Genomic DNA, 273,959 nt, shown 5'->3' with positions numbered 1-273,959 from the left:
CACATTATTGCAGATGACAGTGTTGCTAAGTTCTTGCCACTACATAACAAAGACCCTCTTTCTCCAGTTTCCAGTAACATTTTCCTCATTTCCCCTTGAGCCTTTATCTACAGCTTTTTCAAAACCCACCAGGGGGACTTCCCTGGTGGTCCAGTGGTTAAGACTCTGTGCTTTCATTGTAGGGAGGTTGGGATTGATCCCTGGTGGAAGAACTAAGATCTTGCATGCCTGTGGTGCAGCCAAAAAAAAAAAAGCAGGATTCTCATAACAGTTTCTTCAGGTTTCTTCAGGCTTTTACGATACTCTCCTCCAAGTACTTCTGTTACAAAATCCTAGCTCGCTCTGCTCACAAGATAGCCAGTGAATCCAATACAAGGTTTTGGGACTACCAAGCCACTTTATTTGGGAGCTGGCTGGCAGAGAAGATGGCAGGGTAACACCTCAAAATAACCATCTTGTTGGGGCCTGGTTGCCAGGTTCTTTTATGGATTAGAGATGGGGGGAGGTGAGTAAACAAAGTAAACAGACTATTCAGTCTTTGCAAACCTTCCCTAGCAGGCCGAGCTTCAGGCAGGGGAATGTGTTTTACTTCCTTAGAGTCCTTCACAGGTAGGTGGCTCAGGTTATCTCCCTGGGGCAAGCCATTGTGTATGCCTACGGTCACAAAAGCAGCAAGATGGGGGTTAAAGTCACAGAAGCAGAACCAGCATAAATTCAAAACTAACCATTCTTGGTTATAATTCCAGCTTTTTCCCTCTATCTAATTCCAAACGAAGTCCAACATTTTAGGTTATGGTTTTGTTATGGAGTGAGCATGTGAGTCGCTCAGTTGTTTCCAACTCTTTTCGACTCCACAGACTGTAGCCCACCAGGCTCTTCTGTCCATGGAATTCTCCAGACTGAAATACTGGAGTGGGAAGCCATTCCCTTCTCCAGGGGATCTTCCTAACCCAGGGATCAAACCCCAGTCTCCTGCATTGCAGGCAGATTCTTTACTGTCAAAGCCACCAGGGAAGTCCAAGTATACTGGAGTGGGTAGCCTATCCCTTCTCCAGCCAATCTTGCTGACCCAGGAATCAAACTGGGGTCTCCTGCATGGCAGGTGGATTCTTTATTATTACTTAAGTAATAATAAAATATATATTAGTTGTCTATTGGCTCAGACAGTAAAGAATCTGCTGGCAATGAAGGAGACCCCGGTTCAATCCCCGGGTTGGGAAGATCCCCTGGAGAAAGAAATGGTAACCCATTCCAGTATTCTTGCCTAGAGAATCCCATGGACAGAGGAACCTGGTGGGCTACAGTCCATGGGATCGCAAAGAGCTGGACAAAACTGAGCAACTAACACTTTCACTTTCTCTACATAATAAACTATTCCAAAGCTTTGGATCGTCCTGGGGGTACCACACTTAGCACTGGCATTGTCTTCTAGTTTCAGTTAGCAACACCGATACGATACCTCCAAGATCCTCAGCAGGCAGTACATGTGGAGAGTGGAGAAAAGAACAGAAGAGTTTGCATTTGAGACTGTTCATGTGGGACTTTTAGAAATATATGGTGTGTTCCTAAAGTACATAAGAATCTCCTAATTATGTAGGTGATAGCTCTTAACTTATTAGACACTTGAACCTATACACATAAGGAAGCCTAGGTTCAGAGAGGTGAAGAAGCTTGTTACATGTTACCCAGCCATAAGGTAGCTAAATTGGGATTCAAACTCAGATCTACCTGACTCCATCTTACCACATTCACTGGTGGTATGAACAGGTGATACCTCCACCCCCCAATTGCCTAACCGCTTCCTAGTAAACTTACCTGTCTTTACCTTTCAACTCTGAAATCAATTTCTCTCTCTTTCATGTCTTCCCAAGAGACAATCTCGGTTTAGTAAGATTCATAGCATAGTACATTTAATTTCAGAAAAGCCTCTAGAAGTTGAAAAGAGAACAGGGTGGAATTTCTAAGTCCACTGCTTTAGGGAAGGTATATGCACCCCTCAGCCTATCCCATTCTCATGTAATTACATTGTTACTTTAGTGACTGATTTCATCCCCCTTCCCCAAGCTCCTGAGAGCACCTAAATCTCATCTCATGCTGTTATCATATTCAGTTCAGTTCAGTCGCTCAGTCGTGTCTGACTCTTTGCTTGTACTGCAGCAAGCCAGGCCTCCCTGTCCATCACCAGCTCCTGGAGTCCACCCAAACCCATGTCCATTGAGTCAGTGATGCAATCCAACCATCTCATCTTCTGTCGTCCCCTTCTCCTCCTGCCCTCAATCTTTCCCAGCATCAGAGTCTTTTCAAGTGAGTCAGTTCTTCACATCAGGTGGCCAAAGTATTGGAGTTTCGGCTTCTACATCAGTCCTTCCAATGAACACCCACGACTGATCTCCTTTCGGATGGACTGGTTGGATCTCCTTGCAGTCCAAGGGACTCTCAAGAGTCTTCTCCAACACCACAGTTCAAAAGCATCAATTCTTCGGCACTCAGCCTTCTTCACAGTCCAACTCTCACATCCATACACGACCACTGGAAAAACCATAGCCTTGACTAGACGGACCTTTGTTGACAAAGTAATGTCTCTGCTTTTGAATATGCTGTCTAGGCTGGTCATAACTTTCCTTCCAAGGAGTAAGCGTCTTTTAATTTCATGGCTGCAGTCACCATCTGCAATGATTTTGGAGCCCCCCAAAATAAAGTCTGACACTCTTTCCACTGTTTCCCTATCTATTTGCCATGAAGTGATGGGACCAGATGCCATGATCTTCATTTTCTGAATGTTGAGCTTTAAGCCAACTTATTCACTCTCCTCTTTCACTTTCATCAAGAGGCTTTTAGTTCCTCTTCACTTTCTGCTATAAGGGTGGTATCATCTGCATATCTGAGGTTATTGATATTTCTCCTGGCTATCTTGATTTCAGCTTGTGCTTCCTCTAGCCCAGAGTTTCTCAGGATGTACTCTGCATATAAATTAAATAAGCAGGGTGACAATATACAGCCTTGACACACTCCTTTTTCTATTTAGCCAACATCTTATCTTACTAAAGTGAGTGCAGTGAAATATGATATCCCAATCCTCCCAAAAGAGTAAGAATGAAGTCTGTACCACTGGGCCTGACTCTCATAGGCCCCAGAAGCCTATGGAGATGGATACCAGAATGATTCCTTGGCCCAACACCTTCCTGAACAAGTTCATTTTACCCAGTTCTCACATATATACCCAAGTGGTTCCCTGCTTGTTAGTATTGTAATTCTCCAAATACCTCTATCCCTTCAAAAGTAAGTATTTGCAAAGATAGCCCCAGGTAAGCTCTGATCAAGATATTTTAATTACACTCCTTTAGTATGTTACTTGCTAAATAGTGTTAAGTAATTCCTATAACCACCACAGATAATAGAAATATCTCATTTTCATAACCATTATTTCATTCACCCCAAGAACGCAAAAAAAAAGAAAATCCCACTGATGCTTCTTTCAGTTTTCTTCAGATACCTTCAACAAAGCCCTTGCTAGTGGAGTCCTTGCCTTGGTTTGAACGGTATGGAAACTAATGCCAAAAGAGTTATTAAAAAAAAATCCAGTCAATTGTGTGTTAATCTCTGACTTCCTTTGTAATCTCCAGGCCATCTTCCAGATCCCTGAGTAATACTAATTCTTTTTGGCAAAATTGTGTTTTTCAAACTTTTGGAAATGCTTTCTTAGGGGTGGTCTTGGTGTTAATCTGAGTGGGCTGTAGGGAAAGAGGGCAGACACTTAATCAACTATAAAATCAGTACTCTTTGGGAGTGAGAAAAATCCCTAAGTTTGCCTTCCATTATCCAGTTGGAAAAGCAGTCACCTGTGGACAGGAACTAATTAAATACTGTGTATATTAGCAGGTAGAGCACTGCCCTTGTAAATCAGGAATTATGAGAGAGAATCGCCCTTGGGTTCTCTGGAGGCTTGCTCTCTCCACTTACTTGTTTATTTTGGAGTGTAGATAGGCTAGTTAATCATACTACTGAGATCGTAACCTGTCTTTAGTTCATGTAATACATCTTTGTTATTTTATTACATTTGATCTAATTTTATTTTTCCTTCATCTCCATACCCCACTCCCATTACTGAAACTTTTTTCCACAGAATCTCTAACATATTTAATAAAAGTTCATGAATACACATTTTTTAAAGTATTTTATTGTTTTGTTCATTTGTATGTTAAACTTTACATGTATGATGCTCAAGAAAGTTTTCTGTTTCTTTCATTTTCTCACTGAATGTTGTGATTGGTAAAATCTTGCATATCTACTCCTTGATATTTGGTTATTCTCTGAACTTCTGATTTTTGTCAGTCTTATGGATATAAAGTGATAACTCATTACAGCATTATATTTACATTCCTTGGGTTACTAATAAAGATAATATAGCTCTTTATAAGCTTGTTATGTAATGTCAAAATAAAACAATTCAGTAACAAGTTTGATATCCTTTATTCAAGGGAAAACAGTCCATAACCAGTGGACCACTCTTCTGAGGGATTTTGAGCAAGAATGAGTTTTACAGAGTGTTAGAAGTGGCAATGTGGAAATGGCATGACTGACTGGTGTTGCATATCTGATCTCATATTTCAAAAGATCAAGGAACAAGGAAATAACTCTACAGTCCAGAGTTGGCTTGGCGTTTGGAGTTGGCTGACTGGATACACTCTGTTTCTGATCAAGTGGAACATTTTCAGGAACAGGAAATTTAGGTTTGCTGATGAGTGAGGGTTAGTCACTCAGTCGTGTCCAACTCTTTGCAATCCTATGGACTGTAGCCCACCAGGTTCCTCTGTCCATGGGATTTTCCAGGCGAGATTATTGGAATGGGTTACCATTCCCTTCTCCAGGGGATCTTTCTGACCCAGGGATCAAACCCTGGTCTCCTGCATTGCAGACAGATTCTTAACTATCTGAGCCACCAGGGAATATGACAACCCGAACAGGAGCAGCTCCATCTTGAGCCTAGAAATGTATTTCAATAGTGAATACCCCATTTTTACCATTTGCGTTTTTTTTAGTTCTCTGCCATTTTCCTACCATTTTAAAATCTTTTCTTGTACTTTCTAGTTATTAACCCTAGTCAGTTTTAAAGTAAATATCTTCTCCCAGTCTGTTACATGTTCAAGAACATTGCATATAGTAATGCTGTTTTGAATGGAGATCTTATGTTTTGATGTAGTCAAATGCATCCTTCTTAAGTCTAGCTCCACTTCAAGATGATAATATCTTAACTCCAATATCATCTTCTTTTATCTTTATGATTTTACTTTTCACAATAAGCTCCAACTGACGATCACTTTTGCGTGCAGTTTGAGGTATAGATCCAACTTTATTTTTTCCTATAGCATAAGACAGTTTTCTCAATATCCTAAGTCAATTATAATCCTACTCATGAATGAAGAAATTCATATTATGGAAGATACCATGATGAAATGACTGGTGAGGTGACTTCCTTTCCCTAAGTAAGCTTCCTAAAATGGTACCTTTTCAAAGAAAAGTTTTAAGGTAGCACATTGCCATAGTCCTTATTCAGACTGTGATGATGAGACATTAGAGGAGTAGAATTGATTGGAAGAAGAGGTTTTAGTTTAGGGGGAAAAAAAAACAGATAAACCACAGGGCAACTGATATAGTCAAAAGTGGGAGGGCTATCCTGAAAAGTCTTTGGAAGCTTCTTCTGATAAGGGTGAAAGGAGGGGTGAAACCAGGCAATTTCAGACTGGGCCATTCACTCATTCAATAAGTTTTGATTGCTTTCCATGGGTCAGGCCCCCTTCTAGACTCTGTAGATGCAACCACAAAGCAAGACTGATGGGATTGCTGCTGCCAGTGCACTTGTGTTTCTAGAATGGGTTGACATTCCTACATTTCTGTTTTCCCCTCTACACTGCCACCGAATAATTCTTCCAACTGTTAAAGATATAAATAAATTGAACAAGATAGAAAGCAGATTAAATAAGATATGCTGGTCTCATGAACATCCATCAGTAGATTTCTACTGGCCACTGCAGTCCTGGCATGTGATACCCTAGGTCTTCCCTGATTAGACCATATACCTACATTTACAGCTTCATCCCTTAGCTACTTCCCTACCTCTACTGGCTGATCCCCAATAAAACAAATCATTAAGTGTGCTAAACCTCAGGTAATCCAAGACATTACAGCAATCCCACTGTTTTCTCCTGAGAGGACCACTCAAAAAAGCTCTGATGGCCAACTTGAATGCACAAATGTTTGGGGATACAGATGAAAAAAATTTTAATGTCTACTTACTATGTTCATGGGGTTCTCAAGGCAGGAATACTGAAGTGGCTTGCCATTCCCTTCTCCAGTGGACCACATTCTGTGTGGATCACAATAAACTGTGGAGAATTCTTCAAGAGATGGGAATACCAGACCACCTGACCTGCCTCTTTAGAAACCTATATGCATGGAACAACAAACTGGTTCCAAATAGGAAAAGGAGTACGTCAAGGCTGTATATTGTCACCCTGCTTATTTCACTTATATGCAGAGTACATCATGAGAAATGCTGGACTGGAAGAAGCACCAGCTGGAATCAAGATTGCTGGGGGAAATAGCAATAACCTCAGATATGCAGATGACACCACCCTTATGGCAGAAAGTGAAGAGGAGCTCAAAAGCCTCTTGATGAAAGTGAAAGAGGAGAGTGAAAAAGTTGGCTTAAAGCTCAACATTCAGAAAATGAAGATCATGGCATCTGGTCCCATCACTTCATGGCAAATAGATGGGGAAACAGTGTAAACAGTGTCAGACTTTATTTTGGGGGGCTCCAAAATCATTGCAGGTGGTGACTGCAGCCATGAAATCAAAAGACGCTTACTCCTTGGAAGAAAAGTTATGACCAACCTAGATAGCATATTGAAAAGCAGAGACATTACTTTGCCAACAAAGGTCCATCTAGTCAAGGGTATGGTTTTTCCTGTGGTCATGTATGGATGTGAGAGTTGGACTGTGAAGAAAGCGGAGTGCCGAAGAATTGATGCTTTTGAGCTGTGGTGTTGGAAAAGACTCTTGAGAGTCCCTTGGACTGCAAGGAGATCCAACCAGTCCATTCTGAAGGAGATCAGCCCCGAGATTTCTTTGGAAGGAATGATGCTAAAGCTGAAACTCCAGTACTTTGGCCACCTCATGTGAAGAGTTGACTCATTGGAAAAGACTCTGATGCTGGGAGGGATTGAGGGCAGGAGGAAAAGGGGATGACAGAGGATGAGATGGCTGGATGGCATCACCGACTCGATGGACATGAGTTTGAGTGAACTCCGGGAGATGGTGGTGGACAGGGAGGCCTGGCGTGCTGCAATTCATGGGGTGGCAAAGAGTTGGATGTGACTGAACAGCTGAACTGACTGACTGACTGACTTACTATGTTTAACATTAATGTAAATGTGTCAAATTAAATATTACTGAAATGGTAATAAAATGGAAATATTGATTCCTTTGTCTCAAATTTCATGAAATATTTAATTCTAACTCTACATTGACAACTCTGACAACAATGTCTGTTTCCACCATCACTACAGCCATTTTTGAGTCACAGAATGCAGATTTTCAGAATATATCATCTTTTTAATTCTGTGTGTTGTTTGTACACTGAACTTTTTGAATCCGAGTGATGTGCCACTGGAATCTTTATCACAAGCCACACATATTCATACCCCTTTATATAGAAATAAACATTTCAAAAAGTCTCCAATGGGTGTATATATGTATTCTCCATTATACAGCTATGTGCTATTTTTAAAATGGTCTTTAAAAGGCCAATTCATGATGACATACCCAAACAATTTTGAAGACATATTCAAACTGTGGTGTTGGAGAAGACTGATGAAACCAGTCAATCCTACAAGAAATTAACTCTGAATATTCATTGGAAGGACTAGTGCCGAAGCTGAAGCTCCAATACTTTGGCCACCTGATGCTAAGAGCCAACCCATTGGAAAAGACCCTGATGCTGGGAAAGATTGAAGGCAGGAGGAGAAGGGGACAACAAGGATGAGATGGTTGGATGGCATTGTTGACTCAATGGACATGAGTTTGAGCAAGCTCCAGGAGATGGTGACAGACAAGGAAGGCTGGTGTGCTATCGTCCGCGGGTCGCAAAGAGTGAAATGTGACTGAGCGACAGAACAACATCCCAGGCAAAAAAATAGTACTAAATATACTTTAAATCTCTCCCTCCTTCTCTCTCTCCCCTAATGTCATCTTCCCCAAATGGTAATTTATTTTATTTAAAATAAAGTAGCCATCAGGGATGTAATGTACAGCATAAGGAATATAGTCAATAATATAGTAAGACCTTTGTATGATGACAGATGGCAACTAGACTTATCATGGTGATCATTTCATACTGTGTAAAAATATTGAATCACTATGTTGTATGCCTGAAACTAATGTAATACTACCAGTCAACTATACTTCAATAAAATAAAATGGTAAAATAAACAAGGGATCACTTCATAAAACAATAGACTTTGGAATAAATAAAATATGACACTTTTCTGAAAAATAAATTTGAGGGAGATTTTTGTCTTACACTTGCCCATAGGAAGGATTGGTTACTATGGTTCCCAAACCATGCCATGTTTCCATACTCCCATGCCTTTGCACTTGCTTTCCCTCTGTCCATAATGCACTGCCCCGTCTCTCACTTCAGCTTCTGCCTGCCCCTGCACCCAACAGTGCCTCTGTGATTGTGTTTCATCCATCATAAAGCTGTTACCTATTTCTGCTACCATGCAGTGGACTCTTTGAGGTCAGGGGCTGTGTCTGAGAACCCTGGGGTCCTTAGCACACTTTGTACCATCTAGTGCCTTGTTCTTTTCCGTGAAACAGACCTGAAGTGGTTGACTGTGAGTGAATGGTTGAGGAGGTCATCATATGATTTATCATCCCAACCGGAAAACTTTGTTTGGATGTGAAATGAAGCACTATTGACAACCATGCCAAGACACTAGACGTGGGCCAGAACTGTTCTTGGTAAACCGAGATAGTCAACCTAATAAGATGACCAGGGAGGTGACTTTTGGTTTCTAGTTTGAAAATAGTAGATCAGTATTTGACCCTTCATTTGTCCAACTTCCTTTCTGTTTATGCCTTCTTTCCCATTCCTCTCCCTTATTTTCTTTCTTCTGCTCAGCAAGACGCATACAAACTTGCTGAACCAACATGCTACACTCTCATCCTTCACTTCACAAGGTTATTTAAGGATAAGAGCCCATGAATCCTGAGAGGCAGTATGTTGGGGTTGGGTGGGAAGTGCCTTAAATATAGTTCTTGTTAAGTTAACCCTCAAGATTTTTTTCCTTCTTTCCTTAAGTCCTAGTGACTCCGAGTATGCGCTCAACAAGGTTAAGGTCTTAAATGAGCCAAACTTGTCTTCTCTGCCTTCGTCCTGAAATCCCCAGTGAACTGAAGGCACCTTTAAAATATGAAAGGCAGAGTTGGGCTGAATGGAATCACTGCATCCTGCAAGATAGAAAAACTTGATTTGTTGCGAAAATGCCCTTGTGAATCAGTGGAAGCTGTGTACCATGATGATTAAAAGAGCAAGAATTTTAGAATCAGACATATCTAGATTTGAATTCTGACTCCATCACTTACTTAGCTTGGTGACTATGAGCACATTACTCAACCTCTTTAACCTCATTTATCTTATTTGTAAAATAAGGGGTTGCACCAGACCTACTTCAGAGGCTCACTGTGAGAATTAGATGAGATAATGCATTTAGCACTGTGCCACACACATAATAAATACTCAGTGCAAGCTATTACATTGTATATACATCAAGTAAAGTTGCAAAAGCACTCATTATGTCTGTATATAAACAGTTACGTCAGGTTTGATGATCAGAACAGTAGGTTGAGAATGCAAAAATCTGAGTTCTTACCATACCTCTGTGCCTGTTGAGCTATGTGGCTCTGAGTAGATCATTTAATGTTAGTTTCTCAGACTCCTCTGTGAAATGAGTGAACTGAAGATGATTTCTGTTTCAATTACCTATTACTCTGTCAAGTGTGTGCGTGCATGCAAAGCGCAGGCACAACTTCAGTCATGTTCTTTGCCACACTATGGACTCTAGTCCTCCAGGCTTCTCTGTCCATGGGATTCTCCACCAAGAATACTGAAGTGGGTTGTCATGCCCTTGTGCAGGGGATCTTCCCAACCCAGGGATAGAACCCGTATCTCTTACATCTCCTGCATTGGAAGGCAGGTTCTTTACCACTAGCGTCACTTGGGAAGTCCTTGCTCTGTCGCACACCATCCCAAAACAATGGCTTAAACCGATAATGATTCACGGCTTTCCTGGTGGCATAGATGGTAAAGAATCTGCCTGCAATATGGGAGACCTGGGTTCGATCCTTGGATTGGGAAGATCCCCAGAGGAGGGCTTGACAACCCACTCCACTGTTCTTGCCTGGAGAATCCCATGGACCAAGGAGCCTGGTGGACTATAGTCCGTAGAGTCACAAAGAGTCAGACATGACTGAGCAACTAAGCACACACATTGTTCAGCATCTTGGGAATTCTCTGGGCTCAGCTGAGTGGTTCTTCTGCTCTGTGTGATGTTAGCTGGGGTTGCCCATCCATTTGCTTTCAGCTGGGTGCTTAGCTGGGGCCAGAATATTCCAGAATATTCTCATGTGGTTGGCAGCTGTATTTGTCAGCTTCAGTTTTCAAGTCAACTCATCCTCTGGTGCTGTTCTCTCTCTACAGGGCCCTTCCAGCAGGATCCCTATGTCCTATTTCTGGGCAACTAGCTTTTAAGAGGAAAAAAAATGAAAGCGTCAAACTTTCTTAGGTCAGAGGTCAGTGTTAGTTCCATTATAGAATGTTTGTCAGAGAAACAGGCCAGCCAAAATTAAGGGTAGGTGAAGAGACTTTACCTCCTGAAGATTTTCAAGTGAACGTCATTCAGTCATGTCCAACTCTTTGCAACCCCAAGAACTATACAGTTCATGGAATTCTCCAGGCCAGAATACTGGAGTGGGTAGCCATTCCCTTTTCTAGAGGATCTTCCCAACCCAGGGATTGAAGCCAGGTCTCCCACATTGCAGGCAGATTCTTTACTGTCTGAGCCACCAGAGAAGCCCAAGAATGCTGGAATGAGTAGCCTATCCCTTCTCCAGAAGATCTTCCCAACCCAGGAATCGAACTGGGGTCTCCTGCATTGCAGGCAGGTTCTTTACCAACTGAGTTACCAGGGAAGATTTTCAAAGTCACATTATTAAAAAAGGAGCAGGATGAAAGCGATTGTTGTCACTATTTTTCAAAGCAATCACTTCAATCCCCGTGCTCCATGCTAGTTTTGACTGTCCACATTGAAACCGAAAGCTCAGAGGCAATCCAATTTCTTGATTTGGTTTATGGACTCTCTGAATTTCCCAGGGAGCTCCTAGTATGCTCCAGAATTTAAAACCTACCCTGCTCTCCATTTAGCCCCAATACAAATCCAGTGTTTTTGCTATCCAATATCTCTCAGCCTCCTCCTGATAATCAAATGCCCCAATTTCCCTCCAGGAAACTGGTGCAGACCCAGTTGGTTACAACCCAGTGGCCACTCTCCATTCTTCCTTACCAGTAGAACCCTTTTCCTAGTTATTTAGATGTTAGTGTCCTCAGTCTAAGAGCATGAGCTTTCTTAGAGATAAACATGTGACTCAGTGCTGGCTGATGACACATCAAGGCAAGTCTCCTGAGGGGCCTTCTGGAAAAGATTTTCTTTCTTGAGCAAAAGAAAGAGACTCATAAAAAGCCCTGTCCATTCCTTCCTACTTTAGGATATTATGTGGAACCAGCTGTGGAAGCCACCTTGTGATCATGAAGGGTAAATGCCAAGGACCACAGAGAAGCACTCAGACCCTTGACATTATTAAACTTCAGATTTATCCAAGCTGGAACTCCCTACCCAGTATTTCTTATAAAGACCCTGTAGATAAGAGTCTGTTAGCTACAGTCAACATTATCCCTCCCCCACTCTTGTGAACCTATATGGTCTAGTGATGCGGACACCACCCCTGAGTCCAGAAAGGAACACATGACCCGTAACTAAGCAATCAGAATGTGCATTCATCTGACCACAGCAGTTACTTCAAAGATGGGCCAGGGACTCTGGCATAACTCATGCAGTTTTCCCTGGCACTTTAGGAAAGAGGAATTCACTCTTTTCTTGTCGGACTTAAATGCTGACAGGAAATAGCAGCTAGAGTTGCCGTAGCTGTTTTGTTACCATCTCACTGACTTGAAGCGTCAACTCAGGGAGGCAGATTCAAGAGAAAAAAGGGAAAACTGATTCTTGGTAAGATCATTCGAGTCCAGGATCCAGGCATACCTGAAGCCCCGATCCTGCATTTTTCAGGTTATTTGACTCACTCTTTTTGGAATAAGCTGTCTGATGAGACTTTTGTCATTTGTAAGACGACTCCCACCTGAGGACGTACAGCTAATCATTATGAAACTATCCGTCAAGCTACCACTGTGACTGGAGGGCACTAGAACTTGAGTCTTCAACTTCTGTTTTTTACCCAAGCTTATCCACTGCTATAGATATATTTTCAGTACCTGTACTTATATTATCTAGCCATTAAGAGTAAGACCTTAGGACTATGCTTGGTCTTGGATTTAAACCCAGCACTGCTATGGATTAGATCTTGACTTTGGGCAAGTCTTTCGAACTTCTGTATTCTTTAGCTTTGGCATGTTTAAAATTAGAACTATAATGGTTCCTGCCTCCTAGGGTTATCGTGAGGACCAAAGCAGAAAATATATGCAAAATGCTTAGTCAGCATAATGCCTGGCCCATGCTGCTGCAGCTGCTACGTCGCTTCAGTGCAATTTTTTTTTTTAATGAAAAACCTAACCTAGTAGGGTAGGGCAGAGTAATGACTCCGTGAAAATAACCATCTCCCAAACCTTCAGTTCATTTCAGTCGCTCAGTCATGTCCGACTGCGATCCCATGAATTGCAGCATGCCAGGCCTCCCTGTCCATCACCAACTCCCGGAGTTCACCCAAACCCATGTCCTCCGAGTTGGTGATGCCATCCAGCCATCTCATTCTCTGTCATCCCCTTCTTCTCCTGCCCCCAATCCCTCCCAGCATCAGAGTCTTTTCCAATGAGTCAACTCTTTGCATGAGGTGGCCAAAGTATTGGAGTTTCAGCTTTATCATCAGTCCTTCCAAAGAACACCCAGGACTGATCTCCTTTAGAATGGACTGGTTGGATCTCCTTGCAGTCCAAGGGACTCTCAAGAGTCTTCTCCAACACCACAGTTCAAAAGCATCAATTCTTCGGCGCTCAGCCTTCTTCACAGTCCAGCTCTCACATCCATACATGACTACTGGAAAAACCATAGCCTTGACTAGACGGACCTTTGTTGGCAAAGTAATGTCTCTGCTTTTGAATATGCTATCTAGGTTGGTCATAACTTTCCTTCCAAGGAACAAGAGTCTTTTAATTTCATGGCTGCAATCACCATCTGCAGTGATTTTGGAGCCCCAAAAAATAAAGTCTGACACTCTTTCCATTGTTTTCCCATCTATTTCCCATGAAGTGATGGGACCAGATGCCATGATCTTTGTTTTCTGAATGTTGAGCTTTAAGCCAACTTTTTCAGTCTCCTCTTTCACTTTCATCAAGAGCCTTTTGAGTTCTTCTTCACTTTCTGTCATAAGGGTGGTGTCATCTGCATATCTGAGGTTACTGATATTTCTCTTGGCAATCTTGATTCCAGCTTGTGCTTCTTCCAGCCCAGCATTTTTCATGACGTACTCTGCATAGAAGTTAAATAAGCAAACCTTAGAACCTGTGAATATACTATGTTTCATGGCAAAGGGGAATTAAGATTATATAAGGAACTGAGGTTGCTAATCAGCTGTCTTTACAATAGAAAGATTAACCTAGATTATCCAGGTGGGTCCAATGTCCAAGTGTTCTTTTTTTTTTTCACTTTTAAATTTTCTTTTAATTATGAAAATTTAACATATTCATAAGAGATTTGGAAAATACAGAACAAAGTTACACGAAGTTCCACTATATATTGCAATTATCTTTTAAGTAGATAAGATTTTAGACAGGAGTTTCATTATCAAACTCTCAAAAATTAATAGAATGAATACACAGAAATATAGAATGATATAGTAGACCTGAAAAGCACCACAAACCAAGTCAACAAATTAAGATTTATACAATTTTCATACAACATTAGGATATAAATTCTATTCAAGTTCCCATAGACTGTAAACTTGAAGACATTAGAAAATATCCAAGGACATAAAACAAGGTGCAAACATTTCATGGTCTAAATGCATTGAAATCATATAGAATCTGTTCTCTTCTCTCTTATTGAATTCTGTTAGAAATCAATATCAAAAGATATTTGAAAATAATCCATATATTTTCAGGTGCAATGTGACATTTACCCAGAGAGTTCTCTGACTTAGCCATTGAAAACCTCAATAAGGTTAGAAGACTGGAAAAACACAGAGGGCAATTACAGAGAAGATAGTATTTAAGTGAGAAATTAATGTCAAAATGAGAAATTAAGATCAAAGATACTTTAGAAACCCCAGATATTTAGAAATCAAATGACCACTTTTAAATGATGGGTATGTCTAAGAAGTCATAACAGGGAAAACTAGAAAATATTTGTAAAAATGAAGAGAGAATTTACCTGAATTTGTTGCATACAGATGAAGCTGCTCAATGCAACTAAATGCAATGTGGAACCTTGAATAAGGTATGAAAACAAATAATGGACACTCACATAAAATTTTGTGAAATTTGAACAAAATCTGTACCACAAAGCTTCTTAAAAATAGAAGAAGGAGGCAGAGGAATTAGTCAAAGTGATGTGATGTGAGAAGGACTCAATCTGCCATTTCTGGCTTTGAAGATGGAGAAAAAAGGCTATGAGCCAAGGGATGTGGGCAGGCTCTAAAAGCTGGAAAAGGCAAGGAAGCAAGTCTTCCCCTGGAATCTTCAGAAAGAAATGCAGCTCCGTTGACTCCTTGACTTTAGCCGGGAGACCTTCTACAAACCTTTTCCTCTATATCATCTTGTAATCACTACCAGGGACTCAGCCATTAATGAGAAAGTCATGGCTCTACCCTTATGGAGCTTATGGGGGGGTGCATATTCTGTGGGGTAAATGGAAGTGTTTGTTGCTCAGTTCTGTCCAGCTCTTTGCCAACCCATGGACTGTATGCCAACCCACAGACTTCTATGTCCATGGGATTCTTCAGGCAAGAATACTGGAATGGATAGCCATTCCCTTCTCCACGGATCCTCCTCACCAAGGGATTGAACCTGAGTCTCTTGCATTGCAGACAGACTCTTTACCATCTGAGCCACCAGGGATGCCCATATTCTGTGGTATCCAGGGTTTTATTGAGATCCTATTTGGTAACAAGCATGGGATTTACCATTAAGAATTAGGAGATGTGAGTCAAGGCAATTACCTGGAACAGAGACTTCTAGAAAGGGAAAGTACCAGTGGAGCAGGGATTGTTAATTGGAATAAGGACTGAAACAGTAGATGTTTGGAAGTCCATCTAGGATGCAAGTCTTAAGGTGAGACTGGTCTGGCTCCTCTGTGTGGGTGCTCAGGGAAGAGAGAAACATCCGTTTTGGTAGGAGGGAGCTATGAGAAGAGACAGGAGACAGAAACCCATGCTCTCTATGCACCAAGCACCGATGACATCAAACCTCACCTCAACCTTCTAAGAGGTGTTATTAGATCCCTTTCATAGAGGAGAAAATCAAGGCTCATAGAAATTAAGTATTAATTAAGAAATTTAATTACAGTAAGTTAAAGTAATTAGTTTAAGAAATTTCACCAATAAGTAAACGGTGAAAAGGAATTTTTAAAAATTAATTAGCTTTATTTTTTTGCCAATAAAGAACCACACATCCTCTCTGTTTCTGCACAGTGTTCGCTTAGCTGTCTCAGTGTTCTCTGTACACTGTGTACCTCACATTGTAAATTACTTGGTAGCCAGAACTGTCTGGGCTTATTTACTCAGAACAGAGCACCAGAAAGCTTAATGCTTAGGACTATTTTTTATCAAATCGTAGATACCATCTATTGGAACATGCATCATCATTTCATAAAGCGTGAAGAAAGAAAACACGCTGGGAGTTGTTCAGATTCCCTGATGGAGAGATGTCAAAATATGGGAAAATGTGTATCTTGGGAGTCCGTGTAGAGTGAAAAAAAATTTTTTTATGATGATGTTGATGAAGTGTCAAATTCCAGTTTGCTAATCCACCTCCAGTCTTACCCATGATTTAGGTTTCTTATGTTTTAGCTCAGCTTGTTTTAAAATGTCTTTAGTAAATTCCCTTTGGATAATTCTTTTGGAAGACTTTCATTGTTCAAAATGTGGTACTATTAAGTAGTAGCTCCATAAACATAAATAATGAACTTGGGCTGCCCAGGTGGCTCAGTGGGTAAAGAATCTGCCTGCGATTCAGGAGATGTAGTTCTATCCCTGGGTTGGGAAGAGCCCCTCGAGAAGGAAATGGCAACCTACTCTAGTTCTCTTGCCTGAAGAATTCCATGGATGGAGCAGCCTGGTAGGCTACAGTCCATGGAGTCGCAAAGGCTAAGACACGAGTGAAGCGACTTAGCACAGCACACAATTTACGCGCTAGACATTGTGCGAAGTGTATCACACACACTATCCTTTTTAATTTCGCGTAATCTTCTTACGAACAATTAGGTTTTTATTATTGCCATTTTCAGACAAGACAGTCGAGGCTCATGGAAGTCTAGTACCTTGTCCAAGGACACCCAGCTAGCAAATGCCAGAGATGAGACTCGAGTCTCTGACTTCAGTGCTTGCTTTTTTAATGGCTGTTTTTCATGTAAGCAAAAAGGTTGGAGGGAGCCTCTCTTTTCCTTTATAAAAAATTCTTGAACCATAACCTGTTGCATCATATAATTAATGTCTGCTTTTCCTCAGTCTTTCTGAGCTTACCCAGTTAGACCTCCAAAAAGTGCTTTTAGCTCCCAGTACTCATTTGTTCTTGTTCTCTCAGAAATCAGTCTCCAGAATTTTAATCATTCTTGGCTCACTTTTCTGACAACCTTACCAAAGACATGTGCTGGAACGGGCAGTCAGAAAAATGCCCTGAAAACTTAAACACACACACACACACACACACACACACACAAACTACAGTGTATCTGATCTACACAGGAAATTAGAAAACACCACTTACTTAACTGGAAAAATACTTGAAATGAAATGAAAAGTGAGGTTTACTGTTATTTAGATTTTGATTAAAAAATGTTTATCCTTTATCTAAGGCTCGGGGACACTGGAAATGAAGAAGCTGGAAGCTTGCTTCGTAGAACTTTAATGATCTTCTCTTATTATGTTTTATTACTGTTTCCTAAGCCTGTGGTCAAATACAATAGCTTTATTAAAGCTGTGATTCAGTTAGAAAGGGGAATGAATTTTTCTGCCACAGGAGCACTGGTGAAAGATGAGGGAAGAGGATAGGGCCACTGGGGGAAAGAACTTCACAAGGAAACTGCTTAGCCCACAAGTCTATTCTTCCCTCTGGGAAACAGCCTTCCTGAATCCACAGCTTAGCAGCCAGGGGGTACTTAGCTTCTAGTCCATTGGAGGAAGGAAAACAAAAAACAAAGAGGAGGCTAGAGTTACTGTTTGGACAAGAGATAAGGCTGCTTGTGTTCTGTGTAAAGTTCTGACCAATGCTTCATGGACTGTGATCAACACTCTCATTTATTTAACATTCACTGTGGTCCAGGCACTCCACTATGTTATATCATCTAATCCCTTCAAACCTAGACAATATATTTAAATCAGAGCTATCACTTTACTGACAAAGGTCTGTGTAGTTAAAGCTATGGTTTTTCCGGTAGTCATGTATGGATGTGAGAGTTGGACCATAATGAAGGCTGAGTGCTGAAAAATTGATGCTTTCGAATTGGGATGATGGAGAAGACTCTTGAGAGTCCCTTGGAAAGCAAGGAGATCAAACAAGTCAATCCTAAAGGAAATCAGTCCAGAATACTCATTGGAAGGACTGATGCTGATGCTGAAACTCCAATACTTTGGCCACGTGATGCGAAGAGTCGACCCTTTGGAAAAGACCCTGATACTGAGAAAGACTGAGGGCAGGAGAAGAGGGTGACAGAGGATGAGGTGGTTGGATGGCATCACGGACTCAATGGACATGAGTTTGAGCAAACTCTGGGAGATAGTGAAGGACAGTGAAACCTGGAATGTTGCAGTCCACGGGGTCACAAAGAGCTGGACACGACTTAGGGACTAAACGACAACTAATCTCCTCAACAGCCTCATAAGGTGGATACTATTATCATTTGCATTTTATAACAGAGAAAAGAGGCCAAGAGAGTAACTTACCTAAGTTCACTTGATAAGGGGTGTAGCCAGGACCTGATCAGATATTTTAACTCGAGTCCAGACATGTACTAGGCTGTGATATGACAGGACAGTGTTAAATACCCATCTGCTTTTGCCAGGAGCCATGCACCCTGGAGGCTAGTTAGGCATAGGGGTGGGAGAGCCTCTCAGAACCAATAACCTCAACACAGGCTGAGAAAAGAGGGATTTGGAAGGAAATTGTGACGGGGCCTCCTAACCGATGCACCCCTAGCTCCCTTTGAAGGGAGAGAAATAAAGCAATTTCAAAGAGTTGGCAGAGGTTAGAGGTCAAGACTAAGCCACCGTAGCTAAGCAATGGAGAAATGCAAGCCTGTTATTGCCGAAGTGACAAAATAGAATATCAGGGCACATTCAAAACAACCTCCTGTAATTATTATGGAAATCAACTGTTGCTATTTCTGGGACATTTTTGCCAGCCATGTGAGGGACATATGACACCATGAACAATTACTGATAAAAGAGAGGATGAGGAATTGAGACTTGGGGGCAACTGTATGACCTTGGCCAGGCTACTTAACCTCTCTGAGCTCCAGTCCACTCGTCTGTAAAAGGGAGATATTAATAGCCTCTACCTCTTAGCATTCTTGCAAGAATTAAGAGATGATAATGTAGGCAAATCGCTTGGCACCACGCACAGCGCACAGAAAGTGCCGAAAACATGTGAATTCTCTCTTGTGCTCTCCTGTCAATTCCACCTGCTATAAAACTGAGGCCCATCTGTCTTGAGGGAGATGCATCATTTACCCATGAAGAGGGGGATTTGAATACCAAGAAATACGTGTTGAGTGTCCTCCTGGTCCCAGAGTGTGTGCTGGGTGCTAGAGATACCATAGTGCTCCCTTTGGGCCTGGTTTTTGCAAACAATCAGGAAGCATTTTCTTTCTTTTTTCTTTTTTTTTTTTGGTTGTGCTGCACACCATGTGGGATCTTAGTTCCCTAACCAGGGATTGAACTCATTCCCCCAGCAGTGGAAGCACAGAGTCTTAGCCACTGTATGGTGAGGGAAGTCCCAGATAAGTATTTGATTCCCAGAATACATTAGGCTCCTACCACATACTCCCAGAACATCCTCTATTGCCTCCATTTTTGCTTATTTTATTTACAATCTTACTTCCCACCATTCTGTTAAGCCTCCCCGAGAAAGGGACAATTCATACCTTAAGGAGGAATGTTAGTTGGTTAAGGGGAGGGAATTAGAGGTTCCCAGGCAAGCAGAAGAGCTGGGGTGAAGTCTCAGAGCCAGTGTAGAAGGAGGGTTTCCAAGAGCGGACAGCCAACAGGATCCAGTTTGGTTGGAACTCAGAGAGCATGGAATGGTAGATACTGGGTGAGGTTAGAGCCAGAGGTGGGATTACAGAGTTTTTATAGTCCTGTTGTGGAAGCCAGCTCCTCAGGTGAGGCCCCGAGATAAGCAGCAGTCTTCCCTGATAGCTCAGTTGGTAAAGAATCTGCCTTCAATGCAGGATATCCCGGTTTGATTCCTGGGTCGGGAAGATCCTCTGGAGAAGGGATAGGCTACCCACTCCAGTATTCTTGGGCTTCCCTTGAGGCTCAGCTGGTAAAGAATCTACCCACAATGTGGGAGACCTGGATTCTATCCCTGGGTTGGGAAGATCCCTTGGATATGGGAAAGGCTACCCACTCCAGTATCCTGGCCTGGAGAATTCCCCAGTCTATGGGGTCGCAAAGAGTTGGACACGACTGAGCGACTTTCACTTTCATCGCACTGTTAAAAGTCAAGACAATAGACCCCAGTGGTAGAATTCTCCATGTGTGCATATGTGTGTGCGTGTTTGTATAATTCTACCCTGTCAGGGTTCAGTCAGGGAAAACAAAGGTTGCTCAATATATTCCAAGATTCAAGAGTTATAATACAAGGAATCAGAGTTTCACAAAACTGAGGTGAAAGGAGAAGGGATAGGGGACCGAAAGTCAGAGAAACAACTGATGAGATTCCGGACACGGCAGCTTGGCGTATTGAAAATCTAAACTGAAGGAATTTGGGAAAACAGCAAAGCAGGAGAGGCATCTGACTTCCCCCACTCTTCTTCCTTGAAACAGATCCTAAAACTCCAGGTGGAAGCTACCTTCCCTGTACCAGGAGGCTTTATCTGCAAGGATGGGGAGTTGGGGGGCCAAGAAATCCTTACAAGTAAACCCTGATAAACTCACCTTATCTTCCTAGTTACTTCGTCACCATTTACCACCCCTATCCCAAACCCCTCTGCCTTATCAATTCTTCACCAATGTATTATTTCTTTGTCTGAAAGATAAAAACTTTCTGGTCTTGTCACTCCTTCAAGGTTCATTCTCTTGTGAAGGCTCCACGTGCATGTAAAAATTCAATACGCTTTGTGTGCTTTTCTCCTGAGAATCTGTCTTTGTCAGTTAAATTTTCAGACCCAGCCAGGGACCCTAAGAGGGTTTAGGAAAACCTTTTCCTCCTCTACACAGTCTCTGACCATTTGCCCCAGAGCAGGGGATGTTCAAAGGTCTGCCAGACTATCCACGATCTCAGGGGGAAAAAATGACTTCTTGTCTGCCTTCCTAATACCTCCTTAAAGGCTTTCCCCTGGCCAACCTGAACCTGAAACCAAGCAGGAAAGGGGGTCTGGCTTCTCCTCTCTGAGGTGCAGAGAGCATCAGCAAAACATATCATTGTAAGAGAGATATACTGAGCTTGAGCAAATCTAAGATTTACGCACCATTGAAAAAGGAAAATAGCTGCCAATTACAAGGACCCAGTGCTTTCTTGTCATCAACAGTTTGGCACAGCCCGTTTCAAAGAGGTAAAAATGTGCTTGTGTGTTTGGGGCTGGGAAGTATCTTTTACAATTGATTTTTTAATTTTTTTTATTTTTATTTTTATTTTTTTTCAATTGATTTTTTTAAATGATTTTAGGAAAAGGTAATAACCACTGACTATTGTGGACTCCTAATTTTCTACTGTGTGCCTTAGGGACACTGAGGCAGCGCTACAGACCTCTCACCAGCAGGACTGAAGATGCTCTCTGGGTGGCAGCAGAAAGGCTTGCTTGGCTCCTGCCATGCGCTGACCACCTGGATCTGCCTCTCAGTCTCCCTCAGAGTGACTGTGAGGAAACCACAGTTGCCAACGGACCCAGAGAGCTAACCACCCTTGCTTGCTTCAAGGCCAAACTGAAGAGTTTTTTTAAAAAACTTTTTACTTTTTGTGAAATACAAACAAAAGTAGGCAAAACCAATACCCAGGTATAAAATGGACAGCTGCTAGCATCCCCAGAATCCCTTTGCATTCCATGCCAATCCAGACTTTCCCTTTTCCCTAAGTTGTTAGTCACTCAGTTGTGTCCCATTCTTTCCAGACCCATCGACTGCAGCCCACAAGGCTCCTCTGTCCATGTAATTCTCCAGGCAAGAATACTGGAGTGGGTTGCCATGCCCTTCTCCAGAGGATCTTCCCAATCAAGGGACTGAACCCCCGTCTCCTGCATTGCAGGCAGATTGTTTACCATCTGAGCCACCAGGGAAGCCTTTCCTTCCTAAAAGAAAGTTGAAAGTGAAAGTTGCTCAGTCCTGTCCGATTCTTTGTGACCCAATGGACTAAACAGTCCATGGACTTCTCTAGGCCAGAATACTAGGGTGGGTAGCTATTCCCTTCTTCAGGGGATCTTCCCAACCCAGGGATCAAACCCAGATCTCCTGCCTTGCAGACAGATTCTTTACCAGCTGAGCTACCAGGGAAGCCCAAGAATACTGGAGCTGGATAGCCTATCCCTTCTCCAGTGGATCTTCCAACCCAAGGAATCAAACCAGGGTCTCCTGCATTGCTGGCAGATTCTTTACCAGCTGAGCTGGCAAGGAAGTCCTTTTATGCCTAAAGACAGCCACTATTCTGACTAGTGGCCATTATTCATCTATCTATATTCATCTATTATGAGGTTGTATACAAATAGACTCACACACAGTACATCCTCTTTTGGGTCTCGCTCCACACCCCCAACATCACTTGTGAGATTCATCTGTGTTGTGTGTAGCTATGGTCCAGTCGTCCTCATTGCTTTTTAGTGTTCCATTTTCTCGTATTTGGGCATTAGAATACAACGTTGAACACTGGGCAATTTCCATTTGGGGGCTATTGTGAATCGTGCTGCTGTCCTATTTCCAACAGGCAGGACATGGAAACAACCTAAATGTTCATCAGCAGAGGAATGGGGAAAGAAGATGCGGTGCATGCATACAATGGAATGCTACTCGGCCAGAAAAAGGGAAAAAACTGGGTCATTTGCAGAGATGTGGATGGACCTAGAGACTGCCACCTAAAGTAAACTAAGGCAGAGAGAGAAAAACAGATATCATACATTAACGCATGTATGTGGAATCTGAAAAAAATGGTTTAGATGACCCTGTTTACAAAACAGAAGTAGAAACACAGATGTAGAGAACGAATGTATGGACACCATGCAGGAAAGGGGGTGGTGAGGCGAACTGGAAGATTGGGATTGACGTATATACACTACTGATACTATGCATAAAATAGACAATTAATGAGAACTTACCAGGAACACACAGGGAACTCTACTCAGTGCTCTGTGGTGAACTCAGTGGGGAGGAAACCCACAAAAGAGGGGATGTATGGATATGTACAGTTGACTCACTTTGCTGTACAGTAGAAACTTTCACGAAATTGTGAAACAACCTTGCATGCATGCTAAGTCGCTTCAGTTGTGTCCAACTCTGTTTGACCCTATAAACTGTAGCCTGCTGGGCTCCTCTGTCCATGGGATTCTCCAGACAAGAATACTGGCATGGGTTACTGTGCCCTCCTCCAGGAATCTTCCCAACCCAGGGATCGAACATGTGCCTCCTGCAACTCCTGCATTGCAGGCAGATTCTTTACCGCTGTGTCACTGGGGAAGCAACTGTACTCCAACTGTAAGAATATAGCCCTACCGTCAACATGCTGGTGAGAGCCTTTTGTGAAGCTGTGTGTGCACTTCTCTTGGGTATGTACCTAGGTGTGGAATTGAAGGAGAATCCGGCTTTAGTAGAGTGGGCCCAATTTTAAGTGTTGCGTGCAACTGACGCTTCCTTGTTTTCATCCCTCAAAGCTAACAACAGCCCTGTTCTAGAACTTTTTCAGAGAAGCTTCCAGCCAAGGACTTGAACCTTGGAAGCATTCTATGGAGAAGAAAGTGACTTTCTTGACAGCAGATGAGAAAAGGATGGAACAGGCACATTCTCTGCAGGCAAAAGAAAGAGTTTGGTGCTGGGGAATATACGAGTGCGCGGCTGCACCTGGAGAACTTTCTACAGGAAGCGTGTTTGGGGAGGATCAGTTCTTTCTTCACCTTAATTCAGCACTTTGTTACCTGGGCAGATCCACGTTACCAGCTTCAGGAACCTCTATATGCCTTGTTGGATTTTGCATCCATGGCAACGCATGCTTTACATACCATTTTATTTCAGACAACGGGAAATTAAACACTTGATGTGAAGCAATGTCAGGTGGCAGGTTGGAGTGTGGGGGAGGGGGTAAGACTGTGTCTCCAAGTGGCAACTTGTCACACAGAATGCCTAATGCAACGCGCTTAAAGAAAGGTGTGGATAGAAAGACTCCTTGCTTTGTGTCATGCATACGAAATGCCTCTCACTGCCCAGTTCCCTCAGCCTTCCCTGCCCTTGCATGCTGATTGCATTACAGAATGTAAACTGTGTACACACACACACACACACACACACACTGTCAAACATCAATTCTTGGATGAAACAGAAAAATTAGAAAAAGAAAAGTCACTGATCTTCAGAATGTAGGACGTTTTGGTGGCTTACTGGCAGGGCAGTACAATGGGTACTCACTAACTATTTGGCTAATAAATAAATGAATGAATGCAGCCAGGAGCTCTTCAAAAGAAGGGTGACATTGGTGGTCCCGTTTCACTTTGTGCACTAGTTTCTCTATTATGATTCTTCATGACTTAAGTCTGTGATCATCTTTATGCCCTAATAAAAGCGCTTTTGAACAATTAGGGGTTGTTGCTCTGAAGTTGTATTTTAAATTAATTAGGCAGCGTATTTAACAGCTTCTGCTGTCTGTTAATGACAGCACAGGAGAGTGGCAGGTGGGGAGGCACAGTCCTGTTTACAGTGAGGAGACGACTTATTTCTTTGGCTTTGTTTTCTTTCTTTCTTTTGACTTTTTGTCCCCCCACCCCCAACAACATCAAAAGAGAAGGGTGGAACTGGCTGGACAAGAAATCACTTTTGACGGTGAACATCATGTTGAAAGAGAGCTTCAGGTACGTAAGCTTTACTGGCTCAGCAGACAGGAAGCCTTTCTCCTCCCTCTGCACCATGTGAATCAGGAGTAGGAGGTCTCAACGCCTTGCCACTTGCAAGGCAATGTTGCATATGGGGGCAGGTTTTTGTTTTTCTAAACATACACACACCCACAAGTGTGTGAATGCCTAATATTTAGAAAGTCAAGCCTGGCAGGTGGAAATGAGCCTTTTTGACAAATCTCTATTTATTGTGTTATTTCACCGTCAGAGGCGCAAATGCTAACTAGCTTTGTGAATAATTTGTGGATGGGAATGTGATCATTTTTCTAAGTCAGCCGGTGGGTTCAGTTCATTGCACACCCCACCTAAAAATAAATTCTCTGGCTGACTGTGAACATACTGATAGTTGCTGCAAGTGAAGCAAACTTATGGGGACCATTAAAGTGCCAGGGCATTGGAAAATAACAGCGAAGTGAATGCTGATTTGCATTTATGTCATAAAATAACTTGTCACCTTCAATTTATCACAGTAATTGGTACCAGAGGAGACTCTATGATGCTTATACTTGGTTCAAAGCCACCTTTCCTCACCTCCCAGTCCCTGCCTCTCCCTCTCCTGAAATAGTCACGGGGCACTTCTGAAGACAAATGGTCTTATTCCTTTTCCTATATCATTGGAATTTGGGAAAGGAGAGGCATCAGTGTATTCAAAGAAATTAAATCTCAAAATAATCGAATGCAGTATGTGCTGTTATTATCCCCATATCGCAGATGAAGAAACTGAGGCACAGAGAAGCAAAATAATTTTCCCAAGGTCAAGGTCATATAACCAGTAAGTGGGAAAGCCAGGATTTGTGCACTGACAGCGGGACCCCAGAGCCTATTGGCTTAATCACTGTGCTATGCTGTCTGGTTTAGACTATATATTTCTAATATAAATATTTTGGGGGCATAAAGACCTGGAAAAAGTATTTTCAAAACTATAAGAGAATAATATACTGAGAATGGTACATCATAACCATTTCAAACCAAGAGAGAGAACTGGCCAGGCATAAGCAAGTTATTCCAACTGGGCTTAGAAAAATAACCAGCGGTTTGTAGTTATTACCAACGCAGTTCAGGCATGACTCTCTTGATTACAGGGGAATGCTCTGAATCCTGTGAAACTATTTCCTCAAGCCAACCAAAGCCACACGTGACAGATGGTTGCATCTTTATTAGGGACATTCTTCAGGTTCCTCTCTACCTAGCTATTATCAGAGTACCCGTATATTTCGGTTCAATGAAAGATAAGTTAGACTTGTCCTATTGATGATTTCTAAAATATTTCTTAGTTTGAGTTGCCCAGGTTTCAGAGAGCAGGTGAGTTCAGCTTCATCTGACTGGCACATGAGCACCCTGAAAGAGCAAGGGGTTTTTCAGGCATTTTGGAGTATGTAAATTGTGCTGCATTTAATGACAGGGAGATCAAGGTTTAAACCCTCCATCACTATAGTGGAACCGGGGCAACTGAGTTTACCCCTCTGAATTTCAGTTTCTTTCTCTGTCAAAAGAAGTTGGTGATGCTTCCTTGAGGAAGACAGTAAGGCAAGTGTGCTCATTTAGCTGACATTTGCACGACACTTTATGGATTATGGAAATGAATTCCAAGCTCTGTGCGTGCTTTAATTATGAGTGTGTTTCTTTAAAAATATGTGGTAAAATAGACACAACATAAAATTTACCATGTTAACCATATTAAATGTATACTACAGAGGCATTAAGTATATTTACATTGTTTTGCAATAAGTACATAAATGTTTTCATCTTTTTTATCTTTCCCAACTGAAACTCCTTTACCCATGAAACAAAAACTCCCCGTTTCTCTATTCCTCCAGCCCTCGGCAACCACCATTCGACTTTCTGCCTCCATGAATTTGATTATTTTAGGTACCTCATAGAAGAAGAATCACAAATAATTGCATTTTGGTGTCTGGCTTCTCTCACAGACTTAGCATAATGTCTTCAAGCTTCATCCATGTTGTAGCATGTGTCAGAACTTCCTGCCTTTTTAAGGCTAAAAAATATTCTGTTGCATGTATATGTCACATTTAGTTTATCCAGTCATCTGTCAATATGTGCCCAAATATCTGAGACCCTGCTTCTAATTTTGGGGGTTAAGCTTCCCCCGTGGTGCTAGTGGTAAAACACTTGCCTGCCTATCAGGAGACCTAAGAGACGCAGGTTTGATCCTTGGGTCGGGGAGATCCCCAGGAGGAAGGCTTGGCCACCCACTCCAGTATTCTTGCCTGGAGAATTCCATGAACAGAGGAGCCTGTCTATAGCGTCTCACAGAGTCGGACACGACTGAAGGGACTTAGCACACGTACCCAGAAGTGCGATTGCTGGGTCACATGGTAATTTCATGTTTAATTTTTTGAGGTTGGGTGTCCTTTGTATTTATTATTTGGAGCAGAAGAGGTGTTGAGAGGTACCCTGGGGGGAGTTCTCAGGTGCTTCAGCATGACTGTCCCAGAATCAGTTCCTAAATTAGTTCAAAGACCCACAAGGGAACTCCATAAAACCAAGGGCAGGCTGCTGGGTCGTTTAGGCTCTCTGCTGCCTGCCTGCCCCCACCATTGCCTCTCTTCCCCGGGCCCCCACTTACAGGTGACAGGTTACCAGAGCAGGAGAGAGTAACCCGAAAGACATTAGTATGCAAACCAGGACGGGGGACGATGTGGTTTAAAACTGTTTCCCTGCTGTTTTGCTCTGGGTACATGTGACACAGATCCCACCCCCACACCGCCCCCTCCTCCCTCTGCTGGAAGAGCTCAGGCAAGCACACTGGGGTGTGTTAACCCTTCCCGTGCCAGCATCAACGACTTCCTCAAAGCAGCGCACAGTTCAGCAGCCCTCCCTCGGAGCCATGAGCTAGCTGTGGAGATGACTAGTCACTCGATGACTTCAATTGTTCCGATGACTGCAATTGTTCCATAACTGACAGACACGGAGAAGTCTCATCACCCATAACGGGAGCACCTCATCCATACCCCACCTGTCACGGCAGTCAGGTTGGGCCTTCCACGTGCCCTGAAAAGCCAGCTCTGACATCACACAAGAGGAGAATCCTGCCCTCGAGCCATGCTCTGCCCCCTCCAGTCCAGTCCTCAAAGGCAAGTTCCAAGAGATCAGAAGTCGCCAGAAACCAAACTCATTATTCTTTTGATGTGGCTTTTTTAACCTTTTGCTGATCTTAGCAGAGAGATGAGCTTTTCAGAGGGAAAAACTTAGTGCAAATGGCAGGAGGCTGGGGGGCAGCCCTGGCAGAGCTGCCTTCCTAAGTCACCCAGACAGGGCTTTCTAGGAAAAATCACTTGTTGCTGCGTTGTCGGGGAGCTGCTCAATGGAAGAAGTCACTGGAATGGTGTGACAATCATGGGCTTTGGCAGTAGTGGACTGGGGGTTGCATTTGGATGAATCATGTCACATGGAAAAAGTTACCTCACCTCCCTGTGCCTGTTTCCTCATCAATGAAATGAAGAGGATTTTCTTAAAAATCCTGTTTGCTTTGGCCCCTTATTAGTGATGTGGGCTTTGGTAGATCAGCTTTAATTGAGCTTTAAGTTTCCTTATATGCAACGTACTGGAGAAGGAAATGGCAATCCACTCCACTGTTCTTGCCTGGAGAATCCCAGGGATGGGGGAGCCTGGTGGGCTGCCATCTATGGGGTCGCACAGAGTCGGACACAACTGAAGTGACTTAGTAGTAGTAGTAGTAGTAGTAGTATATGCAAAGTGGGTAGAATAACTCCTGTCTCCAAGAGAGTATTGTGAAGATAAAATAGAATATAGCATAAGTAAATGGTCCGTGGTAGGTCCTCATAACTGTTAGCTATAACTGTTAATGGGCTTTCCCGTTACCGCAGCAGGTAAAGAATCCACTCACAATGCAGGAGGTACCGATTTGATTCCTGGGTCAGAAAGATCCCCTGGAGAAGGGCTAGGCTATTCAGTCTAGTATTCCTGGGCTCCCTGGTGGCTCAGTCTGTAAAGAATCTGCTTGCAATGCAGGAGACCTGGGTTTGATCCCTGGGCTGGGAAACCTGGGTTGGATCCCTACCTTGGAAAGGTGCCCTGGAGGAGGGCATGGCAACCCACTCCAGTATTCTTGCCTGGAGAATCCCCTGAGGAACCTGGTGGCCTCAGTCCATGGGGTCGCAAAGTGTCAGACACAACTGAATGACTAAGCACAGAACAGCATAACTATTAATATTTCACGATGCCTTCCATCTTTTTGATGGGTTGTTTTTGTTCAGTTGCTAAGTCATGTCTGTCTCTTTGCAACACCACAGACTGTAACACTCCAGGCTCCCCTTTTCTTTACCATCTCCTGGAGCTTACTCAATCTCATGTCCACCGAGTCAGTGATGCCATCCAACCATCTCATTCTCTGTTGCCTGCTTCTCCTCCTGCCTTCAGTCTTTCTAAGCATGAGGATCTTTTCCAATAAGTCAGCTCTTCACATTAGATGGCCAAAGTATTGGAGCTTCAGCTTCAGCATCAGTCCTCTCAAGGAATATTTAGGGTTGATTTCCTTTAAGATTGACTGATTTGATCTCTTTGCTGTCCAAGGATTCTCAAGAGTCTTCTGCAGCACCACAGTTCAAAAATTTTAATTCTTTGGTGCTCAGCCTTCATGGGCCAACTGTCACATTCATGCCATACTACTGGAAAAACTATAGCTTTGACTAGATGGACTTTTGTTGGCAAAGTGATGTCTCTGCTTTTTAATATGCTGTCTAGGGAGATGGCGATAAATAATCAGAATGTATATACAGAAAATAAAATCTGGATTCAAGGAGAAAAAACCTCTGTGTTGAGTTTGTCACTGCTATCTCTGTTGGGATATTGAGTCTGATGCAACCTCCCATACCCTAGAAGACAGAAGCTTTTCATAATCTGACTCCCTCTGTCAGCAGACAGCCCAGCTTAAGTGTCTGAAGGGACACCTCTGGCTAAATTATCAAGGATGAAGCCATAGCCCACCAACTTCTAAGCCTTATGATTTTGAATAATTTCTTATTCTCTTTGTATTTCCATTCCCGATCTGTATAGTGGGCATAGACTTGCCTACCTTAGAGGTCATGATTAGATTAAATGAGATAATACCTGTGAAATGCCTAGAGTGGTACCCTCCACAAGGCAAGTGTTTAGTAAACATTAGCCATTATTATTACCCAGAAGCCTTCCTATGCAGCTGCCATAGTTAGAAGGCACGTGGAGGTGGAGCTGGCCCACACTGGCTTATGAGAATTCACGGTACACATACATCTATTCCCAACTCCGTTTTCAATGACAGTACACTGGTAGCTTGAAATTGGCAGCAGTGGGAATATTTACAGCATGGAAATTAACAAACATTACAAATCAACCTCTCTCCCCTTGCTCTACACAAACTCAAAGGTTAAACGTTTACCAACGTGCTGTTGGTTACAAGGGAACCCAAGATGCCACTAAGTGCCTTCCCACAGCTCCAGGGCCAGGTGAGAACAAGGAGACCAAGCAGGTCAAAGGTTACTACCCATCAAGCTGGTGGGAAGAAGCAGATATTTTTCCTCCCTGACCCTGCAGTCTTCACACCCATCTGTCTCTGTGACAATGCTTTAGGTGCAACATCTATTGTCAGAGAATCTTTCCAGAAATCATTTCTTCTCCTCCTACTTTTTGAATATTCTTGGGATCTTTAATAGTAAACAACAGAAACAAGCTCTGCTAAACCTATGATAAAGAGGGCTTTCATAGTAGGAAATGGTGCACTGATACAGTTGAAAGGAAGAATGAAGAAGTCATTGGTTTGGAACAGTTATGACTTAGGCAGCTGCAGAAAATTCTGGTAGCAGGAATCCCTCAACTATCCTACCAACTTGAATAAATAGGCTTTAAGCTTTTTATTTTTTTCTTGCTTAAGGAGCAAAGTTTTAAGAGGGAGAATTCAGTGAACTGAGCTTAGATCACATATCCACTTGTTGGCTGAATTGGGACATCTAACTTTAGGACTCAGCAAAATTATCCACAACTGGGTAATTTCCCAGAATAAACCAGATGTTCTTGAAGAAATGTATGCTGTATGGCCACAGCCTTGACAATGTTCACTCTATCTTTTTAGTCCTCATGGTGGGATATGTTTTGTAGTCCCTTTTTGCAAAGAGGGAGGGTCAGGCCCACTGAACTTCATGTGCAAGGTCTTTCACAGGATGTGGGGGCAGCAGAGATGAGTGAAAAAACTCAAGGCCAACTAGACTGCAGAAAATAATAACTTCAAGGGAAACACTCCCTGCCTTTAGCTTGGGTAATCCCTAAGTTCATTGAGTTCATAGGAGTGCAATTCACAGGGTGATCTCCATGTGGCATTCTCTGGGGAAAGCCTTTAATGGGTCCTTTTCACCTCCAATTTCTCCTGTTCCTGCCCAGGGTGACGAATGTGATGATGGCTTTGATGACAGCCCCACAGAATCCCCAGGGATCTGTAATCTTGTGATGGCATCCTAGGATGATTTGTTTTCTCCCAGGCCCCTGTGCATTTCTACAGGCACCAACTAAGCACCCAGGAAAGCTTTCTGTAAATCTGTCAGAAGTACTGCTGGGCCTTGCTGGGCCTTTTCTAGTTTGAATTTCTCATGGTGATTGATTTTGGGTGGTTTTTATCCTCTTTGGTTCTTTCTTTAAAAACAGCAACCACAACTCTAGATTATGACCTCATTTCTTTGACTCTGTTTGGATGATCGTCTATCACTAAGTTTCTGTGGCTTTTCTTTTGAGGAGTATGCTGAGGGATTGGTTCAGGAAATAATGGAAATGAATCCCTGAAGACGTATGGAACCTGCTTTTGATAGACTGGGTCATGGGAATGGGGTCAACATGCAAGCTTCTTGTAATGATTGATGTGATAATAACAGATAACACTGGATGTCTTTAAAGGGGATTATTAAACACAGAATAGTTAACCATGTAACAACCTTTGAGTTGCATAGAAATGGATAGAAAAGGAGCCCCTTAATCTGTCTGTGCTTTACTTTTTTCTTGTGCCTTAGTAGTTAGTCCTAATATTTCCTGTTTCCTTACTATGTGCTAGGTGTTTTTATAAGTGCTTTACATGTGTTAGCTCATGGAAGTGTAACTAAGCAGGACCTTATGGGGCCTTCCGGCAACAGAGCCCATCATGTCCTTCATCTGCCTCCTATCAGTGGAAAAATTTTAGCCTCCTAGGCTTTCCTTGTATTCCAAAGAGTACATTTAACCAGAGGTGTGAGAAAATGCAAAAAGAAAGGAAAACATTCAAACAAGATAAAATAATAATAGTGTAGCCATTAAATGAAATCAAGGATATTTATTTCCTCCTCAAAGGCTACAGATAATATTCTGTTGCAGGAACGCGGACCCCTTCCAGGGCCCAAAACTGGGCTCTTGTCTAACACTCGGAAATGAATTGTCCGAGGAGACACATGTGCTGACAAAGCAAGAGATTTTATTGGGAAAGGACACCCGGGTGGAGAGCAGAAGGGTAAGGGAACCCAGGAGAACTGCTCTGGCGCGTGGCTCGCAGTCTCGGGTTTTATGGTGATGGGATTAGTTTCCGGATAGTCTTTGGCCAATCGTCCTAATTCAGAGTCTTTCCTGGTGGTGCACGCACCGTTCAGCCAAAATGGATGCTAGCGAGAGGGATTCCGGGAACTGGACAGACACGCGGGGTCTCCTTTAGACCTTTCCTGAACTCTTCCGGTTGGTGGTGGCTTATTAGTTCTGTATTTCTTATCAGGATTTCCTGTCATAAAACAACTCATGCAAATGGTTACTATGGTGCCTGGCCAGGGTGGGTGGTTTCAATCAGTGTGCTTCCCCTAACAGTTAGCCCTAATATTTCCTGTTTCCTTACTATGTGCTGTTTTTATAAGTGCTTTACATGTGTTAGCTCATGGAAGTGTAACTAAGCAGGAGCTTATGGGGCCTTCTGGCAACAGAGCCCATCATGTCCTTCATCTGCCTCCTATCGGTGGAAAAACTTTAGCCTCCTAGGCTTTCCTTGAATTCCAAAGAGTACATTTAACCCGAGGTGTGAGAAAATGCAAAAAGAAAGGAAAACATTCAAACAAGACAGAACAATAATAGTGTAGCCATTAAATGAAATCAAGGATATTTATTTCCTCCTCAAAGGCTACAGATAATATTCTAAGCCATATCCTTTGAGCTGTTTTGCAGATACTGAAACCCCCACCAGGTAGAAGAAATTAACTATATGATGCCCATGGGCATGTAGACCCCATACTGGTGGGAACCAGAAGGTTGATGATGTTGACTCCCGATTGCCTCACTACCAACCAATCAGAAAAATGTCCACGAGCTGACCACATACCTCCCTACCCTCCTCTCTCACCTTGTCTTTAAAAACCTTTCTCTGAAAGCCTTCAGGGAGTGCCTTTTAAGCACTAGCTACCGGGACTCCTTGCTTGGTGCCCTGCAATAAATGCTGTGCTGTCCTTCACCGTGACTGTCTGTCAATAGACTGGCTTTACTGCATGCGGGCAAGTGGACCCAAGTTTGAGTCCACTATTATTTTGTCCATTATTATTTTGTCAGCAACAAAAGTTAGGCCTTATTATCCCAATTTTCAAATGAGGAAACTGAAGATAAGAGAGTATCAGTAACTCTGCCCAAGGTGATAGAGCAAAAAAGGGGAGGGGGGCTGGATTGAAACGAGAGCATCTCCCTCTGGAATCCAGTCTTTTACCACCATACTAGAATATACGGCTAAGGAACAAGGGTCATGTTATGCGTCTCCTGCCCTTAGTATCTGGCACTTAGCAGATACTTCTGCAGCCTCAAATCCTGCAGTTCTCTTTCTGGGGCCACTCTCTTCAATCATGATCTTCTTATATTTCAAGCTCCTTTTCTCAGGGCCTCAAACATGCACTTCCTCCTGATTGAAATGCTCTCCACTCCTTCTTTTCCTCTCTAACACTGGCTGACTTCCACTCATTGCTCAATGAGTGCGGCATCCCTCAACCTCCAATGTGAAGTTGTCTCCAATTAACACTCTCATAGGGTCATGTACTTTCCTGTCAGCCCATTTATTACAGTAATGATTTCCTAAATGTCTGTCTCCTCTACCAGTCTCTACACTCCGAAAGATTAAAAACCGTGTCTCTCTAGTTACTGACCTGTCCCCACCATCTAATACTGCCTGACCCGAAGTAAGCAGCCAGGAAATATTTGTGGACAAAGCAGATGCCCATTGTCTGTTTGCCAAATAGATGAAAGCTTTGAAGAAAGCATGGGAACCAAGGATAAGGCTTAGGATGACAACGCCACTGTTTCAGGAGTTTATACTGTTATACCTTATATGCAGGGATGATATTCATATCACACAAGGAGTGATCAGAATTTACTGTTGGTCTTAGTGCTCGAACACTGGTCCAGGAGACCTCCTGCTGGTCTGGGTGTTAACCTATTAGTGACTGGTTCATAGTGTAGTGTGGGGATTACTCAGAGAAGGCCTGGGGTGCTTGGGAAAGTGGGAGAGGCACTCTGGGAACTCCTGGCAGTAATAAGCATTTATCAACCTTGCTAGAAGTATTTCAGTAGTCTAACAACCAACAAAACTGTACTGATATAACTACGCATATCTGGGCCATGAGTAATCACTTGAAAATAACCTAACAGGGATTTCATATGAAGCACCAACTTCTGAGTTGCTATATCTAGAGGCATGACAATAATCTGTATGGTATGAGTCACGCACCCAGGATCACAGCATTGGAAAAGAGACACATTTAATGTGGAGTTGGGTCATGACTGTTGTTTTATAAGGAAACTCTGGGTGGGGCTCAACTGTAAAGAGATGGAGGAGAAACGAGCTGCACAGCAACTTTTTTTGAACATCTTATCTTACTAGCTTGATGCCTTAAGAAGTCAAAGATGCTTAACTTCTTCCTTCATCAGCATTTTTTTGACTGTGCCCTGTGGCCTGCAGTAGGTTCCCCGACCAGAACCCATGCCCCTGGCACTGGGCGCATGGAGTCTTAACCACTGGACTACCAGGGAGTCCCTTCATTAGCATGTGTGGTGTTGGTAATCGACCACTAGAAATGGGCTTACTAAATGGTGAAGCCAAATGCGGTGAGCCTGGAAATGCAAGGTTGAGAGTCACATGTGATGGCAAAGGCTTTGTTTTCTTCACAAGGCTGGTAGAGTCTAATCTTCAGTGTCAAGGGGTCTGAGACCAAGTGGCATGGCTGAATTTTGCATATGTAAGAGCTGTGGTGGAGGCAGGAAGCTGACTGCAGATGGAAAGTAATTTTCTCTGAAAGATCCTTGACCTTCTTTAAACCTAAGTGTAACCTGCGGAGGTACGAGCTCTTTTGTCTTCTTTGTGGCATCACTTTCGCTGGCTCTGAGGCAGATGGAAGGTTAGTCTCAGGGCTAGATGTTCCAGAGGCAAGGGCTGCCCCTTTGACCCTCTACCACATGCGACTCTTTTAAACAACCCCTGCTCACCTTTTCTTTTACTCCCCATCTTTTCCTTTCTTCTCCCCTTCTAATCATTTTCCTGCCTTACATCTCAAACTTGCTAGTGGCAAACAGAACAGAATTTGCTACTGACTCCTGGGTCACTTGTTTCATGGATTATTTCAGGTCAAATCCTATTAAAGTAAATGTCTCCACTGTGGGGAAATCTCTCTGAATAGCCAAATAGGGCGTCTAATCCTCAAGTAAGGGCCAGCTAGCAAGCAGGATTTGATAGCAGGGTTTAGAAAGAGCTCAGGTGGACTTTGTCTCCAGCAATAAGGCAAACTACATGACCTAAAAACCTTCCCTTAGTAAAACACCTATAAATGTTTAATAAAATATAACAAACATCTTTTTAAATGCATAGCTAAACTCATAAAAATGTAAGGAAAATTCCCAGCGGGTTCCAAAACAAAGAATCAAAATCAGAGTGATAGGTGTGAACTGAAATTGGGGCTGCTCGGATGTGTAGGAGTGTGTGTGTGTGTGTGTGTGATCTTTGTAATCAGATGATCTGCGTTTAATGTGCCCTGTCTTGCGGATGATGAGGGTGGATTTGGATCTTTCCAAGGCCTTAACAAAGCTAAGTCCCTTAATGGGTAAGTATATCCTTCCAACGAAGGGAAATGTGAGACTGGACTGCTTGTTCTAGCCTGAACTCTGGTTGGGGAAAATAAAACTCTCTGGGAAGACTCTTCTGTCCTCACATATGTTTAGTACTTAAATTTACACTGTCTTTTAGGACTTCGACTTCCAGGCAGAATAATTAATATAAAAGTGAGCCTTTAACCCTGGAGTGCCTGACACAAGGGAATAAAAACGTCTTGGGGAGGACACATCTTCAACCTGAACAAAATGGGAGTGTCACAGATAAAAGCCTGGATGAACACAACCTTCGTGGCTTCCCAGGTGGCGCTAGTGGTAAAGAACCTGCCTGCCAATGCAAGAGACATACGAGATGAGGGTTTGATCCCCAGGTTTGGGAAGATCCCCTAGAGGAGGGCATGGAAACCCACTCCAGTACTCTTGTCTGGAGAATCCCATGAACCGAGGAATATAGCCTGGTGGGCTGTATTCCCTACTGTCGCAGAGTCAGACATGACTGAAGCATCTTAGCATGCACACACAAACACAAGCTTCAAATCCAGAATTACAAAATACAAAGCTTCTGTGACTCAGATTGCAGATTTAGGAAAACAAAAGAAAATAAGAAATCTAAGTAACTTTGAATTTGAGAAAAAGAAAAATTTTATTTATTTGTTTATGTCTGTGCTGGGTCTTAACTGTTGTGCATGGGCTTTCCCTAGTTGTGGGGAGAGGGGACTATTCTTTGTTGTGGTGCCCGGGCTTCTCATTGCAGTGGATTCTCTTGTTGCAGAGCATGGACTCCAGGCAGGCAGGCATCAGTAGTTGTGGCTCATGGGCATAGTTGCCCTGTGGCAGGTGGGGCCTTCCAGGACCAGGGGTTGAACCCATGTCCCCTGCATTGGCAGGCAGATTTCCTGCCAATTCTTTACCATCAGACTACAATGGGAGCCCCACAAATAATTTTAATATAAGCATACCTCAAATATTGCATGCAACATACTAAAACTACAATATTAATCTTTATTTATCTAAAACTTAAAGTTAACTGGATGTCAAAATGAAAAAACTACATACTATATGATTCCAACTGTATGATATTCTGGAATGGGCAAAACTATAGAGACAATAAAGTGGTCAGTAGTTGCCAGGGATTAGGAGGAAGAAGGAATGAATAGGAAAAATACAGAGAAGTTTTAGGATACTGCCCTTAATGATACTAATGATGATACTGGTACTACTCTGTATACTATAATAGTGGATATATTTCATTATGCTGCTGCTGCTGCTGCTAAGTCACTTCATTCGTGTCTGACTCTGTGCGACCCCATAGATGGCAGCCCACCCGGCTCTCCCGTCCCTGGGATTTTCCAGGCAAGAATACTGGAGTGGGTTGCCATTTCCCTCTCCAATGCATGAAAGTGGAAGGGAAGTCATGTCCAACTCCTAGTGATCCTGTGGAGCGCAGCCTGCCAGGCTCCTCCATCCATGGGACCTTCCAGGCAAGAGTACTGGAGTGGGTTGCCATTGTCTTCTCTGATATTTCATTATACATTTGTCCAAATCTATAGAATGTATAACACCAAGAGTGAACCTTAATGCAGATATGGATTTTGTGTGATGATGATGTGTTAATGTAAGTTCATCAGGTATAACAAATGAATCACTCTGGTTGGAAACTCTCACTTGGAAATGCAGATGATGAAGGAGGCTATGTATATGTATGGCAGGGAGTATATGGGAAATCTCTGTACCATCTACTCAATTTTGCTACAAAGTTAAAATTCCTCTAAAAAAGAAAGTTTAGGGTTTTTTTTTTTCTTAAAGAACCAAATAGAAGTTTTAGAAATAAAAATAAACTCAAGACAAATACAACAAAACTCCAGGGATGAATAAAATAGCTGCTTAGACACTACTGGAGAGAGAACTAGTAAACTGGAAGAGAGATCTGAGGGAATTACTTAGGGGGCAGCCTGGAAAGATTAAGAGATAAAACATAAGTAAGAGAACTTGGGCCATAGAAAATGGTCCTACACATGCCAAGTAATATTTCTAGAAGGAAGGAACAGAAAAAATAAAAAAGATAAAATATTTCAGAATAAATACTGAGAGATAATGACTGAAAAAATTTTAAGATTGATAAAAAGGGTTCATTAGACTTAAAAAAACACAGCATGCTCCTATCAGGAATAAAAGATCTACATCCAAATACATCATAATCAAATCACAGGATATCAAGGACAAAGAGAAGATCTTAAAAGAAACCAGTTAGAAAAGACTAATATTTTAAAAACAGGTTGGGGGGTGGGGGAAAGAAAGGAAGACAAAAGGAAAAAGTTTAGCCTGCTCTTTGGAACTTGACAGATCTAACTTCAAGCCACAGTTCCACCCCTTCAAGTCATGTGGGAAATTTACTTTTTAAGTCTTCGCTTCCACACCTGTAAATATTTAATCCATGGTTGTCATTGCTAATTCCGTAACAACCTGGCAAAATGCATAACAGAAAGTCTTGCCTGTTAGCACTTGTTCAGCAAAAAGGAGTTATTACTACTACTGACACAAATATTAATAATTTCTCTATGATATGAATTTTTACAATATATAATATAAATTTCTACCTTCCTGGGGATCCAATCTCAGGATGACTAATATTTAAGCATATGTCATACTGCAGAAAAAAGATGGCATCTCTGCCGTAACAAAAGCTTAAATCACCATCATGGGACTCCCTCAACCCTCCAAGACAAACCATAAAGATCAAGCCTCCCTGAAGTCTGGTCAGCAAGACATCTTCAGAAATACAATGAAAATCCCTCTTTTTGTAGCTTCCTTTTTTTCAAGACTTCCTTAAAATCAAAGACAAACACAAGGGCAACTTGTAATACTTCTTTGGCTCCCCTACCCCAGACTAGTTTACCTGGTCCCACAGCACTTTTCTCCGGAAGATTGAAGGCTGGAGGAAAAGGGGACAACAGAGGATGAGATGGTTGGATGGCATCACTGACTCAATGGACATGAGTCTGAGCAAGCTCCGGGAGATGGTGAAGGACAGGGAAGCCTGGTGTGCTGCAGTCCATGCGGTCGCAAAAGAGCTGGATGCGACTGAGCAAAACCATTGATCACATTGTTTCTGCTGGATTGTTTCCCATCCTCCCCAGTAAACTCTATCCTCCTTAGAGACAGAGACCTTACTTATCTTGCTCATCATTGATGCCACAGAACTTAGCATATGACCTGAGACTTTTAAGGAGTCTTCAGGTAGAGAGAAGAAACTGGAAGCTAGGGGTCAAATTCATTAGTACATAAAAACACAGCATTTTCTAGAATTGAAAGGGATACTAGAGAACATCTAGCCTTCCCGTTGTTTTTCAAGATGAGGAAAATGAGTTCATCAATTGGTGTGAAAAGTATGGAAATCAGACCCCAGTGCAGTTTTGCCAGTTCCCAGATGAAACTGCTTACATTCTGTCATGTTGCCTTCAGGATCATGGCTGGGTAAGAGAAAGAGGCCAGACAAAAAGAACAAATATGTAGGATTCCAGTTACCTGAAATAACAAGAATAAGCAAGTTTGCAGAGATAGAAAGTAGATTAGAAGTTACCAGAGGCTGGCAGAAAGGAGGAATGGGGATATATGGCTTAATGATGACAGAACTTTTGTTCGGGCCAATAAAAAAAGTTTTGGAAATAGATAGCGGTATGGTTGTACCATGTTGATAGTATATCACTGACTGTACACACTTAAAAATGGCAAATTTTATGATGTGTGTATTTATCAAAACTAAAAAGAAAAAGATAAAGGGTGGCTACAGTCATGGCTACAGTCAGCCCCCACTCTCCCTGCTTCTCTAGGCCAGTTATAGGATGGAGACAAAGACTTTAACAAGCATTGAAGAAAATTATTAAGGGGAAAGTGTAAACAGGCAGAGATAAACGCATGATGTAGGGCCATCAAATTAAAAGTGACACTTCTCTATTATTAACCCACAATTTCTCAGCAAAGTAAAATCTGTGAGCTGATACTGGAAAAAGGCCAGTTTCATAAGCTATTTAATTTTTTCTGGATAGAGTGTAAAATAACTGTTAAAGCCATAAAGGATACCATATGGCATCAAGGAAGGGAGAAAAAAAAAACTTTTTTGTTGTCACTGTTATTCAAAGAACAATTAGCTCTCTATTCTCCCCCCAAATTAAGGTGCCATTAAGAGAAAAAAAAAATCAAAAATATCAAGAAGACATAGCCAGAATGGAAAGAAAGTTGAAAAGATAAATAAAATGAGCATTCCTTTAGCTATATTTGGAGGAATCCTGCAGAGAAAAAAATTCCAGCTAGGCAGCATTGAGACATAGTTTATTAATGCAGTTTCCCCCACAGCAGGACACAGAAAGAGAAATTGGTAAAACAGTCACATTAAAAAATTATGACTCTTACATCTGATCTTTATGAATACACAGAAAAGAAACCGTCCTCTTGAGTCGTCCTTGGGCCATGTTGAGGCAGAGATGCAAAGAATTTTTTCCCTTCCAAAGCCTCACAACATTTGCGCACATGGTGGGAACAAACTGAAAGCTATATTCCATCCACATTTAGGGGATTTTAAAGGTGTTTATGAAAAGACCCCAGGTGAGATTTTGAGCAGTTCTTCCAGTTATGTTTTGCAATATACTTCAGTCTTTTGTTTTTAGAGAATATACAAAATTGAAATCTGCCTGAATTCCCTTTGGGGAAAAATTATAGTAGGTGCTGAACTGGTTATAAATGGAACTTCCCTAGAACCTTGGAGCTTGAAAAGTGAAAAGTGTTAGTTGCTCAGTTGTGTCCGACTCTTTGTGACCCAACAGACTGTAGCTGGATAGGCTCCTCTGTCCAAGGGATTCTCCAGGCAAGAATACTGGAGTGGGTTGCCATTCCCTTCTCCAGGGGATCTTCCTGACCCAGGGATTGAACCCAGGTCTCCTGCATTGTAGGAAGACTCTCTACTGTCTGAGCCACCAGGGAAGCTGGGAAGGAGCTTACCTAAGCCAGTGTTTTGCCTAGGGTAGACTATGCTCCACTGATGAGTTATTAACTCAGTTTAGAGGGTCAGGACTAACCTTGGGAGTAGAGGAAGAGGAGGAATAGAATAAAATTGAATTGCATCTAAAAGTGTGTTATATAGACTGTTTTGTGAAAGTTTTGTTTCACTTGTGTGTTTGTGTGCGTGTGCATGCATCCTGGGTTGCAACATAAAGTGTGTCTTACTTGGCATGGTCCATGGTAATTGGGTAGCTCAGAAGGTGCACAGTTCCACAGCTCACTGCTCCCTGGGGCTGATGAGCCACTGAGAAATAGAATCACAGCCTCCCCTGTGTAAAAGATGGGGTTTCATGCGACAACACATACAAGGGCATGTTATGTTGTTAGTCGCTCAGTTGTGTCCGACTCTTTGTGACCCCTAGACTGTAGCCCGCCATGCTCCTCTGTCCATGGGATTTTCCAGGCAAGAATACTGGAGTGGGTTGCCATTTGGTTCTGGTGAAAAACATTGTGAAGTTGCCAATCTAATCTAACACCCCTTGTTCCAGGTAAGATACCTGGAGTCAGAGAGGGGAAATGACTTTCCCAAGTCCATGACTCATAAACAGCCTTCCTCTCTGGGCTTACAATATCCTTTCCATTTGACTTTAATGATCAAAGCATGCTTGGAGGTGGGTGTCAATTCTTGCCCTGTGGTTTCCATGCCACTTTGGCAGCTGACATTCGATTCCTTCCTGGAGCAATTCCTGTGCTTTTGGATCAGCTGGACTCCCCTCTCCTTTCATACTCCTGCCAACCTTGCACCACCCAGGATCAGTGGTTCCCTAGGATGGGGCAGGTGTGTGGAGGGATAAATAATCTGTGCCCAGGCTTAGATGATCCATGCCAATTGGGTAGATCAGAAGGTGCACAGTTCCACAGCTTACTGTTCCCTGGGGCTGATGAGCCATTTGAGAAATAGAAGCACAGCCTCCCTGTGAAAAAGAGAGGGTTGCTTGCAACAACTCATACAAGGGCATTCTCAGAAAGAAGGCAACCAGCTGACAACTGTGGGCTTTAGGTAACTCCTGCCAGACTCTTGCACTCTGGCTGGTCTTCCTGAGCCAAAATAGAAGCATGTAGAAAGGGTTCTGTGACTGCAGAGATACAGCAGGATTATGAAAGAGGATCCTGTCTGGGATTCAAAATGCCTATGGTTTTGACTTAGAGAAGAAAACGATCTACCCCATGAATGAGCAAACATTTATATTACATTTACTCTGTGCCAGGCACTGTTCTGAGGATATTACAAATATTTACTCATTTAATCCAAATAATCAACATCTAGGCCTTAAGAGGACTCTCCTAGCTGCAGTCCTAGGCAGAAGATGGAGAAGTGTTGAGAGGTGTTAAAATAATTTGTTTTTCTTCAGGATCCGAAGACAGGAGGGCAAGCACTCTTAATAGAGTTTAGAACTATGTCATTGACAAAGTGCATTAATCAACAGTCAAATCCAGAGAGTAAAGGTCAATTGCCTACTTTCTCTTGGCAGAAGGAATTGGGAGGAGGATTGTTCTTGCAAAGATTCATCACTTTTTGATGCTTTCCAGAAGTGGTGATGGATTTTCAATGAGCCATCTACTCTTGAAAAAAAATCATCCTCATATATTTGCAGTGCAGCTGCCTTTGGTGCAGAGGGTCTGCTTGGGTCCTGAAACCACCCACTCAAGCTCATATAGAAATCAAACCTGTGCCCCTGGCCATAGGATCCAGTGCTTTGTTCAGGATCGTATTCTAGAAGAGGGTTCTCAATCATTTAAAAATTAGTTTATTATTCATTTCAAAAAACTGGACCTGTACTCGGAAACTTCTAAATTTGACTTTGATAATGAAAATTAGTAGAAATTTACTGAACTGTAAGAAAGGCAAGAGTTTTTGTTTTTTTTAAAGAGCAATAGGAAGTGAGGGTTTTTTTTAAGTACCTCTATGTATCCTTATGTTTTCTATGTTAACATTTAAATCCCACAATACTCTGATTGAATCTCCATTTCATAGATGAGAGAACTAAATTAAATGACTTGCTGAAAGTAAATAGGTGAGGGACAGAATTCAGAATATAGTCTGCCTGCAGAACTCATTACTCTTTTACATCATGCTACAGCCTGAAAGTCTTTTTTTTCTTCATCTGAAAAATGATTTGGTCCTAGCAGCATTCACTGACCATGCCAAAATGTTAATTGATCTTTTCATGTCACAGCCTACCGATTATCCACAAGGAACAGCAACAGTTAAAACCTCTTCTCTGTAATTTTTTGGTTCCCTTAACAACTCTACCATGTAATTAAACTTATTTCTCAAACAGGCAGAAATGGTTCACTGAAGAATCTGAGAAGAACTGTTTAAATTACCCTTAGTTTCTTGCTCTGAGTTAACCATGGTCAAGTCTGGGCTTGGAACTGAAGTTCAGGAGGAATGTGGAGAATGCTGCTGGCCCAGAGTGTACCAGTGCTGAAGTTAAATGGGAGTCAGGGTGTATTTCCTGTTCATCTGTGAAACTTCTAACTTCGCTCTGCCCATGGTTTTTCTCCACGAACATGTCGGGTAAACATGTAGATGCTGAATATTTATCCTTTTCTTAGAGCAGCCTCTATTGATTTGGGCAGCAAATCTCACATGGTTATTAATCATCAGAAATGGAAAATGTTTTTTTGAAAGATGTAACTATCAGAGGTTTCACATTAACGTCTTGAAAAAGATTTCCCATTATCACTACCATCTGCGGCTGTATTATGAAAATATTTGGCTTACACCACAAAGTTTATGGATTCTTTTTTTGAGTTGTCTTAGCAGAGGGACTGAAACATAAGGATGGCATTAAATGGTTAAATTACACACTGTGTTGTAATGCACAGTGAGATGGGAAACCCAGAGATTTAATACCATCATGAGTCTATAAAACCCCAGGTTTACAAATGCAAGTCAAATAAAAATCTATTAAAGTAGCCAAAAGTTGCTTTGAGTTAGAGGTCGTTAAATAAAAAGAAGATAACAGGTAAGATTATTTGGACCCACATGTCAAATAAAATGCCAAGATAAAACACCAGTGGGCCATTACAAAAATACATTCATAAACTGCCTCCCTCTCCTCTCTCCTATGGGTCAAAACGAAGCTTAAGAAAATACAAAGATGTTTTCTAAGTTTGAAATCTCCAAGAAGTTAAGGGTCCATACGCCATATACAAAGTACTACACACTTTCCTGGTCTGACAATGGCTGCTCTGAGGGGACCATGCAGTTAGTACCTGGAGGGGGCAGGACGGGGAGGAGGGCTGGTGGGGGGTATTAACCAGTACAATCTCTTCAGAGAGCTGGATGAATCCAGATATTGGAGAGTATGATATCCTGGATGCAATGGAATTTATGTTGGGAGATTAAAGAGAAGAATTGATTTATGACTTTCTCTACCTGTTTGCAACATGTGCTCAACTTATTATCGGTATACATTGAGATGCACGGTAATTGCAATGTTGAAAATCAGGTGCAACACACGACCACAGTAGTTAAGCTTAAGGGGGGGCGGGCATTTGTCATATTTCAGTCTGCACATCTGGTTCTATCATATTTGCCAAATGATTAATATAGGACTTTATTACAGTGAAATCCTTTTATATCAAAGTTTTATTTGCCAGGAAATAGAATATTTTCCTTCCATGTCCTTCTCCACCATCCCCCACGTTCTCTGCTGAACTCTGAAATATCCAGCACTAGGATTCATTTGAGTGAGCAGGACAGGGAATCTGCTCTTGCCTTTGTTCAGCTCTTAAGTTCTGTGGTCACAACTGGGATATACATGCGTCCTTTGTTGTAAAAGCACATCCACAAGGGAGAAACCCTTAAGCTTATTCACAAACCAGGTAGGATGTCAGATGCCTCCAATAGTTAAAATCACAGGAATTAAATTATAAATTTTAAACTCCCTTTTATTGAAATATAAGTTTGTTTAGTATATTTACACCACACTTTATGCACATATATACATAGAAGGCAAATTCTGTCAAATAAAAAAAAAGTTTTTCTTAATAAAAAATAAAAATAAAAACAAAGTAAAGTGCATAAAACGGATTTTTTTTCTCCTTCTGGTGAACATCCTCATTGTCAAAATTTTGGCCGGTTGGGAAGGGGGAGGGATTAGAAATTCATTCTTTGACTCCGTGCACACAGGCAGCCCTGCATTTGTAGCCTTCAGGCCAAGGCGACAAGCTGTTAAGGAACAAGTCAGACAAACTGCCAGGGTCTGCAGGGCTCCCCCCATTCTGTAGGTCCTGCTCCCTTTGTCCTATCGGAGCGGTTCCCCAGCTCTTAACAGTGACCTCACCATCACGGAGCCGGAACAAAGGGAGAACACGGGAACGGGGCTCCACCAGCCAGTGTCAGAGCCCTGCTCCCGGGCCACCAGCGCGGCGATCGGTAGGAAATTGCAGAATTAGCTCAATGGCTCCAATAGAAGTTTTCCTTTTTCGGGAAAGGAAGGGGCGGGTGGAGGGGTTGCCAAGGAAGGGGCTGTATCTCCTACCGAGACTGCCACTCGGGGGCCAAACTCCGGCAGCAGCCAGTTTCTTTGGATGCAAACTCCGTGCTGGCACAGCGAGGAATCCTTTTATAGGCTGGGTGAGCTCATCCTCCCAGAACTTTGAGAGGAAACTGCTTGGGACTGCGAGAAAGGGGCAGGTGGGTGAAGCGGAAGTTTTTGGTCGCCTTCGCGCTCGGGTCTCCGGCTGGGCGTTGGCCGGCTGGTCCGCAGGAGGCGGCAGAGGCGACGGCCCTTCCCCCCATCATCCATCCCCCAGCCAGGGGTCTCACACTCTCTCTTCCTCCGGGTAATGCTAAGTCCCGGGTCGGCGGCCGTACTTAGCCTTACAGTGCAAAATGTGCTTGGCAAGGAAGTCGAGGCGGCGCTGCAGCAGCTGAGCGTGGGGGTCGGCGAGCGCGGCCAGCTCCGGGAAGCGAGGCTCGTGGTGCTGGTAGAGGCGCAGCAGCCGGGCGGCCGCGTCCTGGCCTCGGTGTAGCTCCAGGACGCGCCGCGCCGTCCGCTCTCGGAACACGCACACAGACTGCAGCAGCGGCTCGTTATATTTGTCCCACATGCCTGCCACCCGGTAACCGTGCACCAAGCCCGCCTCGTTGTCCAGAAAGACCAGCGCCCCGCCGGGGCCGCGGTGCAGGTTGCTGGTGGCTCGGTGCATGACCCGAGGGTCCCACTGCAGGCTGAAGAGGTTGCTGACTAGCCGGTCGAAGTTGGCCGTCAGGTAATCGAAGAGGATCAAGTCGGTCCATTGCACCAGGTCCACCAGCTCCGCCCGGCTCCGGTTGGCCAGCTCACCGCCGCCGGCGCGCAGGGGCCGCAGACGGCCGTCCTCGGAGCGCCAGGGCGCGGGCACCACTACGTCGGTGAGGTTAGGCAGCCAGCGAGTCAGGCTTACCACGCTGCCCTCGGTCCAGTGCGCGGCACGAAGCTCCTCCTGCACCTGAGCCCACTGCGCGCCCCGAGCCTCCACCCGAGCCAGTGCCAGCGGCGGCACGTGGCGCTGGAGGCCCAGCAAGCGCGCCAGGTAGTAGGACAGGGCCTCGCCCTGGATCTGCTCCGGGTTGATGCCGTAGCGCACGCAGGCGCGGGTGCCATCGGCGAAGCGGGCCAGCCGGTTGGAACTGCGCCCGCAGCCCCCGCGCTCCAGGGCCACCACCCGGGCGCGGCGCGCCGCCTCCAGCCACGCCGCCGCCTGGGCCTCCGAGAAGCCCCGGGGCACCTGCTCCTCCAGGCCGCGGCTCCAGAAGACGCCCCCGTGCACCGCGGCGCGTTCCTCCGGCCGGGGCCGCCCGGTTGGCACGTGCCGCCTGCGCTCACCCGGGGGCTGCCCGGGCGGGCCGTCCGCGCCTGCTGCCAAGGTGAGCAGCGCCCGGAAAGTTTTCAGGGAGCCGCCGCGGGCGTCCCGCGCCAGGGGTGGGGGCAGAGGAAAGCGAGGCGCGGGCTCCCGGCCGCCGCTCCGGGCCAGGTGCCGCGGGAGTCCGTCTTCGGGCGTCCGGGAGGTGGGTAGCTCGGTCCTCGGCGGCAGGAGTCCGCCCCACAGCGCCAACAGCGAGCCCAGCGCCAGCAGCCAGAGCCCGGCGGTGGCGGCGGCGCCCCGCATCCTCCTGCCCATGCTCCGCGGCCACGCCGGTGCCGCCGCCGCTTCAAGCCGAGCCCCGGCGCCCGGGTCCCGGTGGCGAGGCGGGCCCGGCAGCTCGTCGGCTCCGGGGCTCCGGGCGCCTCAGCTCCATCGCGGCTGCGGGGACCTGCCTAGCGCTCCGCCCGGCACTGAGAACTCGCCTGGCTGCCGCTTCCCAGCTGCTTTTGTATTTCGCTGTGAGACCCTCCGGCGGGCGCGATTCACAGGCGCCCGGACCACGTGGGAGCGAGGGCGGGGGGAATCCCCCTCCCCCTCCTCCGCCGCCGCTCCCCGCCCCCCACTCCTCCGCCCCCTTCCCCTCCTCTTCCCCTTAAAGCGGCGATGGCTCCTTCCAAGCGGGAGCAGCGGCCCCACACTCAGTCCGGGACTTAGGGGCCGGGAGCTGGAAACCCGGCTGCAGGCGCCCGCGCGGGGGCGTGGGAGCAGGCGGCACGGAGCTGGAGTCGCGTGGGGTGGTAACGACGCGCCGCTGGCTCTCATGGGGGTTGCAGTGGGCGCGGAGTCTCTCCTGCAAGTTCAGAGTAACCCCCAATCGAGCTCCGGGCGCCGCCCGGAGTGAATGGAGGCGGGTCTTCTTGCCTTGTCCGTTTCCAACGATGTGATTCACTCTGCCTTATATAAATCCCAGGGGAGCTCTCCGAGCCACAGAGGATGTGACTCCAGCCGGGTTAGAAGAACCATCTGTAGCAAACAACTTTGAACCGACACCGCCTTTCCCGAGCGCGCTCACTGCCCTGGTCCTGTGTGCTTTGAGACTGGTCGCTCGCCCTTTCCCGAGGGACTCTCTGGGATTTCGACCTCACAGTGCAAGAACACCTAGGCAGGTTTCATTCAACAAAGCGTCTGTCCTCGCTTCTGAACACGGAGCAGTAAAATCCACAGAAGCGGTCCCCTGCTCACGGAGCTCACTCACAGTCTAGGGAGATGTTTAGGTTGCCACGACAGCCTTACAACTCAAGATCCGACCTAGTCCAGGGGACGGGGCCTTAGAGACGGGTCTCTAGAGAATGACACGATTCGGCTCCCGGGGGACGCAGAAGGGATCGAGCTTGCTCAAGACCACACAGGCAGTAAGTGAAGAAACTAAAATTCAAACGGGGGTCTCCAAGTAGCATGCCGCTTGATTTTCCCTCTATCAGGAAAGTTCACTATTTTTAGTCAAGTGGCCAGCATTCTTATTTTTTGAAGGCTCACTGTCATTTAGTCACTTTATGCCCCACATGTGATTTTCAATTCAACAAATGAAAAAACAACAACCACCATACTGCATTTGACTTACTGGTTTAATGGTTTTAAGGGAAGAAGTGTTTAGGGAAGAGGGTGGAGGAGCAGAAAATAATAATAATAAAATGAAAAACAAAACCAGCAAACCACATTGTCTTCCAGACACTTTTGGGTTCAGTCCACCAGGAAAGTTATTGGATAAGAACTGGCTCTCCCTCTTAGCTTTGTGCATGAGACTCTGTCCCAGATCCAAACCAAGATTCTCAGGTAAGACACGAGATGAGGGGTGGGGCTGGATCCCACCTCTGAAAGCAAGGGTTTGAAATCTGTTTCCTTTCACCTGTTTCTCTTGCCTTTATCCCCTCATCAGATGCACATGGGGGTTTTCAGCTGCATCAGTGCGTCACCTGGTACTGATTATACTTATTTGCCAAAAAATGAATGTTCTGGAGTTATAGGGCAAGCACCCTAAGGTTTGTGACTAAGTGGAGGCATCTGAAGACCACATCTAGAGACTTCCAGAGCTGCCTCAGTATACCTTCAAGTGTTTTCATATTGACTGAAATGCGGTGTTTTGGTTGAATCTCTTCTGCACCCCATGGTAGCTATATCATGCCTTTATATAGATCTTATCTGATGATGAGATTACTATTGCTGTGCTATCTTACTTCATTCGAAGTTACCATCTTCCTGTTCTGTGCAAGCTCCTTACCCTCATCTTTCCCTAGAAAGCAGAGGACTATATCTTAACAACTTTCTATTTGTCTTACCAGGTAGCATAGTATATTGCACTAAAAAGGTGCTCAGTAGCGTTTAATTTTTTGTCTTTTGGTTTAACTTCTGAGAATTTTTTTTTTTTTTTGGAATGCCTTGCTTTCAGCTTGGTTATAAACTATAAGCAAGATCTCCACCTTGTGGGCATAAGTAGAATATCTTCTAATTAGAAAAGCATACATTTTCAACAGGCTGGTTAATGGCTTAAATCTGAGAATATTACTTGACTACCGTGGCCCTTGCCGTGTCCTGGGGGCTATGGGGACATCCAAAGTAGTTAGTGTCACTGTCTTTTTGCCTGTTAACAGAAACTATAACTATAAGGGATAGTTCACTGTAAACTCTATGAGGAATCTGCCTTATCTTTTATGGCTGTCTGGCACAATACTTGGCACTTAGTCGGTGTTCAGTAACAACTCGCTGAATAAATCATTGGAATGTTACTGAGATAAAACTCTGCAAGTAGCATGTAACAAGTCATTTAAAAAACTGCTTACCATTAAAAGATACAAAATAAGAGCTTTCATTCATAAAAGGGGAAAAAAATTGGTGAAGGATCCAGTTGATGGAAAAGAAGAGGAAGCACATGATTTTCAGGCTAGGAGGGCTGACTTCAACCCAGTCTCAGAATCTTCCAATTACGTTACTGGTATTGATAAAGAAACTGAAGACTTGAAGCAGTCAGCTAAGACCTTGCGCCTCAGAACATGGACTGACCCTATCACAGCCAGTTGCTCATAGACATCCGACTGAATGTACTGGGTTCCCAAACAGGAAGCACTAATAGAAACTTGAACAAATGCATTGAAATGCAGAATTACAGAAAGCTGTAGGAATAAAAGAGAAACAAAAAACAAACCCAAAGTACAAGGAAGTTTAAGTCCATTATGTAAGTGATTGTTTTAGGCAGTGTTTAAAAACACTTCTCTGTTTGCTTGTAAGAGGAAGGCACTCCCATTCTCCTTTACTTCCTGGCATGAGGACAACCCCCACTGCCATCCCCCTGGGGATCCTTGGGACAGCACAAGGCGCTGTCCACCACAATGTGGGACCGCAGGCTGGCCCTTCTGGCAGTTTCTTAGGAATGAGGGGAGATGCTGTTCATCTGTTCATACACAGGAACCTATTTTCACTGGAGAACTTTCCTACCAATCTTCAGAGCTTCTCCCTGAGCCTCAGCTTCCAACTGCTTCACACTTGTCCACAGTCCTGTTAGAAGAATGATTTGTCTCATAAAAGAGTGCCTGCTGGAGAAGAGAGAAGAGGTGGAGTTGAGGGGTGGGTGCAGGGCAACACGCTGGGGGTTGGGAGGTTTTCTAAATCAAGCATTTCCTCTTCAGTTCAGTTCAGTTGCTCAGTCGTGTCCGACTCTTTGCGACCCCATGAATCGCAGCACGCCAGGCCTGCCTGTCCATCACCATCTCCCAGAGTTCACTCAGACTCAGGTCCATCGAGTCAGTGATGCCATCCAGCCATCTCATCCTTTGTCATCCCCTTCTCCTCCTGCCCCCAATCCCTCCCAGCATCAGAGTCTTTTCCAATGAGTCAACTCTTCACATGAGGTGGCCAAAGTCCTGGAGCTTCAGCTTTAGCATCATTCTTTCCAAGGAAATCCCAGGGCTGATCTCCTTCAGAATGGATTGGTTGGATCTCCTTGTAGTCCAAGGGACTCTCAAGAGTCTTCTCCAACATCACAGTTCAAAAGCATCAATTCTTCGGCGCTCAGCCTTCTTCACAGTCCAACTCTCACATCCATACGTGACCACAGCAAAAACCACAGCCTTGACTAGACGGACCTTTGTTGGCAAAGTAATGTCTCTGCTTTTGAATATGCTATCTAGGTTGGTCATAACTTTTCTTCCAAGGAGTGTCGTTTAATTTCATGGCTGCAATCACCATCTACAGTGATTTTGGAGCCCCCAAAGATAAAGTCTGATACTATTTCCACTGTTTCGCCATCTATTTGCCATGAAGTGATGGGACCGGATGCCATGATCTTCGTTTTCTGAATGTTGAGCTTGAAGCCAACTCTTTCACTCTCCTCTTTCACTTTCATCAAGAGGCTTTTTAGCTCCTCTTCACTTTCTGCCATAAGGGTGGTGTCATCTGCATATCTGAGGTTATTGGTATTTCTCCTGGCAATCTTGATTCCATCTTGTGCTTCCTCCAGCCCAGCGTTTCTCATGATGTACTCTGCATAGAAGTGAAATAAGCAGGGTGACAATATACAGCCTTGACGTACTCCTTTTCCTATTTGGAACCAGTCTGTTGTTCCATGTCCAGTTCTAGCTGTTGCTTCCTGACCTGCATACAGATTTCTCAAGAGGCAGATCTATGAGTACCAGTTTCCACATCTGAGAAATGAGGGTGATAAACCCTACCTACCTCATATGATTGTTGTGAAGTTCATGTGAGATGTTGCTAATAACCATAACAACATTAACAGCAAATGCTTATTGAGCACTTATTATGGGCTAGGCACAGGTCTGAGCTCTGCACATGTGTTCTCTTTTCACCATCCCGACGAGAAACCAAAGCTTAACCAGTAACTGGCCTGAAGTTACATGGCAAGTAAAGTTGAAGTTAAGTTGCTCAGTCGTATCCAACTCTTTGCAACCCCATGGACTGTAGCCTCTGTCCTTGGGGTTTTCCAGTCAAAAGTACTGGAATGGGTTCCCATTTCCTTCTCGAGGGGATCCTCCCAACCCAGGAATCGAACCTGAGTTTCCCGCATTGTAGGCAGATGCTTTATCGTCTGAGCCACCAGGGAAGTCCACATAGCAAGTAATGATGAGGCCAAACTCTTGGGAAATTATAAACTACTAAGAAAATGACAGATATAAAAAAATTTTAAATTAAAGTAAACTCAACTGTATGCAGGTCAAGAAGCAACAGTTAGAACTGGACATGGAACAACAGACTGGTTCCAAATCGAGAAAGGAGTATATCAAGGCTGTGTATTGTCACCCTGCTTATTTAACTTACATGCAGAGTACGTCATGAGAAATGCTGGACTGGATGAAGCACAAGCTGGAATCAAGATTGCCAGGAGAAATATCAATAACCTCAGGTATGCAGATGATACCACCCTTATGGCAGAAAGTGAAGAAGAACTAAAGAGCCTCTTGATGAAAGTGAAAGAAGAGAATGAAGAAGTTGGCTTCAAGCTCAACATTCAGAAAACTAAGATCATGGCATCTGATCCCATCACTTCATGGCAAATAGATGGGGAAACAGTGATAGACTTCATTTTGGGGGCTCTAAAATCACTGCAGATCGTGACTGCAGCCATGAAATTAAGCTATGTTTGCTCCTTGGAAGAAAAGTTATGACCAACCTAAACAGCATATTAAAAAGCAGAGACATTACTTTGCCAACAAAGGTCCATCCAGTCCAAGCTACGGTTTTTCCAGTAGTAATGTATGGATGTGAGAGTTGGACTAAAAAGAAAGCTGAGCACCAAAGAATTGATGCTTTTGAACTGTGGTGTTGGAGAAGACTCTTGAAAGTCCCTTGGACTGCAAGGAGATCCAACCAGTCCATCCTAAAGGAAATCAGTCTGGAATATTCATAGGAAGGACTGATGCTGAAGCTGAAACTCCAATACTTGGCCACCTAATGTGAAGAACTGACTCACTGGAAAAGACCCTGATGATGGGAAAGATTGAAGGTGGAAGGAGAAGGGGACTACAGAGGATGAGAGGGTTGGATGGCATCACCGACTCAATGGACATGAGTCTGAGTAAACTCCGGGAGTTGATGATGGACAGGGAGGCCTGGCGTGCTGCAGTCCATGCGGTCGAAAAGAGTCAGACATGATGAATGACTGAACTGAACTGAAACTCAACTCAGATTTTGCTCTGAAGTGTTCTCAGGGGTGGCTCTTAAGTAAAATGCTGAAAAGCATGAATCCTCAAACCAAACTGTTCAGATTTAAAATTTATCAATGGTGTGATTTTGAGTAAGTTACTTGACCTCTCTGTGCCTCTGTGTCCTATCTTTAAAACACAGTAATACCAGTGCTATTGATATTACTAGTTACAACACCAGTATACTATCTGATGTGTAATATGTGTGTGTATATTAGTGTCTGACTGTGTGACCCCATGGACTGCAGCCTACCAGGCTCCTCTGTCCATGGAATTCTCCAGGTAAGAATTCTGGAGTGGGTTGCCATTACCTTCTACACAGATGAGTAATAGGAATTGGTTAATAGTGATAACCTTACAGTTTATCCTGATTAAATTAGCATCTGTATGTAAAGCTCTTAGAAGACAAAGTCCAATATACATGTGTATACACATATGTATGTATGCACACACATATATATAGTTTTTCCTTGATGGCTTAGCAGGTTAAGAATCTGCCTGCAATGCAGGAGACAGAGGAGATGCAGTTTCCATCCCTGGGTTGGGATGATCCCCTGGAGGAGGGCTTGGCAATCCACTCCAGTATTTTTGCCTGGAGAATCCCATGGACAGAGGAGCCTGGCGGGCTTCCTGGTGTCCATAGGGTTGCAAAGAGTGGGACACGACTGAAGTGACTGAGCGCACACACACACGTAGTTAATTTGCAGTGTGTTAGTTTCAAGTGTACAACAAAGTGATTCAGTTATACACATATATATGTATATATTTATTCTTTCTCAGATTTCTTTCCATTATAGGTTATTACAAGATATTTGATATAGTTCCCTGTGCTATACAGTAGGTCCTTGTTTTATATATAATAGTGTGTATCTTTTAATCCCAAACCCTAGTTTTTTTATTCCCTTTTCTTTCTGGTTCTCTATTTTTCTCCTTCTTTTCCTGTTGCTGTCCTGCACCAAGCCTCACTTGAGTCTTGAGAAACATAATGCAGGTGGCGACCCTGCCCAATGTACCCTCTTAAGCCCCAGATGAGCATCATCCCTGAAATATTTTACTCTCTTCCTTCCCTATAGACTCAGTCCATTTGGTCCAGAGTTCCCAGTGTAACTCTTGTTGAAATCCCAGAGCCTCCAACCAGCCTTGAACAGCTGGCTTTCTCTCACTACTCTGCCTCATTCAATCCTGACCTTTTCTGGGTCTTCTGAGTATCAAGCCTTTCTGGGGGAAAGATGCCAACATGCACCCTCCTGAATGCTTCTGCAAAACAGAAAAGAGGGAAAGACCATGTCAGAGATAAGTACAGTATTCCTTGAAACTGGGTATGACTCCTGTTTTAGCTGTTACTAGCTGTGTGACTTCAGGTAGCTTTCAAGTCTCGCTGGGCCACAGTTTCATTATTTGCGTTTCCTGCTCTACTCTGTCTCCCCCTAGGGTACCTTATTTTTCTGCTTGGGGATCATTTTCCTTTTCTTAGTGTCTATTTGACCATGATCTGGATCTCCCAAGAAATGCTTAACTGATTTCATCTTTATATATTTGGCTGTTAGGGACAGGTATTATACACACCTGACTCTAGGTAAATCCTGTTGGATAGCTAGAAAGAGGTCTGGAAACATAGTCTTTACAATCAACCTGTCTACATGAGTGAGTTCTAGTTGTTGTTGTTTTGGCCATATCATGGAGCATGTGGGATCTTAGTTCTCTGACCAGAGATCAAACCCATGATCTCTGTGATGGAAGTGCTGAGTCTTAACTGCTGGACCACCAGGCAAGTCTGAGTCTCAGATTTAAGAACACACTGTGTTTCTGGAAAGAAAGTCAAGGTTGACACGAACCCTTAATTTATGTTGAGACTAATAGTTACAGGATTCTCTTTGTTTCATGTAGCTCTCTTTTTGACCTGCTTTTGGAAAAGGTTCCTATAGCCACTGGTGTTAAAGACTAGAATCTAGAGTTGGAGCCTTGGTGAATTAATTTAGTAAATTTCAAAGCAGTTGCTGATGCATATCTCAGTCATATATCATCATACCCTAGTAAGATGGTAAAATGATGGTAAAAATTCTGGACTGGGCATTTGGGGACATGAATTTCTTTCTCTACTATAACTTAGTTCAACTGACGTTTATTGCTCATGTGGTAAAGGCCAAGAATGAGCAAAAAGCGATGGCATCGGATTTTCTCTTGTCTTTAACACCTGCATCAGGAAACACTGGTTGTCTTTTCTTCACCCTTCTCCCTTCCCTTCCTGCTTCTTGGCAGGTCTCCATCCTCCTCCCTGTGCCTGGTGCTGGGAGGCTGAATCCTGATTGGGCTAAATCAATCAAGTCCCTTCCATCACCTTGCCAGTGTCGGATTTAGGGACAGACAAATGGCAGCCATTCTAGCCAGTGACCCCAGAAGAGAAGTCCACAGTGAGATTTCTGGAAAAGATGTCTGTGCCATGACAAAAAGACGCAGAAAAGATACGGCATTTTCCTCCATGGCTCAGGTCTAGATTTGAGGCCTGGAACTGTGGCCATCATCGTGTAACTGCAAGGGGAACTAAGTGGACACACTGAGGGGAGCAGAGCAGAAAGAGGGAAGGAAATCCCTGGTGATGTCTTCACATCCTTGGTGATGTCACCAAGCTCCTGGATTAATCCACTCTGGAGCCATCCTGCCTCTGGAGTTCCCTGGAGGTGTAACCCACTCTGTGTTGGGGGTTTTGTTCTTCGCAGCCAAAAGATTCCTAAATGATATACCTCTCACATGGGAATTTGCAAACCAGAAAGAGGGCAGACATATAAATGGAACTCTTCCACCACATCTGTGCTGCTGGGAAAGCAGTGTGCTGTGGTCTTGTGGCGTATGTTCTTGCAGCCAGGCTGAGTCTTGCGCTTATTGGCTGTGTTGTCTTGGGAAAGTCACTTAACCTATTAACTCATCTGATAAAGGGAGGTGAAAACCTCACCTGCCTTGTTATGATGTTGTGTGGATGAAATGCACACTAAGACTTACTAAGTACTCAATAACTGTGATCAATGGCTCCAGCTATTATGGAAATATTGATGGAAACCACACAAGAGCCCAGAGGAGGGAGCAAGTAATTCTACTAGAGAAGAATTAGGAGGAAGGCTTCACCAAGGAGACAGATGTGAATCTAGGTCTTGAAGGGTAACTGGGGATTTGCAGGTCAGGGTTTGGGGAGGAAGAACGTTGGGGGTGAGCAGAAGGAGGCGTGTTGAGTTCATTCCTGCATTTCAGGAGCTCAGTGTCCTCATCCTTAAAAGCACTTGAATGTGTTGGATTATCTTAATCCTCTTTTCATGAAAGAAACAAATCTCAGATCCGTTCCCTAAACTGAGAAGCTCCAGATGGGAGATTCTTCGTGGCCCCTTTATCACTCACCTATCATTTTTCAACCCATCCTGGGGAAATTCACTCAACAAACATTTGCCACTGAAGAAGGTGACTCTCGCTGGCTTTGTTGGTTTCTTTGTTCATAGCAGCCCAGAGCCTTATCTGCTGTGCAATTAGCAATGCTGTGCTTCTTCAGCTTCCCCAGGTCCCATGCATCTCATCAGTCAGATAGATGCTGACGCTTAATTAAGCTTGTAAAGCTTTCTGATTTCCTTAGATGAAAGGTGGCCCGTAAGTACCAGGTTTTATTTTGGTGGCTCCTGCCAAGGGTTATTATAAATAGGACTGAGTGCCACGTGGCTGAGCTCTTAGGGTGATAATGTGTCAAGACCAATTGAGGCTGCCGAGAGCAGAGATATTATCATAATGGTTCCATCATAGGTGGTGGGTGTTAATGGAAGTGACTGTGAAAAAAATATATACTGGAGGCAGCGAAGCTGGACCAGAGGTGGCTGCGAGTGAAATATCGGCAGTTCCTGGGATCTCCATCATAATCATTAGCTATATTAGCCTCAGAGCCATTCTTCTGCCATCTCTTCTAGACCAGGCTCAAATTCAAGTAAAAAATGATGCTTTAACTCCAAATGAAAATATATTCCCTTGCTGCTTTTTAAAATCCATTTACATTAAAATGATGGCCAGTAGGTAAGTAATTTATAACTGGGGGGCTCACTGCAGAGTGGCGGGTGCCGTTGGAATAGCGAGCAGCCTAAGTTGGAGACCGAGGGATTTCCAGGCCTGGCCAGAGTCATCGCTGTTGGCCTGAAGAGGGGCTGCAGGAATATGCAAAAACAAGGGGTAACTTAGGGACACTCCCTGGTAGGGCATGGTGAATGGAGAGGTGGCATTGTATTTCAACAGGAAGGTGGGTGAGCAAACAGAATTTCTGCAGTCATTCAGCCCTTGTTAAGAATGTGCGAGCTTCCTGGCCTCTGGGGTTTCATTTTCTGAAACCCGGCCTTCCCCTTCGATGGAAGACAGTCAACAATATCTGATGATGGTGATGTTGATGATGACGACAATGGTTTAACCCCATTGCTAGTTGAACTTTCCCCATTCTTTTGAGGTCCAGTTAATCTTGACCCAAATTCCTTTTCCATGGCCTGGGAGAGTCCAGAAACATTCCCTCCCTTTCTGAGAGTGTCTGGGCCTCTGTCCCTCAAGCTTGTCTCTCTGTGTCCGCCTCCTGCTTCTCTGCTTGTTGCTTTGACTCCAACACACAGTAGCGTGGATGTGAGGTTCACTGCCTTATCCGCAGACCCCACCCCCAAATCCGCTTGGGCCAAGAGATGAGTTTAATAGGTTTGCTGAAGATCTACAGGGGCTTCTGGGGTGGGGCTGGGGTCACCTCTTTATGTAAAGCCTTCTTTCATCCAGCTCTCCTTTCCCTTTCCTTCTCCCCTTTGTGGAGAAACAGGCAAAATTTCCCTCTTCTCTCATGGCCTGCTCCCATCCAGGCCTCAGCAGGATCTCAGCTTCTTCCACCTCAGGTCTAGGTTTACCTTGGGATCAGGTTGGGAACAGAACTCTGGGGGGCACCACTGAAAGATTCTGGGGGTTCTTTCTGCAGGTGGTGTGATGTGTGAGAGCTTTTCATGAACTCAGTCTTTACGACCTTCCCCCTCTCCACCCCTTGGAGGTATTAGTCCTCCATTTCACTGATGGGAAAACCAGAGTACCATGAGAAGTAAGACTTTTAATTGGCCTGGAACACTTTTGCGAAGTAACAGAAAAATTTCAAATCTAGTCAGCTCAGAGACAGAGGTTAGCTTAACTGCAGTGCCATGTGACCTCCTGGAGCTGGGAAACACCCTGGCCAGTTAAGCAAGGGGCCTCCTACAAGGGGCTCATCTCTTCCTGGCATGTTGTCTTACACCAGGCCTGTTGGAAACGTGTATTTACATCTCTCTTTCTCTCTGCTAGGTGATTGAGCCCAGCTCATCTCCTGAGAGGCCTGTCGTAGCACAGAAAGCTCCCCGTGATTAATATCATATGGGGGTGGATAAGGGGGATTGGAAAAGAAGTGGGCTGGACTGGCTGCCTGACCCAGTGGTCCTGAGGACAGCACTCTCTCTATCTCAGGACAAGATTAGCCTGAGTTAAGGTCAGCACTGCAGGGATGACCATCCCCTGCTATAATTTCTCCTCTGATTTCACGCCTCCTGAGAACCGACTCCGAGACTGCCACGCAGAAGCAGCGAATTGCCTCCATGGGGCTGGGCATGTTTGTTATGCACCGAGCACTGAGACTCCCGGCTCCTGAATATCTCTGGTTCCTTTTCATTTCCCCAGAAGAAAACAGGAAGAAAAAAAAAAAAAAACAAAGCAGAGGCCGTTTCTTGCCTGCTTGAGTTTAAAGAACAAGAGCCTTTTAGGGACAATGTGGGCCTGAGGAATAGCAGGAGGAGAGCTGAGGAATAATGATGGTGATATATTTCTAGAGCTCCTTGCAGTTTTGCTGAGTTCTTTCCTGTGACAGTCTTGTTGAATTTTTACAATAATCTGCTAGGGAGGGGGTTGGGACTTCCCTTGTAGCTCAGCTGGTAAAGAATCCGCCTACAATGTGGGAGACCTGGGTTTGGTCCCTGGGTTGGGAAGATCCCCTGGAGGAGGGCATGGCAACCCACTCCAGTATTCTTGCCTGGAGAATCCGTAGACGGAGGAGCCAGGTGGGTTACTGTCCATGCGGTCACAAAGAGTCGGACAGGACTGAGGACTAAGCACAGAGATGGGTAGTAGGGCAAGTGTTAGTGACTGTTGCTATTTTATGAAGGAGAAACTGAGCCTCCTTGTGTGATGGAGGGTTGTGTGATGAGTCCAAGGATGTACAGCTAGGTCCTGGCAGGCCTGGAACTTGCACACGCTTTATCTGGCTTCCACGTCAGAGCTTTTCCATGGCGTTTCATCCCCATGGCATTCGTGCTTTGTTCAGTTTAGTCCACATCTGCAGACTTCGTCACAACCTCTGGTTTTCCAGGTTGCAAATCCCTGTTGAATGTATGTTACAGTGACCACTAAAACTCCACTAAGGAGGGCAGGAAAAGGAGCCCAGGAACAGTTCCCCAAAACCTGTAATAGTTAAAAGCCCCTCTTGCCTTAAATGGTGCTTTCTGTTTCTCTCATTAGCAAGTGTGACAAAAAGGAGGAGGGAAAGAAAAACCAGAGGGTTGTGGAAAAAAGAAAGAGATTATCTTGAAATCATTTTTTTTGCCAGCCTGATTCTGTTAAGAAATAGAAGATTTAATCAATGAGAGTCAGAGGCAGAAAGAGGGGGTAATTACTGATCATTGGATTATGGGAGGGGGATAGTTATCATAAAACACCTCTGAGATGGCAGAGAAGAAATGGTGAAAAACAAGAGGTTTCCTCTTACTTCTCTGCTCCTATACTTGATACCCTTGCTCGCACAGGGCAAAACCAAGCCAAGAGACCAAGGTAGGGCGCTTGACCTTGTTGCCTTTCTCCATTGAGAGGGTCACTTAGTTGGGGATGATAACAGATCCGTATGGCTGTTTAGGCTCAGAGAGGATGCCTAGACTACATAGAAGTCTTCCCGCCTTGATTTTCTTTCTTTTAAGATGGGATGTTAATGCTTGCCTTACAGGAGTATTATGAGAATTGAATAAGGGTATGGGATTTAATAAATAAAGCAGGTGAGATATTCCAATACAGTTTCTGGCATATAGTCGGTATTCAATAAGTATTAAAAACCAAACACTCAGCTGCATGGAAACATGCCTGAGAGGACATACTGAGTGCTTAATAGCATTACTCTCTAAGAAAAAAATCTGTGTGTGGGCGACACTTTTGCTTTTTATCATATATATTTTTTTCTTTATCCTTCCTGATGCATTTGAGAAAGCATTCTGTATGTATTAATGGGTGTGTGTGGAGGCTCAAGTTAAAAGTTAAAATCAGATTTAGAGTAATGAAGAACGTGATAATTTGATACCCCCATCTTTGTGTGATTGTAAAATTTGTACTCACTACTCTTGAGTCACTTGTGGTGCCTTTGATGCCAAGTGACAGAAATGGGCTGGCTAAGTCAAGAAGCAGGAATGGGATTTGGTAGAAGGATGCTGAAGTAGTTCCCAGCATCAGGAAAGGACCTGAAAATTGGGTATTGGAAAGCACCAGAACTCCACGGCGCCAGGTAGACAAGCAGGAGGGCCTTCCCTCAAAAGTGCAGGTATACCATGTCTCAGCTCCAGTCACCTCCCATTCAAGTGTTTATGTTCCAGGGAGAGGAAATCTAACTGGTCCATTTGAGGACAGCTGTTTCCACCATATTGGTTCACCTGGCCTTTGCACTGTGACAGGGAAGGTAGTATATGAGAAAGCATAAAAGGAAGCAGTTTGGACTTCCCTGATGGTGCAATGGATAAGAATGTGCCTGCCAGTGTAGGGGACACGGGTTCGATCCTCGGTCGGTTGCTGCAGAGCAACTAAGCCTATACACACAACTCCCGAAACGTGCATTCTCCAGGGCCAGCAAGCTGCAACTACTGACGCCTGCGCCTTAGAGCCCGTGCTCAGCAACAAGAGCAACCACTGCAATGAGAAGCCCACGCGCCGTAACTAGAGAGCAGGCCCCGCTTGCCACAACTAGAGAAAGTCCACACTCAGCAACAAAGACCCAGCACAGCCAAAAATAAATAAATAAATAAAATTAAAAAAAAAATAAAGGGTCAGTTCTGAGCTGGACCATGATGTTGTAGGTACCTACCCCACTAGTCTGTACTGTTTGAGTTTTGAAAAATTATAATCTTGTGTTATTTTAAAAGTAACATTGAGGAAACTCTTAACCATGCACGAAATAAGTAGAGCTGTACTGTAAGATCTTAGCAGAATGTATTTTGTGCATCTGTTATAGGGAGCCAATACAAATCACAACCAAGCAGCATTATATGCCTGGTGATACATCATAGGGCAACACATCAGCTCTGGGTCTGCATAAATGCTGATTTTGATGGCAAACACACCCACACCACAAAAACAATGCCTGTCTTTTTGACTCCAACTGTTAGCAGATCCAAAATTTCCATAACTTTGTCTAGCACTGCCTCTTGAATTAGGAAGGGAGTTTGAGACCTTTATTAGGGTAAAGGAAAGTAATAGGGGATTTCTGATTTCTCTATCACTAGCTGTTATTTTATGGTGTTTAGGAGGCCTGCAGAGTGGATACAAAGGTATGCAGGGTGTGTGTGTCTGTGTGTGTGTGAGAAAGAGAGAAAGAGGGAGGCAGCATTTCCTTGCTTTCGGGCACAATGATTTAGCCAGTTCTGTCTTGTATGAACCAAGCTCCAATCCAGATTGCATTTTCAATGCTGACCTTCTGTGTTTCCCAGGAAAGAGGAGCCCAGTCATGGGTCCCAAGGGGCTGAGGAAAAAGTGAGAAGCAGGGAGTGAGGCCAGTTCGGGAGGATCTGGGGGAATGCTTTGTGTCCTTGTAGTGCCTCCTGGCAACATCAACACCACAGTGGCTGGCTTGGCTCTCTCCCCTCCTGGCAGCCCCATAAGCATCCTTCCTAGTGTCAGTAAATCTTGTCTTTGGCCATCCACCCCTTCCTTGTGAGTTTTTTCTTTTCTGAAGGTGTTGCTGGGGGAGATCAGCAGAAACTACTTAATTGAAGGCAGAAACCTCATCTCTAACAAACAGGGATGGATTGATAACAGATACCATTTACCAAGTCTTGCTAACAAGCCAGGCAGCTCACATATCCTCACTAACCCTTTCGGGTGGGTTTTTATAGACTTTTCTACAGATGACGAAACTGCAGTTCAGAGGGTTTGAGTATGTTACTCAGCTTGGCACAGCTCTTAAAAGAATTAATGCTTTCATATTGTGGTGCTGGAGAAGACTCTTAAGAGTCCCTTGAATAACAGGGTCAAACCAGTCAATCCTAAAGGAAACCAAACTTGAATATTCATTGGAAGGATAGTTGCTGAAGCTGAAGCTCTAATACTTTGGCCACCTGATACAAAGAGCCCACTCACTGGAAAAGAACCTGATGCTGGGAAAGATTGAAGGCAAAAGGAGAAGTGGGCAGCAGAGGATGAGATGGTTGGATAGCATCACCAACTCAATGGATATGAGTTTGAGCAAACTCCAGGAGATGGTGAAGGACAAGGAAGCCTAGTGTGCTGCATTTCATGGGATCACAAAGAGTCAGACACTGCTTAGCAACTGAACAACAACGACAACTTAAATGGTAGAAAGTCAAGTTGCTCAGCCGTGTCCAACTCTTTGCGACCCCATGGACTGTAGCCTACCAGGCTTCTCAGTCCATGGGATTTTCCAGGCAAGAGTACCGGAGTGGGGTGCCATTGCCTTCTCCAGGGGATCTTCCCGACCCAGGGATCAAACCCGGGTCTCCCACATTGTAGGCAAACGCTTTACCCTCTGAGCCACCGGGGAAGCCCAACTAAATGGTAGCACTAGATGCAAATCTGGCCAGTGTGTCTTCAAGGTCACCTGGTCCTGATGCCTGCTCTGTATGGGAAAGCCAGCTCAGGAGCTCCAAGACCCGATAGCTTTGTCACCCATCACTGATGACTCTGGGACCAATCACAGAACTGTTGAGCAGTCACAGCTTTTTAAAAAAATTTTTTTATTAGTTTATTCCTTTGTATTTCACTTGTTTATTTATTGATTTATTTTTAATTTTTTTGGCTGCACTGCATGGCATGTGGGATGTTAGTTTCCTGATCAGGGATCAAATCCACACCCCCTACACTGGCAGTGAGGACTCTTAACTATTGGACCACCAGGGAAATTTAGCAGTCTTAGTCTTAACTACAACGAATTTGGGAATTATGAGATAATATAACTCCCAAAGCCAGCAATGTAATGACATAATTTGAAGCCGAGGCTCTGAGTCTGCTCTTTGGGGCCTGGTCATGACTTACCAGGACTGTATAGCCAGCTGGAGAGCCCTCCGAGGACTGCTCTTTCTGAGATGCTCAGGGAAAGCTTTTCTTCTCTCTTCTGCTTCAGACACTGGGTATCCTAACATCTAAAGTTCCTGGGAACAGAACCATTAGACTCCATAGTTTTATTGGAATTAAAAATATTGTGAATTTTGGGCTAACTGCAGCCGGCCATAATGAAAATAAAAATGGTATTGCTTTAGACAATACCGTGTACTAATTAAACCAGTGGAGAATGAAACCACAGAAATACAACAGCAACAAAAATGGGAGTTGTGGGCTTCAGAATACTCCCCTCGCAGGATGCTGGATTTAAATTTCCATTGTTTTGAGTGAATGTGGCCCTGAGGAATCTTGTAGGGATTGTTTTTCATGTGATTTCAGGGCATTCCATCTCTTGTAGTGTAGTAACTTTGATAAAACAGTAGCATGTTTTGTTGGGGAAAAAAAGTATAAAATATATCTATAACTAGGAAAGCATCCAAGAGGACATAGCTAACTATTAGCAATATGTTACCTTGGGGAAAGGAAATTTGAAAAGAAAGGACTTTCTTCTTTTTCCTTAAAAAAAAGTCTATATATTTCTGGTGTGTTTAAATTCATTATGAAAGTGAAAGTGAGAAGTATTAGTCGCTCAGTTGTGTCCAAGTCTTTGTGACTCCATGGACTGTAGCCCACCAGGCTCCTCTGTCCATAGGATTCCCGGGGAAGAATACTGAAGAAAGTTGCCATTTCCTTCTCCAAGGGATCTTTCCAACCCAGGGATTGAACCTGGGTCTCCTGTATTGCAGGCAGAGTTTTTACCATCCGATATGCAGCACAAATATTTTGAACAGACTAGAATGATCAAAGAATTGCTTTACAGTGAATGATTCATGCTTCATGGCACCAGGTTATCACAAGGCAGACAGGTGACTGTTAAGAAATTGGTCCAAATGGGCCAGGAGTTAATACGGGAATGGACTGGGATTGGATGGTAGCCATAGAGATGGAAAGGAAGGGAGAAGGACTTAAGAAGCCAGAAGGCAGGGTGTGATGGTTGATTTTATGTGTTGATGAGACTGGGCTAAAGCATGCCCCAGATGGCTGTCTCTGGAAGGGATTAGCATTGAATCCGTAGGCTGAGTCAACAAGATCACCCTCACCAAGGCGGGTTGGGGAGCTTACTTGCTTGAGCTCGTGCATCCTTCTTCTCCTGCCCTGGGACATTGGTGCTCTTGGTTCTAGGGCCTTTGGACTCAGATGAGGACTTACCTCATTACCCTCCCTGATTCTCAGGCCTTTGGAGTCAGATTGAGTTACACCACTGGCTTTCCTGCTTCTCCAGTCAGCAAAGGACAGATCACGAGGCCTCTTGACCTGCATAACTATGTGAACGAATTCCTGTATTAATTATATGTTCCTACAATAATTATATATATACTTTTATATACACATATAAATTTTGTATTTGTATAAAATTTAGAAATTTATATAAAAATTTACAAATTTAATATGTGTCAGTTATATCTATCTATGTGTTTCTCTGGAGAACCCTAATACACAAGGGTGCTACCTAAATTGGCTAAAAGCTTGCAAAGTGGTGCTTTTTGGATAAGGGTGGAGCCTAGATATTGGTGCTGAGCTATGGAGGGACCTAAGGGTGTTAGAATTCTGAGTGCGTGGGTGGATGGGTAGGTGGCTGGACAAATGAATGAATTCCCTCATAGGAACTCCTTGCTTTCAGGTTTAGGCCAAACTTCTTTAAAAGCCTGCTTAGATCCTGAGGTTAGGTAGTAATTTCTCATACTCTTCCCCTGACCTCAGTTATCCTTCCCCAAACCAGGGAGGCTGAAGGCTTTTCTGAGATCTGGACCATTTCTGGATGCCGCATGGAATCATTTAGGTCTATTTATGTTCTAATTCCCTGGAGTAGGAAATGGCAACCCACTCCAGTATTCTTGCCTGGAGAATCCCATGGCCAGATGAGCCAGGCAGATTACGGCTCATGGGATTGCAAAGAGTTGGACACGACTGAGTGACTAAGCAAGCATGTTCTAATTATGAGAACTTCCATGTTGAACTCTCTCACCCCAGGGCTGGGAAGGGAACGGAGTGTGGTGGCTGGGATTCCTTCCAATCTTCTCTACAGGAGCACAAGCAGGATCTGATATGTCTGAGAAATAAAGACTTATGACATTACTTGTGTAGCATGAGCTGAAGCTGTTCATACAGACAGAACTGTAAAATCACACGCACATGTACTTCATGTACATGATCACACTGAAGCTTCACAACATCCTGCAAGGCAGTCGTTCTTATCACTGTCTGAGAGGGGAGGAAAGCCCAGCTTGGAGGTGGCTTTCAATACTTTGGCCACCTGATGTGACGAGCCAACTCACTGGAAAAGACCATGATGCTGGGAAAGGTTGAAGACAGGAGGAGAAGGGGATGACAGAGGATGAAATAGTTGGATGGCACCATTGACTCTGTGGACATGAGTTTGAGCAAACTCTGGGAGATGGTGAAGGACAGGGAAGCCTGGCTTGCAGCAGTCCAGGGGTTGCAAAGAGTCGGACATGACTGAGCGACTGAACAACAGCAACACTTCTCACTTCTAGAGGAGAGCTACAGGAATAGCATCCCTTTTCTGCCTCCAGATATTAGTACATCTGGATGAGACATTTGGAAGTGCTGCATAGCCACGTGCTACCAGTCTGAGAACTAGGCCAGTATTGAAGATGGCAGAGTCAAGATGGAGAGAATCTGGGATCCTGATGGTGGGGTAAGTCACTAAACAGCCCATCACAGAAACCTCCAGATACTTCTAGTTGACTTCCTGGTATCCGTTCTGGTCTGCTTCCTTAGTCACGTAAAAATCTGTATTGATGGATGTAGCAATGTACCTGACACAAAACACATTTTCCAGACTCCCGTGTCAATGCAAGTAGCTGATAAGATGTTAAGTGGCCCTTTGCCCTGCCCCTTTTTATCTTCCTGTTTCCTGGGATGGGAGCATGATGGGCAGAGTATAGTACCATTATGTGATCATGCAGCTAACTTGAGGATGGAAGCCATGTGCTAAAGATGGCAGCACCCAAAGTGTGGGTCCCTGCTGACTGTGGAGCTGCCATGCCAGCTTTTGACTGTTTATATCCAGGCTTCTTGTATGTGTACATAAAACTTCTGTTTTATAGAAGCCGCTGTTTTTAGTGTTTTCTGTTATATGCAACTGGATCTAATCTCAGCTGCTCAGACTGTCTTTCTAAATTTCCTGCTGGGTGAGAATTAATTTCCTTAAAGTCTAAACTGTTTGGAGTGGGGGTTGCAATCAATAGCTTCGTAATTGTTTCCTCTTCAAAACCCATATTGTTAACATCTCTACCGTATAGTCATATAGTCACCTATAACATAGGGCTGTATTCTTCAATTCTCCATTATTCTTGAGGTAAGAGGTCTTAATGTTAGGATATCCTCCACTTTCTACATATCTTTCCTGTCTCTGAGTCCCATCATTGGGCAGTAAATAACTTCCAGAAAGCCCAAACAAAAAGCAGATTTTCCAGTTAGCTGCTACAGGGGTGGTACAGCATTGGTGGGGAATTCCCGTGGTTTCTTTGGCGCTGACCTCAGACTGTCAGAGTAATACCTCCCACCTGAGCAGGGTCTGGCTTTCAATAGCCTCCTGTCTAATCCTTGACCTTCTCCACTGCTTGTTCCTCCTCGGTTCCTCCACCCGGACCATGTGGTCTGCCTCCCACACAAATCCTCAGAGAGAGGAGCTTTTAATAACTGGCGAGGCAACTATTGACTCAGGTTTTGTTTGTCTGCCATTAAGTTCGCATTTAATAAATGCAGGATTCTTGGTTTAATAGGCTGGTCATTGTGTATTATCAAAATGGTAAATTAATTATTCAGAACTGTGCTTGAGATAGACCAGAGATGGAACCTCGGTGGCCTCCCTCCTTCCTAATTCACAGTGAGCATTGCATTTCTGGCCAGTCAGTATTTATTTAAAATATAATAGCTATCTTGTTAAACTCAAGTCTGTTAAATCTAAATGAAAGTCAGGGATTTGTACCGGAGGGTGGGGAGCGGTTCAGTCAGTCTGTGTTGAGAGCATCCCAAACCACCCGCTTCGTTACTTGCATCTCACTGTGAGGTTGCCAAAGCCAGCTTGTAAAGCACGGCTGGAATAATAATCCTTCCTTATCCAGGGACAGAACCACCTACCACCCTTAGCCCAAGAAGTTTTCCCTGGGATGTAAACCCATAATGTAATGATAATGATGGCTACCACTTAGCAGGGCCTATCGTATGCCAAGTGCTTTCGATCCATCTTCTCCAGTCCGCACAGCAATCCCAATTTACGCATGAGGATATTGATGCCTGGAGGGGTTAAATAATCTGCCCAAGGTCACACGGTTGTTAACTGGAAGAGCTAATTAGCAGAGTTACTTTTGTTAATTAGCTTCAGAGTTTGGGGATTCAGACTCGGATATTTTGGGTTCTAATGCCCATCCTCTCTTGCTGCAGAGACTCTGAGGGGCTTGAACATGGGTTTTTGTGTCAGCAGAGGGTTTAGTCCCTGCCTCTTGGCTCAGACCCTGATTGCTGGAGCAGTCAGTTGTGCATCCCACCTACTCTCTTTCACCATTTAAGTCCCCCAGACTTACACACCTTCCCCGTGCTTGCCGTGCTTCCCTGAGGCTGATGTGAGTGGAGGCCGTCTTGACCTGCCTTTGGTTCCATCCCTCCGGTTTCCATCTCTGTGCAGGACTGTGGGGTTTGTCATCACATTCTAAGGAGAAGGAACAGAATTCTCTAGGAGAAAAGAACTGTTTTTTTAAAGTGCATCTGAGCCACTTTTCTAGATTCTCTACTAGAGTTTGCCCCTGCCCTACATCGTGAGCCTCCCTAGTGGAGGGAACGTAAGACATGAACAGCCAACTTCTTGGGGACTTCAGTGCAGCTCACAGCTTAGGATCTGAGGTGCCCCATGGCATGATGTTGCTGAGCAGCCAGGCCACATGGTTCAAGCCAAGGACCTAATACAAGGACACTCTATTCAGCTTCAGTTGAAGGGAGCCATGCCACATTACTCATGCATTCATTCCACATGTATGTGTTGTGTGTCTCCCTTGCATCAGGCACTGATGTAAAGCATGGGGTCTTTGACTTCACATAAGATAGTCCTGGAATCCCAAGCATAGGACAGAGGAAGGAGCACTGACTGGACAGAGAATTGGTAGCTCTGGGTTTGAGTTAGGATGACCAACTCTCCTGGTTTGCCTGGAACTTTCCTAGTTTTAGCACTGAAAGTCCTGCATCCTACAGACCCCTCAGCATCTGCGGATGGTTGTTTGCCCTAGTTAGAGTGCCAGTTCTGCCATCTCCTAGTCAGTCAGTTAGGGTATATTTCTTGATGGCCCATTACGTGACCGACAGCGTTCCATTGCTATGAGAACAACTGTGAGCAAAGTCAAGTTTGTGCTCAAGGTACCCCCTTTCAGTGCCAGTAAATAATACAAGAAAGAGCAAATAAGATAATATAAGGCATGTCTATGGGCTTCCCTGGTGGCTCAGCAGTAAAGATTCTGCCTGCAATGCAGGAGCCACAGGGGATACAGGTGCAATCCCTGGGCTGAGAAGATCCCCTGGAGGAGGGCATGGCCACCCACTCCAGTGTTCTTGCCTGGAGAATACCCATGAGGAGCCTGGCAGGCTACAGTCCATAGCATCCCACAGAGTTGGATACAACTGATGCAACTTTGCACACACACAGACATGCAAGGCATGTCTAAAGAGATAAACCAGGTCCTGTTACCTAGGTTGACTATATGGTGGGGAAGGGGGCTGTTCTAGGTGGGAAGGTCAGAGATGGCCTCAGTGACAATGAACAGACACAGGCCACCATGCACAGCTCTTGAGGGGAAGATTTCCAAATAGGATCGTGAAGGGCAAAGGCCCTAAGATGGGAAAAGATACTGCCAGGTTTGAGATCAGAAGGAATGTCAGAGTGGATGGGTATAGAGGAGGTGGGCAAGGGAAGGAGGAGGGTGGAAGCAGGCCGGGGCCAGGTGACAAAGGACCACGGGCTATGCATTAGGTTTGCGCCCTGGGGGAATCACTTTCAGAGAAGGAGTCAAAATTTCAGCGAAGTCGGTGGAGCTAGAAAACACAGTCCAGAGGGCTGAGTTTAGGCATCCTGGCTTCCCCCACAAACCTGCTGCCTATGTGGTGTTTTCCATCTTGGTAAGAATGTCACCATTCACAGACTTGTCTGGGCTCAGAACTTCAATGTCATCTGGTTCCTGCTTTCCCATCCACCTCTATCATTCAGTTAGTCTGAATGACATAAATCACTGCATTCCATGACCTTGCCTAAGATGATAGTACTCAGCATATTTACTCAAGCTGCAAACTTTCCCAGAAGCAGACTCTGAGGTGAAGATTTGTATACAGGAAGTTTTTTGAAGAGTTTTTTTGGTGTGTTTTGATATCGTAAATTAAATTAATCTTCTAGTGTTGAACTAACCTTGCATTCCTGAGGTAATACCCACTTGCTCATGATGTGTTAAATTATATTTGTATTTTTATTACTATATATTCTATTTATAATTATGCTGCTGCTGCTAAATCACTTCAGTCATGTCCAACTCTGTGTGACCCCATAGACGGCAGCCCACCAGGCTCTTCCATCCCTGGGATTCTCCAGGCAAGAATACTGGAGTGGGTTGCCATTTCCTTCTCCAATTTATAATTTTGAGAGATTGACTTAGGAATGGAAGTGATAAAACAAGGGACTACTATTTTTCATTATAAAACTTTTAGCACTATCTGATTTTTAATTATTTTCCCCTAGTGTATGAAAGGGCTTCCCTGTTAGCTCAGCTGAAAAGAATCCACTTGCAATGCCAGAGACCCTGGTTCGATTCCTGGGTTAGGAAGATTCCCCTGGAGAAGGGGAATCTTCTCTACCCACTCCAGTGTTCATGGGCTTCCCTGGTGGGTCAGACAGTAAAAAATCTGCCTCCAATGTGGGAGACTTGGGTACGATCCCTGGGTTGGGAAGTTCCCCTGGAGGGGGGCATGGCAACCCACTCCAGTATTCTTGCCTGGAGAATCCCTGTGGATGGAAGAGCCTGGCGGGGTACAGTCCATGGGGTCACAAAGAGTCGGACATGACCCAGTGACTAAGCACAGGACAGAAGCACATTATGTGAAAATCAATTTTTTAAATACTAAAAAAAACCCAAACTAAAATTCAAACCAGTAACTTTCCATGAGTTGATGCTGGTGTGGGGTTTATGTTTGTTATTTTTTGTTTTTGTTTTGGAGTGAGTGGCCTTTGAGAAAAGGTCTTAGATAACTGCAGCTGGGCTGGGTAACAGTTGAAAGGAAATAGTAGGTAGGTCTAGACTTGAGCCAAGGTGATTGTCACCACATAGAAAGCCAGTTTCTGTGTCAGGAACTGTGTTGGCACATGTCATTACTTAATTAAATCCTGACAAGAGCTTTTCTCAGTTAACTATTGTTAACACAACAAACCACCCCAAAACTTAGTGGTTTAGAACAATACTGTTTATTTTGCAATAAATAGTAATGCTACAGGCTCCCTTGCCAGAAGCCAGAGAAAGAGATGGAAGGATTAAAGAACACAAAACTTTTCTGCCTGCTTGGCCCTTTCCTTCCTATGCTAAGTCACTTCAGTCATGTCCGACTCTGTGCGACCCCATAGACAGCAGCCCATCCGGCTCCCCTGTCCCTGGGATTCTCCAGGCAAGAATGCTGGATTGGGTTGCCATTTCCTTCTCCATTCCTTCCTATAGCTGAATGCTAAAAGGATGATTTAAGAGAGGACAGTTTGCACCAACTAGATGCATAGACTCACCTATTGGTGGTACAAGATACACAGGGTCGTCTCTACAAATGTGATTGGCATTCTACATTTTGAGCTGGGCACTTATTCTTTGGTTTTGCTTGGGGTCATCTGTGTGACTGCCATCATCTGCCTGTGTGGCTCAACCAGGGTAGTGAAGTGAAAGTGGCTCAGTCGTGTCCGACTCTTTGTGACCCCATGGACTGTACAGTCCATGGAATTCTCCAGGCCAGAATACTGGAGTGGGTAGCCTCTCCCTTCTCCAGGGGATCTTCCCAACCCAGGGATCGAACCCAAGTCTCCCTCACTGCAGGCTCATTCTTTACCAGCTGAGCCACAAGGGAAGCCCTCAACCAGGATAGAATGGTCTGAGAGACTGATTGCCTTGTGGTGACAACATGTATGAGTGATTAGCTGGGGCTGCTGGCTAGGGGTGTCTCCAGTCTCCTCCATGTGACCTTCCAGCAAGATATCTTAGGTTTCTTCGATGGTTGTAGCAGAACTGCAAAAGGGCGAGCCTCAATGTGCAAATACTGAGGTTCTATTGGTGACCCATTTGATGACGTCCAGTTGGTCAAAGCAAATTATATGGCAAAGTGGTTCAGATGGTAAAGAATCCACCTGCAATGTGGGAGACCTGGGTTCGATCCCTGGGTTGGGAAGTTCCCCTGGAGGGGAGCATGGCAACCCACTCCAGTATTCTTGCCTGGAGAATCCCCATGGACAGAGGAGCCTGGTGGGCTCAAAAAGTTGAACACGACTGAGTGACCAGGCACAGTGTCAGTATGGAAGGAATATATGCAGGGGCATGGATTCTGGGAGAAGAGATTCGCTCGGGACATTCAATGTAACAATCTGCCTCAGAGTGCTTTGAAGCTTACATTTATTATTATCCTTATTTTACAGATGAAGAAACCAAGTTAAATAACTTGCCCAAGGTCCTCTCTCATGTCTGGCAAGAAACTCTTCTCTTTCTGATGCCAAAGCCCACACCTTAACCATTGCAGTGTCTCCAGTGCCCTACCCTGACCTTGACTTCTTTTGCATAGTCCATTGTCCGACGATCTGATTGTCATGATGGTAAGTCATCTAGTCTCAGATCTGCTGCTGGTCTCTTGTGTGTTTGCCCTTGATGGTCCTCCCAGAATACACACACACCCCCCGACACATACACACATACGTGTGCACTCAAAAGCACCATGTAAGTGTCATGTTCTCCCTTTGTATATTCCCTTCAAGCGACTACAATGAACTTCCCACTTTCACTTCCTTTGTCCGTGAGATCTGGGGAGAATGGATACCCCGTCACATTCGCAGTGACAACCCTTTGCATCCCGCACCTCTGAACAGATGAGATGAGTCCATGTACCTACTTGATACAAATTGTCCTCTTTTTAATCAACCTTTTGGCATCAACCTTTTGGCAATCAATTACAAGAAGAATATGGCCAAGTGGGCAGAAAAGTTCTGCACTCTTTAATCCATCCATCTCCTTCTCTGGCTTCTGGAAAGGGAGCCTGCTATAATACTTCTTTCCTACCACTCAGCAGACTGGTGGAAAGATGGGAAGTCACGTCCTCTTGTTATCATTGCCACCAGAAATCCTGTAGCATCTGACAGACTGAGACAGATGGCCTCTTACTCAGGGAGGCCTGTTTTGTGGACACGGTCCAGCCTGAAGGTCCCAAGCACCATTTCAGTGTTGTTATTGGCAACATGATTGAGAGGGAAGCACGATGGCTTGTCAACTTGACCTTCACAGGAGTATTAAAGTGCAGCAGGACATAAAATGTATTTTGTTTTCAACAAGGTTTCCTTTCTGTCCTACATGATCAACATGTCATAGAAATATGGCTTCTTATTATCCCTCCTTTGAGGGCACTTTGAAACTGTTAGGAGAGACGCAGGCAAAGAGCTGAGTGTTGATTGTTGCTGATGAGTGTGATGCTGCTCTTTCTGAGATCATAATCTGTGGTAGACACAATAATGCCCTCTCTGCCCCCATGTCCTAATTCCTGGAACTTGTAAATATGTTACATTTCATAGCAAAGGGAAGTTAAAGTTGCAGATAGAAGTAAGATTGCTAATCAGCTGATTTCAAAACAGGGAGAGTATCCCAGATTATCCAGGTGGGTCCAGTGTACTCAAAGGGGCCAGTAAGTGTGAAGCTGCTGCTGCTAAGTCGCTTCAGTCGTGTCCGACTCGTGTGACCCCATAGACGGCAGCCCACCAGGCTCCCCCGTCCCTGGGATTCTCCAGGCAAGAACACTGGAGTGGGTTGCCATTTCCTTCTCCAATGCATGGAAGTGAAAAGTGAAAGTGAAATCACTCAGTCGTGTCCAATCCTCAGCAACCCCATGGCCCGCAGCCTTCCAGGCTCATCCATCCATGCGATTTTCCAGGCAAGAGTACTGGAGTGGGTTGCCATTGTCTTCTCTGTTAAGTGTGGAGGAAGGAGGTCAAAGAGTCATCCATTGAGAAAGACTCAACTGGTCATTGCTGGCTTTGAATGTGAAAGGGGATCACAAGCCTAGGAGCATGGGCAGCCTCTAGAAGTTAGAAAACAGAAAGAAAAGAATTTTCTGGAAGGAATGCAGCCCTATTGACACCTTGCTTTTAGCCAGTGAGACCCATTTTGATCTCTAAAAGTGTTAGATGATCAATATTTACATTTTACGCTACCAAGTTTTTGTTAATTCATACAGCAGCAACAGGAAACAAATACACAATGTTTCATTAGCTCCTTGTATAATGGTCAGTGTTTAAAGAGCATCCTGGTTGCATTTGTGGAAGACTTCAGCATATGTGATATGTGGGGATATTATCCCATTTTTCATGTTTGCATAGAAAACCTGTGAGAGCCACACTACCCTTATACCAGAGAGACTTATCTGGTTGGTGAGGCTGAATCGCAATTACCGAGCATGCTCTGCTCAAGTTTCAGTCAGTTCAGTCACTCAGTCGTGTCTGACTCTTTGCGACCCCATGAATCGCAGCACGCCAGGCCTCCCTGTCCATCACCAACTCCCGGAGTTCACTCAAACTCACATCCATTGAGTCAGTGATGCCATCCAGCCATCTCATCCTCTGTCGTCCCCTTCTCCTCCTGCCCCTAATCCCTCCCAGCATCAGAGTCTTTTCCAATGAGTCAACTCTTCACATGAGGTGGCCAAAGTACTGGAGTTTTAGCTTTAGCATCATTCCTTCCAAAGAAATCCCAGGGCTGATCTCCTTCAGAATGGACTGGTTGGATCTCCTTGCAGTCCAAGGGACTCTCAAGAGTCTTCTCCAACACCACAGTTCAAAAGCATCAATTCTTCAGCGCTCAGCTTTCTTCACAGTCCAACTCTCACATCCATACACGACCACTGGAAAAACCATAGCCTTGACTAGACGGACCTTTGTTGGCAAAGTAATGTCTCTGCTTTTCAATATGCTATCTAGGTTGCTCATAACGTTTCTTCCAAGGAGTAAGTGTCTTTTAATTTCATGGCTGCAGTCACCATCTGCAGTGATTTTGGAGCCCCCCAGAGTAAAGTCTGATACTGTTTCCACTGTTTCCCCATCTATTTCCCATGAAGTGATGGGACCAGATGCCATGATTTTCATTTTCTGAATGTTGAGCTTTAAGCCAACTTTTTCACTCTCCACTTTCACTTTCATTAAGAGTGTTTTTAGTTCCTCTTCACTTTCTGCCACAAGGGTGGTGCCATCCACATATCTGAGGTTATGATATTTCTCCCAGCAATCTTGATTCCAGCTGGTGCTTCTACCAGCCCAGCATTTCTCATGAGGTACTCTGCATATAAGTTACATAAGCAGGGTGACAATATACAGCCTTGACGTACTCCTTTTCCTATTTGGAACCAGTCTGTTGTTCCATGTCCAGTTCTAACTGTTGCTTCCTGACTTGCATATAGGTTTCTCAAGAGGCAAGTCAGGTGGTCTGGTATTCCCATCTCTTTTAGAATTTTCCACAGTGTATTGTGATCCACACAGTCAAAGGCTTTGGCATAGTTAATAAAGCAGAAATAGATGTTTTTCTGGAACTCTCTTGCTTTTTCCATGATCCAGCGGATGTTGGCAATTGGATCTCTGGTTCCTCTGCCTTTTCTAAAACCAGCTTGAACATCAGGGAGTTCACGGGTCACGTATTGCTGAAGCCTGGCTTGGAGAATTTTGAACATTACGTTACTAGCGTGTGAGATGAGTGCAATTTTTGCAGTAGTTTGAGCATTCTTTTGCATTGCCTTTCTTTGGAATTGGAATGAAAACGGACCTTTTCCAGTCCTGTGGCCACTGCTGAGTTTTCCAAACTTGCTGGCATATTGAGTGCAGCACTTTCACAGCATCATCTTTCAGGATTTGAAATAGCTCAACTGGAATTCCATCACCTCCACTAGCTTTGTTCATAGTGATGCTTTCTAAGGCCCACTTGACTTCACATTCCAGGATGTGTGGCTCTAGGTGAGTAATCACACCATCGTAATTATCTTGGTTGTGAAGATCTTTTTTGTACAGTTCTTCCATGTATTCTTGCCACCTCTTCTTAATATCTTCTGCTTCTGTTAGGTCCATACAATTTCTGTCCTTCATTGAACCCATCTTTGCATGAAATGTTCCCTTGGTATCTCTAATTTTCTTGAAGAGATCTCTAGTCTTTCCCATTCTGCTGTTTTCCTCTATTTCTTTGCACTGATCGCTGGGGAAGGCTTTCTTATCTCTTCTTGCTATTCTTTGGAACTCTGCATTCAGATGCTTATATCTTTGCTTTTCTCCTTTGGTTTTCACCTCTTTTCATTTCACAGTTATTTGTAAGGCCTCCCCAGACAGCAATTTTGCTTTTTTGCATTTCTTTTCCATGGGGATGGTCTTGATCCCTGTCTCCTGTACAATGTCACGAACCTCAGTCCATAGTTCATCAGGCACTCTCTCTCTATATCAGATCTAGTCTCTTAAATCTATTTCTCACTTTCACTGTATAATCATAAGGGATTTGATTTAAATCATACCTGAATGGTGTAGTGGTTTTCCCTACTTTCTTCAATTTCAGTCTGAATTTGGCAATAAGGAGTTCATGATCTGAGCCACAGTCAGCTCCTAGTCTTGTTTTTCTTAACTGTATGGAGCTTCTCCATCTCTGGCTGCAAAGAATATAATCAGTCTGGTTTCGGTGTTGACCATCTGGTGATGTCCATGTGTAGAGTCTTCTCTTGTGTTGTTGGAAGAGGGTGTTTGCTATGACCAGTGCATTTCCTTCGCAAAACTCTGTTAGTCTTTGCCCTGCTTCATTCCGTATTCCAAGGTCAAATTTGCCTGTTACTCCAGGTGTTTCTTGACTTCCTACTTTTGCATTCCAGTCCCCTATAATGAAAAGGATATCTTTTTTGGGTATTAGTTCTGAAAGGTCTTGTAAGTCTCCATAGAACCATTCAACTTCAGTTTCTTCAGCATTACTGGTTGGGGCATAGACTTGGATTACTGTGATATTGAATCGTTTGCCTTGGTAACGAACAGAGATCATTCTGTCCTTTTTGAGATTGCATCCAAGTAATGCATTTTGGACTCCTTTGTTGACCATGATGACTACTCCATTTCTTCTGAGGGATTCCTGCCCGCAGTAGTAGATATAATGGTCATCTGAGTTAAATTCACCCATTCCAGTCCATTTTAGTTCGCTGATTCCTAGAATGTCGATGTTCACTCTTGCCATCTCCTGTTTGACCACTTCCAATATGCCTTGATTCATGGACCTGACATTCCAGGTTCCTATGCATATTGCTCTTTACAGCATCGGACCTTGCTTCTATCACCAGTCACATCCATAGCTGGGTATTGTTTTTGCTTGGCTCCATCCCTTCATTCTTTCTGGAGTTATTTTCCACTGATCTCCAGTAGCATATTGGGCACCTACTGACCTGGGGAGTTCCTCTTTCAGTATCCAATCATTTTGCCTTTTCCTACTGTTCATGGGGTTCTCAAGGCAAGAATACTGAAGTGGTTTGCCATTCCCTTCTCCAGTGGACCACATTCTGTCAGACCTCTCCACAAGTTTAAGTTTTAAGTTCATTTGCTCAAGATTTGTGTGCTGACAATTTGGGCGAGACTCAACTGAGACTGCTCATCTCCATTCTATGTGGTATTAGTTGGGTTTTTTCCTGTGTTTGTGGTTGCTTAGCATGTTGATTGGAGAAAGTAATGGCAACCCACTCCAGTACTCTGGCCTGGAAAATCCCCATGGATGGAGGAGCCTTGGTAGGCTGCAGTCCATGGGGTTGCTTGGAGTCAGACACAACTGAGAGACTTCACTTTCACTTTTTACTTTCATGCATTGGAATAGGAAATGGCAGCCCACTCCAATGTTCTTGCCTGGAGAATCCCAGGGACGGGGAAGCCTAGCGGGCTGCCATCTGCAGGGTCGCACAGAGTTGGACACGACTGAAGCGACTTAGCAGCAGCAGCACCATGTTGATTGGGTGCCGGCTGATGCTGGCTGATGTCATGCACAGATCCAGCAGTCGGTTGAAGTTTCAGCCGGGCTACAGTGTTCATCCACTGGAGTAAGCTAGCTTGGGCTTCCTCCCTTGGCAGCTGGGTTCCAAGAGGGAAAACGCAGATATCTATAGAGGTCTTGGCTCAAAAATTGCACAGGGTCATTCTCCTTCCCATTGGCCAAAAGAAGTCACAAGAGCTGTTCAAATTTGCAAGAGAGCAGAGAAATAGACTGCACCTGTGGGTGGGAGCCAATAGTGCAAAGTAGCACATGTGCAGGGATGGGAAGCATTTGTAGCTATTGTTTTCAACCTTCTGTGTTCTCCATGGGGCTTCCAGGTGGCTCAGTGGTAAAGAATCCACCTGCCAACGCAGGAGCTGAGGGTTCGGTTCTGGGTTGGAAAGATTCCCTTGGAGAAGGAAATGACAGCCCACTCCAGTATTCTTGCCCATGGGAAATCCCATGGACAGAGGAGCCTGGTGGGTTACAGTCCATGGGGTTGCCAAAGAGTTGGACACAACTTAGTGACTAAAACAGCAATACCCTCTGTGGTTCCTTTTTTGGGCTCGGATGCCTCAAGGTGGAGTGCGTTCTTCCTTCTGCTCCTGCCTCTTTCATGCAGTGAGCTCACCAGGGCGAGCTCTGCAGGGGCTGGCTTGGAGTTGTTCATCTGCCATGACCAGGCTAAGTGCAATTTGAAGAAGGAGCAGAAAGCTCACTCAAGCTCAGGGCCAATCCCCGTACAACAGTTTGGGTGGCCAGCAGTTCAACTGTTCTTAGGACCTCTGTCTGACTCCTCTGTCTATTTCTTTATTGCTTTAGAACTTGGGGTGGACAGAATGCATGATTAATTAATACCTTGCTGCTGCTGCTGCTAAGTCACTTCAGTCGTGTCTAATTCTGTGCGACCCCATAGATGGCAGCCCACCAGGCTCCCCCGTCCCTGGGATTCTCCAGGCATGAATACTGGAGTGAGTTGCCATTTCCTTCTCCAATGCATGAAAGTGAAAAGTGAAAGGAAAGTCACTCAGTTGTGTCTGACTCTTAGCGACCCCATGGACTGCAGCCCACCAGGCTCCTCCGTCCATGGGATTTTCCAGGCAAGAGTATTAGAGTGGGTTGCCATTGCCTTCTCTGAATTAATACCATAAGAACTTAGTAATAACCACCTGAAGGAGGTAGAGATAACCAGTGACAAGTAGGGGAAAGTTCAGTACAGGCAAAACCAGGGCATTGTTCTACAAGAGATGATACAAACTATGTTTAAGTGGTAGGTATATGATGGAGAAGGGTTTCGCCATCCATGTGGACTAACTTTTAAAAAGTCCAACAATTAGGATGCTTAAAAAACACCGACAAAATCCTGGAAAGTGTGTACTAGTTTTGTATTTCCACTTAAGTCATTTGTTTTCTGCATGATAGTTGCTATATGGACAGGGCTTCCCTAGCGGTTCAGACGGTAAAGCTTCTGCCTGCAATGCGGGAGACCTGGGTTCAATTCCTGGGTCAGGAAGATCCCCTGGAAAAGGAAATGGCAATTCACTCCAGCACTCTTGCCTGGAAAATCCCATGGACGGAGGAGCCTGATAGGCTACAGTCCATGGGGTTGCAAAGAGTCGGACATGACTGAGCGACTTCACTTCACTTCCTGAGACAGCAATGAAGTATAATATAAGCTGGCAGATAGACATTTCCCATCTTGCTAGTTCATCTTCTTAATAGACAACCTGCAGGAATATATATTGAACATACTCATACACTGGTGGCTTAGATGGTAAAGAATCTCTGCCTGTACTGTGAGAGCCAGAGGTTTGCTCCCTAGGTCGGGAAGACACCCTGGAGAAGGGAATGGCAACCCACTCCAGTATTCTTGCCTGGAGAATTTCATGGACAGAGGAGCTTGGTAGGCTACAGTCCGTGGGGTCACAAAGAGTTGTACATGACTGAGCGACTAACACTTTCACTTCTCATACTCATACACAGACACATCTTGACTCTTGTTGTTGATGCAATTGATAATGGGACTCTCTGGGCATGGGTGAGACTTTTTTGGCTAGCACTTCATCCAGAAGTCATTCTCTTCCTACAAAAATGACAGTGAAAAATCAGAGTTATGTAGATGGTCTTGTTCTACATCAGCGGCAGCAGGATGGAGAGAAGGCACTGGTGTGTGGCTGCAGGTGGGTTTCTGGTTAGAGCAGCTTAAAGGTGGCGCTAGTGGTAAAGAACCCAACTGCCAATGCAAGAGACGTAAGAGATGCGGGTTCAATCCCTGGGTCGGGAAGATCCTTTGAGGAGGGCATGGCAACCCACTCCAGTATTCTTGCCTGGAAAATTCCATGGACAGAGAAGCCTGGTGGGCTACAGTCCACAGGATCACAGAGTCGGACATGACTGAAGCAACTTAGCACGCAAAGAAGCCGTGCATCATGTCAAAATAAGCATGGGTTTTGGTTAAAGATGAGCCTGGGTTTTCTTACTCTTGGATTTACATATCACTCACTCTGAAACTTTGGAGAGGTAATTTCACCTTCTTCCATCTCCATTTCTTCTATAAAATGGGGCTCATGATACTCAAATTCACATGACTGTTGCAAGGATTAAATAAAATGCATTTATAATGTCTTTCCTTATGCTTAGGGCATTGTAGGTGTGCCACAGTGATGGCCACTTGAGAACCAAATTTGCAAGGTTGGTGGAAGGAGTCAAGAGTCAAGCCCTGGCAGGGATCTGTGCAGTAGCTAGTAGGAACAGGGATTGCTAAGGTGGTAGAGATGTGCTTGAAGAAACCTTAAAGGACTCCAGGTTTTATGAAAACCATTTTCATCGATAGCAACTACATAGCAAGAGACAATATTAGAACTAACGTATCTCTTTCAGAGGATTCTCAACTAATGGATCTGACCTGAAAAGCATGGACAAGAGTGACTGGGCTAAGCAGATAAGAGGCTGATGTAGAGCCAGACAACAGCAGACTGAACAGAGCTGAGCACCCTCAGATAGTCAGGGCTAGGCTGGTTTTGAGCTGTGCTTTGTCTGTGGCAGAGGCACAGTTTTGGTTCCCACTGGCTATGCCCCAATCTTTCTTCTCATTGACTTGGCAAGGCTGGTTCCTGTTCTGCAAACCTCAGCTCTAACAGCTCTTGGACTGTTCTAGTGTAACAGGTAGAAGTAAACTGACAAAAATAAAGTGAACTGGCAAACACTCTCCCAGTTGAGCCCCTCAGCTAATCTCTCAACAGCTGGGAAAAACCACTGCGTGGATCAGCTGGTTCCCCCATAAACTGGATTCCTGGGGCCTTTCCCAGCTCTTCGTTCAGCAACCTGCTATAGTAGCAAAAGGAGGGAGAGAGTCAAATGATCTTTCTAGAAATCAACCTTCATAGTTCTGACTGCTTTGTTACATCACAGTGATGGCTCCTTGGGTCTAGTGACTTGGATGCTAAAAGTAACTGCAGTCTTTGGGACTGTCCCTGAATTTCTCTCTCCCAACAGGAAGGGAAGACCACCTCTCCTTCCAAGGCGTGGAGGTTCTCTCCTGTTCCTCTGTTGCAGCAGCGGTGAGATCCGACTTTACAAGATCAGACTTTACACACTAGGGCTCAGGTGTGCTGAACCAGAAGGGAACTTCCTTGATTTTAGTAACTGATCTCTTTCCACTCTGAAGTCCTCGTAAGAGTCGGGAGAAAAACACAGAAACAGATGTGCCAGTGAAAGAGATCTCAGTCCCTTCTGGTTCAAAATCATCCCGGGTGGGTAAATATTCTGATGTTCTATTTCCTTTCAGGTCTGTTTTCCTCTTTTCGAGAAGTTGTTCTTTGCTCTTTCCCAAGAGGACATGTGAGATGGAGGGCAGAGAGGCCATATCCATCCTCAGGGGAGAGGGGAGGAGCCCTTTCTCTGCGTGTGGTCCCCTGAGCCTCTGGCCTCACAGCCTTCCAGCTCCAGAGCCAAGCCTGGTGTATCTAGGGGATGTTCTCTCAGCCCTCAGGATGCAAGCTCAGCCATCTCCCGTCTGCTGTCCCCAACCCTCCTGGGATTTCACTGGTTCTGCTGGTGCTGTGACTGGGTCGCATCCACCATCAGGCCCCCAGACCTGGCCAGATCCCTCTGTGGCCACTGTTACAGGACTTCCTCACTTGTGTCTTGCTGAGCTTTCGTGGGCAGGCTTCTCAGTTCTTAATTCTCAGCTCCCTTCACCATTCCTGTCTCACTGGCCCTGAAGAATGTTCCAGGATTTTCTGTGCTGTGGTAGTTTCAACCTGAACATGGTAGATATTGCCCAAAATAATCTACTCCCCATATCTCAGTGGGTGAGGATTCCAGGGAGTGGAATATTGTATCCATGAGAACAGGGGTGGGGCTGCCTCTCTCTGGCACGCTGCCCACCCTCCCTTTGAAGGATGCTGGCCTCTGTGACATTTCTCAGTAGCTGACAGTAGCAAAGAGGTCCTATGGCAAACATTAGCCTCCCTCCTGCCTTTGAGGGCATTTGAGGGCTTGAAGCTGCCAACAGCTGTGAGGTACTGAGGGTTATGCCACTGTGTTGCCTGAAATGGAATCTCATTCACAATTCAGTTCATGGTCCAAGAAACAAAAATAATATTTAATGAGGAAAATCTTCTTTGTTTAATTACGGTAAATGTCAAGGTCAAATCCGAGTGCTTTGCTTAAGGTCAAATGCTCAGGGCTATCAAAAAGCATTTAAACCAGAGCGGATAGGCTGTTAAAACCCAGACTAGTTAAAATGAGGCACCATCCTCTCTCAGTGATTTACTTCCCCATCGGAAGCAGTAAGGTTGGAGCTAGAACAATCCTCTTGTGTTTTGTTCTCCTCTGATGTTCTCTTTAGGCTGATGAGGGATTCCTAGTGAAATCAATGCCCCGAGGCTCCCAGAGGGTTACCCCCACAGCTCAGGAATCCTGTTTCCATTTGACTAGTGTTTGAGGAAGGTGCTGATGCCTAAACCTCTCTCTTAGAGCTTCTGATTTAATTGGTCTGGGGGAGACCTGGGCACTGGTATTTTCTTTAGGGTTCCCAAGTGAAATGTTTCTAATATACGATGGGATTTAGAACAACTGGGTTAAATAGTCAACTTAGTCAAAATGCCAAGAGCTGATGCTCTGTGCGCCCTGAGCTTTCTGCAATATTGCACCGGCGTTTCTCATAGTTTTCATTCAATCCAAATTTATCTTCTTCCCCACTGCCTCTTATCCTCACAGCCCAGAGCTGCCTCCTCAGAGACAGCACGTAATGTCAAGCTCCAGAAAGGGCAAAGTTGCAATGCCACGCTCCCCTTGTACTTGGCAATGAATGGAATGGAAACCATCTCTCAGACGTCCCTAGCTCTGCACCGAATGGGTTAGCCAAGATCAATTCTGAAGGCTCAGGAAAGAGATGAGAATTCAGACTCTGGTATGGGTCTCTTTGAGTAGTCTGAAAAGAAGGGGCAGCAGACCTTTCCTGAGCAGAGAGGAAATCTATGTCCTGTTATTTATGCACAATGCTTCACTGTTCCTTCTTTCTTTCTTGTCATACGATAGAAATAATGATCTTGGTACTGGACTCTGTGCTGCACCAGGACGATTAATCACACACTGAGTCATTTATTTCCTCATACTCTCATCCACCAGGACCATTATCCTGTAGGTAAACAGAGGTACCAGTAAATCATGGACAGAACGCAAGTTGGTGGGAGAATAGTTGATTAAGCGTCTCCATAACTTACAGTTAAAGAGCACCTCTCATCCCAGAGGATCTCCAAGCACCAGATAGACTGATGAGCGCGCCGCTGCCCAGCCTCTATATATGTCATTTTCTACTCCATTGCCTCGGGGGGTGGGGGAGGTTTATTGCCCTTGTCATATAGTTACTCTCAAAACTGCAGTCATGGTTTAGATGGGAGGTAAAGAAAGGAACTTTTCACTTCCTTGTCCTTTCAGGGAGTAGAAACCAACTATTCACCAGGAACTCAGCAGCAGAGAGTAATGTATATACCTTGCCTTTGGGGCAACATTTTTTTTGGTTCCTGAAGTGCTGCCAATATTTCTAAAGTTGCCAACTTTAGAAGAGCAGGCATTGAGATTGAGGGGTGAACTAGGACAAGAGCTAAACTAAGCTGTATGGCATGGGGAGCTCAGCTCTGTATTCTGTGATGACCTCGAGGGCTAGGGTGGGAAGGAGGTCCAAGAAGGAGGGTATATATGTACACATATAGCTGACTCATCTTGTTGTAAACAAGATTCATTCAGTTGTGTCCAGCTCTTTGCGACCCCATGGACTGCAGCACACCAGGCCTTCCTGTCTATCACAAACTCCTGGAGTTTACTCAGACTCATGTCCATTGAGTCAGTGATGCCATCCAACCATTACTTAAAAATGTATATATATATATATATATATGTGTGTGTGTGTGTTACCAGGGTAAAAATGTTTTAGGATCTGCTAGAATCTTAATCTAGGAGAGAATCACTCTCAGGGAGGATTATTTACTCACAAGAGTTTAGAACTATTCATGATAACTCTGCTCTTTAAAACTTAGTAATATATGGGCCCCTTTGAAAGAGGAAAATTTCCACTTTCTTCCCAGGGCTTTCTACAATTATAATGCTTTCAAGCATGCTGTTATAGCTCTGATATATGTGGGAAGCAAAAAACCAAGTTATATTCAAGTGAGTTAAATTCAGTTCAGTACAATTCAATTCAATACAAGCTAGAACCAAAAAGCCAATGTGATTCAATTTAACAACATTAATTTAATGGGAAGGATGATGTTGTTTTGCTGAAACCAAATTGCTTCTCAAATGAGAACATGATATTGACTACTGGCTCATTAGTTCTTTCAAGTTTCATATAATTGTCCTACAGGGTGCCGAGTGATGACCCAGTTTTCCACCATTTCTCTCTATTTGAACTGCAATGGAAACTCCCTCTGTGCAGCACACTATTAATTTATTTGGCCTTAATTTGGGGTGAGCATAACATTTCCGTGCAAAGTCTACATATGTGTCGCTGGAACAAACAAGCCCTTTAGGACCCTATGGCATGAGCGACTATGTCATGTCTTTAGAATGATGCAGAAAATGGTAAAACTAAATTTTAATACTATGATCAAAGGGAAGGCCCCCAATTTAAAAATCCTCATACAACTTTTTCAAGACTCTCCTAGGGCTTTGTGTGAGCCATGGACCTCGGGTTAAAATGCGTATGTCCAAAAAAGCAAAATGGCTGTCTGGGGAGGCCTTACAAATAGCTGTGAAAAGAAGAGAGGCGAAAAGCAAAGGAGAAAAGCAAAGATATAAGCATCTGAATGCAGAGTTCCAAAGAATAGCAAGAAGAGATAAGAAAGCCTGCTTCAGGGATCAATGCAAAGAAATAGAGGAAAACAACAGAATGGGAAAGACTAGAGATCTCTTCAAGAAAATTAGAGATACCGAGGGAACATTTCATGCAAAGATGAGCTCGATAAAGGACAGAAATGGTCTGGACCGAACAGAAGCAGAAGATATTAAGAAGAGGTGGCAAGAATACATGGAAGAACTGTACAAAAAAGATCTTCACAACCCAGATAATCACGATGATGTCATCACTAATCTAGAGCCAGACATCTTGGAATGTGAAGTCAAATGGGCCTTAGAAAGCATCACTATGAACAAAGCTAGTGGAAGTGATGGAATTCCAGTTGAGCTGTTTCAAATCCTGAAAGATGATGCTGTGAAAGTGCTGCACTCAATATGCCAGCAAATTTCTAAAACTCAGCAGTGGCCACAGGACTGGAAAAGATCCGTTTTCATTCCAATTCCAAAGAAAGGCAATGCAAAAGAATGCTCAAACTACCGCAAAAATTGCACTCATCTCACATGCTAGTAAAGTAATGCTCAAAATTCTCCAAGCCAGACTTCAGCAATACGTGAACTGTGAACTCCCTGATGTTCAAGCTGGTTATAGAAAAGGCAGAGGAACCAGAGATCCAATTGCCAACATCCGCTGGATCATGGAAAAAGCAAGAGAGTTCCAGAAAAACATCTATTTCTGCTTTATTAACTATGCCAAAGCCTTTGACTGTGTGGATCACAATACACTGTGGAAAATTCTAAAAGAGATGGGAATACCAGACCACCTAACCTGCCTCTTGAGAAATCTGTATGCAGGTCAGGAAGCCACAGTTAGAACTGGACATGAAACAACAGACTGGTTCCAAATAGGAAAAGGAGTACATCAAGGCTGTATATTGTCACCCTGCTTATTTCACTTCTAGGCAGAGTACATCATGAGAAACGCTGGACTGGAAGAAACACAAGCTGGAATCAAGATTGCTGGGAGAAATATCAATAACCTCAGATATGCAGATGACACCACCCTTATGGCAGAAAGTGAAGAGGAGCTAAAAAGCCTCTTGATGAAAGTGAAAGAGGAGAGTGAAAAAGTTGGCTTAAAGCTCAACATTCAGAAAATGAAGATCATGGCATCTGGTCCCATCACTTCATGGCAAAGAGATGGGGAAACAGTAGAGACAGTGTCAGACTTTATTTTGGGGGGCTCCAAAATCACTGCAGATGGTGACTGCAGCCATGAAATAAAAAGATGCTTACTCCTTGGAAGAAAAGTTATGACCAACCTAGATAGCATATTCAAAAGCAGAGACATGACTTTGCCGACTAAGGTCTGTCTAGTCAAGGGTATGGTTTTTCCTGTGGTCATGTATGGATGTGAGAGTTGGACTGTGAAGAAGGCTGAGTGCCAAAGCATTGATGCTTTTGAACTGTGGTGTTGGAGAAGACTCTTGAGAATCCCTTGGACTGCAAGGAGATCCAACCAGTCCATTCTGAAGGAGATCAACCCTGGGATTTCTTTGGAAGGAATGATGCTAAAACTGAAACTCCAGTACTTTGGCCACCTCATGCGAAGAGTTGACTCATTGGAAAAGACTCTGATGCTGGGAGGGATTGGGGGCAGGAGGAGAAGGGGACGACAGAGGATGAGATGGCTGGATGGCATCACAGACTCAATGGACGTGAGTTTGAGTGAACTCCGGGAGTTGGTGATGGACAGGGAGGCCTGGCGTGCTGTGATTCATGGGGTGGCAAAGAGTCGGACACGACTGAGTGACTGAACTGAATTGAACTGAAAGTCAATAGGTTTAGGCCAATATTGGGTTTAAAGCTAGAATCAACAAAAAAATTCTGGGAAAAGAAGCAAAAGGTGATCAAAAGACATCATAACAATAAAATTCATCCCTAATCAGAATCACGGACTTGAGTAAGAAATCTTGTCATAGTCATGACGGAGACTACTCATTGTCCAAGTGTGTGTCTATTGTCTTCTTTTCTCTTTATTTATTTATTTAGAGGATACTTTTATTTATTAAAAGAATTTTTTTTATTTGACTGCACCAGGTCCCAGCTGCAGCACACAGAATCTTTGATCTTAGCTGTGGCATGAGAACTCTTCAGTTACAGCATGTGAACTCTTAGTTGCCATATGTGAGCTCTAGTTCCCTGACCAGGGGTTGAATCCAGGCTCCCTGCATTGGGAGCAGAGTCTTAGCCACCGGACCACCAGGGAAATCCCTCCTTTCTCCTTTTAGTAGGAGACTCTCCCTTGACCCCAGTGATCTCAGGGAACTTGGATAATCAGCTGGAGGCCACATGTCCCAGCCTTCCTTGAAGTTCCTTGTGGTCATGTTTTCAGACTCTTGCTAACAGAAATGGGAACTGAGAGGTACAACTTCCACATCACTCCTTTACAAGGAAATTGCTTGCTTTCCACTCTGCTTCTTCACTCGGGCAGGATGTGACGCTGCGGAATTAGCACCAACTATGCAGCATCTGGAGAAGGCAATGGCACCCCACTCCAGTACTCTTGTCTGGAAAATCCCATGGACAGAGGAGGCTGCAGTCCATGGGGTCTCGAAGAGTCAGACATGACTGAGTGACTTCACTTTCACTTTTCACTTTCATGCATTGGAGAAGGAAATGGCAACCCACTCCATTGTTATCGCCTGGAGAATCCCAAGGATGGTGGAATGTGGTGGGCTGCCATCTATGGGGTCGTACAGAGTCAGACATGACTGAAGCGACTTAGCAGGAGCAGCAGCAGCATGCAGCACCACCCTGAGAGGACCCAGAAGAAGAAAGTAGAAGGAGCTTGGGCCCCAGGATGACCTCATAGAGTGCAGTTGTCAGTCTTTCCTGCTTGCGACTATTCTGCCGTATCAGAGAGACATAAACGTCTTTGTTGTTTATGCCACTGTATTTTGGAGTCACTCTGTTATAGCCTCTGAGTCTATACTCTGGCCGATACAGAAAATGATAGCTTAAGATCCTGTTTCATTCATTCAGCAATGTGCGTTATGCACTATTATGTGCCAGGAATTAGAGAGGAAGGGATTTATTTGAGATTGTGTATTTAGTTAGTGGTAGAGCTGGGGCAAAATGCAGGTCTTCTGCCTTTCAGCCCAGAACTCTTGCCATTTAATGCTTCCTCCTCATCCAGTTTTGTGGCTAATGCTCCAGTCATTGTGATTAATTAAGGGAGGGCTTAGTGTTCCCAGAACTGTGTGTGACCTGGTAGGCTTTATTCTCATGTGGCTTGTTTGACTCTTGTTTGTTTGGGGTTTATTTTTTTTAAGGGAAAAATAAGAATCATCCAAAACAAATTAGAGGAGTTACTAACGCAGAAGAAATGTGTATTCATCACTGCAGGACCAACCCTGTCCCCTGTGTACAGGAGGATATACAGGGAAGCTCACAGTATTTCAGGGATATGACTTTCCAGCAATAATATTGTTACAGGAAGGCAGAGGCTGGAGTGAACAGACCTAGTGGATATTTATGCCGGGGAAGAAAACAAATGGCAGTCAGTTTCTATGAGTGTCTCAGAAAGGTCTGCGTGATGAGAAAAGGAGCAGAAAACTTGCTCAAACACAACAGCTTTTCTTCTCCCTCCCCTTAAAAGTCCTTGTTTATTTCATCATCCTGCTTTGTTTTCCTTAAGGTATGACCAGATCAGGAACTTTCATCTTCATTTCCTTGTTCACACTTTTATGGTCCATCTCTTTTGAAACACGGCATTTCCATGGCTGACTTATTTACCGTCGATTCTCTAGTCATCAGGACAGTTAGGCCCTCCAAAGCATAGCTGAGTCAATGAAAGAAGTGAATGAATAAATGAGTGAATGAATAGGAAATATGGCAACACAGAAAATGAGCGACGTACATCATGAAACGCACACAGGTCCGTTTCTTTGGTGACAGTATAGCGATCACAGTTTTTCAATAAAGATAAATCGAGTGTTACCTCTGAAAGCAGTGCTATTATTCCAGAGGAACCTTCCTGCCTCACTGGCCTCAGAATTTTCATTGTTAAATGCCCCTGCGGTGATCACGAGAATGCTCCTTGCAGTCTTCTACTACAGGGAGGTAGAGTGGGTAATACCACGCTTCCCACCACCAGCCAGCCACTGGCAGGGCAGGGGTACTCAGGTAGACACGTTTCCAGGAGACCCAGGACTCACTGACAACCAACTTTGGCTTAGAGACCTCCTGACAGCTTTTTTCTTTTCTTTCTTTTTTTTTTTTTTAAGCAGCCCCATCTGCATTCTTTTTTATATATATTTTTTTAATTTAGAAAATATTTTTTTAAAGTCTTTATTGAATTTGTTACAATATTGCTTCTGTGTTATGTTTTGGTCTTCAGACCCCGAGGCATGTGGAATCTTAGCTCCCTGACCAGGAATTGAATCCATACCCCTTGCTTTGGAAGTATGGAGTCTTAACCACTGGATCACCAGGGAAGTCCCATCCCTGATAGCTTTGAAGAATTTTCCTTGGACTGAGTGGTGGTCTAAGATGTTCTCACCCAACTTTCCTTCTCTCTTGTGTTCACTCAGGGCCAGACTCACATTGCAGCTGATGGGTCTCCCAGCCTTTTCTGACCCCTGTGTTCCCCCAACAAACCCTTGTGTATGTAATCTCATGTTGAGTCTGATTGTTACAGGCCTTGGGCTAACACAGGCTCTGAGAACAGTTCTGGGGCCTCAGGTGGTGGGAAGGCTGCCTAACCACCAAGCACCTAGAGCCACCGTCCAATTTTGCCTGCCACAGCCAGATCCAGCTTGAATTTGGAAACAGTAGTGGAAAATCAGAGCTATAAGGCAAACACTATTTATCAGTCCATACTCTAGATACAGGCACTGACATGAAGTGTAAATATCAGAAAAAGGCTGAGAAGTTTAACGGGGAAAACAAAGACATAAAAACCTCTCTTGAGTTCAGATCCTTCTTTACCATGGGGAAGATGTCAACTCTGACAAGCAGTAGCATGTTTATTGAATTTTTGGAGGCAAAAGAAGAGAGACTGGACAGTTTAAATGAGAGTAGCAGCTCTTGGAATGAAGACACTTAAACATACATACCTGTTGACTTTGTGTAATTGCAGAAGTGGGAGGAAATTGGACAGGGCACGTTAAACACTAAATTTCATAGCATGCCTTGGAGAAAGACAGTAAATGCGAACATTTGTTCCTGAGGAATGGATTTTCCAGTTCTGACCTGCCACATTCTCTGGAACACTCTTGGCCTGGAAAGGCGCTGAATTTTTCTCTCTTTTACTAAAGGTGAAGACGATTTTTATCAATTTGTAACATAACAAAGGACAATACGTTTATTATTATCTATGGCTGCATAACAAATGGTCCCCAAATCTAGTAATTTAACAACGGTTCTTATCTCCTAGTTTCTGTGGTCAGGAATCTGGCAAAACTTAGCCAGTACTTTGGCTCAAGGCTAATTATAGTCTGTAATCAAAGTATGATCTAGGCTGGTTCAAAATTGGGAAAGGACTACATCAAGGCTGTATATTGTCACCCTGCTTATATAACTTATATGCAGAGTACATCATGCAAAATGCTGGGCTGCATGAATCACAATCTAGAATCAAGATTGCTGGGAGAAATATCAATAACCTCAGATATGCAGATGACACCACCCTTTATGGCAGAAACCAAAGAGGAACTTAAGAGTCTCTTGATGAAAGTGAAAGAGGAGAGTATAAAAGCTGGCTTAAAACTCAACATTCAAAAAACGAAGATCATGGCATCTGGTCCCATCACTTCATGGCAAATAGATGGGGAAGCAATGGAAACAGTGACAGACTTTATTTTCTTGGGCTCCAAAATCACTGTGGATGGTGAATACAACCATGAAATTAAGACACTTGCTCCTTGGAAGAAAAGCTCTGACAAACCTAGATTGTGTGTTAAAAAGTAGAGACATTACTTTGCCAACAAAGGTCTGTATAGTCAAAGCTATGTTTTTCCAGTGGTCATGTATGAATGTAGAGCTGGACCGTAAAGAAGGCAGAGTGCCAAAGAATTGATGCTTTTGAACTGTGGTGTGGAAGAAGACTCTTGAGAGTCCCTTTGACTGCAAGGAGATCAAACCACTCAATCCTAAAGTAAATCAATCCCGAATATTGATTGGGAGGACTGATGCTAAAGCTGAAGCTCCAATACTTTGGCCACCTGATGTGAAGAGCCAGCTCATTAGAAAAGACCCTATTGCTGGGAAAGATTGAAAGCAGGAGGAGAAGGAGATGACAGAGGATGAGATGGTTGGATGGCATCACTGACTCAATGGACTTGAGTTTGAGCAAGCTCCGAGAGTTGGTGAAGGACAGGAAGCCTGGTGTGCTGCAGTCTGTGGGGGTGCAAAGATTCAGACATGACTTAGCAACTGAACAACAACAACTGGACTGCTACCATTTTAAAACTTGACTGGGGAAGGATCCACTTCTGTATGGTTGTTGCCAAGATTCAGTTCCTTGTGGGCTGCTGCTTTGAGACTCTTGGTTTCTCAATGGCGGTTGGCTGGAGGACACCTGTCCTGATGCCTCTCCATGGGCCCACTCACAATGTGTGCCACTGAAGCTCATCAGAGTGAGAAAGTGAGAAGGTCAGAGAAAGGATATGAGCATTGTAGGTGGATTCTTTACCACTGAACCACCTGAGAAGCCCTCTTAAATTTTATGCTTTGCTGCAAAAGTTCACATGAATTGTGTATTCTAGGCTGTAATATAGGGCTTCCCTGGTGGCTCAGCTGGTAAAGAATCTGCCTGAAATGCAGGAGACCTGGGTTTGATCCCTGAGTTGGGAAGAACCCCTGGAGAAGGGAACAGCTACCCATTCTAGTATTCTGGCCTGGAGGATTCCATGGACTGTATATAGTCCATGGGGTTGCAAAGAGTTGGACATGACCGAGCAACTTTCACATACAGACTATAATATAGAGGTTTGTTTGAATATAAGAGTATAAAAGCTATGTACCATGGAGCACAGTTAATTTTCCAAGGTGAGGCACCATGTGGATTTAGTTTGAAGAGCCTTATTAAGAGCTCATAGCACCAATTCCTTTGCCATGGGTCATCTCTGCTGAGTCACGGAGGTCCATGTCCTCCGTGACAGGAAGAAACTAATGACTATCATCTGCTGATAGGAAAAACATGAGAGATTTTGCAATGTCTGTTTATTTTCTGTTTTGTTAGGCATCCAGCCTTTGCTTGCTAATCCTTGTGTGGCCTACGCACCAGCCATGTTAATACCCACTTGCTCTTGAGCATAGCAGCTCTTTCTCACCTGAGATTATGCAGACTTACAATTCTCTCAGCCTGAACTGTCTTTCCCTGCCTTGTCTCCCTTTGTGATTCCTCCTTACCCTTTTATATTCCCCTCAGGGTCAGAGTTAGTCTTGGAGAAACAGTGACATTTCATCTGAGTTAAAGGCTATATCGGCCCTGCATTTCTGGAGCCATCCTTGTGCTCCCTCATTTGAGTGTTCTGACAAATAAATCTACAGTGTCTATTCATTAATAATATTTGACATTTCCTCTTCTTGATGTGAGCTGCTTAAGGACAGACTCTGACTTGTCTGCTTTACATCTCAGCTGTTGGTATAAAGTATCCATTGTTTGACATATGTTGTTGTTCATTCGCTAAGTTATGCCCAACTCTTTGCAACTCCATGGACTGTGGCATGTCAGGGCCCTCTGTCCTTCAATATCTCCCAGAGTTTGCTCAGATTTATGCCCATTGAGTCAATAATGCTATCTAACCATCTCATTCTCTACCCACCTACTTCAACTTTTGCCTTCAGTCTTTCCCAGCGTCAGGGTCTTTTCCAACGGATTGGCTCCTCACATCAGGTGGCCAAAGTATTGGAGCTTCAGCTTCTTCAACAGTCCTTCCAATGAATGTTCAGGGTTGTTTTCTTTATGATTGACAGGTTTGACCTTCCTGCAGTCCAAGAGACTCTCAAGAGTCTTCTTCAGCACCACAATTTAAAAGCATCAATTCTTCGGTGCTTAGCCTCCTTTATGGACCAACTCTCACATCTGTACATGACTACTGGAAAAACCAGAGCTTTGGCTATGCAGACCTTTTTTTGGCAGAGTGATTTCTCTACTTTTTCATACACTGTCTTGGTTTGTCATAGCTTTTCTTGCAAGGAGCAAGTGTCTTTTAATTTCATAGCTACAATTGCTGTCAGCAGTGATTTTGGAGCCCAAGAAGATAAAATCTGCCACTGTTTCCACTTTTCCCCCTTCTCTTTGCCATGAAGTGATGGGAGTGGATGCCAGGATCTTCATTTTTGAATGTTGAGTTTTAAGCCAGCTTTTTAACTCTCCTCATTCACCTTCATTAGGAGACTCTTTAGTTCCTCTTCACTCTACCATTACAGTAGTATCATCTGTATGTCTGAGGTTGTTGATATTTCTCCTGGCAATCTTGATTCCAGCTTGTGATTCATCCAGCTTGGTATTTCACATGATATACTTTGTAAGTCAGTTAAATAAGCAAGATGACAGATTACAGCCTTGATGTATTCCTTTCCCAATTTGAACCAGTCAATTGTTCCATGTCTGGTTTTAGCCATTGTTTCTTTTACTTATTTATTTTTTTAAGTTTTACTTTATTTTACTTTACAATACTATATTGGTTTTGCCATACAGTGACATGAATCCACCATGGGTGAACATGTGTTTCTTGATTCACATACAGTTTTCTCAGGAGGCAGATAAGGTGGTCTGGTACTCCCATCTCTTTAAGAATGTTTGACATATAGTAGATGTTTTTAAAAAATGGCTGTAGACTAACTCAATGGTTCTCAAACTTTTTAGTCTTTTAACATCTCTTTATACTCTTAAAATTTATTGAGATCTCTGAAGAGCTTTTGTTTATATGGATTATATCTTTTGATACTTACCAAATCAGAAACTAAAACTAAATAATGGTAAGTTGCTTCAGTCATGTTCAACTCTTTGAGACTCTATAGACTTCACCCTGCCACCCTCCTTGTCCATGAGATTCTCCAGGCAAGGCTACTGGAGTGGGTTGCCATGCCCTCCTCTAGGGCATCTTCCCAACCCAGGGGATCCAACCTGTGTCTCCTGGCAGCTCCTGCATTGCAGGTGGATTCTTTATGCTGGGCCACTGGGGAAGCCCAGCTAAATAATAAAATCTACTAAAAATTTTATTAATTCACTTAAAAATAGCCGCAGACCTATTACATGTTAACTAAATAGCATGTAATTTTCCTGGATCTTGTATTTTAAAAGCCCAGATCTTTGGAGGAACTTCAATATCTTAAAACAGAGATAAAAGATTTGGGAGAAAATATCATGAGTGCAAAGCATCTTTTCTCCTTCAGGAGAAGTTCTTCTCCAGGAACTGTTGGCCTAAGCTTAGGAAATGGAAAGACTGTTGGTGTTTGTGGAGCCTTAGACAAAAGCTAAGCCCAGGGATGGGAAAGAGTGGTTGTACACACCAAAGGCACCAAGCTTCATTCTCTGGGATCATTGAGAGCGTCCTCCAGACTCACTGAGAGAGAAGGAGAGGGAGGCTGTGCGTGATGTGTCTCAGCAGGTGGCGCCTTAGATAGCCTTCCAGTTTTGTATGCTCCAGTGGGCCTGGGAGCAGGAGGATGATTCCAGGCACCCAAATGTGTCAAGTAAGTTGTGGCAAGAGCCCCAGACAAGGGGGAAGGTTCTATTCAGTGGGGATCTGTGTTGCTGACAGCTGTGACAATCAGCTTGGTCTAGGAAAAAGATCAAAGATGGATATTTTTGTAGATTTTCTGATGGTTAGATGATAGGGATGAGATGAGCCCTCCACAGTTTAGCTCTTTTTAACCTTCTCAGAACTAGGTCACAACCACTGGGAAAAGGGCAGAAGGGATTGGGACAATGGAGGTAAATATCTGCAATTCAGATCTAAACAGAGCTCAAGATACCTGGGTTATAGAAAGTATAATTATATTTCTCCATTAAATGAATTTCTGGACAGAGATTTGTCTTTGTTACCACCATTTTATTGACGAGGAAGCTGAAACTTTGAGACAGCAAGACACTCACCCAAGGATGAAACAGCTGAGTGGGATTAACAGCTGGGATTCAAGCACCAGAGTCATGGTTCCTAAACATGGATTGTTTTTTCTCCCAGAGGATTCAGCTCAAGGCTGGAGGTATTCAGTGTCCAAGGCCACATGACCATTTGGGGTGGACATAGACTTGGGACCGTATCTGTTGACTTCTCAGCCTGTGCTCTTCTAAGACAAGGAGACTCTGTATTTTGAAGGAATGTGGTGACTTCCTACAGTGAGTTCTGTTATATGTGAATTTCTGTTGACTTCTCCAAAGGCCATGAGAAAAATCTGTCGATCAGGCCTGGGTTTTTTAATCCTTTCTTTGCAGACTACTAATTTTGACATTTTAGGAAAGTGATTTAAACTTTCACCTACTTTTTTTTTTTTTCTTCCTGTGAATGGGACTGAAGTATTTTTTTCCCATTGCTTCAATGTGTGCTGTGCATAGTCACTTGCGTTCAAAGATTCAGTATGAAAATGGGAAAAAGAGGAATTTTCAGAAACTTGACACTCTCATCCAGGTGATCAAGGTCACCATCATCAGTGATAAGCCAAGTTGAGAAAGGAACTCTTTCAATGTTTTGCGAGAAAGGCCTTTGACCTCTGTGGGTTTTTTCTGCAAACCCATAACCCCAATTTAGTCATGATAAAAGTACCAGAAAAATCTCAATATTGATCTACAGAATACCAGGTTAATTTCAAGGTCACCAAAAACAAGGAAACTATGAGAAACTTTCTCAGCCAAGAGGAGCCTAAGGAGAAATGATGGCTAAAAATAACATCCCTGGATGGGATCCTAGAATTAAGAAAAAAAAAAAAAAGGACATTAGGGAAAAATTCAGGAAGTCTGAATAAAGTATGGACTTTAATTAATAACAACATATCCATATTAAGTCATTAACTGTAACAAAGATACCATACTGATGTAAGATGTTGATAATGAGAAATTGGGTGTGGGGCATATGGGAACTCTTTACATGCTCTTTGCAATTTCCTGCAAATCTGAAACTATTCTGAATTTTAAACAGTTTATGTAATAAAGGAAAAAAGAGAGGATATTGGTAAATGAGAAAATAACAATGGCAGTAACAAGGAGGTGTCCTTGAATATGCTTTACTTTATTATAAGGAAACTAATTCTCAAAGTTAATTTTTATTGTGGTTAAAATATCCATAACAAAATTTATCATCTTATCCATTTTTAAGTGTGCATTTGAATGGTATTAAATACATTCAGAATGTTGTGCAACCATCGCCACCATCCATCTCCAGAACTCATTTCCTCTTGTAAAACTGAAACGCTATGCCCATTAAACAGTTACTCTTCATTTCTTCCTCCTTGAGCTCCTGGCAACCACCGTTCTTTCTGACTCTTGATTTTGACTTGTCTCAGTACCTCATTTAAGCGTATTCATACTCATATTTGTCTTTTTGTTCTGACTTATTTCACTTAGTATAACGTCCTCAAAGTTCATCCTCATTGTATCATATGTCAAAATTTCCTTTCTTTTTAAAGGCTGGATAATACTCCATTGTGTGTATAACTGACCTACTATATCCACAGGTGTCACATTCATCTATTCAATTAACCAAGGATCAAAAATATTCAAGAAAAATTCCAGAAATTTCCAAAGCAAATCTTTAATTGCCACACTCTGACCACTATTTATGTAGCATGTTAGGTATTATAAGTCTTCTTGAGGTGACCTAAAGTATTCAGGAGGATGAGTGCAGGTTATATGCAAATATACTTTTGTATATTCAAACTTACTTGTAATTATTTAGAAACAATGTACTAGTGACATACCTGGAGGTCAAGAAACTCCGGTTTCAACAGATGGGGCAGATGGTGTCTATAAAATGCTTTCTGGTAACTCAGGCTTCTTGATTCAGGTTGTCAAATGGCACCTGAGGTTCTTTTCCTGAATTCAGTCTGTATTCAGTGGGTCCCTGGTGGCTCAGATGGTAAAGAATCTGCCTGCAATGCTGGAGACCTGGGTTGGGAAGATACCTGGGAGAAGGGACTGGCAACCCCCCTCCAGTATTCTTGCCTGGAAAATTCCATGGACAGAGGGGCCTGGTGGGCTACAGTCCATGGGGTCGCAAAGAGTCAGACAGAACTGAGTGACTAACACTGGCACTCAAAGGGAGTTGTATCTGGACTTAGCAGATCATCAGTGCCATAGGAAAACATACAATTTTTAAAAAATGTATTTTGATTAACTCAACATATCTAAACTTATAATTTCAACATGCAATCAATAGAAAAATATTAATGTGATCCCTTACTTTTTAATATCAGTTCAGTTCAGTCGCTCAGTCGTGTCCGACTCTTTGCAACCCCATGAATCGCAGCACGCCAGGCCTCCCTGTCCATCACCAATGCCCGGAGTTCACTCAGACTCATGTCCATCGAGTCAGTGATGCCATCCAGCCATCTCATCCTCTGTCGTCCCCTAAGTCTGAAATCAGTGTGCATTTTGCACTCACAGTACATCTCAGTTTGCAAAGGCTAAATTCCAAGTGCTCAGTAGCCACATGTGCAGTTCTATACTATTAATATCATTTAGTAAAAGAAAGGGCACCAACACACACAAAATCATAATCTCTGAATTTTTAAAATGAAATTTAAGTGAAGAAGGAATCAATTAGCTGCCCTTGTTTGCCTTTGCCTTCATTGTGAATGTCTTGGCAAACCTTGCCGGTTCATAGATGCTGTTTCCCAATTAGACACTTGAGGTGGGTTGAGTTGCACGGTGGTGTCTGGGACAGCCATGCTCCAACCTGTGTTGACTCTTCTCTTCCTTGAGCAGATATCCTTGAGAATCTACATACTAAGCCCTGCTAGATGCGTAACAAATGGTGACAGTCAAAGCCAGCTGGGTTCCCTGTGGCTCTAGTCTACACAATTGACAGGTTAATTACAAAGGAGCTGAGTGCTTCATGGTGTGAGCTAGCGGTGGGACAGGTACAGGCAATGAGGGAGTGTGCTGTCTGTAGTGATAGTGAAGTCGCTCAGTCGTGTCCGACTCTTTGCGACCCCAAGGACTGTAGCCTACCAGGCTCCTCTGTCCGTGGGAGTTTCCAGGCAATAGTACTGGAGTGGATTGCCATTTAGAACAGTAATAAAACAGATGGAAAGTTGGTCTGTTTTTCTTTGTTGTTTTGTTCTTGGCTGTATAGCATGTGGAATCTTAGTTCCCTGACCAGGGATTGAACTTGTGACTCCTGCTCTGGAAACACAGTGTCTTAAGCCCTGGAGTTCCAGGGAAGTCCCCATGGTCTTCTTTTTATTATCACCATGAGCCTTCAATTCTAAACCATGTCAGTGATGAAACACTCCTCACTGGAAGGCTTTTAAGTACCCAGATTCCCATGTCCCCATCTGGTCCATTAAATCAGGATCCCCAGGTGGGTGGCTCACGCCTTTGAAAGTTTAAGGAGCTCCCCAGATGCTGCAAAGTGAATTGCTGCTGTTGTTGTTTGGTCACTAAGTTGTGTCTGACTCTTTTGCTACCCCGTGGATTGCAGCCTGCCAGTCTTCTCTGTCCATGGGATTTCCCAGGCAAGAATGCTGGAGTTGGTTGCCATTTCCTTTTCCAGGAGATCTTCCTGACCCGAGGATCAAACCCACCTCTTCTGCACTGGCAGGCAGGTTCTTTACGCCCGAGTCACCAGGGAGCCCATATGGAGTGAATTATGTACCCCCAACAATCCACATGTTGAAACCTTCATCTGCCCCCCAGTGTGATAGTATATGGAGATGGGGCCACTGGATGGGAATGAGGTTTAGATGTGGGCATGAGGGTGAGGTCCTCATGATGGGATTAGTGCCCTTATAAGAAGGGACACCACAGAGCTTGCAAGATAATGACCCTCCAAGACCTAAATGGAGAAGCTGCAGAATGAAACCCATCTTGCTGGCACCTTGACCTTGGACTTCCCAGCCTCTAGAATTGTGAAGAAATAAATATCTGTTGTTTGAGCCCATCAGTCTATGGTATTTTGTTGTGGCAGCCTGAGGTGATGAAGGTAGCAGGTCTAGACCAGGAATAATAGGTAGGGTTCTTCTGCCATGCTGGCCGGGAAGAACTGAGCACTCAAAGGAAGTAAGCTCTGTCTCATTTAATGGTGATGTTTACCAAGGATGGCAAGGTGGTGGCATGGAGTGAGGGGACTGGGGAAAGTTTTTTCGCCACAAGTGCCATGTGTTTTGTTGTTGTTTTCCAGTCACTAAGTCATGTCTCTTTGTAACCCCATGGACTATAGCATGCCAGGCCTCCCTGTCCTTCACCATCTCCGAGAATTTGCTCCAGTTCATGTCTGTTGAATCGGCGATGCCATCCAACCATCTCATCCTCTGTTGCCCTCTTCTCCATGTATTTGCCATCCTCTAATTCTTTAAAGCTGTAACAGCATCTGTTATTTCCTTGAGTCCTCTTTTTTTCATTCTTGATGTTGTAGTCTTGACAACAATGTTAGCAAACCCTCAAAGAACTTGACTTCCTTCCCCTTGACTCACTTACGCTCCTTGGATTTCAAAAACAGATGCTGAAGAGCCAAGAGTCCTTATCTACATTTGCCCTTTTGGTTTATCTTGATTTTTTTTTTCCTGTTTCTTCTCTTCAGAGTTCTGGAACAAGCTTGGGAGTGATTCATTAGTCAAGTGTTCTAACTTTAAAACAAAAAAATCTCTGGCATTAGAAATAAAAGAAGACAATTAAAGTGTAATATCATCGAATTCCTTATCTTTTTCATTCATTCAGCTGTTATTTTTGAGCATCTTCTAGGAGTGGGTCTCCATGCTACTATGCCCAAGGGACGCTTCAAGTTAAACAGGAGAGCTAGATTTCATACCAAGTAATTACATTATGTTAGGGTCATAATGGGAGGTCCAAGGGAGCACAAAAGAAAGTCCATTTCTGTCTCGAAGGAGGTGGTTGAGGGTTTCCTAGAGTGCTAATCATCCTTCTTCCCCCGTGGATTCAGCAATTCATTGAACAAATAAATACTGAACTCCTTCTATGCACCAAGCTCTGCTCTCGGCATTTGGGAAACATCAGTGAACAAAACAAAGATTCCTGATCTTATCAAGCTTATGTTGTAACAGAAGGATCGAATAGATAGATGTATCAGATAGGCCACTGACATTTCAGATTTAGTAGCTGGTAAAACACTATGGGAAATTGTGCTTTGGGCTTATGTCTGGGGTCAGTTGCTCCTTGTTTCTGCCCAAGTTCCCTTCCTTGCCACCATCTTCAGGGGAGACTAAAGCTGCCTCATCCTGCACAGCTTCGGTTACAACCCTAAGAAAGGAGGCCGTGGCCCTGAGCATACGTGCTTTTTGCAGGGATGGAGGAAGATCAGGTTAGCCTGAAAGAGAGGATTTTTCCTCATCTCAGCATTCAGATGAGCTACTCCTCACTAGGAGAGAGTGTAGGGCTTGGGGATGGGGGTGTGGGATGGAGAGATCAGATATTCCTGGTTTAGGAAAGAATGAAAGAGGGAAGAGTACCTCTTTTACTTTAGATCTGGAAAAAGTACAGGGATAAGGAATTTGATGATAAGAAATTGTTCACCAGGAAAATAGGAAAGAGGGGATTTTAGTTCAAGGAATGAATGTCATATGCTAAACATAGGCTCTGTCAATAAAGCCCCTGTAATGTTGGTATTTTTGCCTCCATAGTGTGGGTGGGGAACCTCCTCTGGGTATCTCTTGTGCTCTCGGGCCCACTGTTTATTCCAGCCATTGCTGCAGTGACCAGCTTGACATAAGGTGTCACCTACCTGACCACATCTCATCCAGGCTGCATTGCACTTCTCTCACTTTCTACTATTGAGGAGGGAAAACTATTCTACTGCACCCTTATGAAAGGTGTCTGGGGGCCTGCAAATTAAAGCAACAAAGGCAGATTAATAAGAGGACAAGTTTATTGGCCTGTGGAAGCTAACGAAAGAAGTAGTCGCTTGTTAAATGTTTAAAATTCGAGGCTTATGTACCTAACTTGGTAGGGGAGAGGGCGGGAGGAGAAAAGGGAAGAACAAAGAGACTTCTTTAGGAAAGACGCATGGGTTTTTAAGAGAAATGAATGGGACGTAGGAAAGCTTGTGACAATGTTTGTTTATGCAGGTGTGGGTGGTCTTTTCATCTTTTTTTATGGCCATGAAACTCCCCAGAGAGGGAATTTATGGCAGCCTCAGTACTCAGAAATTGTGGACTGAAGTCACCTGAGGGAAACTTTGAGAAAGCTTCTTCCTGCATTTGTTGACTCTCAGTTGCCTTTAACTCAAAATAATCCTTCCAGCAGAGTGGCCTATTTTAGGGTGGCATTTTAATCTCCTCCACTGTCTCAGGACCCTCTGACAGTGGCACGGGAAGTCTGCACGTGGGAAGTCAGAAACGATGCGGCACTCACGCGTGCGTGATCTGGGTGTGAATGGTGGAGCCCGTCGAGGACTGACTCCTCTTCTGTCCCGTGGGCATTCTGTGCAGCCCTCAGAAGCTCCCTCTACCACTGGGCCTGCTTGCTCACAGTGCTGGCTAACCCTAGGAGACCCCCTTGGAATGGCTTTATTTCTTTTCCTGTTGCACTGATGTTACTTTCCACTCTTTCTTAGGTTGTTTCTCAAAAACCCTTGCATAAAAGCCCTCAGCCAGGCTCTGCTTTCTGGGGGAACCCAATCTAAGATAGAAAGTGCAGCTCAAAAAGGGTAGTGATGTTGCCAAGAGTCGCAGATAATATGTGGTAGAAAAGGAATTCAAACCTAGGCTTCACTAAAAAGCAAGTCCTTTTTTCCTCCATCTCTGCATGTTTTCAGGTGTTAAACTATACTTGCATTCACTGCTCGAATCTCCTGGGCTAACAGCTAAAATAAAATGAAATGAAAGGAATGAAAGAGAATTACATTTCGTAAGGTTTGAAGCTATGAAATTTACATCTGGTTTCTTTGCAATTTCAAGAGAGTCTTTGCCACCAACGGTTACATTTGGAAAGTTTTTCAAAATACTGGTTTTGGAATGGTTTTCTTAAAATTATTTGATTTGAAATCTATTTCATGTGGTTTTCATAACATGTAAGTGGTTTTCTAAGACAGTGCAAGCCTGTTTGGTTTCAAACTATTTCTTGAAACCAGATCACTAAGGCAAAATATTTTTGTAACATTTTAATACTATTTAAAAATTAAAGAATTTTTAATCCAAACAATTTAAAACTCTTTAGAAACCTATTTATCTGAGTACCAAGATTTCTGGATAACTTTCACACTGTTTAACGTCAAAACATTTAGTCAGAATAGTCTGGATCCAAGACAGATTTCGAAGCTGTATACTTTCTTTTTTGTGTGTGTGTACTTTCAAAATGGCTCATCTAGATAACATCCAACAATATATGGACCATTTGATTGTCTCAAAACATTGGTTTCCCATCATATAAATGTGAGCCCCAGCAAAAACTTCACAGTATTGCAAAATCAGCTACATATTTTTTAATTAAAACATCTGTGCCATGCACAAATGGATTGAAATGTTTTCTTTATCAATAGTATGGAAACCTTTTTCACAAAACTTTCAGCCCTGCCCCCTCTTTCCTTCCCAGAGGGTTATGACCGTGGATTGCGCATCACTGAGTGGAAACAGCACTTTGTGGATTCACCTGGTGCTTGCTGTTTTACTAGTATTGTCCCTTGTAATTCTCACAACAATGCTCTGAGGCATGCATTATTATTATGACACTCAGGATCAAGAAAGGTTTTAAATAATTTGCCTAAAGTCTTAAAGTTACTGAGGGCAGAACAAGTTTTAGGCCTCATCAGTTTGGCTCCATGTCTCGAGTTCTTAACCATGGTGCTTTCTGCCTCATGCCCGGTAGTCATAACTTTAACTTACTGAACCAGTTTATCTTCCCTGTATATTTCCCCTCTTTCTAGTCTCTGTTCTGGTAGATTACAACCAAAGAACTTCCATGTCCCTGCAATCAGTTGCCAGATATATTATGAGTAATTTATCATCCATAACAAATGCTGATATTAGTGAATCAATTTACAGTGAGACACTACAATGGATTTGGGAGAATCTATAAAGTAATATTGCTCCCATGCATTTCTATTCATATGTGATTCTTGAGTAGGGATAAAGGGGAAAAGGTAGTATTAGAGAAAGAAATGCCATAATCCAGATGAAAATAGCGTCTTCTGGGATGAAAGTGATCACTGGACAAGAACTGAGCACTCCCTTTACCGGTGGTGGCCTTCCCAGGTGGCCTAGTGGGAAAGAATCTGCCTGCCAACGCAGGAGATACAAGAGACATGGGTTTGAGCCCTGGTCCCTGGGTTGGGAAGATTCCCTGGAGGAGGGCATGGCAACCCACTCCAGTATTCTTGCCTGGAGAATCCCATGGACAGAGGAGCACAAAGAGTCAGACAATACTGAGCACACACACATACATGAGCACACACAAACACACCCCTCTACGTTTAGACTGGAGCCAACAGGAAGTCATTTAAAGGCTACCTGAGGGACAAATGTGGGAGCGTGAGAGTTAGGAGTTGGGGGAAAGGAAGGGACACCTCTGCATAATAGCAGAAATAGTACCTTCTTTCTGAGAGAGATTGCTTTGTACATAGAAGGTTATGGGGAAAAATAAAATATTCCTCCTGCTCCTGGTAGGATGACTGCATTGACTCTGAAATTGCTGTTTGTTTTTGGCAATGTGAGTAGCTGTGTTTGATGTCAACAGCTAAGAGCTAGATGGTAAGGAGAATTATGAGGTATATTTCTCACTTATGTTTGTAGACAAATGTCAGAAGATAGCAAAGACATTCTGGAATAATCTGTGGGCCGTAGGGTGGCAAAGGGCAGGGGTGGGTCTCACTGGAGCTCCTCCAAGCTCCCACCCACCCTAAATGAGCTCACTTTGGGGTTATTGACTGCTGGCCAATGGATGCTCCGGAACAAGGATCCTGGACCAAGACCAGTTTCTTTGGATGAGGGTAGGGTCATGCCAGGAGAAGGTGATGGCACCCCACTCCAGTACTCTTGCCTGGAAAATCCCATGGAGGGAGGAGCCTGGTGCGCTGCAGTCCATGGGGTCTTGAAGAGTCGGACACGACTGAGAGACTTCACTTTCACTTTTCACTTTCATGCACTGGAGAAGGAAATGGCAACCCACTCCAGTGTTCTTGCCTGGAGAATCCCAGGAACGAGGGAGCCTGGTGGGCTGCCGTCTATGGGGTCACACAGAGTTGGACATGACTGAAGTGACTTAGCAGCAGCAGGGTCATGCCAAAGGTTGCTGGAAAAATTTATGGGAGAGACTAGCAGGAAGTGCTTTGATAGACCCGAAGACCAGAAAGCAAGCCTGGGAATGGTGGTGTGCTCACGGGCCACGCCCTGAAAGCCTTAGAGACAGGCCATTTCAGGAAATGATTTGTTTTCTCTTGACTCCATTACATCTGATCCTTGTAGATCAGAAAAAAAATGCCCTGGCTCCCAAATCGGGCCTTAATTAAAATAATTTGTCATGGATAGATACGTCTTAACTGCTGGTTAGGGCTTATCAACCAGAGTAAGCCATTTTGCCTCTGACTTGGTTTAAACCTGTTCAAGTAAGTGAAGAATGAAGACAATTATACAAATAATTTAGTCTTCAAATATAGTTTTCCCTGAAAAATTCACCTAATTAAAGCAAAGGTTTTTTTTTTTTTTAACTTGAATTTTCTTCACATTGCTTTTGGGTTATGTTAATAAAACTCCTGTCTGTAGGAGGAAGTACTGCTGGGGGGAGGAGCAGTGGGAATGGGTGATCAAGATTCCTGTGCAGCAGGAAACATTACAATTTAACAAATACAATGACTGGCTGCATGTCTGCATTCCAGGGCACGAGCTGATTGCCTTTGCTTTTATTTTCACTATATTGATAATTAATTTCACCTTAGAAGCAGGCAATTCTTTTGTGAAGGAAATCAGCTTGATAAGCACTGGTGGACTTTTTGAATTGAGAAGGGTAACACCCCCCCCACAACTTGCCTATGGCTGAATTTGGATGGGCAGCTGAAAACTGTTCTGGAGACAAAATCATCAGAGTTAGGGTTTGGGAAGTTGATAACTGGAGCAGAGTGGAGAAGATCTCCTTGGAGAGGAAGACCCAAGGGTAGAGGAGACAGGAATCCATCCTAGAGGTATTCCCTGCCACAGAGAATGGCCAATTTTAGGGGAGAAATACCCAGTATTAACTTTTGACAATGTGTGATTGTATGTATAATATTTTCATCTACGAAAGGGAACAAAGTCAAACAATATGAAAGGGTCTAGGATAAGTCTTAAAACGTTGATTTGGGTCCAATACTTCTTAGCAGCATGGTCTTGGGCAGGTGAGTTTCTTAACCTTTCTGTGCTTTCATTTCCCTAACTACAGATGTAGGCCAGTGATGGTGCTCAATGACAGAGTTGTTGAGAAAAGAAACTGAGGTCACATCTGTGAATGGTTAAGAATATTATTTGACCTTTAATAAGCACTTTTTTTCCTCCAGTAGTCATGTATGGATGTGAGAGTTGGACTATAAAGAAAGCTGAGCGCCAAAGAATTGATGCTTTTGAACTGTGGTGTTGGAGAAGATTCTTGAGAGTCCCTTGGACTGCAAGGAGATCCAACCAGCCTATCCTAAAGGAAATCAGTCCTGGATACTCATTGGAAGGACTGATGCTGAAGCTGATTATCCAATACTTTGGCCACCTGATGTGAAAAACTGACTCATTTGAAAAGACCCTGATGCTGGGAAAGATTGAAGGCAAGAGGAGAAGAGGACGATAGAGGATGAGATGGTTGGATGGCATCACTGACTCAATGGACATGGGTTTGAGCAAACTCCGGGAGTTAGTGATGGACAGGGAGGCCTGGCGTGCTGCAGTCTATGGGGTCAGAAAGAATTGAACATGACTGAGCAACTGAACTGAACTGAACTGAACTGAGACACTTTATAAGCATCCTATTGGTACTCTCCTGATGGTCCAGTGGTTAAGAACCCACCTTAGAGTTCAGGGGACACCGTGGACACAGGTTCAGTCTCTGGTTAGGGAACTAAGATCCCACATGCTGTGGTGCTGACACAACCAGAGATGCACTATGTGTACATATATATAGCGTGTGTGTGTGCATGCACGCTCAGTCATGTCCAACTCTTTGTGACCCCATGGACAGTAGCCCACCAGACTCCTCTGTCCATGGGATTTTCCAGGCAAGAAGACTGCAGTGACTTGCCACTTCCTACTGCACGGCATCTTCCCAACCCCAGGATCAAACCTGCATCTCTTGCATCTCCTGCACTGGCAAGCAGATTCTTTACCACTAGCACCACCTGGGAAGACCGCACTTACAATTACTACATACTTCAAAGACAGGCTCTCAACTCCACGTTTTCTACCAGCTACTGCTCCATTTCTTTGATTCCTTTGCAGCAACATTTGTTCAAGCATTATTTATCTTCTGTCTCTAATTCCTTTCCCCACACTGTCTCTTGAACCAATGTTTCTCAAGTTTTCTTTTTCCATTTTTGTGTTCCTAAGGAAACTTTCTTGCCCTTTTTTTTTTTAATTGCTTTCTCCTACTAGTGACATCTGAAAAATCCCATGGACCGAGGAGCCTGGAGGGCTATAGCCCAAAGAGTTAGACACAACTTAATGGCTAAGCAGCCATGACATTTAATAGTGCAGATGTTCTATAGAGTTGTTTGTGTACTATATGGTTATCTATATTTTATACACAAAACTTTTAAACAAAAATATTTTTCATCCCCCAAGGATTCGTTTCCCCTCCCTTGAGAGAGCTGTCATCCCCACTGAAAACACGTGTCTTGAATCTACCCCAGCCTTTCTTCTCCCCCACTACGCAATAGTTCCTGTTCAAGGTCAGCTTACTGACCTCCATGTTGCTGAAGTGTGTTAGTCGCTCAGTGGTGACCAACTCTTTGCGACCCCATAGACTGTATCCCGCCAGGCTCCTCTGTCCATGGGATTCTCCAGGCAAGAATACTGGAGAGGGTTGCCATGCCCTTCTCCAGGGGATCTTCCTGACCCAGGGATCAAACCCAGGTCTTGTTGCTGGCCAAAATCTTGACCTTCTCTTCCCACTGCAGCTGAAAGAAAAATACAGAGACACAGTTTGGAGAAAGTAGAAATGTGGCTTTTATTCTCAGCCAGCAGAGAGGGGAAGCCAGTAGGCTCCTGCCTCAAGAACTGTGTCCCCTCCATGAGGAGTCTAGAGGCTTCTATAGGGCAAGGGCTTGCAGTCAGATGATGAGGAACAAAGGTGATAGGATCTTGATTGCCTCCTCTTGCAGGGTTTCAAAGACAATCATAAACGGGCATCAGTAACCCAGTAATTGAGTCTGGCAGTTCTGTGTTTCTGTGGCCTTCTTTCCCATATGTAACTACAAGGGGAAGGGTGTTGTAAGGGTAAACACCAGATGGGGGTGTATTTAGCAAAGAGTCAAAGGAAAAAAATGTGAATTGTAGCTCCTGCAGAGTTAGTGGGTAGAGAAACAAACTTAGTTACAGACATGTAGAGTTAGGAGCAGTTAAAGTAAAGCGACTAGCAATGTTCAGGCCCTGCTCACTGTTCTCTTGATCTTCTTTGTTCTCAGGAAAAGGAAAGAGAAAAACTCATTCCTCTTTTTTCCTTTTCACTGCAACAGTCTCCTGCATTGCAGACAGAATCTTTACTGTCTGAGCCACCAGGGAAGCCCCCATGTTGCTAATCTGCGGTCAATTCTCAGTCCTTACCTTACTAGACTTCCCACCAGCATTTGCCGTGGTTGATCACCCCCTCTTCCTTGATATACTTTCTTCTTCACTGGCTTTCTGGCACATCCCACTCTCTTGGTTTTTCTCCTAGTCACGGTTGCTCCTTCTCAGTTCCTTGCTGGTCTCTCTCTTCTTGCCTTCCTCTTAATACTGGAGGACCCCAGGGCTTAGTCCTTGATCCTCTTTCTCAACTATACTCACTCCTGTGTGATCTCATCAAACATCCTGGCTTTAAGTTCATGTATGTACTCATGATTCTTTACTTTGTGTCTCCACCAAACGTCTCTCCAGGACTCCAGGCTCATGTAATAACCTTACTTGGTCCCTCTACTCTGGTGTTTGATGGACCTCCCCCTACTAATATACCCAAGATTTAACTTTTGAAATTCTTTCTCCAGACTGCTCTATACAAGATCTTCTCTATTTTCCCCATACTCCACCAATCCATTAGAAAATTCTGATACCAAAATAAATCCAGAATGCTCCTTGGTATTTACCCAAATGAACTGAAATAAACCCACATCCACACAGAAATCAGCGTGGGGGTGCTTACAGCAGCTTTATTTGTAACTGCCAAAACTTGGAAGCAACCAAGATGTCCTTCAGGAGGTGAATGGATAAGTAAACTATGGTACATCCAGACAATGGAACATTATTTAGCACTAAAAATAAATGAGCTATTAAACCATAAAAAGTTATGGAGGAAGCATAAAAGGATATTACTTATGTGAGAGAAGCCCGTCTGAAAAGGCTACAGACTGTGATCCCCACTGTCCTTTGTGCTATTTTTGTGGGCTTTTCCCCTTCTTTGTCTTTTAGCCACCGCCATTCTGGACTCCTTTTTCCTATTCTAACTACCTAACACTAAGTGAGAGAACCCAATCTAAATACAGTGATTCCCACTGTACGACATTCATGGAAAGGGAAAGCTATGGAGACAGTGAAAACATCACTGCTTGCCAGGGGTTGGGGAAAGAGAGGGATGGATTGGCAGAGCACAGAGGATTTTTAGGGCCGTGTCAAGGATGACACTACAATGGCAGGTGTATGTCATTACGTATTTGTCAAAACCCATGAAATGTACAATACCCAGAGTAAACTCTAATGTAAACTATGGACTTTGGGTGATAATGACTGATGTTGAAGCTGAAACTCCAATACTTTGGCCACCTGATGTGAAGAATTGGCCACCTGATGTGAAGAACTGACTCTTTGGAAAAGACCCCGATGCTGGGAAAGATTGAAGGCAGGAGAAAAAGGGGACAACAGAGGGTGAGATGGTTGGATGGCATCACCAACTCAATGGATATGAGTTTGAGTAAACTCTGGGAGTTGGTGATGGACAGGGAGGCCTGGCATGCTGCGGTCCATGGGGTCGCAAAGTCAGACACGACTGAGCGACTGAACTGAACTGAGGCATTAGTGTGAGCTTGTGGTTATAACAAACTGTACCTATGGGGTGCAGGACATTGACAGAGAGAGAGGCTATCCATGTTGGGAAGGGGGCAGGGAATAAATGAGAATTCTCTGTGTTTTCTGTTTAATTTTGCTGTGAACCTAAAACTGTTCTAAAAAAGTCTATTAAAAAATTCAGAATCTGCTACGAGTTTGGTGAGAGCCACCATCTTAGTCCGTCTCCTGAATGACAATAATTGCCTTCCAACTGGGCTCCTGGAAGGCCTTGTCTCACTAGAGTCTGTGCTTTGCCTAGCAGCCTCAGGGTTCTTGCTAGAACACAGGTCAGAGCATGTTATTCTTTTGCTCAACACCTTCCAATGGCTGCCATCTGACTCAGAGAAAAACCCGAACTCCTGATGGTGGCTTTCTAGGCCTTACTTTCCCACCCCCTTTCTTCTCCTCTCCCTCTTGTTCACTGTGCCCCAGTCACACTGGCTTCCATGCTGTTTCTCAGACACATCAGGCTCCTGCCTCGCGGCCTCTGTACCAGCTGTTCCCCTGAAGGCCTCTTCTTCTGGTATCCTCAGGACTCCCTCCCTCACTCTGCAAGCCTCTGCTCAAATGTTGCCTTTTCAATGGGACTTTACTGTCTGCTTATTTACAGCTGTAGTGCTTCCACCCCCCCTATATTCTGAGCTCTTTTACCAGCTCTGTTTTATTCATAGCACATCATTATTTAATATACTGTATTGTTTACTTTTTAATTTGCTGTGTGGGCGAAGAATGTCACCTGCCATTTCAGTCAACAAAAGATGTGGCCATCAAGCCATCAGCCACTGTAGCCTTTCTCCCCTCCCGAGTATGTACCCTGAGGGGATTCAGGATGGAGAAAAAAAAAAAAAGGATGCTGGCCCTAGATAGCTAAGGTGCATATCAAAGGAATAATTTCATTAAGCCCAGTCTCTTGCATATTCCTCTACATGGAAAAGCAGTAAATTCATTCATTTGAGATGTCTGACTTTTTCTTTAATTAGCAGTAATCTTTTGATGTTTGACTTCCTGATTTGTTTTGTTTGCAGAAACTTCAGTATATCTTGGCTTCTTCCTTAACTCCTTGGAACAGTCCCTCTGAGCTATTTGAGAAGCTATAACCCTGGGCTTCCCTGGTGGCTCAGAGGTTAAAGCGTCTGCCTCCAATGTGGGAGACCCGGGTTCGATCCCTGGGTCGGGAAGATCCCCTAGAGAAGGAAATGGCAACCCACTCCAGTATTCTTGCCTGGAGAATCCCATGGCCTGGTAGGCTATAGTCCATGGGGTCGCAGAGAGTCAGACATGACTGAGCCACTTCACTTCACTTCAATCCTTGCTTAGGTTTTCTCAGGTGGTGCTAGTGGTAAAGAACTCACCTGCCATTGTAGGAGATGTTAAGAGATGTGAGTTCTATCCCTGGGTCAGGAAGATCCCCTGGAGGAGGGTGCAACAATCCACTCTAGTATTCTTGCCTGGAGAATCCCATGGACAGAGGAGCCTGGTGGGCTACAGTCCGTAGGGTCTCAGAGTCGGGCACGACTGAGCGGCTTAGCACTCACTCACTCATCCCTTGCTTAAGTCCTCAGTAAGTCTGCTGGTTAAAACATAATTCCCAACTTTTAGGCTGTGCGTCTGTTTTTCAGTGGACCGTTTTTTGTTTGGTCACCCACTGACAAAATAAAAGGCCCATGAAGACAGTTAAAGTCTGTCTTTCTGTTTGCTGCCGAATCCCAAGTCCCTAGAACAGTGTGCGCGTGTACGGTCAGTTGTGTCTAACTCTCTGCTGCCCCATGAACTGGCTCCTCTGTCCATGAGATTCTCCAGGCAACAATACTGGAGTGGGTTGCCATTTCCTCCTCTAGAGGATCTTCCCGACCCAGAGATCGAACCCACATCACCTGCATCTCCTGCATTGGCAGGTGGATTCTTTACCACTGGGCCACCTGGGAATCTCCTCCCTAGAACAGTGCATGGCACATATGAGGTGCTCAGTCAGAAGCTGTTGAATAAATGAGAGTCTCCCTACTGCCTCTGACTCCAGACCTTCCAGGGATGGTCTAGGCAATAGAAGCAAATAATTATATTGGGTTGACCAAAAAGTTTGTCTGGGCTTTTGCATAACATCTTATGGAAAACTTAAATGAACATTTTGGCCAGCCCAAGAAATTAAGGCAGTTCTTGTATTTTACTATGCTGTAATTCTGTTGCTTATACACTTCAGTAAAAGGCTGCTACATACAATTTTAACAGTACTTGGAAGGACCGAAGTAATGGGGTGTTCAGTGAAGAGCAGGTAGGATGGAGAGAAGACAAGAGAAAAAGGATGTCAGTCAGGGAATGAAGAGAAATAATTCCACAGAAACACCAACTCAGTAAGAATGACCAGAAGAAACATCTGGTCCCAAAGAATCCTTGGAGTCATTAGAATAATAGTGTATATTGTTATTGCCTGTTCATATACTATGCTAGTTGAGTGAAAACTGAAAGGGCCCCCATCCCACTAAGGCTGGAAGCCTTGCTGATATCTAGACAGCAGTTGTCTTGATGAAACGTTGAAGAATTGCTCTGATTCTTCATTTTATTTGGCTGATGTAAGTATAACCAGGGATATGCTCTCTAATAACTGTTCTCCAGGCTTCAATTTTCTTCTTTTTTTCCATCGCTTTTATGAGATGATCTCAGTTCTGGTGTGCTTAGTTGCTCAGTCATCTCAGACTCTTTGCAACCCCATGGACTGTAGCCCTCCAGGCTCCTCTGTCCATGGGATTTCCCAGGGAAGAATACTGGAGTGGGTTGCCATTTCCTATTCCAGGGGATCTTCCCAACCCAGGGATCAAACCCACATCTCTTGTGTCTCCTGCGCTGGCAGGTGAATTCTCAGTTCTGGTAGCTGGGACCAAAGGTGTAGGGGGAAGAAAATGGGTCATTGTGGGATTGAGTGAAATTCTGCAGGATCCAGTCCTTCTGATCCAGGGACCACCTCCACTCGTTCTGGATGCAGTGACTGAAAACTCTAGGACTCAGACTCCAAGGCAGAGCCGGCCTTCTCAGCTGATTTTACATCAGTGCAAGTATGTTTCCTTCTGGCTAAAATGCCTCAGATTGCAGGTCTGGAACATGTATTAGTGGAGTAATGTCTGGGGAGAAAAAGACGATAACACGGAAACACTGACTGCTATGGCAACAGTTGGAATAATAAACAACACTTTTTTCCCCTAGGAAAATCATAGAGTTTGGCCTTGTGGCAACTTTAGGAAGGGAAATAAGTTATACCCAAGTTAGATCTTGTGTTTGGCTAGATTTTTTCCCCCCGGGTTGAAGACATTTGCTAAGTGCTTTATTGGGCAAATGGAGGATGTTATACGTCATTCAAAACTCATATGTCTTTCTAGAAAATTTTTTAAACGAAAGAAACTCAGAATGTATGAATTGAAAAGTCAAAATTTCCCCTCCCCCTTCTCATTCTTCCTCTTTTGGGGGTAACCACTGCACTAGGGATTGTTGTAAAATTTCTCTACATATACAAGTATATTACTAACTGGTTTAGGTTTTTTGGTTTGTTTGTTAATAATTAAGTATGTGAAACTTGGTAGGGTGCAGTCAGCAATTAGTATAATTCCCCCCTCCCATTTCTTGCTTTGAACAAACTCAAATGAGTTCCCTTCTCAGCATCTCAGATGGTCTCATAGATTTCTGACAACTGGCAAGTATTCAACAGTCCAGGCCAGTATAAATTGAAACTTTATAATCTCTCATCGAATTCAGTTTCTTTCCCCACCACCCTCCCAGGATGCCTGGCCCCAGCTCAGTGCTGACCTGTTGTGGGAGGAAGAGTGGCTGTGATGTGATCCGGTCTTTGACCCTTCCTGCATCGCCACGTCCTTTGTGGCCTTTGTCTCCTGCAGTATGGGGAAGAGGGAATTAGAAAAAAAAAGAGGGGGGTCTTATTTGACTGGCACTGTTGTAACCTGTGTGGTTGATGCCCAAATGTCAGCTCTTCAGAGACCCCAGGCCCTTTACTCTATAGAGAAATCAATCTCTTTTATACCATTTAATGAGTTATAGCTCCCTAAACTTGCACCATAATAATTCATGCTTTCAAACTGTGGTGCTGGAGAAGACTCTTGAAAGTCCCTTGGGCTGCAAGGAGATCAAACCACTGAATCCTAAAGGAAATAAACCCTGAATATTCATTGGCAGGACCGATGCTGAAGCTGAAGCTCCAATACTTTGGCCACCTGATGCGAAGAGCTGGCTCATCAGAAAGACCGTGATGCTGGGAAAGATTGAAAGCAGGAGGAGAAGGGGACGACAGAGGATGAGATGATCGGATGGCATCACTAACTCGATGGACATGAGTTTGAGCAAGCTCCAGGAGGTGGTGAAGGAGAGGGAAGCCTGGCGTGCTGCAGAGCATGGGGTTCCAAAGAGTCAGACATGGCTGAACGACTGAACGACAACAATGAAAACTTGCGCCCTACCTTGTGTGCCTTCCTTCTCCGGTCATTATGAAAGTATATTTGTCCAGGTAGGATGATAGAACATGTTTTCTTTCTTTTTATTTAGCTTGATTCATGCTTTAAAAATATTTAGACATAGGATATGTGGGCCTCCCTTTGTACTCTTGGTCTGGGACCTGGAAATATTAGGGGATGTCATGGTTCAGCCCATAGGAAACTCATGCCTCATGACATGCTCAACCTTGAGAGTTCAGATGGGTTCTGCTGACGCCTTCCCTCCTCTCTCCAGCCTCACAGCGAGCCTCAGCCAGCCTCCCATCTCTTTGCCTCTTCAGGCTAGTGTCTCTCTCCCTGTCCATACCCCCAAACTCTGAGCGCTGCCTTTCAGATTCTTCCAGAACCCTTTCACCCTCTGTTTTAGGTAGCAATACCTAGTGGTGAGCTTGTGTACAGACAATGTACATTAGGCTGAAGGATGAGAGATAGCTGCTTCTCCTGGCAGACAGACGCACCTACACTCCATGAGTGGTTCTCCCGGGGAGCATCTCCCTCAGTCTGAAGGGGAAAGGAGGAAAAACACGACTTTGCTCTCTACTCCCATGGATTCCCTTCCGAAGATATTCTCTGCTGAATCTCAGCCTTTTCTTATATGACCTGGAGGTGGATGAACAGGATGCATGGGGAAGGGCACCTCCTGGACGCCCTGTGTGGATGTGTCTAGAACTTCTCTTAGAACGTGTGTGTCTTCATCACTTAAGCCTAAACCTTGGACTTTAGTGGAATACAGAGACAGTGGGAAAAGCCCTACCGGGTAATCTTTTACATTTGCACATCTACTCATTTGTTGATTATTTATTGAGCCCTAAACTTGCCTTTTTCATTTGGATGGCCATTTATACATTCTTTTAACAGCTACATAAGATTTCATGTGGTACATATGTCTGTACCATAATTTATTTAACCATTCTCATATTGACAGTTATTTAGGCAGGTTTTTATATATAGCAAGAAAAACTGCAATGAATAATCCTTTATTATATATCCTGTGCCCTTTTATAAATATTCTTAGAAGTGTGATTGCTAATCTACAGGGTCCACAGATTTTACATTTGGTAGGAAGCACATTTTGTTTAATTGGTGGAGTCAAATTATCCTTCAAAAAGCTTCAGCAATTTACACTCTTACTAAAGTATCTTTTCCTAAACCCTTGCCTACACTGAATAGTGTCACTCTAATCTAATCAGTGACAAATTCTATCTCTTTGCCCTTTTAATTTGGTTTTCCCAGATCACTAATGAAGATGAATACCTTGTATATACTTACTAGCCATTTGCAATTCTGTGAATTATGTTTGTATCTTTTGATTACTTTTTAAAATAATTTTGTAAAAGTCTTTATTGAACTTGTTACCATATTGCTTCTGCTTTATATTTTTGGTTTTTCCATCCTGAGGCATGTGGTGTCTTAGCTCCCTTAATAGGGATTGAACCCACACCCCATGCATTGGAAGGCAAAGTCTTAACCACTGGACCACCGGGGAAGTCCCTAGATGACTTTTTTAATGTTTAGAATTCTCTGTTTCAGTCATAACTGCTTGACCTTAACACATGTTGCAAATATTTTTTCTCTGTTATTCTCAAGATGCTTTAATCATAAATAGATTCTTGAGGCCAAAGGATTCTTTTTGTTGACTTGAGTTAGTACCTCCAAAAAAACAGAGTAATGAATTATATATTAGTCAACAAGTTTACTATAACAAATTATCCCCAAATCTCTGTAGCTTCATTCAATGAAAGTTTATTTTTCAGTTTTGCAACACCCCAGCATGGGTGTTCCGGATCAGCTCTTTTCCAAGTGACTCATGGATCCAGGATCCTTCTACTTTGGGCTCTGCTCTAAATTCTTGACGTCTTCTCCATTTCAGCTGGCAGATGGAGAAGGAAAGAGGAGAGAATTTCACTGGATGTTTTATAGGCCAGGCCTAGAAGTGCCTGGCCTATGCATCACTTTCTCCCTTATTCCTTTGGCCAGGGCATAATCATATTATGAAGAAGACTAGGAATGAGGTCTGGGTCTGAGCCTGCATAAGCCTCTGCTGCAGTAAATGGTGCAGACGAACATCTCAGCAAATACATTTCTACACAACTCATTGTGTTACTAAAGGAAGTCTAGTGACTCTTGAAAGGAGAGCATAGGGTGATCCTTACCAAACAGGTTTCAACACATAGAGTGCTGTCTGAATGTCAAGCATCATGAGTCCAATGACATCTTACCTCTCTTCCTTATGAAACACAATTTGAAGTCTTCTTCAAAGGGGATATGGAGTCTTCTGAATTCTTTTATAAGAGGAAAAAGAATTCTCTCTCTCTCAATCCTAAAACATTTCTGGAGATTTCCTTGCCCTTCTCAGACTCAGAGGCTTTGAGCTGGGGGATTGGTGCAAGGGCTGGGAAAAGGCATCTCCAGTGGGGGAAGGGGGGCAGTTGGCTGAGAGCTCACAAGGCAAGCTAGAGCTGGGGTGGAATTGAAATAAATAAGTTTCCGGGTTGGGGAAATCATTGTGAGGGTTGCTGAGTGGTGAGCTTTGGGAATGTAACTTTTGTAAGGGGTGACCTTAATGACAGATTAGAGCAGGGGGAGGGGAAGGCAAGAACAGTCTGGAGCATGGATTTCTGATCCAGGTTTCAAATGGGAAGGAGAGGGGCAAATGCTAAGACTGGTGATGGAAGCAGCATTCAGAATTGTTCCCCAACAGTGACAGCAGGAATTCCAGGCAAAACGTTTAATCATCTTCAGCAGCCTTGACCAAGATAGCCCTTGCACACCTTGGCTGTTGTGATATTCTCTAAACCCAAGCCTTTATGTCATTAGGAAGCAGTGCCTCACCACCTGGACCACCTTCAGGGCTTATCTTGGGGTGCTGTTTGGTGCTCTGGCTCTGAAGATACTTGGCTAGTTGGAGAAGCGCTATGTGGACATTCAGCACCAGGATGAGAGTGAATGCCCTCCGGCCTCATGACCAGTGATCCCATTCCATTAGATGTGCTGTTGAGGCCAGCAAGAGTCACAGCCTGTTTTTTTTAAAATAAGCGGTAATTAGTTCCAGAACCAATCAAAAGAAGACAGCAACGTCTCCCCAGACTTCTCAGGTTCCAGTAATGTTCCTGACCTTGGGCAAGTTGTCTTCTCTCCCTGGGACTGTTTTACCATCTGAAAAAAATGGGGCAGAGTCTGTGGGGGTGATTTCTCTTCCAGCTCTGACTTTCTTAGAAGCTAAATACAAGAAGTAAATACCAGAGTTTTCAGGAAAAGAGGGGTTCTGTCCCAAAGTGATCAGCATGGTCTTCCCACTGGTGAGTTCATATATAACCCAGTAGTCTTTTTGATGCCCTAGACTGCTCAAGGGCTTTAAAGTCTTCCTCATCACTCACACTGCAAGACAAAGCTGTCCCAGGGGGATGCTTTGTGCTCTGTTCATGAGGCCTCACTGCCTGGTACCCCTCCACCCCCCAATCCTACCACATCACTCATTTCTTTCTTGTGGCCTCTCCCTGTCTGAGTCATCCTTTCAAATAAACCCATGTTGATGGTGCCCTGGCTTTAAATTTTGGCTTCCTATCACGAGGTCTCCCATTCTCTCTGAAACAATATACTGGAATCCCAGGTGTCCCCATGGAGAGAGAAATTGGATAGTTGTTGTGTATCACAGCACTTGTCCTGATTTTTCTGTTTGACCAAACTTCAGAGGGTGGCAGATGATGGTCAAATAAAGTTTAGCTCTGAGAGGCCAAGAATCAGCTCTGTGAGAAGGTGATGTGAGTTAATGGCCTTTCCATTGGCTAGGGATTTAGTAGAAGTAGAACATGTACATTGTGGGTCCTGAGGCTACCTTGGAGAATTCATTTACCACATATTTTGCTAAGATGAGAGGAGCTTGACAATCAGATATACATGGGTAGCAGCCAACAGGATCTTGGAACCAGACAGGAAGAGATCCTAGCTGATGTTCCGGTCCAGCCTTGATCTACTATTCTTTGAAGTTGGTTTTTAAATTTATTGATTTATTATTTTTTGGCCCTGCTGTGCACAGTATGTGGAATCTTAGTTCCCTGACCAGGGATTGAACCCATGCTCCCTGCAGTGGAAGTGTGGTATCTTAACCACAGGACCACAGGGAAGTCTCAAAAATAATCAGTATTTTCAGGTCTAGGATATTCCTATAATTACCAAAAAAAAAAAAAAAAAATTCAAGATGCGCTATTTGGGGCCTTATATGGGGCTGGGAGTAATCAGGATGATTGACAGAACCGTGAGCCTATTTTTCCTTATTCCACCCAGCCCCTTCTATGTCAACAACCAGGAAAGGACACTTTTGTGGAGGGAAGTGTGGTATTGGTTAATTAATTTCTGTAGCATGGCTGGCGTATGCTGATACCACTCTCTGCTCTGACCAGACCTTGATTTCCTCCACTTCATAGGGGCACATCTGGAAAAGAAAAATGAATCTACCAACCCAGAGAGACAATTGTGGGAGAGAAGCTCCCATGTGGCTAGACAGAATTTTCTAGAAGAACTTTCTCATCTAGGAAACCTATCCTGGGCTATGGCTGGGTGAAGCACAAGCTGGAATCAAGATTACCAGGAGAAATATCAATAACCTCAGATATGCTGATGGGCTCCAAAATCACTGCAGATGGTGACTGTAGCCATGAAATTAAAAGATGCTTACTCTTTGGAAGAAAAGTTATGACCAACCTAGACAGCATATTAAAAGGCAGAGACATTACTTTGCCAACAAATGTCCATCTAGTCAAGTCTATGGTTTTTCCAGTGGTCATGTATGGATGTGAAAGTTGAACTATAAAGAAAGCTGAGCGCTGAAGTATTGATGCTTTTGAACTGTGGTGTTGGAGAAGACTCTTGAGAGTCCCTTGGACTGCAAGGAGATCAAACCAGTCCATCCTAGAGGAAATCAGTCCTGAATATTCATTGGAAGGACTGATGCTGATGCTGAAACTCCAATACTTTGGCCACCTTGTGTGAAAAGTTGACTTGCTTGAAAAGACCCTGATGCTGGGAGGGATTGGGGGCAGGAAGAGAAGGGGACAACAGAGGATGAGATGGCTGGATGGCATCACCAACTCAAGGGACATGAGTTTGAATGAACTCCAGGAGTTGGTGACGGACAGGGAAGCCTGGCAGTGCTGCAGTCCATGGGGTCACAAAGAGTCAGACACGACTGAGCCACTGAACTGAACTGATCTGAACCCTGGGCTATGGCCTTGATGAGAGCAGGGTCCATGTCTTAGCATCATTTCTGGTGCACCCTGGGTGGCAGCATAGGGAATGAACAGGTGAATCTGGGGCTGCCTCCCCAGTGTCCATGATGAATGCTCCTGGGACTGAGATGCTCGCTTTGTAAGTAAAGCCCTACAGTGCTTGCCCCACAATTCAGCACATACTGTCCTATTCTGTTGTTTTCTAAATCTTACCCCATTCCTTACTATTTGCATTGAACATGGTGTTTGAAATCTAGCCTGATTCCTAGATGTAGATTATGGTTTCTAACTGCTGTGTAATATTTCATTACATATTTATACCAAACTCTCTAGAGATGGATATCTAGGTTGCCTCCGGCGACTAATCAACTCCCAGCACCTCCAGGCTCACAGTATGTCCTCTGTGTTCAGTATGTTCAGTACTTGTCTTCTTCCAAAACGCCATCTGACTTTAGTTGTTAAGTGTTTACTTGAATGGTTTCAATCAGAGTCATTGCTTTCTTAACTAGTGTGTAAATTTCTTTCGAGCAGATAATCACAGTCTCTACCTGTTAGGTGCTTTTGGGTATAGATGAAATTATGTGTTATGAAGTGCTTAGCACATTATCTGGCAAGCAGAAAATTCTCAGTAGATGGTATAATCCCTCCAGAGCCTAGAACACATTAGGACTTTAATAAGTACCAATTACAATAATGAATGTTTAATCACCTCTGGTGATCTGGGGTCTCCTTCTTCATAAAGCTTGGTCCCAGAACACTTAAAACATGAGGTGTTCAGGAGGCAGTAATTACGAGTGTCACCATTAATCCTCCCAAATTATTCCCCTTTTACAGATGATAAAACTGAAACTCAGAGAGGTTTAGCGTCTTGCTTATGATCATTCAGCATCGTTCATGGCAGAACTGGGGCTGAAACCCTGGTCTAACTCCAAAGATTTTGCTTTTAACCACTCTGCTATATCACCACCCCTGGGCAAGCACGCTTAGATTATTACTATTTCAGCAACCGTAGCTTTTATTTTCTCTGTGTGTGGATAACAAAGAATTTAAAATTCAGTTAATGCTTACTGAGACCTCACATGTGCCAGGCCCTGCCAGGACCATGTTTAAAGGACATTTGTTTAAATTACTGAAAGATGCTCCCTGGGTGGATACAGCAGTGGGCGCATGGCTTGGTGAGTAGAAGCCAGGCTGGATTCTGCCCTCTGCTTGTTCCCTACCCTGGCGCCTGTGTGCAGTACACAAACTGCCCAAGTGTGTGTCATACCCCTGGGAATATGGCACGTATTTCCTCAAAGCCATGTCATTAAATCTTCTCCACAACAGTCCTATGGGGCAAACACATTTCCGCTGGACAGTTGAAGAGACCAAGGTTCAGAGCTGCAACATTTCGAGGCGGCATGATCTTAAGGTATACAGATCCAGGGTTCAAATGGGAGTCCTTTGGCATCAGATCCACAGACTGGCAAGCATAAAGCAGTGTGATGGAGTTCCTTCCATGTAGGGAAGCAAAAGAGATTCAGGAATCACTGGGCAGAATCTGCCAAGTTTGACAACTACTGCTGAGCCGATCCTCATGCTTTGATGTAGCTGCCTCCCCAGTGAGTGATGGATGTGGTCCCCCATTGGAACTCCAGAGGAGACGAAGTTCCAGACAGGCTGAAACCGTCTGGGGAGAGATCACCAGTGAGCATAGCACTGCGGAATGTGAATGCTTGAAGGCTGTTATGAGCTCCTGGAATAGGCTTCAGGTTTCAGGGCCTGTACGGATTCTACTGCACAAGGGATTAGGAAATATATTTACCTGTAGATACAGAGTAGCACATGTTCAACCGAGGACCAAGAGATCTAGCCAGTGGCTCAGCGGAGCGGGACAGGCTTCTGGGTAGTGAGGTTACGATGAGGACCCCAGAGAAAGTCACACTGGGCTTGCCCTCTGGCATTTATGAGCCAACCTCTCAGAGCCTTGGTGTTCTCATCTCCTCCCTTATTCTTCTATGATTTTTTCTAGTCCTTTGGAGACTGAGCTTATGATCTCCCTGAAGATACACCTATCTCCCAAGGTCAGATCAGGACCTCTGATTTTTGAATGTTTTATGAAATTATTATCTAAGAATGAAGTCTACCCTTCCATGTTCATGATAGCATTAATCACGATAGCCAGGATATGGAAGCAACTTCAGGACCTGTTGACTGCTGAATGGAAAAAGAGAATGTAAGATATATAAAAATAAGTAAGTAAAGGGTATAAAAAGTGAAATGAAAGTGAAAGTTGCTTAGTTGTGCCTGACTGTTTGTGACCCCATGGACTATTCAGTGCATGGAATTCTCCAGGCCAGAATACTGGAATGTGTAGCTGTTCACTTCTCCAGGGGATCTTCTGAATCAAGGGATCAAACCCAGGTCTCCCGCATTGCAGGCAGATTCTTTTTTTCACCAGCTGAGCCCCCAGGGAAGCCCAAGAATGCTGGAGTGGGTAGCCTGTCCCTTCTCCAGGGGATCTTCCCAAACCCAGGGATTGAACCAGGGTCTCCTGCATTGCAGGCAGATTCTTTACCAGCTGAGCTACCAGAAAAGCCAAATAAAGTGTATATAAATATGATATTCGTATATATATTCAGTTCAGTTCAGTTCAGTCGCTCAGTCATGTCCGACTCTTTGTGACCCCATGAATCACAGCATGCCAGGCCTCCCTGTCCATCACCAACTCCCAGAGTCCACCCAAACCCATGTCCATTGAGTCGGTGATGCCATCCAACCATCTCATCCTCTGTCGTCCCCTTCTCCTCCTGCCCTCAATCTTTCCCAGCATCAGGGTCTTTTCAAATGAGTCAGCTCTTTGCATCAGGTGACCAAAGCTTCAACATCAGTCCTTCCAATGAATATATATATAACATATATATCTGAATGTTTACTATTCAGCCTTTAGAAGAGGAAATTTTGTCATTTGAAACAGCATAAATGAATCTAAAGGGCATTAAGCTAAGTGAAGTCAGACAAGGAAAGACAAATAACTCACAGTATCACTGATATGCGGAATCTTTTAAAAAAAAAATTGCCAAACTTTAGAGTAGAGAAGGGCTGGGGGGTGGGAGAAATAGGGAGGGGTTGGTTAAAGGGTACAACTTTCAGCTATAAGATGAATAAAGTCTGAGGATCTAATTATAAGACAGTGACTAGAGGTGATAACACCACTGCATGATTGAAATGTGCTTAGATATTCTCTCTCACACACACAAATGATAAATATGTGAGGTGCTGGGTGTACTGATGAACTCTAGCATGGGAATCCTTTGACAATGTGTGTGTATATCAAATCATCAGGTGGCGCACTTTATATATCTTCCAATTTTGTCCGTTACATGGGCCTCCCTGGTGGCTCAGTGGTAAAGACTCTACCTGCTAATACTGGAGACCAGAATTTGATCCTTGGGTCTGGAAGATCCTCTGGAGAAGGAAATGGCAATCCACTCCTGTATTCTTGCCTGGGAAATCCCGTGGACAGAGGAGCCTGGTGGGCTATAGTCCATGGGGTCACAAAGAGTCAGACACGACTGAGCAGCTGAGCACACGTGCCCATCTAGGTAAAGCTGCGGGGAGTTCAGTGGTGGGCCAGGGGAGAATGTTTCTCTAAAGCATCCAGGATTTTTCTGCCAGTGAAGGAGATGTGTGTTTGGATGGGCTGTTCTCAAGATACTCCGCAGGTATTCCTTCCCTCTGAAACTGGGGACTCCCCCATCACACACACACGCACGCGCACGCACACACACACACACACACACTGTTTGGGGTGCTGGAAATGTCATAATAATTCCTACTTCAGGGGAGTTTATTTACATTTAAAGGGAGACAGACTGACAAGTTTTTATAATCCTAATAAGAGCTAAAATAGGCACGAGAACACTGGAGGAATCAGAGAAGACTTCCTGGAGGAAGTAGTATCTAAGCTGAGTCCCAAAGGATGAGTAAAAGGTTGAATGGGAAGCAAGTTCCAGGAGCACGGCACAGTCTGTGCAAAGATCCAGAGCAAAACCAGCAAAGCCAGGTGGTTCGAGGAACAGAAAGACTGGGAAACAAAAGACCCCACACGGTTGGCTTGTCTGTTTTGCTACATTCAGGCTTTTGGCCTTTTCTGTGGGGCACCAGGAGGGCAGGAAGGAATTTGAACAAGGATTAACATGCACTGAAGTTGAGAAAGATTGCTTTGGCCTGATGCAGAGGCAGGGAGGGTGGGACAGAGACTGCATGAGGGGAGATTTGTTAGAAGGCTATTCAGATGTGGGATTATTTAAGGAAACCTAAAAGCCCAAGTCTAACTGTGCCCATTAGAAGAAAAGCCTTTCTCCTTCCACCCCAGAGGAGCTGCCTTTGGAACCTTTGGAATCTCTAGGATCTTGGAGGCCAGTGAGAGCCTCAGTCCTCCAGGCTCCCCCTGTATAGCAAGAGTGCTCCAAAGTGCCCCATTCCTTCCCCTTCCAAGAATCTTTCCTCCCAGCATTCCTGCAGCCTCCAGACTGATCATGTGTATTTCTTCCTATGCCCTTCCGTTTCACCTCTGACTCTCCTCTGATCTTCTCTTGACCTCCCTGGGGCAGACACAGAGATAAATCTGTTGGATTCTTCGCAGGAGAGTTAGTCTCTTTCCCAGCTCTGGCCTGACACATTCCCTAGCTCAGCAGGGCAGAAGCAGCCCCTTCACTCTGGTCTGGGACCGGGCAGAGGGGCAGGGAAGGAGCTCGGATTGCCAGAAGGTCTTTCTGTGATTCCAAGACAGAAAGAGGAACAGATTCTGGTCCCTTCCATCAGTAGCATAGTGCCCTGTCTCATGGTTCTCAACACAGACTGCAGACTAGAATTGCCTTCTGGGGGACTTAAAAAAAAAATACTGCCTGGTTCCTCAGAGATTCTGATTTAATTGTCATGGGATAAATCCAGGCATCTGTAGTTTTAAAAGCTGCCGGGCTAATTCTAACGTGGAGGCAGGATGGCGAATCACAGCTCTCTTAGCATCCTATTTCAGAGATAAGCTGACACTTAGGTAGAGTGTCAGCTCTGGCTACTTTTTTCTTTGCTGGGCTTACCCTGGGCAAATCATAGCCTCTTTGAGATTCATCTATTCCCTCCTCTGTACAGAGGGGTTAATAGCACCTACCTCTTAAGAGAGCTGTGAACCTGCCAAGTCAATCATTTGCATTGCCTGTAACGTAGTCAGTGCCTGGCTGTAGCACTGATGGGTTATTTCTCTTTTTATGATGTCTTCAAGTTAGGTGCTGCCCTGTCCTTTTTCTTTTATTTTGTGCCCAGGGATTTTAGTGTGAGTTGGATGACCAGATTTCTAACATTCAACTGTGAGAGCAGATGTACTAAATGAAGGAGAAAGGTGTAAGGTTAACATTTTTGCAAAATGATTGCATAAAGTAAGTTTGTCTCCAGGGTGCCCACCCCTAGTTCTTCTCCCTGGTCCCTAAGGCTTTTTGGACAGGATTTGAGGCCCCTGGAGGCCTCAGTCCCAAGCACCATCCCCAAAGAGGATGGAGAGAGGATTGTTCTGTAAAATTTTCCTTTCATAAGTGGTTTCACCGCCATTACAAAGTAAGACTTTCCATAGCTTTCCTGCCAAAGTATGTTCTGTTGGTCTCTAGATGTAGCCTGTGTGGTCTTTTCCTATGGTTAGACTCTCAGAGACGCCACCCATTCTATCTTCCTTTTGCTGTGATGAAGGGGGCTAATGCTACATAGCGTGGCTGGGGCAAGAGTGAGTCCTCCCAGGCACAGTTCAGCAAAGAACCCTGTCGCCTTGCTGCCATTGCCTCAGCCGTGCTTTGCTGAGCACAGCAGAAATGTCAGTGGAAGAGAGAAGGTTCAGTGCAAACGCATCACCGCTCCAGGAAAAATCGTCCACAACAGGTTCTTCGTAATAAGAAGAAATATGTCTCTCTCAAAAGATTTGAGACTCAGAGATTGGCAGTGGTGCTCTGGAACAGCTGAAACTGGGTTCCAAAAAGATGCTCAGAGATCTAAGTGACAGCTGCTGGGAGGAGCCCACGCCTTCCCAGTGGTTGTGATAGAATTGTAACTCAAAGGGTGTTGCCTTGCCTTTCCAGAGAGACTGGCTCTCCATTAAGATGGAAAACAAACAGTGCTTTCAAATCTGAGCCCTAAATGGATTAATCTAAAAAGTCTAACAGCAGTTCAGTTTCTGAAAGTCAAGCTATTTTAAGAAGCAGTATATTATCCCAAAGAATTTTTCAATGCAATGACAGCACCTGGATGTCCTAGACACTGACTCACTTCATAATTCAATAAGAATTTGCTGTCCCAATGAGCATCTGTTTCTTCTGCTTTACCACAAAATACATCATAGGGGCAGATCTTCCGAACTGCAGACACTGACTCGTGATGAAACTACTTCTCATACAGGCACTTCTGCATAGCGTGATCCAGGGTGAGTAGCTGCCCAGATTTAATTGTGTGTCCTGTAAACTGTATGACCAATTCACTCTACATAGAAACTTTATTGCAAAATTAAAAACTGGATTAATACCAAGCTATTAATTCCCATAGCTTGGTATTAATTAATGGTTTTTCCTGTGGTCATGTATGGATGTGAGAGTTGGACTGTGAAGAAAGATGGGTGCCAAAGAATTGATGCTTTTGAACTGTGGTGTTGGAGAAGACTCTTGAGAGTCCATTGGACTGCAAGGAGATCCAACCAGTCCATTCTGAAGGAGATCAACCCTGGGATTTCTTTGGAAGGAATGATGCTAAAACTGAAACTCCAGTACTTTGGCCACCTCATGCAAAGAGTTGACTTATTGGAAAAGACTCTGATGCTGGGAGGGATTGGGGGCAGGAGGAGAAGGGGATGACAGAGGATGAGATGGCTGGATGGCATCACTGGCTCAATGGACGTGAGTCTGAGTGAACTCCGGGAGATGGTGATGGACAGGGAGGCCTGGCGTGCTGCGATTCATGGTGTCGCAGAGTCGGACACGACTGAGCAACTGAACTGAACTGAACTGAACTGATAGAAAATTAATGTTGATTCAATAATATTTATTTATATATGCATATTATGACCTCAACATTAATTTTTATTGTTTTCATAAAACTTATTTTAACAATGCTTAATCACTTCTGCTGAGTCAACCTCGCAGTACAACTAATGAGGTAAAATATGTCAAGTCCTTAGCTATGCCTGACGTTAAAATAAGCTGTCAAGAAATGATGGTTCTCATTTTATCAAGGGAAGATTTCAATTTTTTCAAAAGATAAAGACATTTTGGAAATGACTGGGCTGATCATTTAGAGATCTCAGTATCCATGAAGTTCAGGTCTAGATATTCACTGATACTATCATTTTGATTGGTTTGCCCTTTCTTGAATGACGAATAGTATTAACAGCAACTGCTGCAGGTATTGGCTTCCCAAGCGGCACTAGTAGTCAAGAATCGGCCTGCCAGTGCAGGAGATGAAAGAGATGCAGTTTTGATCCCTGGTTCGGGAATATTTCCTCGAGTAGGAAGTGGCAACCTGCTCCAGTATTCTTGCCTGGAGAATCACATGGACAGAGGAGCCTGGCAGGTTCCAGTCCATGGAGCCACAAAGAGTCAGACACGACTGAGTGACTGAGCACGTCGACAACAACTGCAACTATTATTCTAAATAATAGACTGAAAGTAGTCATGATGGCCATAATTGTAGTTGGCATCATTTATTCCTGCTTCCTCAGTGTCCTAGCCCCCTAATATTGAAAATATCTAGATTATCCTTTAGATAAATATCCCTCCCAATTGGCTTTGGTCTTGGTTCAGATGTCAAATTGTACACCCTCTTTTGGAAGGTGACCCAAAGATAGTGGGACTGATTCATCCTTACAGCAACACCTTGAAGATACCATGCAATGATACCTGTGACTTAACTGGAAACTCTCCTGTCTCCTGCTTCCATCTAAAGCTTGGCCATTCAGCCTTATCCTTTGATTTTTGTCAGCTGTCTGTCTCAGAGCTATTCAATATATTTTCTTTTTTCATAAGTTAGCAAAGTGATTTGCTTTGCTTGGTAATCAAAAATCCCTAAATAATAAGAATTTTCCGGGCAAGAGTACTTGTGGATTGCCACAAGTGGGTTTCCATTTCCTTCTCCAGGGGACCTTCCTGACCCAGGGATCGAACCCAGGTCTCCCACATTGCAGGCAGACGCTTTACCCTCTGAGCCACCAGGGAAGCCCTGATAATAAGATAATACTAGTAATAGAAGCTCTGATCGTCATCATTAATTTTTTCAGAGTCATAGTAGTAATAGCTACTGTTTACCTGCTATGCATTATGTTCTGGGCACTATTTAAAGAATTGTCTTACTGCACCCTCATCAATTCTGTGAGGGAGGGAATATACACTGTTCTCATCCCCATTTGCAGATGAGAAAACTATAGGTCAGAAAGATCAAGTAATTTGCCCTTAACCAGCAAGCCTATAGCCAATGCAGCATCTTCAACTATGGCACTGACAACCTCAACCACTATGCTCCTTTCCTATTACATGACTCGGACGGGATGTGTCTGGCAATGTGCTAATCACTTTGTATCAATTAACTCTTAGTTTTCACAATCCTGTCTCAGTATGGGTTCTGCTTGCAGCTGTACAAATGAAGAAACAGGGGCTCAGATGAGTTCAATGCTTCATTCAAGGTCACTCAGCTCCTAATATTCCAGGGCAAAACCATCCATCAAGGAAGGTCCGAGCCTGTTGGCACAGGGATGAGGAGAAGCAAGCAGAAGGTCTGTCCAGACTTAACCTCACTCACTGTTAACAGAACAAAAGAACCTTTAAAAGATGTCGAGAACCAGGCTGCATTTGGAGGATTCCCAGGAGGCTTCAGCAAAAAGGGAAAACGTCCTTGTACTTAGATAACTTTGAAATTCTCATTTCTAGACCAGGTTTTTTTATTCCTTCTTTGAAATTCCAGGCCTGATTAGGTCATGCTCTGGACTTGAGTCGGCCAAGGGCCATGGTTTAAATCACTGTGATCCTGATGACCCTACATGAACATCTTAAAAGGATAAATCTATTTATTTTACTGAGATAATGGAAAATAAAGCAATCCCTGCCCTTTCCAGGAGACCTTGCTTGCCAAGTTGATTTTCATAACATACTTTTACAGTTGATTTATCTTTTCTGAAAAATGATATTTAAAAACCAAAAAAAAAAAAAGAAGAAGAAGAAGCCCTCAGTGGTGCTTGTGCCAAAACCAGTGGTGAAAGCCAAGAACACATCATGGTCCCTATTACCAGAAATGGCAGGTTGATGTGTTTCCACACATAGGAACAAAGGCCACCAAATTCCACTGAGCCTGGAGAAACTTGAGTGGCTGTATTTTCAGGGCTGTGTCAGAAAATGAATGATGTAGAAGGCACTCATGTGGTTGCTGTTTAGCCTCCACCACAACCACCAAATCCCAAAGTCCCACCAGCATTTATGGCCATCACCCCCAAACTTCTAGGTCTATGGGTTGGAAATCTGAAATTTGTGCCCAGAAGGTGTGTGCGTGCTAACTTGCTCCAATCGTGTCCAACTCTGTGACCCTATGGTCTGTAGCCTACCAGGTTCCTCTGTACATGAGATCCTCCAGCAAGAATACTGGATCCTCCTCCAGGGGATCTTCCTGACCCAGGGACTGAACGCGTGTCTCTTACGTCTCCTGTATTGGGAGGCAGGTTCTTTATCACTAGCGCCACCTGGGAAGCCTGTGCCCAGGAGGTAGATAGGGCCTTTTTGAGAGCAGTATCTGTCTGGGATGACTTTCTAGAGGATGCTGATGGGAGTGGTGTAGAAATCTAATCAAGCTGGTGACAGAAGAACAAAAAATTTCTCCTTTCCTTCTGTAGCAGTTATTTCTAAACCATACCAACTTTTTCATAATGTTCAGAAGAATGGAAGGATGATATTGTCATTGGACTACACAAAGGCGCCCCTGCCAGCAGATGGGGGTCATTGAACACCATCTTGGAAACTGGGTACCACTGAAGACTGGCTGCTATGTAAGCCTTAAGGACAAAAGTCCTTAACATGGTCCACAGGGACCAGCTTGCCTCCCCAACTTCCACTGCTTTTTGCTCTCTGGGCTCCTTCTTACACTGGTCTTTTTTCAGTTCCTCGCATGTACCACGTCTGCCTTCTCTCCCCGTCTGCCTTTGCACGTTGTTGCTCCCTCCCCTGGAATGCCAGTGTATCCCTTTGCTTCATCACGTCCTCTTCATCCTTTTAAGCTCAGCTCCAACAACACCTCCCCCAGGAAGGCTTCCCAAATCCCCTAGACAAGGTCTGGTCTTCTGGTCCCATGTACTTTATTGGTAATAATTGAGCTGTCAATTAATTCATCCATCGTTCATTAATACTTACAGGAGTTTAGGGTCTGACTTGTGCTCTCTGGGAGCTCATTTCACAAAGTCAGACCCAGATTCCAGGTTTCTTCACACAGAAGCCTGGGTTCATACTCTTCATAACTGCTTTGTAATCCCTATTCCTAGGGGGAGAAAAATGGCTGTTATTGTACCTTGTCCTTATACAAGGCTCTTTTCATTAGTTAAAAATAGAATCATGCTGATTTTCCAGACTGAGCATCTAGCCTATATTTTTGCTTCCAGGCCCCCTGCATGAACCACAAGAAAGCACTTTCATTAGAGTTCGTTATTTTCTTCCCTTACCCATTTGATTCTTATTTGCCAGCAAGCACAGAGTTTTAAAAGTTACCAGCAACGCTGTTTGTCACATGTTTTGTTTGGAGATCAAACCCTGCTGCTGGAATCCACTGAGGGGAAGAGTTAGAAAAGAGAATTGTCTACTTTTCCCAGGCATTGAGGTTTGGCATACTGGATGGGCTACTTGGGGCAGAACTCTTGGTCCCCTGCTCTTTATTTCACTCACACACGTGCGTACACACACACACACACGCGCACGCACGCACACACACACTCCTTTGATTTATTTGCTAGGATGATGTAAATGGAAATTACAGGATCATATGAGCACGTGTGCGTGCGTGTCTGTGTGTGTGCATGCGTATGGTTAAGGCCAGTAGGGATGTCTGAGCTGAGCCTAAAATGGAATTTAAATATGTCTGTAGAAGGCTCTCCCACCCCTCACTGGGAGGGAAGGGGGATGGGAGGACCCCATAAAGTCAGATGCAGGCTGTGCCTTAGTTCTGTGGAAAGGAGGCTCCTAAGGGGAAGAAGGAGAAAGTGTTTGTACAACAGACTTCATGACCCTTGAGGGCACAAGCAGGTCCTTTGGGAGGTCCGAGTGACTCTGTGTTACTCTGAATGGGGGAGGGAGGCCATCATCTCACTTTGGAGTGGACTAAACTTGGAAGGCAGCAGCTTGGGAATAGTGGCAGGGGGCACACTTGTGTGGGCATTGCATCGAACTAATGTCAGCAGCAGCTCGGAGGCCATGTGGTGAGTTCTGAGGGCGCAGGTGGGTGGGGAAGAGAAAAACCCAGTGGCTGCAACTGGATGCGTTGTATCTGTGGTAGTTGATTGATTTATGATCACCTGGGAGACACCCCCAGGGGTCACTGGGCCAAGAGGCTGAAATCTCATGGGGGCTAAGATCCTATGGAAGAAAGAGCCAGGGATGTGTGGGAATGGCAATAATAGTGAGCTTCATCTAGTTACACACCAGAGAGGCTGAGAACCTCTGATTTGTATAAAATAATCCCCTAAAGTTGGAGGCTAAGAGAGCCTTTAGGTCATATAGATCAACCCTTCACTATACTGAGGGGGAAGAAGAACCCAGAGAGAAAGGCAAGTTTTCTGAGGGTAGACAGCTAGGATAGAGATCTGAGTTCCGGCCTTGCTGTCTCCTGGTACCTAAAAGAGTTTGGAGTACTTAGGTAGATCTCTGATACTTTCCTAAGATACTTCCCTGAGACTTGGAGGGAGGATGGACTGATAAGAGACAAGCAGGCGTCTAGGTGGGGTGGCTCCACGTCATGTGGCTGGAGGGGCAGAAGAAAGCCAGCATGCCTGAAATGTCTCCCCTAGTGGCATACCCTGAATTCATGGATGCCCTTCTTCAAGGTCATTCCTTTGGCTTATAAGCCTGTGCTTAGCAAAGATGCTTTACTGAAAGAGTTAGACCCCATGAGTAAGCATGGGAGGGGTTGAAGAAGGGATTAGCAGAGATGGCAGGCCTGGGTGAGGCCTAGGAGGGGAGGTCCATAGAGAAACAAGAGATGCTAAAACGGGGAAGAGGTGGAAATGAAGGACAATGACAAAATGGATCACTTCCCATTTTCACTGGGCCCCAAGCCCATTTCCCAGGCTCCCTCCAGGAGGGTTTCAAGTGACCCACTGAGCATCAGCCATGTGCTAGAAAATCCCCTTGCCCTAGTTAAGTAGTGTCCTAGTCTGACCTCATGCTTAGATTCTTAAGCCTTGCTTCACTGTAAAGAGAGACAGGGAGGAGAAGAGGAGAGAGGAAAACAACATGAAAAACAGAGGGAATAGAGGAGGAGAGCAGAGGAGGGTCCTGAGACCCAGAGAAAGAGCAGGCATGGGCCATAAATTGCTTCCACGGTGTAAGGAACCACAGACACCCACTTTCTAGACCTTCTGGGGCCACTGTTTAATAGCATCCAGCCATCTGGCCACAGGTGGGCCTCTCACCTGACTCCCATTACAGCTCCTTGCCTCTGGAAACAGGCATGATTTATGGGCCCCTCTGGGCTCACGGCCAGACAGCCACCCCTCACCCATCGCATCTCTGCTGACCGCGAGTTGCCCTTCTTCTTGTGCGAGGTCCAGCAGGTGGATTTGAATTTCTAATGACTGCAGACACCTGCATTTCCTGGAGGCTCTTGCCGTGGTGATGGAGAACAGACCCAGACTGTACCCAGGAGGAAGAACACAGCCGAGGAAATATGAGAGACAGAGTCGTTGGAGGCATGAAATAGAACTGAAAGTGTGCTCCTTGTTAGGTTTCATTAACTGTTTACATTTCCCTGACTGCATTCCGCTGGTCACCTGCCCAGAAACACTATTGGAAACACAAACCTTAAATAAGATCAGATTTTCCAATGAAATATGATAAGAAGGAGAGGGTCCAGAGCGAAATCACAGGTAAGTGGGCCCAGTCCACCAGAGGGACATTCGGGAGGATCCCGGTGTCAATGCAGCTCTGGTCCAGCCTGACTTATGGCTGTCCTGAGGCTCTGGGAGCCCCGCTGTGAAGGAGATGGGGTAAAGTAGGTTTGCAGAGCCTAAGAGAGGCATGCACAGACTTGGATTTATGGGTGGAGCGGAGATCCCTCCCAACCTCTAAGTCCTTTGGAGAGTAGCATACTTTCCCTGATGACAGTTCTGCTGCAGCTCATGGAAACTTAAGACTGAAAGTTAAAGGGCCACGGTCAAGTCAGCAGTGCAGAAGGAATGGAAGACTTTGTTACAAGGTCCTAACTCCTCCAAGTGCACCACAATTCATGCTGCTCATCGCCAACCTGCTTAGCAGAGAGTAACCCCTTCATTCCTAGGAAGCTTGGTTTGAAAATGCTCTCAGTCAAGTCAGGCTAAGTCCTTGGTCCCAATTTTCATGGGTCAGCAGCTCCCTGCTGTTATTGCTGCTTTAGTGGAAGTTCAGGTCAGTTGCTCAGTCGTATCCAACTCATTGTGACCCCATAGACTGCAGCACGCCAGGCTTCCTTGTCCGCACCAACTCCCAGAGCTTGCTCAAACTCATGTCCATTGAGTTGGTGATGCCATCCAACCATCTGATTCTCTGTCGTCCCCTTCTCCTCCTGCCTTCAATCTTTCCCAGCATCAGGGTCTTTTCCAATGAGTCAGTTCTTTGCATCAGGTGGCCAAAGTATTAAAGCTTCAGCATCAGTCCTTCCAATGAATATTCAGAATTGATTCCCTTTAGGATTGACTGGTTTGATCTTCTTGCAGTCCAGGGGACTCTCAAGAGTCTTGTCCAACACCACAATTCAAAAGCATCAGTTCTTCAGCACTTAGCTTTCTTTATGGTCCAACTCTCACATCCATACATGACTACTGGGAAAACCATAGCTTTGACTAGATGGACCTGTGTCGGCAAAGTAATGTCTCTGCTTTTTAATATGCTGTCTAGTTTGGTCATAAATTTTCTTCCAAGGAGTAAGCATCTTTTAATTTCATGGCTGCAGTCATCATTTGCAATGATTTTGGAGCCCAAGGAAAAAAAGTCTGTCACTGTTTCCATTGTTTCCCCATCTATTTGCCATGAAGTGATGGGACCGGATGCCATGATCTTAGTTTTTTGAATGTTGAGTTTTAAGCCAGCTTTTTCACTCTCCTCTTTCACATTCATCAAAAGGCTCTTTAGTTCCTCTTCACTTTCTGCCATAGGCGGCGTGTCATCTGCATATCTGAGGTTACCCTTCGTGAATCTCTGCTGAGCCTGTTGGGAGAACTTTCCCCCTATCAGTGGTCTTGCCTATGGTCTTAGAGGAAAGATCTGCTCTTACTCCTCTAATTCATTGTACATAGACCAGCACCACTGTCATCACTGGGATAAGTGGCATCATTGGGTCCCTAGTGGAAATGCTAAATCTTAGGTCCCTGTCCCATTCCTCCTAGATCAAAATAGAGCATGCTGGGGCTCCACACTGGGTCTGGTTGCCTGCAGGTTGGATATACAGAAGCGGCAGTAGTTAGACTGGCTTTGGTATGCAGCAGTCCAGGCTGTTTTAGTGTGTAACTTCTAACTTTTGTCTCTACTCCTTTGACCGTTCTGTTCATGAGCCCATCACGCAAATACCAGCTAATGTAAACTGGCTGTCTTCTTGGATGTTCAATGCCTATCCAATGGTAGATGCTTTCTTATCCAGCATGATCACATTTTCTAGTACTCCTTGGTACCCACTCCTATATGCCCATTCACATGCCTCCCGTCATTCAGTCCTTTTCATTTCAGGCTCATGATCAGCCAGCAAGGTCACTTGCCATGGTCCATAATCTTGATATATTCTCACCCCAGGTCACTTCTTCCTCACAGAGCAGAGGATTAGGTGCACCACCCAAAGCTCCACCCATTGCAAACATTTTCCCTCAGCTCTGTCATTCAGGTCCATTCCATGATGCCTACAAGATGCCCACCCTCCATTTTCCAGCTCGAACGCATATACCTAAATGTCCCGTTGTAACCCAAGCATGGGACTTTTCTCCATCAGGTGGTTGTATTGGGAATTCTCCCTGAATGTCTGTCATAGGTGCATGCTGAGAGACAGTTACTGAGCAATCATGGAGGATGGCATGGGAGTCTGGGGTTTGTGTCCATGAAGCTTGATTGTGCCCTCTGGGCCTGCTTGGGATCCATTTGGGATGTGCCATTTCCATCTTAGAATGACCTGCTATGGCTCTGTGTAATTTTATGACTTGGAGAAAAAAGTGAAGTGAAAGTGTTAGTCGCTCAGTTGTGTCTGATTCTTTGTGACCCCACGGACTATAGGCTCCTCTGTTCATGGGATTTCCCAGGCTATAATATTGGAGTGGGTTGCCATTTTCTTCTCCAGGGGATCTTCCCAACTCAGGCATCAAAACTGGATCTCCTGCATTGCAGGCAGATTCTTTACCATCTGAGCCACCAGAGAGGCCCCTGGTGATAGAACTCAGCTCAAGATTACTTGATATTCCAGGGTCAAATGTCCCTGTCCACCAGGGCTCAGTAATAATCTATATGTTCCTCAGAAAGCAAATGCTGCAACTGACATGGCCTTGGTCCAGACCCTAGAAGCTTAGGTTGTGATTCTCCCACTGGAGTTTGCTATAAGACCCTTAGTGCATCTTTTCCCATCGCTGACACTTCCGACAGCAGATAGTCTCCCAGATCATATCCTCCACGTGGCAGAGCTACTTGGGTTCTGAGTCCAGAGCCTAGATGGACTATAGATTCCTTTCTTGCTCCAGGCCCCACACAAAGCAGGCTATCTTTCAGATTTCCTGGGATACAGGCTGGAGTAGTATTGCTAGATGTGGAGTGTGCTGCCTCCAAAACTCATCCCAAAGAGCCCAAGAGACATTATACTTCTTCATTCTAAGAGATGAAGAACGCAGCAATTTGTCTTTTACCTTGGACAGTGTTTCTCAGCCTGTCCCTGATCTTTGGACCCAGAAAACTTAACCAATGTGCAATACCCCTGCATCTTCCTACGGTTTATCTCTCATCATCTTCATTGAGTTGTTTCACCAATGCCTCAAGTGTGCTAGCCAGCTTTTATAATCCTTGCTCTGTCATTGATAGAATGGATCACTGTGATATTCTGCAGAATTTCTACATGGTCCAGATTTCTTTTGACTATATGATGACACCATGAGAATTAACAGAGTCCTAGGACAATACTGTAAAAGTATACTACTGACCATTCCATGTGAATGTAAATTGTTTCTAATTCTCTTCTCTGATTGGGATAGGAAAGAACTCATTGGCTGCATACCATTTACCCAAGTCCATGTTAAGCTGCTGTAGCAAAAGTACCGAGACAACCACTATTGAAAGTACTTGTTTAAGCATGTGATAGATGACAGTCATGCTAGAGTATCCGTCTGGCTTCTTCAGGGGCCTGACTGGTGAATTAGATTGAGACAGACCACCATGACTGCATCGTTAAAATCCTTAGAGGTGGTACTAAACATCACCATTCTCCAAGAATGTGATCCTGGTTTTGATTCATTATCTTGGGGAACTAAAGTTTCAGAGGGGAGGACAATTTTAGGGGCTTTTGTTCAGTCTTTCTATTATCATGATTATCAATATCATGATAAAACAAAGATTTCATGTTAGAGTTCAACAGCTGAGTATGTCAATCCTAATCAAATATTTGGAGCCCATAAAAATGATCACTGGATGGGTGATCCATAGACCCACTGTAAGCTGGCCTTTGGCCAGAAGTCAACTTATTAGCCTGCTGAGATATACCTCAAACAGGTAGCTCTGATGTTATTTCAGGTCTCCAGATCTTAGACTCTGTGTCCAGTAACCCTCAAAATGTATGAGCGTTTTTATTCCCCTAGTCCACAGTCATCTGAGTAAGAGGTGATAAGTATTTTTAGGGAAGTATCAAAGGAATCATTATAACATATACTTGCCATAGTGTTGCTTTTTATTTCCTTTTGGGGACCCATCCACCTCTGGATCCAGGTTCTGGGTAAGAAAACGGGCTCACGTGCAAGAATTGAGTTAGATTCACAACTTCTGTTGACGTAATCACCCTCAGCCTCTTGCTCATCTGTTCTTGCCTCTTTTGATTGTATACATTAAGCAGCACCCTCCATTTCAGCCTGTTCTTTTGTCTCTAAGGAATACCATGTTCTATTAACTATATCCACAACTCCTTGAGGGTCAAGCCCCCTTCTTTGCCCCTCCAATCTTATTGATTGTGGTGGTTATTGTGGGGTCCCCTCATTTCTGGTGATTAATAACTATCTTCTGGACTTTATTGCTTTGAGGCCTTATTATGCCCACTGCTATTAGTAAGCCAAGTTTTATGACATATTTCTTATAATCAACCTCAGCCTATAGAAGAAACTTACCACTGAATGTCTTCAGTTCAGTTCAGTCGCTCAGTCGTGTCCAACTTTTTGCGACCTCATGAATCGCAGCACGCCAGGCCTCCCTATCCATCACCAACTCCCAGAGTTCACTCAGACTCATGTCCATCGAGTCAGTGATGCCATCCAGCCATCTCATCCTCTGTCGTCCCCTTCTCCTCCTGCCCCCAATCCCTCCCAGCATCAGAGTCTTTTCCAATAAGTCAACTCTTCCCATGAGGTGGCCAAAGTACTGGAGTTTCAGCTTTAGCATCATTCCTTCCAAAGAAATCCCAGGGCTGATCTCCTTCAGAATGGACTGGTTGGATCTCCTTGCAGTCCAAGGGATTCTCAAGAGTCTTCTCCAACACCACAGTTCAAGAGCATCAATTCTTCAGTGCTCAGCCTTCTTCACAGTCCAACTCTCACATCCATACATGACCACTGGAAAAACCATAGCCTTGACTAGACGGACATTTGTTGGCAAAGTAATGTCTCTTCTTTTCAAGATGCTACCTAGATTGGTCATAACTTTTCCTCCAAGGAGTAAGCATCTTTTAATTTTATGTCTGCAGTCAGCATCTGCAGTGATTTTGGAGCCCAAAAAGATAAAGTCTGACACTGTTTCCCCATCTATTTCCCATGACATGATGGGACCAGATGCCATGATCTTCGTTTTCTGAATGTTGAGCTTTAAGCCAACTTTTTCACTCTCCACTTTCACTTTCATCAGGAGGCTTTTTAGCTCCTCTTCACTTTCTGCCATAAGGTTGGTGTCATCCGCATATCTGAGGTTATTGATATTTCTCCCGGCAATCTTGATTCCAGCTTGTGCTTCTTCCAGCCCAGCGTTTCTCATGATGTACTCTGCATATAAGTTAAATAAGCAGGGTGACAATACAGTACTCCTTTTCCTACTTGGAACCAGTCTGTTGTTCCATGTCCAGTTCTAACTGTTGCTTCCTGACCTGCATATAGGTTTCTCAAGAGGCAGATCAGGTGGTCTGGTATTCCCATCGCTTTCAGAATTTTCCACAGTTTATTGTGATCCACGTAGTCAAAGGCTTTGGCATAGTCAATAAAGCAGAAATAGATGTTTTTCTGGAACTCTCTTGCTTTTTCGATGATCCAGCGGATGTTGGCAATTTGATCTCTGGTTCCTCTGCCTTTTCTAAAACCAGCTTGAACATCTGGAATTTCACAGTTCACGAATCCTGAAGCCTCGCTTGGAGAATTTTGAGTATTACTTTACTAGCATGTGAGATGAGTACAATAGTGTGGTAGTTTGAGCATTCTTTTGCATTGCCTTTCTTTGGGATTGGAATGAAAACTGACCTTTTCCAGTCCTGTAGCCACTGCTGAGTTTTCCACATTTGCTGGCATATTGAGTGCAGCACACAGCATCAACTTTCAGGATTTGAAATAGCTCAACTGGGATTCTGTCACCTCCACTAGCTTTGTTCATAGTGATGCTTTCTAAGGCCTGCTTGACTTCACATTCCAGAATATCTGGCTCTAGGTGAGTGATCACACCATCGTGATTATCTTGGTCGTGAAGATATGTTTAGTACAGTTCTTCTTTGTATTCTTGCCACCTCTTCTTAATATCTTCTGCTTCGGTTAGGTCCCTACCATTTCTGTCCTTTATTGAGCCCATCTTTGCATGAAATGTTCCCTTGGTATCTGTAGTTTTCTTGAAGAGAGCTCTAGTCTTTCCCATTCTGTTGTTTTCCTGTATTTCTTTGCATTGATCGCTGAGGAAGACTTTCATATCTCTTCTTGCTATTCTTTGGAACTCTGCATTCAGATGCTTATATCTTTCCTTTTCTCCCTTGCGTTTCACTTCTCTTCCTTTCACAGCTATTTGTAAGGCCTCCCCAGACAGCCATTTTGCTTTTTTGCATTTCTTTTCCATGGGGATGGTCTTGATCCCTGTCTCCTGTACAATGTTACGAACCTCCATCCATAATTCATCAGGCACTCTCTCTATCAGATCTAGTCCCTTAAATCCTTTTCTCACTTCCTGTGTATAATCATAAGGGATTTGATTTAGGTCATACCTGAATGGTGTAGTGGTTTTCCCAACTTTCTTCAATTTCAGTCTGAATTTGGCAATAAGGAGTTCATGATCTGAGCCACAGTCAGCTCCTGGTCTTGTTTTTGTTGACTGTATAGAGCTTCTCCATCTTTGGCTGCAAAGAATATAATCAGTCTGATTTCGGTGTTGACCATCTGGTGATGTCCATGTGTAGAGTCTTCTCTTGTGTTGTTGGAAGAGGGTGTTTGCTATGACCAGTGTGTTTCCTTGGCAAAACTCTTATTAGTCTTTGCCCTGCATCATTCTGTATTCCAAGGCCAAATTTGCCTGTTACTCCAGGTGTTTCTTGACTTCCTACTTTTGCATTCCAGTCCCCTGTAATGAAAAGGATATCTTTTTTTAGGTATTAGTTCTAAAAGGTCTTGTAGGTCTTCATAGAACTGTTTAACTTCAGCTTCTTCAGCGTTACTGGTTGGGGCATAGACTTGGATTACTGTGATATTGAATGGTTTGCCTTGGAAATGAACAGAGATCATTCTATTGTTTTTGAGATATTCATTTCATCAGCATGTTGTTAATGGCCATTGTGAATAGCGCCTTCTCTAGGTCCTTCCATGGAAATAAATTTGTGATGCATCTTCTGTCCTCATGTAATATATCCAATTCAAAATGCCTATTTCCCTGAGCCATTTAACCCCACTGATTTCCACAGTACCTCAGGCATTACTACTTGGTCAGCATGGGCTAGTGTTTTCCCCATATTTTTAAGAGTTTTCTTTTGCTTTTGTTTCTAGTCACCAAGTTATGTCTGGCTCTGCCACCTCATGGACTGTAGCCCTCCAGGCTGCTCTGTCCATGAGATTTCCCAGGCAAGAATACTGGAGTGGGTTGCCATTTCCTTCTTCAGGGGATCTTCCCAACTCTGGCATCAAACCCGTATCAGCTGCATTGGCAGGGGGATTCTTTACCACTAAGACACCTGGAAAGCCCTTTTTAGAGTTACCTACTAGCAAATTTGCCCATACCCTAGGGTTGTTGCCAAGGCATTAAATCCATTCCCAAAGAGTACTCCCAGTTAAGTGAACTGTTGCTTATCTCTTCTTCTGTTCTGTACTCCTTGATCCAGTCAGTGCCAGTGAAGTTGCTCAGTTGTGTCCGACTCTTTGCGACCCCATGGACTGTAGCCTACCAGGCTCCTCCATGCGTGGAATTTTCCAGGCAAGAGTCCTGGAGCGGGTTGCCATTTCCTTCTCCAGGGGATCTTCCCGACCCGGGGATTGAACCCAGGTCTCCCGCATTGGAGGCAGACGCTTTACCGTCTGAGCCACCAGGGAAGCCCTACTCCTTGATCAAGCGCCCTCAAAATCCAGTCCCACGGTTACTTCCCTGGCTACTCCTGCTACATGCTGCTTAATTCTTGCAGCCCCATTGGCATTTGTCTCTTTCTTCCCTCATCATGTTCTAAACTGGGATTAGGATGGAACTTAACCCTGTTTTCTGGCCTGGTAGCCAGGACAGGCCTGAGCGAAAGTCCTGAGGAGGACCCTTACCTTCTTGCAGTGGGAAAACACCCACACTATTTCTTCCCAAGGATGGAGCTCTGGTTCTTAACGGGAACAGATGAGCCATCTCTGAAGGCTCAGGGGATTCACGGAATTCAGTGGAACCACATACTTTGGGAGGATCCATACAGATGAGTCAATCTCAGGTTCAAGAGTTCAAGTTTTTCCAGGCAGGACACTGATAGCATAGCATAGTAGACCAGCCATGACTAAGCATTCCGCTGTCTTTGAAGCCAATAAATATCAGAACCTGAGTTTGTTTCTCAGTTTAATCCACTCTCCTACTGCAGGAACTACCAAAGAGGACCACTGGCTTTCACACTTAGTATTTAAATTTGTTAATTATACTTAGTTTCTCATTATCCCTCTGCAGGGCATCAGATCGACTTAGTAACCGGCTGATTCCATTGTCCTTAAATGTGCTGTTCCTCCATAATGAATAAAAGCCTAAATCTTCATCCCAGCCCAGGCATTCTCCTCCACTAGGAAGTACTTCTAAGTAGCCACCTGGGAAATCTTTAGCAGTTGGGTTGCCACCTTGTGCCAGGGTTATCTATACTGCAAATACCATTGGGGAATGGGGCTTTCCTTGCCAGCTCTGTGATCTAGAACCACAACCCCCTCTTACCACCTCTTGTTTTTTATTATTCCCGGTACTGATTGTATTGGTTGGTTGCAATACAATATTGATTGTATTGGTGTCTAAGAAACAGACACCAAGCAAACTTAGAAGTGCCAGATAGAATTCTTGGTGGTAGCACCTCCCTTGTGGTCCAGTGGTTGGGGATCTGCCTGCCAGTGCAGGGGACCCAGGTTCAATTCCTGGTCCAGGAGGATTCCACAGGCCCTGGGGCAGCTGGACCAATGGACCACAAATACTAAACCCCTGCTATAGAGTCCTCACCTCAATAAGAGAAACCGCCGCAATGAGAAGCCTGCACATAGCGACTAGAGAGTACTGTCTGCTTGCCCCAACTAGACAAGCCCATGCACAGCAACAGAGACCCAGCACAACCAAAAATAGGTACGTTGAAAAAGAATTCTTGGTGGTAAAGCCTATGAAACATAAAAGGGAGAGAAGCAGGATTAGGCAGGGAGAGCCTTCAGACTGCTATGTAGGTCTGACCTGGTGAAAAGCAAGCAGAAACACAGGAGGATGGGGTAGGAGACCTTCCGACTGGTATAGCATTGGTTGTTGTGGTAGGGAACACTAGAGTCGAAATGGCCTGCATTCAAGTAAAAAAGGTCAGGCCCCCATACCCTCACCAACTGGGAATAATGTGGCTTGAGTTTGAATGCTGCAATGAGATCATTTCTGGGTGGGCTTCAGAGGGTCCATGTATATTCCAAAATTATAAGCAAAAATCAATATGTGTGTGTATTTTTCTAGGATCCATAGTTTTCCACTAAATTTTCAAAGAATTCCCCGATACCCCAAAGGTAACGTGACATTGGTGTGAATTCACTTGATCATCCAAGCATGTTCTCCTGGCCCCTGCCATATGCCCTCTTTCCTAGAAAGTGGGTTATGTATTTGTGTGCTGGCCACACGGGACTTCTTTGCGCTCCTTGTGCGCTCTAAGCTCATTCCTAGCTCTCAGCCTTTCTGTTAGCCGTTCCCTGTGCCTGGGATGCCCTTTCCTCGGAGGCTCTCATGATGTTTTAATCTGGGTTTCAACTTCAGCGTCACCTTCTCTCTTCTTAGAGAGGCCTGCTCTGATTCCACAAACTGAAGTACCTTCCTCCATCCCTCCTAGACTATTTCCCTGCTTTGTTTGTAGCATAGCGCTCTCCCATCTGATCTGCTCTTCTTTGTTTGTTATATATCTTTGCCCAGTAGGATGTAAGCTCCATGAAGACAGGAATCATTCTGTCTTGTTCACCATGCTGTCCCCATAGCCTAGAATGTGGCTGACATGTAGGAGACACTCAAAGTGTTTTCTTTTTTTAAAATTGAAGTATACTTGATTAATAATGTGTGAATGTCTGCCGCCTAGCAAAGTAATTCAGTTATACGTATATATACATTTTTTTCATATTCTTTTCCATTATGCTTTTTCACAGGATATTGAATATAGTTCCCTGTGCTATACAGTAGAAGTTTGTTGTTGATTCATTCTATACGTACCAGTTTGCATCTGCCAGTCCCAGCTCCCAGTCCATCCCTCCCCTAGCCCCCAGCCCCTTGGCAATCACAAGTCTGTTCTCTAAATCTGTGAGTCTGTTTCGTAGATAAGTTCTTTTGTGTCATATTTTAGATTCCACATATAAGTGGCATCATATGGCATTTGTCTTGCTGTTTCACTTTTAAGATAATCTGTAGGTCCATCCATGTTGCTGCAAATGGCATTATTTTATTCTTTCAAAATGTTTCCTTAAAGAATAAATGCTTGTCTTCTCTATCCATTAAAATATTTTCCCATGTGTCCTTTTCTTACATTTTTGTATCTACTTTATAAAATATATGTATAATTATTAATAATCCAGACATCCAAAAAACTTCCAGACTATAACAGAACCCTATGTACTAGCCTCAAAGAGAGACAGCTGTTAACATTTGGCTTCAATTGCTTCAATATCTCTTTTACTTGTTTAATATTGAAGCTAAACTTTCATATATCACATTTTGTGACACCCTTCATTCTTTTCTTTTTTTATGGCTATGCTGGGTCTTTGGGTTCTTCATTGCTGTGTGTGAACTTTCTCTAGCTACAGTGGGTGGGGCCCCTCTCCAGCTGTAGTTCGCAGGCTTCTCACTGCGGTAGCTTCTCCTCTTACGGAGCACAGGCTCTGGAGTTCACAGGCTTCCGCAGTGGCATCTTGCGAGCCATGGGCTCTAGCGTGTGGGCCCCGTAGTCGTGGTGCATGGCCCTAGCTGCTCCACGGCATGTGGGATCCCGGACAGGGATGGAACCGTTGTACCCTGCATTGTAAGGTGGATGCTTAACCGCCGGACCACTAGGGAATCCTGATACCCCTTCTTTTCAATGGTAACTACTGCCTTTAAGGTACTGTATGTCATTTCCATGGGGTCGCAAGAGTCAGACATGACTTAGCAACTAAACCACCACCACTACCATGTCAATTCTACCTATTTTTAATAGTTTGATGATGTTTGTATTCACAAGTAACATATGCTGTTTTTAACTGAAGTGTAGTTGATTTATAAAGCTGTGTTAGTTTCAGGTACAGCAATGTGATTTGCATATATGTGTGTATATATATCCTTTAAAAAATTATTTTCCACTATAGGTTATTACAAAATAGTGAATACAGTTCCCTATGTTATACAGTAAATGTTTATTCTCTATTTTGCGTATGGTAGTATGTATCTGTTAATTCCATACCCCTAATTTATCCCTCCCTGCCTTCTCCTTTGGTGACTATCAGTTTGTTTTCTATGTCCATGAGTCTGTTTCTGTTCTGTAAATAAGTTCATTTGTACCGATTTTTAGATTCCACATATAAGTGATAAAATATTTGTCTTTTTCTCTCTGACTTACTTCATTTAGTCTGATCACCTTTAGGTCCATCCATGTTGCTGCAAGTGGCATTATTTCATTATTTTTTATGGCTGAGTAATATATATATATATATATATATATATATATATATATATATGATGGAATATTACTCATCCTAGGTGGTACCAGTGTTAGCGAACCTGGCTGCCAATGCAGGAGACATTAAGAGATGCTGGTTCAGTCTCTGGGTCAGGAAGATCCCTGGAGGAGGAAATGGCAACCCACTCCAATATTCTTGCCTGGAGAACCCCATGGATGGAGAAGCCTGGCCTGCTGCAGTCCATGGGATTGCAAAGAGTTGAACATGACTGAAGCGACTGTGTGCTAGTTGCTCCGTTGTGCCAACTCTTCGTGACCCCACGGTTACTATAGCTCACCAGACTCCTCTGTTCATTTGGGTCATATGGCACCTCTATTTTTAGGTTTTTAAGGAACCTCCATGCTGTTTTCCACAGTGACTATACCAATTTACATTCCCTCCAGCAGTGCAGGAAGTTTCTCTTTTCTCCACACCCTCTCCAGCATTCATTATTTGTAGACTTTTTGATGACGGCCATTCTGACAGGTGTGGGATGATATATTACTATAGTTTTGATTTGTGTTTCTCTAATAACTAACGATGATGAGCACTTTCTATGCTCCTGTTAGCCATCCATACAACATATGCTATATTTATATGTCCTAAGATTCTATATAAATATGTGCATACCATATATATCTGCTGGTTATTCAGAGCTATTTAAATACTTAACACTATTGTTAGGGCACAGACTGAGTTCTGGAGTCGTCTTAACTGTGAACTTATTGCTGTACTGGACAATACAATTCCTTATTGTTTAAGCCAGGTAAGTTGGGTTTGCTGTTATGTGCTGCTGAAAGCCTCTTTCCTGTGACAGTCTCACTTTATTAAATTTCTCACCGTTGGGTCCTTAAACTCTAGCAGTTTTCATTTGGCTGCAGATTTACCGACTGTGTAGACACTTTTAGCTTCTTCTAAAGATCATCCAATTCAGAGATCTTTTGTGTTAGTCATTTCTTGCTGTGGAACAAATTTAGCAGTGCCAAGCAACACGATTTGTTATCTTACCCAGTTTCTGAAGGTTGGGGATCTGGGAGCAGCTTATCTGGGTGATTCTGGCTAAGGGGACTCTTGCTAGGTTGCAGGCAAGTTGCTGCTGAGGGCTGCAGCCACCAGAAGGGCCCCAGAAAGGAGGATGTGCTCCCAAGCTCCTCTGGGGGACTGTTGTCAGGAAGCTTTGGTTCCCTTCCATGTGAGCTTTGCATAGTTGACTTCTCCCAGAGTGGGTGATCTGACAGAGACAGTGACAGAGAGAGAGGCTGAGAGAGAGGAGAGCAGTCCTGCGCAGCTCACCGCCATGCATCTGTCCACTCCTATGCAGTTAGCAAAAGGGATAACGCTCACTTTGCTCCTGTATTTTTCCTCAACCTATATACCATGATCATTGATCCCATCCTTTTTACCTCCTTGGAGCCTCTCAAGCCGCTTCTCTCCATCCCGTTGCATACTGCATGTTGTTGCAGAGAGGGGAAACTGGGGCACCAACCATCCAGTCACTGACCCCCCGGCTCTTTCCATGACCCCCACGAACCAAGTTCATGGTTCTCAAGGCCTGCCTGCACCTGTAGCCTCCAGGTACATGGTCTTTCTCATCTCTTGTCCTCTACTCTCCCTTCCCTCTGTGTTTCTTCAACTCTGAAGTTCAATGTCGCCTTCTCAGGTTAACTTTTCTGACCTTCAGATCCCCTGGTTACACGCCTCTGGGATGTTCCGTCTTTTGGCAGGATCTTTCGTTGCGGTGCACAGACTCTCTAGCTGTGTCGCGTGGGCTCAGCAGTTGCAATGCAGACTTCATTGCTCTGTGGCATGTGGGAGCTTAGTTCCCCTGACTCGGGACTGAACCCATGTCCCCTGCATTGCAAGGTGGATTCTTAACCATGGACTGCCAAGGAAGTCCCCTTCCCTACAGTCTTTAACAAATGTCAGAATATTTCTTTCTTTAGCACCTGGACTGCGTCCTCTCAGGTCACACCTCTCAATTTGTCTTTGAACAAATGCACACTCTGCCCCTAGACCTCCAACTGGAAGCATAACTGTTCAAGGCAATATATTTTTCAGACACACGTTGGCTTCAAATCAGTATAGGAACATAACCTAACTTCCATCACCAGAGCTGTGGGAAATGGTCCCTATTTCAAAATGAAACTCTAAGATTAGGTGTTCATAACAGTCACCCTTGATTGAGCTATCATTATGCAGGCCAGCCTCATTTTAATCTCCCCAGAATGATAAGGCAGCTCTCACCTCCCTTTTACTGATGAGGAGAGTGAGACTGCTCCTTTCCTGGTGGCTCATATGGTAAAGAATCTGTCTGCAATGCAGGAGCCCCAGGAGATGCAGTTTCAATCCCTGGGTCCAGAAGATCCCCTGGAGGAGGAAATGGCAACCCACTCCAGGATTCTTGATTGGAGAATCCCATAGACAGAGGAGCCTAGTGGGCTACAGTTCATGGGGTTGCAAAGAGTCAGACACGACTGAGTGACTGATACTTTTCACTTTCTTTCAAAGTGAGACTTAGAGGAGCCAATGGACTTGTCCAAGTTCACCCAGCTGGTAGGTAGTAGAGCCTTGGTTCATGCTGGGACCTGGTGCCATTTTCATGCCAGGACCTGGTGCCATTTACATGCCACCATACCCTGCTGCCTTTCCTCGGAATTTTTCTGTTTTGGTCCTTTCCCCACCCAAAATAGCTCAACTATATGTCAAAATGGTGCAACTACATGTAACTCTTGAGTTAGTCATTTGGACTGGGGTCCCAGTTTTTGTCAGAGTTCTTTATAAAGCTTTGCAGCTCATGGCATAGCAGAAATTTTGATTTAAATTGAAGTTTATAAATACACACATGAAAATCAAGAACTGATTCCCCCAAGAGATTCAAGAGTGCAGTGACTGCGAAGGAAGGAAGCACGCCCTCTTTCAGCGAGTTCCATAAAGAATGACATAGAGCAAGAAGAATGTGGCCGCGGAAAGAACCACAGACTCACCTACCCGCTTGCCCAGCTCCCGGTGGAAAGGGAGCGGAGCTGAGCCAGGAGGCACAACATCATCACTTGTTGTGTAGGTGAACAGCCGGGATTCATTAAGGCTGGAGACTTCCATGGTGGGGCCAGTTAGAGCAGGCTCTGGTGGAAGGGCCCTTTGTCTTTCCCCCAGACCTACCCTTCTCCATCTCTGGCCCTGGGTGACTTGAACTCTGTGTTTCATAGGGCTGATGAAAACCAAACATAATGACCAGCAAGCAGTGCTTACAGACGGGTCTCACCCTAGCTATTCCCTCTGGCTTGCCCTCGATGGTCTCTGCTCAAGCTGCTGATCTGAAAAAGTTACAGCTTGGAGACTGGGGAGCTGTTGTCATTCACAAGACAGCCTCCACTGCGGTTTCTTTCCGTGTATTCACATGCAATCAGCCTCCCATGGCAGTGGAAAAAGGTCCAGGTTTTTTAGAGTGCCTCATCCTTTCATGTGAAAATTAGTGGGGATTGTGACTTGTAATTAAATGGGTGGCCTGACTCCATCTACTACAGCCGATTGTTGATTTCTGAGTGCTCATTATAAGAAGATAATTTTTAATTCCAGGTATCGTTCCCTGTTCCCCAGCATGGCACTTTGCCTCTGTTACATCCAGCCTTTCTAGTGATTTATTCCTCCCAGAAGTGGGTGTAGAAAGTGAGGGCAGGAGGGGGAGAGAACCATAATAAAAATAGTGTTTTCTGAGTACTTAGTGTATTTTAGACACTGTTCTGAGCTCTTTACTCCAACCCCATGGGGGCAGGTACCATTATTCTCCTCACTTAACAGATGAGAAAACTACAGCCATCATAGGTGAAATAACCTACTGAGGTGTACACAAGTAGCTAGTGGTCCACCTGGATTCAGCACGAGGCAGTGTGAGCCAGAGCAAGTGCTCTTAAGACAGAAATAGAAAAAAAAAGGGGGGAGGGTCCTAAAAATATCCATCGTGCATTTTATAGCCTAGACTCAATCACTGCACGTAGCAAACCACTTTCCCCAAACCCAACAAATATTTGGTGAATTTCGATGTTAACTTGTAAAGATCAGTGATTCTAAAAAACCTGGGTGTTTGCAGATCCCTATGAAATTTTGAAGAAGGCCATGACTTCCTCTTGCTCCAAAAACTGCATGAAAAATTTGCATATCATTTCCAGAGGTTCAAAGGCCCTGTGAAAAGTCCTTCTGGTAGACCCCATGGAACCTGGGTCAAGAATCCTGATTTAGAACAACACTAAACTCTATCAATATGAAAAACAGAGTTAATGGAAAGAGAGGAAGCTAAACTTTCGTGGGAAAACGGAAATTTATGTAGGGTTGTATGACCTCAGACAAACTACCCACCTTTTTTGTATCATAGTTATCGCTTCCTTCTTCCTCTCCCAGTCCAAGTTTACTGTCAAGTTCAACAAGGTAATATCTGATCGTTGCTTTCAGTTCCCCAGAGGAATGTGCCCCACTCCTTTCTGAGAATTCCTTTCCAGGTTCCCTAGTCCTAGGAAATTTGCAAACCCAAATTAGTGACATTATTCCTGTGGGCATTCCAAAAATAGATGTGAAGGCTTGTTTCCAGTCCCTTAAGCCTGGAGCAGCAAAGACTTTCAGTAGAGACTTCTTTAGAGAGTCACATGCATCACCTGGGGCCCCGCCCTTGTGGGCTAAATTGCTGTAGGGATGAAGCTGCTGCGTAGGTTTATGTGTGTGTGTGTGTGTAGGTGAGGGGAGACAAGGGAAGAAGGAAGTGGCATTGTCAGCTAATGGGATAAACAGATTCCTAAGAGGCTGTAATATTGAGGCAGGAGGTAGAAGCTTCCCTCCCACCCTGCACTCCACCAGGGTAATGTGATTGGAGATTCATCCCTAAGCACAGAAACTCCAAGAAGAGATGAGAACAAATAAGGGAGGAGGCTAAGCCCTGCCCAGTCCACGTATTTCTTGTTCTCAAAGTCCGAAGACCTCCCCTATCACACATGTGCAGGAAAGCTCCTTGGAGGTCAGAGGGGAGTGATGCTAACTAATGCTAAGCTACCCATATGCCTTTTTGGTAAAATCCATCTAGGCTAAGAGATGTATGCGTGCACACACATGGGAGGATCCTGAGATATACCAAATACGGACTGTGAACCAGGCAAATCAAAATGATTGGCTACAGAAAACCCTGGAAGAAATACCCTATAAAAGTCATTCAAACTGCCACAAGGGCACGACTCAGTGACTCTCTCTCAGAGTCCCCTCTTGTGTCTAGCCACACCTACTGTACGCTTTTTCCCTCTTAATAAACACTTTACTTATCTCACCACTTTCTATCTTTGTGGAAATTATTTTCTGCAAAGCCAAAGGCCCAGGGCCCTTGTCACTGACTGCTGATCTAGAAGCTAGGATCTGGTACTTTCACCACCCCACCCTGGTCTCAGTCTCTGGCTGGGAACCCAAGCCCTGCTCCAAACCACTGCAGGCTGAGGCCACCCAAGACCATATCCTGTGGTTACTTGGAAACCATGTCAACTCCTCCCTACTACCATCACCAAAGGACTAGGGCTGGTTGACCAGCAAGAAAGTAAAACTCTCCTCTTCTAACCTCCTACCCAGCTGCCCTTTGGCACATTCCCCACCCTCCCCTTTAAGGTTATTTTTGGTGCCTGTTTTAACAAATTTCACTTTAATAGAGAAACTGAGGGTGAGGAAGAAGGCCCATACCATGGGATTTCCATGGGGTCAGTCTCAGACAGATAATACAGACAGTGATTTATATTTATTGAGCATTTAGAACGAGCTCAACCCTGTGCTAAGGATCTTATGTACATAATCTCATTAAATTCTCCAAATAGTCCACAAAGTAGCTTTGGTTATTATTTTCATTTTACAGATGAGACAGTTGAGATTCTGAGAGTTGGTGGTGAATGGAGGATTTGACCGCTAGGTTCTTGCTCCCAGTCTTTTGGCTGCGGTGGGCCCCAGAAGCAGGGCTGGCTTTCAGGGATTTCCCTGAGTGGAGTCCCTGTGGCTGTGCTCCTGCGCTCCCAGGCTGTTCTGAGTCCCAGGACTCTGCCTTCCCCAAGTTCCTCCCACTGTTTTCCCTTCAACTTCCACTGCTTGCTCCTCGCTCCAAGCTGTTCTCTCTAGCCAGGCCTTGGCCTCCTCCATCCCCCATTCTGGACACCAGAAAGGCTTTTCTTCTCGGACTTTGCTTTGGGCCCCATACCTTCTGCTCCTAAACAGTCAGAGTCTTCCATTAACTATGGAATAAAATCCAAGCACCATGACTACATGCTTTCTCTTTACCTTCTCTCTCCAAACTGTACAGAGTGTTTATCCTCTTGAGTTGGCTTTTGTTCTGAGATATGTCTGTGCGTGTGTTTGTATCCGTCAGTTCAGTTGCTCAGTCGTGTCCGACTTTTTGCGACCCCATGGACCGCAGCATGCCAGGCTTCCCTGTCCACCACCAACTCCTGGAGCTTACTCAAACTTATATCCACCCCATTGGTGATGCCATCCAGCCATCTCATCCTCTGGCATCCCCTTCTCCTCCCGCCTTCAATCTTTCCCAGCATCAGGGTCTTTTCCAATGAGATTATGTGTGTGTATGTGTGTGTGTGTGTGTGTGTAATCTCAAAACTGTTTAAAATTCATTTTAGTATTTATTTATTTTATTTATTTGGCTGCACCAGGTCTTAGTTGTGGCATGCAGGATCTCTAGTTATGGGCATTTGAACTCTTAGTTGAAGCTAATTCCCTGACCTTGAAAGTTTGGAGTCTTAGCCACTGGACCACCAGGGAAGTCCCTAAAATTCATTTTTTTTAAAATGTATTTATTTTTAGTTGGAGGATAATTGCTTTACAGTATTGTGTTGGTTTCTGCTATACATCAGCCTGAATCACCCATAGGGATACATATGTCCCCTCCCTCTTAAACTGCCCTCCCACCTCCCACCTGGTCCCAACCCTCTAGGTTGTCACAGAGCATTGGGTTTGAGCTCCCTGCATCATATAGCAAATTCCCACCAGCTATCTATTTTACATATGAAATTGTATATGTTTCAAAGCTACTCTATTTGACCCACACTCTCCTTCACTGTGTTCATAAGTCTGTTTTTATATCTCCATTACTGCCCTGCAAATAGGTTCATCAGTACCATCTTTCTAGATTCCATATATGTGTGTGTGTGTGTGTGTGTGTCTAAAATTCATTTTAATGGTTTACATTGTCATGGATCCTTTGAAGAAAGGATAATTAAAGGATAAAAGTATCCTTTAATTAAACATGTAAATAGTCATTTATTTCCCAGTGGCACTAGATGAACTCAGCCCTTTTTCTTAGAAAGACCTCCCCCACTCCCTCCATAGATTGAGATCCTGCCTCTCTCAGGTCCCAGCTCAAGCTTCCCCAGTTCTGGGAAGCCTCCCAGTGATCTAGGCCTGAATGATCACTCCTCCCAACCTCGGTTCTTCATCTGATCTCACAAACTTGAGATCAAGCATGTCCTGAAACCCCAGCGCTTCCCTGAGTTAGACCTGGGTGTCAATCCTACTCTGACAGCTCCAGCCAAGTGACCTTGAACAAGTCATTTCATCTCTGAGTCTTGGTTTTGGCATCCATACTACAGGGACAGTGCCATCTACTGTACATGGTGACTATAATGGCTAAATAAAACACTGCATACACAGAATTTTAAGAAGCAGTGTGCCTGCTGGCTGGGATTGTAGCTTCTGGACCCAAGCTGCTTGGGTTCAAACCCTGGCTCTGCCATTTACTTGGATGAGCTATTGAATTCTCATGCCCCAGTATCTGTCTCTGTAAGACTGAATGACAGGTGTATTATGAGGAATAAATGAGTTGATACATGTATGGTACTCAGATGCCTGGCACAGAAAAATTGATCAAGAATGTCAGCTGTTATCTTGTAACACATCCTTCCTCCTCACTTCAACATCTCCTTTGCTGTCTCCATACCTAGACTGAACGCCCTCACTACCGGGAAAATGCCTGCGCGTTCTTTTATCCCTGAGCCCGGTACCCTGCCTGGCATGTGACAGGAGCTCTTTAAGCTGCTGAACTCACCATAATGGGCGCTGTGGGTCCATGCAGAATACCCCCAGCAGCCTATAGAGGCAAAGGATAAGGTTTCCAGACTGTGAGGGCTGTGAGCAAACGCTGGGCAGGAAGGAGACTGGGGATACAGGTGGAGGGGGGAGACAGGTTGACTGCTTTTCTCCCATCTCCCGCTCACCCCCTCCCCCAAGGCCAGGCGTTTAATCTGGCGGACTCAGTGTGTGCAGTCAAGGCAGGCACTGGACCTCCCATCGGGCTGGAGGTGGGGTGGGGCTTCAGACCTCACCTGAGGTTGGGGGGGGGGGGGCATGGGGGGCGTGGGGGGGCGGGGAGGAGGCGCAGCCCCGGCTACCTCCGCCCCCCATTCAGGGTCCTGCGGGCTTCTCCCCTGCCCTCACCGCCTGGGGGAGCCCAGCCGGACCTGGGCGGGCCTCCGTGCCCCGCAGCTTCCCTTCCAGCCGCAGCCCGGGGCCTCCTCGCGTGGCCACACCTCCCCGGGCTCCGCAAGGGTTAAGGCGGCCGCCGAGAGGAGAGGTTTGGGCTGACGTCGCGCCGGCTGAAGGTGGTTCCCCTCGGATGAGGATGGGAGAGCCTGGCGAGCTGAAACCCGAGCTCCCGCTCAGCTGGGGCTTGGGGAGGTCCGCGTAGGAGCCGCCTGCCCGCCGGCCTGCCTCGGTCCCTCCCCAGCAGTCACTCCGGGCACCGCCGCGGGAACGATGGAGCTGGGCTGGTGGCCGCAGCTGGGGCTTACTTTCCTGCAGCTCCTTCTCATCTCGTCCTTGCCAAGAGGTACTGTGGGTCGCATTCAGGAGCCCCCAGGAGGGGACTTTTGTCTCCTGGGGTTAGTTAGGGGGCAGGAGCGGGGTGTCCCAAGAGAAGGTGCTTGTGTGTCTGTGGGTGGTGGTGGTGAGCTTTCTTCTAGTGGGAATCTTGGGGGCTAGGCTGGTGGTGCTGAAGTGTCCCTCTTTCTAAGAACGTGACACCGTTTTTCTGCCATCCCAACTTGTGGGACTGAACTGCCTCAGGAAATGTACCAGCTTCCGTTTTATGTGCCCTTTTTTTTTTTTAAGCTTTTTAAAGCACAAAATTATCGCTGGGGTTCTACCCAGGCTCAGGTGCCCCCTCTGACATGCAAAAGCCAAATCTCTACCTGGAAAAAGACCCCTCCCAGGTGAGCTGGGAGGAAAGAGGTGAATAAGAGCAGGGCTTGCAGCGAGGGTGTTTGTCCTGAAGCATCTTGTTGAGGAAATCTCACACCACAAGCGTTCAGAACAGATTCCCAGCAAGGGAGAGGTGCTCACTCAGCATATATACACTTCCTTTCCGATAAGGATGAGAAAGAAGAAGAAAAGGCCGGGGTGAAGAGTGCAAGTAGATTTTGGGGATGTGCAGAGTTTATTTAGAAAGAACTGTGGCTTCTGTGTTTTTCACATGTCATTTTCTGAGCCACAAACCCCACTTCAGATAGGCTCCTGGGGCAAGTGAGGTTGAAACAAGACCCAGACAGAGCTCTTGGGAGCCTCTTGACCCAGCAGAAGCAAGGGGAGAGCAGGCTTGTCCTGTGACTGCTGCTGGGCAAGCGGGGAAGGAGGACTTCTTAGGAGCATCTGGCCCTCTATGGCTAGAGAAGCCAGGTGTCAGGAGGCAAGGTGAGCGCTCAGGAGGTAAGAGGCACAGGTGATAAGACAGGGCAGCTTTGTGGAGGAGCAGGGAGTGTATGAGCCTTTGCTACTCCCCTCTGTGGGGGTTACCTGCCCCCTGTGCTGGGGACCTGTCACCTTTGCTTTACTTACGAAGTGGGTGCTTCACTGCTGCATGGAGCTGGCAAGCGCCCAACAATGAAACAGTAAGTTGGGTGGTGAGGGTGTAGAAAGCCATCAGCTACTGTAGAAGGGAAGCTGGACCTCGGCACACGTCGCTTCATGGTGAAGGAACAAAAACCGAGATACATGAAAAGCACACACACCCCTCCCCCCCATTTTAGTCAATACTTTCCATCTACCTGACAGCCCCAGGTGAAATCTTCCTTGCTGATTTACTCTCAAGCTGAAGAGTGTTTCGTTTGAATTTTGCCTTACTGGTATCCGAAACAGCCCAATAATATAGGGAGAAGGAGCCCGGAAGGGTGGAGTCTGATAATCCTTTAACCCAGCCACTTGCCCGGGGTTTAGTTGGTGACTTTTCCTTAAGACTGTCCCTGTTCCACCTCTGCCTTTTGGAGCCAACGTTCCAGGGCACGGCGGCCCAAGCCCAACTCCAGAGGAGCCCGCTTCCTCCGATAGTGCCAGGCTCCCAGGTTTAGTTTTCTTGTCCCTGCATCTCTTTTTCTAATGTGGCAGGTGAGATGGCTGAAACCCATAAAAGCAGAAAACTAAAGCTCAGCTGCCCCTTTTTCCTTGCCCAGGATCTGAAAAACCCATTTATCCCTGACCTGAGAATCTCTTATACCTTTTACTCAGGAAAGAAAGCTGACTCTGTAAAGAATCGTCTGCCAATGCAGGAGACAGGGGTTCAATCCTTGGGTGGGGGAGATCCTCAGGAGAAGGAAAGGGCAACCCAGTCCAGTACTCTTGCCTGGTGAATTCCATGGACAGAGGAGCCTGGCGGGCTACAGTCCATGGGGTCGTAAAGAGTCGGACGCGACTTAGAGACCAAAACAAAGCTAACAACAACAAAAAAGCCAAACAGAAAAGAAGAGCTTCAGGGAGTGTGCATGGTCTCTGGGGAGCCAAGCTGCTGACTGAGCCGGAGAGCAAGGCTATTTCATTGTCTGTCGAACATTCACGTTTAAAGGGAGCACAGAGGGATGGAGTGGAGAAGGAAAATATTTCAAGTTGTGAGCGAGTGAGTCCACTCCCTGCTGGAATTCTGAATCTGGCCCCCGTCAAGGAAAGCTTAGCAGCATATTTCCTCTAATTACTTTTCTAAAAAGAGCATTTGATGAAATGTAAACATCCACTGGGATGGCACGGCAGACGGTTGTTGCTCATCGACTCGGGACACGTGTCTGAGGATGAGAATCCAAACATCAGGCCAAGTGATAACCCAACACAAACAGCATGTGAGGGGAGAAACCCAATTCCACTGACTTCACCAAATAGCAGTAGCTCTGCCAGCAGGATCCAGCCTAAAAGGAACAACTCATTGAAAAGATGTGACTCTGGGGAATGAAGCTTTCACATGAATAACTTCACAAGTGTTGCTTCCAACAGACATTAGCTGGTGGGGAGCGAGCATCCAGGCAACCAGGGAGGATAATTTGAAGCCCAGATATGCAGTGGGCAGGAGCAACCAGTACAGAAAGGGAATGTGGAAAGAAAGCGAGGGGAAAGGAGTGGCAAGAAAAATTAGATGTTGGTTTATAATGGGATGTGTTAGCAAATTCCAAGGAGAGAGCTATGAAAATTGGGCCTTCTTGGCAGGGCTAGATTTTTGCGGGGACTATGAAGAGGGTTTTCTCTTGATATATACTCTGAGAACTCCTAGCTTTCCCAACAGGGAAATAATTTGATGGTGGGATCATGGGTTTCAGGAGCTAGGAGTGACTGGAGAGATCATTTGGTCAGAGTACCTCAAAGGCAGAGGAGGAGGAGAGTAAACATCTGAGCATTTATGATGAGCTCAGTGTTTAAACCGAAGCAGGGCAGGTGCTGTTATTCCCCAGATGGGGTTTAGAGAGGGTCTGTACCCTGTTCAAAGATACATAGGCAGGGTTCCTGGAAGAGTGAAACATTTGATATAGCAGTTCCACCTCTGGGAATAGACACAAAATAAGTGAAAGCTGAAACTCCAGCAAATATTCACACACCCATGTCCACTGCAACACAATTGCCAGCAGCCAAAAGGGAGAAACAACCCACGTGTAGGTAAACAGAATGTGGGTCTATACACGCAATGGAATACTATTCAGCCTTAGAAAGGAGTGAAGTTCTGGTTAAAATGACAACGTGGATGAGCCTTGAAAACATGATGCTTAAGTGAAAGAACCCAGACACAAAAAGATAAATGCTGTATGATTCCATTTATGTGAGGTGCCTAGAGGAGTCAAATTCATAAAGGCAGAAAGTAGAACAGTGGTTACCAGGGGCTGGAGGAGGAGGGATTGGAGAGTTAGTTTTTAGTGGGCGTAGAGTGTCAGTGATCTGATGATAACATTCTGGAGATGTATAGCAGTGATGGTTACACAGGCCATTGGACTGTACACTTAAAGGTGATTAAAATGGTAAGTCTGTGTTATTTACATTTTGCTGCAGAAATGATTCCCAGGTGGCGCTAGTGGTAAAGAACCTGCCTGCCAATGCAGGAGATATAAAGAGATGCAGGTTCAGTCCCTGGGCCTGGAAGATCCCCTGAAGAAGGAAATGGCAACCCAATCCAGAATTCTTGCCTGGTAAACCCCATGGACAGAGGAGCCTGGCAGGCTACCGTCCATGGGGTCGCAAAGAGTTGGACACAACTGAAGTGACTTAGCACAGTACACAGAAAACACAAGAAGATTAGTGGAGCCTGGGGTGAGCCCAGACTGTCAGATTCCTGAGTCAGGCTCGCCTGGTACCCGGCTGACAGACTCACACAGCTAACAGCCTCCTACACTGACGCGCATGTGATCGTGGTGTGGTTTCAGGACACACGTGGCAGGAGAGGGTCCTTCCTTTCTCCCATGTGGGTGGTGCTACTGTTGTGTTGTGGGGTGACTCTGGCAAAGAGGGAGACTATAACATGGAAGGACTTGCAGCCTTTGGGTAAAGGTCTGCAGAAGTATTTAGCAGGGTATAGTGCTTGAAAGGTTTTGAACCTGAATGCTTTGAGGTGGACTGGGTCCTCTGTCTGGTCTGACACTCCACTTCTCAGTTCACAGGTGTCTTACCTGCTGGTCCCTGCTTATATTTGCCTTGTTGACCTCTGTTCCTGGGAGGGATGGGGGAGAAATGGGATGTGAAAGAGAAAAAGTGGAAAGCTGGGTGCTGAATGGGGAGAAGAACAAGTGAGCATTTTGCAGCTGACAGGAACATAAATATATTTTCACTTGTATGTGTTGTGGAACACAATCTCACCTCTGTGACCACCAGTAAAATGTTTTATGAATGCCCTTGAGGGTAGGCTGTTGGTTGAAGTTGAGGGTGAGGTTGGGTATTATATTTGGGTCAGTAAGCTGGGGACAAAGCACCTTTGGACCCAGAGGCAGAGATGACCTGGAGCATGTAAGTCCCTTAGAAATATCCAGAAGCCTTAGGGAGGGCTTTGGAATGCTACTGGCAGGGACTGTGAGTTTGACTTAAATTTATCTGCATCTGGGTTACCCTGGCTAGACGGCAGTGGCTGAGATTATGGCGTCTCATGGTGTCTGGAGGACCTAATGATTGGCCTTAAGTCAGAAAATTATTTCCATCTGCTCTCCTAGGGGTGCCCGATCCCGATGCAAGAGAAAACCTCTCTACCTGCCTTTTTTGAGCCTATTTCTAGAAGCTGCAGTTGATTTGGGGAGAAGGGTGCACATTTCAGTAATAAATGAGGGAAAGTGATACCCTGCTCCTCCCCTCATGTGGGAGGACCTGTCACCCCCACTTTGCGGATATTTGAAAGTCACAAGAGCCCAGAACCCTCTCATTTTATTTTAAAGGGGAGGGAAAAGCAGTGTTTACATTTTCTAATTCCTGAATTCCAGGGCAGAGGACCCTGAGGCCAGCTGGAGCTTTGAAAGCTACCAGATCAGTGGCAGAAAGTTATCAGATTTCAAGCCTGGTCTATGTTTAAGGAGTTCTGTTTGTCAGTCATCCTAAGATCTGGGCCAAAGCATTAGGTTTATAATGGAGAGAAAGAAGTAAAATGCAGGAAAAGTCAAACTTCATATCTATGAACAAAACCATTCAGGGAAAGTAGAGAATTAGAGTTGGCTGGAGATATTTCTCTGAACCAATGGGACTTTGTGCTACTCACCGCCCAACGCTGTTCCTTTCATTGTTCTCAGTTGTTATTTGTGATACAGACACAGAGCCTGTGTGGGCTGAGAGTGGAGTGAGTAGGGCTGCACATCAGATATTTCACCTGTAATGGTGGAAACACCAGTGGAGGAAGCCTCGTCCTAAGGGACCAGATCCCAGATAATCTACTGGTATTTGTGGTAAATACCAGGCATTCTCCTATATGTTTTACATGTGTTCATTTAATCCTCACAACATACCCACAAGGTGAGTAGTTATTATCCCTCGTTTACATACCGAGAGAGAGGTACAGTACCTGCCCAGGTCGCAGAGCCGGACATCAGTGTTTTGAACCCAGTCTGACCCCAAAATGCATACACCAAAGCAGTAACACCGCTATAGTCAGTAGTGGGTCCAACTGTGATAGATCTTCTGTCTGTATTTTGGCCAAATCATAAGGATCATGGTGATAGTAAAGAGTTCTGGTTATCCTGTGGATATTCCAAGAGCTGATATTCTCCAGCCCCTGAGTCAGCAAGGTCACATGCTCACCACTGTGGAGGCCAAATGGATGTGAGTGACGAGGGAGAGACCTCAGCCCTCCCCATGGGACCACATGGAACCCAAGAAGAGCCATTTTCTAGAGGAAACAGGAATGTTAAGCAGATCGCAAATCCCACTCACTTCTGGGTAGCTGTCCACAGGCACATGCATCTCATTATGATTAGACATGGGAAGTGAGAATTTCTTTGTCTCATGGTCAAATTTTATAATCAAAATCACGTTTCTGTTTGTGGAGCGACAGAGTTAAGGATGAGACATGCTTCATGCCTGGCCCTGAGACTGTGGAGCACTAGTCTTTTATGGATTTATTCTGTCAAGATCGTCAATGTGTAAATTCTTAGGTGATGGAATAGGAGTAGCAGGCCTGGCATGAATAAGGGGAGGCATTTTTCTTTCTTCTTTTTTGGCATAACACAGCTGATGGATATTGCAGGGGATGGAGATGCAGCCTCCCTCCATTAATAGTGAGATGGATTTTAACCAGTTCATTTCAACCTTGAATGAGGATCTGCTGTCTTTTGGGTCTTTTGTCGAGTGGTTAAGAGAGCCCAAATGAAGACACATGTTTCTGTCACCTTCTGCCTCTGGAGTTGGGGACATGCCTTTATCCCTGCAGTGTAGGCATCTTTATCACTGTCCTCTCCAAGATTCTGGCTGTTTCAGGGGGCTGAATTAGTGGTTTGGCAGCGAGTGTCAGTAAGTAGAAGTCTGGTCAGTTGATTTGGTGATTGGAAAACCAGGGCTGCTGCTGCCAGAACAGAGTGAGGAACACATTCAGGCAACTTTAGCTCATGGGGAAGTGCAGCAATTGTCCTCATAAGCTGAGTTTATGATTGGTTAAAATAAATTTCCAGCTAGCTTAATGGAAAACCACTGGGTGGAGGAGGGATGTTGGCCTGGTTTGCCTCAAATCAAATCGTTTGAGGACTTCGGCGAACTGAAGTGTCAGTTTTCCAAACCCAGTTCTATGCCAGTTTACTTCACAGGATTCCTTTGAAGATGATCAGTTAATCCCCTGTATTGTGCGACCCCACTTTGGAAGTCAGTAGTGATGGTGGAGAACACCTAGGATGCCTAGGATGAGTTGCCTGAGCTTAGCTTCTAGCTGGTAGCATCTACTCCCATATTTTCTAATATACCACTTCACTCACCTGGGATGCAAGCAGAAGGAAGGGCTTGGCTGGTATAAAGAATCTTTATTGCCTTACTTCTTTCTTGTTTGGCTTTCTGCCTCCCACTGGGTGGTCCACTGCCTGCTTCTAAGTGATGTTCAGCCTCCTTTCTGTGCAAACCTGGCTCCCCTGGCCAATTCACTGGTAGAACAGAACAAGTGAATATTCAAGTCTTCATGGAAATGAGAGACAAACTGTAATACACCAAAAAGCAAAATATATGTAATTGTAATGGACCCAACTGGGGCTTCCCTTGTGGCTCAGTGGTATAGAATCCACCTGCCAATGCAGGAGACTCAAGTTTGATCCCTGGGTCAGGAAGATCTCCTGGAGGAGGAAATGGCAACCCACTTCACTATTCTCGCCTGGGAAATCCCATGGACAGAGGAGCCTGGCAGGCTACAGGCCTTGGGGTCGCAAAGAGTCAGACACGATTGAGTGACTAAACAACAGAAGTGGCCCCAATGGATTCCCTGTAAAATAGACTCCAAAAGGTCATAGCAGGAGCCGTTTCTAACAGCAGTCTTTGTCACAAATAACCTGACCCTGGAAATCACATATGCCTGATGTGTCTGCATTCGTATAATTATTCAATAGACTGGAGATAGCAGGATGAATGAGACCAGTCCTTTTCCTAAAGACACTTGTAATCTGTTGAGAGAGCTTATGGTCTAGCCTGGTGTTTTCCAAAATAGGTTTCATGAGATACTAATATTAAAGGATATTCAGCAGAAATAATAAAACCTAGGATGTCATGGTGAAATAAGTTTGGGGAATGTGGGAATTAACTTGGTACAAAGAATATTATAGGCTCAGCAAAGCCCTACAATAAAGCAAGCTGTTACTAGTGTTTAAAAAGTTGTTCAGCGGCAGAACCTCTTTTCATGTCATACCTTATACCATCAGTGGATTTAGCACTCCATGGAATACAGTTTGGAAAACTCAGGTCTCTTGTCCATAATGAGTAAAACATTGAAGAATATCTCTCTCACCATTATGGAGGACAAGGTAAGAAGGGAATTTGAAAATCTACAAAATTGGAGCGTCTCTTTGGACTTCTGCTGAGAGACGAACAGGAAGTCTGTCGTCCTGCTCACTTCACACTTGCTGAGACATTGAAAGAACCATTGGGATGATCCTGGACCTGTTGCTGTGATAAAAGTCCTCACCAGCGTCGACCTGCGTAGTTCACCAAGAAAGCTTATTCCTGGTCTGCACGGTGCTTACAGTAATGTGACTGCCTTGGGATCATTGGGCGGAATGAGGTGTGACTCTGATTAAGGTGCACGTGGTGATGAGACAGTCCCAGGGAGCGGTTAGAGCTATGACTTGACTTCCCCACTTAGGTTGTAACCTTGGTGACAGTTACCCTGTCCCCACTTCAAAAATGAGGAGAATATTCGCGCATCCTTCTAGCTCCTGGGAACATTGAGTTCAAGATCCAAGTCCATTCATTACCAGTTAACCTCCCCCCACCTCAACACACATGTTGGTTTGTCTCCAATCTTTTCTTATTTATCCTCCTGTCTGCTAGTTTGGGTATAGCTCAGGCACCATGATCCTGATTTGTACACCCCGGAAGTGGTCTGGTCTGTTTACACTGGTGCTGTATCCCATAGAGACAGCACGTGAGTTTGAGCTGTTCATCAACCCCTGTTTGCTGTTTCTGGGAACAGCTTTATTCCTCCCTTTCCTAAATATTGTTCTTGTTGTCATGCAACACGGTTTCTCCCTTAGCCCTCCCGTTGCCTGCCTCCTGTCTCTGCCCAGACTTGTTTCAGTTTGGATGACTACAGTGGATAAGGAATAAAGCAGCTATTTTAAGGGTTTTCTGCCCAACCCATAACCTTCTCAGCAAAGATTTAGCTCTTCCTGGCCGTTTTATGTATTTCGTTCTTGACGCTGATATCTTAGTATGGATGTGTTCCAGTTTGAATATACATGCACACAGAAAAATAAAAGTATAGGTATGGTTGTTGTTGTTCCATTGCTCAGTAGTGTCTGACTCTTTGTGACCCCACAGACTGCAGCACACCAGGCTTCCCTGTCCTTCACTGTCTCCTGGAGTCTGCTCAAACTCATGTCCATTGAGTCGATGATGCCATCCAACCATCTTATCATCTGTCGTCCCCTTCTCCTTCTGCCTTCAATCTTTCCCAACATCAGGATCTTTTCCAATTTGTCAGCTCTGTCATCCGAGCATCAGATGGCCAAAGTATTGGAGCTTCAGCTTCAGCATCAGTCCTTCCAGTGAATATTCAGGATTGATTTCCTTTAGGAAATAGATATAGTTATATATACACTTATGTGTGTATATGGGTGGACGTGTATAAACATGGGGTGTAGAGTATTATGATTTAAAACATGGGCCAAAGTTTGAATGCTGCCTCCATTATTTATGGCTCTTTTCTTGGAAAATTACTTAACCTCTTTCATGTCATACCTTATACCATCAGTGGATTTAGCACTCCAGGGAATATAGTTTGGAAAACTCAGGTCTCTTGTCCATAATGAGTAAAACATTAAAGAATATCTCTCTCACCATTATGGAGGATAAGGTAAGAAGGGAATTTGAAAATCTACAAAATTGGAGCGTCTCTTCGGACTTCCGCTGAGAGACAGACAGGAAGTCTGTCGTCCTGCTCACTTCCAACCTTCCAACCATCTTCCAACCTGTACACTGAGAATAATAGTGTCTTTATTTGAGTTTGAGAAGGGGTGGCAACCCACTCCAGTATTCCTGGCTGGAGAATGCCATGGACAGAGGAACCTGGAGGGCTGCAGTCCATGGCATTGCAAAGAGTTGGACATGACTGAGCAACTAACAGACACAAATGAGATAACCTATTTACTTTTAAATTATTATTGGGATATAGTTGATTTATTATTTTTTTTATTTTTGTTTGGAGTATAATTGCTTTACAATGCTGTGTTGGTTTCTGCTAACAGCACAAATCAGCTATATGTATACTTACGTCCCATCCCTCTTGAGCCTCCCCTTACCCTCCCCATCCCATCCCTCTAGGTCATCTCAGAGCACTGAGCTGAGCTCCCTGCGCTATATAGCAGGTTCTGAAGTAGTACTGAGCCATAAAAAGGAATAAAATTGAGTCATTTGTAATGATGTAGATGAACCTAGAGTCTGTCATACAGAGTGAAGTTAAGTTAGAAAGAGAAACCCAAGTATAGTTGATTTACAATGTGTTAGCTTCAGGTGGACAGCAAAATGAATCTGCTATGCATATACACATATCCACTCTTTTTAAGATTCTTTCCCCATATAGGCCATTACAGATTGTTGACTAGAGTTCCCTGTGATATAGAGTAGGTCCTTTTTAGTTACCTATTTTAAGGCACTGGCACTCCACTCCAATACTCTTGCCTGGAAAATCCCATGGACGGAGGAGCCTAGAAGGCTGCAGTCCATGGGGTCGCTTCTAAGAGTCGGACATGACTGGAGCGACTTCACTTTCACTTTTCAGTTTCATGCATTGGAGAAGGAAATGGCAACCCACTCCAGTGTTCTTGCCTGGAGAATCCCAGGGACGGGGGAGCCTGGTGGGCTGCCGTCTCTGGGGTCGCAACTTAGCAACAGCAGCAGCAGCAGCAGCAGCAGTGTCTATGTGTCAATCCCAATCTTTGATTTATCCCTCCCTTCCAATTTACCCTCCCTCTTCCTTACCCTTCAGTGACCATAAGTTTATTTTCTACATCTGTAACTTCATTTTGTAGATAAATTCATTTGTAACCTTGTTTTTAGATTCTACATATAAGTGATATCATATCATATTTGTCTTTCTCTGTCTGGCTTACTTCATTTAGTGTGACAGTCTCTAGGTGGTCCAGTGGTTAAGACTGAGCTTTCACTGCAGGGGGTGAGGGTTTGATCCCTGGTTAGGGAACTAAGATCCTGCATGTCACATGGAACGGCCAAAGAAAAAAGAGAGAGAGAGAGAGAGAGGGAGATAGTTTATTCAGTATACTGCTTTGCAAAAATGAGTACTCAGGAAATTAAAGTCATCTTCTGCTCCTCTCTTTTCTAGTATTTTTCCCACTAGCACAGAAGGAATTAAGGAGAAGTATTGGGTATTCTATCTTTAGTAGGCTGGAATTTACATGGTCCTTTTCAGGCTCACTTCATCTTGGTGCACAGTCCTATCCTAGTCATCTGTGACTCTGTGTCAGAAAAAAAAAAAATTCCAAAAGGTTCACCGTATGTTTATTTCTCTGAGACTTGCTTTCTCCCCTGCTTTTATCATGCATCTGCCTTCCAACCTTAGGCTGAAATTCCTTCCACATGCCTAAGTTTGTCCATGTGCTGGATTCTTGCAGGGATTTGAGGGGCTGGTGTCTTGCAGAGTGGGTGATTCTGGGTCAGTGATGTTGTCTCCCAAACATGAGATGGTGCCCATGGCCACCTGTTGTGATTCAAGGGTAGAGCCAGCCAGGAATCCTCAGGCCAAAAGAAGTTCCCCTTCATCTTGTTCAAGCTTGTAGAGCTGGGGGAGGCAGCTATAATGAGGACTAGCCTGCATGAAGCCACTGCCAGCTTAGGGCTGAGTGAACCATAGGACATACCATTATAAGTGCATCACCCTCGTTCAGCCTGACATCTGCTCTTGGCCATCTGCCTTTGGTAGAAGGAAAATCTGGCTTCTGCTTGGCATCAGTGAACCTGAACATGAAGACAGTAACACTGACTCTGGAGGCTCCTGACAAAGGGATAGATGTGGTTGACCAAGGCCCCCAGAGAGCCCTGGCAGACTCTGGCTCAGAAAAAAGGTTTTCAACATGTGGAGAATTGGGGAACAGGTGGGATTGTTTTTATGTCTGAGGAAATCCAGATTAGATTTTTAGGGTAAGCATAAGTTTTATTGTTTTCTTAAGGAAATATCTTTTCTTGTATTACTTTTAAAAAATATTTATATATTTTTGTCTGTGTCGTGCAACTTGTGGGATCTTAGTTACCTGACCAGGGATTGAACCTGCGCCTTCTTCAATGAATGCTCAAGTGTCCTAACCACTGGACTGTCAGGGAATTCCCAAGGTTTATTGTTTCTTAATTTATACATTCTAATGCTTGGCTTGAAAAATATTTGCTGAGTTTTATTGCCAGGAACTTTTAAGTGCATTATTAAAAAATTTTTAGTAGCCAATGCTAATTAAGAAAATAAAATCTATTCAGCTCATATTGCAGTGTTGGAAATAACCCAGAAGCAGCTGTCTTTCTGTGCTAGGGATTTCTAGCACAGTTGTTGAGGATAATGGCAACTTGGGACCCTTCCAAGATGCTCGAGTTTGGGTTTTATTCCCTTTGGCTATAGATGTAGAGTTTCTCTTCCTAGAAGAGAAGCAGCAGGAGGTGAGGTATGTCCTATTTAAATAGGCGTCTGGAGGAGGAGGTATTAGAGAGAAGAGATTAGGAAATCTAAAAGCAAGGGGGAGGAACTCAGAATGCCGTGATAGAAACAAGAACAGACTGCTTGGAAATGCCATGTATGTGTGGGCCTCTCGGGGAGACAGTTACTCACCCCTTTTGTTCCCTTAGCCATCTGTATCTTAGCCACACGTATGATGGCTTTTAAAAAAATTTTTTGTGGAATATAGTTGATTTACAACCTGAAATTAACACAATATTGTAAATCAATTATACTGCATTAGAGTACATTAGAATGTACAGCAAAGTGAGTCAGATATATATATATATATATATATATATATATATATTCTTTTTCAGATTCTTTTCCCATATAGGTTATTACAGAATACTGAGTAGAGTTCCTCGTGCTGTACAGTAAGTCCTTGTTAATTACATTTTATATATAGTAATGTGTATACATTAATCCCAGTCTCCTAGTTTATCACTTCCCCCCGTGTTTCCCCTTTGGTAACCATAGATTTGATTTCCAGGTCTGGGAATCTGTTTCTGTTCTGTAAGAAAACTTCGTTTGTATCATTTTTTTATTAGATTGAACACACAAGTGATATATATTTTTTTTCTTTCTCTGACTTACTTCACTTAGTGTAAAAATTTCTAGGTCCATCCATGTTTCTGCAAATGGCATTATTTCATTCTTTTTTTATGGCTGAGTAATATTCCAACATATATATGTACCATATCTTCTTTATCTGCTGATGTGTTTTAATTCTAGAGAGAATAATGGTAATGTCTCAACAAACACGCAGTTTTTCTTCCAAAGCACTTCATGCTCATTGCCTGTTTAACTGCAGTGAGATTAACAACCCCATCAATCTACATCCATTCTCTTGAGATTCGGGGAAAATGCCACAGCAAGATGTTTTGTTTGTGATTGTCCAGCAGCATAAATGAGAGGCAGATTCAGTATTAAAATTTGAGTAATCTGATTTTCAAGTGTGTTCACTTCGCCAGTGATGCATTCTTGATCTGTAAAGTCAAAGTTGTGAACTCTCTAGAGTCAAAGAATTGTGTTGAAAAGAATAAGACTTTGGCCCTAGGAAGAGCTGGCTCTTTCGCCTGAAAGCTGTGCCACCGAGGACTATTTATTTACCATTCTGTTCCTGAGTGTCCTCATCTGTTAAATGAAGAAAATGATACCTACTTTGAAGGGTGGCTCTGAGGATTCAGTGAACTGGTTTGTTTCAAAGGCTTGGGTACATTCTTGTGGGGGCTGGGACCCAGGGAGAGGGGACAACAAATGAGACGTGACAGAGTGGAGCAGTGTGCTTAATAAAGGATGGAGAGGGGAAGAAAGTGACTGATTTTTGCTTCCCTTTCCTCCCCAATGTACTAATGCCTGCAAACTGGGTTTCTAGGGAGTCTATTGAAAGACTTATCACTCCTGATACCCAAAGGGGATGATGAACATGTTGACTTTCCAGCTATCATTATCTTATTAGCAAGAGGAGCTATGAGAAGGGGAAGACCAAGGTCAGCTGAGGGTGGGAACCCAGCCAGGCTGGGACTGAGAGTCACTTGGTGGTGGGGTGGTTTTCAAAGTCGCAGGAGGAGATACTGAGTCATCAAGAGCCCTAGTAACCATTCCATTGCCCCTGACTCACAGCATTTCCTTCTGGGATTTGCCTGGCATCTGTCATCAGCCCCATGGAGTGGGCGGTCAGACCTTCAGGTGGTTAGGAATGTGCTGTGTTAGAAATCAATACGGGGCGTTCAGAGAGCCTCAGAAGGGGCGGGGGAATGAGTCGGGATGAGAGGGCAGCCCAAGCTGCCTCAGTGTAGGACTCTGATTCCTACATCTTTTTTTCCCCCCTCTGGTCTTAGGTTTATAATGTGAAGGACAGCAAAACAGTCAGTGGAGATTTTCATTAAATGTGGTTAGAGGGGAGGGCTGTGGGGTTTTTGAGTGGAGACAAAGGCATGTTCTAACATCAAAGAGGAGTGAGCCCTTGATGAAAGCCCCTTTCTTTGCCACCTTCTGGGGTGGCCTCAGCCTGGGCCTTTGGTCTGACAACCGACATCATGTATGGAACAGGCCGACTCACGTTTTCATCAAGAAGTCTCTGACTTTTTTCAGATTTGCCTGAACAGTTACTGCGTCAGCTTATTTCCTTGAAACCTGGTGTTGAAAAAGTGTGCTACTCAGAGATGATGCTGTGGGGACTCCATTGCCCCTTCTGCCCTTCTGTGGAGTTAAGCCCTGGTTGTTTGAGGGATTAAGTACTCTCCGTCTTGTCAGCAGGAGAAATATTTCAGTGTTGGAGAGCCTTAGCGCTAGCTGCCAGGCTGCGAAAACAATGCCGAAGGCCCTGAGGACAGCCGGCTTTCTCTCACTCATTCATTCACCTTTTCCACCACATCTATAAAAACTGAACCTGGACTTCCCTGCTGGCTCAGTGGTAAAGAATCCGCCTGCCAATGCTGGAGACATGGGTTCAGTCCCTAATCTGGGAAGATCCCACATGCTGTGGAGCAACTAAGCCCGTGCTTTGCAACTACTGAACCTATTCCCTAGAGCCCGGGGGCTGTAACTACTGAAGCCCTCTGCCCCAGAGCCCTTGCTGCAACGAGAGATGCCCGCAATGAGAAGCCCATGCACGGCAACTAGGGGGTGGCCCCTGCTCACCACAAGGAGAGAAAAGCCTGAGCAGCAACGAAGACCCAGCACAACCAAAAACAAACAAATAAAATTTTAAAATAAGCAAAAGCCGAACCTGTGCCAGTCAGTCGGCATTGTTCTCATTGCCTTGATGTTTGCATGAATAAGACAGAACTGAGAGGTTAAGTGTCTTATGTTTTCCAGCGTGAATTCAGGAAAAAGCAGAGCTGGACCATTATAAATGAAATCTCCACTCAGGGGGGCTGCCCCAAGCATGGGAGCTGGGGAAGGGCTTGGGCAAAGCCTATGATACCAAAGTATTAGGTTGGCCAAAATATTTGTTCATGTTTTTCCGTAAGATTTTATGAACTTTTGGCCAGCCCACTACTCTGCAACTCTCTTGATATTTGTTTACCCTGATTTACAAAAAAAAAAGAGGAAAGAGAAGCGCTTGTCCACACAAAATAATGTGGCAATTTAAAATCACTTCTCAGGACTACTCAAGGTCAAGAGAAGATGTTCATGCCTGAAGTAAAGAAATAAAGCAGTTTCTAAAGAAAGCCAAAAATATAATAGGTTACCAGTTTTGAGAGGTTAAGAAAACTGTGTACACATCTTTTAGCTTCTATGTGTGAGTATATATGTTAATTAAAAGATGATAATTGAAGGGTAAGTTATTTCTGAATACTTTATGTATAATTTTATTTTTTTGATGCTTTCACAAGAAATCTTTTCTATTAAAGTATAGGGTCTTTTATGGGTTTCCCTGGTGACTCAGATGGTAAAGAATCTGCCTGCAATGCAGGAGACCCAGTTTTGAGCCCTGGGTCAGGAAGACCATCTTGAAGAAGGGAATGGCAAACCACTCCAGTGTTCTTGCCTATGGAATTCCAGGGAGAGACGAGCCTAGTGGGCTATATAGTCTCTAAGGTCACAAAGAGTCTGACATGACTGAGCAACTAACACTTTCACTTTTCATAGAGTGTTTTATAAATAAATAAATACTTTATCCAGTGGAAAAGTTGAGATAAATGAATGAATGTATGATGTGCCCGGAACTTTGTGAGTTCAATGTTGCTATGTGATTATGGGCACGTGCTTGACTGTTTGGTGCCTTGGTTAATTCCAAGGTGGTGCTCTGTGAGTTCTTGATGCTTAATTTGTACTTATTTCCTAGGAAGCACTGGCAGGATAAAACTCATTTGTGGTTTAATAAGACTGTTCTTTTTTTTTTAATAAATTATTATTGATACACTGTCATGCACATCTGCTTATATGTTATCTGTGGCTATTTTCTATTGAGTAGTTGCCACAGAGACCTCATGACCCACAAACTAAGACAACATTGGAAAGCAACTATACTCCAACAAAAATTAATAAAAAAATTAAAAAGATAAAGTTAAAATGCCAAGAAAAATGTATCTGCCTCTTTACAAAAACCATTTACCAATCCCTAGGTTAGACAACAAGTAAGGCTTTGTTCTTAAATGTGGACAGCAAAGTAACCTTTGTTCACCTACAGCAGCCCAAAGAACTGGAGGTTGTCCTGGCCTATTTTGCCCTCAGCAGCAGGCTTGCTCATGTCTTCCCTAAACCTGAAATTCTACAGGCCTCCCTTTCTTCTCAGAATTCCCTAAAAAAATGGAGTTTCTCTTTGCTTATTTCCTACTTAGCTCTTTTCCTCACTGATAAAGAGAAGAGGTCAGAGTAACTCATTTTAACTTACAGGAAAATATTACCCATTTTGCTGGATCATTTTAAAAATTAAATTGCATGAACAATATAAAAGCACTTCAGCTAAACAAATATTAAAATGCTTTAGCATACATGCAGGAAAACCTTCAGCTGCTTTTCCACTGTTGGTGTTTCTTTAAATCCTAGTTTTTGTAACTGGCTTTTAACATCATATTGAAATTCCCTGAAATCTGTACGTTCATGCATGCATGCGTGCCCAGTTGCTCTTTGCGATCCCTTGGACAGTAGCCCACCAGAATCCTCCGTCCATGAAATTTTCAAGGCAGGAATACTGCAGTAGGTTGCCATTTCTTCCTCCAGGAGATCTGAAGCCAAATGACCAATGTGCCCTTTGTCACAATTGGAGGAGGAAAAGTCCAGGAAATTGTTTTTGCCTGCTTATTGTATTTTCAGATCTCTTCAGCTGATCAACTTTAAATATTTCTTCATATAATATTTCTTAATAAACTTACCTGTTTATTTCTTACATATATGTTTTGGGGCACTTTCCTGTCTCTTTTCCAGCCAGGTGAGAAGTAAGGGTGATGGACTTACCAGACCAGAGGGGCTGAGTCAATAACACCATTAACCCTGTATCCTCCTCCCTCACTTCCATATTCCTGGGAAGTGATCTTATCTTGGCAAATGATAGATTTTTATTTGTTATTTTATTTAACCCCCCTTAACAAGCAAGAGAGTTCCAGAAAAACATCTATTTCTGCTTTATTGACTATGCCAAAGCCTTTGACTGTGCGGATCACAATAAACTGTGGAAAAGTCTGAAAGAGATGGGAATACCAGACCACCTGACCTGCCTCTTGAGAAATCTGTATGTGCATACAGGAAGCAACAGTTAGAACTGGACATGGAACAGACTGTTTCCAAATAGGAAAAGGAGTACGTCAAAGCTGTATATTGTCACCCTGCTTTTTTAATTTATATGCAGAGTACATCATGAGAAACGCTGGGCTGGAGGAAGCACAGGCTGGAATCAAGATTGCTGGGAGAAATATCAATAACCTCAGATATGCAGATGATACCACCCTTATGGCAGAAAGTGAAGAAGAACTAAATAGCCTCTTGATGAAGGTGAAAGAGGAGAGTGAAAAAGTTGGCTTAAAGCTCAACATTCAGAAAACGAAGATCATGGCATCTGGTACCATCAATTCATGGGAAATAGATGGGGAAACAGTGGAAACAGTGTCAGACTTTATTTTTCTGGGCTCTAAAATCACTGCAGATGGTGATTGCAGCCATGAAATTAAATGATGCTTACTCCTTGGAAGGAAAGTTATGACCAACCTAGACAGCATATTGCAAAGCAGAGACATTACTTTGCCAACAAATGTCCGTCTAGTCAAGGCTAAGGTTTTTCCAGTGGTCATGTATGGATGTGAGAGTTGGACTATAAAGAAAAAGCTGAGCACCGAAGAATTGATGCTTTTGAATTGTGATGTTGGAGAAGACTCTTAAGAATCCCTTGGACTGCAGGGAAATCCAACCAGTCCATCCTAAAGGAAATCAGTCCTGAATATTCATTGGAAGGACTGATGCTGAAGCTCAAACTCCAATATTTTGGCCACCGGATGGGAAGAGCTGACTCATTCGAAAAGACCCTGATGCTGGGAAAGATTCAGGGCAGGAGAAAGGGACGACAGAGGATGAGATGGTTGGATGGCATCACCAACTCAATGGACATGAGTTTGGGTGAACTCCGGGAGTTGGTGATGGACAGGGAAGCCTGGCGTGCTGCGGTTCATGGGGTCGCAAAGAGTCGGACATGACTGAGCGACTGAGCTGAACTGAACTGAACGCTGTAGTCCTGTAGACGTGGTGCGAATACCCCTCCTTGACCATCCATTTGTTCTCTGTGTTGTATGTTTCCTCGTCGCGGTGAGTGATCCTGTGTCTGTGAGGTCCTTTATCCAACGTCTGCTCCACTATGAAACTCCACGGGAATGGTGTCTGTTCTTCTCTCCATTGTATCCCAGCACTCAGCCTCCTACCTGGGACGTGGCGGACGCTCTGTAAACACTTGTGGGATGAAAGAATGAACTCATCAATTCACCCACAGTCTTGGCACTGTGCTCAGTGGGATAACTGAGGACCAGAGTGGTTAAATGACTGGCCCTGCGTTAGCCTTTCTTTTGAGAAGACACAGTGTGTAAAGTTCCCTGTGGATGATGTAACATTACCACAAACTTAGTGACTCAAAACAGTACAGTTGTATTTTTGTACAGTTCTGGAGCTCAGTGGTCTAGAGTGAGCCTTAGGAGGCCAAAATCAGGGTGAGGGCAGGCGTGCGTTCTTTGGATGCTAGGGGAGAAGCTGTTTCCTTTCCTCATCCAGCTTCTGCAGGCTGCCTGTGTTCTTTCAGCTGTGGTCCCTTCTTCCATCTCGAAAGCACAGCACTCTGATCTGTCTAATGCTGCTGTTGTCACACCTCTATTCTGACTCTGACCCTCCTGCCTCCCGTTTGTAAAGATCCTTGAGATTACATTTGCCCTACCTGGACAAGCCCCCATTCTCTCCCCATTTCAGGATCCTTAAATTAGTCACATTGGCAAAATTCCTTTTGTCACGTGAGGTCACATTTTCATTGGTCCTGGAGGTCAAAATATGTACATCTTTGGGGCTGTTTTTCTGTCTTCCAGACAGACTGCTTGGGAAGGAGCCAGCTGGCTGACTTGGCAGACAGCATAGAAACGGACTTCCCTGGGGTCATTCCCTTTGGCTAAGACGATACAATATTCTGGACCGTACCTATAAAATTAATGTATGTGCTAGGGAGAGCAGAGGTGGACTTGTTCATTGAAATAAAGAGAAATGCCAGTGAAGGCATTGTAGGGAATTAATTTCTTGGGTAAAGGGAGGCCCGCAGTATTCCATGGCTGGACTAGCCTGCTGCTTTAGGAAAAACAGGCTCCACCCTCTACTGCAGTGGAGCAAACCTTGCTTGGCTTTCCACATTTATAAAAGTACAAGGCTTACAAAAGTTGCAAATAATTTTTATTCTGTCAGTGTCCCCAAGGAGTCATCAATATTTGTAAATTCTTAGAAAACCTGGAAGGATGGAGTACTTGCCCTCAGATGAGCAAGGGGAGGGGTAAGACATGAGCCACACCCAACAGGCATGTCAGATGTTCAGAGAGTTGGGAAATCATATGGCTAGACTAGGCAGGGGCTAGCGCCAAGGGATTGGGACCCAAGTTAGGTAACCTGGGCCAGCTGTTCTACACCCTTCATCATGGGAGGGAAACTGCCCCTGTTTGATATCAGCAAATTATTGAGCAGAACAAGCTCTCCTGGCTCATCACTCTGACCCACTGGATGAAAATTCTTGACTGTTGAAGCTCTAGAGTGGAGGCTGATTCATTCAACAGGGATTTATTCAGTGTCTCTTGCATGCCAGGCCCATCCCTATTTATGGTGGACAAATCAGGTGAGGTTCCTGCCAGCTTATGGTCATGTGAGGGAGACAGATGACATACCAGTCAGTGGAAACACAGAAAGGGATTATACATTGTGGTAAAGGCTGCAAAAGCAAGCAACTGGGATGCTCTGGTAGAGAATACTATGGAAGGATGAGCAGAGGCCCAAACTTCAGAAGAGAAAGTCAGTGAGTACTGTTCTCAACAGGGGTCATTTCCACCGAAACCCAGTGCTTTGATAGAGGCAACGGGGAAAGCCAGTGTGAAGGCCCTGGGATGAGCAAGACCTTTGTGGCTTTGAGAAATAGAAGGTGGAAAATAGTCACCAAGGAAGGGCTATAGGACTCAGGAGAGAGCAGCTCTCAAAAGCCTTGGGAACCATACCAGAGCATTTAAGTTTTGTTCCAAATGCAGATGGAAACAACAGAAACATTTTATGTAAGGAGTTGATATGTGGTATATTCAAAAAATGAGATCCTTGAGAAATACGGAGTTATAGTATCTTTCTTCTTAAGCTGATAGCTGTTGAATGTTCATTATGTAGTAAACACTATGTAAACTCTTTATATACATTGTCTTATCTAGTCCTTTCAGCTAGCTCCTGAGTTTTATATAATGAATTCATTTCATGGGATGATAAACTGAGACTGAGTCAGTAAACTAACTTAGCCAAGATCATACACCCCGTAAGTAGCAGAGGTGGGATTCCAAACCCAGAACTGTCTGACTCTGATGCTTAAGCCTTTAAACATTTTTATTTCTCTCACTATTTTTTAACATTAAAAGCATAATAAAAATAACACAAAATTTGCTACAGAAGCCATTTTAAGCATACAATTTGGTGGCGCAATATTTGCCCTTTTGTGTCTGGCCTCTTAGTGTGTTTGCAAGGTTGGTCCATATCGTTATTTGTATCAGCATCTTGTTCCTTTTCATGGCTGAATAATATTCCGCATTCAGAATATTGTGTACATATTCCATTGCTTGCTTATTCACTCATCTCTTGGTGGACACTTGGGTTGTTTCTACCCTTTGTCTATTGTGAATAATGCTGCAAGTATGCATTTCAGTTTCTAACTTTGATTTGGGGTTATATACCTGGAGTATATAAATTTTGATTATATACCTAGGAGTAGAATCACTGAGCTGCACGTTAATTCAATGTTTAGCTTTTGAAGGAGCTGTCAAATTGGTTTCCATAGAAGCTGCACCATTTTACAATCCCATGAGCAATACTCGAGGATTCCAGTTTCTTTACAGCTTTGTCAACACTTGTTATTTTCCTTTTTTTAATTATAGCCATCCTAGTATGTGTAAGGTGTTATCTTGTTGTGCCTTTGACTTTCAGTTCCCTAATGACTTGTGGTGTTGAGCATCTTTTCATGTGTGTTTTGGCCACTTGTATATTTTCTTTGGAGAAATGTCTATTCATGTCATTTGCCCATTTTAAAATTGGGTTGTTTGGTTTTTTGTGGTTGAGTTGAAGGGGTCTTTTATGTATTCTGGATATGAAATCCTTATTAGATTTGCAAAATTTCCCCCCATTTTTAAGTTGTCCTTTCACTTTCTTAAGAATGCACTTTGTTGCACAAAAGTTTTTAGTTTCAATGAATCCAATTTATCTGTTTATCTTTTGTTGTTTTTTGTGTCATGCCTAAGAATCCAAGATCATACCAAGTCAAGGATCGTGGAGACTTTCTCCTATGTTTTCTTCTACTTTCCTTCACTTTTAACCATTAAATTCTCTTCTAGATTTTAAAAAGTATTCATTTCATCCCACCAAAATCAGAAACATGAGAAGCTCAGCTAAGTAAGTTTTAGTGTCTGTCCTAGAGGAGCTCACAGAATAGTTCAGGAAACAAAATTCCAGCGGTGACAATATCATAGTGAACGATGCCAGTTGTTCCCAAATGCCAGTATGAGGATCTCTGCTGCTCTACCAGTGTTCATGGAAAAGAAATGAGGGATTTTTTTCATAAAACTGCATGTATTCATTCTAAGAAACTGTCCCTTATCATGCAAGTGGTCCCTTTCTATGATGCTAGAATGTTCTTATGACTGGAGGCCGAGAGAAGATGGTGAGATTTTTTCTATATGACTCTACTTGGCAAATTAAGAATGATCTACTCTTTGTCAGACTTCCAAATTTAGGGAAGGAAAACAGAAAACTAAGCTATGAAATTTAAGAGGTTAGAAGCCACCATAGATTTTAGAGTTGGTTTACATGGGTCTACAAAGTTTGATGAAGATCCTGGCCTGGGGTCTTTAGGGAAGTCTTCACAGGGAAGCCAGACTCTCTTTCTTCCTCAAATATCTGCTATTTGAGGAAGCATACAAAAAGCATACATTTCCTGAGTGTCTATGTTTATTACTATTTTTGCTAGCGTATATTAGACCACTGCTTATAGCTACACAGGTTGTGCACTGCACAATTCCCAAAGGAACCATCCAAGTGTACAACTGCACAGCAAGCCCAGGCATTTGGGCCATCAGAAAAGTCTGGTGACCACTCTCGACGCTAGTTCTATCAAGTACAAGGCTGAATGCCAAGTAGAGACCAGCTCCTTTCCTATCTGACCTATTTCTGCTTCAATCATCTTAGTGCTAAATTTTTCAGGACTAGAGAGTTGGGGCAGGAGGAAGAGGAAATCAAAGTGAGGTCTGTCTTGTTTTTCACCCTGGATTCCTGTGGGCAACCTCCAACTGATTACCCTTATAGTTTTTGCCAGATGGTTTTTCCTTTTCATTCACCTAAGATATATTTTAGGAAAAAAAGAGAGAAGTTCTATCCAGAAAGGAGTACTGTTTTCTCATGGGAAAGAACACTCAGTTATATTGGGGGATTGAATGAAGTTCTGCCAATGAGTTCACTCTTATAAAACATTGCAATTCTCCCAAACATACTAATTAAGATACTTTTTGTCTTTTCTGCTGGTTTTAGCTTTGAAGATACCATGAAAATGGTTTGCTGCAAAATCTAGGAGCCGAGTTTGGAGGAAATGACATGGTCTCTACTTGGCATTCAGCCTTGTACTTGATAGAACTAGCCTCAAGAGTGGTCACCAGACTTTTCTGATGGCCCAAATGCCCGGACTGTGCCGTGCAGTTGTGCAGCTGGATGGTTCCTTTTGGGATTGTGCAGTGCACAACCCGTGTAGCTGTAAGCAGTGGTCTAATATATGCTAGCAAAAATAGAAATAAACATAGACACTCAGGAAATGTATGCTTTTTGTTATTTATGTGTATGTGTGTTAATCCACTTAGATTCTATATTGACAGAACATGATTTCTTTTTTATTAAAAATAAAACTGAATAGCACCTTTGAAATTTGAAATAACAAATTTCACCTGTGCCCCACTGGATGGATTTGAACATCCTGCAGGCAGGTTGTAGGGCAAGGTGCTTCTTGGCAGTAGAGTACTTCTGGGTCTTACCTATTCCTGCCAAGCCCTCCATCCTCACTTGCTGCTTTCTGTTTCAGAGTACACAGTCATTAATGAAGCCTGCCCTGGAGCTGAGTGGAATATCATGTGTCGGGAGTGCTGTGAATACGATCAGATTAAATGTGAGTGCCCTGGAAAGAAGGAAGTGGTCGGTTATACCATCCCGTGCTGCAGGAACGAGGAGAATGAATGTGACTCCTGCCTGATTCACCCAGGTGAGTGTGCACTGCGAGACCTTGGATCGCCTCCAGGTTTTCTGAGGTCACTGATGGAAGCAGGCAGAACCCTTGAATTCTGACAGGTGGACATCAGGGGTTGTGATGCCATAATAATTAAAAGTGGCATAACTCTACCCACTCTAAATACAGGCAGAGAAATTGGAGGAGTTAGTGCCCTTTTCAGCGCCAAACTTACAAAGCTGTGGATTCATCTACTTATTCATTCATTGAACAAACAGACTGCACAGCCCCTGTGTACTATGGCAAGTACTGGGAACACAGTGCTTTAGAAAAAGAGACATTCCTGGCATTTCTAGAACTTACAGCCTGGTTGGGGAGATGGAAGAGTAAATAGGTAGCTGTAATGTATCATGGGAGGTGCTGTGATAGAGAACACGGGTTCCATGGGAGCCTGGGTGGGGAGGGGGCTGGGTGACTTATTAGAGGTGATATGCGTGCAGAAGACGGAAGCAGCAAACTGAGGAGTGTGAAGGGAATCTAGTAGAGAGGTCAGAGAATAGCACGTGCTAAGGCTCCGTGGCAAGAGACAGCATGGAGTTTAGGGAACTGCAAATAGCTGAGTCTGGCTGGAGGGGTGTATGTGTGCGTGTGCGTGTGCGTGTGTGATGAGAAACCTGGAAAGAGATAAACAAAAGATTAAGGAGAGAACAGGCGTGAGATGCTGAAGGGCTCTGCAGGCTGTACTATGATGTTTAAGCTATATCCTGAAGATACTTTATGTAACACTTGGAGATCTTTTAGTAAAGAGGTGAAAGCCGATTTTCTCTTCAGCCGCAATATGGAGAAAGGATTGGCGGAAGGGCACGATTAGAGGTAGCGGAAGAATAATGGAGACCTTGATGAAGAGAAACCCTGTGGATGGGGAGAGGTGGAGGGATCTGAGAGCGATTAGAGAGTGCAGTTGATGACAGTTTGGAGTTGGTTGGAAGGGAAGGGAAGAGCAGAAGTCAGGGGAGATGCTTGGGCATTTGGGAACTGGTCCCAGTAATATGTATTCTTGCAGGAAAATCCCATGGACAGAGGAGCTCGGTGGCCTACAGTTCATGGGGTCACAAAGAAACAGACACGACCGAACATGCATGCACCCCCACGCCTCCCAGTGATACGAGAGCATCCTAGGATGAGACGGGGCCTTCCCAGGCCACGGTGCCCATTCCTTTGCCTTTACATCAAGCCAGACTTGCCTCGCCCCAAACCCCAGCTTCCCTGGCCCCCACCTCAGAGGAGACAGTGATTTTCCTTTGCGGAAGTCTGTCTGCTGAGAGCCGTGTGGACACTGAGTTTCACTCTTAATATGTTTCTAGTGTGATTAGCAACTCACTGAATGGTTTCTTGGTGCTTTCATATCTGCTGCCTGTGAGTCCTTTTCCCTTCTAGGCCTGATCAAACAGAGGATGTAGAGAATTTCAAACACACTTTCCTTACACTGAAGACTAAAAGGATGTCAAAAATAGGCTTTGGACACTTCTCTCGTTTCTGCCTCTCCCCTTCTATTAAAAACACAAAGAATGATGCTTATTACTACCAGGAACTTTCTTTTGAGGAAAATCATAGAAGGGGAGAGAAAACAGGGCTCAAGTAAACAGGTGTTACGTCTAAACCATTTTCCTTCTTGGAAGAGAGTAATGCTGAGCTTTAAAATAGAAGTGACCGCAGCATGACCCTTGCACATTTGATCCAGAAAAGAAACCCGCTGTTCCAGTTCCCTGATGGTGAGTAGGGTTTGCAGAGAAATAGTTGAGCAGTGCCTCTAGATTTTCTAAGGAAAATCTGAGAGCTAAGTCAGGGTCTCCTGACTAGGGGTCCTTGGCAGAGGTCCAGAAGTCTGAACAACTTTCGATATTTTCAAGAGGCTGACAATTACTGTTTTTGTGGCAGTGGTGATGGGGGGCAGGCTTTGGCTTTATGAGATGGTATATGAACGTGAACATGAACGTGAAGTCGCTCAGTCGTGTCCGACTCTTCGCGACCCCATGGACTGTAGCCTACCAGGCTCCTCTGTCCATGGGATTTTCCAGGCAATAGTACTGGAGTGGATTGCCATTTCCTTCTCCAAGGGATCTTCCCAACCCAAGGATCGAACCCGGGTCTCCCGCATGGTAGAGAGGCGCTTTAGGCATTGTTGTGTGCTTCATATCACATCTTACAGAAGGCCATCAACACCTGCCATACCTGCACCCAACAACTTATTACATCAATACAGGAGGCACCCACCTTGACTGATGCTAGGAAGGGTCTTCCCAACTGAGTAGTGAAGAGCTGTTCCACCTAACCATATGGGTGCCCAGAAAGGAAGAGCTAGAGAAAGACTTTTAAAAAATTTTTATTTTCGAAAATAGTGAATTGATGTTCTCAATTCAGTTCAGTTCAGTCGCTCAGTCGTGTCCGACTCTTTGCGACCCCATGAATCGCAGCATGCCAGACCTCCCTGTTCATCACCATCTCCCAGAGTTCACTCAGACTCACGTCCATCGAGTCAATGATGCCATCCAGCCATCTCATTCTCGGTCGTCCCCTTCTCCTCTTGCCCCCAATCCCTCCCAGCATCAGAGTCTTTTCCAATGAGTCAATTTTTCACATGAGGTGGCCAAAGTACTGGAGCTTCAGCTTTAGCATCATTCCTTCCAAAGAAATCCCAGGGCTGATCCCCTTCAGAATGGACTGGTTGGATCTCCTTGCAGTCCAAGGGACTCTCAAGAGTCTTCTCCAACACCACAGTTCAAAAGCATCAATTCTTCGGCGCTCAGCCTTCTTCACAGTCCAACTCTCACATCCATACATGACCACAGGAAAAACCATAGCTTTGACTAGATGGACCTTAGTCGGCAAAGTAATGTCTCTGCTTTTGAATATACTATCTAGGTTGGTCATAACTTTTCTTCCAAGGAGTAAGCATCTTTTAATCTCATGGCTGCAATCACCATCTGCAGTGATTTTGGAGCCCCCAAAAATAAAGTCTGACACTGCTTCCACTGTTTCCCCATCTATTTCCCATGAAGTGATAGGACCGGATGCCATGATCTTCGTTTTCTGAATGTTGAGCTTTAAGCCAACTTTTTCACTCTCCTCTTTCACTTTCATCAAGAGGCTTTTTAGCTCCTCTTCATGTGGTTTAATCGATGTCAGTTGTTATTTATTTTAACGCACACATCCCATCATATAATAGGGCTTCCCTGGTAGCTCAGAGGTTAAAGCGTCTGCCTGCAATGCGGGAGACCCGGGTTCGACCCCTGGGTTGGGAAGATTCCCCTGGAGAAGGAAATGGCAACCCACTCCAGTATTCTTGCCTGGAGAATCCCATGGACGGAGGAGCCTGGTGGGCTACAGTCCACGGGGTTGCAAAGAGTCAGACACGACTGAGCGACCTCACTTCACTTCACTTCACTTCCCATCATATAATACTGGGTTCCCCTTTGTGTCTGTCTGTGTTCTTCTGGCACGACCACACTGATTTTGAAGACTTCTTGATCTCTTCTTATCTGTTTTTTGCCCCAGATCTGGAATCAGCCATTTCTCCAAGGAACTCTGGTCTGAGACCATGATCTGGTCACCTGAGGTGTTCCTTGCTGTTGGACTGTCATTGCTACAGGGTTTTGTTTGTTTTCTTAAGTGTCTAGAACTGGGAAATGTGCATTTTTAAAATGTTTTCACTGCTACTCAAGTTCAAATGTAACATTCCAAGGCTGTTAATTAACTTCTTGGATTTTGTATTTGTATGTCTTTTCTTTCATGGTGAAAATCCTGTGTCCTAATAATACTAAACCAATCACTTACTCGGAGAAGGCAATGGCACCCCACTCCAGTACCCTTGCCTGGAAAATCCCATGGACGGAGGAGCCTGGAAGGCTGCAATCCTTGGGGTCGCTGAGGGTCGGACACGACTGAGCGACTTCACTTTCACTTTTCACTTTCACGCATTGGAGAAGGAAATGGCGACCCACTCCAGTGTTCTTGCCTGGAGAATCTCAGGGACGGGGGAGCCTGGTGGGCTGCCGTCTATGGGGTCGCACAGAGTCGGACATGACTGAAGCGACTTAGCAGCAGCAGCAGTAACAATCACTTACTCGCTTTATCTTAAATTTATAAAAAGCCACACTAGAGCATTATGGGTGTTAGTAATAACAGCACTGATGCTTATGGTTTTTATTCACCTTAGAATGTATCTCATTAGGTTATAGAGTCAAAATACTATGTTTTAAAGTCAATTGTAGTTCTCTTATCCATGGCATTATACCACTTACTTGAAACCTACTTGCTTAACATGTAGGTAGGCTTATATTTGACAATAGAAGCAAATCTGTGTATGCATTTATGTGTCTTTCCCCTTCGTGCATGAAAGACAGCGTGCCATAAACACTGCTGACCACCTTGCTTTTTTCTCTCTTAACAATATATGCTGGAGGTTGCTCACTGACAGTATAAAGCCATTTTTTCCCACTTCTTTTTACAGTTGCACAAAACTGCATTGTGCATCATAAACCGTGGATTACCATAGTTTATGAGTATTTGGATTGTTTCTAGCTTTTTGCTGTTATAAATACTACTGTAGTGAATAGCCTCAGGCATATATCAGCTAGTATTTTTGCAGCATATCTCTTGGATTGATTCCTGGAAGAAGGATCGCTGAGTCAAAGGGAGGTGCGTATGTCATTTTCCCAGCCTTTGCCAGATTCTCCATGCATTTGGCATTCACAGCAGCCATCCATGAGAGTATTCTTTGCCTGAAGTCTTACAACAGAATGTGTCATTTTGGAAAGTTGTCAGTCTCAAAGGTGAGAAACGGGATCTCTGCCTGGTTTTAGAGTTTCTATCACTTCTGTCATCATGATGGACAGCCATTCTTTCTCCTGTGCTGACAGTAATTGCACGAGGACCAATGTCCAGGGCCCTGGTGGGGCATCTGGGTGTGTGTGCTCAGTCATGTCCAACTTTTTGCAACCCCATGGACTGTAGCCTGCCAGGTCCTCCGTCCATGGGGATTTTCCAGGCGAGGATACTGGAGTAGGTTGCCATTCCCTCTTCCAAGGGATCTTTCTGACCCAGGGATCGAACCTGCGTCTCTGGTATCTCCTGCACTGGCAGACAGATTCTTTATGACTGTGCCACCTGGGAGGCCCGGCGGTGGGGATGGTAGTGCTGACGTCCAGCAGCACCGGGGCCCTCACTGGAGCAAGTTGGGTGTGTCTTTTAGTGCATTTCTAGGCTGTTAGCTCTGACCTTGGTTCTCTTACCATTTGGGCAATTCTATGAGCTGTTTAGTGTCTTTTTAACATAGCCTTATTCATTTTAATCACCAAACTGGTTTTTAATGGCTTGTCCCTAATTGCCTGGAGAGAGAGAGAGAGAGTTGTCAGGGTCATCGAAGGCAGATGGAGTCCATTGACCTCTTAGGTGGCACAGCGGGGAGGGAATCAGATGGGAATGTGACACACGGGTGAAGATGGCCTATAAAAGACACAGAGGTCCCCCCGGGACCCAGTTGTGGGCCATATGAACTCTGATGAGTCGTATTAGCAATTCTTTTCTGGGTGGAAGAAGCAAGCACTGGAAGAAGGGAGCAAAGTCAGAATGGTATGCAGAGAGAGCTGCAAGTCTCTCTCTTGCAGGCATCACACATGTATACACTCAATATGTGCACTGTGGGCCAATGAAAACCTAATTTTAGCCGAAGAAAAAAGTATGCTATCAGCTCAAGGAAATGCTGGTTATCTCAAACAGCTCAGAAGCCTGGATCAGCAGTTCATTCATCTCTCCAACTGTCCACCTCTCCATTTATTCATTCACACAAATCTCGTATAATATTCTGGAACTCACTACATGTGAGATACTACATTAAGTGTGGGGGGATATAGTGTTGAATAAGATGCAGTCCTTGACTTCAGTTTATATAGGAAAACAGATAATAGGCAGTTAAAATTGAGCATGCCAAATGCTATGGTGGGGATAAGCCCAGTAAGTGGAAGTACAGGAATGCAGAATAATAATAAAAGTTCATATTTGGGGGGTACTTGCTACATGCCAGGCCCTTTATAGGTGTGAGATTAATTTTTAAATCAAGTTTATGAGGTAAGTACATTTTTTAACCCCAGGTTTACAGATGAAAACATTGAGGCATAGAGAACTTAAGCAGTTTGCTCAAGGACGCACAGCTGGACAATGAATGGGGGAGCCAGAACTTAGCACTCTGTTTTAATAAGTGGGCTTGGATTATCTCTACCTTTCCTCAATATCCCCACCTCTCAGGAGGCCATGTTTTAAAAACAACCCTTGATCGAGGTCTGCTCAGTCCACTCCAGTGTGGTCTTCTGATCCTGGGGAGCCTGACACCTTCCAAGGTGAGCACATTAATAGGCACTAAGGCTGTCTAGTCAAGGCTATGGTTTTTCCTGTGGTCATGTATGGATGTGAGAGTTGGACTGTGAAGAAGGCTGAGCACCAAAGAATTGATGCTTTTGAACTGTGGTGTTGGAGAAGACTCTTGAGAGTCCCTTGGACTGCAAGGAGATCCAACCAGTCCATTCTGAAGAAGATCAGCCCTAGGATTTCTTTGGAAGGAATGATGCTAAAGCTGAAGCTCCAGTACTTTGGCCACCTCATGCGAAGAGTTGACTCATTGGAAAAGACTCTGATGCTGAGAGGGATTGGAGGCAGGAGCAGAAGGGAACAACAGAGGATGAGATGGCTGGATGGCATCACTGACTTGATGGATGCGAGTCTGGGTGAATTCCGGGATTTGGTGCTGGACAGGGAGGCCTGGCATGCTGCGATTCATGGGGTCACAAAGAGTCGGACACGACTGAGCGACTGAACTGAACTGACCTGAAGGCTGTTTCCAGCAGCACACTCTGGCTATAGGAGTATATGACATAGAGGGATATTTAATGGAATGGGAAGATGTTTACTATTTTTATTAAATCAAAAAGTAAAACAGAATGTGCAATGTATAATATAAGCCTAATTTTTAAAAAAAAGTTGGTGTATATACAGAGGGAGAGTGTTACAGATGATTTTTTCCGGGTAATGGAATTTTATGTGTTTTCAATTGAATTCTTTTTGCTTGTCTGAATCTTCTTACTATTCCACAATCAATATGTGATACTTTTATAAAGAGAAAAACAATACCCTGTATTGATGTATTCTGCCTTTTACTACAGGTTGTCTCACTTTACATTAAATCATCAGCCACTAATGAAAACAGCCAGACAAGAAAGGCCGTGTGTGGCATGTTTCCATTTATGTGAAATGACTGGTAGATTACTGGTTGCCAGGGATCAGGGTCAGGGTCAGGGTCAGGGGGTGACTGCTAGTAAGTATGGGGTCCTTTCTGGGGGGAGGTGATGAAATATCCTAAATTTAGATAGTGGTGATGATTACCCAACTCTGTAAATATACTAAAACCCACTGAATTGTACACTTTAAAAGAGTAAATTTTATGGCATCTGAATTATCTCAATGTTGACTTTTAAAAAAATTATGAATTAGAACCAAAATGTGCAATCAATCTGGAAGGTTATTACTAAATATTTACAATATCTCATAATACTTTTCAGGCTACTGATGATACATGAGATAAGCATCCTTGTAAAAAAAATGTGAAAAATTTACAATTAGCGAGAGGTTTCTCCTTTAGCACAGACAGCAATGTAATTTAGATTTGGTTTTAATGTAATAATAAGCATTTGCTGTCAGTCTTAAATTTGGGGATATTTTCATCAATATTATTTGCTTTGTAAAACATAATGATTAAAAATAAGTTTAAATAGCATTGTATTTTATTGAAAATTGAAGTTCATAATTATGACCAGAAGCTAAATTGTTTTAAAACAAGCCATCAGCCGCTAACCTGGAAGATGGTTCAGACCATCCCCTAAACTCCTCAGTCTGAATGCTGGTGACTCTAGCATCTTCCTAGGGATGAGCATTTTTTCCTAAGGGCACCTTTCTGAGTCCAGATGCTCTTAGGTGAGACAAGATCCTGGCAAAGTCCACAGTTTCTCATGCAACCCATCAGAACCTGCATGTGCTTAATCAAACACCCTCTGCTTGGAAATGTTTCAGGTTGCACCATCTTTGAAAACTGCAAGACATGCCGAAACGGCTCCTGGGGGGGTACCCTGGACGACTTCTACGTGAAGGGGATCTACTGTGCAGAGTGCCGTGCAGGCTGGTACGGAGGAGACTGCATGCGTGAGTAATCCCTGACCCAGCTCCGACTCTAGCGCAGGCTCCTTTAAAGTCTCACCTTGCCGTGGACTAAGGCTTCTTTTGTTGGACTCTTTGAGTTCTGGAAAGCTTGTGGCCAGAAGGCTTTCTAGGTAAGACTATAAGAAACAAAGATGTGTTTCCTTCTGCTGGGTGTGGATTGTGGACATCTCTTTGGAATTGGCCATGGGAGGCTTCTGTCTCCTCTTAAATCTTCCCCTCTCTCCTGAATGAAGCCAAAGCATTCTGCACACAAGCATGCCTCGTGTCCATTCCAGAAGCAACTGCATGCTGTCATTGGTCAGCAGGCAGTGAATAAGGCTTCAAAAATGTTGTCTGTAGTGCATTTTAAATATGAATTCCTATTGGAAAACTTCTTAAATCCTGAGTTCAACTCTTGGAACCCACATCAACCTGTCAGCATGCCATTTTCCCAGGAAAGGGATTCTTTCTGGGTTCTGCTTGATCTCCAAGGATTGCTTAATCTTTATTAGTGCTCCCCTCTGTGTCAGTAATCCTTTGAAAATGGAGTGGAAATCTAAACTGTCTCTCAGTTTAAGATTCCCCCATGCAGCAACCCAGTGGTGAATATCACTCTGAGCGGCAGGATCTGGAGCAATGTATAAACTGTTATTATTTTGTTAAGCCTATTTTACATGTTCCCCATTTAAATTAGAAGCAATCAGGATGGTTTTAGACTCTCATTAATTTTACTCTTACGAACGATATTTCCAGTCCACAGAGATAGAGGATGGAGTATTATTGGTATTTCTTGCCTCATCAAACGTAGCAAAAACGCAGGAGTCTAGGGCAAAGGGTAAGGAAAATACCTGAGACCCCTAAGTCTGTGGGATTTCGGGGTCTGTGGGATTTCAGACCTCTTGTCTCACCTACCTCCTACTGGTGGACTCGTCCTGTAGCTTTGTTTTCTCTGCAAAGCAGCGTATGAAGTCTCTAACGATAGCAGAGTGGAAGGGAAGCTGAGGCTTGAGAGAACCAAAATTTGGGGAGAGCCACCTGGTGAATGAGGAAATGCACCAGCTAGCAAAAAGTTAAAGCATGCCCAAGCATGGCCGAGGACCCAGTTGAAGCTAGAACTAATGTGTAGGTGATGCAGCCTGGACAGGTGGGTGATGCTCACCGGCAGCAGGGTAGCAGAGTAGAATAAAAGCAGTCATGTGGTTGACCTAAGAGTTGGCAGAGACACGACTGTCCAGGGGTCCAGCGTGGGCAGGACACAAAACCAGAATGAACCTGGTGAAGAAAATAGAGACTGGAGGTGTCGATGAGATGGAAAAGCAGGCTTAGTGGTGATAAAGCCACCGAACATGTAGATGAAAGAGCTATTGTGGTCAGAGAGTAGAATTTCTAAGTTAAAGCTTTCACAGGTGGCGGTGATAGTGTATTCATATGTATTAGTCAGTTTTTGCGGCATAAGAGTCAACCTCAAAAGGATAGATGTGTATTTTTCTCTGTCATGCGTCTGTGAGTTGGCTGGGGTTTAACTGATGTCAGCTGGGTTGGCCTGGGATGAACTCTAGAGTTCGGAGCTCAGACCACAGCGGGCAGTTTGGGGTGTGATCTGCTTCGAGTGTGTCACAGAAGCACAAGCAGTCAAGCCAAACACACGGCCACATTCATGGCCTCTGGTGTCATCACATTCACTCATATTCTAAGGAAGTCACGTGGCTGAGCCACAGATCAGTCAAGTATGAGAGTATATTCTGTCTCAAAGGAAAGGATACAAATATTTTCTGAACAATACTGTAAACACTGTGAGTGAGTTTGTTTAGAGGACAGGGCAGAGAAGGGGAAGAATATTTGCATGCAGGAAGTCAAAGACAGAGGGCTGCATTTTCCCAAAGAAATACTGGCGATGTATCTTTCCAAATAGTACCTGTTGGTTGAGTCTTGCGTTTAGCCTAAGCTCAACAGCCGACTGTGTAGGTCTGTTTGGTCTAGATTGGTGATGGTTTCCATGTATAGGATCAAACTTTCTCAGAGACAGCAGAATTGGCTCAGGGCAATGGGTCACCACCACTAGGCAGGCAAAGTGGAACACGCATGCCCCCATTCATTAAAAAGAAGTAATGAATAAATCTACCCATCCATTGAAAAATAGTGAAGGACGGAGAAACCTGGCGTGCTGCAGCTCATGGGGCTGCTAAGAGTTGGACACAACTTAGCAACTGAACAACAAACCACAATCCATTCAGAAAATGTTTCTTGAAAGAATGCTTCTATGTGCAATGATGAGCAAGACAGATATAGTCACTGCCATGTTAGAACCTGACATTTAGAGGAGACAAAAAGAATATGGTCAATGCTATGAAACAAAGCAGTGATCATACTCCTGTTCCATTCTGTGTTGGTTCAGTTATGCTTGTTCAATTCCACGGTGAAAGCCTCATTCCATGCAATGTATGTTTCCCTGATCACAGCCACATACACAAAGAGAGCATTTCTTACGGATCACTAGGCAGGTCACCAGGGGAAACAGGGAACCCTCCATGAGTTTACAATACCTTCGTGGAAACAGGGAACCCTCCGTGAGTTTACAATACCTTCGTGGAAACAGGACTTGACCATAAGAAGACATGATGTTATTAGTTTCTCATCACCTACAGCTCATACTAAATACGTGTAAGGGGAATTCACAGGCGGAAGTAATTCATTTCAGTATTTGTTGACTGTCTGCCCTGCTGTCTAGGCAGGCAGGATGCTGCCTGCCTCTATTCAGGGGCAGCTGAACACTTGGGTGGTCTGTGCATGGCTGGGGCAGTGCTGGAGCCATGTGGCAGTGCAAGCATTTGCCCAGTAGATGGCGCCCAAGTAATCCTTTCAGATCGTTTAATTCTGGAGGAGGAGGGCTTCTTGCTGAACACCGTTGTGGAACCCTGGCACTTTTTCCTGAGTGCCATATAGAACCTTAGAAGAAAGGAGGAGTGCCAGGCAAATGCCAGAAAGGATCACACATGTTTATATTTTAATTATAGACCTTTCAGTACTGAGCAGACGTGGTAGCACCTGCTCACTGCTCACTGTCCTTGACAATGCTCGTCACAGATGGTTTTAATCCAACTCTTTATGGTCTTAACATCCATTATGTGATCGATTCATTAATAACCATTGACAAGTTACATTAAGCAAGAGAACTGGAGAAGGGCTGGAGGTCACTGAGCCCAGGGGAAAACTTTCTTCACATTTTCCTGGCCAGGAAAGATTGCTTTAGTAATCGCAGAATATTCAGAAGAGTGATTCCTTCAAGTTTTTATTTTGATAAGTTTTAAATACACAGAGTTGAAAAAATACTACATTCATTCTTTACCTGGATTCACCCTTTATTATCATTTTCCCACATTTTTCTTCTCTCTCTTCTTCTGTACAGTGAGCACATGAATTTTCATTTTGCCCCCCTTAATCCTGTCGTCCTCTTTTTGATGCTTAAATTGTCCCAGAATTGGCCGCCAAAGTCCCTTTAAGATGAGTTTGCTGCATCGTTCTGTGAGCACTTCCTTGCTTCTTGGCACTGCCCCCACCCCCTCATTGTTTCAAATGTACAAGTCCTGAAATCAGCCATTTCTCCAATCCTGGTTCCTTTTGTGGGGAATGATATTTAGGAACTGTGATCTGGCGCTGGCAATGAGAGGCACTGATCTCTAAAGGTAAAATCAAGGCTTCCTTTCAAAGCTTCTTAAACTGGAAAGTTGAGTTCTTAAGTGCAACCACTCTGCAGTCTTCCAGAGTGAAGTTTATTTAACTTGGCCTTCAGACCAAGTTCCTAAGCCACTAAATGAGATGAGCAGGAGCGGGCCGGAGAGCCTCCCGGATGTCACGCTTCTAGGTAGCACCGAAGTGAGGCCAACACTTCAGGCCCCGAAGGGTCATGGGGGAGGTAGGAAGGTTAGGAGAGCAACCTAGACGAGAGAGGGCTTATGGGGAGAGTTTAATAGGCCTGTAATACTTTTCATTTCCTTAGTCATATTGTAGATAGACACAGAGGAGCAGAGGAACGGGCCATCAGTGGTGACCAAAATGTGGGGTTGGAATATCAGAGAGGAGCACGATTTGTGCTGGCTGGTCCAGGAATGATTGAGAGTCAATGAGAAAGAGAGAGAGAAGGAGAAAGAGAGGGAGAGAAGGAGGGAGCAAAAGAGAGAGAGAAGGAGAAAGAAGGAAGGAGGGAAGGAGGGGGAGGGAGAGAAAAGGCCCACAAAGCTGGGAGTCTGATTTACTCATCTTTGGAGCTGTACTGCTGGGGAAGAATAGAGTCGCCTGGGTGGAGTTACTGAAAGCTGGCTCACAGAAGTCTGGGCTTTTGTGTCCTGACGCCCCCAGGAAAGGAGCAGTGCTCACCTGGGTACAAATCGAGGATGGTATTCAGTGCAGTTCAGTTGCTCAGTCATGTCCGACTCTTTGCGACCCCATGAATCGCAGCATACCAGGCCTCCCTGTCCAGCACCAACTCCTGGAGTTCACTCAGACTCACATCCATCAAGTCAGTGATGCCATCCAGCCATCTCATCCTCTGTCATCCCCTTTTCCTCCTGCCTCCAATCCCTCCCAGCATCAGAGTCTTTTCCAATGAGTCAACTCTTCACATGAGGTGGCCAAAGTACTGGAGTTTCAGCTTTAGCATCATTCCTTCCAAAGAAATCCCAGGGCTGATCTCCTTCAGAATGGATTGGTTGGGTCTCCTTGCAGTCCAAGGGACTCTCAAGAGTCTCCTCCAACACCACAGTTCAAAAGCATCAAGTCTTCGGATGGTATTATGTGGTGGTTAATAGCTGGGCTTGAAACCAGGCTTTTAATCTGCAAGACCTGGATTTTAATCTGTTTCATGACTCCTTCTGTGACTTTGGCAATGCTACCCAATCTTTGTAAATCTCAGCTTCCTCATTTACAAAATGAAGGAAATAACAGTGCCCCATCAGAGGATTTAATGAAGGATTAATGTGAGGGTTAAATGAAGTGCTATCTATGAAATTCCTTAATAAGGAGTCTGGAACATAGTAAGTGCTTGGTAAATGGTAGCTGCTATTCATATTATTACTAAATCAGAGCCTTGAAGGGCGCTCTTTCTCTTTTCTTTGTTGGGAAGGAAATCAACGTGGGGCCACAGAGGAAAAATAATAAAACAGAACTCCCTAAGAAACAAGAGGATAATACGCTGGACATGAGGAGATCAGGGCTTCCCAGGTGGCCCCAGTGGTAAAGAATCCATCTGCCAATGCAGGAGATGCAGGAGATGTGGGTTTGATCCCTGGGTTGGGAAGATCCTCTGGAGGAGGAAATGGCAGCCCACCCCAGTATTCTTGCCCAGAGAATTCCGTGGACAGAGGAGCCTGGCGGGCAACAGTCCACAGGTCACAAAGAGTTGGACGCGACTGAGCACGGACACGTGGGAGGCTGCTTTCCAGGACAAGTATTGTATATGTGGTGAATAGCATTTCATACTTTATGTGCTGAAGTTCTTGATTCTGTAGAATGAATGTTTGAACTTTTGCAGACGATTTTATGTTATTAAAGAGCTCATTGATTATAGCTCAACTTCTGGTTTGGGTGGAGAGGGACATGAAAAAAGCCTTCCTTCCTCTTCAAACAGCAAAAATCACTCTGTAAATCAAGGGAAATTCAGAATTTACTTTAAAGCCATCACGTATCTATGAGCACAGAATCTATAAGAAACTAAACTCCATAGGAAAGAGCTCTTCCTAGGAGAGCAAGTGATCCAGGATACATCTTACCTGAGGCCAGCTACCGAGGTCAGGGCAGGGCAGGTGAAGGCCTGCCTGAGAAGGAGGAGGAGCCAGCCAGACGTGGGATGAGCCTGTGGGCTGGCGTATTGAACTTTCATCTAAAAAAGACCCCCAAACAAAGATTACCCTATCCACTGAGACTTCTCGGTGAAATTTTGTTGAGCAAGCAGAGGCTGGGGTGAGGCCAGAGAGCAGAAGATCTTGGGATATTGTCATTTTCCAGTTTCAAAAATTTGTCATCTCAGAGTCTAGTGGTCTCACAGGCTCAAAGATTTCTGACCTTACAGTCATGGAAGTGCTGGAAGTTGGGCAGGGAGAATGTTCAAAATCAAAAATAAGTTCCCTAAGGTTCCCACTGCTTGACTTTCAAGATGCTTCTGGAGGGATTATAGCCTCAGTCCCGCCCCAAACCAGCTTGCTTCCTGATTTGATCAAATTGATCAGTACCTCATTCTACCTGCCTAATAGAGGAAAAGATATTACCAGTGAAAAGAAAATATGTCTTTTCTGTTGCGACTAAGCAAGAAGAGAATAGGACCAATAGTCGAGAGAAGGATCAGTCAAGAGAAACACACCACATGGGATCAAATATTAGAATTTTCAGACAAGGAGTTTTAAATAATTTTAAAAGGAATATATTAAAGAATCTGCAGGAAAAGGTAATTATAATGGATGAAGAGATGAGAAAATTGAGAATAGATTTAGAAAGCATTAATAAGAACCAAAAGGAAATCTCAGAACTGAACGCATTGTAATATTTGAAATTTAAAAATCATCAGAGGGGATTAACAGCTGGTTGATCACGATGGAAGACAGGATCAGGGAATTTAAATAAAGGTTGGTAGAAATCAACCAAACTGAAGCACAGAGAAAAAAGAAAATATTTAGTTGTCTAATTTTTTATGCTGCCCTAGCCCAGTCCTTGACTTTTGCATTGGATCATTAGGGTTATCTTAGTGTATGCTTTTTTGATGAAGATTGTGATGAATCTGGGGGAGAAAAACCTTTTTGCAATAAAGTGGTAGATGGTATTTTTGCTGGACAACTGTTTCAACTGAATGGATAGACCATTTGTTATGGGATTGGGAAGAGGATGCAAAAATGGTTTGATTGGGCAGGAAGAGGCTTGATTTAATTGGCAGAGTCATTCATTCATTTAATAATTAAGCACATATTTCACACATATAAAGGTGAGCAAGACAGACAAAGGTCTTTGCTTTCACGGAACTGTGTCATGGAGGAGACACACACTTAAGCAACCATTGTAAAGTATTAGATTGATTGGAATTATAGGCCAGATCACAGGGTGGGCCATGAAGTCATTTCTAGAGACCTAATGAAGACGTGAGCCCCTGGTAAAAGCTATCACTTATTATGAGCCAGACATTGCTCAAAGTACCTTCATGTATGAACCATTCATCCTTTTACAGGTGAGGGCATCGAGGCTCAGAGAGGCTGAGTCACTTTACCGCTTGCTGTCCTGCAGCTGTTACGTGGCAGAGCCAAGATGCCAGTTCAGAAGCTGGGCCCCAAAGTCCAATCCCTTCCTCTGTTCTAAGCCGCTTCTTGAAGTGAGAGGCCCTTGAGGTCTTCACTCCAAGTGCCTGTCTGAGGGATGAGCAGGTCAGGGTAGGATGAACCAAATCACATGGACGGTGTCAGCTTCCTTCTTGCTTCTGGTCTGGTGTGTGGGTCATTCCCATGTCATCATCCAGGCTTTTGTTCTGCCATCCCTGTCTAGGCTCCTGGGCCTCAAGGCTTTAGAGCTTTAGCCAATGATGTAAAGAGGCTCTTAGGAGACCTGGAGCAGTGGATCAGAACCTGGGCTGTCACCTGTGATTCTTTTGCCAAATTTGTGACTCAGATTCAGACAATACTTGAGAAATGACAGTGTTAGCTGCCGTTTATTGTTTATGTGTGCTAAATGCTTCACACACAGTAACTATCTCATTAAATCCTTAAATAATAAATCAGCAACAACAGCATGGTTGTAGGTACTCCTGTTATTTCCAAATCAGGGACGCTCAGCTTGGAAAATCTGAAGAAGTTGTCTGGGGTCACACAGCTAGGACAAATCTGAACTGAGATTAGGACCTGGTCTGGCTTCCAGGGGCTTCCCAGGTGGCACTAATGGTTAAAGAGCCTGCTTGCCAGTGCAGGAGACGTAAGAGACATGGGTTCAATCCCTGGGTTGGGAAGATCCCCTGGAGGAGGGCATGGCAACCCACTCCAGTATTCTTGCCTGGAGAATCCCCTGGACAGAGGACCCTGGGGGGCTGCAGTCCACAGGGTCATACAGAGTCAGACGTGGCTGAAGTGACTTAGCATTCCCACACACGCCTGCATCAGTGGTTAGGACTCCAAGCTTTCATTGCTGAGGGTGTGGGTCAATCCCTGGTCAGGCAGCTAAGATCCTGCAAGTTGTGAAGCATGGCCAAAAAAAAAAAAGGAAGCTATCAGAATTCTTTCTTTAGTCCTCCCTGCCCCCAGCCAAGAGGAAAGATTAAAAAAAAAAAAAAAATCCACTGCTTCTCAGAAGCGCCCCTCCCTCCTTTCTCCCCCGCTGGAGATAAGGACACTTGTCAGAATGCTGGGGGTGTTCACTGCTGTTGGGAAGCTTCCAGCTCTCATTCTAGTTTGGAAATTCATGAAGATTTCCTTTCAGCTCTGTCAAAGCAGAGTCTATCCAGCTCTCTCTCCGGTTTGGGTTTGTAGCAAGGATAGGGGAGGAGGCAGGGTTGGAGATGAGTCCAGGATTTGAGATCCCAGGGGCCAGTCTGGCGTGGCTGGCAAAATTCCCTATGTACACGCACGCACGCACATGCACACCTCTTCCCTTGCAGCCAGACGTGGTCAGGGAATCTGAGCACGTCATCCAGGCCCTTGCCACTCCCGTCTTTCAGCCCCAGGACCACCTGCTTGGCTGGCCAGCCACACTTCGTTGGCGGGGACACTTGGCTGTGTTCAGCCCTAGACAGAGGGTGCAGTGAGTCTGCCCTGTACCCGGCTCCTTGGACTCCCCGTGGGGGTCGGAGTGAGACGGGGGCTGAAGGAGCCCCTTGGTGTGAGGAGGGCATGGGTCCTTCTCTTTTGCCCAGTGCCCACTAACTGCGCACCCCGCCCCCCACCCCCACCCCTCCACCGCAAAGCACATTTCTGAGAAGTGGCCTCTGTGTCTCTGGCTGCTTGGAACTTGCACCCTGTCTTGAGGCCGACTCTGGCCTCCCCTCCAGAGTGAGAAGGGAAACATCATGAAGGGCCCGGCTGTTTGTGTGGTTAGGAATCCTGGCTGTTTCTGAAGGACAGCCCCTGGTTTCCAGGAGCCAGTGGTCTCACACCTCACGTGGCCAGGGGCCAGTGCCCAGATCGGGGGTGGGTCCCCAGGTACTCCCCAGGCATCATGAGACCCTCGGGCTGGCCAAAGCCTGCTGGCTCCCCCGGATCTGAGAGGGGGAGAGAGGATCTGAGCGTGACACTGCTGTCTGATTCCAGGGAGGAAACCAGAAGCTGGCTGGCAGCATCTGCTGCCGGTTCTAACTTGGGGTCCATGCGGGAGGTTTGCTGCGAGCTGGGACTTAACACCTTGTGGCGGGGAAGCTGCCAGTCCCCGGGGGGGCTGAGGCTGTGCAGGAAGGTTTCTTTTTTTGTCTCTCACACCCAGTGTATCACTTCCGTAGCCGGGCAGCAGATGGGCGGACGGGGGCGATGAGGAATGTGAGGTGTGCAGGAAGAAGGCACGTGCATTTCCAATAGCTGGAGGGGCAGGGGGACGGGCAAAGATTCAATGTATTTGGGAATGGGGGTGGGAAATCCTGCCGCTTCAAAATGGTGCGGGAGAAGGCTGGGTCAGGAAACCCTAAGACAGATCTAGTGCTGGTACTAGACGGATTCAAGTTCAAGTCCCTGATCTGCCACCAACTAACAACGGCTAGCATTTGCTGGCTTTTCTGCTAAGGGCTTTCTGTGTGCATAATCTGATTCACGTCTCACAAAACGAATGGGGTAGATGCCAGTTTTATTCCCATTTGGCTCAGGTCTGGTGAGGTTCTGAGAGATGCTGTAACTCACCCAAGGCCACACAGCCGGTGACTCTAAGATTGAGACTCATACTGACAGGGGACTCCGACGTCCCATCGCAACCACTATTCCACAGTTAGAACAGTCATCTGCCACCTTCCGACTTCCTGGCTGTGGGCCATGGGGATACCTAACTTCTCCCATCCTTAGGGTTCCTTGTCCGGGGGATGGGGAAATAAATGTCATTCGCCCAGCTTTCTTTTCTTAACTTTTTATTTTATATTGGGGTATAGCCAAGTAACAATGTGTGATAGTTTCAGGTGAACAGCACAGCAGCTCAGCCATACATATACCTGTGTCCATTCTCCCCCAAACTCCCCTCCCATCCAGGCTGCCACATACCATTGAGCAGAATTTCCTGTGTATACAGTAGGACCTGGTCGTTATCCATTTTAAATATAGCCGCGTGTAGTGTATTCCCTTAGGAACTGTCTGTAAATGTGCAAGATGTAAAATTAAGGCGCGTGTGATGCCTGCTTAGTGGTTCCAGTTCCGTCCGACTCTCTGCGACCCTATGGACCGTGGCCTGCCAGGCTCCTCTGTCCATGAGTGATTAGTAGATACTCCGCCAGGAGCCTGGCTATCCCTCCTGGACCAGGCCTATTTTCTCCTCACTCCTCTCTCTTCTATCCACCCCCTCCCCAAGGATGAACTAAACCAATCTCTCCATCTACCTCAGCTATCTCCAAGCTTTCTTGTGAGGATTAAACCAGAGGATGTGTGTGAGCCTTTTAGCCAGTCCCTGGCCGGTCACAATGCCATCGTTCATTCATTCAGCAGCTCTTTATTGAGCAGCTTATGTTCTGGGCCGGTTTCCATTCTAGGTGTGCAAACTAGAGGAATGCTATCTCTACCAAAGGGAGAAGCAAATGAGGTTAGAAAATTTCCAGTAGTGATATCCATTATGAAGAAGACAAAATCAAGTAACGCCAGTGACCGCAGAAGTATGAAGGTCCGTTTTAGCTGGGTGGTCCAGGAAGGCCTCTTTGAAGAAGTAGCAGTTGAGCTTAATTCCCAGAGGAAGGAGACGTGGAAGAGGATGAACCTTCTAGGTTAAGGGAGCAGTGGGTGTGAAGCCTGGAGTTGGGACAGGAAGGGGGCCGTGTGGCTGGCTCAGAGTGAGGACTGGGTGGGTGGTGGTGGAGGCTGAGCAGAGGGCAGGGCCGTGGGTGCTGCGGGGAGGTGAGCTACAGGGCACAGTCTTTGGAGGGGCGAGCTGAGAGAGTAATGTGATCTAATTCATGTATTTAAGCGGTAGCTTTGGCAGCTATGTGGGGAATGGAAAGTTGGGAGAAAAGGATGAATACAAGGAGGCTGGGATCACAGAGAGACAATGGAAGCCTGGCCAAATCAAGAGACTCACGTGGAAAGGGGTGAGAGATGCTTCCCACGCAGAAATAGAAGCAATAAACATCCTAATGATGAGATGACTTGGGCAACCTAGCAGTTAATCTTGCAAAAATCACACGCCTCAGACCTCAAGCTTATTGAAAACAGAGTTTGGGCTGTATTCCTACTCCTGTAGAAATATTACCACCATCATCTTGCCATGAGGCACTGTGCACCGATGTTCATGTTTTTCTTTTGAGCTTGGGAATTTATTGGGGGAGGTCATTAACGGCAACTTGAAGATCTGGAGTTTATGATGTCAGACTGAGTTCCATGTAGATAGGGTTAAATAAGCTTTTCCTATAAAGGGGTGGGTAGTAAATAGTTACATTTTTGTGGATTCTACTGTCTTGTTTTGCAGCTACTCAAGTCTGTCTTTGTGGCTGGAAACCAACTTTACACGATGCATTAAAAATGTATGTGGCTTTGTTCCAATAAAACTTCATTTAAAATATAGGCAGTGAGCTGGATTTGGCCCATGGACCATACTTTGCCAACTCTGGCAGAAAATATAGTTTATTTACGTGATCAAGATAATTTTTTCCCTACAACTAGGGTACAGACCTCTGCTTACCTTGACACTAGAAGATGTGATCTATGATGTAATTGAATGGAGACTCTGTTCTGTACTTTTCAAATCTTGGGGATTTCTTGGAACGAACTCAGGGGACCAAGGTAATAATGAGGATGGAGGGCTTGGCATCCCAGCTTCTACTTCAACCAGGACCCCCTCTTGGGTTCTTTTTTTTTTTAATTAAATTGGTGGTCTTCATAAGAGTTTGGGGAGGGGGGGAAAGGTCTTGGGAGCTAGAAAAAAAAATCGAAAATCACTAATCCAGTTGGACTGGTTGGAGTTCATGTCCAGCTTCTGGTATTTGCATTAGACAGGTGCTTCCCTGGTGGCTCAGATGGTAAAGAATCTCCCTGCCATGCCGAAGACCTAGGTTCCATCCCTGGGTCAGAAAGATCCCCTGGAGAATGGAATGGTTACCTACTCCAGATTCTGGCCTGGAGAATTCCATGGACAGAGGAGCCTGTTGGGCTACAGTCTATAGAGCAGCAAAGGGTCAGACACAACTGAGCGACTAATGCTTTCGCTATTGCATAATTGCTCATAGAACAAATTAATACATACATTTTCTAATTGGATGGAGGCACGTAAAAAGGAGTTGCTTTGGGATTATGTGTGTGGAGTAGAGGGTGTACAGGGGACACAGAGCAGAGGGGCTTACGTAAATTTAGATGCTGAACAAAGGCCACAGTGTCGCAGGTAGAGCTGCTGGGAGGGCCTACTTTCTGAGCCTTGTGAGGTGGCAGCAGCAGGCTGGTGTGTGGCAGTCTTGGAGAGTGGGCTGGACCTCATATTCAGACACAGCTAGGTTTTAAATCTCTGCTCTGTCACTTAATAGCTAGACAAATGATTTAATCTCTGGTTATCCATTTTTCCATCTGGAAAACTGGAATGATGCTATTTCCCTTCTCAAACCATTGGGTTAAATGAATGAATAATTCATTGCCAGTTGCCAAGCACATCACCAGGGGCTTGAGAAATAGAAATATCCTTCTCCATTCTGTTTTCAAGGGTGTGGGGTGAGCTCAGAGGCTTTGAGACCTTTTACCATCTCTTTCCTGTTGACTCCAATTTCCATGCCTCAATCTTCTCTTCTCAGGATGTGGCCAGGTTCTACGTGTTCCAAAGGGTCAGATTTTGTTGGAGAGCTATCCCCTGAATGCTCACTGTGAGTGGACCATTCATGCCAAACCTGGATTTATCATCCAACTCAGGTAAGGGGCTGGGGTCAGAATTATGGAACCTGAGGTTTAAGGAAGTGCAATAACAAAACCGAAGGTCCTGGATCCTAGTAATCAGGGCTAACCATCTACATTTTATTCTTGAAAGCAGAAAATGTATATTAGAGCTTTTCCCATTACCTCTTAGTGATTTTGTGGGATAAGGCTTGGGTAAGACTACCACCAATTAAATGCTTGTCCTTCACTGACTGCAGACAGTGGGGCTCAGGTAACGATGACCCCAGGAAGACACCAACATGACGGAACACAGCACTGAGAGCAACCTGCCCACCCATAACCATGACCAGGCTACCTATTCACTTAGTACTGGCTGCATTCTATGGAATGGGAGGAAATAAGGCCAGGCCTAACCTTTAAGGACTTTGTACTCTAGATTGGGGTTTATGCTTGTCACAGCTTCTTTCGTTGCTGTTCTCAGAAACCAACCACCACCTCCACAACCAATAAACCGACTCTTTCATTTGTGTGGAAGATAAGCCATTCATCTTATGGAGCGCTGGGGTCCACACAAATGTTTAATTCATGCCATGGACTCAGTTGTAACTAGAGATAAATAACACAAGTGCATCCTGCTTTGTGAGAACTGTTCACTGTTGCATCCGGGAGCCTGGAACAGGACATGGTACACACGACAGGTGCTTGATAGACCCTTCCTGCATAAAAAAAGTTGGAAAGATCTGTTCCCTGCCTCCAGTGTTTCTCCTCTCTCCTAGCAGACACCTCTACTCTTCCTCTTTAGGAAAGCAGAGTGGCCCACTCAGCCCGGGACTTCTAGGGACGTTATCCACCTAGCTCTTCCCTTTTCTAACTCATGGAGACGTTGGCGGTGATAGAGATCTCTAATCTTCTAGAGCACAGGCTTCCAGTCGGTGTTTTCTGGGTGGATTGATGCACCCAGATGTTGCCATATGTCAGCTGGCTCCTCGATGGCAGTGTGTCGTGCAGGAGGGGCAACACTGTACCCCACATTGAGAGGATCCAGGACTCAGGTCCCTTTCCCAACCTTCCTCATCAAAGCCACCCTTTAGTTGCTGGTCTTCTTGTTCCCTGAGGTCCTGGGGTGTTAGGATTAAGGTTCAGTAAGTGAGCCTTCCCAGAGGAAGTTCAAGGAGCAAGTGAGAGGCTACACCATTCTGCTGAATGGGCTCCAGGCTGGACCTTCCAGTGTGATAAGGACAGTTTTGGATGCCACAGGTTAATTTTTCAGCAACTCAGGGACCAGGACAGATGGTCCCCTCAGAGGCCTCTGAAGAGCTTCTCCAAGACCCAGGATGAAATCAGCCCCGCCTCCCCAACTCCACCAACCAAAACTCCAAAATGTTGGAGCGGTTGAGCAGCACATCACCTGCCCAGGAAAGGGCCCTAGGGAGGCACAGAAGTATATAGGTTTCTTCCCTGCAAACCTGGACCTGCTGGCCAGAGACAATTATAAGGATGGAAATACTCTGCAGCCTAGTGTCCAGCCCCAAAGCTGGTCGTCATCCCTGGTGTTCCCTTTTCCATTGCCTACCACAGCCAGGTCACCAGAGAATCTATTTACTCAGCTGTAAAATCATCTCAAGTCTTTCCACTGTCTCTACTACCAAAATTCTACTTTGAACCGCCACCGACTCTTACCTGGATTCTCTTGTGGCCTAATTGGCTTCCCTGCCTCCACTCTTGCTGGCTCTGCCATCTCCTCTCTTCAGAGTGACTGGAGTGATCCTTTAAAATCCTCTCTCAAATTATCATTCTGTTGGTGAAACCTTCCAGTGGTTTCTCTCAAGCTTGGAATAAAATTCAAACTCCTCACCGTACAAAACGGCTCCTGCTCTCCTCTCTGACCTTCGTTCATGCCATTCTCCTAGGTATGCACCGCCTGGCAGCGTAGCATCCCTGCCTCCGTTCATTTCCTCAGATATGCTCATGACTACCAGGGCCTTTGTACTTACAGATTCTCCTGCCTGAACCACTCTTCCCCATGACCTGCACACGGCTGGCTCCGTTTCATCAGTTAAGTCTCTACCCAGATATGTCCTTGACCATGTATGTAGAAAGCTTACCCGCCCAGTCACTCTCCGTGCTCTCACCTGCTCTATTTTTCTTAGGACTTAACACTCTCTACAGTTCCCTCGTTTTCTGGTTTCCTTGCTTTTTGTCTGTCCCTCAAATCAGAACTCATGAGGGCAGGCACTGTGTCTCCTAGGGAAGTTGCTGTACTTTCAGCACCTGGAACAGCGTCTGTTACAGCGCAGACCTGCCATAGATGTGTTGAATGAGTGAACACATGAGTGAATGGAAATGCAGGTTGCAGTATCTCCTGTTTCAGTTTCAGAAAAAGCTGTGATCTCAGTTTGGTGGTGGACTTGCCCCCTCCTCCCCCTTTTCAGATTAAGACACCAAAGCCCAGAGAAGCAAGTGATTGCTCAAGGCCAGCAGTGAGCTGGTGGGGGCCAGATCCTTACTACTATAGCATGTTCCACACATTATGATGAGTAGGACTTACCCTCCTTTACAAAATATTTTGTGATAAAAATCTCTGAAAAATAAACACTAGTCATACTCAGTGATCATTCCTTTTTTAAAATAAGATCTTTAAGAGCATACAGAATCCTGACTGTTCTCTAATTCTGGCACTTGAAGTGTTTGCCCAAGGTGATGGAAGTGACCCTAGTCCGAACTTTTCAGGTGGCAGTTCTGAGTTCTCTATTCCCACGTCTCCAGAACGTGAGGAAGAATATACAGATGTACATTTTGTGAACCTGATACTCAGGCATTCCCTTGGGAATCTTCTGAAAAGTTATCTTTTCCTCTCTTACCTTGGTGTGTGTCTGCCTCTTTTCTTACCTCTTGGAGATGAGAGCTTAGGGTTTTATCTTCTGCTTTTTTTGATCTGCTGCACCCCAGTATTTCCAAACCCAAGATCCCTTTAAGGTAATCAAAGATATGTCTCTTTCAATTCTGAAATTTTGATATGATGCTACTGTTTCTACTCTTTGGGGCAAGAGTTATTGTTACCAAGAGGATAATTATCTTCTGATCCTTCCATCAGACAGAAGAATATGCTGAGTTTTTTCCTTTGCTTGGTCTTTAAGATAACATATACTGTATCACTCTCCAGTTGTAAAATTGAAGTATCCATTCTGTCACGTACTCAACGTTTGTTTATTGTGTCTACGTGCTAGGAACTGCATCAGGCACTAAGCAAACAGTGATGGAGTAAGACAGATGCCACACCCTGCCCTTAAGGAATCTGCAGTCTAGGGGAGCAGACAGGCATGCATGTGCGCGCACACACTCATGAAATCAGGGAGATAAATATGAGAAAGTAAAATGTCTATACACATTATGAGGAAAACAAGGGCTCTCCTTTAGAAAGAGTTGTCAGGGAAGCCTCTTTAAGGAGAGAATATTTTAGCTGAGCGCTGAGTTTAGGAAGGAACCAGCCAGGCAGCCTGGGAGGAAAGTGCCCCTGTATGAGGAGCCGGTATGTGCAGAGGTTCTCAGAATGCACTGTGGCACCCCCTGCACCTGGCATGCGTCCACACACCTGCACACAGTACACCTGCCCACACACACGGAAAGAAATGCAGCTGCTCACAAGTCCTCCAGGGCCACGGTTCTACCAGATCAGGGCATAGCTCTTCTCTTCCGGAGGCCTGCTTGTCATCTGGCCTCGAACTTGCCCAGGAGGGTGGAAGGGTTCTTCAGGGCCTCACCTGCCTCCTGCTCTCGCCCTCTCCTCCTCCAGGATTGTCATGTTGAGCCTGGAGTTTGATTACATGTGCCAATATGACTATGTTGAGGTCCGCGATGGGGACAGCAGCGACAGCCAGATCATCAAGCGTTTCTGTGGCAACGAGCGGCCAGCTCCCATCCGAAGCACGGGCTCCTCACTCCACATCCTCTTCCACTCAGATGGCTCCAAGAACTTCGACGGCTTCCATGCCATCTTTGAGGAGATCACAGGTAAAGGCCAGAGAGAGAAAGGTCGAATTTTATTTTAAAGTTTATTTTTTGGCCATGCCCTGTGGCATGTGGGATCTTAGTTCCCTGACCAGGGATTGAATCCACGCCCGCTGCAATGGAAGCACGGATTCTTAACCACTGGACTGCCAGAGAGTTTCCCAAATATCACTTTTTATGGCTGCGCTCTAGATAAACATTCCTTTCTGGGTTTCCCTCTCCTTGCTGCCCAGCCTTGTTAAAACCCCACCCGCTGGGTTCTCAGAAATGACCTGCACGTTGAGAAGGTGGAGAGAAATGGCAAGGGGTGTTTCAGAAACGCTCACCAGAACCAGAACTAGGAATTCTTACTTTGTAAAGCTGCTGTGGCACAGATAGATCAGGTCACTTGTCTATGGTAGCACAGCTCTGGAGATGGAACTAGGTGATCTGTACAGTTGGGCTCTGGAGCTCCTATTAGGGCCTCTCATGGTTAAGAGAGTTAGCTTTGGTCCCTGGCAAATTAAACCATATGGCTTGGACAAGCTCTACCGTTCTGGGCCTGGGTTTCCTAATCAGTGAATAAGGGCGTAACCCTAGATCCTGCTCCGTTAAGGAGTCTCTGGGAGACAGAACAAATGAAGAGCTGAGCAGTGTCTGGTGCAGAGGAAGCCCTCAGTAGCCACCCTGCCCCAGGCATGCCCTGAGCCTCCTTTGTCATCTTTCAAATAATTGTTCAAAGTCTGACACTACCCGGGAAATGCCACTCGCTTTATGAGGAACTCTGCATCTGACTTCACCTCCTGTCCTGTCATATGAGGAAGTAGCATTTGGCCAAAATGAACAATGGGCTCAGTGCTCAGGAATCGCCCCAAATCTTTTCTACTCCTTGGAGATGGGATTGCATCAGGTTTTACAAGATAAACTCCAGCTTGAAGTATTTATTTTTTGAAACAAATAACTGAATTTAAGAAATTGCAATGGCCTTTTGACCATTCAAGCTCCCTTATGGAAGGTCTGATATGGATGTCTCAGGAAGGGAGGTAGGTGGAGGTGGAATCAGCCTTTCTTTAGCCTTGGCCGTTCAGCAAGACCAGCAGACACCCCACCCTCTCCACCTCGTCCCCCTGAGAACGTTCCTGCCCGAGGCTCCAGCAGTTGCTCCTATGAGCTGTGATCTGGCTCCCTCCCAGGACCTGTCTCCTGTGCAGACTTGCAGGGCCTGGGAGCTCCAGAGGCTTTTGCTGCTATGCTGTGGTCAGCCTGCGGCTCAGTCCCTGCCCCTCGGTGCCACACTGCCAGTCGAGGCTGAGATCTGTCTGGTGGTGTTCATGGTAGTCAGAAGTTGCGGGCAGAGGCGGCTCACCAGCTTGTGACTCTGTGACTGAGGGAAGGGTCAGGAGGGTCTCTTCCTCACTCTCCCCTGGAGAACTCTGGTCTGTGAGGTCTTCCTGTTCCTCAGGCACCTGGTGTGACCCACCTGCACTCTTTATTCCCTGCCTAAAGCCACCTTCCCACCCCTGCACGTCATGTCCCATCCCCAGAGGCCCTGTCAGATTTCTCCTGCCCTGTTAAGCCTTTTCCCTTGTTCCAATGAGCTGTGGCTTGGCCCTTTTCTGAATGTCTTCTAGAACTTTCTCTTTTCTGACACTCACTGAATCACGCTTCAGGTTGTAGTCACTGCCGACTCTTCTTCACAAAGCTTTGTCCTGATGAGCAGGCTCTCTCTTCGTCTTTGCCTCTTGCCAGCGCCTTCCACAGAGCCAGCGCTCGACTCAGGCTTGCTGCCCTCGGCCCAGCCATGTATTTCTACACCAGGGTAAATGAAGGTGGGGTCAGTGGGGAACAAGCAGACTAGTGTTTCCCAAAGTGTTCTCTGTAGAAAAGTGGTCCCCAGGACTCTCTGTGAAATGCAGTCTCTCAGATCAAATAAGGCCTGTGAAAGGTCGAATGTTATGTGCATTCTTAGAAATTCACAATGCACATTAGAACGTGGAGAATGCTGAGAATATCTGCAGGGCGGAAACCTGGTGGATTATCATTTAACCCCAGTAGCATTTCCCCACCGTATCTGAGACCATTAACTCTCAACATCTCAAGGGACTACGGTTCACAGAAGGCATGTTTGGAAATTCTTGAGTACCCTTCACCAGTGTCATGAAGTCGGCTTCGGTTCCTTTCGCCCAGTACCCCGGATGCTGAGCTTCCTTGAAAAACAGAGATGTGTTACCCAAGCCTGCTCTCTTCCCATGGGAGCCCCTGTGGGAGGGGTGAAGCTTGCTTCTGCTTTAATTATGTGGTGACCTTGTGTGTGTGGTCCTAGACTAGAGGTGTCTGGAGCAGACTTCCAGGGCTTTGGAAAACATCAAATAACATCAGCAACATTTGATTAGTGAGTAGCTGTTTTAGGCAGTCTTGAAACAGTGGTGACATGATTTCAATAAAAGGAGTTTAAAAATGGCAAGAAGACTTTAAAAGATAAGTGAGAGGCTGTGGTCAGGACTCCAGGCTTGAATGAAGGGGCTCACCGCACAGGGGCGCTGAGAGCAATTGCCTTCTCTCTTACAGCGTGCTCCTCGTCCCCTTGTTTCCATGACGGCACTTGCCTCCTTGACAGCACCGGATCTTACAAGTGTGCCTGCCTGGCGGGCTACACTGGGAAGCACTGTGAAAATCGTGAGTTTGCCTGCAGAGTGGGAGTGAAGGTGTCATGCGGGGCTGGCATGGAGAGGGTCTGGGGAGCTTGCTGGGGGTGTTGTTCCCTGGTGTCTACATGGTCTGTCCAATTTGATGGGTAACATGGACTCTCCCATTGAGTGAACCTCAAGAGGGCTGGGCTCCCTTTGAGTCAGAATGTTTGGAACCACCCCAGTTTGCCCTCACCTGCGGCAAATACCGCTTAGAAAGATCTTATCTTAGAAAGATACACCTTCAGTGGCCTTAAATAGTATCCAGAACCCAAACACGCTGAGAAAGGGTCAACAGTAGAAAGCTACCATCATACATGCTCCTGAGGCCCAGAGTCTGAACTCCCTTTCCATCCCATGGTCTGAATTTTGGAGTCATGCTCCAGGGCACCATTCATTGTGTTTCTGTGCAGTCTGAAGCCCTGCACTGAGGATGGTAAAGATGTAGGATAACTATGAGCTCTAGATTCCCAGGGACAGTCCTAGTTTATGCATTTTGTCTATGTCTAGTTATTAATAGCATACTGTTTCATACTCGAGTGTCCTGAGTGGATGACAAAGTACGATCATCATCTTATGATGATCTGACCGGGTTACATGAGTCACAGACAAAGCAACATTTTATTGAGAGACTACTATGCACTGAGGTCTATGGGAATGCACAAGAAAGCATGTCCTGCTGTTCTCTGAAGGACCTTATCCCGACTTGTGAGCTCAGCTCTGTGCTTCTCTGGTAATTCTTGAGCAGGTCTGAGAGGCGATGGGGCTGCGAGGGTGGAATAGGCCAGAGGAGTCACAGAGGAAAGAAGTCCGCCAGCCGCGGCAGTCCACATATTATTCTCTGGGATCGTTCCCTTTCTGCCCTTGCCACTCGAGTCCCCACCACCTCCTGCCTGAGCCATATCCTGGCTGTCCCATCGGGTCACCCACACTTTCCAGTTCTTGCAGACAGACATCAAACAAATGACTTACTCCAAAGCACATAGGAGTTTCTCATTCATGTTTTTGAAGGGCAGAACATGACTCTTGTGTGCTATTAGACTCAAGCTTTTGCCAGAGGAGAGAAACTAGAACATGTATCTGATACAGCAAATCCTTATCTGATAATGGCATCTGATATGGCATTGCCCTTGGGAAGGGTACACACAGGCCAGTGCATACGGCAGCACCGGGCAACACCCAGCCCAGTGCTGCAGTGCCCAGGACTGTGCCATTGGCAGAGAGGAACTTAAACGCTATGACCAAAAATCAGCTATCAAGGGTCTTTGGTGATCAAGAGCCCTTCTATGTATGATAAGTGATCCTAACGGAAGTTTGAGACCTAAAACTGGTGTCCCATGCTGGAGCTGTCACATGGGTGAAATGAGCAGAACAGGAGGAGTCAACATTTGGGGAAAAGCAAAGGAGGGCAGCTAATGACCTAGGGAGGGTTCCCCCAAAGCAGATCCTGACATGGGAATGTGTATACAGATGACGTGTCAAGGAGACACGTCCCCCAGGAGAAGCTGGTAAGGGAGTGGGGAGGCTGGACCGGAAGGGAAGGAAGCCAAGCAAAGGCGCAATTTCGGGCAAAATCCCAGCCTGAGTGTTAACAGGCAGTGAAATCTGGAATGGAAAGTACATCTCAGAGTGTGTCCTGGCTTTAACGCAAGACAGCTGGGCTTTCACATCCCAAGTGCGATTGGCAATTGGCTAAGGTCTGCCTTGGGCAAGTGGGACATGCTTAACGTTCTGTGCGTGTGCCAGGGTGGTTCCAATAACACTCAAGCAGTGGAGGCATTGGTTGGTGCAGGCCATTGGAAGGATACAGAGCAGATTGGGTCGGGGAGGGGAGGGGAGGGGCATCCCAGGACAGGGCCCCAGCAGCCCCTGCTGTCACTTCTAACTGGCATGCTCAGGTTACTTTGGGGTCACCCTATATATAAGAGACCTGGTTTGACAGCATTCTATAAAGTTCATGCATTTTTCAGTTAATTTTGTGAATTTCCCTTGCAAACAATGCAGACTGAAGCCCATGTCGGTAGTGTGTCCTTGAGGGTACATGTCGTTCTACTCGAAGCACCCGGTGCTTTGGGTGTCTCAGCTGACCTAAGTGTGCTTATGCCGGATTCTTAGAAAAGTATGTTCTGCTTTGTGGTTCTTGTCTCGTTCAAGTTCTCTGTGAGGTGTACAAGGCGGAGAAGTGTTGCTTTCCCTTGGTTTCAGGAATTTGTAGATGAAGTGATTGTGGAGTCTTGATAATGACTGATCATGAGCGCTACCCTTTAGATGCAGAGGGATACAAAAAAAGGAAGCCCTAAATGCTTTGCCATGACGTTACCATACTAAACTAACTTTACCATATTAGGGCTTTGATTAACAAAGGCAAAATTGGAGAAAAGTTAAACATTACCAAATTAGTCAAAATACCTGTAAGAAGCTGAGTTAAATTGGAGAAGGAGAGTGGAGCAGAGGGAAGGGAATCGGTCTGAAAGTTTTGACTAAAATATTTATGAGTAGCTTTTGAGTGAAAAATGGACTTCTAGGCATTATTACTCTATCCAGAAAAAAAACCCCAGAACAAAACAAATAAATATGATGAAAAAGAATGTAAACTATGTCATTATGAACTGATTCATAACTTGATTCATGAACTATCTCAAATTGCTTTTGGTCTCAAGTCACTTTTGCTTTCAAAACATCAACGTAAATGGACAAGAGAATTCTTTCTAGCTACTTTTCAAAATGTTCTTCAAAAACCATAATTCTCTTAGTACCCTGTTGTTGAGACTGGGGAAAGATATTGTTTGTGGATATCTGATAAGCCATTTGCGGTGGTGGTGGTGGTTTAATCCCTAAGTCATGTCTGACTTCTGCGACACCATGGACTGTAACCCACCAGGCTTCTCTGTCCGTGGGATTTCCCAGGCAAGAATACTGGAGTGGGTAGCCACTTCCTTCTCCAGGGCCTCTTCCTGACTTAGGGATCAAACCGACGTCTCCTGCAGTGCACTGATTTCCCCCCCCCCCCCCCACTGAGCCACTAGGAAAGCGTTGGGGGACCAAATGTTTGATTATTTTCCATAAGATTTAGGTCTGTTTTTCTGTCTTAGGATATTCACCATGAATTCCAGCTAACTCAATAAGGGAATCATCACAATGGTCTATTAACAGTTTACCTTGTAATTTCTGAACAAACTTTAACCGTTTTTCCAGAAAAAACAAAAATAAAAATAAAAATAAACTTTATCATAGATATATCAAAAAGCTGAAAATACTTCCCTGGAAGAAATTCTTTCAAAATTAATAAGAAACTGAAGCATTCTAGGATATTCTAAATCCTAAAATGCCCAAATTGGACTAGGCATATGTTTTTAAAAAATGACTTTTAAAGCAGCAAAACAAATGTTAATGAAAATTCCATCTTTTGTTTATGTAGCACCAAATCTGATGAGGGGAAATCATTTCATGGATGATGCTTTAATGTGCTGCTCTCCGAAAGATTTTGTGGGAAATTAGATGATCCTTTAAGCAAATGAAGGATTTGAAGAACAGGGCTCAGGACACTAAATTGGTCAAATTCAAGACCAGAGGCCAGAATTCCACACTTCCCACCCTGTTTACAAGTTCTCAGACACCATTCTCACCACCTGGCTTGGTGAGACTGCAGATTGATTAGCTCTGGTTAGCATCCTGTCTCATTATTAAGTCCTCTCAGAGGACTTTCCTTCCCAGGTAAGACCCACCTGTCTCCTGATATGAGTTATTCTCTGTATTTTCCTTGTGTGTGTCTATGTCTGTGAGTGGGAATAGAATTGAAGTAGATTTTTCTGCTTAATTACAGAAAAAATATAGACTTGTAAAAATAATCAAACAGTACAGAGGTGTATAAAATAAAAAGAACATTATTTTTTCTGACCAATCCTGGTTCCCACGGTTAGCAACTTGATGAGGATCCTTCTAAACGTCTTTCTAAGGTGTGCAGACCTAGGTTGTCTATGTATCATTACTTTACACCAGTGGTTCTCATCTGGGGGTGATTTTGTCCCCTGCTCCTGCCCCAGGGGACTTTTGGAAACTGGAAGCTTTTTTGGTTGTTCTAACAGCAGGAGGGGAGGGTGCCACTGGCATTTGGTGGGTAGAGACCAGGGATGCTGAAAAACCCCCCAAGATACACAGGACAGCCCCACAACAAAGAACTGTCTGGCCCACAGGTCAGTAGCGCCAAGACTGAGAAAACTGGTTTCAAGCAAAAGTGAATTTAAAGCATACATACAATTTTTCAACTTTTTGCCTTCCGTGTTCATATCATAGACATTTTCCCAGGTCAATCCATGTTGGTCTCCCTCTTGGGAGAAAAAAATGATTGCTGGAGGACTCCATTATATGAATGTCTATCCAATCATATAATCATTCCATCGCTTAAGATGGACTTAATGTCATTTTTAATATTCTTACTATTATGAAAAAGGCTGAGATGAATAGCTTCACATGTTTCTTTGTTCACATGCAAAGATATTTTGTAAAATAAATTCCTAGATGTCAGATTGTTAGTCCAAAGGTTACCTGTATTTAATCTTTGGAGAGCTGTTGCCAAAGTGGTCACCAAAAAAGTCACTTTACCTGCTTACAAGACAAGCCATTATAAACACCAGTCCTCAAAATAAGAGTTAGAACATGCATGTCAGCAACTTGGTCTGTCCTTGTCAAGTTGAAAATGGATTTATTTTCAAAGGAATTCTTTGAGTCTGAGGGGAGATGTTTTGTTCAGATTTTGTGGGGGTAGTAGATAAACAACCTGGAGAAGAAAATGGCAGCCCACTCCAGTATTCTTGCCTGGGAAATCCCATGAACAGAGGAGCCTGGCAGGCTATAGTCCATGGGGTCACAAAAGACTTGGACATGACCTAACAACTAAACAAGCAAGCAAGATGAACAAGAAGATACAATCAACACAGGTTTTCCCGTTGGGTTAGTGAGAGGGTGCAAGGGCCCCTCTTGCAGTCTTCACTGATTGCAACCCCACCTTCTCCTCAAGTTGTTTTCCAGGGAAGAAGCACCTTCTCCTGCTCCTAGATGACCTCCTCTGAGAACAAAAACAGGGGAGTGGTCCCTCCTGAGCTCTGGGGCCAAGCTAACCTCCTGCCAGCACCCTCTGCAACCCCAGCCTCCCTGGGCCACCATGTAAGAAACTAGGCCCCCATTTTTTTTTTCCTCTGAAGTTTCCTGTTTCTTTGTGTGGAACAGAAGGACAAAGTAAGTTCTTGAGTAAATGGTCGGAATCTTGTTTTGAAAAAGTAGAGAGTGAGGGGTTCACTGCCCGCTCCACTTTCCATGTTGCCTTTGTTCCTCTGGCCCAGTTGACGGTGCCGAGGTCTCCCCCCTGCATCCTAATGAAGGGCGATGAAACGGGCTAAATCTTGGGGCACAATGCTCACCCTGCGGGCTCAGACGCGCCTTTGAACAACACAAATCAGCTTCCACCAATTAAAGACAAATGGTGTCTCTGGATTCGTTGGGGTTCTGGGGCGTCAGAAGGTTTCCCACTAGCCTGTCCCAAGGACTGGGAAGAAAAGAGCCTAGGATAAGAGGCACACTTTATACTTCAGCTTCAAAGGGCCAACCCGTGTTTCTCATCAAAATAAGTGACTGGGAACTTTGGGGTTTTCCAGGAGACCTTAATAGTGATGAATGTCCTGAGAACCCTTGTGGGTCACAGTCCCCTCTCCCATCACAGGTAAATAATGGGCTGCAGGCTTGCTGGAATTAATGCATATTTGTTCTAAGATCTCTTAGGGGAAACATTGTAAAAATGGAATTTTGAACTGGCTTCTTTAGAGTTCTAAAGGTCTGTTTCATCTTTAACATGTAGAAGACAGGTGAGGATACCTTTGTCCACACTGAGATGACACAACCTAGGGTGGAGAGCTTGGACTCTGGTCAGAAAGACTTTGGTTTGGTTCTAAATCTGCAATTTACCAGCCTGGTAAGTCTTGAGCAAGTAATTTACCTCCTAGGAGTCTCAGTGTCCCCACTTATAAATTCCAGGAAAATCTTATCAAGTTCTTCTTAGGGGTGATAGCAGGGAGGGAATAAGATGATCCATTTAAGATACTTGTATATTGATACAGATAGTGATAGAATTACACTGAATTTAATAGAAACAGTTATTCTTATTACTACTTCTGGGCCCATGTAGCCATTTAAAAGTTTGGCAGAAAGCAAGGATGTTCTAGCTAAGAGGTTAGGGCATCAGCACTCGTTTCTACAAGCTAGATGATCATGACAAACCTTTCTCAGACTCTCAAGGTTTAAGAAAATTCTCCCAAGAGTTTCTGAGTTTTCACTATGAACTGTTCCTCCTGAATCATTGCCAGATGCCAAGGACTGCTACCATTACACCAGCATCCAGGCAAGAAAGATTGGGTTTTAAAGGACAGGTAGATACTGCCAGTGCCTTTGCCATAAAGAAACCCTGTATCCCAGGGGTAGACATGCACAGTGGCATGATGGATGGGAAGTCTCTGTAGCCAGAACAGCCAGAATTGGGGGCTGTTGGAGATGATACATGGAGTAATAGTAGGGGGGACTGGATTGGGAAACTCCGGGGAAGGTTGCCCCAAGCATCATGTTACTTGGTCAGCCTCCTTATTCCTCATGGTTCTTTTTTAATGTTCAGTCATTAACATGAGGTGGACTCTATGTCAGTCCCCTGTGGTTATACAGGAGACCAAGTCTCCAGAGCATCCCTTGCATATTAAATTAGAGCAACAGGGCAGAAAAGAGAATTTATGTCTGGCTGGAGAGGACATTAGGGGTATAAGGATAACTTCATTAAAAAACAGTTCCTGGGGGTCCACTGTTTTTACCCACCAACACTCAGTAGTAACCCAGAGCCTTCGGAGACAGGAGTCCTGGGAGGATGCTTAGCTAGTAGTCTGCTTCCTTCTTACACCTCCTATCCCGGAGCCTCCCATCTGCTGTCTCTCCATAACATGGAGATGAATCTCTGCCCTCCTTCTTAGCATGTTTTGGAGGGATGCTATCTCATTGGGTTTAGATCTAGAACGCCAATGTGCTCACTGAACACAGTGGAAGCTGCCCTCTCATAACTATCTAATATTTGCTTGTTTTTATAATTCAGGGGGAAATTTTCCTTATCACTTGAATCATTTTTTGTTGGGTAACTCTGAGTCTACATAGACCAAATAACATGTTAGCCTTAACTCTGCTGGGCTCCATGAATCTGTGGCCTTTTAATCAAGGCATAGCCTCTTCTCACTCAGAGTAAGATGATTAGGATTGGTACACATGGAGTGCATTTTGCTGGTCAGCAATTGTTTTGGCGATGGATAGCATTCTAGCCAAATAGTAAGAGGACAGATCAAGCCTCATAAACAGCTCTTCAGCCTGACTGACTCTGAGAACTTGGGATGGAGCACCCAACAGTGTGGGATGGGCCAGGTCCACCACAGTTTTACTAAGACTTTGCTTCCACTTGCCTGCTCCTTGTGGGGACCCTCTTGGCTTTTGCTTTGGCAGACAAGGTCCCTGAGGCGGGACTTCATGCAGGGGTAGGATTTATTTTGGTTTTGGGTTAAGAAGTAACTCAGAGCTGGGATGGACTCTATGCCCATGGAGGGAAGTGGTGGGAAGATAAGAAGAGTAGAACTTGAGAGCAAAGCCGAATTACCTGCTGATGGAAGCAAACTTACCTGCTATTGCAGACCCTGAGGCCGACTCCAGCCACGTGACAGAGGCTACAGTGTTCTCATTTTCCTTAGAAACTCCTGCCTTGTGGGGCATTTACCACCTGTCCCTCACCCTGCTTCAGAAGGTGAAAGCTTCTTTTCTGCAAAACACAAGGCATGTTTATTGGTATCCAAGTATTAAAAACTACAATGGTAGTTATTCTCTGCATTCTCAATATAGACCAGACTCTGTGCTCTATGTGACACTGTCTCATTTAATTATCACAACATGCCCCTGGGGTAGGTGCTGTGATCCTCCCCACTTGGCAGATTCATCCAGCCAGACATTTTTGAGTGTCTGTTAGGCACCAGGCACTGGTAAGGGTAAGGCAGGGCTCTTTGGTATATTTTCCTGCTTCATTTGGCAGAACTGTACACCAGTTCCAATTGTAGCCTTTTTCTGGCACACAGGAGAGTGGTTGTGCCATGCATTTCCCAGATACTACTACTTCTAGAAAGGTGTTTGGCAATAACGGTGATGATGAGGATGAGAGTTACTAAGTGGGCAGGATCTCAGGACTCAAATGTCCTCTGAAGCTCAGGACTCCTCTGCAAGGTCATCCTCTTCATCCCCAAGGCTAAACAGAATTTCCTTGCTTGGGCTATTTTCGCTGTGAGCACACTTTGCATTTGAAAAGCTGACGAGGAATGCCACTGGGGGACATTTTGGTAGTGATATTACCTACCCGTCCAGCCCCATCCCCTGGAGCTGACTCAGAAACATTCTGAGATTTGTGGGAGCCTTCCAGTGGTCATGTATGGATGTGAGAGTTGGACTGTGAAGAAAGCTGAGCCCTGAAGAATCGATGCTTTTGAACTGTGGTGTTGGAGAAGACTCTTGAGAGTCCCCTGGACTGCAAGGAGATCCAACCAGTCCATTCTAAAGGAGATCAGTCCTGGGTGTTCATTGGAAGGACTGATGCTAAAGCTGAAACTCCAATACTTTGGCCACTTCATACCAAGAGCTGACTCATTGGAAAAGATACTGATGCTGGGAGGGATTGGGGGCAGGAGGAGAAGGGGACGACAGAGGATGAGATGGCTGGATGGCATCACTGACTCGATGGACGTGAATCTGAGTGAACTCCGGGAGTTGGTAATGGACAGGGAGGCCTGGCATGCGGCGATTCATGGGGTCGCAAAGATTCGGACCCAACTGAGCAACTGGACTGAACTGAACTGAAGAAGACTTACTGAGCACATCCACCAGGTAGAAGATGACTAAGTTTCTATAGTTACATAAGTTACCCATCGACTCTAGCAAATGAGGATGTTGATTTTGAACAAAAGCAAAGTAACCAGGACTTTCTGAGGATTTTTTGAAGCAGACCCGTCTCCTAGGCACAGGGAGTTTCAGCTGTCTAATGAAATAGGCCATCTAAACACCAGAAAAGGGGTGTCCGAAAGACACAGTGTACCAGGAGCCAAGGACAATACTGATTAAGATCAAGTCGCTAATTGAAAGCCTCAGCCTCCAAATTGCTGCCAGATGAACAAATAGCAGTGTGCGCAGTCCAAGTATAATTTCACACGGGTGCTGTCTCATTCACAACCTTGGAAGGCTGGAAAACATCAGGGGGCAGAGTTCCATCAGCTGGACAGGGACAAAAAGGGTTTCAGTGGAGGGGTTATATCACCAGTTGGTGTCATTGTTCCTGGTTGGGGAAGACATTTTGGAGGTAAAAGATGTTGGGTCCAGAGGCACCAGACTCAGATACAAACTGAAGAGGAAGAAGTGAGAAAGGGATTCAAGCCTGTCCGAAGGCTGTCTCTGGGTGTTGGTCTCATATTAAGTTAGGTTTCCAGGATGAACGGAGTCCCAGTAAGAAAGTTAATGCTTTATGTATAAATAATATATATATTTTAGAAAACTTATGAATTTTTGCCCAACTAAAAAATTTGTGACATTTTGATTCCACTTGTTTGACTTAGTATGAATAGAATGCTAGATTTCTAATAAAAAACAGATATGCAATAAGCAACAAAGGGTTACTGTATTGCATAGGGAGCTATAGCAATATGTTGTAATAATCTCTAATGGAAAATAATTTAAAAATAATATATTGTATATGCATAACTGAATTACCTTGCTGTGCACCTGAAACATTGTAAGTCAACTATTCTTCACTAAAATATATATATTAAGAAAAAAAAAAAAAAGAAAGCTAATGCCTTTTCCAAATAGAATTGAAATGATCACAAATTGTTCCTTTGAATTTGGTGACGAGAACAGGTGGATAGCAGAGTATTTGAAGAGTTGAGGCTAACACCCCAGCTCACACTGCCAGCTAGATAATGGAGTCCTGAATGTTGTTGACCTTGGATCTGTGTCCCTTGCTGGAACTCTCAAGATACTCTTATAGCTCTAATAGTTCCTGTTAAAGAGACAGAGTGGTCCCCTTAATGTTTTGCTCAGATAGCTCTCTCATTACCCTAAATGTATCATTAACATAAAATTTGAGAAAAGAAATGTATGATTTTTTTAGGTGCAGTTTTGTAAAACACATCAGAGCATTTTTGTAAGCAATCAGCTTCCCAGGTGGCACTAGTGGTAAAGAATCTGCTTGCCAATGCAGGGGATGCAAGAGACGCAGGTTCGATCCCTAGGTGGGGAAGATCTCCTGGAAGACGAAAATTGCAAACCACTCTAGTATTCTGGCCTGGAGAATCCCATGGACAGAGGAGCCTGAAGGGCTATAGTTCATGAGGCTGTGAAGTGTCAGACACAGCTGAGCAACTGAACACACACACAGGGTATAAATAATAATCAAAGTAAGAGAGTTTAGAAGTGGGACAAGAACAGAGAAGGAGGACACTCTATGGGATGAGAGAGTAAGTTCAACATTTGCATCAGATGAAATGATCAGCCTCAGAAAGTCTGTGATTCTGAATTTCTTGGCAGCAAAGGCAAAAAAGAGAAAGGCCTTCGCTGGCATAGCTCTCATTGTGTATTAACGGAAAGCAAATACAAGTTCACTTGCAGATGCAAATATTGTTTGTGTTATTTTAATTCCTAATTCTTCCCTTTCCTTATGTAAAGGTGGGTGCTGGAGAAATGTTTTTCACTTCAACTTTGTAAATAACAGAAATTTAACCCTTTTTACACCAAACGTGTAAAAACTGGGTTCTTCCACCTTCCTGGGGAAAAAAAAAAAGGTAGCTAGACTTTATTATGCTAACACTATTACTGTTGACCCACTGACCTCCAGGCCCAGGCTCTTGCAGCTCTGCCTAAGGGCTTTCTCTGGCTCTCAGAGTCCATTGACTCATATATGAGCAAAGACTGGCGTGCTGAGGAATTAATGTTCATCTCAGGAATTAATGTTCATCTCATCATCCTTCAACACATGGTTGATGGTGGTCTGTAGGTAACAACTCATGTCCATTGCTCTCTGGGTGGTGTGACTCTGAGGCACAGTCTACACTGTCTTCCAGAGTTTCCCACTGGCATTGAAGCTCCATCGCCCCTAGTAGTAACTTTCTTAATAATACAAACTTTTGTGTCTTACTTTCCCACAATACTTTGGGCCCTCACTGGGATCACCACCTACATAAGCTACTTACACTCAAATCTATCTCTCCCAGCCTGCTTCTAGAAGAACCCAACCTAAAATAATTTGTGAAGATATTTCTCTGAGGAGCTAACTTAATCGAGTTATAGCGCTCAAGTCAGCTAGATCACCATTTGGTTGTTTCTTTAAAATATTGGGTAAGACTTTGATCAGTGCTAAGTAACATATATTTCAGGATTGCATTGTCTAAAGGGATGCTCAAAGTATGATTGTATTATTGGTTTAAAAAGATTCAATCTTAGATCCAAGAATTGATCTCTCTCTCTTTTGTCCCTTTCCCTCTCACACACACACTGTTCTCGGTGTGAAAGAGCCAGCCCAGTCTTTTGTGAGATTGTAGTACAAGTAAGTGGAGACGCCAGTAATGTTTCTAGAGAGAGCCTATGTCTCCCAAAGGACTTAAAAATCTGAAGGATTTGGTCATCCTCTGCCATCTACCATTTTTCAGACATGTGTTAGAAAGCGGCTGCTCCCATCATAAGGAAGCATTGCTGGGCCTGTGCTAATTGCGTCCTCCTTCCTAATTGTGCCCTTGATCAATTGGTCTCACTGCATTAACTGTAACACGTGCCCTGGTTAAATGGTAGTCTCTGTATCAACACATCTGTTTAGTATCACAAGGAGAACACACATGTGATACAATAGATTCCAACAAATCCCAAATGATTATTCTTAGCATAAACATCTAAAATAGAGCCTGGTTCCATTTCACCCAGGTTTCTGCCTGTAGATTAAGAGGTTATCATTCAGGCAACAAAAAGGCTGAGTTGTATTAACCCAGTTAATCGTACCTGATGGAATCTTTGGTGCAACCCAGACTACCGTCAATTGCTGTGGTTGGCTAGTATTTTCTGAGATGCCCCCTACACCTCTTTAAATTATTTAAGGCCCCAGTGATTACCTTTACTTTAATGTTTGGTTAGACGTTCCTATGTTCTGATATAATTTATAAGCAAAGTTAGACACTAGTCATTTAGGATGAAATGGTGCTAATGAAAAATTATATATGTGTGTCTCCATTCCCCTGACGACTTGGGGGTTAAGTCTCTGAAAGGCCTCAAACCATTTTTTAATAAGTGCTTACATAAGCACTTATTTTAATAAGGCGGGGAGGGCCTTGGGTTGTCTGGGTTTAAATGAAAATTTTTCATGTTAAAATTACAGAAACACATCTGCCAATATCTGATTCTGCTGGGCACAGAGGAGGCACTCATTGAATAGAGGATGCGAGAAAAGTCATCAGTGATACCAACAGCCAGCAGCAGTTCACAGGCCTTTACAGAAAGACATATTGGGCTTCCAGAAAGAAAAGTGATGGTTGAACTGTTTGGTTCCCAGGGGCTTTTTTCTATGTATTGTCTCCAAATTTGAACTGATAGCTTTGAGAAGAAAGGAAAAGACAAACACTCATGAATCTGGTGTATCATATTGAAATTCTAGATTCATTCATAAAAAGGTATTTTGTGAGCAAGGATAGAGTAATATAATGGAACAAGCAGTCTGCTTTCTTGCCGCAGCTGGATCTGCCTTCTGAATTTTGTGATCATGAGGGTGATGGGAAATGAACCCTCTCCCTAAATTAGGAGTGAAGAGTGTGAGCTTCCTTTTGTTGTAGTCAGTGTAGTTGATCTGAGCAGAGGGCACAAAGAAGGCGGTGTTATTTGCATGCACCAAAAAGCTGCTTCTCCTTATAATGTCTCTGCAGTATCCTGATACACTTCCTGATGTCTGTATCATCAGGTCCATTTTTTGTGGTCATGGCCCATAAAACCTTCTGGACCTGGTCATCTTAGCTATTATACCTTATACTGAGCATGCATCTTAGTGGATCAATCAGGGGAGAAAAGGATATAACTTTATTTGCTTTAAATCAACTTAAGTCCAACTCTGCTGCTGCTAAGTCACTTCAGTCATGTCCGACTCTGTGCGATCCCAGAGATGGCAGCCCACCAGGCTCCGCCATCCCTGGGATTCTCTAGGTAAGAACAATGGAGTGGGTTGCCATTTCCTTCTCCAATGCATGAAAGTGAAAATTGAAAGTGAAGTCGCTCAGTCATGTCTGACTCTTTGAGACCCCATGGACTGCAGCCCACCAGGCTCCTCCGTCCATGGGATTTTCCAGGCAAGAGTACTGGAGTGGGGTGCCATTGCCTTCTCCAAGTCCAACTCTAAGACCCACAATTCAGGCCCATGGGAAGTTCAGTCATTGCTGAAGCCAGCTCTGTACCCCAGGGTTGCAAAAGGTCCCTGGCTTTACACAGACAGCAGCAAATCAGTAAGGAGAATGCTTGGATGGTGTATTCTGGGTCCATACTGTTCAGCTTGGGGAAATCCATGTCTTAAGGCTCCTGTTCCCTTCAGGTCAAAACAGCCCTGCTGGTAGAGCTTGGCGGGTGGGATGCTGGAATCTGAGACTATCTGTGGAGGCTAGAGACCCTCTGATGAGATGTGGCCTTTCTAGTTGCCCTGCCAGTTGTCCTGCCCAAGATCTCCTAGGAGTGCGGAAAGCCAAACAAGCCCCATGCCAGGGGTTGACTTAACCACCTTTTGGGCTTCCAACACTCCCAGGAGTGCTGCCATGGGGAGGCATGAAGGGTTCTGATGTCCAGGGCTAAGAAAACAGCAGAACTCCCCAAACCAGGTCCTGAGCCACTTTTGGGTCCACATGATTTATTAAAGGGAGTACTTTCAGGATCAACCACTAAGAAAGCTGCAGAAGGAAAATGGGAAAGAGGAACAAGCCAAGCATGAGTGATTTGAACTGAACTCCCAGACTCAGCCCCGTCCTGTAAGGTGCTGGGAAGTGTAAATCACACCTTGAAGAACAGGAGTTGGGCCTTTGCGCTTCCACACCCGTCAGTCACTGGCTATAGACAACCCTGGGGCGAGCATGAAGGGGCCGAAAATCTAGGCAGTTTTTAGCTCCTCATATGCGCGAGATGGTGCCCACGCCAAGGGCAGTCTGTGAAGGTGGCAGGTGCCAGCTCTCAGCAGCAAAGCACACGTATAGAAGCAGAGCTTGGAAAAGGATAAGAGGAGACCTCGATGTGGCACCAACAGTGATCGCTACAAGGGCCATGCAAAGCGATCGCATCTCCTCTGTAAAGTGGTATCACAGGGAACTGCCTAATACTGCTGTCCTGAAGAGCAAAAGAAGACAAGGGAGAGAAGGTCTTTTTAAAACCATTTATCTGAAACAGTGTTGCAGAGAAGTGCATCCTGGGTACTGCCTCTGCTTACAAGGTAGCATGTAAAGGCATGCTAAACTTAATGTGTTTATATCCCTAGGCTGAGTCCCCAAAGTAATAGGACAATGTGCTATTTATGACTAATTATGGAATATTTTACTTAGCAAAGCAGGAGTTTGATGCTCCTTCACACCAGTGATGCAGATGTTTTAAATTCTCATTTGGCTTTGTGTGAAAACATCCATCCCACTGAGAAGAAATGAAATCAAAAGCTCTTGAAACATCAAATAGGAAAGAATCATGAGTCTGTTCAGTGGGAAGATACAGAGGTTTCTAAACAGAGAACCCACAGGGAGAAAAGAGAGATAGCTTTGAAATCTAACCTTAGGGAGATGCTCTGATGAGATGCAGATGGTCTATGAACCCAACAGGTAGAGGTCTAAACCAGGAGAGAAAAGGATAGATGAGGAAGTCTTAGAATTCTCTTCAAAAGCATCAGAGCAGAAGGTATAGCTTTGAAAAGCACAGGAAATAAATGAGGGAAGAGAGAATAATGCTCAGTAGATGTTTGATGTAAGAATATAATTTTAAGGCTTCATTACACAGGATTAAAATAGATGAATGTACAGAGACCATGTTTGGTACCCGGAAGTCTGAATCAACACACTGGACCCAGATCTGGAAACCCATTGCATTACCAAGAGACCAAAAAGTATTGCTTTGTACTTGAAAAGGTCCAATAATTAGATTCCTTTATGGATTTTTCTTTAAGGTGCATGCATTTGGGGAATTGATTTTTAAAGGCAGTTGGATGCTTTGTAAAGACAAACACAGGAAGTAGAGACTATGTGTAGTTTAAATTGCTACTCAAAACCAGACCAACCAGAAAAGTGTTATTATCTTGCTTCATAGATAAGGAAAACAAGACCTGAAAAGACTAATTTTCCCAGACCCTAGTTTATTAACTGGAAGAATGAGTACATTTTAACCTTTATTCTTTCTGCCCACAAACAGACATTTGTTGAATACCTGTGTATTTGAGCCTATAGCTATCTGATCCTGGAGGCCACTCTTTTTCCACCAGAGTCTAGTGACAAAACATTTAAATCTGAGTTCATGGAACATTGAATTACACTATGGTTATGCAGGATGGTAAAGAGATTTGCAGGGGGCAGAGAGGGTCTGAGAGTGCACACAAAAAAGGCATGAAGACTTAATGCTAGATTTATAGGCTTAGCGGGGGATACCCAAACCATTTCCTGACACTTTAAAAGATAATAGCTATAGGACAACAGCAAAATTATAAAATACACAATTTTATGGCTAACATTTTCCGATTATAAAACTTGAAAAAAATAGTAGAAAGAAGCAAGAAACATTCTCAATGTTACAAACCAGAGGTAACGACTGTAATTATTTTAAAGTATGCTTTTCCAGTCCTTTTTTTTCCTTTGGCTGCTTAAATTTTCTTTCTTTGGTTTTGATTTTGAACAGCTTTATACGCTATGTCTGTGTGTGATTTTCTTCATACTTATCTGGCTTGGGACCTTGTAAATCTGTAGGTCAGTGTCTTTCATCAGAAAAATTTCAGTTGTTATCTCTTTACATCTTGGTTTTCCTCCATTCTCTCCCTTTTCTTCTGGGATGCCAGTTAATGTATTTATTAACTTTCTTACTATATCTTTACATTTTCCTGTACATTTTTCATCTTTTTGTTTCTTAGGCTTCATACTGAGTCTTTTCTTTGAAGCCATCTTTCAGTTTGCCAGTGCCCTTCAGTTGCATCTGATTTGCTATTAAACTCACCCACTGAATTTTTTACTTTATGTCATTAGAACTTTTCTGTTCTAGATTTCTCCTTGGGTTACTTTTTAAGGTGAAAGTTTTCTTCCAAAGTCCTCAGTTTTATATTTTATTTCCCTGAACATTTTCAGTCTATTTACTTTTTAAGTCATGTCAGACAACTCCATTATCTGAATCCTTTATTAATCTATTTCTAACGTCTACGTTTCTCTTGAATTTCAGCCACATGGTCTCACCTTTCACTGAACCTTCCCTTGGAAGCATCATCCTGCTCAACCCTGGTCATATTTCATGAGCATAACTTGAAACCAAATGAAAGAGTAGACCTACAAGAGAAGTAGGCATGTGTCTTGATTTCAGACATGTCGTGTTAGAAAGGAATATGCGTTTCAGAATTACAGAAATGTGGCAGAATTCCTCCACCTTGGGCAGACGTGTTTAGGTATCCTGAGTCTGTTGCCCTTTAAATCTCCCTTTAAACCCTTTTCAATGACATGAAGAACCTGGATTGTCATGAGGCTTTATTACCTGGAAGGGCTTGAGAACTCTCCAAGGTTCCTGCCAGTTAAACCCACATGAAATGTAATAGAAATAGGACCCATCTCACAGGTAAGAGATCATGCAGTGGAAGCCTAATGGACCGTGAAGGTACTTACTTCTAAGCGGAGAAAAATCCAATGATTAGGCTTACAGTAAAAGTGATTTCTTGTATTCTAACTGAGGCTGACATGGCTAGAGGCTGGTTCATTTTCTTTCCGTATTCCAGGACAGGTCTTAAGTATCACTCAGCCTTTCTTGGCTGTGATCTCCAACAAGCAAAGTTCAAAATGAATGAGGAACTACACTTGAATTACACAAATCATAGCCCTTTGATAGTCTAACTGGTCACAGATTGAAGTCTCTGCCGGCACCAGACAGCTGGTGAGTGGGGACTGTGACCAAGGCAAGAATGTGATCCTGTCTAAGTAGAGAGCTCCTCCCCGCACCAGCTGATTCTTGCCCTGTGAGAATACAGACCCAGGGTTTCCAGAGCTAAATTTTGTCAGAAGCTAGTAATGCAGATTTTTATGAGACACTGTCTGATTTTTATGTTGACGGTGAATTCCATCCTCTGAAACTTGCAGGTATGACATATGTTTTGGGGATGATTGAAGTCTGTGGGCTCTTCCAGTTGTTTCCAGGCTACATATTCAGCTTTGACTGAGTCTGTACTATAAGAAGGCTTCCCTGGTGGCTCAGAGGTTAAAGCGTCTGCCCGCAATGCAGGAGACCTGGGTTCGAAGAAGGTGATCCGTCAATGAAGCAATATGGAAGGCTCTTTCTGCCTCTTCATTCCACATCATCCAGGGATTCCTAGAAGTATAAGCACTGGGATTTTTCTGAGTCCTCTTGAAGCTTCAAAAAGTGCAGTGCCTTCTCTATGCCATTTTGGTATTTTTAAACAACTCACTCAGTGAGATCCCTTTTTGACATTTAAAATGGGGCTTTGGCATCAACCACCAGGGAGATCACCCAGAATGCATAGTCCAAAGCACACAGTGTCATTGAGATCAGCTGTCATGTGAGCTGTGAGCAGTCTTAGAGTAGACAAACCAGGAGCTTGACCAGTTTAGCAACTTTGCCAAATTGCACATAGGAACAATGTATTAATTTTTAGTTCTGAAATATTGTGGAAGTGTTATATGAATGGATATTCATTTCTTGCCTGGAGGCAAGCAAGCAAGTTGTTTGAAAGGTAACTGGGACCCTTAAGGGAAGAAAAGAATGTCCGATGCATAACTGAGTTGTGTGGAGACTGTTTTATAATGTGCTCAGTTGTGTCTGACTCTGCTACTCGCCAGGCACCTCTGTCCATGGGATTTTTCAGGCAAGAATGCTGGAGTGGGTAGCCATTTCCTGCTCCAGGGGATCTTCCTGGATGAGAGATCAAACTTGTGTCTCCTGTATTGGCAGGCAGATTCTTTACCACTGAGCCACCTGGGAAGCCCCTGTGTATAGGGATGAGCCCATATCTTAGAAAAATGATTAAAAAGAGGCGAGGGAGCCTGATAGAGTGATTGGTATCTAAACTCAGTAATTAAAGGTTGAATTCTAAGGGGAGTTACTCTGTATCCTTAGGCAAGTAATATTCAGTATTGTACCATAATCCATTTGAGAAAAATATATTGTCTAGCTGATCGAGTATTTCCAGGATATATCTAATATCCTGTTCGGTGCTCAGGATAGTTTTGTTGATGCCAATTTTACTGAAAGGAGCTGTGCAGCGTGAATGAGAGAATAGAGATCTCCTATAATGAGTATTGTTACATGTTTAGATGAAAAGTTCTATTTGGAGATTAAGGGACTTTGTTGTATCTCTGAATTTATATTGGCTCTAGTGTTTTTTAATTACAACTTTTAACACACCCAGTGTTCTGGCAGATGAAATAGAAAATCTAAATTCATAAACGTGCTCTCATTTCTAATCTATTCTACTTTCTGGGAACAACAGAAATAGGAAACTGAATAGTCTGGTTTAATTGCCCAAGCTTCAGGGAATGAAGGAGATGATATTACAGTGCTGAAAACCAACAATCCTTGCATACTGAGGATAAAATCTAGGCAAAATGTTTATTTTGTCCAGACCTGTCCAGATTTCACAATTTAGGAAGCAAGTGAATGTGATTACATGAGAGCCTGATGTGGTGTCAAATTTATATATTTTTATATATATGGTGTGAAACAGTTCTCAATTTAAGAATAAATTGTTAAAACAAGAAGATATGTCTAATGCGTGCATTTTTCTGTTATGCGTTTTCTCTTGGTAATTCCTTTGAGTACCATTGTTAGCAGGCTGCATATCACTGCATTTTTAATTCAATGAGATGTGAAAAGATTCAATGCTACAATGAAATGCTTCAGACTCTTAATAACTCTCCTTTTCTTTTCTTTTCACTTTCAGTTCTTGAAGAAAGAAACTGCTCAGACCCCGGGGGCCCAGTCAATGGGTACAAGAAAATTACAGGAGGCCCTGGGCTTATCCACGGGCGCTATGCAAAAATCGGCACCGTCCTGACCTTCTTTTGTAACAGCTCCTATGTTCTCAGCGGTAATGAGATGAGAACTTGCCAGCAGAATGGAGAGTGGTCAGGGAAACAGCCAATCTGCATAAAAGGTGACTGGCAAATATTTCTGAAGTCTGTATAGATACGTGGAGTTGCTGAACATTTTGGTAGCTCCCATACCTGTTTTTGAAGCCCTGGGAAAAAAATTGCCTTTCTCTTTTAAGGTCTCACTGAAACCATACATTATTCTTATATTGATAACCATCCATAAAACATGTGCTTCTTTTTTGGATCGCCAAAGGACCAGTTTATCCTCATCACAATGTCTTGATGTGATCAAGAAGAGTGATGTACTTATCAGAGAAGTTTAGAGAGATGACAAGGCTGAGTTTTTTATGTGTAACCCCAAGGATAGAACTGAAACAATTAATATGTATTTATATGGCTACATTTATCTATCCTCTGTGCAACATTAAGTCAATGCAAGAAATAAAGATACAATGGAAGCATCATCCTTGTCAGCCTGTGTGGAGGGAGGTTTGAAATGTTACAATGTTTAAAAGCATCTTTAAAAGACAATAAACCCTTGAGCATTCAAAGGAGAGTCATAGAGCAAATGAGTGGTGTGTATTCTGAGAAATATGAGCTCCAATTCTCCTGTAGCAGGGAGGACTGGAGCCCCTTTGGGAAATAGGGAAGGATTTACTGAGATAAAGAGGAGTTGGGACAATATTCCAGTTGGAAGACAAAAAGTGGTATAGGCAGAAGTGAAAGAAACATGGTAAGTAAAAAAATGAGTCAATCAGGGAATCTGAGAGGTAAATTTTAAAAGGTAGTTTGAGACCAGAACAAATGGGAATTTGCATAAGGAAGTCTGGACCTGACTCCATGACCGTAGGCATGTGTAGTTTTATATATATATATATATCATGTATATTTGACAGAGATATATATGCAATTTTATTTCTCTGTCTACTTTTTGTTTGTTTTTGGCTGTGCTGGTCTTCGTTGCTCTGCGAGCTTTTCTCTAGTTGTGGAGAGTGGAAGCTGCTCTTTGTTGCAGCGGCTTCTTGTGGAGGACGGGCTCTAGGGTGGGTAGGCTCAGTAGGTGAGGTTTCCAGGCTCTAGAGCACAGGTTTCCGAGGTCAGTCGTTGCGCACACAGGCTTGGTTGCTCCATGCTATGTGGATCTTCCAGCATCAGGGATGATCTGTGTCTCCTGCATTGGCAGGCAGCTCCTTACCACCGAACCAACAGGGAAGCCCCGTAGTTTCTTGTTAAATTGATTCACTTGTTGCTCCAAGTTGACAGTAGCTCTCTTTTCAGTAGCAGGACTGAGCAAGTAACACACACACACACACACACACACACACACACACACAACTATCTAGTTGTTTCCTGAAGAAAAGCATATCCTTGGCCTAGATTATCCAGATAATTGCTTCAATCCTCCACTTTGCCTTCTGAGTGTTTGTCAACAACCTGAATCATGGGAAAAGGAATGAAAGAACAAGTCTGTGAAAGGAAGACTTTAGACTTTAGCCAGGAGCGACCTTCATCCCCACCAACACAGACTATGATTCTTGATTTCATTAGGTATGGACATGGTGTTATCTATGTCCTTGGAGATTTTTTGTTAACTCTTCTCTTACAAATTAATACAACTAGAGTTCCCTAGGTTGCTAATTAGACAAATGTTGGCTGCTTGATTGGGAAAGTGAGATGGGAAGGATTCCTTTTCACTTGTGAAGAAAGAGACTTCAACAAAATTAAACCAGGCTTTGAGTTGCCCTCAAAGGATCATTAGAAGCCTTAATTGCAGAGAAAGGACCTGGAGGAATCAGTTACTCAAGACTTATTGTTGGTTGACACTGCTGTTCAGTTTTAAATGAGAACCTTGTGCTTTCCTATCTTGGGCTACATTTTAGAACCTTGCCATCGGCTTTTATTCCGTATTGATCTAGTTTGCTAATACTGTGAACGGATAATTCTATTAACTACTATTGCTTCATATCACTGAGCATCCCTGGTGACTCAGACAGGAAAGAATCTGCCCTGCAAGGCAGGAGACACGGGTTTGATCCCTGGGTTGGGAAGATGCCCTGGAGGAGGGCATGGCAACCCACTCCAGTATTCTTGCCTGGAGAAGTCCATGGACAGAAGAGCCTGGTGGGCTCCAGTCTGTGGGGTCACAAAGAGTCAGACACAACTGAGTGACTAATCCTTTCACATCTTCATATCACCTGGGTGGAGCAGCTCTGCAGACGTGTTTATTCTACTTGGGTTCTTCAAAGGGGGCTGCCATTTTGTTAATAAATGAAACTCAGCATGCTCTATTTTTTTAAAAATTCATTTATTTACTTTGGGCCATTCTGGGTCTTAGTTGCACTCATGGGCTTCTCATTGGGGTGGCTTCGCTTGTTACAGAGTACACACGGTAGAGCATGGGCTCAGTATTTGTGGCTCACAGGCTTAGTTGCCCTGCAGCATGTGGGATCTTCCTGGACGAGGGATCGGACCCAGCTCTCCTTCACTGGCAGGTGGATTCTTAACCACTGGACCACCAGGGAAGTCTCAGCATGCTCTTTTGCTAAGCGAGCTGTTCATGCTTGGCTGACACGTCTCACTTCTGAGAGCCTGGGGAATGTGCACTGGTGTCCAGAGAGGGTGGTCAGGTATGAATCTGAATTCATGGTGTGAACAGTTAGTATGGGAAAGGATTATGCAGCTTTATCTTTTTCTTTCTAGCCTGCCGAGAACCAAAGATCTCAGACCTGGTGAGACGGAAAGTTCTTCCAGTGCAGGTTCAGTCAAGGTGAGGTTGAAACACCTGAGCTCTGCTTTAAAGTCAAATGACCATTCCTTTCTCCACCCCCTTTCCCTACTTGTGTTTGGCCAAAGACAGTCTGAGGTTTCTTAGGGACACTCCGTGTTGACTTGCCAGGAAAGAAAAGGGCTTGTTAGATGGAGGCTTATTAGCTAGCTGCCTTTAGCCAAGAGGTAGCAACTGTTGGAAGATGTACAGGTTTCACTGGATCGTGGGAAAGTCAGTGACTGGTTGGAAGCCAGACTTTAAGATGGCCTTTCAGGAGCTGGATTTTAATACTTGAGTCCTTCTAAAATGACTGTGTATTTATCATGCAGCTTTTAGGGAGATGGCATTCCTACCAAACACAGTCAGTTGTGGCTTAGGAAGATGTCTTTGGTAGTGATCAATCAGATAAGGCAGGCTGGTGGACTAGCCCCTGATGAACGATGTGAAGCCTCGGTGTGTGGGTGGTGGGGGGGACGGGGTTGGGCGGGGTCGTGGGGCGGGACGCCCACCTAGTCTTTCTCCTGGAAAGAGAGAGGTGGGGACCCCTGGTGGCAAGCTAGGGAAGTTGCTTCCACCGGATTTCAATGAGGCTTAATGCCTGGCTTCCTTCAGTTCCCTACTCAGTTTTTACCTGGCAGAGAGATCCTCCATGACAGTCCTTTTAAAAAGATAGCACCCTTACCTCCACCCTGACTGCTGAGCTGACTTCTTTACCCAGTATTTTCTGACCTTTACAGAGATCTCCAATTTTCACCTGGCATCCATCTTCATCTATTGTCCTACTGACATTTGTTTGTCTATTTGTTCAATTTCAGTCTCCTCACAACCCACCAAAAAAATTGTGAAAGTTACACGTGCAAGAACGTTTCCTGTTTAGTTCATGCTGAACTTCTAGTACCTAGAATAGTGCCTGCCGCATAGTGGACACCCCCAGAATAGTGAATGAGTGAATGACTGGATGGGACGGACGGGTTCAAGTGCTGTTTCTGTCATCTCTCTTTAGTGCTGGCTCTTCTTAGGCAAATTCCTAAATTTGCAGAGCCTTTAGTTTCCTCTTTTCAAAAATACGGGCAATCACACTAACGTTTGTCTCTAGGAACTGTTAAAGGATTAAATGCAAGGCAGATATCTTCCTGGAAGATTCACTGCTGGAGCAAGGATATGATGGTCTTCAGCAGACAGGCTCATTCAGGAACCCCCAAAGGCAATGCAAAGCTTCAGTGGCCAAAACCTGAGCTTGTTTGCAAGTACAGAAGCCCCCTGAGCTACAGACCTGGTTCTAAATACGAGCTAAAGCTCTGTAGAATGGAATCAATGTAGGTGGAATATTTGCTCTGAGCAAAGCATTGTACAGACACGTGAAACATTTCTTACAATGGTATTCTCACCAGGGTGAGACTTGTGACCGCCCAGTGCTGTCTGGGGTCCTGTCTAAGCTTCCTGTGTACCCTTCAGCATCCCCACCTACCTCTCTGGACTTCCTTTCTCCATGCATTTAACAGGGATGAAAACATTGATTCCTAAAGGAAATCTCACTTGTCAGTTAATTGTCATTATGCACTGATATAAAATGAGCAGAAGCTGTGTAGTGTGCATACCTCTCTCCCAAGAACCCCAGAGTGGCCTCTGGGGTTTCAACGTCAGGGCGCATTTAAAAGGCCTTTTCACATCGGCACACAACGCTTCTTATTTCTCCCAATCAGTGCGCTCTGAGAGAAGGTTCTGTTCTCTGAGGTGGACTAATTACATCCGTTAATTGCTAAATCAAGCTACTGTATCAACACAGTTTAGTTTGAGTCAATTCCTTATATTGCTCCATTATGATAATGGTTACAGCAGAGCAGTCACTTGGATTTCTTTCCTTGAAATTAACTTCTTTTCTTGTTTAATTTCACAATTAATTTGTGTGTGTGTGTGTGTGCATGTATAGCGTACCTTTGGATAGCAGCTATTATGTCAGATATTATGCTCTTTGGTTAAAACCCTGGGGAGCTGGAGGCATGCCAGAAATGGAAATGGAGGAATAAAGAGGAGGTTGAAGTGTGCAAGAAAATCTGCTCAGTGGCAGAAGAGATGTGTGTGTGTGTGTGTGTGAGGGAGAGACAGAGACAGAGAGAGGTAAGGGGAGAAAGGGAGAGTGAGTCACCCACACACACAGGATGAGATAGCTGTTGTTTTCTTCCTTCGTAACTGAACATCTTTGTGCAGCTTGGCACAGATACTAAAAGGGCTGTAATGACTGTCTCCTGCCCTCCTCTCTCTCTCCGGGCCCCTCTGCCGTGATGCAGGGAAACGCCATTACACCAGCTATACTCATCAGCCTTCAGCAAGCAGAAACTGCAGGACGCCCCTACCAAGAAGCCAGTCCTTCCCTTTGGAGACCTGCCACCTGGGTACCAGCATCTGCACACCCAGCTCCAGTACGAATGCATCTCACCCTTCTACCGCCGCCTGGGCAGCAGCCGGAGGACATGTCTAAGGACCGGGAAGTGGAGTGGCCGTGCCCCGTCCTGCATCCCTAGTGAGTCAAGGCTTGTCCTTGCACTAAAACAGCTTACATCTCTCATGGCTGCCTATGAAAAGCCCCTGACCCTCTTGATGACTTTTGGGGGAAAAAACCCTTGTCCAAAAGAATAGTCCTCTAATACTTTCCCTCAGCTTGGTGAAGTCTGAAATTCCACAGTTAGAGTTTCCTTCCTTTGGCTTAAACTTATTACCCAGGAGAGATGATTAAATCCTAGATGAATTTTTGAGGAAGAGGGGGCATACTTTCTTGTGGATGATTTTATCATATTTGCTTGGAGAAAAGGGACAGAGCAGTCATTAAGCACCAAATGGAGAAGGGATTGAAGGCGCCAGAGAACCTCTATTTATGCCATATTGGTTACATGAGCCCCAGTTTTCATCCTCATCACCCAATGGTATTAATTACATTATTGTTAGTAAGTAATGAGGTATCAGTTACTTACAGGTTATAATAATGATTACTGAGATAATACATGGAAATGTCTTGAATGGGCTTTTGCACATACTAAGCTACTACCCCCATCCTTTTTGTTAGAGAAGAGTATGGCTTAGTTCGAGGTGGTCATCTTTATAGCAACAGTCATGATATTTTGAGTCAATGTATATACATCATCTCATCCACTCTCTGCAAGAACCTAGGAGACAGTTGTGATTACTGTATCCATTTTGCAGGCAGGAAGACTGAGGCTCTAAGAGATTAGGCAACTTACCCAGTAAGTGCCTGGGATGGTAAGACTCCCAATTATAACCCTCGACTTTATAGTCAAGCATGTTAAGGTGGTTGATTAGTATTTAAAGGAAAAAAAAAAAAAAACAGGTTAGATGCTCTGTGGTCTTGACCCCTGTCGGGCCCACCTTTCCAGATATATGCTCTGTTGGTTGATTGACACATTCTCCTCTGGATGGGGAGGTCTGAGTTTATCTCACTGAGCTGGTGCTTTCTCCGTAGTTTGTGGGAAAACCGAGAACGTCTCTGCTCCGAAGACCCAGGGCACGCGCTGGCCGTGGCAGGCTGCCATCTACAGGAGGGCCGGCGGGGTGCACGGGGGCGGTCTGCACAAGGATGCCTGGTTTCTGGTCTGCAGCGGTGCCCTGGTCAACGAGCGCACGGTGGTGGTGGCTGCCCACTGTGTCACCGACCTGGGGAGGGTCACCGTGATCAAGACGGCAGACCTCAAAGTCGTCCTGGGGAAATTCTACAGGGATGACGACCGGGATGAGAAGAGCATCCAGAGCTTGCGGGTGAGAGAGGGCTGCAGCCTGGAAGTCTGGTTTCTTTCTCGGCAGCCCCCAGCACCGGGAGCGCAGTCATTCTGTCAGTATGTTACCTTGGCATCCAGTCCAGAGCCTGGAAATATTAGGCACATGCACGCTCAGTTGCTCAGTACCGTCAGACTCTTTGCGACCCCGTGGACTGTAGTCCACCTCTGTCCATGGAATTCTCCAGGCAAGCAGACTGGAGTGGGTTGCCATGCCCTCCTGCAGGGGATCTTCCTGACCTAGAGGTTGAACCCATGTCTTTTGCATCTCCTGCACTGGCAAGCAGATTCTCTACCAACTGTGCCACCTAGATGCCTAACCTTTCGTGATTGGCAGACACTAGAAAGGGGCATCTAGAAAGACTACGGAGTCTTCCCTCGCCCCCCCCCAAAATTTTTAAATAAGATAATAAAAAATATCTTCTATCATTGGGGTCATTGAAAGGTAACCAACCACCTATTATGTTTAGGACACGGTGTTAGGTAGACTGTGAGGACATAGAGGCTCCTAATAAATTTCTAATATTATTTTCTTTCCCTACCTATCTCCCTCCTTCTGTACCATCCACCCTCTCATGCAGTCTAGCTCATCCACCTGTCCATCCATCCATCCATTGTTGGGTTCCCACAGCATGCCATTCACTGGGAATACACAGAACTGAACAAGGCATGATTTTTGCCCTGAAGAGTCCACAGGCTAGGGGAAGAGACAGACCAGTATATTGTGACTAATCCAGCACAATAGAATCCCTGGGCAAATGAGCTCAGATATAGAACAAGTCTATAAAAATGTTGTAGCGTATCACAGATGTAAGCTCCAGGGGGCCCCATCAAAGAGGGTGATGAGCAAGAATGGGGATAATCAGGGGAAGCTTGCTGGAAAAGTCTTGTGGACCATCCTAGGTGAAGCTCTATCTTACTGGCTTGATGGTAAATGAAATGTTTACAGTGGACCAGAGGTTGCCAGCTGGTAGCCTGTAGAGGTTTGTGTTTTGATAGTGCTAATGTATATTTTTTTTTAATCAGTTAGTTGCCAACATTCGGAGAAGGCAATGGCAACCCACTCCAGTCTTCTTGCCTGGAAAATCCCATGGACGGAGGAGCCTGGTAGGCTGCAGTCCATGGGGTCACTAGGACTTGGACATGACTGAGCAACTTCACTTTCACTTTTCACTTTCATGCATCGGAAAAGGAAATGGCCACCCGCTTCAGTATTCTTGCCTGGAGAATCCCAGAGATGAGGGAGCCTGGTTGGCTGCCATCTCTGGGGTCGCACAGAGTCGGACACGACTGAAGTGACTTAGCAGCAGCAGCAGCAGCAGCCAACATTTAAAAACCAGGAGGTTTCAGCCAGAGGTCTGGAGTCTATTCTCTGGCAAAATGAGCATCTCTGCACGGCAGTGGTCAGCTGAGCAAAAAATGGTGTGCCTCTTTGCCTGGGGTGTGGCACTCTGGTCCTTCGAAGCCTCGCTTGTCCACTCCACTTATTTAAAAACCACCTGCCAGCCCTGGTAGCCATTTCAGTTTGCAACCCTAGAAACAGAGCAATTGCTTTCTATGATCCACTGAGTGCAGTGTGTCCAAATAATTGCAGCTGACTCTCAGATATTTTCTCCTGATAATTTAGCCCCAGGGCTTGCCTGTTGCCGTCACCGTGGAGTCGGCCGCTCACCATTGCTGTCCATTCTTTACCTTCATAGATTTCTGCAATCATCCTCCATCCCAACTACGACCCCATCCTGCTGGATACGGACATTGCCATCCTGAAGCTCCTGGACAAGGCTCGCATCAGCACCCGCATCCAGCCCATCTGCCTGGCGGCCCCTCGGGATCTCAGCACCTCCTTCCAGGAGTCCAGCATCACTGTGGCCGGCTGGAACGTCCTGGCGGATGCCAGCAGCCCCGGCTACAAGGACGACACGCTGCGCTCAGGGGTGGTGAGGGTGGCGGACTCGCTGCTGTGTGAGGAGCAGCACGAGGCGCAGGGGATCCCGGTGAGCGTCACGGACAGCATGTTCTGTGCCAGCCGGGACCCTGCAGCCCCTTCCGACATCTGCACAGCTGAGACGGGGGGCATCGCGGCTGTGTCCTTCCCAGGCCGGGCATCCCCGGAGCCCCGCTGGCACCTGGTGGGGCTGGTCAGCTGGAGCTATGACAAGACGTGCAGCCACAGCCTCTCCACGGCCTTCACCAAAGTGCTGCCTTTTAAAGACTGGATCGAGAGAAACATGAAGTGAGCCACAGGCCCAGGGAGGAGTGTTTCTGTGCAGCCGTCCGTGTGTGTCAGCCGGGGCGGTACAGACCCAGAGTGGGATTCTGCCTGTGAATTTCGCTGTGCCCCTGGGCTTCTGATTTCAAAATCAGTGGAGGGCGAGTCGAGCTTACTTTCTGGTAGGCCATTGCCTCCCTGACTGCTGGGGTCCTCTGGAAGATTCCCACGCTGCTTATAAGAACTCAGTTTCTTCCAAAGAGACTATGTGAGTGGCAAAGAAATTCACCCCATTCTACCAACCCAGTGGCCTTCCCCGCCCACCTCTTGGGGATGAACCAGATGCCATGGGTTAGCTCCGGTCGAGAGAAAGTCGAGACCGGATTCATCAGGTCTCTTCCAAGGCTCCAACCAGACTGATTTCCAAAGAGCCACCGGCAGGCCGGCCCCAGACAGCAAGCCTGGCTGTGGCATTGGCTGTATTGCAGAGTGGTCCTTTTCCTTCCCAGTCACCTGTACATACTTTAATAAAACCAGGGTTGGCTTCTGACCCACGGAACACATGTCCTATGGCTCTGATTCCTGCCTGCAGCCTTTCTGAGCTACGTGTGTTGGGACCGGTGGCTGGAGGCAGCCTTTTAATAGATCATCATTCCCAAATAATGCATATAGCAAAGCCAGTGCCATCTTTTCAATGCCAGTGCTTGCAGTTTGCTGTTCATAGGGAAGGAGGGAAAGGGGATGGGCACCATCAGATAAGGCACAAGCAGAGGAAAATACCAGGGACTTGACAATTTCTAGTGTCCCCTCTGGTTCTCAGGTTCTGCATTCAAGCACAACACCCTGCTTTGAATCTCCAGAAATCTCTAGGACATATTTTCATAGCATCTGAATTGGAATCACCTATTTATTCACACTTGATTGAGATATGCCAAGAACCCGCTACTTCATTCTTCTCTATAACTTACACAACTTTCCTTTCAAGCCCCACGCCTGACTCCCACTGCATAGCAGAGGAAGAAAAAACCGAATCCAATCTGGTCCCTGAAGGGGTCTTTTCAGGAACATTCTCTTTTGGGGATGACTTGCTCTTTTATCCTTTCTCCCCAGCTTTCACCAGATTCCTCCTGTCCCAGATGGTACCATGGAGGCATAAGTGACTTTGAGCCCTGGGACACCAGAGGACTCCTGAGTTTCTGCAGGCTCTTGACTGTGTGTGGTCTCACTTTCTCATTCCTGGGTGTTGGGGGATTGCTCAGGTCTGTAACGAGTGTAACTTGTGCGGAGTTCTCTCTGCTTCCCTAGGACTCTGAGGTCCTCCCCGCTCACTTGGCTGCTCTTTGGGTCTGGCTTGCACTGATACTGCTGAGATCCAGGGGGACTCTGTCTTGACACTGGTTTGTTGGGGTTACTCAGCCTCCTGGTTACAGTGGCAGCCTTCTTGGGAGGCTCCCCAGCTAGCCTTTCAGTGATCTCCTCTTCCTCCCCTGAAGGCTTGTGGAACATCTTGGTCTTTTCCATACCTCCTGAGGCCTGAAAGCCCAAGGTTGGTTCAGGACACCTGGGGGACAGTCCCATCCTACAGACCCCAACAGAAACTCTTCCTCCCTTATCAGAGAGAACTTCAACCCCAAGGACTTTAGCCCCAAGGCAGGATGCCAAATCTGTCCCCCAACCTGCATCCCCATCTCTGGGTCTTTGCATCATTCCCTGAGCCAGCAGAGAATTTCTGGTACTTTCTCTCTTGGTTAGGCTTTCTTGAGGCTTTCCGTAAGTCAGGCTCCCCACCCCCTGCCTTTCAGTCACTCCTCGCGGCTTAATCTGAGAACAATGTGTTGGTTATCAACTTCTGAGGAACAGCCATCCAACACGTAGTAGGTGAAGCTGGACTGTTGGACTTGACAAATATTTATCAGGCTGCTCAAAAGGCTTTTTCCTTGCTGTTTTTAAGCCTAGAAAGTTTGGATCTCAAGAGGTGTAATGGTAGTCGGATCAAAAAGATCTAAATTCCTGTCTTTCTACTTATTTTGAGTGATCTTGGGCAAGTCACCTAACGTCACCTGTGTCAATTCGTCATTTATCAGGTTGGCATGTGGAAGCCTGTCTTTTGCGGTAGCTGTGATGGTTCAGTGAGCTACTGTGTAAAACAGTGAATATAGTACCTGACACACAGCTCAGTGTGTCTAGCCCCTGGCAGGGGCAGGACTGTCCAGCTGTGCACAGCTCCATAAAGCCTTCATATCTACCACTTCTCACCTGGGCGTCCATGCTTACACCTTCCCTTCTTTCACGCTGGTCTGACTCCTCCCCTGCATTGTCACATTCCCTAGTTTCTTGACGCTCTTTTTACTCTTTAGTGTCATTTTCTATCTTTGCCTCACCGCTCAGCTTTGGTTCTCATTATATCATCTCTGCTGTGACTGTGTTTCCTTTAGCAGCTAAGTCTGGCCCCCAGGCCGGGTGACACCGCCTGCGGCTGCTTAGTTACTATCCTCATGGCCGCTTGCCACTCTCCCTAGATCTCCCTGCCCCAGTACTGCTTTCACGACGAGCACTCAACCACGCTAATCAGGACAAGGGAGTCAGATACAAGCCTCTCCCTGGGCCATACCTGGCACTGGAGAAATCTCATCCATCTTTCTTTGTCACATGGTCCTTACATCCTAGGGACAGAATGCCAAGGATGAGGGATCTCATCTTAGCTGGAAATCTGGAGTGCATATCAGTCAGGGATTTCTCAGAACTTATAAGGTCCATGTAGTATAAGGGATTACGGTGACCACAGACAATTATGGGCACTGGTGGCAAAGTCTCCTTGAGGCTGTGGCCTTTGCATCCAGTGTTGGACCTGAATTCAAGTGGCCAGCAGTTGTGAAGGAAAGTTGGATGTGAAATTGGAAGAGCAAGAATGATCTGGAACCCAAAAAAACATCGAAAGTCATGTCTGTCTCTGCTGTCCCCAGCCTCCATGATTTGAGTGACCTGCATCCCCACACACCTGATCCAGGAGACTCGGAGAAGCTGGAAGAGGATTTCCAGCAGGTATGGGAGGGCCTGCGGGCCAGGGTGCTGTTCCACCCAGGAAAGGTGAACAAGCCAACCAGTGACGTTGTGTATGAACTGCCAAGGTGCCCGATGCTCTTACCAGCTTCCGGAGAGTGGAGATGGCTGTAGCTTTACTCTCCTTTTTAAATCTCATGTTAAGCTTCTCTGGCGCTCACTCTAACCTGAAGCCATACAGGGAAGGGGACTCTGCAAACGTAGTTGCAGCCCCCCTCTAAGTTGACAAGGAACAAAAGTCATCACAAATCATTGCATGAAATATTAACGTGGTTGTCGACAGGGGATGCCTTTGTGGAGAGCTGGTGAAGGCTTCTGTTTCATCCAGATTAGTTTGGCTCTAATTTCTTTTGTAGCAGTTTTTTGTTTTGTTTTGTTTTAGACACATGCAACCCCCAATATCTGACATTCTATCAGTGAAGCCTTGGTGTCTAGGAGCTGGCCTAGGATCAATTATTTCACAGCATGCTGGTATCAGTCAAGAGCCTTCTGTGACTGTGAGGGATCAAGGCAGACACAAGGCTGCTTTATATCTTGCCAGTGAAGAGGCAAAAGCAAGGTCATTATACAAACTAAAAAATACGAATGATCCCCCTCTCCTGGTTGAGAGCAGTGACTATCTTTACTTCTATACCAATTACAGTGTTAGCCTCTATTTTTCCTTCCTCCTAGATAAGATTTATAAAGATAACCAATTATAGAATTACCTCTATTTAACTGATAGCATCCAATCCACAACAAAGCCCCAATTCCATGGGACTTCCTCAAAATCACCTAATAGAAGCCTGAATCCTAGAATAAGTTTTCCAAAACTCTCTTACTATTTTATTAAATTTTATTATTGTTCTGGGTCTTCACTGTAGCTCGGGAGCTTTCTCTAGTTGTCATGTGACATGTGGGATCTTAGTTTCCTGACCAGGAATGGAACCCAGGTCCCCTGCACTGGGAGGTTGATTCTTAACCGGATTCTTAACCATTGGACCACCAGGGAATTCCCTCTAATACTCGCTTGATGATGCACATTCTCTTTCATTTCGAAGAGCAATAAATCCATCTTGTTCAACTAGGATTGGCCAGGTTTAACATCAAGTGGACTTTCAAGAATTACTGAGTAGTCACCCACTCTGCTTTATTTTATTTAAACTCCAGCAGGAATTGAGAGGAAGGGTCGATCCAAATAAGCAATGTTTTTATTCACAGGGTAGTTAGAACTTCAAATTGAGTCTTGAGTGTAGGTGGAAAGGAAGTGTAGGATATTGTAAGTACAGAAAATGCTTGGAAAGTATGTAGGATTAAACATGGAGGGGGGCTGGCTTAGAGAAGGGCCAATTCTCTTTTTTTTAATTAATTAATTTATTTTTGGCTACAGTTCAGTTCAGTTCAGTTGCTCAGTCGTGTCCGACTCTTTGCGACCCCATGAATCACAGCACGCCAGGCCTCCCTGTCCATCACCAACTCCCTGGGTTCACTCAGACTCACGTCCATCGAGTCTGTGATCCCATCCAGCCACCTCATCCTCAGTCGTCCCCTTCTCCTGCCTCCAATCCCTCCCAGCATCAGAGTCTTTTCCAATGAGTCAACTCTTCGCGTGAGGTGGCCAAAGTACTGGAGTTTCAGCTTCAGCATCATTCCCTCCAAAGGAATCCCAGGGCTGATCTCCTTCAGAATGGACTGGTTGGATCTCCTTGCAGTCCAAGGGACTCTCAAGAGTCTTCTCCAACACCACAGTTCAAAAGCATAAGCTCTTCAGCTCTCAGCTTTGGCTACACTGGGTCTTCATTGCTGTGCATGGGCTTTTCTCTGGCTGCAGTGAGCTGGGGCTGCTCTTCATTTTGGTGCCTGGGCTCATTGCTGTGGCTTCTCTTGCTGCAGAGCATGGGCTCTAGGCGCCTGGGTGTCAGTAGTTGCAGCGCACAGCTCAGTATTACAGTTGCAGCTTGTAGGTTTCAGAAAGCAGGCTCAGCAGTTGTGATGCGCGGGCTTAGTTGCTCCGTGGCATGTAGAATCTTCCAGGACCTGGGGTCGAACCCGTGTGTGGGTTCTTATCCACTGTGCCACCAGGGAGGTTTGGGAAGAGCCAATTCTTTCCTATCACGAATCCTTTATTACAGTGACAGGCCACGTTGGCCAGCCAGCACCTTAATAACAAGGGTCAGTTGGTGGTAGCTCTCAAAAGCTAGGATCTAGAATTTGGCTTCTTATTGCCCATTTGCAAACATTCAAGCCCATGTTGATGTCTCCAGGAGAGTGAAAGGAAAGAAGTGGAATTCTAGAAAGACCCATCAGGCTAGCTGTGCAATGGTTAAAAGACCCAGCCTGAGTTTAAATCCCAGCTTTGTCACTTACATGCTGTCACCCTGAGCATGACATTCAATCTCGGTCCTACTGTTGTTCTATCCACAAATGGGAGTGAAACGATGTGGGGATTCAGGGAGTTAATGTGTCTGTGACTGAAGCATGTAGAACAGCATCTGCCCTGTGCTTCATCGCTCAGTCGTGTCCAACTCTTTGTGAGCCCATGGACTGCAGCCTGCCAAGAACCTCTGTCCATGGGGGTTCTCCAGGCAAGACCGCATGTGACCTATTGCACTCTGTAGATACTGGCCACTGTTAAGAGGGTTGTTGTTTCATTGCTGTCCTTCTAAGAGGAGACTGGAGATGGAGAAACCAGTTATGAGTGACCTTATGAGGGCTGGAGAGAGGAGGAGAGGATTTAGAATGCTGTTGAGGTATAAGCATGTGGAAGGAAGTTTGGCAATCTGTGGAATGAGGTTGAAAACGGGAAAGGGTGGGCAGAAATAAATGAGGTTTCAGGTTAAAAGAACCAACAGGGTTGAGAGCAAGAAGCAGTGGGACTAGAGACTTCCCTGGTGGCCTAGCATCTAAGACCATGCTCCCAGTGCAGGGGGCCCAGGTTTCATCCCTGGTCAGGGAACTAGATCCCAGATGCCCACAACTAAAGATCCTGTGTGCAACAGCAAAAAACAAACAAACAAAAAGCAATAGGACTGTGTAAGTGGGAGTAGTCGGGATAAATTTCTAAGAAAAAGTGTCAGAGCTTACACCGGTTTTTTACGCATTTCCCTGTCTGCATGTATGTGTGTGTATATGTGTTTGGTGGGAGTTCAGGGGCATACAGGATGGACTTAATAAAAAGGATCAGGTACAGCTGGACAAGTAGAAATTTGCAGCCCTCTCAATGAGTCCTCACCAGCATAATACTTGTTGTTCTTTGGAGTTATGGCTGTGGAGTTTGAATATTAATCTTTACAAGTTCTTTGGGATTTTCATGCCTTCAAATTCATCATCTACTCATAACTACTAGGGCTTCCACATTTGCCTCCTCTATTGGAAAATTAGTCGATAAAATCTCTTCCATCATGAATTCAATCAGAGATTGTGAGTTCATTGATTTTTCTACCTATCATTCATCCATCCAGAAAAATTGAGTGTTAAGGATTGAAGTACTAAAGATGGACAACATAGGCTTGGTGCTTGCCCTTAATCGGATAGTCCCAGAAATACATGAATAATCAGAAATCATCATGAATACTGGGAAGAAAATACAGGGTATTGTAAAATAGTAGAACAAATGTCGCTGATTTAACCTGGATGGGCCAGGATAAAAGGTTTGCCTCCCTGAGGATGTGATGACTGATCTGGGAAGAAGTTGACCATTGGATGGAGGGTGGGGAGAGGGGAAGAACATTCCAGGCAGAGATGAGCGTGTACAGAGATGCTGAGAGAAGGGCTTTTGGCATATATAGAGAACTTCCAGAGAACCAGTAAAGCTTCCGAGGAAAGCAAGAGGAAGCGAGAGGTGTGCCAGGAGGCTGGAAATGCAGTTGTGGTGTGTATGGCCACCCCAGGAGCTGGGAGCACCACACTCTATATGTCAAACTCGAACTCCGAGAATGTGCACTAGGAACTATTAGTGAGGCCATCAACTCATCATCTATAGCCTTTGGCTTTGACCTTGTGTTTTTCTGTTATCCTTCTAACCTGGTTATGAATGAAGACCTTGAGTCTCCCAGCAATGACACAATTGCATCATGTTCTAAAAAAGATCTTAAATGAGGATGAGGTGAGTTAAAAAAAGACTGAAAGTTAATGCAAGAAGCAAAGAAATGAGACACTTATAGCTTCACTCCTGCCTTATTTTTTTCTCTTTCTTTAGTATCCTGTGAAAATGTTGAGTGAAATACTTTTTGGATCCCTAGGGCTTGGGGAAGTTTATCTTTTTAGGGCTGTTGGAAAGACGAGAACACTTTGGAGTGATTTGGTAGCCATTTGTGGTCTCTTTTTGCTTTTCTTGGCAGGAGGACCTGCTTTCCCTGGCAGGGCTCTGCCGGATGTGCTGTTGAGGCCCAGCATTTTAAGAAGACTGTCTCAATGGCTGAGGTTTTTAGGGATCACTTCACGTTTGTATTCCAGTTCACCAAGTGTTTATCCAGAGGCTTGTGGACCAGGCACGATGGAGAGTTTTGTCAACAAAGAAAAAAAAAAGTCAATAAATAAAACTAGGGAATAGCTTTCTTGGGTGACAGATAATATTAGAGATTGAATTCTCAGAGGAAACAAAAATCAGTGTTATGTTTCTGAACTTACGGTTTCTAGGAAAAGATAACTCCACACAAAAGAGAAAGAAAGAATGTTATTAATCTTTGTTTTGAAAGGGGAACAGGATGTTACAAATAAAACAGTATGTGGGTGCTAATAAATAAAACCTCCAAGTGAATTGGGACTCTCCTAATTTGCTGTTATTCCCCAAAAGCATAGTTTAGCCTCTGATTTTTAAAATGTCGCTGAATCTATAACCTCAACTTAGACATCAATTACCTGGTTGCTGTCTCTCTCTCTTGATAAAGAAAATAACTTTATGAAAAAAATATTTTGGGATTTGATAACAAAGCCCCCCTCAGAATTACCAAGTTATTTCATTTAAAAAAAAAAAGTGAATACAGAAAATAGAACCATAATCACATCACTGGATTCCTGGGGTCACAGAAGCCTAGCTTGGGTCCTTGGTTCGATCCTTTAGCCAAACCATTTAGCATTTAACCCCAGTAAGCTGTGTCAAGCAACAAAATCCTCTCCTGAAGGTTAAAAAAACCCTCTCTCCATCATTTTGCCCATCATAAAGATGTCACGGCTGAATGCCATCCTAGCAGAACAAAGAGAAGTGAGAGATGTATAAGTGGCATTCGTTGCCATGATTAGAAGAAATGGGGCGGGGGAGATAGAAATGAAAATACCAGCAATAACTCTCAAGAAGTGTTTCTACTTTACACTGGGATCAAGCTACTAAAAAAGAGACAGTTACTCTAATTCAAAATTGTGTGCTTTTTACGGTGGACATAAAGAATTTGCACCAACCCTGACATTTTGCCTCAAGTTATCTCCTAGAAGAAGACGCTGACACATAGGAATGATGAACCAGGGACTCACAATTCATCTTTTCTCCCTGTGTCCTTTCGTCTTTCATCTGTGCTGAGTAAATGGAGTGAATTCACACTCCTTCTATTAGAATTCATCAGGCAATAAGTGTAGCTAACAAATGCTTCAGTCTTCCTGAGCCTTCTACTTAATGAGGTGGTTTCTGCCTGAAGAATGGATTATATTTAGAGCAAGTTTTCAGTCTGAATTGAGATTTCTCTGAAGTGACATCTCTTTTCTCATCAGCATAGAGAGTCAGGTAAAAATAGAACTCCCTTACTTCCTTTCGCTAATGCGTGTTAACAAGAAAAGAGTGAATGAACCTAACTTGTATCTTCCTGCTCTGAACACCTGTGGGAGGGGTAATTCTCTCTATCTTCTATTCAGTGGCCACAGTGGACAAACAGCGCTATATGCAGGCTCATCCGTAGCTGTGCTGTGTGGTTGGATCTGAAGCACTATCACCATTATCACTTGAGTGACGACAGCGTGACGGGCAGGAGGCTGACATAATAAAGATGACAATAGCCATCACTGTGTGCCAGGAACTGTGTCATCACCTCCTCTGGTTCTCCTCCAAGCACAGTGGGTGGGGTCATCACTAGTTCCATGCCCAGAAGGTTAAGTGACTCACTCACGTTCAGTCAAAATGGAAAGTGAGGAGATGGATTGCATTTGAAACTCACGACTCCAAACATGATCGAAATGAGTGGTTCCCAGGTCAGTGTAATTCTGAAAGTGAAAGTTGCTCAGTCTTGTCTGACTCTTTGTGACCCCATGGACTATACAGTCCATGGAATTCTCCAGGCCAGAATACTGGAGTGGGTAGCCTTTCCCTTCGCCAGGGGATCTTCGCAACCCAGGGATCAAACCCAAGTCTCTTGCACTGAAGGTGGATTCTTTACCAGTTGAGCCACAAGAGAAGCCCAAGCATACTGGGGTGGGTAGCCTATCCCATCTCCAGCGGATCTTTCCAACCCAGGAATCGAACCAGGGTCTCCTGCACTGCAGGCAGATTCTTTACCAACTGAGCTATCAGGGAAGCCAATTCTGAAGGCCATGTTATAACTTCTAACGGAGGCCACCGTCACTTTCTTAAGACAATGAGTGGCTGCTGCTGTGAAGATTTTCCTCCCACCAGTTATCACCCTAAACTCCCTTCTCTTTCCATAACCTTTTTGTTTTCAAGTTAGTTTCAGGCTTCTCTAACATCTCTCTTAGATGCTTTCAGCTTCAGAGCCAATGCTGTGCAAGAATATCACCTTTCTTCTAAAACAGAACATTGTACAAGGATTTTCATTCATGGTTTTCATTTATCCTAAAAATAGCTCACAGTTCTGAAAAATTAGCATACTCATTTTAATTGTCCTGATGAAAGGGCCTCCAACATCCTCTCTGTTTTATTTCTTTCTTAAAAACCTTACAGTGTCTATCTTGCAGTCTAAGTGATCGGACCAAAGTTTCAAAAGACAGATCCAGACGTGCTGCTGTTTCTCTGGGTCACTTTCTTCTGATAAACTCTGGACATTGAAACATTTCTCCTCTGTTGTCATCATGATGGGGAAATGGACTTATTTAATGGCCTTTTATGGAAAAGCAGTGTAGGACTTTTTTCTTTCTTTTCTATATTAGGAGTCCCCCTCCCACCCTGTGCAGCATCAGAGATGCAATAACCAATCTCAGGCGATCCAGAGGAAAACCAAGACAGGGAATGAATTCCTTAGAAGAACAAATAAGAGAAGGCAAAGTCTTTATCCCTTCTTTGGTCCAACTAAGCTCCTAAAAGGACTGGAGAAGAACACTGAGAATTATAGGATTTAGGATTGGAACCTTTGAGGCCATCTGGTGATTTGTTCCATGGTATTAAACGTACCACCTTCTCATTTCTAGCAAATGGCCTGACTGGGTCCTCTCTGCTAGAAGATCCTCTTTGATGGAGAGGATGTTGCATGGGGGTGAACTGTTCCAATAGTCATTATTATTACTATAGGTTGCATAGAAGAGAGATTAAAAGCAAGATTCTGCAGAAAGACTGCCTGTACTCAAACACCAGTTTTGCCCCCGCCTCATCCGTTGGTCCTGTAGGTTCATTCTCTGACTGTCTCCATTCTGCACTGTTCCCTGGGAGGTTGAACTATAAGAACTGAACTATAACTACTGCATATGAATTATGACAATGTGCTCCCCTGCCCTCTGCTTCCAGCTATAGTCAACAGGGAGTCCCTGCAGGGGAGAAGAGAACAGGAGGGAAGTGGGGGTCAAGTTATTTATTGCCAGACCCCTTTCCAACAGGTTGCCATGGCAACAAAGTCTCAGTCTGGGTCAGCTGGAACCGGTGTGCTCTTTGGGTTCAGGCTTAGGGTGGGTAATGATGCCCCACTATTACAGTCCGTGGGCTCTGCCTTATGTCTTCAAGTTTCCCCACATCCTTCCCTTACCCTTCTAAATTGTCTCTTTATTAAACTTTGCACAACTTCCTTAATTTGAATATGCCAACTTTTTCTAGCTGAGACCTTGACTGACACAACCACTCACTATCTGTGTAATGTTGGTCAAATTCTATAACCGCTCTTGGATTCTGTTTTCTCCTTTGTAAATTGGGGGTAATAATAATAATATATGCTGTAGAAGGACATCTTAAGAATCAGATGAGATGATATATAAAGATACTTGGAACATGCAGTAAGAACTCAGTAAACGCTGCTGCTGCTGCTAAGTCGCTTAAGTCGTGTCCGACTCTGTGTGACCCCACAGATGGCAGCCCACCAGGCTCCGCCGTCCCTGGGATTCTCCAGGCAAGAACACTGGAGTGGGTTGCCATTTCCTTCTCCAATGCATGAAAGTGAAAAGTGAAAGTGAGGTCGCTCAGTCGTGTCCAACCCTCAGCAACCCCATGGACTGCCGCCTACCAGGCTCCTCCATCCAGTAAACGCTAGAGTAAAGCTATTAATACAACTACCATGAAGTCTCAACCTGAACACTACCTTAATTCAACTATGGTAAGTTACTTCTCGTAGCTTGACTTAGGTTTTAAGTCAACAGTCAATACAGAAAAAAAGAAAAAAAAATTCCTCAGAGTCAAATTAGACTTGAACATCCCTCAACATGGTGTAGCCAATTTTTTGGTATTCAGTCCTGCAGAGTTGTTTTTATTCACACCAAGTTTGATAACCTGTGGGTGAGACTTAAGAAAGGTGAATCTACATGCAAATATCAGAGCATCCCACCCCTTCTGCTTCTGCCATAACCATGGAATCCCTAGAGGAGATTGAGAGATGCTAGAAAATTCGAAAGTGTTCCTGCTAGCTTATAGGGTTGACCTCGTTCTGTTCTCACATCAGGGCTTTATCTACTTAATGTTGGCTGGGAGATTTGTAGTTTGCTGTGAAGACAGAAAGGAGTTAATGGGGTCACACTTTAGATGGTTTTAGGGGAGGCTAGATTTTTTAAGTGGGCTCAGTAGGAAATTAAATGGGGTGCATGCTGCTGCTCCCATATGTCTGAGATGACCCTTTGCTGATCATTCAGGGTGTGCCAGCCTCAGAGCTAAGCGTTTCCTCCATGTTAGTTATCTGGTTTAACCTCATAGCAACTATGAGATGGAACTATTATGTTCTCTGGTTTTCACATGAGAAAGCTAAACACCTAAGGTGCCCAGTCTAAGACTAAACAGTCTTATTGACGCCAGGGGCGGTATTTAATGTGTTTCTGCCTCACTTAGCTCTCAGTTTAGATCCAAGACTGAGGCAGAGAGAGCCTGGCTTACCCTCCAGTGTTCCATGTATGTGCAAACTGAGAATTAAACTCCATGTTTGATAGCTTTTCATGTTAGTTGTCCACAACAGTACACACGTGTTTGCCTGAATAGATTTTTACATGCCCTGTGTTTGATGAGAAGAGAGTCAGCCTGGTATCTTTCTTCCTCCCCCCATACCCCCAAAAGACTAAACACACCAACTTGCTTCAAATCCTCCTCAGGACCATATTTCTGGACCCCTTTCCATCTTGTTGGACCGTCTCTAGTCCAGTGGTTCCTGATGCTGGCTGGAGTAGGACAAATCACCTGAGGAAGTTAAAGAGAAAAACCAAAAACTGAGTCAGGACCCTGCTCCAAATTTCTGGTAGGTGGCCTGAGCATTATCATTTGTCAAAAGCTCTCTCAGTACATTTTAATCAGCAGTCAATATGGGAAAGCACTGCTCCAATTTGCTGCTAAAAAATTGAAGAATTAGTGGGGATGTTGGCAGGGCCCTCTGGAGCGAGGAAAAAGAATCGGTTCCTTCTAGCTAATGATTATTATCCAGAATTATCTGCGGCATGTTCCACACGATTTAATAGGCCTCATCTCCAAGGGCAGCTGAATGCAAATGTCTCTCATTGTAGCATGAGATGTGAAGGTTCCCGAGCCGTTTGCAAGGAAGGTGCAAAGTGGAGCCACTTCTCCCATGGAATCTGGCCATGCCTGTTGACTCACCAGAATTCTCTCTGATCCTGAATGCCGAGAATATAATTAAGACTGCTTTTGATTGGATGGTTTGAAATGTAAAATCAACACCATCCCCCTTTCTCTGTCCTTTTGCTTCCTCTGTGTTTCTGTGGCCTCAGCTGTGTCGCCCTTGGCAGTGAGAGCTGAGGAATGGTGTGGCTCAGTGCTCACCTGTGTGCAGGTACTGAGGGATTCAGACAGAGGAGTTCCTCCGTGCTGCTTGTAAAGGGGCTGCGGTGGTCCGCTGGGATCGCAAACTTCTAGAGAGATGCTGGCGGCTTTATTCTCCAGCTGCCACCTCAGCAGAAAGGGCAGTAAAATCCCTAAATTATAAACAGAAAATGAGACTGTACACATTCTGCACCTGACAACTTCACATACAAAGGCACACGTCCACTCTTGACAGGACTCAAAAGGCAGAACCAAACACCACACGGAGGCTCAGGAAGGTCGTTTTTCATCTACAAATGATTATAAATCACAACTAAATTTTTTAAAAAGAAAATTAGAGGTGCTATGAAGGGTCCTATGATAGATAAGATATAGGTCTGGTTAATCTAACCGGGGCTCACAGGAAAGAGAGAGAGAGGGAAGGGACTGAGATGGGGGAAGGTTTGAATGAAGGAAGACGTTCGAATTCAGATTTGGAAAAGGGAGGTGAACAGAAACGTTTAAAAAACTTCTATTTAGTTCTTTTCTCTTTTTCTTGTTATTTCTCCTATCTGCCTATGCACTCTTGGATATCGTGTTCAGAAAACTATCCTCCAAGGACGCTTAGATTAAACTGAACACTTTTTGAAGGTTTACTGGGTGCCAGAGTCGTTTAAGAACTCTGCGCGTCTTTTACATTTCATTTAGATCTCAGCTCTGTGCGGTTGGGAATGGTACTTCTGTTTTGCAGAAGGGATGAGAAGAGTTGAGGAATTTCCTCCCTAATTATTCCACTGGAAGGTGAAGAACTCAAGCTCTCAGATATTAGCGTCAGGGATTTAACCAGGAAGCCGCCCTGCTGGGGCTCCAGCTCCCCTGGCACGGTCCCGGGGAGGAGCTCCCGAGTTTCCACGTGGCCAGCTGCATTCGGTCTTCGGGAAGGTGTAAGCACAACCACCGGGCTGGAGAGCGCCTCTGCCGAGGAATCAGGCCAGGCATGCGGCGACTGAGGACAGTACCCGCGTCCCAGACCCCGCCAGGAGAAACCTGGCAAGTTCCAAGGGGCAGGTTTGCACCGCGGACATCTCTCGGGCGCGTTGCCACTCTGTAAATCAAGAGAGTCTGTTTAATTCTCACCGCGGCCCTGCAAAGGGGGTTGTTTTGGCTCCATTTCTTAGAAGAGCAAAGTGAGGCGTGCCCTCCCCAGTGGCCGCTACGTCGGCAGGTGGTGGAGCAGTAGGTGTCTGCCTCTTCCCAGAGATAATAAAATCTGCACGGATTTTGCCATTATTATGCAAAGCCGGCGGGGAGGCTCGGACCCTCCCTTGACCGAGCCCATCTGTCTCCGCGCGCCGCCCCCGGGGCACAGAAGCCGACAGCGAGCGGAGCGGAGTGGGTGGAAACCCGTCCCCGCCACTTGCCTCACCATCTCTCCACTTCTTCACCACCAGCGCCCCCGAGGCCGACCTCCCTTGGCTCAAAAAAATAAACAAACTACCGCCTCCCCCGTACCCTCCCGCCGCCCCAGGGAGCTGCATTAATATTAATCCCGATGCATAATTGAAGGCCGGAGATTTATTCGGGCCGAGGCAAGGGAGGGTGCACAGCTGGGCTGTATTTCGGCCGCTTGGGTTTCGTGAGGCCTGGTACCCAGGACGTGGGAGGATGGGGTGGGTGTGCCGCCGGTGAGGATGAGCTTGGGAATGAAGTGAGCCCTAGCGGGTGTACCAAGGAGTGAGGCGGGGTGCCGGGGGCTGCTCCAGGGAGGCAAGGACGGAGGGGCATCCCAGGTCTCCGTGACGTGGCCTGCGCTGTGCCCAGCGAGGGGTGACCCGGGGCCACGCGGGCTTGAAGGGAAACAATAGCGACTCCTTAGATCCTGGGCTGCTGCCACCGGCAGCCTGGGCTTTCCCGGGAGACCAGCCGGGGTTCTTTTCTTATTTGGCTAATTTATGGAGAGAGGCTGGGGGCGGAGGGATGGCAGAGGAGGGACCTCGTCTAGAGACTGGGGGCGAGGGGGCGGCAGTTAAAGGAGTCTCCCGAGGCGGCGGCCCTGGTGATGTCAGCTCTCGACGAAAATAGAGAGGGATCGCCTGCAAATCCCCAGCTCCGGCGGGGCTAAACCTTGCAATCCCTCCCCGGCCGGCGCCGAGCCAGGGTGCAGGGGCCTCCACCGCCTCCCCTGGCGCGCGCACACACACCGCACACGCGCGCACGCACGCACCCACTCCCTTGCACACCCGCCGCACACACTCGCCGCCCTCCCCCCTGCCACCGTCCTCCGAGCCCGCGCTCCGCCACGCGGCGAGCCCCACAGCAAACACAGGTGGCCCCGGCTGCACGCCGTCCCGCGCCCCCTCCTGCAGCCCGGGGGCGGCGCTCTCTCGGGGAAGCCACCCTCTAAGCACCCGCACTCCCCCGCCCTCCATCCAGAGCACCCAGCCAAGCGACACCGAGGCCGGCGGAGGGAGCGCGGGACGCGCGCAGCGGAGAGCGGGGACGCGGCTTAGAGCCGGCTGGAGCCTCCTGCGCGCGTTGAGGCGCTAAAGGGCTTACCCAGGAGGGGGGTGGAAGGGCGGGGAGATTCTCCCCCCTTAAATACTGCGCTCGGCTGCACTCGTGCGCTCACCCCGGCACCCGCTCACTCCTCGCCTGCCGCTGCCGGATTGTGCCGAAGAGGAGGGGGCGTTACCCCAGGACATGGCATCCACGGAAGGGTGAGGGGGGCTTTTCTCGCTACCGGCAGGCAAGGGGTTGGGGCGAGGGGGCGGCGCGCGCGCGCGGAGTGGTGGTTCCCTATCCCGGATGAGAACAGAGAGACGCCGGCGCCGGGCCTCGGAGACCGTGACGGAGCGATGGCTGGGCTGGGGATGGGATGGTGGAGAGGATATTGATTTTCTTTCGCGAAGCTTGCTGCTTAACCTTTTGAAGATGCGAGAGACAGAGGATTGTTTCATTTTAATTAAAAAAGGTTTCGGTGGAGGTGTGCGAAAGAGTGACGAAGAATCCTCTTGGGGTTACTTTTGAGATTTGCAAACAATGAGGGATTGGGCACAGTAAGAGCGGCAGACGCTGCCGAGGGAAGCAGCGCCTGGAGCTCGGCGCCGGCTGGAAGGTGGGGACCGGCCGGGATGAATGAACTGGGACCCGGGCCGGGGCGGGGCGAAGCCCAGCGCGCGCAGCCTTGAATGTCAGGTTTGCAGAGTCGCAGAGCAGATACCCGGCCTGCGTTGATCTCTCCTTGTCCCTGGATGGCGGAATCTCCCTAGCCAGTTTGAAGGAAGCGTGGAAGAGATTTGGGTGCTTTCCGAGAAGAGGCGGGAAAATAAGTGGCTTCGGGCAAGGACAGGAGGGACAGGAGTCCCCAAATTCCAGCGGGGGGAGCGTTAATTTCCCCGATTCTCCCCGCTGTCTTGGAGTTGTCTCCTGCCTCCTGAGGCAGCAGTTGAATGGAGAATGCTCCCGGTGATAATAAGGGTAGCTTCTTTACCGGGAAGGAGATTTAGCTGCAAGAAACCCTTGAGTACGCCTATGTCAAAGAAAGTGAAAGTTGGTCAGTGGTATCCGACTCTTTGCGACCCCATGGACTGTATAGTCCATGGAATTCTCCAGGCCAGAATACTGGAGTGGGTAGCCTTTCCCTTCTCCAGGCGATCTTCCCAACCCAGGTATCGAACCCAGGTCTCCCACATTGCAGGCGGATTCTTTACCAGCTGAGCCACAAGGGAAGACCAAGAAAGGGTCCAAAACTAGGTCCCTGGATCGGTATTTCCTGGGGAAGTGTCTCAGCTTGGTAGAATCTGAGTAGGAATAAAAGGACTGGTTGGGGAGCTCAGCCCTTTGGTTCATTCACAAAAGTGCGCTAGCCTTTTGCAAGGCATCACTGGATCCATATCAAGTGGCAAGCAAGTACCAGGGGCTCCTCTGAGCACAGGTGGAGCAGCCCTGGTGCAGGAGCTTTCCAGGGCTTCTAGCAAATTTTACCAACTCTGTAGGCTTGTTTTGGGAAATCGATCGCTAAGTAGGCATGTGGAGCAGCCCCAAAGTTAGATCTCTAAACTTCAACCTCCAAGGAAGGACAAGTATTTCTGAAACTGTCTGCTCTGTGTTCAGGAGAAGGGACCCATCTTTTTTCTGGCCCTGAGTCCTTCTGGCCCCTGGAGTCCTTCCAAAGGAGGTTGTGGGCAGCTGGTATCTTGTAGCATGAGATCTCTCCTCTCTTTTTGTCCTAACAGTTCAGCTATGTGGACCTTTTTGACTGTTTCTTCTCCAAACCGATGCTCCGGAAAGAGGTTTGTGTACAAGCAGGGCAATACATTTTTCTAACACAGATCTCTAGAATTCAGTATTAATATGCCTCATCCTCAGTGTCTTTTTGCCTGTTTAATTAGTCATTCATATTAGAAAGGATGCAAAGGCACTACTGGCGGCTTTCAGGTCCCTTCTAGATTTGCCCCTGCTTGTGAGGGCCAGGTTGGACAACATCTCTGAAAAGGATGGATGATGGCAGTGTTTCAAGTCCTGCATCCTTATAGTAAAGGGACAGGTTTACCCCCCAATCAAGTGGTGTTTATCTCACCTTTGTCCTAAATGAGAGCTGCCAAATGATTTGACTCTATATTTGATTTAAGTATAGAGCAGAAGGGATTCACATTCTATTAGTAAGGTATTATGCACTGTACCGTTGTCAAGAAAAGACTGGTCAAAGGCATTTGCATTTAGGGAAGAACTGAGAAAATTTGAAAGACTGGGAAACAAATAGAGAAAGAACTCTGACCCATTATCATTTCAGAGCAGTGCTGATGAGCAGGTGACGCTCTCAGAAGCCCTGGTCTTTGCTTTTTTCTTCTCTTCCTTCCATCTTTTCACCAGGTGCATTGACTCAGCATTTGTTGGGTAGACCTCATGTGGTGGGCACTCTGGGTGTGTGGGGACTCCAAAGACGTAAGACTTTGATTAGTAGACTGTTCATATGGTTTAGTGAGATTCTCTTGCCTTTTCTGTTGCCTTTAGTTAATGTACCTTGTAAAGGGAAGTTCACGGAGAATCCGCAGACTGGTTGCCTTTGTTAGCCCGTGTCAAGCTGTTTCCTTGAAACATACATTGCTGAGAAGGAAACAAAAAATAGCGACAGAGTCTTATGCTTTCAAGATACGTATTTTGAGTTTGATTGATCCCGAATGTTTGGGGAATGGAACTGTATGGCAAACTGACCATTCTGGTTGCCATTTATTTGGTGATGTAGTTAAACTCAACAGCATAGGCAGATTACCAATTTTGAAAGAATTATTAGAAGCCATAGTGACATCTTATGTTTGTTTAGCACTTCACTTTCAAAGCTTATTTGTGTCATCATCACATTTGATTCTTCCAGTAACTGTGAAGTAGGCGGTCCAAGGAGGATGAACTTTAAGGATAAAATGATATAGAATGTATCGTCATCTTTCCAGGAAGATTCCAGGACTTGACCCAACTTTAGAGTTACCATCTGGAAATATCAGTTATCATGGAAGAGTGTGCTAGGCATGTCTGGCAAAGGATATTACCAGCTTTCTTTCGAAACTTTGGCATACACTGTGCAAATTGCCTTTGGGAATATTCTCATTATCAGCCTGTGCACTTGATCATTGCCTTTGCACAGCATACTCAAACATGATCTGGTTACGTGAGGTTTCTGATTGTTTGGAATTGGGATTATTAGCATCCAGCTTCTAGAAGACTCTACGTGGACTCTTTGATAGTTCCTAGACCCTGAGGGGCATTTTCCTGCAAAGCAGCGTCTAATTTGATAGTTGAGGATTCTGTCTTTCTGAGTCCTTAGACATGACTAGAATTATGGTTTTGGTCCCTGATCCAAATTGGAAAGAGATTATTAATATTAGACTGGCTAGTGTCCAATATAGACTGAATTATGTTGGAGCACTCAGACGCGTAGTGGCAGGCATTTCAGAAATACATTCTAAGCATGCAAGACGGCTAGGTCACCAAGTATGTCAGGGACCCAAGGCGATCTGTCTTCTGATCAGCTCCCAGGAGCCAAGGGGTCAGAGCAAAAGCCAAGTGCAAGGGCTTGGGTTTCAATTTGACTTTGAAAGCCAGCAAATCAGAAAGCTGCTGATAGTAGAAAAACCCCGCAAGCGTGACCACTGGATTTATTATTTCAAGCAAACAAAAGCAAAATGTTAACAATTGCCTTCTCCTGCCTCCCCTTGGGAGTGAAGTTGAGGCCAGCGGGAGGAAGAGCCCACAGAACAGACTTATTGAAAAGGGAACGGAGGGCATAGGTGTAGGGTCCAGAGGGGGTTGCATGTTGCCTGCCTCATGCAGTTTTAATTTCTCATTTTCAGCCTCCCTGGGTAAAATAAAGATGCGTGAAACTCAAATGAGAAAGCAATTTCACGTTTACTAAGATCGCCTCTTGTGAGTGATTGAAAGCTTAATTCTCATGAAACAATTTCTAAAGCCAGACGAAGCCTGTGATATGGAAAAAGCCAAGATATTAAAAACCAGAAACAGTTCTGCCCGTCAGTATCAATGGCCACTTCTTTTCTTCTCTAATGCAGCGTAATTAGGGGCTGTCTCCCCTGGCTTTGGATGTAAGGGAATTGGCAGATAAGGAAAAGTCTTTAAGAGATGGCAGTGCTTGGGCTACAGAAACAGGCACTATTTAGCAGCAAGGTGTGAGATTTCTGGGCCAGTGTGCCATAAATAATACAGATCCAGGATTGCAAAACTGACAGTCTGAAGCTCAACAAAGGCTGATTTCAGTGAAAATCTTGCCTCCCTGCCCCTCTCCATGGCTGTATCACACAATGCCCAGATGTCTGGTTTTTCCCTCTTTTAAAGGCAAACTAAATTGTTTTTCATGCTGATTTCCCCCTCCTTGGGACTTGCTTCCTCTTGGAACCAACTGCGTCTCTTCATTTCAATCACTTGCTATACTTATTTTAATCAAACCAGACACTGGTCATTTCAAATCTAGTAATAGTAGGCAAAAGAGTCATTCTCAAGATGAAATTTTAGTTTTGTTTGCATTTTCAGAACTTGTCCTGGAAGTTTGAAAAAGCAAACAGATGCCGCACACCGCCTTGCCTGCTCTCTCCTCTCCCATACCCTTAACAGCTTGTTGGGGGCCGGCAGAATGTTTCATAGCAAGGGTTTTAGGATCCAGATTACGGCAAATCTCTTTATTTACCAGATCGTGAGCTTGCTCTCTCTTCCCTCTGTCAGCCCCTCACCCCTCACCGCACCAAGCGGCCAAGTCCTTGGAGTGAATTAATTAAAGGAGTGTTTAAAAATATCTCATTGCTCCATCTCCACGTGCTCCATCATTGATTGGAGGCAGATGGGTTGCAGATTTGTCAGTAGAATAGAAAAGGACCAGCATCTCGTTATAAATCTGTCTGGTTGGCATCAGATGATGGCAGAAAAGATAATAGGCCAGCAATATGAAAGGGGAATAAAGGCAGGGGTAGATCCTTAAACTTCAGAAAAGGATACTTCATTTTCTTAGTGCGTGTTTTTGTGGTTTTGTTTTTTTAATTTAAATGGCTGTTTTCCAATGATATTGATATTTATTTATCTTTCATTCGTGGATCTATTTAATTTCTCACGGGTGTCTGCTGAACGGCCGTCTGGTGTTCTTGGCAGTCTCAGCAGCTGCTTCAGATTATGGACTCGTTGAGCAAGGACTGTCCTTTAAAAATGGAATGAACTCTATTTTGGTGGCTGGATTTGTTCATCTGGGTCCCGGTAGAATAGGTGGTGGTCTGTGTTAAAGACCCTGGATGAAGTCCATGGGGGCAAGGAGAGGGACAACCCCCCACCACCACCACTTACAAACCCTGTATATTAGAGGCTGCATTTAAACCAAGAGGACTTTCTTCTGTTACATTTCATCAGGAGTGCCATCTGTCACTCAGTCTTTGTGATCTGGCGTGGAACTTCCCATCACGTGCCCTGCCACCCCAGCTTCCCGGCCTCTGTGCTTGAAGGATCCCAGAGATGGTGGCCAAGGTGGAAGTGGGGTGGAGGCCTGTCTGCCTCCCAAGCTCTGCTCTTCCCATAGCAGCAGATTTGTGGTATCAGATGCCCGTGGACCGTAGGTGGTCCACAGACATGTGTGTTTTGGGTCACACAGGATTCTGAAAACCTTTAAATAGTTTGCTTAGACTTGACATCTTGGAAAGTGAAGTCAAGTGGGCCTTAGAAAGCATCACTGTGAACAAAGCTAGTGGAGGTGATGGAATTCCAGTTGAGCTGTTTCAAATCCTGAAAGGTGATGCTGTGAAAGTGCTGCACTCAATATGCCAGCAAATTTGGAAAACTCAGCAGTGGCCACAGGACTGGAAAACATCAGTTTTCATTCCAATTCCAAAGAAAGGAAATGCAAAAGAATGCTCAAACTACCGCACAATTGCACTCATCTCGCAAGCTAGTAAAGTAATGCTCAAAATTCTCCAAGCCAGGCTTCAGCAATACGTGAACCGTGAACTCCCTGATGTTCAAGCTGGTTTTAGAAAAGGCAGAGGAACCAGAGATCAAATTGCCAACATCCGCTGGATCATGGAAAAAGCAAGAGTTCCAGAAAAACATCTATTTCTGCTTTATTGACTATACCAAAGCTTTTGACTGTGTGGACCACAATAAACTGTGGGAAATTCTGAAAGAGATGGGAATACCAGACCACCTAACCTGCCTCTTGAGAAAGCTGTATGCAGGTCAAGAAGCAACAATTAGAACTGGACATGGAACAACAGACTGGTTCCAAATAGGAAAAGGAGTACGTCAAGGCTGTATATTGTCACCCTGCTTATTTAACTTCTATGCAGAGTACATCATGAGAAACGCTGGGCGGGAAGAAACACAAGCTGGAATCAAGATTGCCAGGAGAAATATCAATAACCTCAGATATGCAGATGACACCACCCTTATGGCAGAAAGTGAAGAGGAGCTAAAAAGCCTCTTGATGAAAGTAAAAGAGGAGAGTGAAAAAGTTGGCTTAAAGCTCAACATTCAGAAAACGAAGATCATGGCATCCGGTCCTATCACTTCATGGGAAATAGATGGGGAAACAGTGGAAACAGTGTCAGACTTTATTTTCTGGGGGCTCCAAAATCACTGCAGATGGTGATTGCAGCCATGAAATTAAAAGACGCTTACTCCTTGGAAGAAAAGTTATGACCAACCTAGATAGTATATTCAAAAGCAGAGACATTACTTTGCCGACTAAGGTCCATCTAGTCAAGGCTATGGTTTTTCCTGTGGTCATGTATGGATGTGAGAGTTGGACTGTGAAGAAGGCTGAGTGCTGAAGAATTGATGCTTTTGAATGGTGGTGTTGGAGAAGACTCTTGAGAGTCCCTTGGACTGCAAGGAGATCCAACCAATCCATTCTGAAGGAGATCAACCCTGGGATTTCTTTGGAAGGAATGATGCTAAAGCTGAAACTGCAGTACTTTGGCCACCTCATGAGAAGAGTTGACCCACTGGAAAAGAATCTGATGCTGGGAGGGATTGGGGGCAGGAGGAGAAGGGGATGACCGAGAATGAGATGCCTGGATGGCATCACGGACTCGAGGGACATGAATCTGAGTGAACTCCGGGAGACGGTGATGGACAGGGAGGTCTGGCGTGCTGCGATTCATGGGGTCACAAAGAGTTGGACACGACTGATCGACTGAACTGACTGAATAATGTTTCACCTAAAAAAAAAAAAATGTTGATTCTGGTTTCTCCCAAATGTTGGGAAATCTGATAATAAAAGACCAGCCCTTTTGTCTTGGTATCACTTATTGAAATGCTTAACAGCCCTACCTTTGTTTAAGCACTTTGCATGTATTAATTGATTTAATCCCCACAACAATGTGATTTAAAAGGACTATTATTATCCCCATTTCGCAGGTGTGAAAACTGAATCATAGAAAGATTAAGCAGCTTGCTGTTGGTTTTACAGCTAGTGAGTGGCAAAGCCAGGTTTTAAACCCGCCCAGCCTGGCTCTGGAACCCAGACTGTAACCACTAGGCTATACTGCTTGGTCCCACAGGGGTGGAGGGTGGGAAGAGTCAGCTGGGGATGAAGAGTGGCTGTCCCCCAAGACAGGCCATGTGCCTCTCAGGTTGGACAGAGTCTTTTCTGAGATGAGTTGCTCGTGTTTCTTGCTTGACCCCTTACTTCTCTAAGGCAGCCCCTGAGAGAACGAGAGCTTGGAGTCCCTCTTCTCAGGGTATGACGCTGTCTAGCAGTTGTGGCTGCTTTTCTTGTTAATCCCTTCAAAACACTCCCTTCTTGTTTCCGTTAACTGTGTTCTTAATGAAGAGTTCCTTTGTGATTACTGGTTGTGCGGACACCATAGCATGGTCTTATCAGATGCAGAGCTTTGAGACAGCCCAGTGTACGACCACATGGGTTTAATCCTTTGAAATATCGAGAATACATTTCTTAGTGGCAAATGTAGTGGAGCATTTAGCAGGCCCTGGAATTTATTCTTTCTTATGTGATTTTTAAGCATGGCTGGTTAGGGCTGTGACTTCACTTACCCATTTCCTAACACAGCTACTTTTCTTATCTCTTGAGGAGTGTGGCTGATGTCCTTGGTTTGTTTGTTTGTTTGTTCTTTGCAACATATGCAGACAGTGATGACTGGGGATGCCTTTTAAATTGAGAAAGAATCATTCAGAGAGTATGTATGTTCGGTGAATTGGTCGTGTCCAATTCTTTGCGACCCTATGGGATGTAGCCTGACATGCTCCTCTGTCCATGGGATTCTCCAGGCGAAAATACCAGAGTGGGTTGCCATGCCCTCCTCCAGGGATCTTCCTGATCCAGGGATCAAACCCGTGTTCGCTGCATTGGCAGGAGGATTCTTTACCGCTGAGGCACCTGGGAAGACCCTCAGAGAATGTATTTCTGTGCCTTCTTAAGAGTGGCACAGTTTGCTGACTGTCCAGTAGGTGGCAGTAAATGTCAGCACTTTGTCCAGACTGGCTGTGTGACTCCCTTTGGTCCTTAGGGAATCTCAATTCCCACAGGATCCCATTCTCTTTTGATTAAAACATGTTTCCACCAAATATATATTTTTGGTGTTTGTGAGATGATTCTCATATGTGTGTGTGCTCAGTCGTGTCCAGCTCTTTTGCGACCCCTTGGCCTGTAGCCCTCCAGGCTCTTCTGCCCGTGGAATTTTCCAGGCAAGAATACTGGAGTGGGTTGCCATTTCCTCCTGCAAGGGATATTCGCAACACAAGGAGCAAACCCTTGTCTCTTGCATCTTTTGCATTAGCTTACCATTAGCACCACTTGGGAAGCCCTGTTTACAGATATCACCATAAACAAATACAAATAGGACCATTTGCTTGAACTTGGAACTCCAAGTCTATATGACTACACATATATGATTTCATTAAGTCCTTGAAAAACTTATGAAATATTATGCTCATTTTAAAGATGGGGAAACAGAGATATTTTGCTTTTACATTGTAATTGGGTACCTGTTTTTTTTGTCATCTACTTCTACTGTGTTTCATAGTATCCACATTTTGCAATTAATTCACATTTTATTAAAATTTCACAAGCTTTGAAACAGTACAGGGCACGACCACTTGTCTATAGTCCTTTGTTCATTTGTTTGCTCCAATCATTTTGATCAAAGGCAGCAAGATAGCCAAGTGTCCTTGCAAGAAGAGATAATCAAGAATTTAAGAGGCAATGCACAAGAAGGACAGCAATGGTGACTGAAAGAAGTGAGCTTATCTTTGAACGGAGGTGTGACGTTCAAAAGAAAATGCTGCCATTGAAACAAAGTGGGAATAAGGTTAGGCAACGGAGAACGATGGTTAGACCTGAGCTTGAAGGCGTTAATCTAGCATCTATTTTCAAATAGAAGAAGTGGTTGCAGGGCATGAAGGGAGATAAGGTAAAAGAGAACAGATGGAAGGAAAGCATTCTTCTCAATTAAGCATCAGGCGAAATTGTATTTTTGTTTGTGGACCAAATTGTAGTTTTGTTTTTACCCTTGTACTTAGTCGCCCAGTCGTGTTTGACTGTTTGCGACCCCATGGATTCCTCTGCCCATGGAATTTTCCAGGCAAGAATATTGGAATGGATTGCCATTTCTTCTGCCAGGGGATCTTCCCGACCCTGGGATCAAACCTTTGTCTCCCACGTCTCCTGCACTGGCAGGCGAATTCTTTATCACTGAGTCATCTGGGAAGCTCTTGTTTTTAATCTCAGTCTTCATGTAAAAAGAGAGTTAGGATCTGATAACCAGCTTTGTTAGAGAAGTCCATGTGAACAAAGCAAAATTGGGTTAATATGTCTAGAAGTGAAGTGGATGAATATCAACTGACAATGCGTAGACATGCTAAAGGGATGATGATTTCTGGGTGATGGGTTCAGCAGTTACTTTTTATACTGAAATGCAACATAGGGTCTAGAGAAAGTGTCAAAAGTAAATATTGGACTAATTTCTAAGAAGAGAATAGAGTGTAATGGAATTATAGACTGAATCTGTTCCCCTAGTGTTTTCCTGGGATTCAAAGTCATCTATCAGCAGATATTAGTAAAACCATCATAGCACAGAAGCACTGCAGGGATCATTGATTTTTCCATCATGATTAATTGCTAACATTTCAATGAAGAACTAATCATGTGCAAGCATTTCTCTCTTAGTCTGAGAAGACCAAAATTTGGAGTCTTTTCAAGACATTAATACATTGGAGTTGAGGACCTGTCGCAGTTCTCTCCTGGGAAATACTTTAGGATGGAGACTTGTGTGCAGGAAATTTATTGAGAGAACTTCTCAGAATAAATCCTTGTAGAATAGAGAAGGGAGCAAGGGTGAGCAGAGGAAGAAGCTGAAACAGTCCAACAAAGTGCCTGTCCCATTCTTCAGGAAGTTCTGGTGCCGAAAGGTCCTGAATGGAGAGAAAAGAGACCTCTACCACTAGAACAACCCGCCCCTGGACTGCGTTGTGCTCAGGCAGTGGGCCTGGCCCTGGGTGAAGACAGAGATAGAGTTGGTAAGCATTGTCACTTATCAACACTCCCGGCAGCTGGGGGGATAAATGCCTCAGTCCTGAACATGGGGGCATTCAGGGGAACTCACCACAGCATCCACTGTTAGCTCTAGATTCGAATGTTTGAGAGAGGTTCTGTTGCTTTCCATCTGAATATCCAGGCGCCACAAAACTGTCATCTGTAATAAAATACTGTACCTTAAAAGGAGGGTGCCGTTGGGCAGCAGGGAGGCAGGTGGGTTCTGGTGGGCAAGGCTGGAGAGCAGGTGTCACTGCCCTGGTTCTAGCTGTGACCCACACAGCCCCCAAAGACACATGACGTAACCCTTCTCATCACTCAGACCTTCCAAAGGTATCTGGTCCAACAGGAGCCTGGTTATCTCAAATTGATGCCCAAGAAAGGGAAACCAGTTCTAGTGAATGGAAGGGGCCAGAAAGATCCACAGATAAATATCCCAGGAGCCAGACTCTAGCTGTCACTGATATTTCCAGCGTTCACAGCGGCTGTTTCTATGCTCCTGCTAGTGCTGTCTCTCGTGGAGTCCTTGCCTTGGAAGAGGGGAGGCAGGGGACTGGGTCATCCCTTTCTGGAACATCCACTGCCTTGTTCTGTTGATTCAAGAAGCCATGCGTTCTGTCAACCTCCGGCCCAAAGCGCTTGTATGTTGACTTTCCCCCTATCTGTTCCCTTGGTAAATATGCAGATGTGTTCAGAGACGAAAGAGCGCTTTTGTATGTAATCCAAGGCCTTGCAGATTATACCTCTGTGGGTATTTCCTCTTGTTTTCTCACAGCAGGTGAGACCTGGTCTGCTTTGAGACCAGGACATTGGTTATCAATGTGTCTGTGTTTTTATTAGTATGACATCTCAGTTCAAATGGCCCAATTATAGAGTAACAGAAGGTAAAGCAAGCAACATTGAAACTTTCCTTTCCTTACCTGTTTTTAAGAGTTACACATCTCTTATTTACAATGGCAGATAGATATCGTGCATGATTCCAGAAAATGGGTAAGGCAACACTGACTGTTTTGAATCTACATTTAGAGACTACATTTGGCACATGGAATGTATTAGCTGAATAAAGGGGTATGAAGAATTTATTATCTACTGTCAAATAGATTATCTTAAACAATTAAAAGAAAAATTTTTTGTCCTTTGGGTCAAAAAATTTTTTGTCCTATGGCTCTTTTCCCATAATGAAAAAATATGGCCTTATTAAAAAACAAACCAAAAAACCCCGAAACTTCTAATATTACAGAGTAGCATGAAGAAATAAAAGATTGTCTCTCAGCTCAATCCTGTTCTCTAAAAATACTCACTTTTTGGGTCTTTTGAGGCAGACATGTAACCTGTAACATGAGACAATGTAAACATCCAATTCTTAATATGCAAATTACATAATCCTATCCAGCTTACTTCAACTTGCTTTTCACTTCATGCCTTGTATATATGCATATGATATATATATATATATATATAATCTATATATCTGGTAATAGCTCACTGTCCACTTTATGGTTATATAATAATTGATTTAAGCAGTCCTTGATCGATAGATATTTAGGTCATCTCAAGTCTTTGTTATTATAATTATTATAAGAATTTTGAGTGAAATATGAGTTGGAAGTGGAGAAGGCAATTGCACCCCACTCCAGGGCTGCCGTCTATGGGGTCGCACAGAGTCGGACACGACTGAAGTGACTTAGCAGCAGCAGCAGCATGAGCTGGAAGAAGAGAATGAGGCAGGACCACTGAGCTTGGTTAGAAGATGACATCTGGGTGGAGAATACTGGCCTATATTAGGCTATAGAGCTGCATAGGCATTACCAGATTCCAAGGATATTTAGAAGGACTCAGTGACCAAGCACATGTAGGGGCCTGAGGGAAGATTCCTAGGGAGCTCCCATGTGTCTCGGTGGACAGAAGTGCTTCAGGGTACTTAGGATGCTGAGAAGTAAGGAGGGGGATCAGGAGAGAATTAAGGGTCTTGGAGTGGCTGATACCGCTTCATGCTACAGTGACATTAAATAATGTAAGTCCTGAAACGGGATCATTTTCAAGGTGGTTGCTGAGCAGAGCCAGAATTAGCAATATAAGGGCTACTGTTGGCATGTGATTGTGAGTTGGGAATGGCTGGAGAGAAAGTGAATGTGATTTTTTTTTTCAAAGAGTGGGCATCCAAGGGAGGATGCGAGAGCAGGGTTACATTTTCGTTTACTTGCTTTAGTTTCAGTGTAGGTGTGAGGTAAGCGTGCTCAAAAGGTTGTCTAAGTGATGCTGAGATCTTGAGTTCCCTTTGTGGAAGAAGCTGATGAAGAATAGGAGTAGAACCAGAGGGTAATTCATCACTTGCTCTGGAGGTTCCTGCAGGAGAAGACACGGCAGCGCTTTGAGTACTTGGTCAGAGTTTCCAGCAGTCTTCCTGCTCCAACCCACGATGCAGGGAAAGAGAGCTCAGAGCAGAGGGCGCGGAAAAGCTCATGTGCCTAAACCGCTAGACCCATGCAGCCAACCCTCAGTGGCCCTTTGAGTGACAGAGGGGGCAGCTGGCTGGAGTTGGATATATTTTAGTAGTGGTTGTTATTTACTTTTTTGTTTCACTGTCCATAGCCTTCCTAAGTCTCACTAGCTGGATCTCTTCTATTTTTCTTCATAATCTTTCATCTGTGCTCTTGTGTAGCTCCTAAAACTTCCTCGGACTCATTCTCGATCCCCATTCTCTTGGCTCTGCGTTCTCTCTGGATCCCTTCTTGGGCACTTGCATACCACATAACTCCCAAGTGTATGTTTCTGTCTCAGACCTTTCCTCCAAGCTCGTTTCCTATATCCCTCACCCTAATGGACATCTCCATTTGGGCATTGCACAGGCATCTCAAAATGATCACGATACAGTGGAAATGTTGGTTATTTCCCCTGCAGACTCACCCCTACTCCTTCAAGAGTCAAAGCTAGAAAGGTAAGTATTGGCCCTGTTTTTTTCTCTTCCATCAATCCCAATCTACAGGCTTTCTCAGTTCTGTCTCCAAAACGTGCCTAAGTGTGGCCTTGTCTCTCCATGCTAGCCCAGGCACGTCATCTCTCCAGCGGAAGCTTCCCAACCTCCTAACTTTCATTTCCTCAAACACCCCCCAGTCTTGCCCACCTTCGGGCCCATTCCCTTTGTCTGGACCACTTCCTACCCTCCACCTACCACCATTCTCCAGTTGGCCGTCGCCCTCTTACATGGAAACATCCTTTAGTTCTTAGCTGGAGCCGTGTTTCCCAGAGAGCTCTTCTCTCATCCCGCCACTGAAAACAGGTCCCCCTTTCTTAGTCCTACATCATTCTCCTTTCCCCCCTTCTTCATGGCATCAGTTACAATTTTATTTATCTTCTTATGTCTGTCTACTTCCATCACCAGAATGTAAGCACTCTGATGGTTGGTTCATCATGGCATCTCCCAGGATCTGAACGCTACGCACTCAGTACACATTTATTAATTGAATACTCACCCACCTCAGCCTGGGGATGTCGGAAAGCCTTCTCTAGAGAGATGACATTTGGGCTGGGCCTTTTCCAGGAACTTTGTCCCCATCACATTTATTACAGTGCTTCATTATTACAGGAGTGTGCTAAGTGTTTTCTTATCTGTCTGAGCCATCACAATCCTGAGATCTCTCTGAGGATGAGGACTATGTTCATTTCTTTGTGCCCCAACTTATCATTATCACAGTGCATGTTGGTGTAACTGAATTGTCTGATTTGGCAAGGAGGCATGCAAGGGCATAGAGAGGATGGTTTTAAGGGAGGAACAGCACCAAAGTTGAAAAAAAAAAAAAAAAAAAAACCACAACAACCCTGCTCTTTTGCTTGTTAGGACAAGTCCTCCTTTTTAGTTCCTGGCGATCAGTTGAACTTCTCTGCCTAGCAGTCAATAAATAACCAGCCTTTTCACTGCAAAGGTTGACAAGGTTCAAGTAGGTTATAAGAATAATTGGGCAGCAGCTCATCTTGTGAAGCCAAAAATGTATTTGTCATAGTCAATTATGTTCCCATGCTGTTGTCTGGGAAAGATTACAAACTCCTGTAGCTGCTGTTATTTTAAAATGCAATAAAATGGAATCAGATAAAGAGTTTTTGAGTCCACTTCCCCCTGTCTTTCCCAAGACTTCTGGCTTTCTCTGAGTGATGTCTTTCTGTTCCTTTTCCTCTTTCCTTCTGAAGGAAAACAAGGAGAAGTTAGCATTCATTTGATATTCAAAGAAAGATTTAAGTAAAAAATGATGTGCAAATTACATCAGAGAATAAATCCAGGGCTCAACAGTACAACTGCTTGTGAAACTGGTCTAGAAAAAGGTCTATTAATATTGATGCTTTTTAACTTTTAAAGAGATTCTGAATGTATTTAATCATTCCCATTAGAGTTCTCTTCTTTGACTTCCTATTGTGGTTGGAAAAGAAAAAGCCCTGGGTCTAAAAATAAATACATCTTGCTGTTGGTATATGTTTCCTGGTAAAGTTGAAGGACAGGGGACCCCTTCCAGAGCCCAAAACTGGGCTTTTGCCTAACACTTGGAAATGAATTGTCCGAGGAAACACATCTGCTGACAAAGCAAGAGATTTTACTGGGAAAGGGCACCCGGGTGGAGAGCAGCAGGGTAAGGGAACCCAGGAGAACAGCTCTGTCACATGGCTTGCAGTCTCAGGTTTTATGGTGATGGGGTTAGTTTCCGGGTTGTCTTTAGCCAATCATTCTGACTCAGAGTCCTTCCTGGTGGTGCACGCCTTGTTCAGCCAAGATGGATGTCAAAGAGAAGGATTCTGGGAGGTGGTCGGACATGTGGTATCTCCTTTTGACCTTTCCCAAACTCTTCCGGTTGGTGGAGGCTCATTAGTTCTGTGTTCCTTACCAGGACCTCCCGTCGTAAAATAACTCATGCAAATGGTTACTATGGTGCCTGGCCAGGGTGGGCCGTTTCAATGTGCTTCCCCTAACAGTAATGTAAAGAAAAATGTGTGATACTCATATATTTCTTGAAGTTCTTTGCTGGAGTTTTCTAGGTCTGGGATGCACATGTTGAGGGCTGTTTTTTGTGTCCTGGTGGGATAAGAAAATAAAACCTCTGCTCACTCGGCATGCTTTTTTTCTCCATCCTCAGGGAGAATTCTGTGATGAGATGAAGGGCCCGTTTATGGAACCCCTTCCTGAGCTTTATGAGAAAGTCTTCAGCTGGAACCACCCTCATCATCCTTAATGGTGAATGCTAGATTCTTCCTAGGTTCAGAGCTGGGGCAGTCAGACTGCTGTTTTTGAGTTGAAAGTAGAATCGAAGTAGAGATGCTGTGTTTTCTAGTCTTCTCTGACATAGAAGTCGTTGTTAGCTGGAGCACCCACGGATCGTGTTTTCACTTTCTTTGCTTTCGCTTTCCCTCTGAAGACTCTCAGTGGGTTTCCAGGATAGTAAGCTGCAGATCTCCACACACAATCCCTATGTGTAAGTAATGGTTCAGCGCACAAAATCTACCCAGTTTGGCCAGAAGGGGGCGCTGTGGGGCCTCCTGCAGGCCAGCTGCAGGGCAAGGGTGGTTTTCCTGCTGCCCTGAATCCGGAGCCAGAGGGCACTTCCCTCCCCAGGCCAGCACCAGCTGTTGCCACGGGTTTTGAGAAGGGAAGCCCTGCCGCTTTGACTGTTTATATTCCAAGTGACCTGGAGTTGTTAAAATACCTGGGGACCAGAGCTCTGGAGCACAAGGCTATACCTGGGACAGCAGGACTGAGGTTGAGAACAAGTTGCCAGCGGTCGCCATTGCCAGCCTGGTCCTGGGTCATCGTCCTAGTCCTCCTGGCTTCTCCCTGAGCATCACCGGGGGGCTTCAAGCGAGATTTGCTGGTTCCAGAGCCTGGGTAGGTCCAATCTGGTTTGGTCTGGGATCCTGGCAGACTTTTTAAAAGTGAAGGGGCAATCATAGGAAGGAAGAGGAGGCTTTTAATGAGAGAGGAAAAAGACGAGGGATTGAGAAGTACGTTTCGAAAGCACTGGAAAGGCCCCAGAATAAACGTGGCGAGAGTGGAAGCCTGAAAGCGGATATTCCTCTCTTCCAAATGACTAACCAGCCACCCCAGAAGTCCAGCTTGTGTTCCAACCCAGTTGGAAGCAGGAAATCGAATTCAAACAGGTGTGAAAGCTCTGTGTTTTGGTTGCTGGGCTCACTCCCTTAGGAGGAGACCATAGCGGAAGAAGGAGGGCCTTAGCCATGTGTCCATACGCTGGTCGAAAGAGGACGTCGCTCTCCACCTTTGAGCTAAGCTGCCCAGGCCAGTCAGCAAGATGGAGGTCTTCTCGAGTTTTCAAGCAGCAGGAAAATCAGGCTTCTGTGCCGCTGTGAGTTTAGCATCTGGTCAAGGGGGCATTTAAAATTAACTTTTGAGTTTCTCATGTCATAGAATCATAGGGTATTTACAGAATATATACATGAATACAGTCAAAAAGATCACTGGGGGGTGGTGAGCTTTACTGCAAGAATTTCTGAGTCCTCCTTCGAGAGAATCTTAAGATTATTTGAATTTATTGATTTTACACATAGAAACATAGGGAAGCAGAGCTGACTTCCTGGGCATGGGATGGGCAGCTACACAGGGCTCAGAAGGGACCTGTCCTTGGTTTAATGCTCTATAGTCACATTCTTGAAATTCTTAATAACAGAGTCCTGGGGTTTTAATTTTTGCACTAAGCCCCGCAAGTCGCATGGCCAGTCCCGCAGGGAAGCCACACAGAAACAGGCCTGTATGGAATACTGCTGTTCGTGGTGACACGAAGAGGATGAGAATATCTGATCTCTTGCAGTACCCTAGACTGTTTCATAATGAGATACTTGGCATAAAGCAGTTTCTGGGACCCGTGTTGTAGTGGTTGGAAGGATTTTCTGTTGCACGGCTTCCTGACAGTAAAACTCCAGGGAAGTTAACTAGCCTCTCTGAGACTCAGTTTATTTATCTGTTAAATAGGGACAATATCACACACCAGATAGGTTTGGAAAGGATTAAGGCAGAATGTGAGCCTGGGACACAGAGGCCACCTGTGATGATGATTGTTTTTCTTTATCTCGGAATAGCCTTTACTGTGTTGCTTTAAGCCTGGTGAACTTAGGTGGGGTTATCTGTCAATTTCTCTACTTTGCAAGTTAGGTTGCCAACACTCATACGCACGGCTGTGTGTTTGCTAATTCTTTCTTGAGAACCATAGTGATAAGATTAGAAAGTTGGTCCTAGACGTCTTTGATCTTATGGTGGTATTTGCACTAGTGATGGTTTGTTTGAAGGTTTTTCTCTTTCTGTGCTTTTAACCCTTGAACTATTTGTACTCATAACACACCTGACTCAAAAAATGTGGTGCATTTTTTACCACACTCTCCGATGCCTGCTGGGTGTCCTACCATTCAGTTCAGTTCTTACACCATCTACCTGGGAGTTAGCATCAGATCCCATAAGTTAAGGGTTCAGTCCCACGAGGATGCCCCACTGCAGATGCTGGTTGAAAGCCCGGGTTGTATATTGATTGACAGGCTGGACATTCAGGGGGTTCCCATAACCCCCTCAATAGATTTGCTAATGTGCTGAAATGACCCACAGAACTCAGGGAAACACTTTAGTTTAGTTACGTTTCCAGAAATTGAAAGTGAAAGTCACTCAGTCGTGTCCGACTCTTTGCGACCCCAGGGACTATTCAGTCCATGGAATTCTCCAGGTCAGAATACTGGGGTGGGTAGCCTTTCCCTTCTCCAGGGGATCTTCCCGACCCAGGAATCGAGCTGGGGTCTCCTGCATTGCAGGCGGATTCTTTACCAGCTGTGCTACCAGGGAAGCCCCCTGTGTATCCAAGTATCCAAGTTTCTTGCAAAGAATACAATTCAAGAACAGCCAATGGAAGAGATGATAGGCAAGGTATGGAGAAGGGGGTCTGGTCCCCTCTCTGGGCACACCTTGATGTGTTTACAACATGGAAGCTCTAGAAGCTTCCTTTAGAGATTTCTATGGGAGTTTCATGGTATCGGCATGATTGATGACACCACTGGCTGTTGGTTATTAACTCAATCTCCAGCTCCTTTCTCCTCCCCCAGGGTCCGGGTGGGAGGAGGGGCTGAAGTTCCCAACCCTCTAATGCTTTGGTCTTATTGGTGACAGCCGCCAGCCTGAGCTGTCTTTGCGCTGCAGATGACAAGAACTAAGTGTCCTTTCTGCGCTGCCTAGGGATAGATGATAGACCAAGCTGCTTCCAACTGCAGGGCGTCATCTACATGCAGGCGCTGAGTGCCAGCGCTGCTGCTCCCGTTCTTCACCTTCTTGTCTCGAGACCCAGCCCGGGCCACTTCCCTGCTTCCAGCTGTGGTCATCTGGATTTTGTGCCCCAAGTCTAAGAAGGTGACATCTACCTAACAACCCAACAGGGAGAATCATCCCATTTGTCTTTATTATCCAGGCAGGTCAAAGTTAAGGTGTCGAGACCAAGTCATTCAGAGTTCTTGCTTTCCTTTCCTCTGTGACCTAGGAGATGTCTGTGGGGAGCTGAGTCTGTTGGACAGCTCTCGACTTCCTTAAGGCTAGAGGGGGTCCACGTGGGAAGGACGGGAGGTCAGGGAGCAGGAGGAGTAGAATGGCCACGCTCAACGCTTGCGTGGATGGGATTGCGTCTTCCAGGCTGGTAAGAAGAGATGCAGCTGAAAATTTCTGTTTTGCAAGTAACTGCAGGCCGATCTGAATAAACTCACAAATGGAGTCTCTCAGCTGGTGGCCTAGCCGTGGGCAGGCTCCGCAGGGCTGGTGTCCCTCCTTCCTATCCAGGAGGCTCTGAATGGCCTCTCTTCTCATCCCATGTGTTTCAGAGCCCTGTGGAGCTGAGTAGGAAGCTAAGCTGCCGCTGCTTAGGGTAAGACTGCCTTTATTTAGATCTCTTAAGATTAGGTAACTCACATCATCTCCCTGAGGGAGAGGAAGGGGCATTGCCTTTTATTACCCTACAAACAGTGGACCCCAAATATCTATTTCAGTGGGCTTTACTTAACTCAGTGTGGAGTTGCTGTGAACTTAATATCCTCTGGATGACTCACCCAGGGTAGCACTTCAAGTTTGGGCTGTGTTTCCTTAGCCAAACTCAGCTCTTATTTTTGTTCAACCCTCTTCAAAAGAGAGAGCGGTCAAGGCATGCGAAATTTCCTTGGCAAGGAACGCTGAATCAGCTTCTATGTCACGATAAGGACAATAAGGTGTTTCTTCTTGTTGTCACCATGGACTCAGAATGTTCCAGAACATTTGGTTCAGCCCCCTCAGTAGCCAGAAGTCCACAGTCCAACTGAGCAGAGAGACCTGGGTTTTAGTCCTTGCTCTGCTACTGGCTTCTGGACCAGAAATAGGTCCACTAAATCTCACAATACCCTGAGTACTGTGAGTTTGAAAGATTGAAAGGAAGAAGGAACTGGAGGTTGAAGACTGTCTCAGGCATATTCTAAGCTTTTCTTCTTCCCTCCTAGTGTGTGAGCTTTCGAAGGTGTATTGCTCTCTTCACCTGTGTTTGTCCCTTCACCTGGGGCCTCCGCTGGCTATTCTGGGGTCCCTGAGACCATTATTCGCCTGGATGATACTTCTCTGTCTGGAGGCTTGGTGGAAGGTGAGGTGGCAAAGCGAACCTTCCCTTAGCTCCCTTGCCCTTTAATTCCCCCAGAGCCTCTCACATACAAGGGGGTTGTGAATGTGTAGACTTTATTGAAGATATGAAAATATCCAGAGGGGATGATGATTTTTAAAAAGATAACTTTTATTAATTTAAAAGATTTTTTAAAAATATATTAAAAATTTTAATATTTTTTAATCTAAAAAAATTAAAAATTTAAAAATATTGTTTCTTTAAATTATTATTCTCCAGCTGCAATGTCATGACCAGAGATTTAACTGCACAGCAGAAATGGGACCCAGAGCTGTGTCTCTCCAAACCCTGGGGCCATTTGGCTTTGATCATTTCCACTAACTAGATCAGAATCTACAGGTTCGAACTTTCCTGGAATTCCATGCTATTCTTTTCCGGTGGGATGGTGGCCCTCTAGCCGGTGAGCGGTGATTGAAGGTGTGGCCGTGGGGTGAGCTCTCCAGGTTAGAAAGGAAGGGATCCACCTGGCTGGCCTGGCATGCCTTTTTCTGCTGAGTCACTCGGTCATTTTCTAGGCCAGAAAGTTCATGCTTTTGACTAATGTGAAGGGAATTTTAATATTTAATCAGGAGAGTTAAATGAGCTATTTGCACATTTATGGAGTTGAAAAGCATTCTTTCGCTCCAGCAGGTTCAGGTGGTCAGATCTGCACATCCAGTGTACAAGGGACAGACAGGCAGGGACAGGGCATCGTGGCAGGTATCTGGTGCCCTTGTGCCGAGGCTTTGGAGACCCAGGAGCTGTGTCTCTGACTCCTCCACCTCTGGCTGAGGGCACGTTTGGGTACAGAGTGTGAATCTCAGCCTTCACCTGGACATCATGAGCCAAGCAGGATGCCCCCACTGCCTGCGAGAGGGAGATGGGGGAAAGAATCACAGCTGGGGGGCCTTGTACAAGGCAGGGGAGTTTATCTTTCAAGACTCCTGGGGTTAAGGTTGGGATTGTTCAGGAGCTGGGGATGGATTTGGTGACAGAAAGGCAGTAAGCTTGCAAATTGCTGAGGATGGGAGGGCTCCATTGAACAAAGACGTCTTCTTCCTTCACATGTGAACTGGTAGATGCTGGCTCATGGTTATAAAAGGGACTCAAATGTCTGGAGCCTCCTCTAGTCATTCCCACGAGATTAAAAGCTTGGAGACGGAGGAGGAAAATTGTGAAAGAAATGCACAGGATGACAACGGGAGTCTGTATTCTCTCCTATATTTAAAAAAACTTGAACATTTTTAGGCAAAGAATTCTTTAAAATGTCTTTTTAATATCTGCATGCCATTTTAAGATGCATGTTCTAGTGACACCTATAATAATTTTCATTTGGTTATATTTCGTATATGGAGGAGGCCACAGATTACTAGAAATCAATCCTGAATATTCATTGGAAGGACTGATGCTGAAGCTGAAACTCCGATACTTTGGCCACCTGATGTGAAGAACGGACTCATTGGAAAAGACCCTAATCATTGGGAAAGATTGAAGGCAGGAGGAGAAGGGGATGGCAGAGGATGAGATGATTGGACAGCATCACTAACTTGCTCGACATGAGTTTGAGCAAGCTCTGGGAGTTGGTGAAGGACAGGGAAGCCTGGCATACTGGAGTCCATGGGGTCGCAAAGAGTCAGAAATGACTGAGTGACTGAACTTAACAGATTACTCTAGAGAATGCTCAAAACTTGGAGGAAAAGTGATTGATGACTTTGTTCAAATTCGTGAAACATCCTTCGCATCTTGTCTGAATGCCTCTTCCTGATGACCAAATATTAATTTGATGAAAGGCTTAGCAGTGAATACCAGTTTGGGAATTACTTTTGCCATCTCTGCTCAGGACATTAAGATAGCAAAAAGAATTGGAAGAAAGAATGCAGATACTGTGGGTCACCTGCAGCCATCAGGCTTAAAGTGACCAGGGAAGGGACTCCTGTGTTAACTGCAGGATGGAGGCAATATCAGCGTCTGGGCTGGCCTCTGCCTTCAGCATGGGAGCGTTAGAAGTTAGGCCAGTCTTCTGGAATATCACCTGGGCCTCCAGCTCAAGCTGCAGTGAAATAGGTGCTGTTCATTGATCTAACAGATGCATGTAGAGTGGCTGGCCCTCTGCTTTGGTGTTAAGGATGACCCTCTGTACGGATTCTCTGGTGGCTCAGACAGTAAAGAGTCTGCCTGCAATGTGGGAGACCTGGGTTCGATCCCTGGGTTGGGAAGATCATGACAACCCCCTTTAGTATCTTGCCTGGAAAATCCCATGGACCGAGGAGCCTGGCAGGCTACAGTCCATTGGGTTGCAAAGAGGTGGACGCGATTGAGCAACTTCACTTTTCTGTGAGTCAGATACCGCTGTCTGATGGGGCCCAGCCACCTGGCGCCTGGAGAGAATGCCTTTTGGTCTCCTGCAACCTGCTGTCCTCACAGCCTGGCCAGAACCTTAGTGCAGGACCCCTGGCACCTAAAAGGAGTGAGAGGTGTTTGAGTATCGGACTGGTTATTTTCCCGATGAGCAACTTGGCTTCTCGGAGCGTCAGATTCCTCTTCTGTCCCTACTATAAAGTAGAGATAATAGCATCTACCTTGCAGGGCTGTAATGAAAGTCACCTGCCATTTGACTGGTCCTGCAACAAGTAGGTGCTTGGGAACAAAGGTGGCTGTTATAAAACATATTGTCAGGGCTTCCCTTCTGGCTCAGTGGTAAAGAAGCCGCCTGCCTGTGCAGGAGACACGAGTTTGATCCCTGGGTTGGGGAGGTCTTACATGCCTCAGAGCAACTAAGCCTGTGAACCACAACTACTGAGCCCACGTGCCCTGGAGTCCATGCCCTGCAACAAGAGAAGCCACTGCAGTGAGAAGGCTGCACGCTCCCAGGAAGAGTAGTCCCCGCTCACCACAGCTAGAGAAAAGCTCACACAGCAGCGAATACCCAGCACAGCCAAAAATAAATGATGAATACATTAATGTAAAATATAAAACATATTCCCAGGTAAGCAGTGCTTAAATCTCTCTGGAACACCTGAAACTGAGCCTTCAAAATGTATAAAACCTTTATTCAAAGTGTACTAATTTTACATTTATGCACATCCCCCTGGTGGCTCACACGGTAAAGCGTCTGCCTACAATGCGGGAGACCCGGGTTCAATCCCTGGATCAGGAAGATCTCCTGGAGAAGGAAATGGCAACCCACTCCAGTATTCTTGCCTGGAAAATCCCATGGACGGAGGAGCTTGGTAGGCTACAGTCCCTGCACACCTCATCACTGCCAAAAATCTGCCAGAAAAAGAGATCTGAGGATGCCAGGCCTGGACGGATGCTGTGCTGGACTCAGGGCATCGCTTCCAGGTGGCTTTCCCAAGCCCTTCCACTGCCACCGAGAAGAGTCTGGAAACCCTGGAAGCCTTTGTTTGGACAGGCAAAATCTGGGCCTTGGAGCTCGAGCTCTCTCACTTGTCTCACTCAACAAGCATAAATATTGTTTGACCCCCGGGCATTTCTTGTGCCGACTGTATGCAATAGTCTATATGCAATTGCCAGCAGAACCCCTGCCCCAAAGCAGCAGAGGCTGGCTTCCTCTGCCCGCCGCTGGTGACATCCCCCACCCTGGACACAGGGGGGCGCTGTGGCCCCACTTTTCCTCAAAAACAATTGAGCCACTCCCCAGGTTTTCTGAGTGAGCCCTGAAGATCCTAGTCCTTTGTACTTACGTGATTTCATTACTCTGTGTTTTCCTACGTGGAAATTAGTGGAAGGATGGCAGCGACCTAAAATTGCACACGCAGAAAATGTGCATGACTTCTTCAACTAGGAAACCTCAAAAACTTGACAGCAACTATGTTTTCATTGTAACAAATAAATATTCCATACACCTTGTGAGAATAGTCTTCAACACACACAGACACACACACACACACACACACACACACACACACGCACATATAAAATAGGACATTTATATGTGATTTTTATTTATTCGCCAAAATAGATATCACTCAGCTATCTCTTTTATTTTTTTCACTTTATAATAGCCCCAGTGACTTTTTCAGTCTTTCCTACACTATTTTTTTTTTTCCAAAATGACTTTATTTAGCTATCTGGGGCCATCAAATCTGAGGTGTGAAGTATTAGGGTTGAAAATGAAAAAAGAGGCACCTTAATGAAAAGCCCTAACTGAAGTGAAGAGAAGCTTAAAATGATGGCATTTTGGTTATTCACAGAGCAGCATCTGAGCAGTATTAATTTTCATGGTGGGTCAAAAGCTGCTCATTTTCCCTAGAACTAAAGGAATAGTTACAATCCTTAAATTCCCTGAGAGGCCTTCTTCCACAAACCTGCCCCCACTTTCCTATGGACTGGTTGACAGTCCGATGGGCCAGTTCTCCAGGCACAAAGGTGGAGTTTAGTGCTATATCTAGCTAGGAAGGCATTGTTTGAGGGAGGGGAAGGTGCCTACAAGGTAGAAATGGTAGCCCAGGCCTGTTGTCATGCAGTCGCTGAATCGTGTCCGACTCTTTGAGACTCCATGGATCGAAGCACGCCAGGCTTCCCTGTCCTCCACTGTCTCCCAGAATTTGCTCAAGTTCATGTCCGTTGCGTCAGTGATGCCAGCCAACCATCTCATCCTCTGCCACCCCTTCTCCTTTTCCCTTCAATCTTTCCCATCATCATCAGGGTCTTTTCCAATGAGTTGGCTCTTTGCATCAGGTGGCCAAAGTATTGGAGCTTTAGCATCAGTCCTTCCAATGAATATTCAGTTGCTTTCCTTTAGAATTGACTGGTTTGATTTCCCTGCAGTCCCAGGGATCTTCAAGAGTCTTCTCCAGCACTGCATTTTGAAAGCACCAATTCTTCAGTGCTCAGCGTTTCTCATGGTCCAGCTCTCACATCCACACATGGCTACTGGAAAAATTACAGTTTTGACTATATAGACCTTTGTCAAGCGATGTCGCTGCTTTTTAATACTCTGTCCAGCTTTGTCACCGCTTTTCTTCCAAGAAGCAAACACCTAATTTCATGGCTGCAGCCACGGCCCGTGGTGATCTAGGAGCCGAAGAAAAGAAAGTCTGTCACTGCCTCTTCTTGTCCCCTTCTTTTTGCTGTGAAGTGATGGGACCAGAGGCCATGATCTTAGTTTTTTGAATGTTGAGTTTTAAGCCAGCGTTTTCACTCTCTTTCACCCTCATCAGACTAGCATGGGTTCACATCCCAGCTCTGTTTTTTCCTGCCCGGTTGAGGGATCTGGAGCCAGTTACTTACTTGCTTGGAATCTCTTTTGTAAAGTGTGGTAATGAAACTCCTTTTGCAGGACTGTCATTAGTATCAAGTCAAATAACATATATGTGTATGTATGTGTATGTGTGTGTGTGTGCATATGTACATTAACTGGCAGACAATAAGCATCTGATGCTCTTCTAGGGGTCAGCAAACTTTTTCTGCAAAGGATCAGGTGGTAAATATTTTAGACATGATGGACATGAGTTTGAGCAAGCTCTAGGAGTTGGTGATGAACAGGGAAGCCTGGCATGCTGCAGTCCATGGGGTCAGAAAGAGCTGGACACGACTGAGCGAATGAACTGAACTGAGGTCATACGCAGTCTGTGTAGCAACTCTTCACCAATACAGTATGTGAATGAAGCACAGAGGATGTGTTCCAATAAGGGTTTATCTACAAAAACAGATGGCGGGGTGGATTTGACATAAACAGTCGCTGCTGACCCTGCTCTAGGTCAGCGCTGCCTGCTAGAACCTTAATATGAGCCTCCTCTTTAATA

The 273,959-nt window shown here is 44.7% G+C and overlaps 2 protein-coding genes across 3 annotated transcripts; one reads left to right on the top strand and one right to left on the bottom strand.

Annotated features, from left to right (window-relative positions):
- Positions 1-44,831: 44,831 nt before the first annotated feature.
- FJX1 (four-jointed box kinase 1) lies at positions 44,832-47,874 on the bottom strand. The gene has a single exon (XM_069555119.1). It carries the CDS (start codon positions 47,064-47,066, stop codon positions 45,753-45,755), a length of 1,314 nt encoding a protein of 437 aa, XP_069411220.1. The 5' UTR covers positions 47,067-47,874; the 3' UTR covers positions 44,832-45,752.
- On the top strand, positions 45,875-232,948 carry PAMR1 (peptidase domain containing associated with muscle regeneration 1). Of its 2 annotated transcripts, XM_069555118.1 has the most exons (12): positions 45,875-46,812; positions 113,485-113,812; positions 176,189-176,365; positions 184,448-184,576; positions 197,487-197,601; positions 201,359-201,576; positions 204,121-204,228; positions 223,474-223,686; positions 226,325-226,391; positions 228,680-228,912; positions 229,867-230,159; positions 231,877-232,948. In XM_069555118.1, the coding sequence occupies exons 3-12, from the start codon at positions 176,236-176,238 to the stop codon at positions 232,411-232,413; spliced, it is 2,043 nt and encodes a 680-aa protein (XP_069411219.1). In that variant the 5' UTR covers positions 45,875-46,812; positions 113,485-113,812; positions 176,189-176,235; the 3' UTR covers positions 232,414-232,948. The 2 variants fall into 2 exon arrangements, with proteins under 2 accessions (XP_069411219.1, XP_069411218.1); XM_069555117.1 differs by lacking the exons at positions 45,875-46,812; positions 113,485-113,812 and adding an exon at positions 152,248-152,637.
- The last annotated feature ends 41,011 nt before the right edge of the window (positions 232,949-273,959 follow it).

The sequence above is a fragment of the Ovis canadensis genome, chromosome 15 (assembly GCF_042477335.2).
Source record: "Ovis canadensis isolate MfBH-ARS-UI-01 breed Bighorn chromosome 15, ARS-UI_OviCan_v2, whole genome shotgun sequence".
Lineage (NCBI taxonomy): Eukaryota > Metazoa > Chordata > Mammalia > Artiodactyla > Bovidae > Ovis > Ovis canadensis.
The sequence above is the reverse complement of the archived record's forward strand: the minus strand, read 5'-3'. Positions and strand labels throughout refer to the sequence as shown.

Coding starts and splice junctions, on each gene's coding strand:
- FJX1 (XM_069555119.1), bottom strand. CDS start 47,066: ATGGGCAGGAGGATGCGGGGCGCCGCCGCCACCGCCGGGCTCTGGCTG.
- PAMR1 (XM_069555117.1), top strand. CDS start 152,565: ATGGAGCTGGGCTGGTGGCCGCAGCTGGGGCTTACTTTCCTGCAGCTC. Junction 201,577..204,120: donor CATCTTTGAGGAGATCACAG/GTAAAGGCCAGA, acceptor TCTCTCTTACAG/CGTGCTCCTCGTCCCCTTGT. Junction 226,392..228,679: donor CCAGTGCAGGTTCAGTCAAG/GTGAGGTTGAAA, acceptor GCCGTGATGCAG/GGAAACGCCATTACACCAGC.